General features: G+C 48.1%; 3 protein-coding genes across 14 annotated transcripts; 1 reads left to right on the top strand and 2 right to left on the bottom strand.

Annotated features, from left to right (window-relative positions):
- Nucleotides 1-2,480: 2,480 nt before the first annotated feature.
- Nucleotides 2,481-9,791, top strand: MKRN2OS (MKRN2 opposite strand). 2 transcript variants are annotated; one of them, XM_062200080.1, is made up of 4 exons: nucleotides 2,481-2,825; nucleotides 6,827-6,876; nucleotides 7,752-7,914; nucleotides 9,201-9,791. In XM_062200080.1, exons 1-4 carry the CDS (start codon nucleotides 2,608-2,610, stop codon nucleotides 9,511-9,513), a joined length of 744 nt encoding a protein of 247 aa, XP_062056064.1. In that variant the 5' UTR covers nucleotides 2,481-2,607; the 3' UTR covers nucleotides 9,514-9,791. The 2 variants fall into 2 exon arrangements, with proteins under 2 accessions (XP_062056064.1, XP_062056066.1); XM_062200082.1 differs by lacking the exon at nucleotides 6,827-6,876 and having other exon boundaries at nucleotides 2,653-2,825.
- Nucleotides 9,792-14,417: 4,626 nt separating this feature from the next.
- Nucleotides 14,418-50,832, bottom strand: TSEN2 (tRNA splicing endonuclease subunit 2). 5 transcript variants are annotated; one of them, XR_009866756.1, is made up of 13 exons: nucleotides 44,472-45,048; nucleotides 42,629-42,835; nucleotides 40,240-40,321; nucleotides 37,371-37,407; nucleotides 35,169-35,679; nucleotides 33,401-33,478; nucleotides 26,077-26,127; nucleotides 24,493-24,631; nucleotides 19,888-19,924; nucleotides 18,946-19,057; nucleotides 17,935-18,024; nucleotides 17,345-17,504; nucleotides 14,418-16,083 (listed from the first exon to the last, which is right to left on the bottom strand). XR_009866756.1 is itself a non-coding variant. In XM_062200469.1 (12 exons), exons 2-12 carry the CDS (start codon nucleotides 42,815-42,817, stop codon nucleotides 16,024-16,026), a joined length of 1,386 nt encoding a protein of 461 aa, XP_062056453.1. In that variant the 5' UTR covers nucleotides 42,818-42,835; nucleotides 50,768-50,832; the 3' UTR covers nucleotides 14,420-16,023. The 5 variants fall into 5 exon arrangements, 4 of the variants coding, with proteins under 4 accessions (XP_062056453.1, XP_062056455.1, XP_062056454.1 ...); XM_062200469.1 differs by lacking the exons at nucleotides 17,345-17,504; nucleotides 44,472-45,048 and adding an exon at nucleotides 50,768-50,832 and having other exon boundaries at nucleotides 14,420-16,083; XM_062200471.1 differs by lacking the exons at nucleotides 17,345-17,504; nucleotides 44,472-45,048 and adding an exon at nucleotides 50,764-50,811 and having other exon boundaries at nucleotides 14,420-16,083.
- Nucleotides 50,833-94,147: 43,315 nt separating this feature from the next.
- Nucleotides 94,148-230,599, bottom strand: PPARG (peroxisome proliferator activated receptor gamma). Of its 7 annotated transcripts, XM_062200466.1 has the most exons (9): nucleotides 229,670-229,771; nucleotides 210,024-210,100; nucleotides 204,585-204,669; nucleotides 138,899-139,126; nucleotides 137,035-137,204; nucleotides 130,249-130,387; nucleotides 120,531-120,730; nucleotides 109,951-110,401; nucleotides 94,158-94,668 (listed from the first exon to the last, which is right to left on the bottom strand). In XM_062200466.1, exons 4-9 carry the CDS (start codon nucleotides 139,116-139,118, stop codon nucleotides 94,421-94,423), a joined length of 1,428 nt encoding a protein of 475 aa, XP_062056450.1. In that variant the 5' UTR covers nucleotides 139,119-139,126; nucleotides 204,585-204,669; nucleotides 210,024-210,100; nucleotides 229,670-229,771; the 3' UTR covers nucleotides 94,158-94,420. The 7 variants fall into 7 exon arrangements, with proteins under 7 accessions (XP_062056452.1, XP_062056450.1, XP_062056447.1 ...); XM_062200463.1 differs by lacking the exons at nucleotides 204,585-204,669; nucleotides 229,670-229,771 and adding an exon at nucleotides 230,517-230,599; XM_062200462.1 differs by lacking the exon at nucleotides 204,585-204,669.
- Between the last annotated feature and the right edge of the window lie 5,629 nt (nucleotides 230,600-236,228).

The following is a 236,228-nucleotide window of genomic DNA, read 5'->3' as shown; positions in this document are numbered from 1 at the left end:
AAATAATTTTTTTTTTTTTTAAAAAAGGCCAGACATGATGTGCTCTAAGATGAACGAAGGCGCTGGAGGCACCTGCCACTCTGCAAGGCACACACGGGACAGAGCAGGTGCTGAGCCAGACCACAACCGTGCATCCAGCACCGTCAGGCTGTGGGAGAGGGATGCAGGCGATGCGGGCGTCACAGGTGTAAGGACGAGAAGAGTAGGAGAGGGGAACTGAGAGGCTGCAGAATCATTCCCAAACTTGAAATGGGCTGGCCTGGAGCACTACGGGTGTGCACGTGAGGGATGAAACCTAAGAGAACCACAGTGGTGACGGCTTTAAAGTGATGTTACTCCAGGAGGGAACGTGGGAGGGCGACTCTCAGCACTGAGGAGCCTTTTTAAATGTTTGTTGATTTGAAAGGCAGAGTGACAGAAAGATGGAGGGAGAGAGGACTTCCATCTGCTGGTTCACTCCCCATTGTGTCCTCTACAGCCAGAGGAGGGCCAGTCTGAAGGCAGGAGCCAGAGCCACCAGCCAGGTTTCCCACGTGGGTGGCGGAGGTACTTGACCCAGCCACCTGCTGCCACCTAAGCACATTGTTAGCAGGAAGCTGGGTTAGCAGCCGAGATGGGATCCCATTCCAGACACCGGATATGGGATGCTGGTGTCGGATGTGGCTCCCCAGTGACCGGTGTGGACGTTACTAGGGGTTCATATGAAAATAACTCACCAGGCCACACATTTCCTCTGTGTAATCTTCTATATCTATCTCTTACAGTAATAATTAATACTATTCAATTTTTAAAAATTTGAGAGAGAGATGGTGAGACACAGATCTCCCACCAACTGGTCTGCTCCTCAAATGCCCACGACGGCCCAGCCAGGGCTGCACCAGGTCAAAGCTGGGAGCCAGGAACTCAGTCCAGGTCTCCCATGTGAGGGGCAGGGACCCGGCCACTTGAGTCATCACCACTACCTCCTAGCATGCACGTTAGCGGGAAGCTGGAGTTGGGAGTGGAGCCAGGACTCGGACCCAGGCGCCTTGATGATGGGATACGGGAGTCCTAGCTGAGGTTAAGCAGTACACCAAGGATTGAAGGTGCCCACGGTGGTGGTGGTGGGGGGAAACGCTGGTTTGTTACAAATGTTCATTAAGGCACGGGGTGCCTCAGTCCCTTTTATAACAGGATAGCAACCCTTGCTCTTGGTGCTGTGAGGATGGACACAGTCTCAGGTGAAAGTAGCCTCGGTCACTGAGACAGCCTCACAGACAACAGCCGTGTGGTTCGCACGAATCGGGAGCAATCTCAGGTCCCTGTCACCTGAGCACAGTGTCCGGCCGTGACCCCTCTGTGTGCACTGAGGCACGGGCAGTTTCCTTGCCGTGACCGCCAGCCTCTCTCCTGGCCCTGTGACTGACTTTTCTCATCTCCTAACACTGAAGATGTATTTTCTTGCATTTTGCTGTACTATAATTTATGTATTTTTAAAAAGATCTATTTATTTAATTAGGTAATTGATTTGTTTATTTGGAAGGCAGAGTAGCAGCGGAAGATCTTTCATCTGCTTGTTCACTCCCCAAATGCCTGAAACAGGTTGGGTGAGGCCAGGCCAAAGCCAAGAGCCTGGAACTGGATCAGGATCCCCTGGGTGGGTGGCGGGGACCCAAGCACCTGGGCCATCATATACTGCCTTCCAAGGTGCATTAGCAGGGTGCTGGGTTGCAAGTGGAGTTTGGACCCAGTGCCAGGCACCCTGATACGGGATGCAGGCCCCTGCCTTCTGCTCTCTATACAATCACAATCAGGAAGCAACTAACCTTTGCGGCGGGCCCTCGCCGACTCTGCGTGCCCCATACACACAGCTGCTCAGCGCTGGGACTTCAGGCGATGCTGGGGCCTCAGCAGCAGCCGCACTGCAGCCCTCCGTAGCATTCTCGGCAAGGAGGGTCCACACCGGCGCGGCGAGGTGGGGACGGAGCAGCACGGGTTAGAACATGCACTTCGTTCCCGCAGGTCTTCTCCTCCCGGAGTGGGAAACAGGGGGCGGTCCCCTCTCCATACCTCCCTGGCAACTGCGGAAAACTGCTTTACAATCGAAAATAGCACAGTGCATGCAGGAGGCTGCACAGCATGATGCATGCTCACGGACAGAACATTCCCGCGTCATCAGCCGGGTTAACAGCCAGCACAGACCCCCGGGCCCAGAAACCGCCTCAGCCGACGGCAGCCGCCACTCTTGTTTCTAATTGTGCTAAGTGACTTCTACTGTATGCAGCAGCCTAGAAGGGAGACGTCACGTATTGGTGCAAAAACAAAGTAATTCGAGAATAAAGGCCACCCTCCAACCCCGAGCTCCCACAGGTTACTGGGAGAAATGAAACCAAGCGGGCGATCCAAGGACAGGGTCCCAGGAGGGGTGGAGCTGAGAAACGGCCCACGGGAGCCGGGGACTTGGGGACGCGCGGGAGCCCTGCGAAGAGGCACGCTTGGAAACCAGTTTGTGGGGCGTCCTGGTTAGCCGTTCACCTGTCTGCTTCGGCCGTGAGGCTGTCAATCAGGGTGACGTCACGGCCGATCGGGTTAGCCAGGTGCGCGTTTGCGGGGAGAAGAGGAAGCGCCATGCACGGAGCGGAAGCCGGCAGGGCTTTGATTAAAGTCAGCCACTGCGGGAAATGCATCTACAGCTTCGGCGTGCCCCGCCGCTGCCCCCTGTGCCTGCAGGACGTGGGCTCGCGGAAGCTGGAGGAAGCCCCCGTCCGCGTCTCTAACCCGTTTACCGACGGGCACCGGGAGAAGTGCTCGTTCCTGCTCAGGCCGACGCGGGGCTCGTTTCTTAGGTACGGGGCGCGGGCAGTGCTCGGCTGCGCGGGTGGCCCGTCGCCGGCTCCCTGCAGGGTGACGCCCGGGGTCGCTCTGCACGGCTGGCCGCTTTGGCCCGAAGGCATCCCTGGAGGGCAGGGCTGGGCGGGCTCTTCGCAAACTCACGGACAATGTGTTTTCTGAAAACGCGGCACGGAAGTAAGCTGCTATCTTGTTATTCTACGTTCCGTGGGCTTCTGCAGCTCCCTCGCACGCAGCCCGTGGTAGGACCGCGAGAGAGAAACGCAGGTGTCAGGAGGCGAGCTGGGGAGCGACCCGCGGGTGGACAGGCGCCACCTGCGGTCACTCAGGGAGCACAGCCTAAGGGGGTGATATTAAAGTGGGCTCTAGGCCTGTTTCCCGTGGCTCTCGGGACGAATGATTCAGGAACCCAGAGAAACGGCTAGGAGTGGGCAGAGGGAGCTGGACTGGCCACTCCTGCCCCCGCTGCCTGTCCCTGCTCCTGTCTGTGTTGTCTGAGATGACAAGGGCGGGCCAGGGCAGGCGCCGGGCATCACACAGCCCCAGTTCTAAGCAGCTCCAGGACCCCATGTCCCCCTCACAGCCTGCGGGGGGCCCAGGTGTCCGGGCACCAGGTCTCAGGGGCGCCACAAGCTTGTCCTGTGGGGTTCAGGCCACCTGCACCGGGGCCATATAGCCCGGGCTGCTTCCTAGGAGCCCTGCTTTGTGCTGACTCGGGGTCCTTAACTGTGCAGTCCCACAGCTTCTGACGCTAGTGTTCAAAGTTCAGAATTTGTTTCCGGTAACGCTGGTCGCCGGAACAAACGCCCACGGAGAAGCTCTGTGTGACGTCACAGTGGACAGTCTCAGCCTGCTCTCCACAGGCAGGACTTCACACCGGTTGTCAGCAAGCAGCTTAAAAAAATATTTATCCATTTACTTATTTAAAAGGCAGAGAGAGAGAGAGAGAGAGAGAGAGAGAGAGAGAGATCTTCTTTCTGCTGGTTCATTTCCCAAATGGCCACAATGGCAGTGGCTGGGCCAGGCTGAAGCCAGGAGTCAGGAGCTCCATCAGGGTCTCCCTCATGGGTGGCAGGGACCCTAGCACTTGGGCCACCTTCTGCTGCCTTCCCAGACACATCAGCAGGGAGCTGGATCGGAAGTGGAGCAGGTGGGACTGGTACCCACATGAGATGCCCGCGTCACAGATGGAAGCTGAATCCACCGTGACACACGCTGGCCTCTGCTTCCCATCGTCAGTCCACGCTCTGAGTAAAGGACTCGGCTGAGTGTCTTTTCTCTCTGTTCGTTAAGGGTGTGTTTCCAGGGTCTGTGGCTTGCACAGTCGCATGAGGAGCCTGCAGTCACTCCTGTCTGTTCATCGGACGTTTGTTCTTTCAACGTCTTCCCTTTATCGCTGGCTTTCATCCACTTTGTTGTGCTGAGCCTGGCCAGGAGCTGTGGCTTCAGTGTGTCCTCAGAGCTCACGTGTGAGAGACGAAATCCTCAGTGCACAGGTGGGGCCTGTACCAGGTGAACTTCCGGGCCCGCGTTGTGGCGTGGCAGGTAAAGCTGCCACCTGTGATGCCTGCATCACATATGGGCACCAGTTGGGGTCCCGGCTGCTCCATTTCCAATCCAGCTCCCTGCTATGGCCTGGGAAAGCAGCAGAGGATGGCCCAAGTGCTTGGGCCTCTGCCACCCAAGTGGGAGACCTGGAAGAAGCACTTGGCTTTGGCCTGGCCCAGTACTGGCTGTTGTGGCCATCTGGGGAGTGAACCAATAGATGGAAGATGTCTCTGTAACTCTTTCAAAAATAATTAAGTAAATCTTAAGGAAAAAAAAAAAAGTGACCTCCCACCTCTCAATGTCCTCACGGATGGGTTAATGCCATCATCCCAGGGTGGGTCGTTATCCTGGCCGTGGGCTCCGGAAGGGTTGCATTTTCCCCCTCCTGTATCTCCCATGCCGGCTCCCCCGCCTTCCTCTAGGGTGGGGGAGGGGTGATGCTGACAGGCCTGTCTTACTCGGCACCTGCAGAGGGGAAGTGCTGCTGCTGAGACAGGCTGGGTGCTTTGGTGCCCCCCCCACCCCCGCTCTGGTGCTCACAGCAGGGTCTGCAGAAATCTCAAGGGAGCTCCCTGTCCCCCTCCCAGGCCCTCTGAGGCCAACTTCCAGACCCTTTCCTCCCCACTCACCCGAATTCCCAAGCCCCTGGTTCTGACTGTCACAGCTCGCTCTCGGCTTTACCTACGTGGCTGAGGAGAACCAACAGTGATGTAACGGGATCGCCAAGGTTCTCGTCTAACTAGGTCAGGCTCCCTCAGGGTTTCCACCTCCGGCTGTGCAGGCTGGAGACTGCAGAGGCTCCTGGCCGAGCCGTGGTGGGCACTCACGGTCAGCTGGCACTCCACTCGCCAAGTGTTTTCCCCGGTGCAGAGCGGCAGGAAGAGGGGCTGCCTTTGCTAATTTGTGCAAAGGAGAAATACATGGCCCTGCCCCACCACATTCCACCCCTTACCCCCACTATTCACAACTTAGTAGTCTATTAAAAACTGGTAAAAAAAAAAAAAAAAAAAAGTCGTTTCTGGAAATTAGCTAACTGCAGGTGGGTAAAGACCTCATCTGGCTCCCTGTGCGTCACTGGCCCCGCATGCCCAGTGAATATGTGATGGACACATGATGGAAGGAAAGGAGGGGAGCCCCCGGCTCAGCCTCTGAACTGGGTGGGGGTGGGGGTCACACAGAAAGCAGCCGGGCAGCCGCCTGTGGCTCGGCCATATTAAGGCTGAGACTCCTTTTAAGATCTCTGGTCTGAGAAAGGAGCTTCGTTATTTAAAGGCCACCTCTCAAAGTGGCAGGTGGGCTTTGGGCAGCGGACACCATCGCATCCCACCCTGCAGTGCCTGGGTTCCAGTCCCGGCTCGGCTCCCGGCTCCAGCTTCCTGCTAATTGGCCCCCACCCCACCCCCACCCCCACCCCAGCAGCAGTGATGGGTTCCTGTCACCCACCTGGAGGCCTGGACTCAATTACTAGTTGCTACCTTTGGCCTGGTATAAATCTCGCGGACACAGGCATTTGGAGAATAAACAGCATGTGGGAGCACTTTGTTTCTGTCAGTCTGTCTCTCGAATAAATAAATACATTAAAAAAAAAAGTAGGAGGGACTCTGGAGCTGGAGTTTAAACATGTCTCTGACTCATCTGACCCCGTGAGCAGATCCAGCAGGGACATACTTTATATTACTTTATACCAGCTTGTTGGGTGTCTGCTGACACCCCCATTCTACAGAAGGGAAGCCAAGGGTGGAGGGGGGATGGCTTTCCCACGTCCCCAAGATGGTGAGTGATGGCCTGGGATTGTACGAGATTGTTATGCAGAATTTGTTTCATGGACTTTTTTTTTTTTTTTTTTAGATTTATTTATTTGAGAGGCAGAGTTAGAGGGAGAGGGAGAGGGAGAGTGGGGAGGGGGGAGAGGGAGAGGGAGAGGGGTCTTCCATCCACTGGTTCACTCCCCAAATAACTGCAGCAGCCAGGTCTGGTCCAGGATGAAGCCAGAAGCTTCTTCCATGTCTCCCACGTGGGTGCAGGGGCCTAAGGATTGGGCCATCTTCCACTGCCTCCCCAGGCCATTAGCAGGGAGCTGGATTGGAACTGGAGCGGCTGGGACTTTAATATGGGTGCAGGTGCTGCAGGCAGAGGCTTAACCTACTCTGCCCCAGCGCCGGCCCCTCAGGGACGGTCTGGAGGGAGTAATCCCAGGGAGGGGGCTGTCAGGGAAGAGGAGGGGGGCCCAGGAGGCCTCCCGAGCTGCCTTCTGGATCCTGGCCCCAGGGTGGAAGCCCAGGAGGAGGGGTCAGAAGAGCTCCTTGGACAGCGCCCTCAGCTGTGCGCGTCACTCAGCAGTGTTCAAACGGGGCTGCAGCTGCCGGCCAGGTGAGGCCGCGGCAGGAGTGGGGCCCGAGTGCACCGCCACTGCAGGTCTCCGCTCTTCAACCACGCTTGTTCCTCTCAGGGAGTACGACGGCAGGTCTGATCTGCACGTGGGGGTGACCAACACCAACGGTGAGTGCCTTTCACCCTCGCTGTGGCTTCAAAAACCCCACAGAACCCAGGGGGAGGACAGGATGGGGGCCCCTGTGCCCTGAGGGGGCTTAGAGCTGCACAGGGAGCCGGGCACGCTGTTCCCCCACCAAGCCTGAGGTGAGAACGAGGCGACAGAGTGCGGCCTTCCTGGACCCCTGGAAGGAGAGACGGGGTGGGTGCAGAAATCAAGAGCTGGGCTCTGAACTCAGATTTACCTAAGAGTCAGATTTACCACTCATTTGTTTTCAAAGAGGGAGAGACACAGAGCTCCCAACCACTCCACTCATCCAATGTCTGCAGCGGCTGGGGCTGGGCCTGGGCAATTTAATCCAGGTCTCCCACATGGGTGCTGGGGCCCTGGGTGCTTGAGCAACCGGTCACCTGCAGTGTGTGCCCAGGGTGCACTCCAGCACCTGGGGTGGGGGCAGGCATGTTAACGCCAGCTGAGTGCTGGCCCCTCCCACCAGTCTATCACTGGGGTGCACTGCTGACGCAAGCAAACAAGGTAGAGGGTTTGCAAATAGCTCCAACAGCAGGATTGGAGAGGAGTGTGCTGGCACCTGTCGTTCTGTGTCAGGTGGGCACCTTCACAGCAGGTGGATAACGGGGTGGGCGTGGGGGCTGCGTCTGCATGAGCCCCTCCTGAAGCTGAATCAGTATCTCAGGAGGCTGGGGGCTGCTTCCTGGATCATTCTAGAATCTCTCACCTGCCCCTGTCCGTGGATCTCTCTCGGTTACACCATGGGAAGGGCTCACGGTGCTTGCTGGCACTTCTGGACGCCCCTTTCACGGGGCAGGGGTGTTTCGTGTGTATTTTACCTTCAGCCTCTGCACGACTGTGGTCTGGTTTGCAGGTGTTGTGTACAATTACAGTCTGCATGGCGTCCAGCGGGACGAAGCCGGGTGGGAGCAGAGTCTGGCCGTCCCCTTACTGCAGCCCAACATGTTTGGGCTGATGGACCAGTGGGACAAGTACCTGGAGGACTTCTCCACCTCGGGGGCCTGGCTGCCGCACAGGTACTACAGAGACTCCCCGCAGCCGCACTCACTGGCCACTGCTGGCCACAGCCCAAACCGAGACACTAGTGCCAGTAAGACAACTGAGACAGAGGCGGGGCCTCTCTGGGTTCCCTGCAGAGGGGTCAGCATCTCTGTGGTGAAGTGAAAGGACCAGCCCATGTACAACTGGGTGTTTGTACACGTATCAGCAACACTCACCATGGCACAGTCCCTTAAAACAAACGTAGGGGCTGGTGCTGTGGCGTAGCAGGTAAAGCCACCATCTGCAGTGAGGCATCCCATATGGGTGCCCGTTCATGTCCTGGCTGCTCCACTTCCGATCCAGCTCTCTGCTATGGTCTGGGAAAGCAGTAAAAGATGGCCCAAGTCCTTGGGCCCCTGCACCCAAATGAGAGGAAGCTCCTGGCTCCTGAATAGCTCAGCTCTGTCCATTGCAGCCATTTGGGGAGTGAACCAGTGGATGAAAGCTCTCTCTCTCTCTCTCTCTCTCCATTTCAAAGAAATAAATAAATGCCAAAAAAAAGTTATTTAAAACAAACAAAAGTTGAAACTAGTGTCCAAGCTGTAAAAATAAGGAAAGCTCCATTTTCTAGGGTTGGCAAAAAAATTTTTTTAAAGAGTTACAGAGAGGGAGAGGAGAGAGGGAGAGTTTGCAGGTGTTGGCCTGCAACAGCAGAAGTTGAGCCGATCCAAAGCCAGGAGCCAGGAGCTTCTTCTGGGTCACCCACGGGGCCCAACCAGCCATCTTCTGCTGCTTTCCCAGTTGCATTAGCAGGGCGCTGGATCAGACGTGGAGCAGCTGGGACTCGAATGGGTGCCAAGATGCGATGCCGGCACTGTAAGTGGCAGCTTAACCCGCTACGCAACAGCAAGGGCTGGCAATTTTAAAGCTAATTTCTCAGCTCCCACTCCCTCAGCTGTCAGAGATGGATAGATTGCTGTCACGCTTCCCTTGACGGGAGTTTAGACTCTGCAGGTATCAGAAAACTTAGATGAAGGAATCCCACCTCTGAAATCTGGAATTTCATGGAAATCAAGTCCCTCAGATTGGTAGCTGACATGCAACTGAATGGCCGCCCTCAACACCAGGGGTAGCCCACCCCTGCTGACAAGAAGGACCAAGTGGAGATGGCCTAGGCCGCCGTCGCCCCAGAACGGCATGCGCGTGGCCAAGTTTGCAGAGGCCCTGCGCGCTGCCGAGGTTCCCGACTCCTTTGCCCAGTCCTTGGGCAGTGCCAGGGCCGGCGCCCGGGCCTCTCCTGGTGACGCCCTTGTCTTGCAAGGTATGACGAGGAGCAGCACAACTGCTACAGCTACGCCCTCACCTTCATCAACTGCGTCCTGGCCACGGAGGGCAGACAGCCGCTGGACAAGAGCGGGTTCACGGAGAAGTACGTGCTCCCCAGGACGAGGCTGGCTTCCAAGTACATCGCACTCCACCGGGCCATAGCAGAGCGCGGCTTCTGCGTGGTCGACTGTCCTGACCGAGGCGCCAGCCCGCCTGCAGGAGATGCTGAGCACTGGGTGCACGGGCAGGGGGCCACCAGCTCTGCTCAGGAGCATGGATCTCTACATGCATTTAACTGTGATGAGTAAAGAGCCTGGTTTTGGGGGTGTAGCGGGTAAGGCCACTGTCAGCGACGCTGGCATCCGTATGGGCAGCCAGTTCGTGTCCTGGCTGCTCCACTTCCAATCCAGCTCTCTGCTGATGGCCTGGGAAAAGCATCCAAAGATGGCCCAAGTGCTTGGACCCCTGCACCCGTGTAGGAGACCCAGAGGGAGCACTTGGTCTCAGTCTGGCCCAGCCCACTGGGGAGTGACCCAGAAGATGGAAGCTCTCTGTCTCTCCCTCTTTCTCTGTAACTGACTTTCAAATAAAGAAATCAATCTTAAAAAAAAAAAAAAGAGTCTGGTTTTGCTTGAAGCATATCCTGGGTTTGCTTGAAACATATCCAGTTTACTGTAGCACAAGAATTTATAAAGTTAATGAAGCCTGCCCTGGGTCCTAACAAATTAAATGCATAGCAATGAAAGTACAATAGGGGTTGGGTTTTGAAGGCTGAGAATCCACTGCCACGGAAATCGGGGCTCTGAAGACAGCAAAGTGAGCGAGGGGGAGGGAGCACCTCCCTCGCTGTTCTCACTGAACAGGCACGAGGTAGCCGTGACGTCCACAACAGCAAAGGCCGCACGAGACACAGCCGCCTCAGGACCCTGGCAGGAAAGGGCCTCTCCTCTCTTCTGAGCCCTTAGACACAAACGGGATTAGCAGTGGCTCAAACCAGCAAAACACCAGCCTGTCCTCTTATTTTCGCTCCATCTTTTGCCTGCTGGAAATGTAGAATTCCAGAAGCACACAAGGAAAGGGCTGTTCTGTTCTTCTCTAAACTGATTTGCGGGGTGGGCACTGGGACGCCATATGTTGAGCTGCCTCTTGCAATGCTGCCATCCGTATCAGAGTGCCTGATTCAGGTCCTGGCTGCTCCACCTCCAATCCAGCTTCCTGCTCACGTGCCCGGGAGGTGGCAAATGACTGTCCAAGTAGTCGGGTCCTCGCCCACACAGAGATCTGGATAGAGTCCTTGACTCCTGGCTTTGGTCCCTGGTCTGGTCCCAGCTGTTGCAGATATTTGGAAACTCAACCAGTAGATGGAAGATCTCACTCTTTCTGTCACTATGCTTTTCAAGTAAATTTATCTTAAAAAAAAAAAAAAAGTGTTTGAAAGACAGATCTCATCTGCCTTGTCACTCTCCAAATGCCTGCAACAGCCAGGCTGACGCCAGGGGCCTCGGTGGAATTCGCTGGAACTCAGAGGATGGCAGGGACCCAGCTTCCTCAGCCCTCACTTGCTGCTTCCCAGGTTAGCAGGAAGGTGGAGTCGTGGGTGGAGCCAGGACTCCATCCCAGGCACCTGCACTGTGGGGTGTGGGCGTTCCACCTGGCAGATGAAGCCGGCTGCACCACAGCGCCGGCATCTAGATCAGATTCCTAAGTGAGGCTTCCCTATTTCACTAGATGGCAAACACACTTTTAACACTTCCAGTTCTTAACAAAAAAATCAAATCTTTAAGATAAATCAGCAGGTTACAAGATTTCACTTGTAGAAATGGACCTCAGTTCCAGTACGGGGAAGTCAGCATTTATGGGAGGGCGCAGGCATTGAGCCTCGCGGTTCAGATGTCCACGTCCCACCCTGAAGCACCAGGGTCGACGCCTGGCTCCGGCCCTGCTAATGCACACCTGGGAGGGGCGGTGCGGGCTCAGGTAGGAGGTCCCTCCTGGCTTCGGGCTGGGCTGACCTGGGCTTTCAGGCATTTGGGGGAGTGAACGGTGATGGAAGATTTTTGTCTGACTCTGAGAAAGTAAAAATAAATTTTTTAAAAGTTCGCACTCACCCTCTCTGGCCCCCGACGTGTCCATGGCTTCAGACTCCCGACCTGCCCAGCTATGCCCCTTCCTCTCCACGAGGACTTGCCGGTCTTGGACACTCACACAAACACATGCATGGCTTCACTCAGCATGTGACCTGCTGGGCTTGCACTTGCCATTTTTAAATGTTTTGAGAGACACAGGGAAACAGAGAGCACTCCCGTGTGCTGGTTCATCTCCAAATGCCTGTGATGGCCCCAGGCTGGGGGCTTAAACAGTGAATGGGAACCTAATCCAGGCCCCCCACCACGGCTACCTCCCAGAGCCTGCATTAGTGGGAAGTTGCCATCAGAAGCAGAGCCAGGCATGGAACCCAGGTAACTCTGGCACTAACCTGTCCCCACCACTAGGCCGAATGCCCACCCCGACACGGCTTCCTGGTCTGTTGCCGCCAACAACCACGCACACTTATGGGGTGTGATTTTAATACACAGATAAATGCACCTGGTAGGGTCCTGAGCTCAGCCACGCCGTAGCAGCGGCCGGCACTCTCTGTGGATGGAAGCGTTTTCACAGCGCATCCCTATCAGTAACTGTGCCTTCCTGCGGGAGAGGAGGGAGCAGACATGAGGCTCCCACGGTGGGCGGGTGGGTGGCTGGGTGTGCTGGCCTGCGAGCCTGTCTACAAACCAGGGAGCTCTCGACTGCCCCGCCCTCAGCCAAGGGCACACAAACAAGGGAACTTCTTCCCGCCCAGGGTCTCAAACATCCTGCAGACTGCGACCTGCCAGCTCCAACCCACCTCTGCCAGTGACCTGCCCAGGATGGAGTTCACTCAGCTGCTCCCGGGCCCAGCCGTCTCTGGCACACCCACCCCACAGCGCCCACCTTTGCCACCTGGTCGGCCTACTTCAAGGCCTGCATCAGCTCTTTTTTTTTTGGACAGGCAGAGTGGACAGTGAGAGAGAGACAGAGAGAAAGGTCTTCCTTTGCCGTTGGTTCACCCTCCAATGGCCGCTGTGGCCGGCGCGCTGCGGCCAGCGTACCACGCTGATCCAAAGGCAGGAGCCAAGTGCTTCTCCTGGTCTCCCATGGGGTGCAGGGCCCAAGCACTTGGGCCATCCTCCACTGCACTCCCTGGCCACAGCAGAGAGCTGGCCTGGAAGAGGGGCAACCGGGACAGAATCCGGTGCCCCGACCGCGACTAGAACCCGGTGTGCCGGCACCCCAAGGCGGAGGATTAGCCTGTTGAGCCACGGCACTGGCCCTACATCAGCTCTCGACCCAAACTGCGCAAGGCAGAGACCGGCACTGTGTCTTCTCAGCTCTGGTCAGCTGGGTGGGTTTGCTCTCTCCTCCAGCGAGGGAGGGGCGGCTCTGTCTGGGGTCAGGTACTTTGAGTTCTTTTTTTCTCCCAGGACCACAAGATGGGGTTGGTGTTGCAATCAGCCCCATTTTAGAAACAAGGGCCGGCAACATCCCGTGGTGCCTGTCATTAGGTCCAATTGAAAATTATACAGAAGAGGAGGAGTCAATTACCCAGGGTCACAGGGTCCTGGGAGAGGCGGAGCTGAGATTTGAATGGTTCCCTTCCAGAAGGTACATTCTGCTCCCCAGCCTTCAGAATTCTCTGGAGGAAACCCAAGTGAGCGCCCCATACCCCACATTGCTTAAGTTCCTAACCTTGGATCCACACAGTCCTGAGATCTGTGGCCCTCCTGAGCTCACAGCAAAAATCATGCACATGGCCCTCGGGCTAGTCCCCAATCTCTAGGCGTCCACCAGTGTTCGCTGCACGGATAGGGCTCCTCAGCTGCCCCCGGGCACCATGGCTGTGCCTCTGTGTCAATGTTGGCACTGCAGTCGCAGGCATCTTGAGAAGCTCCTAATGCAGCAGGTGCAGCCCTGGGGCTGTCTGTGTGCCTGAGTGACCACCATCACTGAGCCTAAAGGTTCCTCCTCCAAGTCATGTTTGCCAGACGACTGCAGGAGGGTCACAGCTCCCATGAGGACTCCTGTGGGTGCAAGGAAAGGGCCTTCCCTGCAATGTGGGGTGCCCAGCCCTTCATTCACTGCCCCGGGGAGAATTCTGCAAAAGCCACCAGGCTCCCACGGTGCCAGTGGCGACACTAGAAAGGGCTCTGCCTTGAGCTCAAGTCCTGCTGATTGTGATCATGACTGCAGGACACTCCTCCCTAAATTACCTCCTCAAACCAAACACGAGTCCGTAGGAGTTTGTGGCAGAATCACTCCAGCGCTGTGTTGGGATTGTGTGCAGGATACGCACGGGCTGTCGTGCTGCTCGGTGCGTGGTGGTACCAATCACCCTCGCCATGTTATTAAGTGAAAACAGCTGCTAAGGAAGAAGAGCCCAAGAAATGAGGAGCATCAGAGGCCTAGGAAATCCTCTACGGTAGAAAAGCAGCTACCAGGGATAAAGCATATTGAGAAAGATAAACCCACAGAAGATATCCTGGCCAAGTATGTGTTCCCCTACTTGGGTATGACTTTTTGCACTGGGTGACAAGCTTTGTGAAAATACTGTTGGCTTCACAAAGTCCCAGGTGTCCTTGGGCATGGTGTGTTAAGGTCAGTGAGGTCTCCCCAAGGACGCAGTGTGGCAAGTGCGTAGGACCCTGACACTAGGCCGCTACAGCCGGTGGCTCTGGACAGATGCTCTGACAGCCAAGAACATGACAGGATTTTGGTTGTAAAGCTAATCTGGTGGCTGGCATTGTGGGGAAGCGGGTAAAGCAGCCGACTGTGACACTGACATCCCACTTCTGATCCAGTTCCCTGATGGTTGGGAAAAGCAGAAAAAGATGGTCCCAGTGCTTGGGCCCCTGCCACCCACACGGAAGACCAGGATGAAGCCCAGGGCTTTGGCCTGGCCGAGTGCTGGCCACCGTGGCAATCTGGGGAGTGAACCAGCTCCCCCCTACTCTGTAACTCTGATTTCCAAAAACAAACAAAGCCCACAACAAGACTAAATGCAAACATAGCTCATAAAAAAAAACTGAAAACAGCACATCTGCTGGGGTCAGTCAAAAGCCTTAGCACCGCATCTCTCCAAGGTGGATTCAGCACAAAGCAAACCTGCAATTCAGACAAACCTGTTTTTTTTTTTTTTAAACAAAAGCTATCTTCTATGTTTATTTCATAAGAAAAAGGCGCCAGGACATAAGGCCTCCGAAGGTAAAGCTAAAACTGCTGTTAGCTGGGAACCGTGAGGGCAAGGCTCAGTCCGAACCCCTGCACAGGGAATGCGGAAGCCTGCGTGGCTGCCGGATTCTGTCCAAACCGTATTCCTGAGGCAGGGAATCCCAGTTTCCTAGACTAAGGACGATACCCGGGGCCTTCACTCACGAGGAAGAGCTGTGTGTGCCTCCTCGCTCGCCAATACCACGTCATCGCCGCAGCCTAGACACCGGGCGGCCGGGATCAGGGGAGCTTTCACCAGATGCACTCACCGGGCTGGGGAAGCGGCACCAAGTGACCACTGAAACAGGAAAGCAAAGTTCTGGATGTATTGTGATTTTCAAGGCTTTCAAAGCAAAGACTCGACTCTGCAGAGCAGCCCAGGGTAAGCAACGAGGACGGGGAGAATGCCGAGGGGCGAGCGGCATCACTGACGCCGGGTGCTGCACCTGCCATGAGGACACTCAACTCCCGGTCACTCCTGGCCTAAGTCTGGGGGAGAGCGGCTGTGCTGGCAACGCCAGACCTGTGCAGTCCACATCAGAGGACGTAACGAGCGCGTTGTTCCAGAGCAGGGCTGCAGTGTGAACCGAACACTGACCTAGGATGTGTGTTCACGACAGGCAGAATCTTGTGGGTCAGTTTGGGACCAAGGCCTAGGCAAGGCCAACAGGTGCCCGTTCTGGTTGTCTCATCTCACAGCTTCCTAAGATGTCCCCGTGGGCCCCTTCTGGAGTCCTCAGCGCTGAGAAGACCCCACCAGTTTGTGGAACTTGGACCCTGGAGGTGTTTTGGCCCTCGTTCACCCGTGACCACCCTGTGTGTCCGTCGAGCAACGTCCCTCCCCCGTGCCCTCCCGTTGCCACCCAACGCCTCTCAGCATCTTCTCCGCTCTCTACCCGGTCAAAAAGAGGCTGCGGTGCACTCCAGCACGCGTCAGTTCATCAGCATCTTAGTTTACTGTTTAATTTACTTGGTAACAAATTCCCTGAAGCAAGATGTGACTGTACAGTACGTGCCATCCACGCCCGGCGAGCGCACCGAGAGCAGCTGCGCAGCGCCTGCGGCCTCAGAGGCGTTCCTCAGCACCGCACAGGGACGGGGTCCCTGGATACCCGAGACACGCTGCTGCTTTTCCTGCTGAAAACACTCTAACGTGGGGTCAGCCGTAGGGGAGCAGACGCGGGTAACAAGACCCCCGAGGACCAAGTGCTTTATAAACGGAACGGTGCAGTAGGAGCGCCAACCGTTACTGCTGCCAGGCACCTGCAGAGCGAGCCCCCGTCTCTGGAAGAGTCCCCCAGGCCCCGCCGAGTGGATGGGGACACAGAGCAGTCGGCTCAGGCCAGCACAGCCTCGTCTCTCTCCGACGTAATCTTGTCTTTTAAAACACTGTTAACAATTTGGGCGCTGGCAGCGGCGTGCCCTTTAACACCTCTATCAACAGCAACAGGACTTCTGCTCCAGCCCTGAACTCGGCGCAGCGAGGAGGCTCAACAAGTATCTGTCGGTGAGGTCAGAGAGCTGAGGGTGAACTGTTAGAGCTCGTCCTGGTCACTCCTCTCTCGTGAAGAAACCCAGCGGCTCAGAATCACCTCCTGCAACCCAGCAAGAACAGGGGGGCTGAATCTCCACAGCAGCAACGAAGGGACCGCGTACGCGCCTGACGTCACAGCTCCGTCTCAGGGAGCCGTCCACACCCATTCAGAACGAGGCTGCCGATTCCAGGTAATACATACGAACACCAGCTGCTCTGCTTCTCATCGAGCTCCTGCTAACGCACCTGGGAGAGCAGCAGCAGACGGCCCAAGTCGTGGGCTCCTGCCACCCGGGTGGGAGACCCAGATGGAGCTCCAGCCTCCTGGCTGTAGGCCCAGGCCTGGCCGTTGCAGCCACCTGGAGAGTGAACCAGGGGATGGAGGATCTCTGTATCTCCCTCTCTCTGTAATTCTGCCTTTCAAGTAAATAAAATAAATCTTACAAAAGAGAAATCTTTCAAAAAAACATTGTCGGAGGTAGCATCGTGGTGGAGTGGGTTAAGACTCCACTTACAACAGCAGCGTCCCACACAGGGCGCTTTGAGTCCTGGGCGCTCCACTTCTTACGCAGCTGCCTGCTAATGTGTCTGAGAAAGCAGTGGTGGATGGCCCGAGCCCCTGAGCCCTTGCACCCACAAGGGAGACTCCGAGGGAGTGGCAGCACTCTGGCTTTCACCTGGCCCAGCCCCAGCCATTGTGGGCATCTGGGGAGTGAAACAGTGGATGCAAGCTCTCGGTTTATGTCTCTTCTTCTCTCTGTCAACACTGCTTTTCAAATAAACAAATACTAAAAAAAATATTTTCATTTACTTGAAAGGCAGAATGGCAGAGAAGAAGGAAGAGGGGGAGAGAGGGAGAGGGGGAGAGAGGGAGAGAGGGAGAGAGGGAGAGAGGGGAGAGAGGGGAGAGAGGGAGAGAGGGAGAGAGGGAGAGAGGGAGGGAGGGAGGGAGGGAGGGAGGGAGGGTGGGAGGGAGGGAAGGAGAGAAGGGAGACAGAGGGAGAGAGAGAAAAAGAAAGACAGACAGATCTTCTTCTATCCACTGGTTCACTCTGAAAATGCCCACAAAAACGAGGGCTAGCCTAGGCTGAAGCGAGGAGTCAGGTGCTTACTTCAGATCTCCCACATGAGTGGCAAGGGTCCAAACACTGTGCCATCACCCACTGCCTCCTAGGATACATTAGCAGGAAACTGGATTGGAAGTAGAGGGTCTGGGACTTGAACTGGTGCCCCTGTATGGGGTGTGGGCATGGCAAGCAGTGGCTTAGCCCCCGACACCACATGTCCATCCCAAATGCTAGCACTTAATGTTAGAACTGCACCTGTGATGGTGCTGGTGTGCCCGTGTCAGCCACTGAGAAGGAAGGCGTGGACTCTGATCAGCAGTTTACAAGCAGGACCAATTGGAGGGAGGAGCCGCTGGGGTCTGGAGACTGAGCAGTGGCTCTGTGGGGTTCAGGGAAGTGTGAACAGCAAGGTGACCTGCACAAGGAAGGAAGGAAAGCCATGGCACACTGGGTGTGGGCGGGAGCTACACCTGCGGGGGTGGGGGTACCCAACCACCAGCTCAACAAAGACAGGAGGGGGCTCATCTCTTATGGAAGCCATATGCAAAGTTCAAGAAGAGAAAGTCGCCAAGGACTCTGGGCGCTGGGAGTGAGCCTTATGGGAGGTCCTGGGGTGCTCGGGGGTCACAGACTGCCAGGTTCAACTGAGAGACAGCCAGGCCACAGGCTAAGAGGCAGGGACTCGGCACAGCGGGAGGGCAGTGGGCTCAGGGGGAAGGGGTGGGAGACAGCCCACGGGGCCAAGAGGTCTTTCTGCTCCCGCTTATTTTCGGGACCACCTGTTTGAAGGATGTAACATGATGCATGGAATCGGGGGGATGACATGACCGTCTGGGTTTACCCACCTGGACTTGGATTCTTTTCATACATTCTGGGGAGCCCATTTCCTCGTCAGTCATGGTGGAGGGTTTAATCAAGTAACATAGCATAAGCTCCTGTTGAGAGAGGACAGACACTCTGAACACTACAGAACAGCACCAAGGTGGGGAGGCAGGAGGCACACATGGCCTGCCTTCCTTCCCAGCGTGGGCTCCCAGACACCCCACAAAGGGAAACCCCAGGCACAATTCCCCTGAGAACTTAACGACCGAGGCGTGCCTTCCTCACTAAGGCCCCGCTGTTCAGTGAACTCTGACCGGCACACCGACGATGTACAGAGCACTGAAGATGGGACACGGAGGTGCCATGAATGCTCCATAGGCCACGCCGAGCCCAGGCAATGTCCCCTGCCCTTGGTGGTTATCACCAGCCTAGCTAGGCCCCCAGCAGTGGGGGACAAAGTGGCAGGGGCCCAGAGATCACCAGGACAGCCCCGCTAAGGTGCAGCCTCCCTCCTGTCAGGAGGCCACAGGCTGGGGGCTCGAGGCCCAGTTCTGCACACGAGCCCCGTGACCCGATTACTCAGCACCCCTGCAGCTCCTCACGCCAGGAGCCACGCTGTGGCAGTGGAGCACTGAGTGTTAACTCCCGGCCTCTCCCTTTTTAAGAGATCTGCAGACTGACGACAGGCAGTCCTGGTTTTGACTCCCTTGGGAACAGGGGTGTGTGTGTGTGTGTGTGTGTGTGCGCACACGCGCACGTGTGTACAAACCTGTGTGAAGAACTGCAACCCACAGAGAAAGCAGCCCACAGAGCGAGGCCCCCCCTGGGAGGGACAGCGGTGCCCGCCCACGTCTGATCCCCCGGGAGCGCTGCGGCTCCATCCCTGCGGCTTCACGTCAACGTCCACCCGGACGACGGGAGGCGGCACAGACCCCGATCTTGCAGAACTTTGTGGGCAGGAACGCTGTGACGTTCCTACAAGGGATTCCTGACTCCACTACGTGCAGACAGACGCCAAAGCCACGCCGGGTCACCTTGGAGACGTTCGCTGAGACCCTGCTCAGGGCGGCCAGCGCCCTCCAGCTGAACGGCCTGCGGGCCGTGCCCTGGAAACGGTCGTCCACGAGCTCAACGATGACGGAGTAGCTGCAAGACACACGAGCGGCTTTTCAGGAATAAAAAGCACGACACCAACCCGCTTAGAAAGTGCACTGTCCTACCGGGAATGAAGGTACAGAAAACAAACTCTACATCATCTGACCCTCACGCCCTTGGACGGCTGGTGACGAACTAACAAGGAGAATACACGTTGAAGTTAGAAGCTTTCTGGCCGATTCCCAGACCTACAGGAAGAACAGAGCTGTACACTCCCGTGACTGCTTACACACGAGTGCCTAGCACGCGGACTGACTGAATGCTGAACTCCAGGACAGGCGGCACCCTCACCTCTCAACTTCCTGCAGTCGGATGTGGTCCGTGCGTGAGTCATGGGCACAGAACACGCTCCTCTCAAGCCAAGAAGAGCATGACTTGTTTCTAGGGCATGAAAACTGCAACGAGAGGCTAGAAATGTCCTCATGTCCCTCCAACCCATTAACTTATTTAGAAAAATCTCTCCAGAGGCAAGTGCTGTGTTGCAGTGGGTAAAGCCTACTGCCTGCCATGTGGGCATCCCAAACGGGCTCTGGTTCCTATCCTGGCTGCTCCACTTCCGATCCGGCTCCCTGCCAATGGCCTAGGAAAAGCAGCAGAAGATGGCCCAAGTGCTTGGGCCCCTGCGCCCATGTGGGAGACCAAGATGAAGCTCCTGGCTGTGGCATGGGCCAGTGCTGGCCATTGCAGCCACCTGGGGAGTAAACCAGCAGATGGAAGAAATCTCTCTCTCTCTCTCTCTCTTGCTCTGCCTCTCCCTCTGATACCAAAAATAAGTAAATCTTTAAAAAAAAAAAAAAAAAAAAAAAAAAAAGGCTCCAAACCTTGCATGGTAGAACGGAGGCCCCTTCCGGTAGAGCACTGTAAAGGAGGAGAAACAGGCGATGAAGAACCGCTCTGACTCGGCGGCTTCCTCTCTCTCTGCTTCTGCAGAGATGAGCCAGCCCCGAACCGTCCATGCCAGTCATCTCCACACACCTTGGGCTATTTCCAAAATACAGGTCCCCTCCCCCCCCAACTAAAACCAAGTACAGTCAACCAGACAAACCTGTGGCCACGACCCTGGCCCCCCACCCTGCTGGGTGACGCCCCCAGGCCTGCCTGTAGGACTCCCTGCGCACACAGCCTGCGCCGGCTTCCTCAGGAAGGCGACCCAGCATGCTGTGTGTCAGAGGCCGTGAGTAACCGCGACTCTTCTGGGAGTGGATCCACCACCAGTCAGACATGCACTTGGGATTTCACATGAAGACACGGGTTTATACGTAACTACAGCTAAGGGGGTCACCCCCAAAATGCACAGTGTTGGCAAGCTCTTAGCTGTCCCCTGGGCTAAAACCAACTCGGGAAACCTCGAGGAGGAGTTGTGACTGCCCTGAGGGACTGAGGTAACGTCCTTTTCCACGGAGCAGCCCTGCGGCCAAGCAGGACGCTCACAGGCAGACTTCAGCCCGACATCCACAGCCGTAGAGGAGCCCCGGGACGACGCAGTAACCAGCCACCGAGCCTCGCTCCCTGCTGTTTCTCACGATCTCACTTCCTTTTTATTACACTCTTATTCAGACAGTATTTAAAGTACTGGGAGAGCGAGCTCAAATTCACTGAGGCACAAATCTAAGTTAACATGGGAACACACCACTCAGCTTTCTGAGACGCGGTACAGCGGAAGGCAACCACACGCCGGAATGGACGTGAACCCAGAGTGTGCTTTCTGCTTGATCTGCCAGGGCAAGATGGGAAACTTGATGCAAATCATTAACTTCTCCAAGCCTCAGTTTCTAAAATGAAGGCATTAAGGGAAAGTTAAGAATTTTCCAGCCCTGACATGCATCACCTGCGAGCAAACTCATGTCTCGAATCCCACCAGTGTCTGGACAGCAGCTCACGCCCACCCAGCGGGCAGAAGCTAAAGCCTGAATGCTGGCAGCAGATGAGCCCAAGGCCTGGCAGTGCCACGACCGAGTGACAACTCCCCATGCTGTGACGTCCTCATGGGAAACAGGAGCAGCAGTGGAAGCACAGCATCAGCAGTGTTTGGCCTAGTGGTTAGTGTGCTAATTACGATGCCAGTGTCTCAGACCAGAGTGCCTGGGTTTGATTCCCAGCCTCGGCGATGGTTTCAGTAATTGGGTCCTAGCCGCCCACATGCACTGAGTTTCACCTGCCCCAGCCACTGTGGGTGCTGTGGGCACTGTGAGCAACTGGGGAGCTCTTTCTCTCTCCTTAGTAAATAATTTTATTTAAAAAGTGACCAACGATAATTGTAATGATAGTGTAATCACAGGAAAAGGTGACTTATTTGTTTACAAAAATGCCTGCCAAGTAGAAGGACCAGAGCTTCCGAAGTGTGCTCCTAACTCCAGAGAGAGAGGTCCTTCATCCACTGGTTCACTCCCCAAATGGCTGCAATGGCCAGGGCTGCGCTGATCCGAAGCCAGGAGCCAGGGGCTTCTTCCAGGTCTCCCACATGGATGCAGGGGCCCAAGGACTTGGGCCATCTTCTACTGCTTTCCCAGGCCACAGCAGAGAGCTGGCCTGGAAGTGGAGCAGCCGGGACATGAACCGGCGTCCCTATGGGATGCCAGCCCTCAGACTACTTATTTTTCTTCGCCATTACATGGCATTCTTGGGAGCTGCATGCAGCCTGCACTTCAGGTTGAGATGGATTACGTATGCAAATGTGGAGAAGTTAACAAAAATATTATTAAAGTTTGACTAGAAAAATAAGCCAAGAAGATAGTTTAGCAAAGAACCAGAAAGGGAGCTGGGAGGAAGACCCATCTCCTTGTTCTGTGACAAGTCCTGAGCTGCTCCAAGCACCCTCCCGTGGGCTCAGTCAGAACAAGCTGTCAGTCCCCTACTGGCTTTGAATGGTTCCTGCTGGCCACTTCCGTTCTGGGACATCAGGGAGCAGAGAAACCACGTGACCAAATTCACTCAGGCAAACCAAAGCTGCAGGGTGGGGCGGGCCTCTGGCTAACAGTAGTTGAGGTGCTGCTTGCATACCTGCAGCTCAAATCGGGGTGCCTGGGTTCAAGTCCCCATTCCACTTCCAATCCAGCTTCCTGGGAAGCCACACTTGGGTCCCTGCTGCATGGGAGACCCCAGTGGAGTTTTAGACTCCTGGCTTCTTCTTGGCCCAGCTATGGCTGTTGCAGGCACTTGGGAAGTGAGCCAGCAGATGGAAGGTCTCTGTCACTCTGCCTTTCAAATAGATAAAAATAAATAAAACTTCAACACAAGATAAAACTGGAGGGGGTGTGCTGGACACTTGGGAGTTACCGGACCTTTCGGTCATCCCATCACTGTGAGGACAAAGCAGCAGCACAAGCCTGTGCCGGGCGGGGGCTGGTGTTCGGCAGGTGCGGTGGGAGGACGGAGCTCAGAGCCGGGCGGCCCCGCACTCTGTAATCTGTAACTGCAGGACTCCTCAGCTCCAAAAGGAGGCGAACAACGCAGGGAGAGCGGGGAGGCGGACAGAACACAGGAAGGCAGCAGCCGGGGAGCTGGTGAGCGGCAGCACGCGGCAAGGCTCTGGGCTCCTGGTCCTGCTCTCCCCGTGGGCAACCCAAGGTCAATGAGCTCGGCAGCTGCCCCTGACCTGAGCTGTGTCACCTGCTCTGAGCACTGCTCCTGGATGAATTCCTGGATGAGTGTCCCAATGCCCTTTATCGAGCCTTCACCTCTGAGGGAAAAGAACTGCTCAGAGAGGCTGTCCTGGGTTTCACCCACCTTGGCAGTTGCAGGGTACATGTGACTAGGCCACCAGCCTGCAGAGTAACTCTAATACTGTTAAAAAGCAGCCAAGTCCCACACAGCCCCGCCTGGGGGAGGCGCCGAGTTTAGGAAGCCTCTGGTTGCACGGCAGACCAGAGCTGCCAGAGAGCCTTCGCCAGAGCGGGGAGCGTGAAGACAGCGAGCAAACACAGGGACCGACAGGAGACCCTGGCCAAGGCTGCCCGGCCAGTCTGGCTGTGCACAGGAGCCATAGACCTGGTCCCACGTGGACTACAAGTGACCAGGAAAGGATGATGGGTCCCAACAGAGACAATGGCCTCCAGGAAGTTGTCAATTCAGCAATTTCCTTTTCTCTTTCAAATGTCTGCCCATCCATTCATCCATCCATCCATGTCTCCAGCCATCCTTTAACCCGGGGAAGTCTGTTCTCTGTACCAGCTACAGACCACGGAAGAGGCCTCCCAGGCAGACGGCAGCACAGGTGTTCCACAGAGGCGGTGTCCTCACCACCAAGGGCAAACGCAAGCTCACGGGGATGAGGGAATTTGTCTGAGTCACACAGCACTAAGAGGCAGGGCTGGCCGGGAGCCCGAGCTCTGCCTCCAGACCTGGCCAGCTCTCAGGGCACTCCTGCACCCCAAGTGGCTACTCTTATGGGGCCCGAAAAGGAGAACCAGGCGAGAACCCAGTGAAGAAAAACAGAACAGGCCCATCACTTATTTAAACGGTGAGGACTGTGGCCAACACAACTATCCTGGAACCTAGCAAACTAGCCTCGAGCTCATCTGCAGGGCTTGGCTTCCCCTGCAAGTCTCTGCTTCCATTCTGCCCCCCGTGATTCGCCGGACAGCAGGCAGAGGGGCTGATGAACTCAGTCACTCCAGTCCATCGCTCCTCTGCTCAGAATCTTCCCAGGATTCCCATCCAAAAACATGCAGCATGTCTGCGAGGGCCCAGACGTCCCTCTGACCACCCCCTCCAGGCGCCTCTGTCTTTGAGCGCCTCCAGTCCTCCCCACCTCAGTGTTCGCCTGGTTCACCTCTATAGTCTCAGAACCTAGAACAGCACCTGGCCCACAGCTGCCCTCGGGAATTACCTGTGAAGAGCCCTCACCTGAGGACAGCAGGGGAGGCAGTCCTGCAAGGAAGTCTAAGAGCTGGGACCCAGAATTCACAGCCCCGCTGTGCACGGTTCGGGCCAATGACCTACTCTGCCCCTAGCAGAAAAATGCAAAAGTGAATGTGGCTTTGCTCTTTCTGACCACGCTCTCCACCCCAGTCCCAACAACCCATTTCCTTTTATTAACCTATTTTTTCTTAATTTATCTAGCTACGTGTTTATTTTAAAGGCACAGAATCTTTCATCCTATGGTTTATTTTTCAAATGCCTGCAACACCCACGGCTGAATCAGGCCAAAGCCAGGAGCCTGGAGCTCCACCCGAGACTCTCACATGGCTGGTAGAAATATGAACAGGAAACTGGATCAGAAGCCAAGACTCCCAACAAAACACCCAACACGAGATGTGGGGGTCTCAAGTGGCGTCTTAACCACTGAGCCAAACACTAACCCCCCTTCTAAGGCAGAAGGAGGAGACCTTTGAAAAGATCCGCAGAGGCACACAGAACCAACTCCATCTTCCACGTGACCCTGCAACAACCCTGGGCTCACGTCTACCACACCAAGGGCCACTTACACAGGTCCGTCCCGTACTTGAGCCCCACCTTGGGCACCCAGCCCTTGCTTCGGAAATAGTGGTAGGCCAGGTAGGTGGTCCTGAACGAGGGCTGCACCGCACTGAAGGCTTCCCAGAGTTTCATTATCGTTAAAGGTTCCTGAGTTAAAAACAAGCAAGCAAAGGAATGCATTATTACGCATGAACTGACTCCTCGCTCAGCCACTGGGTCACCACTGACACTCAGGGTGGAGCTGAAGCAGCCAATGAACCCCCAACAGAGGGCTTCAGCAGGAGCAGCCCCCAGCCACACGGGTCGTCAGGTGCTAGGGGGACTCTAAGGAAAACAGAGTTCCAGGGCAAACAGCCTCTGCCATCCCAGCACCTCTGGGCACGCTGACACTGTAACCAATTCCACCTGCTCTTCTCTGTAAGCTTTCTTTAATGAGGCTACCAGAAAAATCTAACAGGACACACGTGGCTCCCACTGGAGCTGCCGTTCTCTCAGCTCAGCTCTGGAGACTTAGGAAGGCAACATCTGAGAAAGAGGAGTGGCCAAGGGGAGTGGGGTGGAGGGTCCTGGACGAGATGGGGGCTGGGGAGGGAATTTCCAGGCAGAGAAACCTGGGTCTCACAGACCCTCAACGAGGCGAGATCAGGAAAGGTGAAAACCATTGTGTACGTTAAAGTTTCAGGAAAAAACGCTGCTCCATTTAGTCTCCAAATTAGTGATCTGCTACCTGATGGCATAAACTAACAATGCAAGTGCTCAAAAGATTTTTTATTTCTTATTGAAAAGAAACGTTTGGTTCAGAGAATATTCTGGAGCTTCAACAATAAAAAATAATACAACAACAAACTAAAACCAAGTTTGGGAAGTTTTTCGCTTCATTTCAGTGCTGTGGTAACACTCGAGCCCATCAAGTCTTCAGTCGCTTCGGCTCAGATTGCCTCAGGCTTTGATTGAACTCCATAAATGAGCCAGAGTCAGCTTTTCTTTTCCTTTTTTTGTTGCTAACGTGAAACGCCACACCCAAGAGGCCTTCAAACCCCACTGCAAGGAAGCACCCCAGCCCTGCGGGAACAAGCCACGGCCTTGCAGAAAAGCTGGGGCTCCCAGCGTGGCCAGCCGGCATTTTCCAGAGGCCGACTCTCCGGAGCTGCTAGAATTGTCCGGCAGATGCCAGCTGAGGCCGAGAGGCACCGTGGGGCTGAGAATGGCCACCTCGTGGGAAACCAGTCACGTGTGGCCAGGCTCCTGTTTCCAAATCATTGGGTACTGGTGAAAAAGCCCGATGCACGTACAGGCAAAGGGGTGATAACATCATGTGCTCCCAAGAACCGGATGAAATACACTCTGTTCCCACCTGCTGTTCTGCGCACCGTTCCCTTTCTATTTGCTTTACAGATGCTCCCTACTTCGGTACCAACAAACCCTTCCTAAGTTGAGTGTATCTTACGTGGGAAAGGCACAGACTACACCTGGCCTGCCACGCATCACACCCCATTCCAGTAAGTTCGAGGACGCAGAAATGTGTTAAACAGCACCGGCACTAGTAGGCCCGCTTCTGGCACAATGGGGATTGAACACAGCAAACATCTCACCTTCTCATAGTAAATACTGAGGCAGCCCAGAGCGTACACCAGGAAGAAGGCCTAAAAACGGAGCAAACAGGAAACACTCATTAGACATCGCTCCATTCCCGTTAACTATCTTACAGACTGATATCTCTTTACTCACAAATCAAGTTCATTCTTCTCATTTCTCTTTCCTTCCTTCCTCTCTCCCTCTCTCCTCTCTGAGGCTGTTAGAAACAGCCTGGGCAGGGCCAGGCTGAAACCAGGAGTCAGGAACTCAATCCAGGTCTCCCACACAGGTGGCAGAAGCCCAGTCCACTAGGGTCATCACCACTTCTTCCTAGGGTCTGCATTAGTGAGAAGCTGGGAGCCCAGGCACTCTGATAGGGGATGCATACTGAGAACTAAGCCAAACAAGTTAATTTGTTGATCATCATCAAATGGTCACATACTTCTAGCATGGTTCAAACTGAAAAAAATAAAAACAAAAAAACAAACCTAAGAAAACACGAATGGTACAAACTGGCTTAAACCAGTAAGAAACAAAACAACTGTATGAATTTTCACATAATGTATTTTCATCCTAAAAATCTACATAATTTAACTGAAGAGTGTCTACAGCTACAACAGAATGTTGTGACTAAAAATGCTCAGGGGATTGCCTCCTTTGAAAACCATGTCAAGCTGAGAAAAATAACAGGCAAGAGCTCTGTGCTGTGTGGGGCAGTGCAGACTCAGCTGAAATAACAGAGTAGAAGTTTCTGGGTGGCCCCTGCTGTGCAGTCCATTTGTATGATGCCAAGGTGTGTCTACCAGCTCCATGGCATGGTAACAGGATCTTCACAAATGCACCCACGGGAGGCTGGAGGAATAACGGCAAATAAAGCTGGTCCTCCTGAATAAAACCACACCTGAGTGGAAATAAACACAGCTCGCTGAGAAAAACGATACGCAGTCAAGCACTGACGCCAACAGCCGCGTGCTGCTAGCTTCGACTGTGTGGGTGACCAGGATCCATGGGTGCAGCCTAGAAGGGGTGTGGGGGCTGGGGTGCTGCAGGTGACTCAGTGGCAGCTGGCAGTAAGACTGGGTTATTGTGCAAGTATGAGGGTGAAAGATGAGATTCAGAACCGAACCACACACAATCCTGCATCCCATCTCTCTGCTGTCCTAGCAGCCAGAGTCAGGGTCAGAGTAGCAGGGCTCGGAGCAGTGGGGCGAGATCCGGCACACAGCGCTCACTCTGACGGTCTCCTCATGGCTCCCCATGCCCTGCCCAAATCCCGCACACGCACAACAGGCCACAGCACCTAGGGAGCACGGCGGTCCAGAGTCAGGGACTGAGCAGCTGCTGTCCTGGGGACCCCTCAGGAATCGCCCTGGTGCAGCAGTGTTGAGCTCTGCGTGGCTGCCTGACATTTCTTAAAGGGTGGTCAGGGCCCCCGGGGGCCCCCAGACCCCTTGCAGGTCTCAAAGCCAAAACCACGGCATGATCATCTTCTGGTATTATCTGCCTCATTCATGCTCCTGCCCAGCACCCAGGAGCTGTGCAACAGCACAGCAGACACACAGGAGCAGCGGAGGACCCAACAGACTTCCACAAGCCCAGGTCTTCGTGTGGTTTGCAAAAATGAGTAACAGGGCCATCTGAGCTTTTTTTTAAAGTGTGTTGGAAAAATGTCATTTTCATATCTAAATTAAAAACAAAGATTTATTTGGGGCCGGTGCAGTGGTATAACGGGTAAAGCCACCACTTGCAGTGCCGGCATCCCATATCGACACTGGTTCGAGTCCCGGCTGTTCCACTTTCAATCCAGCTTCCAGCTAATGCACTTGGGAAAGCAGTGGAAGATGGCTTCAGGTATGCACAGCTCCAGCCGTTGCGGCCAAGTGAGAAGTGAACCAGCAGATGGAAGACCTCTCTCTCTCTCTCTCTTCTCTGTCTCTCCTTCTCTTTTTTTGACAGGCAGAGTGGACAGTGAGAGAAACAGAAAGGTCTTCCTTTGCCGTTGGTTCACCCTCCAATGGCCGCTGCGGCCGGCGCACCGCACTGATCCAAAGCCAGGAGCCAGGTGCTTCTCCTGGTCTCCCATGGGGTGCAGGGCCCAAGCACTTGGGCCATCCTCCACTGCACTCCCTGGCCACAGCAGAGAGCTGGCCTGGAAGAGGGGCAACCGGGCAGAATCCGGCGCCCCCACCGGGACTAGAACCCGGTGTGCTGGCGCCACAAGGCGGAGGATTAGCCTATTGAGCCGTGGCGCCGGCTTCTAATTCTTTCAAACAAATAAATAAATAAATCTTTTTTATTTTTTTAAAAAGATTTATTTATGGCCGGCGCCGTGGCTCAACAGGCTAATCCTCCACCTTGCGGTGCCGGCACACCGGGTTCTAGTCCCGGTGGGGGCTCCGGATTCTGTCCCGGTTGCCCCTCTTCCAGGCCAGCTCTCTGCTGTGGCCAGGGAGTGCAGTGGAGGATGGCCCAAGTGCTTGGGCCCTGCACCCCATGGGAGACCAGGAGAAGCACCTGGCTCCTGCCATCGGATCAGCGCGGTGCGCTGGCCGCAGCACGCCAGCCGCGGTGGCCATTGGAGGGTGAATCAATGGCAAAGGAAGACCTTTCTCTCTGTCTGTCTCTCACTGTCCACTCTGCCTGTCAAAAATAAAAAGTAAAAAGAAAAAAAAGATTTATTTATTTGAAAGGCAGAGATACAGACAAAGGAGAGAGATTGAGATCTTCTACCTACTGGTTCACTCCCCAAATGGCCGCAACAGCTGAGGCTGGGTCAGGCCAAAGCCAGGAGCCAGGAGCTTCTTCCAGGTCTCCCCTGTGGGTACAAAGGCCCAAGCACTTGGGCCATCCTCTGCTGCTTTCCCAGGCACATTAGGAGGAAGCTGGATCAGAAGTGGACAGCCAGGACTCCAACTGGTACCCATTTGGGATGTCAGCAATGCAGATGGTACCTTACCCGCTACACCATAGTGCCAGCTGCAATATGCAACATTTATGAAACAGTAAATGCTGACAGATTTTTAAAATGCCCTTTGGGGCCAGCAATGTCCCTGCCCAGTGTGGCTCCCTCCTGTAGCGTGTGGGCCGCCCTTCTGGTCTCTGAACCTACTAAGCTCAGTTACGCCTTTGCAGTCGCTACTCCCGCAGTGCGGCACTTCCTCCCACGCTCACAGATCCCCTCTCAGCCAGTTCTTCCCTGACCGCCGGGTCCACGTAACCCCACCCCGTGTTCATCAGAGCAGTCTTCTTCCTCTGGACATCACTCTCTTCCCTGTGTCTACAACTAGAACGTGCACGCTGGCTGAGGATGGGCTTGTGTGGACAAACAGAGAGAGGCCCCCAGACCCTGCCCTTGCTGAAGCCCACAGCACCAGGGCCACTCTGGGACGCCCCTGCACCGCCCCAGCTCCCCTCCCCTCCCGTTCCCTGAGCTGCTGCCCCCCGCCTGCCAGGCCGCCCTTCCTCACCGTCCACTCCTCATTATCACACAACACCACTGTTTCTTGGACAGACCACAGGCAGCAGCCCCAACATGCAGTGGAAAAGACAACGTTGTTTCCTCAAACGGTTCAGTCCCTTCATTTTGTCAAAATTTGTGCTTCTCCATCCACAACAATGAAACATGAAGAATCAAGTTTGTGATTTGCCGGGGCTGGGTTCAAGTCGTTGCCATCAGCAGGGGCCTGGGACTTCAATTCTCAGAGCCTCGTCTAAACCCCTCTGGTTAGGAATTCTGGAAAGCACCTGAAGGCTCAATCAACTCATCAATGTAGCCCCCTACCCCCAATCCCTCCTAAAGACCCCGAGGGAGCAGGGCCTGGACAAGTTCAATTCACTCCTCTGCTAACGAGGTCTCTCCCCCGTTTCCAGTAAGAGGCGAGCTTTTCAGAAGCACACGTCTTCTCATTGCCAGCACACACACGCTTCCCTGAGCACGGTAAAACCGATGCCTCATTTCCACTTGCCTACAATGATGGTGTCGTTTATGAACTCATGCAGACCGCTGCTGGGCACTTGTCACAGGTGGGGACAACCTTAATTCAACCGAGCTGGTTTTGTTGAGAATGGAAGCATCACCAGACTGTGGAGGTCAGGGACCATGGGCCACAGGACCTCACGCGTTTTTACTTTTATGGTACTAGTAAGATGGAGAGACGGCTTCTTAAAAATTCTGTTTGAGGCAAAGAGCGAGCGAGCTCCCATCTGCTGGCTCCCTCCTGAAATGGCCACCATGGCCGGCACTGCAGTCCAGATCTCCTACATAGCTTCAGGGACTCAACCACGTGGGCCGCCACCTGCTGGCTCCCAGGGTCTGCTCCAGCAGGAAGCTGGAGCCCAAGTCCGGAATCAAGCCCAAGCTCTCCAATCTGGGGTGTGGGTTTACCAGCTCGGCTAAACGCCTGCCCCCAGTGATGGTTTTTAACATCCACTGCTAAATCTACTTAGGGCCCAGAAGCACTGTAATGGAAGAACAGATCTTGGTATCAGATCTCCTAGAAGCACCAGAGCCAATGAGCTCATCGGCACAGCAATCGAATCACCCCTGGAATGAACACCACACAGCAAGAACATGAAATCATCACCACGCCCGGCTCACAAAGGCCGCAGGCATCACTGGCTAAAAGCAAGGCGCAGGTGGGATCTGAAGACGCCATCTGGCAAAACTTCCAGGTGCCCCACCGGGGAGCGCACGCTACCAATGGGACCTCCTCACTGTGTCCCAAGGACCGAGGACTGAGAACACCACGGCTCTGCATCCGCACCCCAGCCTTCTCCGTTGCAGATTCCGTCATCTTCCCATCAAGAGCATTCAGAAAAGGAGGGAGTTTAGCCTAGTGGTTTAGATATTAGTTACGGGGCTGATGTTGTGGAGTAACAGGCTGAGCTGCTGCCTGCAATGCTGGCTTCCCACTTGGGCACCAGTTCGTATCCCGGCTGCTCCACTTCCGACCCAGTTCCCTGCTAATGTGCCTGGGAAAGCAGTGGAACATGGCCTCACTGCACTCACATGGGAGACCTGGATGAAGCTCCTGGCTCCTGGCTTCAGCCTGGCCCAGCCCTGGCCATTGTGGCCACTTGGGGAGTGAACCAGTGGATGGAAGACCTCTCTCTCTTTTTGTGACTCTGCCTTTCAAATAAATATTCAAAAAAACAAACATAAAAAGACGTTAAGATAGGAAGCCTGCATCTCCCATCAGAGTGCCTGGGTACAATACCCGGCTCTAGCTCCCAATTCCAGCTTCCTGCTAATGTAGACCCTGGGAGGCGGCATAGATGGCTCAGATAACTGGGTTCCTGCCACTCACAGGAGACATGGACAGCATTCGTGGCTCTCAGCTTGGGCCCCAGTTCAGCCTCTGTCTCTGCAGGATTTGGGGAGGGAGCTAGCAGACAGGAGCTGTTTCTCAAAAGAAAAAAAGAAAAGAAAAAGAGAACAGCACCTGTACTGATGATGGGTATTTTTCCTCTTGTCTTTATTCCTTAACAGGAATATCTGGCCCTGCCAAAGCAACCACAGGCAGGACCTGAAATCCAGTAAACCCACAGCAGGCTAATTTTACGCTCATAATTTTGTACGTCCCATGAACAGTGTGCCTTCGGCAGTAGGAAGGTTCCCCATGCCTGCTGGAGTGTGACAACTTCCTACACAGCATCTCAGAGCAGCAGGCACGCCAGGTCATCTAGAGATGATGTGTGCAGGCTCTGCGCAAGTGTCACACAGCTGTACAGAACGGGCTGAACACCCAGAGGCTGTGGTGTCCCTGGGCCACAGAACCAGGCCCTGGCAGATACTGAGGGCTGACTGCACTTCTGCTGTGTGAGTGCCACTCCAGGATCATTGCAAATGCTGACAGACAGAGCACACGTGCTACATGGCGGCAACAACGATGAGCTCTGGGGGAGTGCCCGCCTCACTAACGGGAACTGTGCTGCACACTGAACACGCCTGTTTGGTGCCACGGCAACAGCAGTAATGAACTGGGAAGCTCAACAGAGCTCCTGCAGCAAGGGGTGCCATCTGCCAAGGCAGGAAGGGCACTGCTGTGTGCGGCAAAAACACGGGCAAGGAGGGACTGAATGACGGTGGTCAGAGGCTGGGGAGCCCCGAGCCGCAGGGATAAGAAGGGGGGATTGAATGAGCGGTGGTCACAGGCTGGGGAGCCCTGAGCCGCAGGGACAAGAAGGGGGGACTGAATGATGGTGGTCACAGGCTAGGGAGCCCCGAGCCGCAGGGACAAGAAAAGGGGACTGAATGACGGTGGTCACAGGCTGGGGAGCCCCGAGCTGCAGGGACAAGAAGGGGGGACTGAATGATGGTGGTCACAGGCTGGGGAGCCCCGAGCCTCAGGGACAAGAGGGGACTGAATGACGGTGGTCACAGGCTGGGGAGCCCCGAGCCGCAGGGACAAGAGGGGATTGAATGAGCAGTGGTCACAGGCTGGGGAGCCCCGAGCCGCAGGGACAAGAGGGGGGACTGAATGACGGTGGTCACAGGCTGGGGAGCCCCGAGCCGCAGGGACAAAGTGATGAAGCTCCAGAAAGAACTCTGCAAGAAGTGAAATGGACGGTGCGGAAGGAGACACCCAGAATCCCCTACGCAAGGAGCAGTCACATGATCCGAATCACGCACGAGAGCTTATCAAAGGCTGGTGAAATGCTGTGAACACATCCCGGACCTGTGAGTTACAAGCTTTGAGTAGATGAACTCCATGGTAGGTGAATACCTCAATACAGCTGTGTGAACTAATAGCACAATATTCAGCCACACTGAAACCTTGACGTGCAAGGTGCTCGGGGCAGAGGCGTCTGCAGCTGAGGCGCTGCTCGGGACATCTTCAGCCGGTAAAGGCGTGTCTGGTTCAAGCCCTGGCTCTGTTTCCAGCTCGAGCCACCTGCTAACGGACACCTGAAGACAGCACGTAAGGGTCCAAGTGGCTGGGTCCCTGTCACTCATGTCAAAGACCCAGACTGATGGCCTGGGTAGTGAGCCCCTGCCACCCATGTGGGAGGCCAGGATGGAGTTCCTGGCTTCTGGCTTCAGCCTAGATCTGACTGTTGGTGCCATTTGGGGAGCAAATCGGTGAACAGAAGATCTCTCTCTTTGTCCCTGTCATTCCACCATATACATAAGTAAAAGAATAAACACATAAATAAACCTTTAAAAATAAAAAGTAGCCAGACAAATTGCTTGAATCCTCTGTGGAATGACAGGTATGTCCTCTCAATCACACATCTTAAAAACGAGGACATAAAATGCGAGACTCGGGACCTGAATCGCGCCGTGAGGGAGGCTCCCGGGTGCAGGGCTGCCCAGGAGCTGACACGAACTGAACAACATACCTCTTCAAGGCTGAGCTGCAAATACTCAAAGATCCTGTATGGGTTTCTTCTGCACACTAATTGCTTTCTCTGCACCAACTGGAAAGAAAAGAAAAAGAAACCACACACGTAACGGCTGGAAGCTGGCACGTCGCGTGGGAGACTGAATCGCAAAATGACATTTTCTCATCTGTCCCCAAGGTGCCCGTGCTGCTGGGTCGATACTGTAAAGGATTTCTCACCGCTTACGTGGAAAAGGCAACCTGAATTTTCGCACCAGGAACATCTGATTCATTTCCTTTTCCCCTTGAATTTCCCAAGGAGTTGTGATCATTTCACTGGATTCTGGGTCGCCTGTTTTCCCTTCACTGTACCTCAGATGCCACGTGCCCATCTCCTGAGAAGAGTTCGGAGGGTGGGCTTCCCACATAGCACTTGCTCACCAGGAAGCTTCTCGTGCCAGCTCCTCCGGGGGCCGGGGGGGTGACGACCCTTCTCCGTGGTGGCGACCTCTCCGTGCCGGCACCTACGCTGTGTGCCACACTACGCTGTGTGATTACCACTGCGCTTTGTTTTCTCCAGAACAAGGGCGACAGTGTCATCAGTCTGTTCTCACAGTGTTTAGAAAGTTACCCAAACGGGCCGGCGCCGCGGCTCACTAGGTTAATCCTCCGCCTTGCGGCGCCGGCACACCGGGTTCTAGTCCCAGTCGGGGCACCGATCCTGTCCCGGTTGCCCCTCTTCCAGGCCAGCTCTTTGCTGTGGCCAGGGAGTGCAGTGGAGGATGGCCCAAGTGCTTGGGCCCTGCACCCCATGGGAGACCAGGAGAAGCACCTAGCTCCTGCCATCGGATCAGCGCGGTGCGCCTGCCACAGCGCGCCTACCGCGGCAGCCATTGGAGGGTGAACCAATGGCAAAAGGAAGACCTTTCTCTCTGTCTCTCTCTCACTGTCCACTCTGCCTGTCAAAAATAATAATAATAAAAAAAAAAAAAAAAAAAAAGAAAGTTACCCAAACGTTGAGGTTTCAGTATAAACAGCTCACAGGTGCTGCGCTCCTGGGGAGGGGATCCAGGCTCCCCTGGACACACACGCCGTACTTAGGATAGGCCCTCACATCCCACACCTCCCATGGGTGGAACCATGGTGGTCCCCCTTGTCTGGAGGGATGTTCCAAGAACCCCCGCCCAAGCCTTAGACAGATCTAAACACTATTTACACTGTTTTTCCTTTACTTACGTATCTATGATAAAGCCTAATTCATCTGTTAGGCATGGTCAGAGTTCAATAATAATGAAGATGATGATAACAGTGGATAATAAAACAGAAGAATCTAATAATACGCTGCAGTGACAGTCACGTCACGTAGAAAGTCTCTCGGGGCGGCACAGTGGGTTAACGCCCTGGTCTAAAGCACCGGCATCCTATATGGGCGCCGGTTCTAGTCCCGGAAGCTCCTCTTCCGATCCAGCTCTCTGTTATGGCCTGGAAAAGCAGTAGAGGATGGCCCAAGTCCTTGGGCCCCTGCACCTGCGCAGGAGACCCGGAAGAAGCTCCTGGCTCCTGGCTTCGGATCGGTGCAGCTCTGGCTGTTGCAGCCAACTGGGGAGTGAACCATCGGATGGAAGACCTCTCTCTCTGCCTTTCCTCTCTCTGTGTAACTCTGACTTTCAAATAAATAAATAAATCTTTAAAAAAGGAAAAAGAAAAAGTCTCTCTCAAACTGCTGGGGGCTACAACCAGGGAGAGCGACGCCGCGGGCAGGGGGCTCCAGGGTCTCTTCCACTTACTTCCCCAGCTGGGGCGTCCTCCCGCGGGCTCCCATCACACAGCACCTCCTCCACGAGCACGCACTCCTGGTCAGCACAGGCGACCTCTGCTCCACGACTGCTGTCCTCGGGCTGGGGGCCGCATGCAGGGGCAGGGCCGTCCTGTTCACAGCGACCGACTCGGGGCCGAGGCGTGGGGTCTTCCGGCACACACTCATCCAAGCTGTCTGTGCTCAGCGGCTCGGGCCCAGGGCCCTCCTGCAGGCAGTCCGAGGGCCGGCTTGCACTGCCCGCCTTGTCTGCCCTTCCGGAGTCCCCGTTGGTCACAGACAGTGTCTCGCTCCTTGCTGTGCCCTCGCTGGTGGAAGCCGTCTCTGAGCGAGGCTCAGCATGCAATTGGCCGCCTTCAGCCCTTCCGACCCGAGGTCGCTCCAGTGGCCGCGTGAACTCCTCGAGGACGCGGCGCACTGCGCTCTCCTCCTGGCCCTGCCTGCGCATGAGCTCCGCGGCCCACTCTGCACGGCGCTGATACCTGTAACACAGAAACGCCGGCGCTGACACTCAGGTTTCCTGAGGGAAAAGACCCCAGCGCGTGCCACAGGCCCAGGAAGCCACCGGCCAACACGTCCACAGCGCCTGGACTGAGCAGTGCGCCTCGGGCAGACACCGCCTTCCTCACTTGTTCCTGGGTTCTGCAACACAAGCACCCGCTAAGCTTTCCTGTTTCTATTAACATTTCATTTTCTTAAAAATCGCAAAAAATTAGCTTATTTAATAAAGCACAAAAATGTATGTACTTTAAAACCAAGAGGCTTAAGTAAACATACAAAGAAACAGCCATTCTTTACCAGAAGTCATAGTGATTATTTTCAGTTGTGTATGTCACAATGTTTTGATTGTTTAAATGAAAATGTAATTTAAAAATATCATTTATCTAAGAGGCAGAGAGTTCACAGACACAGAGAAAGACACCATCTGCTGGTTCACTTCCCAAATGCTCACAGTGGCCAGGGCTAAGCCAGGGTCAGAGCCGGGGTTATAATCAAAGTCTCCCACAAGGGCAGCAGGTGCCCACGGATTTATATATTTACATACTTGAAAGACAGAGTGATGGGGCCCAGCATTGTGGCACAGTGGGTAAGGCCACTGCCTATGATGCCAGCATTCCATGTGGGTGCTAGTTCATGTCCCAGTTGCTCTACTTTTTTTTTTTTTAAAGATTTATTTATTTATTTGAAAGTCAGAGTTACAGAGAGAAAGAAGAGGCAGAGAGAGAGAGAGAGAGAGAGAGAGAAAGGTCCTCCATCCGATGGTTCACTCCGCAACTGGCTGCAGTGGCTGGAGCTGTGCTGGTCTGAAACCAGGAGCTTTTTCCGAGTCTCCCATGCAGGTAAGGGGCCCACGGATTTGGACCATCTTCTACTGCTTTCCCAGGCCATAGCAGAGAGCTGGAGAGTGGAAGTGGAGCAATCGGATCTCGAACTGGTGCCCGTATGGGATGTGGTGCTTCAAGCCAGTGTGTTAACCCACTGTGCCACAGTGCCGGCCCCCTGCTCCACTTCTGATCCAGCTCCCTGTTAATGGCCTGGGAAAAAACAAAGGAGAATGGCCCAAGTGTTTGAGCCACTGCCACCCACATGGGAGACCTGGATCAAACTCCTGGCTCCTGGTTTTGGCCTGTTTCAGTCCTGGACATTGCACATGTTAGACCTGTCTCTCCCTCTCTACAATTCTTTCAAATAAATAAATAAATCTTAAAAAAAAAAAAAAAAAAGAGGCAGAGTGACAGTGAGAGAGGAGAGACAGACAGACGAGATCCTCTATCTGCTGTTCACTCCTCAGATGGCCACAACAGCCAGGGTTGGGCCAGGCTGAAGCCAGGAGCCAAGAGTGTCTTCCGGGTCTCCCACATGGGTGCAGGGCCATCTTCCATTGCTTTCCCAGTGCATTAGCAGGGAGCTGGATTCGAGGGGGAACAGCTGGGACTCAAATCAGGCACATGCGGGATGCCACAGCACCGGCCGTTTAGGACTAATTTAACAAAACCTCACTTGATGCATTTCAAATATGAGTTGATTCAAAGTAAATTCAGTCATAATTTTCAAGGACACATTTACAAAAAAAAAAAAAAAAAGGTATGGTCTGCCTGAAAGGGTGTGGACTGCCTAAAAATAGACCTGATTAAACATAATTTTGATCAAAGCCAAGTTCATTGTGACTTACTTTTCTGATGTGATGATAGGCATGTTAGTCTTTATATCTGCAACAACAAAGCAGTTCTGTTAGTTTCAGACAAAATTTCCTTTAAGAAGGAAAAAACACTAAAAATCTGTGAGAGGCAGAGCATTTCAAGATTCTCATGTGGTGCAGGGGTTACGGTGCTGCTCGGGATGCCTGCATCTCAGAACGAAGTGCCTGGTTTGAGTCCCAGCCACTCCCCTTCCTTAGATTTATTTATTTGAAAGTCCGAGTTAGAGAGAAGGACAGAGAGCGAGAAGGAGATTTTCCATCTGCTGGCTCACTCCCCAGATGGCTGCAATGGCCAGGGCTGGGCCAGGCTAAGGCCAGGAGCCAGGAGCTTCCTCCAGTTTTTCCATGTGGGTGGCAGAGGCCCAAACAATTGGGCCACTTTCTGCTGCTTTTCCTGGGCCATCAGCAGGGAGATGGACTGGAAGTGGAGCAGCCAGGACATGAACTGGCACCCACATGGGATGCCGGCATCCCAGGTGGTGGCTTTACCTGCTACTCCCTAACGCTGGTTCTGGCTACTCCACTTTCAAATCCAGCTTCCTACAATGTACACCCAGGGAGGCAGCAGGTGATGGCTCAGGTCCTTGGCTGCTGCGGGCATCTGGGGAATGAATGAGCAAATGGAAGGGTCTCTTTTAAATTAAATGATAACAACTAAGGACTAAAACAAGAAACTAGGAAAGTAAACACACCCCAACAAGGTCAGCAGGTCTCCCCGGCAAGCCCACAGCCTGGTGAGAAGTCTGACTGCTCTGAAAGCGTCTGGGCTTTACGTCTGCCTCTGCCTTCTGAATAAATAAACAAATCCTAAAAAAAATTAATTCAGCATGAGTCAAAGAACGAAACGCAAGAGCTGAGACTATAAAGCTCTCAGGAGGAAATCTGCGTGAGCAGACTTGGCAGTGATTTCTTAAATACGACATCTACGGCATGGGCAACAAAATAAGGAAGTAGATGGGGCTGGTGCTGCGGCACGGTGGGGAAAGCCGCTGCCTGCAGTGCCAGCATCCCGTGAGTGCTGGTTCAAGTCCTGGTTGCTCCACTTCTGATCCAGCTCTCTGGTGTGCTGGGAAAGCAGTGGAAGATGGCCCAAGTCCTTGAGCCCCTACACCCACACGGGAGACCTGCAAGAAGCTCCTAGCTCCTGGCTTCGGATCAGCACAGCTCTGGCTGCTGTTGCCATTTGGGGAGTGAACCAGTGGATGGATGATGACCTCTCTCTCTCTCTCTGCCTCTAAGCCTGCCTTTCAAATAAATGAATAAATAAATGAATCTTTAAAAATAAAAATAAACAAACAAGCAGATAAATCAGACTTTATTTAAATTTAAAACTTTTACCAATTCACTCTAGGAGGATTACTATTATTTACAAAAAAAAAAAAAAAAAAGCATCAAGTGCTGGTGGGGAAGCTAGAGCCCTTGTGCACTGTGGGTACCGAGTGTGGAGTGCGGCGTGCGGTTTCTCACAAAGCCAAACACATGACCTGCAATCTCCAGTCCTGGGTCCAGTCCAACAGAGAACTGACACCGTGTGCCGATGGTCATAGCTGCGTTACTCACAACAGCCACGATGCAGAAACAAGCCCAGGTCCATCAGTCAGTGGATGAATAAACAAAATGTGGTCAGTCCACACAAGTGGGGTGCTCCTCAGACATCAAAAGGAATCAAGTTCCGATACACGGACAAACCTTGAAAACGTGATGCGAAGTCAAAGCAGCCAGACATGAAGGGAAAAATCCTACAGTATTCTACTTACGTCTGATATATCTCAACTGGGTGAATCTGCACACAGAAAACAGAAAACTGACCAGGCACTGGGGGAGAGGACCTACAGCGGATGCACAGGTAACTGCTGTACACTGCTCAGCACCCTCCACAGGGCTGGGCCACATGCACCCCTAGCAACGCACGGCAGCGTCTGTATCCCAGGACTCACCCATGGAGCACACGGTCAGACTTTTGCCCTAGTGCTGAAATGGTATTTCAGTGCTATTTTCATGTATATATTTTCTACAATACAACATTTAAAACAAAAAAAATTATTTTTTTGAAAGGCAGAGTTAGAGAGAGGGGGAGAGGGAGTAAGAGAAGGAGAGGAGGGATCTTCCATCCTCTGCTTCTCTCCTCAAACGGCTGCAATGGCCACAGCTGGGCCAGGGTGAAGCCAGGAGCCTGGAACTCCATGCGATCTCTCATGTAGGTGGCAGGGGCCCAAGTACTTGGGCCACCCTGTGCTGCTTTCCCAGGCACATCAGTGGGCTGGCTTTGAAGTGGAGCAGCCAGGACTTGAACTGGCACTCATATGGGATGCTGGTGCTGCAGGCAGTGGATTAACAAGCTGTACCACACCACCAGGCCCTAAAAAATCCCAACTGCATTTAACCTGCTGGTATTGTTTCTTACATAGCTACCGTGTTCCCTAGAGAATACATCAAAAGATTAATAAATGAAAGAGGCTAAGTGAGAACTACACAAATTAGAAGGTTTTAACAAATGTGTCAATATCATAGCTATTGTTGTAAACTGTAATTCTGGAAATAACATACAAAATTCACTGTGCATACCCCCATAGGTGAGTAGGTACTTAACTACCAGCACCTACCAAGTACACGCACAGCACCCTGCCAGGCAAAGCTTAGCGACAGAAAAGCCCGAGGAACACTTGTAGTAATTCCCGGAAGAGACTGCACATGGTAAGAACCATCCTAGCTGTTCTTCTGGGCAGGAAACCGCAGTGTGAATGTGACTGCTCCAGAATTCTACTATGTAACATACAGATGAGAGCTGTGAGATCAAAAAGGAAAGAGCAATTCGACAGAGGAACTGAGCCACTGCGCTTACCTTTCCACTTCGCAACCAGCTTAGCATCTGAGCCTGTGAAGTGTGGACGGCTTTTTGACAGAATACCTTTTCCAAAGTAGCCCTTCCAGGAGGGAAGAGAGAAAACATCAGTTCAATTTATTTCTCATTTTTAAAAAAAGATTTTATTTATTCATTTGAGAGGTAGAGTTACAGACAGCGAGAGAGAGAGAGAGAGAGAGAGAGAGAGACACAAAGGTCTTCCCTGCGTTGGCTCACTCCCCAAAAGGCTGCAACGGCCAGAGCTGCGCTGATCCGAAGCCAGGAGCCAGGAACTTCTTCCAGGTCTCCCACATGGGTGCAGGGGCCCAAGCACTTTCCCAGGCCACAGCAGAGAGCTGGATGGGAAGAAGAGCAGCCGGGACTAGAACCGTCGCCCATATGGGATGCTGGTAGCACAGGCAGAGGATTAACCTACTGCGCCACAGCCTCTATTTCTCATTTTTTAAAAAAAGATTTTATTAACGTCAAAGGCAGAGGGACAGAGACAGAGAGGCAGAGACACAGAGTGTCTGAGACTTCCATGTGGAATGGAAACGGGGCAGCCGGGACTCAACACTGGTGCTCAGGGCGGGGACGCCAGCGCGCAGGGGGCGGCCCGCTGAGCAGTTTCTTAGCAGAGGTGGCCGTACCTACGGTGACAGGAGGTTCTCCCCACCACAGCTCCGCAGCGCCCCTGCATCTAGTCACTGCTGAGGGCTGCAGCTTCTCCTCTCGGCTCACGTGAAGAGTCTCGTGCCCCTAAGCTTTGAGCACACCTCATCTGCCTGAAAACCGAAGACCGCACCGGCTGGGGACCCGAAGGCAGCGGGGCGGGCTCGGGAACGCGGGGGCCCCGCCTGCTAGGATTTTAGCCACAGCTGAAGCAGCCCTCACCTTCTCGCTGATTCCAAAACAACACAGGCTCTTTCCTCATCCTGAAAACACTCACCCACGCAGACCACTGAGCGGTAAAACACCTCAGTGCAACATGAGGATACCAATGTGCCGGGCACCTCCCAGAGCCCCCGGCTCGGCGTCACGCGTGGCAAATGCATGTCCTGTCCCTGGTGAGCAGCAGGCCACGGCACCCTGGGCTTGCTCACACTCCCTCCTCACCACGGCCACTGTCACCTACTTTTCCACAAGCTGCCTGGAGGTGACGGTCACCTTGGGCTGGACCAGGAGCAACAGCCGCAGTGCTAGGATGTTACACACGAGGCTACACCACTCCATCAACTTACAACACTGTACACTCACCATGAGTCAGTCCTCACTGTCAATCACACCCCAACCAACATGCTGATTTCAAAAATATTTCTCTCTTTGAAAAGCAGAGTTACAGAGAGAGAGAGAGACAGGCAGATCTTCCACCTGCTGTTTTCACTTCCACAAGGGCCAGGGCTGGGCCAAGACCAAAGCCAGAAACTCCATGTGGGTCTCCCTTGTGGGTGTCAATAGCCCAATCACTCGGGCTACCCTCTGCTACATCCTTGGGTATATTAGCAGGGAGCTGGAACAGAAATGGAGCAGCCACGCCCCAAACTGGTACGCACGTGGAATGCTGGTGCTGCAGGCGGCAGCTTAGCCCTCTGCACACAATGCCAGCCTCCAACCTGCTATTTTTAAAATGTCTTCAGTGATGAACAGGCTGGAGGGCAGGGGGAGTGGGAGCATGGGCGGGTAAGCTACCAGTCTCTACCCAAACCTGTCCCCGCTGGCGAACAGTAAAATCTAAAGCTCGTCCTCAGGTAAGCAGTGGCCAACGAGCACCTGGGCTCAATACCCGGTTACAGCTCCGGACTCCAGCTTCCTGCTAACGCAGATCCTGGGAGGTGGTAGCTCACCTCACGCCATCGGGTTCCTGTCACCCGTGCAGAAGACCTGGGTCTAGTCCCAGGCTCCCAGCTTTAGCCCTGGGTATTGGGGGAATGAACCACAATACAGGAGCTCTCTCTCTCTGCCTCTCAAATAAAGGGGTTTAAAAAAAAAAAAAAAGACATCAACACGGAGAGCAGCCAAGGAGGTGGAGCGCGCTCTTGAGGTGCACCGCCTGTGCACCAGGTGGACCACCACACCGCTCGGCGGTTACCTCGGAAGGCAGGCAAGCGGAGGTTTAACTGCTGTGTGGTTTTGTATTTACAATGAACTTGGCAATGCTTTTCATGACCCAAAGTCAGAAAAAAGGTCAAGCCACTGACCCCACGCCAGCACTGCCACGTGGCTCCACGGCGGGTAGGGGGCTCATTCCCCTCATGGTGCCTAGCTTTGGGGCACCTGATTCAAATCGAGCAGTTCCCACCGTGGAGGAACGCAGGAGCAGGGTTCAGGGTTTGTCCTGGAAGGGCCCTGGTGGGGTTTGCCGGGAGGAGCCAAGGCAGCCCGCGCTCACCTTCCCGTACAGCTGCCCGATGTCTTCCGGGCTCCTCACCACCACGCTGTTGTTGATCATCTCGGCGCGGAACATTCTGAACTCTCTCTGGGGACCACAGTCCTGAGCAAAAGGGATGGGCCACGGGGACTCGTAACTCTCGTGCACTCTTCTCCTCCGTTTCGGGGCATGGAAAACTGCTTCCGCCATTTTCCCAGGGTAACTGTTCTGTGAAGAGCAGGTAACCGGGAGAAGCAGCAAGTCACTCGATAGCTGGTAATTCAGATCTACAAACGTGAGCACGCTTACACCTCGGCCCAGAGAACTTTGGGATCTGGGGTGGGGGGGGGGGAAGACCATTCATAAAGTGATAAACTACGTAACACAGCAATCACACTCGCCTAGCCCACCTCCAGGAAGACCCCAAAGCCCAGGGTCTTCTTTCCAACGAGGCTGATGTCAGGGGACCCAGTGACACACTGAAGGGAAGAGGCTGGGTCTCCTGAGCGTGCTGCAGGGGTTCTGCCTATGGGGATCACTTCCACTCTGGAGACACGAAGACAACGCAAGGAGACTCCGCCCTCAACAAATCAAATCCAGTAAAGCACTCCATTTCCCCAAAAGTGGGCCTCACAGTACATTCTAAATCCTAGGTCAGTCAGCTTCTAACTAAAAATATATTAATTTAAGCAGCAGACACACACACACACACACACACAAACAAGTGAGCAAGCACGTTCCCATTCCCTGGTTCCCACCACACACGCCCACCATGGCCAGGGCTGTGCCAGGCTGCAGCTGGGAGTCAGGAGCCCAGTCACTGGGGTCACCACTGCTGCCTGCCCGGGTCTCCATTAGCAGGAAGAAGGCGTCAGCATTGAACCCAGGCACTTGGATCTGGGATGGGGGCATCTTAACTGCTAGCCTGTTCCAACCTCTAAAGTAAATAAACAAAGAGCAGCACACGGACAGCAGCAGCTGTCACTTAAGGGGCTCTGATGTATTCCAAGTGCCAGCGGCCACCAGCAGGGACTGCAAAGCCAAAGCACCACCTCCCCAGCCGTGTGGTGGCACACAGTACTGATCGCTCCGTGCTTCTGATTCCCCAGCTGCAAACCGAGGGAGGAGGCAGATCCCGCCTGACGGTGAAGACTCGGACAGCACTCAGAACACTGTCTGTCACCAAGTGAGGAGAGCACACCGCAGCCACGGTGATACTCCTGGGTGAGTGCTACTAACACCAATTTAAGAGGAAGAAACAGGGGCCAGTGTTGTGGCACGGCGGTAGAACCCGTGATGCCGGCATCCCACGTGGGTGCCCGTTTCAGTCCCAGTTGCTCTACTTCTGATCCTTGCTAATGGCCTCGGAAAGCAGAGGAAGATAGCTCAAGTGTCTGGGCCCTTGTCACCCACCTGCGAGACCGAGGAGAAGCTCCTGGCTCGGCCTTGGCCCAGATCTGGCCATTGTGGCCATCTGGAGAGTGAACCAGCAGATGGAACATCTCTCTGACTCCCCCTCTCTGTAACTCTTTCAAATAAATAAATATATCTTAAAAAAACAAATAAAAAAAGCAGTACATGTCCAGGTTGGAGATCTGTAAAAGGCCCCTCAGGTGATGGCACTTGGGGGCTCCATGTCTGCTCAATGCCAAAGCCCACACCTTTCTCTGGTCTTGCTGCCAGCACAGGCAGTGTCTGTCCACTAGGGTGAGGGCTTACCATCCTCCAAAGAAGGTACAGGGCTTCTAACAACTACAGGTTTACCACCCAGTGGACCAAGGGAGAAGAGGAAGCCAAGGGCAGCACCGCCCCCTTCCGGCCTTACACCTGAGCCCAGGAGACAAAACAAGCAGATGCCACCCACCAAGGACGGAAAGAGGAAACGCAACAGCAGCATGGCTGCGGGCGTGTGCAATGCGGATGGAGCCACAGGAGACGACTTTAACTTGGGAAAACCCAATCCTACGCAAAGGGACAAGAGTGAGTGGTCTAAGAGGTTTGTCAAGTTACTCTGCACAACGGGCAGAGGCCCTGGTAGGAGCTGGGAGGTTTGACTGTGGCGCCCTCAGTGTCAGGTCTGGCCCTGGTTGAACTGAGAGCTTATGTGGGAGTTGGTGCTGTGGCACAGCGGGTAAAGCCGCCGCCTGCAGTGTGACCATCCCATATGGGTGCTGGCTGGTGTCCTGGATGCTTCACTTCCGATCCAGCTTCCTGCCATTGTGCCTGGGAAAGCAGCAGAGGACAGCTCAAGGGCTTGGGCCGCTGCAGCCACGTGGGAGACCCAGATGCAGCTCCAGGCTCCTGGCTTTGGCCTGGCTCAGCCGTGGCCATTTCTGCCATCTGGGGGAGTGAACCAGCAGAGGGAAGATCTCTGTCTCTCCCTCTCTGATTCTTGCAAATAAATAAGTAAACATTAAAAAAGAAAAACAGAGATTATATGGTGTCTTCCCTGACAAAGCACAAAGACGGAGACTCTCGCACTGGGTCCCCGCACCTATCAGGCCACCAATGCAATCAAGCTTGAGACAGAAGACGGCTATGTGGAGGGGGAAGCTAGGAGTTTTCCAGGTTTCATGACCGTTAGAAAGAAATTAAAGACCCTGACCCATGTCATGATATTTCAGGCAACTTCTCAAGGCAAAAGCTGGGACATTAAACAAGGAAAAACACACACCAAGGAAGAGCTGGAGGAACTGGTACATCAATGACAAAAGATAAATCAGTAAATAGGAATCTTAGAATTGCCAGTGTTCCAGGCAGCAACATGCCAGGATAGTTTAATTTCCAAGTGAGGTCCTTTGGGGTTGGCGGTGTGGCACAGTGGGTTAAGCTGCTGCCTGTGACGCTGGCACCCACACGGGCACAGACAATGGCCTGGGGAAGCAGCTCCTGGCTACAGCCTGGCCCAACCCTGGCCGTTGTCATCCTCTGGGGAGTGAACCAGTGAATGAAGACTCTCTCTCTTTCAAATAAATAAATCCTTTTCAAAAAATGAAAAAAAAAAAAAAACAGTCTCTCAATGGCACTGCATACGGAGCATTTCTGTCTACACTACATTTCGGTATACACTACATGCCATATGTAAGCACTGGGCACAGGATTTCTAACGTTAACTGTGTCACCAGAGTGCATACTCCTGGGAACCTTAAAATCCCCTCCTTTGGGCACGGTGAAGACTTTCATCTTCAATGCTGACTTATTCCTCAGCCCAGACCAAGGATGTCGTCTTGTACTCCACTAAAGGAATGATGTATTCTATTTTTTTAAAAAAAGATTTATTTATTTGAGGGGCAGAGTTACAGAGAGGCAAAGGCAGAGGCAGAGATAGAGGTCTTCCATCTGCTGGTTCACACCCCAGATGGCCACAATGGCTGCAGCTGGGCAGATCTAAAGTCAAGAGCTAGGAGCTTCTCCCAGATCTACCACGCGGGTGCAGGGGCCCAAGCACTTGGTCCTTCTTCCACTGCCATCCCAGGCTATAGCAGAAAGCTGACTGGAAGTGGAGCAGCCAGGACTTGAACCGGTGCCCATATGGGATGCTGGCACTGCAGGCGGTGGCCTTACCCACTATGCCACATTGCCAGCCCTTAATTTATTCTAAAACGGAAATAAATCCAGCAGGCTTAGCTGGTCTGAGAAAAGACGTTGTCTCTAGTAAGGGATTCGGGGAGCAAGCTGACTCACGTGAGACTTCCACTCTGAGGCTCTGACTTACACACATCCCATCTGGAATTAAAAACAACTCAGTGGCCAACTTCAGAAGACGCAAGCAGGGGCGGGTGCTGTGGTGCAGCAGGTTCAGCCACCGCCCGGGACGGCCACGTTCTGCAATCAGACTGCCAGTCCCATCTGGGCTGCTGCGTGCTTCTGACCCCAGCTCCTGATAACACGGAAGGCAGCAGATGGTGGCCCGTGGACCTGGGTTTCTGTTACATGACTCCAGCCTGGCCCAGCCCTGGCTTTTGTGGGCATTTGGGGGAGTGAGCCAGCTGATGGATAATCTTTCTCTGCCTCTGCCATTCTTTCAACTAAATGTTAAAAAAAAAAAGTTTAAAAGCTAAGTCCCACCTACGGGTGGCTATCTGGCTTAGTGGTTAATACGCCTGCTTCCCACGGTGAGAGTGCCTGGGCTCAGGGCCCGACGCCAGCTCCTGACTCCAGCCTCCTGCTAATGCAGACCCTGGGCGGCAACAGTGATGGCTTAAATAACTGGGCTTCCACCGCCCACGTGGGAACTCTGGACTGACTCCCCAGCTTAGTCCTAGACCTGGCCCAGTCACTGCTGTTGCTGCATCTGGGGAATGCATCAGTGGATGCGAGCTTTCTTTGTCTCTCAAAAGAAACAAAAATTTTAAATCAAGATTCCAATGAAATGTTTTCCACAAGTGAAAATAAGGGGCCCATACTGCGGGGCTGTGGGTCACTGTTGCTGCTGACACCAACATCCCATAGCGGGGAGCCAGTTCAAGTCCTGGCTGCTCTGCTTCAGATCCAGCTCCCTGCTAACACTCCCAGGAGGAAGCAGATGATGGCTGGAGCACCTGGTTCCTGTCATCCACATGAGAGACCCGGGTGCAGTTCCAGGCTCCTGGCTTCAGCCTGGACCAGCCCTGGCTGCTGTAGGCATTTGCACAGCGAACCAGCAGATGAAAGATCTATCACTCTTTCTAATAAATTAATTATAAAAAAAAAAAAACAACAAGGAAAGTGAATAGTACTGTCATTGGCCTGGTTTGGTTATGGTTTTTCCTTTGGGCCAAGATCTCCACACTTGAGTTCTCCACACCTGTGGGCTCCCATCTGCGCATCCCACCAACCAAGCACTGAGGCCATCTTCTGTTTTCCTAGGCCATAGCAGAGAGCTGGGTGGGAGTGGAGCAGCCGGGTCTCAAACTGGCACCCATTTGGGATGGTGGCACTGCAGGCAGCGGCTCTATCTGCTACGTCTCAGCGCCAGCCCCCTTTATTCCTATCTTGAAATCCATTTTTTCACAAACTTTTTGGTGGACTCTCAGATATATATATATATTTTTTGATAGGCAAAGTGGACAGTGGACAGTGAGAGAGAGAGACAGAAAGGTCTTCCTTTGCCGTTGGTTCACTCTCCAATGGCTGCAGTGCGCTGATCCGAAGCCAGGAGCCAGGTGCTTCTCCTGGTCTCCCATGGGGTGCAGGGCCCAAGCACTTGGGCCATCCTCCATTGCACTCCCAGGCCACAGCAGAGAGCTGGCCTGGAAGAGGGGCAACCGGGACAGAATCTGGCGCCCCAACCGAGACTAGAACCTAGTGTGCTGGCGCCGCAGGCGGAGGATTAGCCTATTAAGCCGAGGCGTTGGCCCATATTAGATATTCTATGTAACCCAAGAGGATTTAAAATACACAGGAGAGGGCTGGCATTGGGCCACAGCAGGTTAGGTTGCAGCCTGTGATGGTAACATCTAGGATCCCAGAAGGGCGCTGTTTCGAGTCGGCTGCTGCACTTCCGATCCAGCTTCCTGCTAGCGCACCTGGGTGAGCAGTGGAAGATAACCCAAGTGCGTGGGTCCCTGCACCCACGCGGGAGACCTACATGAAGATCCAGGCTGCAGGCTTTGGCCTGGCCTAGACTCAGCCACTGGGGCCATGTGGGGAATGAGCCAGCAGACGGGAAGCTCTCTGCCTTTCCTCTCTCTGAAACTCCACTTTTCAGATAAATAATCTTTGAACAAAAAAACAAAGCACACACGGACATGTGTGTAGGTTTTCTGCAAATACTACAGCATTTCAGAGAAGGGAGTGAACATTCAGACTTCACCACCCACGGGACCATCCCCATGGACGTCAAGGGACGACTATGTTCCAACCCACGTATGTGCAACAGAAGGGTCCCTGCCTCAAAATATGGCCCTCACCTTACAACCCACGTCTGGAGACACTTGTGGCCTCGTGACAGCAGGCGCAGGACTGGTTCCATACGCACAGGCTGCATTAGCGTGTCACCCTGCACACCCCTCTCAGCCGTTTCTTCACCAACAAGTTCAACAGGACTAGAAAGACCAGTTCTCTGTAGTCGTCTAATGGTTACCACGTAGCCCAGCCACGCACTCCCAAGTACAGATCTGGGAAAAGGGCAGGCAGGCTCACAGAGAGAGCTGTACGGGAAGCGCTATTATTCATAGGAGCCCAGGAGAGCAAGCAACGCAAACGTCCATCAAGAGATCACTAGGCAACAAAACGGGGTCCATCGGCACGACAGAATCGTATTCACCAAAGAGTTCTGACCCCCCTTGGAAGCACTGAGCTAAGTGGGAGAAGCCCCCTGAAAGACCATGAATCCCACACAAGTCCATAGGGGCAGACAGGCCAGGAGATGGTGGGACAGGGGGACACGGGAGGGTGACTGCCAGCAGACAGGCCTGGGTAATAAAGACATGCCTGCACTAGCTACAGTGCGGGTGACAGCTGCACAACTCTGGGCGGATTGCATGGAGCTGTGCATCTCTATAAAGCTGTACAAATGCAGCAGGAGGCAGCGCACCCCCTCAGGCAGCATCACGGCCGCCACTGTGAGGTTCCTAGAAGGGCGGAGAGCAACGCGCTCCAGGGAACAAAGCATCCGGCAGGGGGGGAGCGGGGTCGTCCCTGGCTTCACAGAGGTGTCCTGTGCTGGGCCGGCGGACAAAGCAGAGGCAGGACTGCACTGGCTGCCCCCTTACCCGCAGTGTTCAGTGCCGACGCAACAGGCGGGGGGTGGGGAGGAGCGAGAAACCAGAGGCTGTACCACCACAGGTACGCACGGGGTGCCAGGCGGGAAATGCTAGACTCGCTTCACAAACACAGGTGCACAGAGGGCAAGTCATCTGCCCACAACTTCACTGCCTGGAAACAGAGCTCAGTGTGGCCAGCAAAGGGCCTGTAAGGTGGGCTGGCCCAGCCCCACGAGGAACACTGCCCACACCCACGAAACCCACAGGCAGGACGGGCTCAGCAGTCAGGGCTCTCGGTGCAAGCACTGGTTTCGACTTGACACCACCGCAGTGTCTTTTTTTTTTAAAGATGTACTTATTTGAAAAGCAGAGAGAGAGAAGACAGGAGATGAGAGAGATCTTCCATCCATTCCCAAATGGTTGCCACAGCCAGGTCTGGGCCAAGGCGGAAGCCAGGATCCAGGAACTCCACCCTGGTCTCCCCGATGGGTGGCAGGGCCCCAGGCGTCGAGGCCACCCTCCGCGGAATCGCTGGGACTCGAACTGGCACTCCAGTAAGTATGGGAAGCCAGGGTGACGACTGGAGGCTTGGCCCTCTCAGCCATGACGCCAGCCCCCACTGCCCGTTCTCTAGCAGAGAACCGAACAGGACAGATGAAGACACCAGCCTGGGAGTGGTGTTCGTGTACGTATGGTGGGCAGCGGCAAAGGCTGGCAACGTGGTACCAGCGGTTCAGCAGCCGCTTGAGGCCACGCCTCCTGTCCACGCCTCCTGTCGGAGCCCCGGGTTCAAGTCCTGGCTTCCTGCGAGTGTGCCCGGGTGGGGGTGGGGCGACAGGCGATGGCTCCAGTGCTCGGGTCCCTGCCCTCCCTGTGCGGGCGACCAGGGCGGATTCCCGGCTCCTGGCTTTGGCCTGGCTCAGATCTGGCCCGAGCGCTGCCACCATCTGGGACGTGAACCAGCGGATGCAAAGTCTCGGTCGCTCTGCCTGTCAAATAAGTCAACCTTAAAACAACAAGCCAGGCCGGCTCCTCACTCTTCCCTCCGGGGGAACGGCGGGGCGCCCAGCTGCGCGGCCGCCCCAGGGAACAGCTGGGCGCTGCACCTGCGGACGGCGGGCGAGGGCGGCGAGGCAGGCACACCTGCCCAGCGCTGGCCAGCCGCCGCCCGACCCCCACACCTGCCCAGCGCTGGCCAGCCGCAGCCCTCGGCCTCCTCCCGCCTTGGGGAGTCCCCCGCCCCGACCTCCAGCGGCCGCCGCTCCCCTCAGGCCGACGGCCGGGCGCACCGGGCAGCGCCAGCGCCGGACGAGGCGTCGGCGCCCCCAGGCTCGGGCAGAGCACTCGGCGCCCGGCAGCACGCGGAAGCCTGGCCCCCACACGGCCCTCGCCGGTCTGGCCCCCGGGCGCCCCCGCTCGCCCCGCTGACCGAGCCTCCTTCCCGCTCGCTCCCAGCTCGGGCCTCCTTACCTACCTCGGCCCCACGCGCTCGCCGTAACCTCGGCAACGCCGGCCGGGGCGCCAACACCGCTGCCGTAAAGCGGCGCGGCCGCAAAGCTAGCCGAGTGCGCAGCCGCAGAGCTCACGGGCGCGCCGGCCGGCTGTTGGCGGAGTGCGCCTGCGCAGGCCCGTAGGCGGGCCCCCTGTGCACCTGGCTGTCCTCCTCGCGTGCTCTCAACCCCGGGCGGCGCGAGTTCTGGTCGGGGAGGACACGGACAACCCCTCTGTGCAGAGGCTACGCTCCTTTCACTCCCCCTCACAAACCCATTTCACAGACGAGGCGCGCAGTCGCCTGTCCAGTGTCACCCAGTGACACCGTTAGTGACACAGGTCATGGAGCCGAGACCTAGAATCCTTGCCCCCCTCCCCCCCCAGGCGAGGGACCCCTGAGGCCACCAGACCTGGGGAAAAGGATCCCCTGAGGCCGGCCCTGAAGGCGGCCCCTGCTTTCTCCGGGTGCAGCGCGGCCCCGGGTGCACCTGTGGCCCCCCCACACACACACCTGTGCGCCCCGGCTGAACCCCTCAGGGTCGCAGCCACCTCCCTTGGCCCCAGAGGGGCTGTGAGTTGCCTGGCAGAGACCACAGCCGGGGTCTCCGCCTCCCGGCCTGGCACCCGACATCGCAGGATCTGGGATTCACTGGTTATGGGATTTCAGGTGACGTCACCCTGTCCACCCGGAGGGTTGGGAGCAAAGCCACTGAACAAGACATTCTTCCCCAGGATTTTCTCCTGGACGTACAATAATGTTTTAAACTTAAATTATTTGGTGTGACAAAGAGAAGTAGACTCTTCCATGCCCTGGTGCGCTCCCCAAATCCCGCCATAGCCAGGGCCGGGCCAGGCTGCGCCAGGGCTGGGAACACCATCTGGGCCTCCGCCGTGAGACTCAGCACTGGGCCATCGCTGCTGCCTCCCAGGTGCCTTAGTAGGAAGCCGGATCGCAAGCCGAGGGGGGACCAGTGCCAGGCCCTCCGAGGTGGGGCGCAGGGGTAACCACGCAGCTGCCGGCCCGGCTGTGCCACCAGGCTCGCCCCTCACCGTGCATTTGTAAATAGCCTTTTCTCATCATTTTTCAGGTTTTCCCCAATGCGGACAGGACCGTGTAGTAAGTGGTTTCCACAACCCCGCACCTTGGACATCTTGCGTCTTTAACTCAGTAGATGCTGTTGGCCCCCAGGCGAGCGGCCTGCAGCGCCGAGCAACAAGGAAATGCTGCATCGTGCGTGCATGGCACAGCTACATACACACGGCTCTATCAGGCAGTTGGCTGTCATTGTTCCAGATAGTTCCGTTCTGCAAACAGCCAATCAGTGAAGGCTGGGGGAGCAGAGAGCTGGGTCCCTGCGAACCTCCCGGCACAACGTTTGCATCAGCTGCCCAATGCACAACCTGGTTTTCTGTGTGTTTCTGTTTAAAGGTGCCTTACATAATCCCCGCGGACGTCCATCCTCTGTGATCGTGGCCGACCGCGCCGTAACCTCTCCGCGCGTTTCCTCCAGGCAGGCACTTTTCTCCCTAAGGAGTGCCCTGCATGGGGGCTGCCACACACGGCTCCTCCGGCTCCCACCAAAGCGTACATGTGTGAGCGCCGTGGCACGGCCCCGAGTGCGAGGAGCGCACGGATTCACGCTCTGGGCGCTGACCTCTCCTTTGCCACTTCCGCTGGGAGTGTGCATTTTGGGCAGTTCCGGTGCTTTGTGGCTCTGTGCATGCAGCGTGTGCAGTGTGTGCAGCGGCTGATGTGGACGTCCCGGAGGAACGTGAGCGAGAGCGTGGATTTGCAAATGCAGGATCTGAAAACAGAGGGTGGATCTGCAAACGCAGGATCTGAAAACACGTCGAACAAAATGGACAACAATGCCCCTTACTGTGAAACGCCACACACAGGTCCCACGTCATGTCTGCTATATGCTTCTGTTTGTAAAAAAAACACTGTTCATCTGGGACTCAGGTTCACCTGGCTGTCTTGTCTTTTTAGCCACCCTAGGGACAATTCGGGGGTGGTTTGCTGTGGGCCAGCCACTGTGCATCCGTGGTCTTATTTTAACTCAACGTAACAGGCCCGTGAGACTGGTGTTACCACCCCGCCTGCTCACGGGCTCAGAGCTACAGTGTACTAGAAGCAAGGTGAGGACCCGGGGTCTCAGGACCACCGGGCTGTATTAGTGCATCACACAGGCTACAGCAGGCAGCACTCAACACTGAAATACAAAAAAATGACCCACAGCAGGTGTTGGGGGGAGGCCAGGAGGGGCTGAAAGCCTGGGAGGCTTCCTGGAAGAGGTGGCCTGGGAGCTGAGCCTGGAAGGAGACTTAGCACACTGGAGGCCGGGAGGAGGCGGGCAGAGGGCAGTCAGGGCACAGGGCTGGCCTGCGTGTGAGGCTGGAATGGGGTTTGGGGTTCCGGAGCCAGGGAGGAGCCGGGCAAGAAGCCAAAGCCGCGATAAAGTCCGATAGGTAGGGCGTGGCCTGATTGTGGAGGCGCTTGAATTCCAGGCTTGGCTTCTGGACTTTACCCCGCAGACAATGGGGAGCCGCCGGCATTTCTGAGCAGGGCTGGGCAGCCCCGGCTGTCGCCCCATTGTTTTTCCCAGTCGGGCCGACCCCTGCAGTACCTCAGTGTGTCCACCAGATGGAGCCGATTCAGCAGGTTTAAATCACCCAGTCTGGTGGACACGGCTTCCTGGCCCTGAACACCGCCAGGGACCCCACTGGCCTCCGCGTGTTTGCTGCCAGCATCCTCAGCAGAAAATGCAAAGGCTGAGGCCCGCGCCGCGGCTCAATAGGCTAATCCTCCGCCTGCGGCGCCGGCACACCGGGTTCTAGTCCCGGTCGGATTCTATCCGGCTGCCCCTCTTCCAGTCCAGCTCTCTGCTGTGGCCAGGGAGTGCAGTGGAGGATGGCCCAAGTACTTGGGCCCTGCACCCGCATGGGAGACCAGGAGAAGCACCTGGCTCCTGGCTTCGGATCAGCGCAGTGTGCTGGCCACAGCGGCCATTGGAGGGTGAACCAAAGGCAAAGGAAGACCTTTCTCTCTGTCTCTCTCACTGTCCACTCTGCCTGTAAAAATTAAAAAAAGAAAAAGAAAATGCAAAGGCTGAGAAGCAAACCTCAAATCAGGGGCCTGGGCCAGAGTCGCTGTGCGGGGCAGAAAAACCGCAGCTGACCGCACAGCTTCGGAGGAGCAGGAGGTGCAGGTGGGCACCAGGTGTCCCGCGTGGAAGCGACGCCCAGCGGGAGTTTTACAGACCTGGAAACAGAGATTCTCTTTTAAAAATTAATTAATTCATTTAATTAATTCATTTGATAAGGCAGAGTTAGAGAGAGGAGAGAGAGAGAGAGGTCTTCCATCTGCTGGTTCACTCCCCAGTTGGCTGCAAGGGCTGGAGCTGCACTGATCCGAAGCCAGGAGCCAGGAGCTTCTTCCGGGTCTTCTACATGGGTGCAGGGGCCCAAGGACTTGGGCCATCTTCCACTGCTTTCCCAGGCCACAGCAGAGAGCTGGATCGGAAGTGGATCAGCCGGGACTCAAACCGGCACCCATGTGGGATACCGGCACTGCAGACCAGGGCTTTAACCCGCTGTGCCACAGCTCAGGCCCAATCTTAAGATTTTTTAAATTTATTTGAGAGGCAGAGTCACAGAGAGTGAGAGGGAGACACAGAGAGAGGTCTTCTACTTGCTGGTTCACTCTCCAGATGGCCACAACAGCTGCAGCTGAGCCGATCCAAAGTCAGGAGCTTCCTCCAGGTCTGCCCATGGGTATAGGGGCCCAAGGACTTGGGCCATCTTCTACTGCTTTCCCAGGCCATAGCAGAGAGCTGGATCGGAAGAGGAGCAGCCGGTACCAAAACCGTTGCTGCCATTTGGGCAGTGATCCAGCGGACGGAAGACCTCTCTCTGTGTGTCTCCTCCTCTCTCTGTAATTCTTTCAAGGAAAAAACATTTTTTTTTTTAGAAAGGGACAATGATCCTCTAGGCTATTTGCCTGTGAAACAGCACGTGGGCCACCGGGATGAGCCGAGGACAGTCCCGGGACGGACACGGAGAGCCGTACGGATCCTGCCCTTTGCACTGTTCCGGATGCTTTTCCAAAGCAGACTCAGTTCTCTGCAGCGGCTCTGGGAGCGAGGCGATCTCACACCCATTTCACAGGTCAGGAAACTGAGTCGGAGAGTCAGCCCCAGAGGGGAGACGGGGGTGCCCGCTTCTGCCCCGTGGCCTCCCACCGACCTCTGCGGAAAATGCGTGTTATGAGGGAAGCCTCATTGATTTCACGAATGTTTGGAGCCCCCTGGTGTTCTACGTGTGGGTCAGTTTCCCACAGAAATCTGGGCATCTACACCCACACACACACAAAGATGTTCATCCAGGCATGGCGGTTTGTAATTTTAAAAAATCAAACAAATGTCCCTCCCTAGAGGAATGACTATGTCACAGTGGGACATCATGCATTAGATAAGAGAACGAGCTGACATACATATACCAATAAGTTAATTACATACACAGACATAAGTCAACATCAGCAGATTTCCAAAACATACATTTGGTGGCAAAGACACCATGGAGAAAAAACACGAGGTGAACACGGCAACACCACTTATGCACATCAAACACAAAACCATACCAAGTCCCAGTGCACACGCGGGTATGCTAAACCATTTAAAAAATAACAGGGCGGCCTGCGGCCGGTGCTGTGGCGGAATACAACACCGCATCCCCTACGGGCGACAGCTCAGGTGCCGGCTGCTCCGCCTCCGATCCAGCTCCCTGCCAAGGCACCTGGGGAAGCAGTGCAAGACAGCCCGAGTGCTTGGGCCCCTGCACCCACGTGGGAGACCCGGATGGAAATCCTGGTGTCTGGCTTTGATCTGCCCCGGCTCAGTGGTTATGGCCATTTGGGGAGTGAACCGGGGATGGAAGACCTCTCTCTCTCTCTCTCTCTCTCTCTCCCTCCCTCTTTGACTTTCAAACAAATAAATAAATAACTTAGAATATATTACTAGAAGCAAATGTAGGTGGTGTGACTGTAGGTTTGTAAACTATCTGGTGTACTTACTTGTATACTTTAGTATTTGCACTAAAAGGTGCTTCCAGCAAACAAACACAGAGCTAGAAAATGAGAAAGCCAGAGTGTTCTCCTGTTTGGGACCAACTGTGTGGAGCTGGCCATCACCAGGTCTCTGGGAGGCCTGAGCGGGCCTGGGAGAAGGGGGTGGAGGACATGGCCTCAATCGGATTCATTTTGGGGCGGCGGGGTGCCAGGGGTGGGGCTCCACTGGCCACTGGCCAGTGTCTCCAGGCTGAGTGTGCAGAGCGGCCTGAGACTGGGGTCCCTGTCCGCCAGTGGTGCTAGGTGACAGGCGTGGGCTCGGGAGTCTCTCCAAGGAGGATAGAGAACCCGGTGTGTGTGTGTGTGTGTGTGTGCGCATGTCCATGTATGTGTCTATGTGTATATGCTTATGCGTGTTTATGTGTGCATGCTTGTCTATGCATATGTGTTGTGTATGCATGTTTGTATATATGTGTTTGTGTTGTGTCTGTGTGCATATATGCTTGTTGTATGTGTGCATATGTGCTTGTGCGCACGTTTGTGTATGTGTGTACGTTTGCGTGTGCATGTGTGTTTGTGTGTGTTTGTGTGTGTGTGCGTGCAGGGCCTGCACATGTGGCTTCCTCCCATGAGCAGGTGGCAGCCGTGGCTGCCCTCTCAGGCTTCTCTCCTGCTTCTCCTGTCAGAGCCCGTCACAGAGGCCAGCCCCTGTGTCCTCGCCGGCCACGCCCACTCCAGAGGACAAGGGCAAGTCTCCCTTAGTCTTTCGTGTCCCCCGGGGCTGTGGAGAGCAGCTGTGGAATGGGCTCTCTGTACACAAATTCTTGTCGGTGCAGACGGAGCCTGGAGTCCTGCGCTCTGCCCGGCTCATTCCCCACTCTGATCCTCAGCATTCCCCAGTCAATGCTTGTGTTTGCCCCACTGTGAAGATGGGGCGAGTGGAAGTCAGAGAAGCCAAGGGATGTACCCAAGGTAGCCCAGCCGGGAAGTGGCACGGGTGGGATTTGAACCCTGGTCCTTCCGCCTCTGTTGATGCTGTCTGGACCTAGCAGGTTTCACAGTCTCATCTCCTGCCTAGGAGCTGCTGAGGCTGTTTCGTGTTTTATTCTCTAACAGCATAAAAACCTTTGTTCCAAGTTGCTTTTATCTTATGTGTGGCCCTCTGAGGTTTCTGGGTTTGGGATGATACTTTTCCTTGGTGGCTCAAAAAACCATGGGGTCTACTCTGAGGCCGGAGGAGAGAAGAGGGCGAGATGGCGGGAACCTGGCCTTCCTGCCCGCCCGGGTGCATCCGCCTGGGATGTCCAGGGCCCAGAATTCCAGCAAACCAGGAATAATGCCGCAGTCATCAACTTTGAAACCAAAACTCAGCAAAGACCTGTACTTGCTGCCAGAAAGCAAACAGCCTTTTCTTTTTCTTTCTCGTGTTTTCACCCAAACAAAACATCCTCTTATGAAATATGTCCAATTTGCAATATTTACTTTCCCTTTATTTAATAACAGGAAGGGGTTTGCTGGACTTTTGTTGATTTTTGCATTTCTTATTAAAATTCTTAAGGGGGTTTTGGGGGAACTTAATCAGCAAAAAAAGGAAGAGGAAAAGAGACTCCTCTACATTCCACAAGACTTATTAATGGGGGAAGCTGGCTGTTTGTTTAAGACATTTGCTGATGGGAGGCGGCGCTACCACGTGTCCCTTCCCCACTCCTGTCTCAGCTTCCGTCCCGGCTGTCTGCACGGCGGCTCCGCGCCCCGAGTGCCCAGCTTGCTGCTGAAGAAGCTGACGCACGCAGAACGCCCGGCACGGTCGCTGCGCCCACCGGCCCGGTGCAGCCCCACGCAGCCCTGGCCGGGCAGGCGCAGAGGCTGAAGCTCGGAGGCCTGAAGCCCCTTGTCCAGGCTCCCTTTTCCTATGTCTCACGGTCCTGGGGACGGGAGGAAAGGATGCCCGCACTTAGGGGCCCCACAGCCTGTCCTCGCGGCCCAGAGGGACAAGGTGACTTGTTGAAGTCACCCAGCTGACGGACAGCAGGGCTGGGGCCGGAGCTGGGCTCTGCCACGTGCCCGTTCGTGTTGCTTTGCCACATGGCCTCGCGGGAGGCCCGGGGCTCCCTGTCCCAGAACGCACCCCTTGCCCCAGAGGTTAAAATCCCTCTCCCTGAAACTTCCTTGCTTCCAGAACTAGACTGTGACGGCTCCTGCTGGGACTTCGCTTCTTAAGAAATGCAACTCTTTAAAAATATTATTTATTAATTTTTGTTTGAAGGGCAGATGGAGACTGAGATTGCTGGTGCACTCCCCAGATGCTCACTACCTCCAGGAGCCTGGATCTGTGTCTCCCACGCAGGTGGGTGGGAGTGGCCCAGACATTTGCTGCTTCCCGGGTGCACAGGGGCAGGAAGCTGAGACGGAAAATGCCGCCAGGGGGCTGGCACTGTGGCCTAGAAGGTTAAGCCTCTGTCTGCAGTGCTGGCATCCCATATGGGTGCCGGTTCGAGACCCGGCTGCTCCACTTCCATTCCAGCTCTCTGCTATGGCCTGGGAAAGCAGAGAAGAATGGCCTAAGCCCTTGGACCCCTTGGACCCATGTGGGAGATCTGGAAGAAGCTCTTGGCTCCCAGCTTCAGCTGTTACAATCATCTGGGAGTGAACCAGCGGATGGAAGCTCCCTCTCCCTCTCTCTCTCTTTCTCTGCCTCTCCTCTGTAACTCTTTCAAATAAATAAATAAATCCAGGCACTGTGGCCACAGGGAGGGGCTGCTGCACTTTCCAGGGGAGAGATCCCCCCCCCAGACCCTGCCCACTTACAATGGGCTCCAAGAACCATCCCAGACCCCTCACCCACCGGAGCCCCTCCCTCTGGTCCCTGTCACTCTTCCTGGGTGCTCTCCAGGGTCTGGGGGCCGGGAGCCCATGAGGGGCAAGGAAGAGGCCTGGCTCCCACTCTGGAGAAGACCCAGGGTATTGCGTTGCCCTGTTCGGCACCTCCGGCACAGCAGGGACCCCAGAAGGCATCAGCTGCCTTGCTGAGCGCCCAGGAGAGGGAGACAGCGCCAGGAGGCAGAGGAGTTGGGGAGGGGGCTGCTCGGGGAGTGTTCCAGGCCCTGACCCAGAAAGGCCCCTCCCAGAGAGCACCCCCAGAGTTAGAGAGAGAAAGCGAGTGAGAGCGAGCGAGCTTCCATCTGCTGGTTCACTCCCCAGACAGCTGCAACAGCTAGAGCTGGGCTGATCCAAAGCCAGGAGCCAGGAGCTTCCTCCCGGGTCTCCCGCGTGGGTGCAAGGGCCCAAGCACTTGGGTTGTCCTCCAGTGCTTTCCCATGCTATTAGCAGGGAGCAGGACTGAAAGTGGAGCAGTCCGGACTCGAACCGGTGCTCAAATGGGATGCTAGGTCGCAGGCGCTGTCAGTGCCACAGCGCCAGCCTGCATTCTTTATTATTATTTTTTTTTCCAGCACTGTTCCTAGAAAAAGCCGGGTCCATGGGACAGGACCTGGGGGAGAGCAAGGGGCAGGGGGAGGGCGTCCCACACCCAGGATTCAGGGATCCCCCCACTCCGAGTGGGGAGGGAGGGGCGGTCTCTCTTTCCTGATGTCATTCAACTCTGGCCTCCCAGGAGCAGCCCCGCCCTCTTCCCCCGTCCCAGGTCCCAGTCTGGCTTTGTGCAGAGGGCGCCCACAGGGAGCCGAAGCGTTGGCTGCAGGACGCCTGTCCCCCGCCCCTTTGGCAGTTGCGTTTCTCGTTGTAAATTAGTAAATTGGGAACAGACGATTCACAGAACAAGCAATACAAATGACTAAGAAACAAGTGAGAAAAAAAAAAGTCCATCCTTACCAGGATTCAGAGAAACATAAATTCAAACCAAAACCGAGAGGCCGCTTCCAGCTTCTTCAGTCCCACAGGGTGTCTTGGTTCACGTTCGCACCTTCTGCGGGGAGCGGGCGGTGCTAGGGGCGCGGGGGCGGGGCGGGGGCCGCGTTGCTCCCGTAGCCACTGCCGGATGCCTTTTCACCTCATCCGCCCAGAGGAGGGGCTGCAGGGGGTCTCTTCAAACATCTGTTCGAGAAGGTTCACTAAGTGCCAGGATTTGGGGGAAGGGAGCCCGAGTAGAAATCCTATCCCAAAGGCTGGTGGTTTGAGACCCGGGGGGAGGCGGGAAGAGGAGAGGTGGGGGGAGAAGGGTGGGCTCAGGGTCCCCCCACTGCAGACTCCAGCCCTGTGCCCCAGCTGAGGCTCCGGTGCCTGCGCTGGAAACCAGGAGCCCTGGTCTTCGGCTCAGGCCCACCCCGAGAGATGGGTACAACTGGTCTGGGGTGGGCCTGGCAAATCAGACCCTGGGTACAGGGGGTGGCCAGCAGCCCAGGCTTCAGGGGCTGCGGGCCTGGCTGGAGGGCTGCCTTGGCCACCGGCCACGGCCCTAAGACCTTCTGAAATCGATTAATTACTTGTTAGCTGACCGATAATAACTGGGGATGTCCGTGGGCCAGGTGCTGATGGAGCAGGAACTGGAGCTACCGAGCGCTTGCCACCTGCCAGGGACCGCGCACATGGTGATGAGTGTCTCGGGGTGGCTTTGGTCCCCCCATTCCACAGGTGATGAGGCCCACAGATGCACCTGTGCAAGCTCCCCTGCTCCTACCTCCAAGAGCGAATGCTCTCCCTTCTCTGGCTCGGCCGTGCTCATGGCCAGTGACAGGGTCCTGCAGCCGGGCCAGCCTCTCTGCCCTGGCTCGGGTACAAACATTCCGGGGGCGTTGGTCATCCTGTGGGTTCCGTGGGAAGCTGTCATTCATCTGATCAGTATCGCAGGCAAGGAGCAAAACAAACAGGAAACTGCATCCGTTACAAATCTCAGATCAAGCCAGACCGATCAAATAGAATTCGGTCGAACTTTTTTTAAAAGTGCGCTTAACAAATTCCCTTCTCCCCGTACCTGGGTGCTGCCGATGACAGCCTGTTCTGACAGCAAGAAGAGTGAGAGGGCCGGCGCCGTGGCTCACTAGGCTAATCCTCTGCCTGCAGCGCCGGCACACCGGGTTCTAGTCCCGGTCGGGGCGCCGGATTCTGTCCCAGTTGCCCCTCTTCCAGTCTAGCTCTCTGCTGTGGCCCGGGAGTGCAGTGGAGGATGGCCCAAGTGCTTGGGCCCTGCACCCCATGGGAGACCAGGAGAAGCACCCGGCTCCTGCCTTCGGATCAGCACGGCAGCCATTGGAGGGTGAACCAACGGTAAAGGAAGACCTTTCTCTCTGTCTCTCTCTCTCACTGTCCACTTTGCCTGTCAAAAACAAAACAAAACAAAACAAAACAAAAAAAAAAACACAAAAGAAGAGAGAGAATCACCGGCGGCTGCTGCCTCTGCCCATGGTCGCTCTCCAGAGTCCATCGGTGACGACCCCGAGTGGGGTCGGGGTGAGGTGCACAGCCTTGGCCTGCCGGACCCTGGCTTGGTAAAGAGCAGTGAACACCAGGCCTCTGGTGAGCGGGTCTCTGCCGCGGGGAGCCAGGTGTGGCTGAGGGCTGGGTAAGACCCAGCAAGGAGGGGCAGCCGCCACACGTGGCTGTGTGGCCCGCACCATGTTGTTTAATCCCCAGAGTGAGGCCATACCAGGACATTCGGCTTGATTCCACCAACCTGTGGGGAAAGACTTGCACCTGCTGGGAACGTGGGCCGACTTCTCCCTTGCCCTGCCCTGCTCTGTGTGGGCGACTACCAGGAACAGGCGCTCAGCCTGTGTTCTGTGTTGAACGGGAGCTGGGAGCTTTCTGAAGTCCGGGAGACTCTGTGCAAACACTGTGCCGGTTCCCATGAGGGACTCCGGTTGCTTTGCATTTTGGTATCTTGGGAACGGGGTATGTTGGGGGGACTGCTAGAACCAATCCCCTGGAGACACCTAGGGACTTCTGCGTCCCCCCACTTTCCCAGTGAACGACTGATACTCCGAGGGGAAAACCCCTTGGCCCAGGTGAACTCTGAAGCAGGCTCTGGAGCCAGAGCCCCGGCTCCTCAATCTTCCCCTCCTCCCTCTCCCTACCCCCCTCCTTTCCCTCCCCCTCCTCCAGCGAGGGCCAGTTTTCAGCACACACTTTGTCTTCCTGTACCGGGGTTTCTCTATTTCTCACCAGCCTGTTGGTACAGATGAGTCACTGCCAAGACTCCAGTGCATTTACTGGCTCAGCCCCACCCCCACGTGGCTCACCCTGGTCCCCCCTCCCCTGCCACCTGCGAAGCTGGGGTCCCCAGGGCTATCTAGGGCTTCCTTTACCTCCTCGACCCCACCTACTAAAGTTCACTGCCCAAGCAGGCAGCTGGAGGTCCCACACCCTCTGTGCCAGGTGTGGCTCCTTTGAGAAGCCTCTTGCCCAGCAGAGGGGAGCCCACTCTAGGGGCCACTGCAGTGACGTCTGTCATTGCACCCCGAAAGCCTTGGTCTGCAGCCAGGTGTAAGACGAGGGGTCAGCTCCGTTCTGCCCACACCCCCGGCAGTGACCCAGGATGACCCAGTGAGCCAAGGGCCCTAAGGAACAGAATCTGCTCTGACCCTGGATAAGGCACCCCTGCACCCCAATGTGTGGAGACGGGGAGGGTGGTCAGTGGTGCCACGAGGCCTGTGTTGTGGGAAGGACTGTCCCTGGCTGGGGAGAGCCAGAGCTGTCCCACGCGCTGGTGACAGAGGGTTCTGGGCTCAGAGGGTCACCAGTAAGAGCCCCAGAATCCCCACTATGGTCAGCTGGGGCTGGGACCAGTTTTGAAACTGCTGAGGCTCAGAGAGGCAAGGTCCCTGGCCTGAGGCCACCCAGCTAGCAAGGGCTGGGAGCCCGTAGCACTGGGTCTGATCCGAGGGGCCCCTATGCCCATGGCCTGGGCTGTAAATCCTGGCGTTGGAAAGCCAGCTCTGCTCTGACACTGCACAGCCCCGTCCCTTCCGACGTGCCATGTCGCAGGCGAGCATCACACACCACTTCGCCGTCTGCACAGGCAGCCGCCGTGAGAGTTCCTGGAGCCCTCCCGTTCACAGGGGGAGCAGCTGGGCTGCTGCTCAGGGCCGCTCCGCCCTTTGCAGCTTTCAGAAACCTGGGGAGCCCGGAGCGCTGTTCCCACCAGGCCTCGGCGTATGGTGGCGTTTGTCACCTACATGCACAGTCACCCAGCGGCCCCAGCGGCCCCTCGCCCTGAGCACACGGGGCAGACGCTTGATCTTTGTCAGGAAGGAAGGAAAGCTGAGCCCTGTCAGGGATGCAGCAGCTGGGAGAGGTTTTGCGTGTTGTCGTCACAAAACAGCGACAAGTGCTGGGGACGAGTTGACCACGCCCTATGTAATGATCACTAATCAGATGGCGTCTCCCACGGCCTAGTCCAGGTGCACCCTGCCCGTTCACATATAAGTCAGCCCCGTCGGCCCTCGTGGTGTCGTCTCTGAACACCCACGGAAGAGCCGGGCACAGCAGCTTCCAGAAGCACTTGCCCACGTTGCGGCCTTGTCCTGCCAACACTGGGCCTCTGGGTCCGTGCCTGGGCTCAAGGGTGGACACGGCAAGCCAGGCAGGTCTGGGAAAGAGCAGATTCCTGCGTGGCCCAACTTGGGGGCTGTGGAAACACACCCAGCCAGAGGACAGATGTCAGCCGACCTTTCAGTCGCCAACAGCCAAACGCGACCCAGCATCCCAGCTGCAGGGGCCCCTCTGGCCATGGGAGAGCCGGGGCGGGGCTGAATCAAGGTCATGACCACCACCATGGCAGAGGGCATTTCAGAAACTTCGTGGAAAGATGGAATTAAATATATGTGTATTCCAGCACAGAAAACAATTGCATTATAAGTAGAAAATGCATATCATGGAGAAACGAGGTATGGATTCAACATTGGCTTTTTGCACCAAAACAAGCTCGAGACTTCTGTTTTCCATGAACTTTTTGAAGTTCCCTTGTATTTTTTCATTTTTTTTTCTTAATGTTTGACAGGCAGAGTGGACAGTGAGAGAGAGAGACAGAGAGAAAGGTCTTCCTTTTTGCCGTTGGTTCACCCTCCAATGGCTGCCACGGCCGGCGCACTGCGCTGATCCGAAGCCAGGAGCCAGGTGCTTCTCCTGGTCTCCCATGGGGTACAGGGCCCAAGCACTTGGGCCATCCTCCACTGCACTCCTGGGCCATAGCAGAGAGCTGGCCTGGAAGAGGGGCAACAAGGTGCCCCAACCGGGACTAGAACCCGGTGTGCTGGCGCCGCAAGGCGGAGGATTAGCCTGTTGAGCACAGCGCCAGCGTATTTTTTCATTTTTTAAAAAAATTAAATTTTTTTTTTTTGACAGGCAGAATGGATAGTGAGAGAGAGAGACAGAGAGAAAGGTCTTCCTTTTTGCCGTTGGTTCACCCTCCAATGGCCGCTGCGGCCAGCGCATCGTGCTGATCTGAAGCCAGGAGCCAGGTGCTTCTCCTGGTCTCCCATGTGGGTGCAGGGCCCAAGGACTTTGGCCATCCTCCACTGCCTTCCCGGGCCATAGCAGAGAGCTGGCCTGGAAGAGGGGCAACTGGGATAGAACCCGGCGCCCCGACCGGGACTAGAACCTGGGGTGCTAGAGCCACAAGGTGGAGGATTAGCCTGTTAAGCTATGGCGCTGGCCAAAAAAATTAATTTTGAGTTACAGAGAGAGAGACAGAGAGAGAGAGAGAGAGAGAGAGAGAATCTTCCCTCCATTGGTTCACTTCTCTGATGGCTACAATGGCCAAGGCTGGGCCAAACTGAAGCCAGGAGCCAGGAGCTTCTTCCAAGTCTCCCACATGGGCACAGGGGCCCAAGCATTAGGGCCATCTTGCACTGCTTTTCCCAAGCCATGAGCAGAAAGCTGGATTGGAAGTGGAGCAGCTGGGACTTGAACTGGCACCCATATGGGGTGCTGGCACCCATATGCCTTTACCCACTGTGCCGCAGCGCGGCTCCATATTTTAGTATAAAACTGTTGTTGAGATACACTTCACCAGCAGTTCACTTTGTTAAGCGTGTGACTGGGTGGATTTACTGTGCTGAGAGCTTTGCCACCATCACCACAACCCTCTGGGAACACTTCCGGGGCCTTGGAGGGGGTCCCAGACCCCAGGTGCTCCTCCAACCCCCACTCTCGTCTTCAGCAGCCCCAATCTGCTCTCCACCTGCGGGTGTGCCTATTCTGAGCACTCCATGCACAGGGGCTCCTACGGGATTTGTTCTTCTGCACCTGCTTCGTTCACTTAACGTTTCTGAAGGTCATTCGTGCTGTCGCCGGGGTCGGAACCTCTCTCCTTTTTCTGGATGAATTATATTCCACTGCACGGCCACACCACCCTGCTTGCTCATTCACCAGCTGGTCCCAGTTTCAGCTCCTGTGGACGTCTGTTTGCAGTCTTGGTGGGAGTGTGCATTCTCCCTTCACCTCTGACTGCAGCCTGGGAGAGCATGGCTGTGCGCAACACTGTCACGAATTGTCAAAGTGTGTTCCTAAGAGGCTGTGCCAGGTTGCACCATGTCTGGGTCAGGCCCCACGGGCCGGCCTGGAGACATGAGGTTGTCAGGAGGTTTTTGTTTGAGCTTCTTGGCTGCACTTACCTGTCCAGTGCGCTCTGGACCTCGACTCCCCACATCTGGTACACAGGAGGACAAGACGGTGCCAAGCGTGGAGGAGCCCCAAGTGGGCATCTGGGGGCCTCAGTCCCCACACTGGCCTCAGCTTCAAGGCCGTCTCTGTTCTCTCTGCAGATAGAGAAGAGCAGGTGTCGGCGTGGAAAACTCAGGCGGCAGGGAAGGGCGCGGGGTGGGGTGCGGGCGGGCGGGCGGCGGGCAGTGGCCAGGGAGCTCACTTAGCCGCTGGCGAGGTGGCTGGCTTTGTTATTTCAGCAGCTGCACTCTCCTGACTGCTAGGCCCTTATTTCCTTTCATGAGAGAGCCCGTGTAAGGCGACTGTAGGGTTCCTAGGAAGTGTTCCAGACAGACCTCTCCCAGACAGACCGACGTCCAAGGAGCCCGCGGGAGTGGGGGTGGGGTGAGGGGACACACATCCTCTTTCCTGCGCCGGACCTGACTTGGGGGATGGCAAAAACCAGTTTGGCCTCTGCTACTTTCCCTCTACATAAGTGTATTATTTACAAAATATCTCTATCGCCTGGAAAATCTCTCCCCCAGAAGGAATTAAACAGTTACACATTAAGACCTTTAAAATGCAGGCATGCAGCGGCTGGCCTCCGTGCACCGGCCACAGAGCGGATTCGGTAAGAAAATCAGGTTCCTGGGACCGAAAGGTGTTCACCGATGCCCGGTTGTAAGTCCGGGCACCACCAGGGCGCCCGTCACCCGCCACACTCACACGGCCACCATCTCGGTGAGGAAGGGGTGCAGGTCTGGAGTAAAGCACTCGGGAACGGACGGCAGACGGATGCCAGGGACGGTTGCACGGCGCTTTTCACACCCACGATCTCACCGGCCTGCAAGGTGAGCTACTCGCCCACTTCACAGACCAGCAGGCTGAGGCCGAGGCAGCTCCGGTGATGTGCCTGCAGCTCTCTCCCAGCTGCCCGCGCCTGGCCTGGGCTTGACGGACATCCTGGCCACAAAATGCAGGGAGGTCCCAAAGATTCTGAAGCGAGGACCGGAGAGACTGGGTCCCTGCCAGAGCCTGTGGGAAGGCTGGGTCAGGACGTCTGTGCCCGGCTCGCGGACACCGCCTCCTGCCCTGTCTCTGGGGGCCTCTGTGCCGTGCTCCGTCCCTTGAGCGGAGCACTGGAGCTCCCGTGGGGCTCACACTCAATTCCCAGCCTCTTGAGCTCGTGGTCCAGGTAGACGAGGTGGTGTGACGGGCGCTCAGACAGATGGACAGGGCCCTCAGGGAGTAGGGAGGAAAGAATAACTCTCCCAAAGATGGTCTGAGGCTGGCTTCCCAGGAAAGCGGACATCCGAGTGGGGCCTTGAAGGATGAGTAGGAGTTCGTTGGAGGATAACAGAAGCAACAACCTGCCAGTCAGAAGGTGTGTGAGAGGCATGGAGATGTGAGACCACGGCAGGTCTGGAAGCTGCGGGTCCTCGAACGAGTTGGGAGCACAGCACCGGGTGGGAAAGGAGGTGTGGGGAGGCTGGCCAGTCGGGCCGGGCCCCAGAGAGCTGCCAGGGCCAGGGAGTTCAGGCCAAGCAAGGGAGTTCTGGCCTGAACCAGGGACAGGTCTGGAGCAGGGGAGTGACTTGGCCAGGGCGTGTCCCGGGGACACCACTCAGCCTCCGGGCAGGGGAATGATGGAAGGAGGTGGGCTGGGCGTGGCCACACGAGGCCCCCAGCCAGTGCCAGGCGTGGTCCCTGGCGCGTGCCACGAGGCGGGGACGGGAAGGCGGCTGGCGGTGCTTCCGGATAAGTGAGGGTCTGCTGGCTGCCTCCTCCCCCCCGGGAGCCGTGGGGACCCTGCAGCTCCCACTCTCAGGCCTCGCTCCAGCTACGTGGGCGCGAAGCCCCCACAACCCAGTGCCCCGACGGCCACGCGAGGCTCTGCTTATGCCCCCTTGCTTTTTCCAAAGGGGAAACTGAGGTCCCGGCTCCCGGCATCAGAAAAAACAGAGTCTCGGGGGCCCGGCTCACGCTTCCGGGCTGCTTCTCCCGGAGCGGCCGGAGAGTGGGCACCGTGTCCCGCGCTGGCCCCCGCCCTCATGGCACGCAGCACGGCTGCTCCCATTTTGCAGACTCGGCCCAGGACCCCGCGCGCTGGCAGCCTTGGTCCCCGTGGGGACCGCCGTGCTCCCCTCCCCGCCACGGCAAGCGACTCGCAAAACGCCAGCAGCAGAACACGCGGGACGGGCAGGCACGCCACACGGCCCTGGGGCTTCTTCGTGATTAAATACAGAACGCCAAAAAGACATTTCTCCTCGACCCCGGGCAGCAGAGGAAGGCCGCCCGTCCACCCCGCGAGCACCCACTTCCTGCGCACCCAGTTGCGAGGGGCCCGGCTCTCCCGGCTCCCCCCCTCCGCCAGCCCCAGGTACTGGGTTTGTTTTACGGATGGGTCTGCCGTGAGTCAACGTGATGTTTCCTGTGAGGACATTATTTCCCTGCATTGTCTGCAGCGTGTGCGGCTCAGCACGTATTCCTCATCACCACGGGACGGCAGGACGCTCCCAGGGGGTGGGGGGCCCGGCCAGGCGTGCCGTGTCCCCGTGGCGGGGCGATGGGGGGGTGGCTCGTGGGCGGAGGCCACGTAAAGCAGAGGACTCCCTGGGGGCTGTGGCCACGGCAGGCTGCTCTACTCTGTCTCTCTCGGCCCCTGGGATGTGCAGCTGGGGAAATGCAGCCACGCTGGCACAGCCAGTGGGGAGACACAACGTGCAGCAATAAGGCAGGGTCTTCAGCTGGTCCTGAGTTAGAATCCTGACACTGCCACTTGCCACCGGGTAAGTCAGCTGCTGCCGTCGCCAGAGGGGCTGACGACATCCTCGTCACAGACTACGGTGAGCACCGGATCAGAGAACAGCGCGCGTGCAGCTGTCACCCCGAGAGGATTCGCTCGGGCCCCGTTTCCTCTCAAACAGGAGTCGGAGCTGGGGCTTGCAGGCGAAAGCAACACCATAAATGTGCCTCCCATGAAGCCTGCTCAGAGAATCCTCCTTTGCTCAAAGCCACTGGGATCCGGAAGGTTCCGGAACACACAGGAACTCACCCCGGTGGGGAGAGACGGCTGTGAGCAGGAGTCAGCAGCTGAGCCGGGAGTTTTAAAAGAAGCAGCCTGCTGCCAGCAGGGTCCTTCTCCCTCTCTGCCCGCCGCCCCGAGCCCCTCCCGGTGGCCTGGTGCTGGGGCCTCTGGGTTTACAGCTTTGGCTGCTGGGGCCTCAGGCCTGGTGTGTGTGTGTGTGTGTGGTTTTTTTTTTTTTTTTTGACAGGCAGAGTGGACAGTGAGAGAGAGGCAGAGAGAAAGGTCTTCCTTTTTGCCGTTGGTTCACTCTCCAATGGCCGCTGCGGCTGGCGCATCGCGCTGATCCAAAGCCAGGAGCCAGGTGCTTCTCCTGGTCTCCCATGGGGTGCAGGGCCCAAGCACTTGGGCCATCCTCCACTGCACTCCCAGGCCACAGCAGAGAGCTGGCCTGGAAGAGGGGCAACCAGGATAGAGGCCGGCGCCCCAACCAGGACTAGAACCCGGTGTGCTGGAGCCGCAAGGCGGAGGATTAGCCTGTTAAGCCACGGCGCTGGCCAAGGCCTGGTGTTTAGCGCCCTTTCTTCTGAAGCAGAGTCGGGCTGTGGTGTGGAGATGCACCCTGGGGCCCCCCTGGGGAAGCGCAGCCTTGGCGGCGCCTGCAACAGATGCCCTGGCGATTTGCAGCCGAAGGGGGGTGTCGGACTCAGGCTGCACCGGTCACGTGCCCTTGGGGGTCTGGGTCTCTGGCACACAGCGACTGGCGGCGGTTGGAACCGTGTCGTCCCTAAGAAGCGAGCTGGTGTCTACCTGGTCGCTTCCTGCAGGTCTGCTCCCGATGCCTCCTGCCTGGGGCAGGATGGGTGAGCCCTCACCCCCACCCCTCCCTGGTTGCGGGGGTGCCTACCGCCTGCCAGACCCCCACCTCTGTAGCTCGCCTCGAGGGAGGGGCGAAGCCAGGTGCCCATTCACCCCCTCATGTATTCAACAAACCATTACCGGGCAGTGACTCGGTTCCAGGGCTGTTCTGGGAGCCGGGAAGGGGCTCAGCAGTGAGACCATGGTGCCTGCCCCAAGTCTAGTGAGCCCCAGGGAGCACCTGCTCAGCCCCACAGGCTGCCCACCTGTCACCCTCAGCACCCGGAGCAGGTAGGTGCGCAGAACGAAGGGTGGGGACACGCGGCCGCTCTGCACACTGGTTTTCAAACAGCCATCTGGGGTCCTGGGGCTTGAATATTGCTCTTCATAAAACATTCTGGTTCTTCGTTTACAACTTTATGGAGGGCTAATTTACATGCCATAAAATTCACCTGTCTGTCCTCAAGTTGTGCACTTCGTTAGAAAACCCAATGGAATGGGCACCCGTGGCCACAGGCCGGTCTCCCAACACTCACACCCCAGAGAGCTCCCTCGGCTGTGGTCTCTGAAGCTCTCCAGCTTCCAAGAAGGTGGACGTGCCTCCAGGCAACCAGGGATCTGTGCCACACAGATGCACACAGGTGTACAGATGGGGAAACTGAGTCCCAGAGCGGCGAAAGGGCCTGGGGTGAGGCAGGACCAGGGAGGAAAGTGGCTCCACCATGTCCAAGCTGTGTGACCACAAGCAAGCTTGGGCCTCAGCGTCTTCAGGGTCAGGTGTGGAGAGGCCCGACAGCTAGCGCAGAAGGTGGGTGTGTGGCCAGAGACACTCAGCTCCGGCTACGGTGTGGACTGAGCGCGCCAGGAAGCTGCCTAATAACTCATTTCACCATAGCGCCGTCTCCTGATTTGACCTCAGAAGTGTGCAAGGGGAAAAGGCCCGGATGGACATGCGTGCGGAGAGCCGGCTTTCTAAGAACGTGGTGCAACCCGCGCCCCGGGGCGTCGTCAGCCTGCCGGGGGCTTGCTCAAGGCAAGGCGCCTCTGACATTGCCGGGCTGTCCCCTGCTCCCGGTGCGGGCATTGCCCAACACGCCTGCAACAGAGGCATTTCATCAGCATCAGGGGACCCTGGGGCCAGCCGTGGAGGAGGCTGGTTCCGGGCTTCTGGGCACTCCGGAGCCAAGCCCCCACCCTGCCCCTAGCCCGTCCTGCCTGGACACGGATGAAGCATCTGACCTGCGGGGGAACGTGTGGGGCCCCCAGGGAGAAGGAAGGAGGGAAGGCTCGAGGCAGGTGACTTCGTGACTTCGTACTCACGCCCTGCTCTGTCCGCAGAAGCCTACCTGCCAGCCGGGAAACTGCTCTTCAGCCGAGGGGGTGATGTGCTAGGCTGGGCGCGCCCGAAAACATCCGACGACGTGCGGGGCACCAGGGACCAGGAGCAGGAGGTCGGAGGTGGGGACAGGCCCAGGGCACACGGCTCCTGCGAAGCAGAATGACTTCTCACACATGCGCACTCATACACTTACACACACACACACACTCACAGTCACTCTCTCATACGTACTCATCCAGTCACACACACATGTACACACACACCCATTCTCACACACTCACACTCACTCGCCCAGTCACACACACACCCCCATTCTCACACACTCACACGCACTCACACCCACTCTCTCACATGCACTCGCCCAGTCACATACACTCTCACACACTTACACTCACACCCACTGGCCCAGTCACATACACAGTGTCACACACACACACACACCCATTTTCACTTACAAACTCATTCTCACACACATGCACTCACAGCCTCTCACACACACTCGCCCAGTCACACACACATGTACACACACCCATTCTCACACACTCACATGCACTCCCCCAGTCATATACATTCACACACATGCACACATGCACACGCACCCATTCTCACACACACACACTCACAGCCACTGGCCCAGTCACATACACACTGTCACACACATTTTCACTTACACACTCATTCTCACACTCTCACACACATACACACACTCATTCTCACACTCACACGCACTCATTCTCACACTCACACACACTCGTTCTCACACACACTTACACACTCATCCTCACACTCACACATCCTGGCCCAGTCACATGCACTCTCCCCCCACACACCCATTTTCAGATGCATACCCATTCTCACACTCACATACACACACTCATTCTCACACTCACACACTCATTCTCACACTCACACACACTCGTTCTCACACACACTTACACACTCATTCCTCACTCACACACACTCATTCTCACACACACTCATTCTCACACTCACACACACTCATTCTCACTCACACTTACACACTTGCCCAGTCACACTCACAGCTGTAGGCACATTCACACACACAGGTACACACACTCCACATGCCTGAGGCACACTGAAGAGTTTTGCCCTTGGAAGTGAGCAGCCGGGAGTTAGGGCAGAGTTCCTTAGCCCGGGAGCTCCCGTGGGGCAGTTGGCCAGGGTGCCTGTGCCGCTGGAGCCCCCTCCTGCTGACGGCAGAGCAGGGGGGGCGTGGAGGCAAAGCGACGCCCTACCCAGAGATCGCCCAGTGTGGGGGGCGGCGGACAAAGCCCTGCAGGAGTCCGGGCTTGGCGCTGATGAGGGCCCAGGAGAGAGGCAGAGGGGCCCTGGCCCCAAGGAGGAGCTGACAGCTGGACAAGGCTCCTGCGAAGCTGGCACTCCGGGCGAGGCTGCGGGGCTGGCGGGTCAGGGGGCCAGTGTCTGGAACGCAGGGCTGTTTTGGACTTGCCATGGAGGTCACAGGGAGTCACGAAGGTGCCTGAGCCACGGGACCAGAGTGGCCTTCGCAAAGACTGACCTGATGGCCGCGCCCCTCGAGTGAACAGGGAGAGTGGGAGGAGCCCTCCCTCGGGCCTCTTCCCTGGGCTCCACGACCGAGAAAGGTGTGAACGCACACGGAGTGAGTGCCCACGGCGTGCGGGGCACCTGCTGAATTCCGAGGTGACTAAAATCATCCGAGCCGCCAGGGAGCTTTGGGGAGGGGCGGCGCTGCTGAAACCCAACACCGCGAGGGGCGCCCGCAAAGACAGAGGGAAGACCTGGAAGGCAGGTGGCCAGGGACGCTGGGGGCAGCAGGCTCTTAGTGGTCTCGGTGCAGACACGGGCAGTCGGGGCGCTCTGTGGGCCACGCCAGGGACCGCACATCCTTATGGCTGATGTGGACACATGCGCAGTGAGCGCAGGGCAAGGCACAGGCCAAACCTTCCCTCCACGTCCACCCTCGGGGCTGGCTGGGCTGGCTCAGAGAATGTTCCGGAGAGGCCTTGGGGTCGAGCCCAAGGTGGGAGGGCCAGTGAGAAGGCCATGCTTGTGCCCTTGGGGTTGCTGGGTTAGCCAGAGCCCCGGGAGCTGCCACAGCTGCCGGGTCCCAGGCCGCTGCGCACGGACCATGCAGCCACTGGCTGTGCAGAGAGCTTGGGCAGAAGGTGAGCTGCTGTGCCCCGCCCCCCATTTTCTACCTCAGTCCACGGAGCCAGAAAGCCCAGGCTTAACTCCCCTGCTCCAGGCCGCCCTTGCTGCCCTGGCCCAGCAGATAGGCCCTAGGAGGTGGCCTCTGTGCGGGCCGGCAGAGGTAAGGTTTGGAGGTGCAGATCTCCACACCAACCCCTTCTCCTTGGTGCCCGGCCACTTTGTCTGGGGAACACACAGGGCAGCTACAGTCCCTGACCCTACGGTGCTCAAAGCAGTACCTGAGACAGCCTTAGCCCGTTTCCTGCTGCTTCAACACAATGCCAAGGCAGGAGCAGAGAGGAGCTCCCGAGGGACAAAACCAGGAGGAAGCACAGCGGGGCACAGTGGTTAAGATGCTGCCTGGGGGCGGTGCCGTGGCATAGCGGGTAAAGCCGCCGCCTTCAGTGTTGGCATCTCATATGGGCGCCGGCTGCTGCACATCCAATCCAGCTCTCTGCTGTGGCCTGGGAAAGCAGTAGAAGATGGCCCAAGTCTTTGGGCCCCTGCACCCATGTGGGAGACCCGGAAGAAGCTCCTGGCTCCTTCGGATTGGCCCAGCTGCAGCTGTTGTGGCCATCTGGGGAGTGAACCAGTGGATGGAAGACCTCGCTCGCTCTCTCTGCCTCTGCCTCTCTGTAACTCTGCCTTTCAAATAAAATAGATAAATCTTTTTTTTTTTTTTTTGACAGGCAGAGTGGACAGTGAGAGAGAGACAGAGAGAAAGGTCTTCCTTTGCCGTTGGTTCACCCTCCAATGGCCGCAGCAGTAGCGCGCTGCGGCCGGCACACCACGCTGATCCGATGGCAGGAGCCAGGTGCTTCTCCTGGTCTCCCATGGGGTGCAGGGCCCAAGGACTTGGGCCATCCTCCACTGCACTCCCTGGCCACAGCAGAGAGCTGGCCTGGAAGAGGGGCAACCGGGACAGGATTGGTGCCCCGACCGGGACTAGAACCCAGTGTGCCGGCGCCACAAGGTGGAGGATTAGCCTAGTGAGCCGCGGCGCCGGCCCAAATAGATAAATCTTAAAAAAAAAAAAAATGCTACCCAGGACATCTGCATCCCATACAGGACTGTTCCTTTGAGGCTTGGCTCCTCTGCTTCTCATCCAGTTTCCTGCTATTTCCCAGGGAAGCTCAAGTGCTTGAGTCCCTGCCACTCCTGTGGGAGACCCGGATGGAATTCCAGGCTCTCGAATTCAGCCTGGTCCACCCCTGGCCACTGCAGAAATCTGGGGAGTGAACCAGTGGTTGGAAGATTTCTCCTGTCTCTGTCCCTCTACCTTTCAAGTAAAAGTGAAAATAAATGAATACATTAAAAAAAAAAAACACACAGGGAACAAAAAACAGTGATAAAACAGTATAATTGCTCTGTTTGGTGTTTGTTTTCAGCAGGATATTTTTTTAAAGCCTTATTTATTTGAAAGGTAGAGTGACAAAGAGAGAGAGAGACAAAGAAAGAGATCTTCCATTCGCTGGTTCACTTCCCCAAAAGACCACAATGGCCAGGCTAAATCCAGGAGCCTGGAACTCCCACATGGGTGCAGGGGCCCAGGCACTTGGGCCGTCCTCCGAGGCTGTCCCAGGCACATCAGCAGGGGTTGGATGGGAGGCAGAGATGCTGGGTGACGCTGATGGCCTTGTGTTTTGGTGATGAGGTTATCCTGGATTCTTAATTTTTTTTATTGTCATTTTGAAGTGAACGCTTGAGAGAAATAAAATTTTCATCCTATACTGAAGTTCTCCCTTATATTTTATACCAAATGAAATCAAAGAGAAATGAAGGCAATCTTTTCCAAAGGGTGAGCCGGGGACCACTCTCTTCCCGTCCAGCTCCTCCTGGACAAGCCAGAGAGGGTGGAGGGGCGGGGTCTGAGCCACGGTGCAGGGAGGCAGAGACCCCTGGCTGAGCTGAGGACCGGCCGGCTGGTGCCTGCCCTGTGCAGCACGCATGGCGGGCAGGGGTGGCTGCAGACCCCAAAGGCTGCCCACGCGATCCTCGTCTGTCCCCACAAGAGCTCCTGCACCAACCGCGGGTGAAATCCTTATCTGTCCTGCGAGGCTCACAGCCCGAGACCCCACAGCTGGACGGCCTTGGGGCCCCTCACTCGTGCAGTGGGCACTCAGTGCGCCCCTGCTCTGCTGGGCTCAGCCATGCAGAGGTGAGCCCTGAGTCTCTAAGGACCCACCTAGGTTAGAGACCCAGATCCACTGCCTCGCGGCTGTGCTGCCGTGGGCAAGACACTTGACCTCTCTGAGTGTCAGCCCCTTCCTCATTAAAAAAAAACGACCGGATTCTGCCCTCCTCGTCACAGGGTTAATGCACTAATAGTGAAAGCAACCCCGCCCCCCTCCTCCCCCCCCCCCCCCCCGCATGAGACTGAGCAGCACAGGATGGGGGTGGGACAGAGGCCCTGCCCGGCTCCTCCTGCAGCTTCCCCCCTCCCCCAGAGCCCGAGGGAAGAGGCAGGTGGAGGAGAGAGGGTGGTGACGACGCCACCACTGGGGGGCATTTGTTCATGTCACCCACCCCTGAGCTCTAAGCCTGAACAGAATGGCATTCCCACGACGACCTTCAGGGGACGGGGCCACCGCTCCTATCTTACAGGCTGTTGTGGGGTCACACGGTTAGAGAGTGGCAGAGACTGGGACTCAGCTCTAGACCCGCTCTGCCCTTGGCTGGAACACCGTGTTTCCGTCCCGTGTGACCAAGGCCAGCACAGACGTCCACGGAGTGCTGTGGGGACACACACGCAAGAACACGGCGCTGAGGGCCGGCAGGTCCAGGGCGGCTTCTCAGAGGTGGTGTGTCTGCACCGAGCCTTGAAGCTTGGTCGGCAAGGACTCCTAAGGTGGTGATGTCCCTGGAAGGGGCTCCCAGACCCTGGAGACCCCGGGGCAGCTCCCTGTCCTGTCCTGGGCAGTGCCTAAGGGAATTAAAAACACTCAGGCGAGGCCGGCTCCTGTGACGCCAGCACCCTGTATCAGAGCGCTGGTTCGAGTCCTGGATGCTCTGCTTTGTATCCCACTAATGTGCCTGGGAAGGCAGTGAATGATGGTGTAAGTCCTTGGGCCCCTGCACCCACGTGGGCGACCTGAACGGAATTCTGGGCTCCTGGCTTCCGCCTGGCCCAGCCCTGGCCCAGCCCTGGCCCTTGTGGCCATTTGGGGAGTGAATCAGCAGATGAAAGACCTCTCTCTTTCTCCCTCTATAACTCTGCTTTTTAAATAAATAAATAAATCTAAAAAAAAAACCAAAAAAAAAAAAACCACCAAAACCAACACCGATTCCCTTGTTAATTCGCACGATTCAGCCAATTGATACATTGATGGTTTCATTTTCAGTTAAAAAAAAAAATTGGAAGATGAAAATGTCCCACCTGGCGGTGTTTACGCACGCTTCCCAGGAGCCCTCAGAGGCGCGCAGCTCCCGCCCTGCGAGAGGTATTAGGAAAGTGACAGGTGCACCAGGGCCTGACTGTCGCCCCCGCTTAACCCCGGGGCTGCGCTGCCTGGACGGTCACCCTGGCAGGGATCCTGTGGTCCACAGATGCAGTGCCCCCAGCAGGGACCCCCGGCCCCAGAACGGAGGGGCCTGTGCCATGGGGGAGTCAGCTCCCACCCGGGCTCCCCCCAGCTCTGTGACCACGGGTCCTCGGCACCCGCATCTGCATGGGGAGGTGACGAGGTGACGAGAGGCAGCAGTGAGTGGTCACTGCCGTCCCCAGCTGCCCCTGTGGCATGGCCAGCGCTGGTTGTTGTGCCTGTGTCCAAGGAGCCGGGTGTTGTTTATCGGTGCCTCCGACTGGCAAACCCTTGACCCAAACCATTTCACAACGCTGGTCCGCATCACATGAGACTTTGCGCCAGAGCTCAGGGCCCCTGAGCCCCCGCGGCCTCACCCCGAGCCGCCAGGCTCGGAGCGTGTGGCAAGGATTGCCTCACATGGCGGCCGTGGGTCTCGCAACGGGGCTCGGAGGCAGCCAAGAGCTCGGGGGTGTCACCTCCGTGGGCTGCGTCCCAGAGCGGGCCCGCTCTGCCTGGGATTGCTAAAGGCGGCCACGTGTCCCTGGCACCATTCAGGGGGGCCCAGGCCAGGGCCAGAGAGGGCCTGAGAGAGACACGTGTCCCGCAGAGCCCACCGCAGGAGGGGCGCCGATGCCGACCCCACCACCTCCTCCCCTCCTCCCCACAGGGTCCTGTGTTCACATCCAGGGTCCTGCTGCTGCTCAGCTCTGTGCCTGCGGACAGCTCGCTGCCTTTCTGGGCCTCAGTTTCCTGGTCTGCAAAATGGGTGTGAAGGGTCCAGCCCAAAGCAGGTGCTGAGGGTGTGTCAGCTGTCCGGTGATCTTGGAGAACCCAGCTTTCTCTCCAGACTTCAGTGTCTTCACAGCGAACGGGAGGCCGGGCGGTCTCTGGGGGCCTCTTCCGCCCTCAGCGTCTCCAGGCTTCTCCATGGCTGGAACAGCCTTGGGTGGTGGCAGCCACCGGGCAGGTGGCTGAACGCTGCTTGGTCACTCAGCTGGCAGCTCCGGCAGGTCACAGAGACGCCCAGGGCCTCCCCGCAAGCAGCAGGACGCTCTACCTCTCAGGGTGGGAACAGGGGCGCAGCCGGCTCTCTGCCACCATGACCACACCCAGCCCTGCCTGGGGCTACTGCAGCCACACCGGCCCTTTCTCTTCTGTTATTTTTTAAAAGTTTGTTTTATTTTTTAATAAGATTTATTTTATTTCTTTGAAAGGCAGAGTTACGGTGAGAGAGAGAGAGAGAGAAACCTTCCATCTGCTGATTCACAACCCAAATGGCTGCAATGATGGGGGCTGGGCCAGGTTGAAGCCAGGAGCCTGGAACTCCATCCAGGTCTCCCACGTGGGTGCAGGGGCCAAGTTACTTGAACTATCGTCTGCTGCTTTCCCAGGCACATTAGCAGGGAACTGGGTGGAAATGGAGCAGCTGGGACTTGAACCTGTGGTCACACAGGACGCTGGTGTTGTACGTGGTAGATTAACCTGCTGTGCCATAACACTGTCCACACTCCTTTCCTTTTTAATATGCATTTCCTATTATTTTTCTTTTTTTTTTATTTTTTTTTATTTTTGACAGGCAGAGTGGACAGTGAGAGAGAGACAGAGAGAAAGGTCTTCCTTTTGCCGTTGGTTCACCCTCCAATGGCCGCCGCGGTAGCGCGCTGTGGCCGGCGCACCGCGCTGTTCCGATGGCAGGAGCCAGGTGCTTATCCTGGTCTCCCCTGGGGTGCAGAGCCCAAACACTTGGGCCATCCTCCACTGCACTCCCTGGCCACAGCAGAGAGCTGGCCTGGAAGAGGGGCAACCGGGACAGGATCGGTGCCCCGACCGGGACTAGAACCCGGTGTGCCGGCGCCGCAAGGCGGAGGATTAGCCTGTTGAGCCACGGCGCCGGCCTATTTTTCTTTTTAGATATTTATTTGAAAGGCAGAGTGACAGAGAGAGGGAGGGGAAGAGAGAGTCAGAGGGAGATCTTCCATGTGCTGGCCACAACAGCCCGCGCTGAGCCAAGCTAAAGCTGGGAGTTAGGAACTCCAGGTCTCCCACGTGGGTGGCAGGCACTCAAGTCCTTGAGGCATCATCTGCTGTTTCCCAGGCACATAGGAAGGGAGCTACGCTGGAAGTGGAGCAGCCGGGACTCGAACCGGCATTCTGATATGGGAAGTAGGCATCCTGTGTGGTGGCTCTACCCGCTGCTCCACAATGTCTAGCCCACTTCAGCCCTGCCAATGCACAGTTCTGCTGAGCACTGGCTTGTACTGGCCTCTCCTTATCCAATCTCTATCTTCACTTTCCAAAAATATGACTAACATAAGCCCCGGGGTGGGGGCTGTGAACCAGGCCTCGCAGCGTGCCGGGCGGAGTCATCACTCCCCAAATGCTAACCGAGGAGCTGTCCCTGCCAGCTCTGTGCAAATGCTGGGGGGCGGAAGGGAGGTGGCAGGCTCCCACAGACTGCAGCCCCCTGGGGCACTCTCTTGTGTGGTCCCCTCCCACAGTGCACAGGCCTGGCCTGTGTGACCACCAGGATCTCACGGATGTGACTTCCAGGCCGGGCCATGAACGATGAACGGCCCAGTGGGTTCCACCTTGCCCACTTGGGGCTCTCACCCTGCCACGCTGAGAGGACGCTCCCGCAGGGAGGTCCACGTGGCCAGGAACCGAGCCTCTAGCCAACAGCCGTGGACAAAATGCCACACCCAGAGCGGCTTGGAGAAGAGGATTTTCTCATGGTTCTGGGGGCTGCGAGCCCAAGAGGAAGGCGCTGGAGGTGGTGGGGGCGGGGGGCGGGGGGTGGTTTCCCGTGAAGGCTCTTCCCTTGACTGGCAGCTGCCCGTCTTCTGGCTGTGACCGTGCACAGCCTTTTCCTTTGCGCATGCCCGGTGGCTCTTCCCTTTTTGGCAAGGAGACCGGTCCTGTTGGGCTACAGCCATCTGAGACCTCATTCCCCACTGATTACCTCTTGAAGGGCTCTCTCCCCTATTGGGAGGGTGAAAGCCCTCTTCAACCATACAATTGGAGGGGGCGCAGGGAGGGCGTAACTCCACGTGAGTGAGCCGCCCCGGAAGGAGGGCTCCGGCCCCAGGCGAACCTCCGGCCGGGTGCAGCTCCAGCCAACGTCGTGGGAGCCTGCTCAGCCCCCACAGCACCGCCAGCACGCCCTGGGGAGCAATCCTCGAGCAGCGGACACAGGAACTGTTCTACGGCTGGGCAGTCTCAGGGGCATTTATCGACCCAGAGCGGTGGCTTCTCCTCTTTCCCAGCCTCGGGCTCTCACCTGTGCCCGCTTCCTCCAGTCTCCTCCCATGGGCGCCCGTGTCCCTGTCCCGGGCTCCGCTTCCCGTGAGGCCATGCACAGACTGCGCCGCTGAGGGTGCTGCCGCACGCGGGCTCCCAGCTTGTGCACCGGGGCCCCTGCTTCCCAGGCACCCTTGCTGCTTCGTGCTCTGGGTGGCTGACCTGGGAGGCATGCTGCACTTCTGGTTTGGGGCTGGCTTCACTCAATGGGACACGCGAAGCAGGCAGAGGAGGGAAGGGAAAGGGGCCTGGGCGTTATTCCTCCGGTTCCTTCTCGGCGGGGTCTCCCAGGCCGGCCACCTCCCTGGACCTCGGCCAGGCTGCCGCCGGGAGTCTGTCTCTGGAGAACTTGGAGAATGCCCTCTCGTAGTCACTGTGACCAGCCCTGGCGTCTGCACTACTCCTGCACCTGCCCACACCCTTGTCAACAGTCCCTTTATTCAACAGTCTTCCAATGAGCCAGTCTGAGTGTGCCCGCTGTTTCCTGGTGGCATCTGGACTCGCATCTGTGCGTGCTGCAAGCCCTCGTGCAGGCTGGTTACAGTCTGCGGTTCCCGCAGTGGACACAGTGGCTGGCAAGCATCTGCCCCTCCCGAAACCATTTCCTTTTCCTCTGGCAACTGTCCTAGGTTTTGTTTGGCGATGTTCTGGCCTCCCCAGTGTGGTCGAAGTGCGACTCCAACCCGTGCTTCCGGGGTGGGCTGGTGGCAGGGATCAGCCCACAGGCACCTGCAGCCCCTTGGAATGATTGGCTAGGTAGCATGTCATGTGACTTTGGCCGATCCAATCAAGTTGGAGTTTCAGATGTTGGCAGATGCCACTCACAATACCTGGCAGTTTCTGGTCTGGGGCCGCCATGAGTGTGCTGGATTTCTTAGGGGTGTCTAAGCGTCACCTTGGGCTGAGGCATGGTGGGAAAAATGCTTCCCTCCCTTCTCTGCCACTTTAAGAATGGTGTGTTTGAGGCCAGCGCTGTGGTGTAGCAGGTAAAGCCGCTGCCTGCAGTGCCGGCATCCCATATGGGCGCCAGTTTGAGTCCTGGCTGCTCCACTTCCGATCCAGCTCTCTGCTAGGGCCTGGGAAAGCAGGCGATAGTAAGAAAGATGGCCCAAGTACTAGGGCACCTGCACCCACGTGGGAGACCCGGATTGGCCCAGCTCTGGTCATTGCGGCCATTTGGGGAGTGAACCAGTGGATGGAAGACCTCCCCCACCCCCGTCTCTTTGTAACTCTGCCTTTCAAATAAATAAGTAAATCTTAAAAAAAAAAAAAAAGAAAGGAAGAAAGGAAGAAAGAAAGAATGGTGTGTCCCTAGCAGTCTGACATTCGCTGGAATCCCGTGAGAGAACACATGAGAGGGGTTGAGCCACAGACGTCATCACAGCAAGCCTGCCGGGCTTCTTGGGTCCTGGACTCCCGACAGCAGTCGGAGGAGCTGTGCGGGGGACAGAGTCACGTGCTGGCCTTCTGTGGTGTTGGAGTCCCATCCCCACAGGTGAAGGCTTGGGCCAGATCAAGGTGGGACCCACGTCTCTCTGCGTCAGGAGGCTCGCCTGCTGCGCACAGGACCGGCTTCTGGCGGCTGCACTCTGTTAGCTCAGCAGGTTTGTGCAGGGACAGGGGTGCTACCCTCCCCCACGGACACACCAGCAACCCAAACCTGACTCCCCGATTCCCAGCGGACAGGGAGCTCTGAAAAGGGCCGCGAGTCTGATGGCCGCCCTCTTGCTGTCAGCAGTGTGGAACTGCTCGGCTCCCTCGGCGCACGGCCGCCTGGCCACGGCCTGGCCTGGGGCTGGCCCAGCACCACGCCTACCATCGTGTCTGATACGAAACCTCAAAGAGAGCTCTGTTTTGTTTGAGGTTAAACATGGCTCTAGAGGCTGGTGCTGTGGCACAGCGGGCTGAGCTGCCGCCTGCGGCAACCCAATATCATGGCTGCTCCACTTCCAATCCTACTCCCTGCTAATGCTCCTGGGAAAGCAGCAGAGGACGGGCCATGAACTTGGGCCTCTGCCAACCACATGGGAGACCATGTGGAGACCAGATGGAGCTCCAGGCTCCTGGCTTCAGCCTGGCCCTTTCGATGCAGCCATTGTGGCCATTTGGGGAGTGAACCAGCAAATGGAAGAATTCTCTCTCTCTCCATCTCTCTTTGTGCCTTTCAAATAAAAATAAATAAATAAGGAGCCCTTTTAGGAGCTAGATTCTGCCTCATTTTGCACTGCTCTGTTTTGTTTTGCTTTTTAAAGATTTGTTTATTTGTTTGAAGTTAAAGTTACACAGCAGGGAGGAGAGAGAGGTCTTCTATCTGCTGGTTCACTCCCCAAATGGCTACAATGGCCAGGGCTGGGCCAGGCAAAGCGAGGAGCCAGGAACTCCATCCTGGTCTCCCATATGAGTGGCAGGGGCTTGGGCCATCATCCACAGCTTTCTCAGGCGCATTAGCAGGGAGCTGGATCCAATCGGTGGCCACACGGGATGCTGGCATCACAGGCTCTGGCCCAACTCCACTGCTCTTTCATGAGCCCAGCGCCCGACCCCTGGGGCTGCCTAGTGTTTCCAGATTGGCGTCCGTGCTCGGTGATAGCTCCGTGCCTTTGTCCACACCGTTCCTTCCACCTGGAATGCCCTTCCCCGAGCTCTCTGCCTGAGCCACTGCTCTTGCACTTGAAGACTTGGCAATTGCCTCTCGGGCTGTGGGAACCCTGCCTGGTCAGTGCTGGTCTCTTTGCTTGCCTCCCTCACTAGCCAGAGAGGAGGCAGGGCCCATGTTGGCCTGGCCCCAGCACCACCAGCACCCAAGGTACTCCCACTGACTGCTGGCCAGGAATCTTTGCTTGGGCCTCTCACAAGTAGATGGGGGGCTGGCACCGTGGCTCACTTGGTTAAATCTCCACCTGCTGCGCTGGCATCCCATATGGGCGCCGGGTTCTAGTCCTGGTTGTTCCTCTTCCAGTCCAGCTCTCTGCTGTGGCCCAGGGAAGGCAGTGGAGGATGGCCCCAGTGCCTGGGCCCCTGCACCCACATGGGAGACCAGAAAGAAGCACCTGGCTCCTGGCTTCGGGTTGGTACAGTGCCAGTCGTAGCAGCCATTTGGGGAGTGAACCAATGGAAGGAAGCCCTTTCTCTCTGTCTCTCTCTCTCACAGTCTATAAATCCACCTGTCAAATAAATAAATAAACAAACAAACAAAAAAACAAGTAGGTGGGATTTGAGTGTAAATAGTCTATTTGGGAGACAAGTCAGCGAACACAGATACCACTGTGGGACACTGGATTTTATCCCACTGGGGAAACCCTGGGAGTCAGCGTCCTACCCGGGGTTCACGCTTCAACGAGCATCTGTCCTGGGTTGGAGCGTGCAGCAGGGGAGGAAAAGGTGACTCACTCCCGGGGTTAGAGAAAGGCCTGGGGCAAAGACACAGGAGGGCTGGCAGCTGGAAGGCCGGCGACCCCCTCTCCCAGGGCAGTCCCTGCCCGCCTGTCCCGGAGGAGCCCGGTCAGCATGGAAGCAGGGAGGGGCCGACGGAAGGAATGCCAATGAGAGGACTGAGTGGAGTAGCAATTGAGTTAGCAAATGTGTTTCCCTGGCAGGAGAAACAGGGGGCTCCAGGAGCCCCTGCGCTTGGAGGAGGTGACCGGCGTGGCCGGAGGGGACCAGGGACACTGCCCCGCAGCGTGGAGGCCGCGTGGCGGCGAGGGGAGGCTGGGCCTCACGGGGTGGAGAAGCTCCGGGCACTGAGGGAACAGTTTCCGCCCTGGGCCTGTGGGGATTGCGTGACTCCCGGAACGCTGGGCTCAGGGCGTGGAGGCGAGCAAACGCCATTACCCGTATCAGTGATCGCCGGGCACAGATATGGAAGTTTGAGGAGGCCCGGGCGGCGCTGCCCGACTGTAAAGAGACGCGATTGAGGCGGGTCACCGGGAGGTGGCGGTGATTAAGGGGGGCCGGGGCCGCGAACTTCCTGCCCGGCGGGCGAGGGACACAGGAGCCGGGAGGGGACGTTAGTCACAGGGCCTGGCCTCGCACCGAGCTCATAAACTCCAGGGGTTCCCGCTGCCGGCTGCTCCCTGGGGTCCCCTCACAGGTGCCGGCTGGCCAGGAGCCTGGCTCTAAGTGTAGAGCGCCCTGCTGTGGGGGCAGGTGCATCCTCCCCTCCCATGGCCCCGCTCGGGTCTCCTCAGCCTGGGGCCTAGGTTTGGGTCTGGCTGCGGTCCAGGGCCCCGGGGGAGTTTCCTGGGCTAGGAACCGGGCTGAACCTATAGGGAGAAGGAGTCTGAGAGTGAAAGGACTCTGCCCCGTGGGGCCCCGCCGCCATCTGTCTGGGCCACTGCTTGCTGATAATAAAACTCTCGCTCTGAAAGGCCAGAGAGGCGGGCAGGGGAGTTTTCCTCTGAGTAACCGGGCGGACTAAGGTCCCGCGGGCAGGAGTCCGAGCAGGCACACCTCCAGAGGGCTGTGTGTCCCTGTGTGGCGGGAGACCGCATGTTGGGGGAGGGGACACCCTTTCTGGAGGTGCCCTGGGCTCGCTGGCCTCAGTCTGTGAACTGGAAGCAGTGCCCTTTCTGTCCGCTGGCCACCGTGCAGGAGAAATGGGGCGGCACTGTCCCTCCCCGGGAAAGGCTGCCGAGAGCTGGTGGCTGGGCCAACCCTGGGTCTCCCACAGCCCCTGACACGGCGCGGCCACTCAGTGACTATTTAGGGAAGCAGCGGATGAGGGCAAAGTTCAGACAGCCGAAGCCCCTGCTGACCTCAGTGGGAACATGTCAGAGTCGTTCACCCCTGGACCCAAGGGGCGGGGGGCTTCTCCCTTCCCGTGCCTGGTGGGTGACTGCTGCCACCTCCCGCCCTGGCTCCCCTCTTGTCTGCATCACTGTCATGGCCTCCCAGGGGCCTCGTCCATGACCGATGAGGAGGGCGAACCTCTGTCGTGCTGCCCCCTGGCTCTCTGCTCCCCCTGGGCACCACGCTGACCCTCGTCTGGTTCCTCCCTCCTGTCCCTGCCTTTCCTCCTCCCCTTAGCACCCCTGGGCCGCAGCCGCACCCCAAGGCTCATCCGCCCCCACCTGCCACGTGCCTGTGCCTTTGCACAGGAGAGCCTGCCTGCCCAGACATCCCCAACCCTGCTCGCATGTCCTGGCCCCGGGAGAGACGGAAGTCTCTTGCCCATGTCACAGCAACGGAAACCAGAGCTCAGCTTTTCTGGGAGACGTACAATTCCCCCCTTTCGATGTGGGAGCACAGTGGGGTTTTTGGTTGTGGAAACGGCTGCCTTCGTTAGGGCGTGCACGGTCCTGCCTCCTAGCTCTGCAATGGCAAGGAGACAGTGGCCAGCAACACTGGTTGAGGCAGGTCGAGCGCCGAGGGCCTCCACACCTCACCCCTTTGCTGCTCACCCTCATCCCGGAGGTAGGTGTGCGGCCGCCCCACTCCAGGAGTAAAAGGGGGACCCCAGCGGGGTGGCTTGTCCTGGGCAGGGCTGGGGGAGGGAGCCCAGCTGCCCGCCTCCGAGCCATCCCGCCTCCTGTACCTGCCTGTGGTCCTGCGGCTGGTTGCTGCCCGACTCTGTGTTTATCTCCTCCCCAGGAGTGTGAGCATTTTGGCATCGGTCAGGCCAGGCGTATCTGTGTCCCCAGAGCCCGGGGGGAGCTGGGGACAGATTGGCCGTGAGCATGTGCCAAGGTTGAGCTCCAGTCCGTTGCTCCTCAGCCTTCCAGGGCTGACCTCCCGTGACCTCTCCTCCCTTCTGAAACTCTCCCCTGCGCTCCATTACAGCCAAGTTTCCTTTGTCCCAGCCATGCAAGGAGCAAGGCCGTGGGCCCCCGAGCGCGACGGTTACCTGCGTGACGCTGGGCAGGCAGTTTCTCTTCCTGAGGCTGCAAGGTGCCATGCTGCTTAAAACGGGGCACAGCCCTGTCGCAGGGGGGCAGGCGACGCCGTGGGAGAAGACGTGGCCATGCTTCCTGGAGAGCCTCCTTCTTCCTGGAGTGGGTGGAAATCAGAGAAGTAATTGAACTTCAAGTGATACATCATTTATTTCAAATATTTAAAGATTTTTCATTTTCATTTTTTATTTGAAAGAGAGGAGAGAGAGAGAGAGATCGATGTTCCATCTGCTGGTTCACTCCCCAGATTTCTGCAACAGCCAGGGCTGGGCTAGGCTGAAGCCAGGAGCCGGACCCCAAACCAGGTCTCTCATGTGAGCCGCAGGGATCCTCCTGCCGCCTCCCAGGGTCTGCATTAGCAGGAAGCGGGATTGGAAGCAGAGGGGCCGGGACTCGAACCTGGCACTCGGACATGGGATGCTGGTGTCCCGAGCAGTGTATAAGCACTGATCCAAAAGCCTGCCGCAAGTGGTGTTTTAAACATTAAATCGAAGATCTGAAAAGATACACAGCAGGCCGCCTGTATCCACGGGTTCCACATCTGCAGATTTAACCAACTCTGGCTGGGGAAAATCTGCACCAAATACCGAGCTCTTTCTGTGTTACTCCCTAAACGACACAGCCGCATATTCACAGCACCCGCATTGCGTCGGGCAGGACAAGCAACCTGGAGACGACTGGGAAGGCGCCGGAAGGTGTGAGTGGGTTCTGTGCAAACCCCATGTCACTTTATGGAGGGACCTGAACACCCACAGGTTTAGGTATCTGAGGGGTCCGGACACCAGCCCCATGACTGCGTTCCCTTTACCTCTGCGGGCACAACTCCGCCTCCTCTGCCAGGCTGGCGCCCGGAAGGCAGGAGCACATAGATCGTGCTTTGGCGCGGGACAGGTCGGGACTGGAGCGGGGAGGTCCTCCCCTCCATGCAGGAACAAGAGGGCACTGTCTGCTCTGTCCAGGCTGCAGCTCCGGCCCCTGACCCCCCAGGCTTGGGGTGGAGAGGGCTTCCTGCAGCACTGGCCCTGGGGTGAGCCGCGCTCCTCTCCCGGGCCCCTTGGCCTCCCTCCAACTCTGCCCTGCCCCACACTCTCTCCGGAGGCGCCCTCGGAGGTGCCCTTTGTCCCCTGCTGGGATCCGGAAGCTCACTGTGCCACGCCTGCTTGCGTTCAGCCTCTCCAAGCAAAACGACTGTCATTAGTGGGAAGACAGGGGCCAGCGGCAGCCCTGGCTAGAGTCTCGCCGGCAGGATGAGGCTCCTAAAAACCAACAGCCGCTCCCCAGCCCGGGGAGCCCTGGGAGGCCTGGCTGGAGAAATGCTTTTCCAGGGCCCGTTTCCCACTGCTGTGGCAGCGTCATCGATAACACGCCAGGCTCCTCGGAGGCCTGGCTGGCTCTGTCCCATCTGGCAGGCACGAGCAGCCAGGGACCCCAGGCCCAGGGGGGTGGGGGTGGGCTCCAACTCGCTGACTCAGCACAACGCCCCTCTCAGCAGCTTGGCTTTGGGTGGGAACCCAGCAGCCATCCTCCCTCCCCTCCGAGGCGGCCAGCCCTCCGCTGGACCAGCCCCAGGCCTTCAATGAGAGCTGCCTGTTGGCTGCGCGGGGGCCAGGTCGCTCTAAGTGGACAGAGAACGCAGGCCTCTGTCTCGTGGGCAGCCAGAGGGAATTCTGTCTTCCTGCCAGACTCCCCGGGACTTGGGATATTGGAGCTGGCAGGGCAGTGGTGCCTGTGAGGACTGTGCAGCTGGGGAAACTGAGGAGAGGGAGTGAGGGAGAGAAAGGGAGAGGGAGAGAGGGGGAGAGGGAGGGAGAGAGAGAGAGAGAGAGCGAGAGCGCAAAAGGTGTGTTCCTGAGGCTCACTGCAAATCAGGACCAGACCCCAGGCCACCACTGCACAGCTGCTCACAGGGTGAGGTCTCCAGTTTCTACTCTGATCGAGATGTGGGTCGCCAACGTCCCCCCTGGTCCATCTCAACCAAACCAGGGGCCAGGACTGTGGTCAGCAGGTTCAAGTCCCAGCTGTCCTGTTTCTAATCCAGCCCCCTGCTAATGGCCTGAGAAGGCAGCAGAAGATGGCCCTAATGTTTTGGTCCCTGCCACCCACGTGGGAGACCAGGATGGAGTTCCTGGCTCCTGGCTTCAGACCTGGCTGTTGCAGCCATTTTCAGAGTACACCAGAGGAGGGAAGATCCGCACTCCACCTCTCTGCTCTTCAGAGAAATCTGTCTTAAAAAGCCCAGCCCGTCCTGTGAGGTTGCATGTTCTTGTCTTTAGAAGACTTCAGTGCTCGTGGGCTTCCAGCTGCTTCACCAAGATATGACCTCTGGTTCTCACAGCAACCCTGGAGGACAGGAACGGGGGTTGTCACGAGGCCCGGAGACAGGAAGCTGCCTGCCGGAGGTGGCAGAGCTGGTACACGGCAGAGGGAGACCTCAGACTCCAGGCTGCTACACCCTCAGGCTCTGCCAGCCAGGTGCCCTTCCACCAGGGAGCAGCCCGGCCGGCTGGGCCTCCGCAGGCCCCAGCTCTGGCCTCTGCCTGCACCTCTCTTTGGGCTGAGCCTTGGCTGGCTCCTGCACTTGCCTTTCTGAACTGGGGGTAGTGGTGATTAGGCCTGCTCTGCCGCCTGCGTGGGATAGATAGTCTTTAACAAAGACACGCAGCGTAGCCGCTGCTACTCCCATGTTGCAGACAGGGAAACTGAGGCCCGCGCCCTTATTCTTGCAGAATGAATGAAACACACTTTGCTGAGGGACTTCCACAGCTCGGCTACCAGTGTCCTCAGGGGACAGTGACTTGGCCAAGGCCACACAGCGAGGAGAACGGCAGCGCTGTCTCCAGCTGACAGCAGAAGCTCCGGGGCTTCCGCTGTTGGGGACAAGGGGGCCAGAGGACCGCAGTTTTCCAGCTCCTGCAGAAAAACCAGCGCATGGCACTCCACAGACCCCAGGAAGGGCGCTCCCCCGGGAGCCTCCGGCCTGGAACATATTTGCAAAACTCCAGAGGGGATGGAAATGTCCCAGCCCACTCCCTACAGACTCAAATGAGCAATTTTCTTATTTTTTAATAACCCCTCTGGAAATTCCAACTATGCAATATTAGTCTAAAATTAGGAGCATAAGTCACAAGAAAAAAGTCCCACTGCTTTTGGAGAAAATGTTTTTGTGGCCTCATCCGAACATTTGTTCTAAATCAGAACACAGCAATTGCCTTTCAGATATTTTTTCCCCTCTTAATACTTGTGGGTTGGGGGATAAAATTGTTTGAGAAAACCTATGTTTACTGCTAAAACCTTTCCCTGTAGGATAATCAGGTGGGGCCCAGAACACATGAGCAGGACACCAGCTCCAACCAAGGATGTGTTAACAACGACAGCAATCATGCTACCTGCAAGCAACACGGACTGAGCTGGATGTGCCCAGCAGCTGTGTGAAGCGTTTTACAAGCATTATCACATTTAATCCCCAAATAACCCTATAAGACGGGTATTCCTACCTCGCTGAAGGAAATTAAGGCTTAAAGAGGGTGAGATGGACCAAAGTCACAAGCTATAAAACCAGGAAGCTGTGGAGTGAGGATCTTACACCAAACAGGTTCAACTCTGACGTCTACGCCTGGATTCCACCTCCATTAACGATGGACATCTACTGAACACACGCCATGAGCCAGATTCAGTCGTCTGTCCCACAGCCTCTTGCTTGGGCACTTGGTTCCTCCCAGCACCTCGTTCCAATCCTGTCCCTCGCGCCCCCCTGCAGGTACACACCCTGACTTCAAGTCTCTCACACTTGGAGGTTCTGTTGAACTGCCGGCCCCCTGGTGGTGGTGCAGGTGTTGGGAGGGGCACAGGCAGGTAGAAGCCTTGACTTTGGCCATGTCCCCCAACTTCTGGGGCCCTCGGGGTCCTCACTGGGCAACTGAGTTGGTTGGCTCCTCTGAACGTTAATGTTCTAGAATTCCAGGACAAATGCAAGACATGTCTACAAAAGGGATACAGGGCAGCCAGGTTTTTTTTTTTTTTTTTAATTTATTTTTATTTTTTGACAGGCAGAGTGAACAGTGAGAGAGAGAGACAGAGAGAAAGGTCTTCCTTTGCCGTTGGTTCACCCTCCAATGGCCGCCGCGGCCAGGAGCCAGGAGCCAGGTGCTTCTCCTGGTCTCCCATGGGGTGCAGGCCCAAGCACTTGGGCCATCCTCCACTGTACTCTCGGGCCATAGCAGAGAGCTGGCCTGGAAGAGGGGCAACCGGGACAGAATCCGGTGCCCCAACCGGGACTAGAACCCGGCGTGCCAGAGCCGCAAGGCAGAGGATTAGCCTAGTGAGCCGTGGAGCCAGCCCCAGCCAGGTTTTGAGTTACAGGAATCAAAATGACCTTGAGACCTTCACCAAGTGGGTGAGGAAGCTGAGGAAAAGTTCACGGGGGCAGAGGACCTCTGCGGGCCGGGGGTGCACAAGGCTGTGGCACCTCGCACCAGCAGGGACTGCACGGCACTGAGGGGAGGGTGCCCAAGACCGGGCCAGAAGTGTGTGACTGGGTCAGAGGGAATGAAGTGAGTCAGAACCCTTGGGGCGCAGGAACAAGCACATGGTCTGTGTGACCCCCCCGGGGGCAGAGCCAGGCTGTCCGGCTGGAAATCAAAGGGGTTGGAGAGGAGAGGGCTTCTGCCCCTTAGACTGCCATTAGAGGCGCTGGAGGGGGGAGCGCTAAGTCTGGGGAAGCTGGCTCTCCGAGCTGCAGGTCAGGCCACGTCCCTCTGCCTTGGCACCATCCACTGGATCCCAACTGCTTACGAAAGTGGTCCAACATGGCTCTTTACCACGGAGGGTAAATGTGACCCAACCCCACGCTGGCTTTGCCACATTCCCTGTCCCCACTCCACCTCTGCGCTGTTACAGCTGTCCCCATCCCTGGCTGTTTTCTGAATACACACAGTGCTTGGACACTGCTACGCCTACTACACACTCTGTTGAACCTGGGCAGTGCTGGCTGCTCATCCTAGACTGTGTCCCCCTGGAGGGCAGGCCTAGAGGCGTTGCTCTTGGTGGAGCCAAGCGGGAGGACCTAACGAATGTGCTGGGAGGAGAGGGCACCTGATGCTCGTTTGGGCTCTAAGGCCCCACACTGTATCTCATGTCCATCAGCATTAAATGGGGGAGGGGGACTGATGAGGGCTGGTGATAGGCAAATAACCATAAGAACAAGAGACAAGGAGGAGCTGAGGAGGCGAGGAACCAGGAGGAGGTGAGCACAGTGAAAAACAGGGTAGGGTGGCTGCCGCGTGAAGAAGAGGCATTCTGGTGCCTTGGTCTCACACCCCAGACTGTTCCAGCAAACGTGTGGGGAGAGAAGCAGCAATGGGGATGGTCGCAGGGGAAGCAAACTTTGGTTCTTCGTCCCAGGATTTAGAGCCAGGGGCCCCAACGGTATCCCAACTCCCAGGAGGTAGCTCCACAGGAATGGGCTTCCAATTTCCCCTCCCTCTCAGCTCCTGGATCCCTGTGTCAGCACCACTCAGGAGTGGCCGAGAAGCAAGGGGGGGCCTTCTCTGCAAAAAAGATTTGCCTCCGGTGGCCAAGAAAAAGCCCCCGGAACCCAGGGGCAAGCCAGTAACCCTGCAGCAGAGGCTGGGCCCCCTCCCTCTCTGCTCTTCAGTGGAGATGGCAGAACTGTCCCTGCGGTCCCTGTAACATGCGCTAGTGCTGGGCCGCACTCCAGTTCTTCCCACAGAGGACTCTCAGCCCCAGGAACTCAGGTCGGCCCCCAGGACCCTCAGCCCCAGGAACTGAGGTCGGCCCCCCAGGACCCTCAGCCCAGGAACTGAGGTCGGCCCCCAGGACCCTCACTCCCAGGAACTCAGGTCGGCCCCCCAGGACCCTCAGCCCAGGAACTGAGGTCGGCCCCCAGGACCCTCACTCCCAGGAACTCAGGTCGGCCCCCCAGGACCTTCACCCCCAGGTCGGCGCAGGTTTTGACCTCAACGAGAGAAGTAGGCGGGGCAGAACAGGCTTCTTCGCTGGGTGCCCCGGCCTGTGCTCCACACAGCAAGGTCGGGGAAGGAAGGCAGGGCCTGTCCCAGGGAGATGCGGGGCGTAGGGCTCTTCTGGAGCCTGGAAACCCATATTTTTTGACTCTTGACCAAAGTTGCTTTTCTTCCTATTTTTATTAACACAAATCCCTAAGAGCGTTTGCGTCCGGAGAAAGTTCTATGAATAACTGATGATACATTTGCTGATTAGCTTGTGAATCATCCTGGGGGCCCGCGCTGGGGAGCCCAGGAGGAGGCAGCACCAGGAGCTCTGGAGGCTCAATACGATGTGTTGTAAAATATTTAGCAGAGGATCGTCCAAGCCACAGGGAAAAAGTCAGGGAGATGGGAATTTGGAAGCTGCCAGGATTTAAAAGCTGTTTAACGCTAACCACCAGTGCCAACAAGCTGAGAGCGGCTCTCTTCCTCCCCGCCATTGGCAACCACAGCCCTGATAATGTGGCAAGGGCTTGGCTGGCTACGGCGCACTGGTGGGAACGGAGACCAGGCAGCGAGCGAGCTGTTTGAGAAATCTTGTAAACAAGGGATCTCCTTGGAGGTCCCTCCCAGGACTCTACCTCCTCGTCGACTGCCTGCACATCTCTTTTCCAAGCTACCCCTGACGATAAACTCTCCACATGGAACCAACAGCATGAAGTCATCTGGGTGTTTCAAAATATCCTGAAACTTGGCATCAAGGAGGAAGAGCGCAACCCTAAGACCGGAGTTGTCACTTTCTTCCCAAATGTTTGCGTATCACTTAGACAACGGCTTTGGTCTCTGGTCCCAGAGCGACTCGTCTTGTCGGTCACTGCAAAAGCCTGGGCTCAGAAGTTGCTTCTCCCGAAGGGTTAGGAGTCTACATTTTTAGGGCTGGGGTCAAGACTTACTTCCAGTACCTCTCGCAGAGGATTTTTTTAAAACTTAAAAGCCATTTACTTTACTTGTTGGAAACGGGGGGTGGGCAGCAAGAGAAATCTCCCATCTGCTGGTTCGCTCCCCAGATGCCTGCAACAGCCAGGGCTGGGCCAGGACAAAGCTGACACAATCCTCTCACAGGAGGGGGGGACCCAACTATCTGAGCCGTTATCTGCTGCCACCCAGGGTGTGCGTTCATAGGAAGCTGGAACAGGGACCCAGCCTTCTGATGTGGGATGCAGGCATTCCAAGCGGCGTCTCCATCGCGGAACCAAACGCTTGGTATGTTGAAGTCCAAGATGAAAAGATTTGTTTTGATACTTTGATGTGAAAGTCTCAGGCCTAAGGCCATGTCCTGCGAGGTGTAAGCACCGTAGGCGAGATAAACCGCGGCAGGGAGGGCCGGGAAATCTTTCAGCTCTGTGTGGACACCCGCCTTGGAGAACAGAGGCACCATGATGGTTGCTGGGCATTCTTTAAAAACGGCATAGTGAGGTCACGGGGTGCCAAGGCCAGTGAAACTGGTGGCTTTTATCAACCGATCTGTTAGTTGTGCCAAGAAGGCCCTTGCTTTCAGGGGAACTCCCGCTCTACTTGCTGGGGCGGCAGGGATTATACAAATGATACAGATGATCAGCCCGCGTTCAGAAGTTAAGAGATCTCTGGGGTAAGCGGCCCCAGTGAGGGTGACTGGGAACCAGGAAGTCACTCGTTTTCCTTTCTTTTCCCCCCTTTCGCTATGGCTGTTGTTCCTGCGGCTTTGTGTTCCAACACATCCCTTACCCTGCAGACAGATTCTCCCCTGTCCCAGTCCCCTCATCCTTCATTGCCATGGGACTCTCCCTCCCAGCTTGCAGCCTGAATCACTCGTCTGGCACATAACCACTACTGTGTATTGTATTCTGTATTCACAAAGCTCATCTTTTTGCCTCAATTTTGTAATTTTTTTTTGGCAGGTGTCAAATCTTAACGCTGTGTTTCCCAGAGCTTCCAGCAGTGCCCAGCGTTCAGTTCCCGCCGTTTGGGGGTGTGTGCTGGTATCTGAGCCGCAGGCAGTGCACTCGACCTTCCTCCTCTGTGGGTTCTGCATCTGCGGACTCAACCAGCTGCGAACTGACCATATCCGAGAAGACTGCACCTGCACTGACCGCGTCCAGACATTCCCTCCTGTGATCACCCCCTGCCAGTACACTACGGCAACTACGTACGCTGCGGATACGAGTCCTTTGTATAAAACCACAGCTCAAGCGCAGGGGACGGTGTGCACAGGATCCATGAAGACACAACAGCACTTTATTGAAGGGACCTGAGCTTCTTGTGGCCTGGGATCCCCAGTGTGTGTGACGGAGCCATTCTCCCAGACGCGGAGAGGCGACTGTGTGTGGGACAGGCTGCTCGCGGTGACAATGCTGGTCAGGTCAGCCTAGGGACATGCTGCCAGGCTGCCACATCCAGCACATGCTGTGAGTATTTTTGGTTCTCAAGTTCCCCTTCCTGAGTTAAAATTGTGAAAGCAGATGTAGAGTTCAGAAAAGTTGTAAATTCAGTAAAAAATTAATTTACTGAGGGTTAAAGTTTATCAATAGCTCCATTCACGTGGAAGATGACTATAGAATGAAGAATGGAAATAAAGGGGGGGGGGGAGTCCAAGGGGCTGGGGTGGGGCAACACATCACACTCGGTCTTCAAATACTACCAGCACATTACATAACATGGTAATTTTTAATATTAAAAGTAAATTGTAAATGTATATCTATAAACAATATGCATAAAATAGATCATATTCTAAAACCTTTTCTTTTTAAATGCTTTTTCACAGTAAAATTTTGTAGGTGTCAGAATTTCCCTCAAAATAATAGTGCAATTGGAAGAAGGAAAACGGCGTCAGTGGCTTAGGGGGGCCGTGCTAGTACAGGTCCTTGTAGATCTCCTGTAGGAGGGGGTGCAGGCTCATGTCCGTCTCCGTCTTCTTTATCACCTGCAGGAGCTGCACGTGCTCCGTGACGATCTGCCTGAGGTCCGTCATCTTCTGCAGCAGCTTGGCGAACAGCTGCGAGGCCTCGGGGTGGTTCAGCTTGAGCTGCAGCTCCAGGGCCTGCAGCAGGTTGTCCTGGATGTCCTCGATGGGCTTCACATTCAGCAGGCCTGGGCGGTCTGGGGGAGCAGAAAGGGAAGACACAACAGCAGGGTCAGTCAGGACACCCTCTGGGCCCACCTCGGAGCCTGCGCAGCCCCCGGGGACAGGTGCGGGGAGGCAGGCCGACGCTGCGCGGAATCAAAACCCAGACCGCGGGCCGTCCCGGGCCCCGTCTCTGCGGCTGGTGGCGGCAACACGGCCTCAAAGCCATCCTGCGCCCAGGCTGAGCCTCCCGCTTCCACTGCCTGCTCCTTTCGGACGAGTCTGCTTTAGGATCTCTACCCGCGTCCCCGCCAAGCTTCAGACACGCTTCCAAACAGAAAGCCTGTCCTCCTCCTGGTTAATACAGCACAGGACCGTCTCAGCGTGACAACACAGTTCTCAAATACCGTTAGAGTCTGCGAGGACAGACCTCCAGCACCTTGACAGAGCTTTCTCTGGAGAGGTGAGCCTGCAGGCCATGTCACCGAATCTTCTCCTGCCTCTCCTCTCAATTGGCAGAAATGAGCTCACATGAATTTCACACCTTCGGTTATGCTGTTCCTCCTGCGTATCTTGTTAGACTTATCCTTAAATACGTTACGGCTTCTATTGTGAATGTCTCTTCATTTTCTTTTTAAATTTTTTTTTGAAGGCAGAGTGGACAGTGAGAGAGAGAGAGACAGAGAGAAAGGTCTTCCTTTTCTGTTGGTTCACCTCCCAAAAGCTGCTGCGCTGGCGCACCACGCTGATCCGAAGCCAAGAGCCAGGTGCTTCTGCTGGCCTCCCATGGGGTGCAGGGCCCAAGCACTTGGGCCATCCTCCACTGCACTCCCGGGCCACAGCAGAGAGCTGGCCTGGAAGAGGGGCAACCGGGACAGAATCCGGCGTCCCGACTGGGACTAGAACCCAGGGTGCCGGCACGGCAGGCGGAGGATTATCCTAGTGAGCCATGGCGCCGGCCTATTTTCCTTCATTTGCTAATATATTCTTGCTGACATCTAGAAAACTTATTGATTTTACTATATTGAATTTATTCTAATTTTCTGAACTTTCGTCAGTTCAAGTAATTTTTAATCATGGATTCCTTTTTGATTAGACAGTCACACCTCTAAACACGGTAGCTTTATTTGTTTTTTATTTTCCAGTGTTTGCACTTTGCATTTCCTTTTTTATACTGTTGGCTAAGTCCTCTGATGTGGTATTAAATAGCAGCAATAGTCAGAGGCATTCTTGTTTTATTCCTGACTTCGAAGAAAATGTTTCTAAGGGTTTCCCATCAAGTAAGATGTTTGCTATAGATTATGCTGAGTATGTTTTACTCCGGGCTTTCCAAGAATTTTCACGTTTTTAATTTGTTTAGTCAGGAATGTTGTTGAATTTTATCAAATGCTTCAACATTTTTCTATCTAAAGATATACGCTATCTAAAGAGACATGGTTTTATCTTAGTCTGGTGCAGTGTCACATTAGATTTCCTTATATTCTTGCACTCTATTGCTAATATTTTATTTAGGGCTTTCATATTTGCAGGTGATATTGTCCAGAGTGTTATTTTTTGTGCCATTCTTTGCCTGGTTTGGAAAGAAATGCTAACTCGCCCTGTACACTGAGGCGAGACCTCCTTCTGTTTCCAGGCAGTAATGACCTGTTCTTCGCGCGTTTCTCGGAATCCCATTTGCAGAACCACCTGAGCCTGTGATAAATCTTCTGCTACCTTTGCTTTTCCTTCCACAGCTTTTAATCTATTCAGGCTTCCTACTTACAGAGTAAAAAATTTTAGTATTTTATACTGGAAGAAAGCTGTACATGACATCCTCTTAGAATCGGAAATCTCTGATTGCTTTCACTATGTGCCCTTAACTTAATACTCTTTATCTGTGTATTCGCTCATTAAATATTTGATTCGTCAAAGGTTTATCTATTTTTTTCTTGAAGAAAACATAGCTTTTGGTTTTATCAACTGCTTTTGAAAATTATATTTTAGTTTCAGTTTATCAAATTCCTTCTTTAAAACCTTTAAGTTCATTCTTTTTCTCTTTTTCTAGTTCCTGGAGTTCACGGCTTAGTCCATTCTGTGTTGGTACTTCTCGCTTCCTGACTGGTGCGTGTGAGCTCTAATTTTCCTCTAAGGGGCTGTGACCCACAGGGCTCTCATGGGTCTTTGCTAAATAGCCTGTCTTACACTTACCTAAAAGTAAGTTCTTAAATCTCCAAGTAGAAAGTGTGGGTTTTGGTTCTCGTTTTCCAAGTTTCATTTCTATTCCATAGCATTGGAATTCAAGGTTTGCTCCTAAAGGCTCACCAGCAGGCAGGGCTAACGAGCAACCTTTGGGACACTGAGCATCTCGCGCTGGTTTCACAGCTTAGCTCTTGATGGCTGTTCACTCCAGAAACACTGGGCTGTCCTTGCTACATGCCCTCTACCAGCCTTCGGGGGCCGCTCCTGCTCTTGCTATAGCCTCATTTTCTCTAATTATCCCTTTGCTCCAGCCATACCAAGTTACTTGCAGACCAAGCTCCTCCGACATCCTGGGCTCTGTCAGGACGGTGTGCCTGTTCCTTCTGCCCGAAACCCGCCCGGCTCACTGTTGCCTTAGCGATGCCAACCACTTGTTCAGAAGCAGCCTCTGCTGGGTTTCTGGCCTGGAACCCTTCCTCAGCACGAGCCCCCCACCTCCTCTGTCCATCTACTGTGCTCGCTGTGTGCTCCCACAGCACCCTATAAACGACTCAACCACTACCATACCTGACTGCATTTACTGAAAGGCTATTGTTCTCCAAAGACCGCTAAGGGCTGTGCATACAACACTCCAGTTAACCCCCATAATAACTCCGTGAGGTGGTACTTTCTGGAGGGGAAATGAAGACTCCAGGGAAAGGAGTTAAATCGTGCCGAGATCTGCCACCTGCTAGTATCGGTAGAGCTGAAGTTTGCATGGAAGTGCGTCTGATTCCAAACGCTCTCCTCTTAACTTTTCTTCACTTGGATTCTAAGTACTGACTTGCTTTGTCTTCCCCGTAGGTCGCCCTGATGTCTGTGAACCGTTAGCAGAAACACCAGAAGCACTTGGGTGGCTGAGTCAATGAGTGAAAATGTTGTTCAGGCCCTGGATCGGAAAGTGCAGTTCTCCCCGGTTGGTGAATGAAGCCCAAAGGCAGAATCACCACACAACGAAGCAGTCTCGCGTACACCGACTTTTCCTGCATCTAAGAAACTCGAGTAACCTTTACCTGTTGGGGTGAGGCTCAGGAAACCAAGGTTACAATGCAGGGTGACCTCAGCGTGAGCTTCTCAGAACTCTAAACATTCTGCTAAACTAACTTTCTTCTTCTTCTTCTTCTTTTTTTGTTATAGAAGGAAACTTGTCTTTGGTTTTCTCTAACTTCTCTAATATATCCCATGGGCTGGAATAAGTATAATATTTTAAGATTTTCAGCATTTTATTTTGGAGCCATCAGCAAAAAATCTTATTCTGAGAACGAAACAAGTGATTTAGTCCTGGACAAGAGAACCATGCCCCTGGAAGAGCTGTGCCGTTCTCACGGCTGCTATATAATACTGAAAACCACTGACGCCTCAAGGAACACTGGGTGCTGGACTGGGGCCTTGGCTTAATGACTGCTGACCCTCCCCCTCCACAAACATTCGAGCTGTCAAAGGCCAGGGGCCACGTGAATGTGTGCGCATCTGACGGGCAGCGATCGGGCAGACTGAGCCTGCTGTGCTGTGGCCACAGGGCCTTGTGTGGAAGTCTCTGGTCCCTGGGCCTTGTCTCCTGTCTCTCTCCTTTGGAGTAGCATCAGTGGGGTCAAAACTTCTGCAGGAGAGATGACGTTAACCTGGTAGGTCTCATTTATCAAACAACCAAACCCTAAAAAGCAACCGACGGGCTTGCCGGAGACACTTGGCTCGGTGCGGTGTAATGGAACCGGCCCCCTCCAACAGGGCGAGGATCTGGTTTGGATTTGCAAACCCCTCTCTGGCAAGTTCCTCTCTATGACGTGATGGATGATGTTGGCTGAAGGGCCGAAATTCTGCGGCCACAGATTAAGTGTATTCCCTCCAAGGACAAGTCCGATCACTTACAGATCAGTCCCCACTGTGCCCCTCATGGAGCCTTCCTCAGGGCAAATGGTGTAGGGAGGAAGGGCCGTGGAGCAGAAAAAGTCCCATTTTCTGTTTTTAGGTCCTTCACATTGAGCTCACTGGGCTCACATTTCTCTGTGAGCTAAATGGATCCACAACTCATTCATAAGTTTTACTATGTCTTCTCATTTGTTTTCCCCTCCAGTACATAATTCAGCTGGGGGAAACTAAGAACTCTAATTAGAAAGCATATTAACCAGCTTATACCTAAGCTTAGAACATACAGCTTCTTTTAAAAAAGAAACAAAAGCAAACGCTCCCTTTGCTCTTCAGCAAGCCTAGGGTGGGGGTCTGCCAGTGCTGCTCCCCACCCCGTGTTCCCAGCCACCAGACGTCCCTCTGCATCCCTCTTCTCTTTCCACCTTCCCCACCATGCACACTCCAGTCCTTACTGAGCTGAGCTTGGTGCCAGAGGTGAGCCACAGGAATCTGTCTGCTATGTCCCTGTTCTCTTCCCACTCCTCTCTCCTCACTGCCAACCCAGTGCCCACCAAGATGTTGCTCTTGGAAGGCCAGTCTGGGGTCCTCTCCCTGCAAGTCACCGAGGGTGAGAGTTGAGTCTAGATTAGGATCAGGGTCAAGGGCTCCCTCTTTGCTGGCCCTTTATGGACGTTCTGTTGACTCACACAGTCCAGGGGTTAGCACTTGAGGAGGCTGGAGTCAATTACTCGGTCCTTACTCCCCAGGCTGCAAAGAATTGGGAAAGAGACCTTTCCGGTCTCCGTTCGCACAGTCCTGCAACTGATTAGAGGCGCTGTTGATTATGGGCAAATCTACAAAGCTCCCCTCTTATCCAGATCTGGTTCAGTTAAGCGGAGAGATTATCCAAAACAGATTCAAGCTCTCTGGCCCTCCTGGGGTCTGCCCACCTGGGCTGGGTGTCTCCTCTGCACAGATTTTCTCTGGATTAGGGGAGACGCCTGAACAAAGGGGAGGACACCCAACATGGGGCGTTCTGCCTCGTCGGGCTTTCCCCTTCTCCATGGCCTCATCCGAGTCAGCTGTAAACCGACCCACAGACAACGAAAGGTGTGGGGTGAAGACTGAAGGGGACCAGGCCTCTCAGGGAACTCAGCACTTGGCGATGGAACTTCCTTTCACGCTTCGTAGCTCATTTCCCGTATTGCGCCGCTCTCCACATGTGTTCCGAGGAGCGCTGACCCGATTTGAGTCGTGCCTGTCCTCCTCTTCGTTTCTGTGTGCCTTTAGACAAGTCATCTTATCTCTCTGGGTTCTGGCTTAATTTTTAAGACAATAGTGCCATTTCCTTCAAAGGCCACAGTAAAAATGAACTTTAGAAGGTACAAGTACTCTGTGTTAGTTCGAAGAAAGGTAAGATTTCTACAGGGTCAGGGTCAGGACCGGATGTCGGAGTGGGATGGCACATAGACAGTTGGGAAATAGGAGGTTTTGGTTGTTCTCAGTAAGAGCAGACATTCAGGAACACAGTAAGAGGTTGGGCAACTCTTCATAAACTTGCTGCTCCCTTGAAGGAATGATGCTAGGGGGTTCTGGAGTATTTTTCTGATCTAACCATCAGTCAGGGAGAAGTGAATTCAGCATCACGAACCAGGTATGGTGTGGCCTATTCCCACCATCCTGCCTTTGGGAAAAAATAGCTGAACGAAGTTTCCCATGTGTTTGTCTCCATAGAGAACTCTGAATAGGAGCCTGACGGGGGGCAGGGATTCTCAGTTTTGGCTGCACACTGACGTCATCTGGGGAGACCACACACAGGCTAACGCCCAGGTCCCACACCTGCACTCTGATTTGCTTGGCCTGGGGCGTGGCCTTCACGGTTTCTGGAATCTCCCTGGTGACCGTAACATGCAGCAGGGGTCGGCACGGCTGCTGTCGGCAAGCAGTTGGAACCCCAGCTTCACAACCTGCTAGGCAACCTGGCCAGGTTCCCCAAGCTCTCCATCCCTGGCTTTCCCCATTTAAGAGATGGAGCAGTCCCTCACAGCGTCGGTCAGAGCGTAACGTGACTTAACACGTGGGGCGGTGTCCAACACGTAGTAAATCAGCGAGTACTATTTTTATCAGTGTTGCTTCAACCTGGGCTTTGTTCTTCCCACCTTTCTTTACTCATCTACTGCATTTCCCTGGGCCTTTTCTGAATCTTTCTCATTCCCCCCGACCCGGACTGCCCCTTGCTGGGGGTTTATTAGGAACGCTAGCAGGGCCAGGCGAAATCAATCAGCGGCCTGAGAGGTGCGGGTTTCAGGAGCAGGGCAGTTTACTGTTGCTATCAGGGAAAGGAGACAACATAATGTAGAGATCTTGCAACTGGTTAGCAGATGAAGATCATCTGTGGCCACTAAATCCTATTGTGAACGCACGTGGCGCTGGTGCAGGCCTAACTCTGAAGTGGGCCAACGTTCTAACGCTTGCTGGGTAAGCAACAGTTTCACATTAATAAACGCTTTCTCTGTGTCTGATAACATTAATATATATGACTTCGCAGGGGCAATATGAAACCAAAACCAGCCACTGTTTCTTTTATCTGCCCATTAAACAGCAATTACACATCAACTCCCCTCATCAGACACTCAACGCCCACCTCCAAGAAGCCAGCTCCCACACTAGGAAACGGAACGCAGACGCAGCTGGTGGCAAGGCGGGCAGCACTCTGTGCTGTGTTCAGAGCTCTCTGGCTCAGTGGTACCTCCAGGGAAAGGCAGATTTCTGCCCTGCCCTTGGGGAAGCCTTGTGTCCTTGCTCCAGTCATTCAGGGTCATGCAATTTAAGTCCAGCCTTGAAGTTTGCTGCCTGCAGTTCCCCCCTAAGCCCAGTAGTGCTGACACACTGGGGCTCTGGTCTTGACTGGAAAGGGGTTGGAGGAGTGGGAGACAGAGGGAGAAGAGTGGGGTGCAGCCGTGAGGAGAAGGACCGCTTCCGAGGCTCATGCTCCGAACCCGTCTGCTGGCCCTACCCTGCCTTCCCTGGGTGGGCTGAAGAACAGAGCCGGGGAAAGCAAAGGCAAGAGGGCCCGAGAACTCTGATCCCTCGACCCCTGGGGAACAGCAAAAGCAAGCCAAAGAAAGATAGGCAGCACATTACAAAGTTGCCGAGTATCACCTCTGTGTGGCCAGGCCCCAGCCAGCACCGTGCCCCTCCCCAGTCTCCTCAGGAGTTCTGAGAAGCTGTGATAGCCACTCCTGGGGTCTTCAAAAAGCTCGTGGGACATGCGCAGTATGAAAACACACAAATTTCAAATTTGCTGCATCGAAGTCAACTTTTCTTTAATGTCATCTTCCCATAAGTTTTTGAAGTATCCTCCATGGATGGGTATTGACCTCTAAAGTTCACTGGGGCCCTGGGGGCTGGGCACCCCCATGGCAGTGGGGTCAGCCGGCTTGGGAGCCCTCCCCTCACTTTTCAGGCTCCTCCTCCTCCCCAGGATCTCTTTCCCTTTGGGTTTCCTTCTCAGTTCCCAACTAATCCCCTTAAAGTGATAGCTGATAAACAGATTAGCTGATACCTCCCTAGGGGTATTTATATTGTAATAAGGGATTTTAAGAATGACTATTGGTGGAATTTCAAGCAATTTGACTGGATGATTGAGTGGAGCTGCTTCAAATTATATCACACAAAGGGAAGAGGGAAATTAGCGTCCACTGTGTGCTTAGCGTGCCCAGGCACGGTGCCAGAGGCTTCACATAATATTATTTCAATTGCTCAGGGAACTGATAAGGAAATAAAGGTTCAGGGAGGTAAATAATTGCCTGTGATCACACGTACTGGAGGTGGTGGAGTGGGGGTTTTCGAACTCGCATCCATCGGATTCCCAAGCCCTGCCCGGCCTGCCCTGCCTTCCTGGTCTGCTCGTGTGTGTGTGTGTGTGTGTGTGTGTGTGTGATGTGCCTCGGAAGCAGGTTTCTCCAGGACTGAGCGGTGGCTCAAGCCTGGCTGTGGCCTCTCTGTTAGAGCAGTGACTGGCACCAGTCCTCGGTTTCATTCTTCCTCATTCGCAGATGATCAGTCTGAATGTCTTGGTGACTTGTGCCAGTCTGGAAGGCTGCCTGGGGTCACCCAGAGTTTAAACACACATTTTGAGAGCCCGAAATGATAAAGCGCTCCAGAAAGCAGCCCACTGGCTGGCTGGCCGAGCCTTTTCCAAGACTGCCCGGGTGGGGACGGGCATGACTCAGCAGTTCGCCTCTCTCCCACAGCTGCCTCTGAGGTCACACGCCACTGTCTGCTCGCTCGCTGAGATGCTGCGGCCTCTCGGCCTGGCGAGGCTGCGCAGAGGGGGAAGTCGCGTTCCTACGGCAGCACAGACACAGATGCTTCTCCGCCTCCTCAGGACAGCAGCCTTGCTGCGCATGTCTTCAGGTCTACCCGATGATTCCGGGATAGCTCATCCCCACCTCCAGCTTTCTGGTTTTTAGTGTCGGGCACCAGTTGAGAACTCGTATATGTACCTCACCCCTCTCAAACCAAGTCCACAGGGTTGTGAAAGCAGGAAACGAATGAGCATTTCTAGATCATTCAAAACCATTCTGCCAACTGGCTGGGGCAGCCTGCGGAGAGGCGGCTGTAGGTGGGGGAGAGAGATCCACACACTACAGACACACAGCAGAGGTGCCCGTTGAATACTTGCCCAATTAATGAACGAGGGCTATTGCTCAACAAGCCAGGATGAACAGCACGCGCCACGTTAATAACTCTGGCCGGACGTCCCGCCCAAGAGAGACCAGGTCCTTTATGCTATATGAAAAGACTCAGAAAAACCACCACACAGGCACCACCTCGGTCTCATCTCACCTACAAAGCTCCAAGGGTAAGGCAGCCAAATATTCACAGCGGGAGAACAGAGCTCCCTGTTGTTCACAGTGGCTGGAACACCTGTCTCTCCTCACTTCATGAGCAAGGTTGACGCTAACAGGCCAAGCGATGTGGGCCGCTGGACTCTGCAGAATCTAGGCTCCCCAGCTGGGCTTCCTCGGGGGAGAGCAGCGGTCTCTCTTCCACAGAGGAGTGCTACGGTGGCCACCGGGACTGGTAGAAGCAGGCAGCTGGAAAGGTGACACTTGGCAGTGTAGAGCTGGGCTTCTGTTCGAGATTTCAAAGGGCAGTTGAGGGGAGAAGGAGCACTCCCAAGCCCTGCAGGCTCTCCCTGCGGCACCCCTGGGTCCCCTGCTCAGAGAGCTGCGCAAGGACTCCTGGGTTTGTTTCTGAAGGGCAAGAAGAAGTGAAGGTACTGGAGGGCATTTTCATAGTTTTACATTTCTCTCATAAATTTTTCTGCAACTACTTATCTATATTAGAACCTGGCATGAGATGGTATCTGATTAAGCAGAAATGTATTTACTTAGTTATTTAAAGTTTACCACTCATTTTTGTGGGAGTTCTGCAAACAGCGCCGTTATTTCCAGGGCCCCTGCTATCTTTACAGATTGAAGGACCAGAGTGCTAGCCTTCAGCCTTATCACCGACCAGGGCCTCACACCTTCCCCAAGCAGTTTTCAAAACCAAGGGAGTAATTTGGTTAAATTAAATGGTGTCTGAAGAAGGTTTCAGGATACTAATAACTGAACTACATCCAGGAAAGTTTTCATTATAATTACTGGAGGCAGTCTGGAAACAGTTTTTGATAAGTACAAAAGAATTACCAACATAATTAATTGAGATGCTTCCATATCTCAAAAGACAGTAGGAAGTAGACTCTATGCTGAAGTGCCCAAGTGTTAAAGCCTGACAGGCCTTAGTCTGCACTGTGGCTTTGCCCATTAGCAACTCTGTGACCTTGAGCAAGTTGCCTAATCCCTCTGAACTTGCACTTACTCCACCCATAAAATGAAATAACAGACTGGGGAGAGGTAGGAAAGACTGAACAAAAAATTATTAATGTTTGTATCCTGGCACACAGTGGCGTGTTCAATAAATGGTAACGGTTATTATCAGGTTCTTATTAATTCAACACTTATTGAGTAACTTATTATGGGACAGGTGCTGTGCTTTGATTCTATTTTTTAAAAAGATTTATTTATTTGAAAGTCAGTTACACAGAGAGAGAAGGAGAGGCAGAGAGAGAGGTCTTCCATCAGCTAGTTCACTCCCCAGTTGGCTGCAAAGGCCAGAGCTGTGCCAATCAGAAGCCAGGAGCCAGGAGCCAGGAGATTCCTCTGGGTTTCCCACATGGGTGCAGGAGCCCAAGCATTTGGGTCATCTTCTACTGCTTTCCCAGGCCACAGCAGAGAGCTGGATCAGAAGTAGAGCAGCCGGGATTTGAACCGGTCGCCATATGGGATGCCAGTACTGCAGGTGGAGGCCTTACCTGCTACACCACAGCGCCAGCCCCTTGATTTTATTTTAATAGCAACAAATTAAAAAAAATCCATCCATCCATCCATCTGGTCATGACTCTTCGTTGATTTGCAGATGGGCAGCTCTGAGAACAATTCCCCTGTTCTCCCCGTCCACTCAAGAGCAGAACCACCGCTCACTCCCAGAACAGCTGCTTCCCCAGGAAGGAGAGCTGGACAAGGAAGGGGCTGCGCTCTACGTGCTTTGTGGAACCAGCCAGACTCTAGAGAGAAACTGGGCAGCCGGAGGGCCCGCCACCTGTGGCCGCCATGGCGCTGTCTGCAGCGTCTCCATCATACAGACGGCGTGGCAGATCGTCTTGAACGTGGACTGTAAAATCTGGTAAATTTCCTCCCCTGTATCTTGGAAGTTTAGGAAGAGCTGCAATGAATCCTAAAATGTTTTGAATTAACAAAAAGAGCTTTTTCCTGCTGCAGAGTTCCAGCTGGAACCCTCCTAGGCTTTTCTTCACCAAACAGCACACGCTCAAGGGGGCAAAATGTCCAGCAGAGCATCCTGGGGCTTGTCAGCTTCGGGCTTGGCTTCGGTCACTGGGTAGGTTTTGGGAGTTTGCTAGCGAGGCTGGCAGGAGGCTGTGGCGCCAGCTGCAAACAGGCGCTCGCTGGAGGCAGTTTTATTACTCCTGACGCCATCCGCTCTGTTAGGAAGACCAGAAGGTGCAAAGGAAGCTGTTTTTCACCGTGATCACCAGGGAAGCGCTCCTGGTACCCAGACCCTTCCCTGAGGCAGCAGGGGGATGCAAGCACAGGTTGTAGCCACCCATACAAGAGTGACCTGGCCACAGTCCACTCACCAGCTGGCAGACAGGGCAGGGCAGTTGGGAGACCAGTTTGAGTCCTGGTTCCACTGCTCATTCCTGCTGGATCTGAGACACACTGTGGACGTCTACGACCCTTACTTTTTATTTTGTGAAATGAAGATAAAAACACAGGAGCAGCGGCCAGCGCTGTGGCGCAGCAGGTAAAGCAGCCGCCTGCAGTGCCGGCTGCTCCTCTTCTGATCCAGCTCTCTGCTATGGCCAGGGAAAGCAGTAGAAGATGCCCCACGTCCTTGGGCCCCTGCACCCACGTGGGAGACCTGGAAGAAGCTCCTGGCTCTTGGCTTCAGATCGGCACAGCTCTGGCCATTGTGGCCATTTGGGGAGTGAACCATCGGATGGAGGACCTCTCTCTCTCTCTCTCTCTCTCTGCCTTTCTTTCTCTCTGTGTGTTAACTTGGACTTTCAAATAAATAGATAAATCTTAAAAAAAAAAAAAAACTGGGCAGGGCGAGATATTTGTTTACTGGATCAAAAACTCTTGCTTACATGCATATTTTTTCCTTTCAGGAAAATCCAAGAAAGGAAAAAAAAAAGCCTAAATGAGAAATTAAGTCTTATTCCAACAGTGTGAGGTACTGACGTCACCAGGCACTGGTGACTGAGAGGCTGGTCTTACTGGAATCACCTTTGGACTGGGAACTGCAAGCAGCTCGCTGCCTGACCTACACCCAGCCAGCCTCTCCAGCAGAGACGAGACTCCAATTCCTGTGTGCATTCACAGAGCTGCAGCCTGCACACAGACTCCACCTGCAAAACCAAACTCTGACCAGGGGAGGATCTGGCGTTTGTGACATGGGAAGTAGCCAACGGCAATCCTTTTTCTGTTTTTTGGAAGAAGTCAAAAATGATTCACAGGGTTTTCTTTTCATCACAGACACAGACAATAATACTTCAACAATCCATGGCAGGCAGCTACCTTCAAATGTCTTTCATTGCTGTGTGATCAGTGAGCTCTGGAGGGTGGGTATTTAACCTAGCTGTGGAGATGGCTGCATCTCCCGTTGGAGTACCTGGGTTTCACACTTGGCTCCGCCTCCTGATTGCAGCTTCCTGCTAATGTTGACCTTGGCAGGTGGCCATGATGCCTCAGGTAATTGGGTACCTGCCTCCAATCTGGGAGACTTGAATTTAGTTCCTGCCTCCCGGCTTTGACCCTGGCTTAGCCCCGGGCTGTGGCACGCATTTGAGGAGTGAGCTGTGGATGGGGGCTCTCTGTCTCTATCCCACAAACAAAAAATAAAATGGGATCTCGATGTTGAGTATCATAAAGATAGCGCGCATAGGGCTAAAAGGAACTTGTTTATACATCCACTTTTAAATGGTACCATTTTAAATTTTCATATTTGAAAGCTGAAGCATGCGATATTAGTCAAATCAAATCAAACTAACTGCAGAGCTAGTTCTTGACCAACTAAGGAATTTTTGAAAGGACTAACGAGTCACCAATTTTCAAACAATCTAGCTTGTCAGAAATGAAGCCAGGAACAGTAATGCTATTCTCTTCTATGACATTGCTGAGGTTCACAGAGCCCAGAGTTATAATGACCGTGTCTTCTCTAGGCCTTCCCCACTTAGAAAGTAAGCATCTTGGAATGGCTGGCTTTAGAGCTCCTCTTGGCATCAGTGCTGGGAATCGAAACTGCCACAAACCTTATGCAGTTGGGCAATGAGATGACAAAAGGCGTAAGCCGGAGCATCGGGGCCCACACGGCAGACATGGCAGGAGTCTACCTGGGCTGGACTCCGGACTCTGGCTCCTAACTGCAGCTTCCTGCTACTGTGCACCCCGGAGAGCAGCTGTGGTGGACCCAGGGGCTGGGTTCCTGCCACCCTCAGGAGAGACTGCAGAGTTCCTGCCTGGGATCCAGCCTGGCTGCTGGGGCCTTTGAGGGATGAACCAGCAGCTGGGAGCACTCTCTCTCTTGTTCAGTCTCTTTCTCTCTGTACATCTGTTTCCCTCTCTGTCTCTCAAATAAGTAAATAATTTCTAAAATAGGATAAAAATTGAGAAAGTAATGTTCATAGTCAGCAACCTTTGGTAATTTAGAAAGAGAAAACGATCTGAAGTGTGAATAGAAATTTACACATAAGAAGGTTCACTACAGCAACATTTAGAACAAATTTTCAACAGTATTCTATATTCTTCCCTATAGTTTTTATTAATAAATTCTAAGTAACCCTAACATGTATAGGGAGATAATTTAGTCTGTAGTGGTCCCTTTGTAGGCTGGAATATTTTATAGTCATTAAGAATGGTATTTTAGAAAACATTATGTGTCTATATTTATACAACTGTACACAGGTAATATATAGAAACATTTTTAGAGGAGAAATAGGACTTTGTTAGTTCCATTTTATTCAGAGGACAGAGACCTTTGCTTTTTTGTATTCTCTGAATTAAATTTGGTATTTATCTCCCAATGAACCTCAACTGAACCTCAACTCCCAATGAATTAATCAAAGATCCCAAAGGGTCCAGAGTTAATTTGCTTATGAAGTGATTCACTCAAGACATTGAAACATGATGGAGGGGATATTTTTGCCTTATTAATCATAATGTCAAAATGTCCCTTCACTGAGTAAGTCACAAACTGGACTTGAGGCTTCAGATTTAATGTCTGTCAAACGGTTGCCTATCTGTACCCTAGACATTCAAGGTGGTGTTGTGCACAGTGTTTAGTTAAGCACAGAGAATCAGGCAGATCATAAGCCTGGCTCCACATCTGGCTCACTATGCCACCCTGGGCAAGGGAGTGAACATTTCAATGCTTTGGTTTCCTGCCTGGGTTGTTGTCGGGGATAAGCGAATGTGAGTGAAGCGCTCGGAACACGGCCTGCCCTACAGCAAGAACTCCATCAGCACGTGCGGTTATTACTGCGAGTACAGTCCGTACCTGATTTCGGAAGCATCCAGCTCTCAGCTGGACAACAAAGGACTACAGAGAGGATATCCCTTTATAACACATAGCACAGTGACACACACTGACATCTGTAAGACCACAGGTAAGTTTTCAGAGAACGTTCTAGAGTACGCAAGAAAACCTTACCTGGACCTGCTTGTTTAAAAATAGTTTTTAAATAGAGATCAAAGTAAAGTTTCTTCTATTCAACTTGAAAACATGGGAGGCTAATGAAAATAACACTTAGTTTGAAGGCTGGCTCTGAGGACTGGCTGATTAGATCATGTATTGGCAAGGCCAAGACTCAGTTTGGTTCCCTCTCTGTGTTTTTGGGTCCAGATTGTATTCTTAACCTCAGCCAACTACGTAACAAAGGTATTGCAGAGGAATCCACGTGAACATGCAGGACCACAGACATACTGGTGAATTCCTTGATTCCTGGTATCAGGAAAGTGACTCAAAGTAACATAATTGGGTTAAAAAGATTTAGTGAGACCAGTGTTCACGCTTACGACGCCAGCATCCCACATCAGAGTGCTTGTTCAAGTTTCCGCTGCTCCGCTCCGCATTCATCTAATGCTAATATCCCTGGGAAACAGCAGAAGATGCCCAGGGGCTGCGGCCCCTCCCACCTACATGGAGTTTCTGGTTCCCGGCTTCGGCCTGGCCTGTTGCAACCATGTGGGGAGTGAACCAGCAGAGGTCTTCCATCCTCCCCTCTCTATCGCTCTTTCACATAAATAAATAAAATGAACCTTAAAAAGCAAACAAACCTTTAGCAACGCCTGTCTATGCCAAGTAAGCACCATCGTTAGGTAAAGTCACATACGTCATTACTCAAATGAACTGAAGATCACACTGGCCTTCGGGGAAGGAAAGGGAAGGAGAGAGAAGAAAGGGAAAGGAGAAGCGGGCATTCGTCTTCTGTGATTGGGTCTGACCAGAAAAAATGCCGTGAGGGATAAAAAAGCAGCCCAAGTTCTCCTAAAAGAACTAGCTCTTTTTATATGAGAAATGCAGTTAAGAATAGGGCAAAAAGGAACATGGACTAACATAGGAAACGCAGCATTTCTAGTCACCCCACACTCTTTCATGGAAAATTAAAAGATGGATCTTACCTCCGCTGAGAATGATGACGGCTATGAATACTGCCAAGTCACTGTCATCCAATTCCAGGGCGTTGAACTTCACAGCAAATTCAAACTTGGGCTCCATAAAGTCACCAAAGGGCTTTCGCAGACTCTTTAGGAACTCCCTGGTCATGAAGCCTTGTCCCTCTGATATGAGGACCCCGTCTTTATTCATCAAGGAGGCCAGCATGGTGTAGATGATCTCATGGACGCCATACTTGAGCAGAGTCACCTGGTCGTTCAAGTCAAGGTTCACAAAGCCAGGGATGCTTTTGGCGTACTCCGTGATCTCCTGCACAGCCTCCACCGAGCGGAACTGGCAGCCCTGGAAGATGCGGATGGCGACTTCTTTGCTCTGCTCCTGCAGGGGGGTGATGTGTTTGAACTTGATTTTATCTTCTCCCATCATTAAGGAATTCATGTCATAGATCACAAATGGCTGCAAATAAAAAAGGGGAAAGGTGGCTGAGTCAGACATCCTTAACTCACAGCAAGTGCCATCCCAGTCCAGAAAGTGGCTTTAGATACTTCTGCTTAGCTCAGCAAAACCTTAAAAGCTGAAGACAGTTAGCCATGAGAAAGGACACTTACTGTCTTACTATTTATCTTGATTGCTTCCTAGGCCCAAGGATATTTCACCAATTTTGATCTTCTTATCCTTTAATTAATACTGCAACTTGTACCTATGACTGGCGAAAAGTTCCAATTTCTTCTTTGTTGATTTTTAAAAGGACACAAAACCTATTGTTTATCTTGGCTTTTGGTTTTAACCTCCTTTCAATAAAAAATCATTTCAGTGACTCAGGGTTGAAAATACCCTCTTGAACATAAAGTAATCTTGCAGTTTTAAATTAAATCTACTTGGATCACAAACGAAACACAGTGTGCATATAAAGTATACTTAGCTACAAAAAAATCAGTCTGGAGGCAGATTAGAAATATTTTGCCAAGAAAACGTCTCCCTTTTTTTTGTTAATACTCTGGAAGCCATCTGTTTTGGAAAGAACAGATGTAGAGGGCCTGTGGGTAAATGCCGCAAAAGTGGTAAAATAAAAAGGATTTTGAACTTATTAAAAATATCTGCCCTTACACATCAAATAATCAATAAAATATGTGCATCCATCCCTCAAGCTTGCAATAAGCTGTCTTTAAAAGCAAGTTGTGTTGGTCATGAAATGCTCTTTCATTTACTTGTGTAGAACTAACCAAAGGTCTGTGGCCACTGTGAAATTCTCAAGGCAGAAGGGACATTCTTTTATCGACACTGGATACTGAACTACACAAGGAGTTAACCCCCAGTCCTATTCCAATAATGGCACACCTGAAAGTACAAGCAAGAGTGGAGGGTGTCTGGCTTCTGGTTTCGGTCCTGTGGTTAACTATGTGACTTAGGGAACGTCATTTATCTTTCCTAGGCCTCAAATGTCTCAGTCGAGGGTACGAGATAAAATTGGTGGTTTTCATCTCTTCCCATTTCTCAGAAGCAGTGGAGGGGGGGGGGGCTGCTGGTGGTGTATGTGTGCAAATGTTCACGGATACACACTGTACACAAAGTCTCAGATACACTGATAGTCATCTTTGTTTTGAGCACAGATACTGAGTATCTTCTTGAGAATGGCAGGAGGGAAGGGGTGCATGTGTATCCACAGTGGCCAGTTTCAAGACCCACTGGTCAAGGGGTCTATTCATCTTGATAGGAGTCTCCAATTTTTTTTTTTTCTATTATCAAACTGTTAAGTCTGTTCTACACTGGAGGAAATAATAACAACATTAGGGACTCTTGGATGTTGAGTGGATTTCTGAACTTGTACATAGTATCAACACCATTTACTGGAGTTATTCAAAGAATTCTTACTTTGGTACCAAAAAAATTCCTTTGAACTACACTTTGGCAAACCCCAAAAGAGGTGAGGATCCAAGGGCAGGTCTGCCGGTGGCTCTAACTGGTTTTTCAAATTGTATTTACTGTGTTTCTTAGTCACGTCAATTAAAACTTTACTGTTTTCCTAGCATGTCAGATTCTAATCATGAGAAAAATCTGAATGGATCATGAAGCTTTTACATGAACCTAGAGAAAATGATGAAATATTGGCTTTCGGCACTGCTGTGCAAATATGATGGTACGGACACCTGAAAGATGCAACTGCACAGGTCCAAGTGCAAATACTATGAACACGAAATCATCGCCTCTTCCCGTCTGGAAAGACGGTACTCAGAACTGCCCACGTCAACGTTTCGATCAGCTTCTGAGCCACCATTTGGCTTCCTGGCACAGAACATACACATAAAATTCCTTCGCCTCCATGTGAGCAATTTATCTGGCACTTTGCCCCGATAAATCACCCTTGTGACTCTTCCCCTCGACTTCCCCTGTCCCCTCATGCAGAGCCCCAGGTTCCTGTTTGTGAAACTCTGTGACAGCTGAACACAGGGCACAGAACCCCGCTGATTTTCTCTCCCAGTTTAACAACAATGTGACTCCAAGCCCTTGGCAATCAAGGTTGGTCAGGATTTCCTGGCAGTAAACACTCAAGGACAGAGCAAGGAATCAGCGCCCCCGCCACCATGCCACACCATTCCAGTTTTTTTAAAAAATGCCTTCAGTATTCTAAGAAAGTAGTGAATTGGCACAGAATTGTAGGTATTGACATAACAAATGCACAGCAGGTGGAGTTTTCTGCTTTGTTTTGCTTTCCTTAGTCATGTTTAATTATGCTGTTTTCATTGCATTTTTAAAGCCTACAAAAATTCTTTCAGCCTCTGTGTTGATCTGTCACATCGCAGCAGTCATTCCCAGGCATGATCGTCGCCACCCATACACCATTCTTGGAAGGCACACAGTTCACTGGCACATTACTGTCATACTTCATACAGAACCTCATTATCCTCATACCTAGTGAAAGGTGGCTGCTGGCCTGCCTGCTTCATGGAGAGCTGAATCATGCTCTTAAAACATCAATATTGTACTGGGGGTGGGTGTATGGAGCAGCGCCCAAGGCGCCTGGGCAGTCATATCCCATATTGGAACCACCGGATTCGAGTGACAGCTCCACTATTGGTTCTGGATTCCTGCAGGTGCAGACCCAGGGAGGCAGCAGGTGATGGCTCAAGTAACTGGGTCCCTGCCACTCACATGGGAGATACAGGCTGAGTACTCAGCTCCTGGACATCTGAGGACTGAACCAGCAGATGGGGTAGCTGCCATTCTCTCTCTCTCTGCGCCTTTCAGACAAAATAAATAAATTTTTAAAAAGAGGAAGCTTTAAGATGTTATTGCAGCATCTTATATTTCTGGTGCAACACTGCATAAAATACACACTGCACTTCCATGGTCATGTTTCTGTATGTTTTACAAAGCAAAGTGGAGCCCATGTACTTTGAATTGGCTTATATGAGATCATCTAACGACCTGCCATCTTGGGAGGAGCCACATGGCCTTCAAATCTTGTCTTGATGATTTTACACTACCAGTTTGGGGCTCAGAGTGTGTTTATCTTCAGGAACTACGTCAAATGGCTGGATAAAGCTTAATTACAGTTTGGACATGATCAAGGGTGGATCCAGGTTTTTCTGGGCCTGAAATGCACATAACTGCTGAGGCTTTTTCTAGAAAAAAATCTTACAAGTGCTGAGCAGAATTGCTTGGACTCTCCCCAGAGCATCAGAAGGACTCTATACAAGGGAAGGTCCACAACCTCTTGGTCAATCTATCTCTGGCCATTATTGGAGGGATTATACCTGAACACGCCAAGTTTATAGCTGCTTTTTGAATAAATGAAATAGGAAGCCAAAGAGAGATAAAAGAGAAAAATCAACTAACAGAGCACAGGTTACTCTGGGGCTTTCTCTTACGAGGCAGACTGAAACGGGTGTGGGAGACCACTCTTCCCTTTTTCAAACAATCACTTGGTAACCTAGTCAGAGTTAAAACTGACTTGGAAAAAAATGTGGTCCTCATCTCGTGGGGCTCTCCAAGGATTCCCAGTTTTCCTGAGAAGGAACCTGGGATTCCTGGGGCCCACCTCCTTCATTCTCTCTTCTCCCTTTTTACGCTTCATCACGTTAAGATGCATATGGCTCTCCTGGATGAGCTGAAACAGGTGAATGTTAATGCAAACCACTAGGGATTGGTTTCCTCAACCTCTTCTGGGTTTCTGCCTCCCTTGTTCCTATTTTCCTTCTGTAGAGAACCACAGGATTTACAGAACTAAAGGAGGCTTCAGAAATAGGGGTCAGTGTTGTGGCACAGTGGGTTAAACCACTGCTGGCACCCCTCCCAGAGTGCTGTTTCAACCCTGGCTGCTCCGCTTCCAATCCAGCTCCCTGCTAATGTGCCTGGGAAGGCAGTGGAAGATGGCCAACTATGTGGGAGAGTGGATAGAGTCCCAGGCTCTTGGCTTTGGCCTGGCCAGCCACAGCTGTTGCAGCCATTTGGGGGGGGAGTAAACCAGTGGATGGAAGATCTCTGTCTTTCCCTCCTTGCCACTCCACTTTACAAATAAAATGTTAAAAAAAAAAAAAAAAAGAAAAAGATAAAGGATCTGCACCATCATTGTCTAAGTATGAAGCCGAGATTCCTTCTCAAGTCAAATCGCTGTTGACAGCATATCCTGAACTAGAACCAACACTCCCTCTTGACTGCTGGGAGAGTTCTTTCACCTCTCCCATTGCTTCCTCTGGGACTTCCCCGTTCCCTTCTACTTTTTCATTAAAATGTCCATTCTGGGATGAACTGCGGCTTCTAAACTGAGGCTTTGCTAAGCTGCGCTCCTGAGGCACTGTCTTTGGAACAACTGTTTCCTAGAGTTGCTAGCCGAGTGGTGTGCCGGACAGAAGTTTGAAAGCCTGTCAAATGTAATTCTGTTTTCCTGTGTGGCTTAGGGATTTAAGACAAACAAATGAAAACTTCATAAGAAGAATTATCCACATTCTAATGAGCTAGCACATAACCACAGCCTCTAAAAAAATCATCCGTTGCCAGCCAAAAGGTTACACAGTGGGCAGACAGAGGCACTGGCCAAGTGAGTCCAACCATTGGGGAAAAAGTCCAAGCGCTTGTCTTACTACCTAAGTAGAACATCTTTGTTTTTTTTTTTTAAACTTATTCTCTGAAATAACACTATTGGCTGAGGTCTGTTGGATCTTTAGCTATTCCTGACAGTGCTGACAACAAGAGAATATACTAATACTGCTGCATGGATTACGGGTCCAGGAGCCCCACTTCCCCAGCAGCTGCGGAAACAAGTCAGCACTACCCTCCTGCCCCGCTCCTTCTGGGTGCCTGAGTCTCTGCTCTGAGAGCTCACCTGGAGGGCTTTCTTCCCAGAGAAGCAAAGTTCAGCTCAGCCAGGTTTTTCCAGAGATCATGGGAAAAGAGAACGCACTGTTCATCTCTAAACACGCACTTAGCAGGGCACATACGCTTCCAAGTGTTTGAGTCACTAGGTTTGATGGCCATATTAAACTTTAGAATGCACACACTTAAGTGCGTACAGAAATGCTTTCACAGAAGTTTACATTTCCAGATTGGTTTTCCTCTTCAATAGTTTCATATTTCACACACTACTTAGAAGGACTATTTTTCTGATGGCACCAGTTTCATTCTTGTAATTATAAAAATCGTGACTCCACATGTATTTATCATAAACACTGTAATGCTTTGGAACCCAAAGTCCAACACAGTACAAATAAAAAGTTTTATTCCTTATTTGCAGATACAGTATAGCCAGGGCTTCACCATCTCTTAGATATGGAGTGAAAAGTTGGCAGGCACAACCAAGGATTTTTCTATTTATTGTTTTATGACAAACCACAGCACTGAAAATGGTTTTTGAAAACCACTCTCAGTTTATTTTCATCAACAAACATGGGACCATGTGACACAGACACACCCAGTGTGGTCATTGCATCAGGGTATAGTCAAACACAGGGAGCTTCCAGAGTCCATTCAGCTATCAAACTGCCTTCACGAAACTCAGAGCCTGCCCTGCGTCTAGCTACTCATGGTTTCAGAGCTCAGGGGAATCTCTTAAAGAAGGGAGCTGGACTGGAACAAGCCACTGACCTGGACACACATGGTGGGACAATCAGCCCCTTCTCCTACTGTGCTAAAATTCCTTTGCTGGTGATCAATATTTAGCGATTCCATACCCCATCTTTCCCTAGCCCTGAACCCTAAATCCCCAACCATTATTCTTTTAGATAAGACAATGAAAAGTAAAGGCATCATAGCCCAAAGATAAGAAGTTAAAGTTGATAGGAAGGGAGCAGGAACACTTAATTTATCTGTTTCGAAAGGTGCAAGCGGCCCCAGGGTATACGAGATAGGAGAAGGAAGTTTAGCTGGGCAGGGAGAGAAGGCCTGGCTGCCCTGCAGGCAAATGCTGAGAGGGCAGCTGGCTCCAGAATGGGCGATGGCTGACCGGTAAGATAATTTCAAGAATGGCCTCTTCTATCAACCTTTTCCAAAGGTTCTGTGTAACTGGTCATCCACTGCTGGGTAGCATCTCCTGGCTTGGCCTAACCACCACGGATGACATCAGTTTCTAGCAGGCTGCGGAGTGAGTCCTAACTGGCTTGACTACACGGCCAGAGCTGCTTTTGTACATCCCTCATGCTCTCAAGAGTCCAGACTTCTGCAAAAGTTTTTCTATCAACTCAAATCTTAACTTTCATGAGTGCTGGCCAAGAGATAACACAACACCCCTGAGATAGATGCTATCAAATGAATAATAGGACATGTAGATAAAGAACAAATCTCTAACCTCATTGGAAATTACATGTGGTATTTTTTTTTCTCTCTCCCATATTCTTCTCTGAACTATTTCTTTCCACTAGTGCTTAATTTGATTTTGCAAGATAAGGGAGAGAGGTCCAAACAATTCTATTTCAGTTTTGTGTAATCAGCAAATGGATTACTTTAATTTGACTCACTCTTGCTTTTTCTAGACCCCAACTAGAGGCAATTCTGCCTCTATCCAGATCATTAATGAAGTCCACTTTAGTAAGCAAACATTGAGCTAGTCAGAGGCCCTCTGTGGAAAGTCCAGAATTTCAAAGGGCACAGGCAACAGTTTTTAATTCAATTAAGCAAATACAGTCTGAGTAACTACTAGGGGCAAGGCATAGTCTTAGTTATCATAAGGAGAAAAATGATAAACACTTGGCCTCTGGACTTGAAAGCCTAATCACTAAGGATTTTGCGGCCCTTTCCTTTAAACCATCTTAAAAGCCATTTTTTTTTAAAAAAGATTGATTTGAAAGGCAGAATTAGAGAGATAGACATATACAGCACACAGACATGGGGGGAGGGAGGGAAGGAGGGAGGGGGAGAGAGAGAGGAAGGGGGGGGGGGAGAGAGAGAACAATCTTCCATTTGGTGGTTCTTCCCTAAATGGGCTGCAAAGGCTGGGGCTGGGCCAGGCTGAAGCCAGGAACCCGGAACTCCGTCTGAGTCTCCCACACGGGTCAGGGGCCCAAGCACTTGGGCCATCTTCCACTGCACTCCCAGGCGCATGAGCAGGGAGCTGGACTGGGAGTGGAGCAGCCAGGACCTGAGCCAGCACCAGTATTCGGCGTTGGTGCTGCAGGTGGCAGCTTAACCTGTTACACCAGAACACAGGCCCAAAAAGCCATTCCTTCTATAAACAGCTTCCAATTATCTCATTTTTAAGTCAAATATTTAGAGCCAAGGCGTCCACTGGATGCAGTTTTACAGTGGGCTACAGTGGTTTCGGCTCTGTGTCCTTCAGTAACCCAGAGTATGTTGACCACCTGTAGCGAAAATTTAAATACCGGAGATGTTTCTGTTTTTGTCTTCCTCCTATCTTCCAGGTGCTATTCAACTGATAGGATTTCCAGCAGGACTTGCAGGTCTGGACCCGGAGATAAAGCGGAGGTGAGAAAGCAGAGCCTAGAAAAGAAATGGCCCTGGGCAAAAAAGTGAAGTAAACTGCTTGCTGTCGGGTTTATCTGTTTGGCAATCCTGGGCAGTTGCGGGTCCCCAGCCTCCAGTGCTCTCCCTGCACCTGCTCCCAGCAATCTGCTTTAAAGTTGTGATGCTCTTCAGCCTGCTTGCTCTTGGTTTCCTTCTATTTCTCTCCCTGGGAAGGAGCAGTTTCTTTTCCATAGTCAAATCAGCTCCAGAGGGGTCTTCAGGCACATCTACGGACCAATCTTTTCACCTAGTGAACACGGAAGTCAGCTTTAGGACGACCTGTGTTCTGCAGTCCCGTGCACGGGGAAAGCAGTGGTCCTTGCTACCGTAATTCAAGAATAAAAGAGCACAAGACAATTTCCCAACTGTGAATATACTGGGATGGCAGGATAAGAAACTCCTGCTGTTCTTTTATTTTTGACAGGCAGAGTTAGACAGTGAGAGAGAGAGAGACAGGGAGAAAGGTCTTTCTTCCATTGGTTCACCCCCCAAATGGCCGCCACGGTTGGAACTGCGCTGATTTGAAGCCAGGAGCCAGGTGCTTCCTCCTGGTCTCCCACGCGGGTGCAGGGCCCAAGCACTTGGGCCATCCTCCACTGCACTCCCGGGCCACAGCAGAGAGCTGGACTGGAAGAGGAGCAACCGGGACAGAATCCGGCGCCCCAACTGGGACTAGAACCCGGTGTGCCGGCATCACAGGCGGAGGATTAGCCTAGTGAGCCGTGCCGCCAGCCGCCTGCTGTTCTTAAAACTGGTAAAAATAAATCCTACTCAGAAGGTTTGCCCAAGTTGAAGCTTCTCTAGCTTCATGTACATCCTACATCTCCCTGCTCCTTGCCAGTCAAGGGGAAAGACTAACTTCCAACACTGAGGGACCAGCACGCTCAGAATGCCGGGCACTGAGGTCTGGGAGCCCGCATGCTGTGCCCCTTCATCCCCATGCTTGCTGCAGGACTTAGGACAGAATGCTTAACCTTCCTGGACTTCAGTTTCCTTCTCCTCAAAAGGAGAATAATAGCAGCTGTACGATGGCTGTATGGCTTGAAGGTCACAAATGTGCGAGATTTTTCTGAAATTGTAGCAAACTCAATCTAGGTCTATTATTGCTGAAATGTCAACAACCTTGGCCATGGCTCAACAGGCTAATCCTCCGCCTGCGGCGCCGGCACCCCGGGTTCTAGCTCCGGTTGGGGCGCCGGATTCTGTCCTGGTTGCCCCTCTTCTAGTCCAGCTCTCTGCTGTGGCCTGGGAGTGCAGTGGAGGATGGCCCAGGTCCTTGGGCCCTGCACCCGCATGGGAGACCAGGAGGAAGCACCTGGCTCCTGGCTTTGGATCGGTGCAGCGTGCCAGCCATAGTGGCCATTTAGGGGGTGAACCAATGGAAAAGGAAGACCTTTCTCTCTGTCTCTCTCTCCAACCGCCTGTCCAAAAAAAAAAAAAAGTCAACAACCTCTTTAACAAGTTGGAAAGCTCCTTGTCCTTGCTGACAGGTGCTCACAGTTTTCTCCTAGTAGCTCATTCTAGTCTTACTAAATGGGTCAGCTAAAGGAGAAAGAAATATCATCTTGAGATGGTCATCAAAATACATTGAAGGGTAATGAGATTTCTTTTTCCAAAAAACATATCTGAGTGGGGAAAAAGCTACACTTATCTCTTAAGTTATTGCATAACTGTCCTGGAGGTATTCACATGAAAACCAACGACTGCACACTGGGCTTTTAAGCACTGGGGTGGTGCCTTCTGCAGCTCTTACTGCCCTAGGAACACTGCAGATCTTAAAATCAAAGCCAGATCCTGTCTCTAAAGAAACTGAGGCACAGAGACAGGACCCTGGCCACAGTACAAGCTGATGGCAGTCTTGGGACTAGGATCCAAGTAGAGCTTTGTTTTAGTACAATTCCATGTTGCTTTCTTAGCTTCCTATCAGGACAGAGTTTTGCTTCTTGGAAAACTTGACTTGGTAGCAATTACAATCCAGTTTGAGTTTTCTAAACAGTGCTACTTAATAAGCCTCCAGATGTTTGAGAAGCCACTGGAGAAGCCCTGGCAGCTCAGAGCCTTGCAGAAAATTCATTTACATAATAAAAAGACAGAGCTTCCAGTTCCTCAGTAACAGTGAATAGAATGTGACAAGGACAGAGAGATAACAAGTATCTGGAATGTACTCATGTGGAATTGGGAGAGGTAACTCTTGCTGGTCTGCAAGGTGCAAGAAGGGGACTGAACACCTTTTCTAAACCTAGCCCAGACCTGTCCCAGAGGAAGCGGGGCTGCCGGAATGAGCTTGTGGCTAGTCACTCTGATGCCAAGAAAAGAGAGAGATCCTGCACGAGGGCGGTGGATGAAGAGGCCTGAGCTCACTTGTCGAAGTTCAGATCACCTGCTCGTTCTTAAACCGCTCTCAAAGGCTTTCTTACGGCTTGGGGTACGTTTCCCTTTTTCAAAATAATGTTTACTTATCCTATCGGGAAACATTTCCTGTGTCTCAGACTCAGCCTACAATATGTTAACAGTCCACAGGTGAACAGTAGTCTGCACATGCACGTGTACCATCACAAACCATTCACTCACGACACACACACACACACACACACACTCCAGCCACCCCCGATGAAGACAGAAGAGAACTAACTGATTTGTCTGTTGTCTTTCCTGTCAAGATCGCCCTCGCCTTGGCTTTGGTCAGCGGGAAGGACTTTATGTATGAGTCATACAAGTGCTTTGCCAGGGCCCGGAGGTCGGCAGACTCTGGGTTCAGCTGGTCGATGTCGCTGGAGATCTCCGCCAACAGCTTCTCCTTCTCGGCCTGGGGCATCCGCCCAAACCTGATGGCTGCGGAGGGAGAGGAAGGACAGGATGAATGACTGCTGCTCCTGCGAGCGCTGTCCCCTCCCCGCCCCTCCTCCCACTCATCTCCAGTTCTGGTCTCACTATCATTTTGCTCAGGTTTTCATTTCACAGCAGGAAATCATAAAAATCACACGGACCACTTCTCTAAATCAAAAAATGTAATGCAAGATCCTGCTGGAAAGGTGAAAGAATCCGAGTTTAGCAGAGGACGGAAAGCAGACTTCCTTCAGCACAGAATCTGGGAGCAGATCAAGACCCACCTTCCATGTGAGGCTCTCCCTGACTTGTTAATGAACTCAGTTATTGGAGAGGGGGAGCTATAAACAGAGAGAAGTTGAGACAGAGAAAGGTTTTCCATCAGGTGGTTCACTCCCCAAATGGCCACAGTGGCCAGAGCTGGGTCAATCCGAAGCCAGGAGCCAGGAGCTTTTTCCAGGTCTCCCAAGTGGGTGTAGGGGTCCAAGCACTTGAGCCATCTTCCACTGCTTTCCTAAGCCACTAGCAGGGAGCAGGATTGGAAGTGGTGCTGCTGGGACTCGAACTGGTGCCCTTATGGGATGCTGGCGCCACAGTGGAGGCTTATTGTAGGTAAACAATAAAAGTTTATTAAATTAAACTGCAGAATACTAAGTTTAAAAACAGAGAAAATGAGATGGTACGTGTGTTGGAAAGTTTGGGAACGTGATCACGGCAGAAAGTACCAAGTGAGAATGATAGGATAGTAAAGGAAGAAATCAGCATAATTTGGGGGAAATCAGGGGTATCATATAACGAAACAGACGTGGCTACAGTGAGCCACCATCTACTGCTCTTGGACTTCAGTTATTCACAGATCACACGATACTGTCTCTTCACTCAGTGAAAAATTGAGTGACTATCCTGTGCCAAATATTGTTCCAAGCTCTGGTTAAATTTTTACAGGTGAGAGACTGTAAACATACACAGAATTTTACATGCCTAGGGAACTATTTTGCTTTCAGTGGGTAATCAAGAAAGTTAATTTAAAATAAACACACATCCAAAGATGGCCTTTTATTATACTTGCTAGTCCTGCTTTTTCCAAAATTTAACAAAAATAGCCAAACAAGAACTTGAAACTCTTTTAGAATTAGGAAATATTAAAGCCAAATCCTTCTGCTGTAATCTAACTTGAAGGTGAATTTTTATAATGTGAAGTTTCCTTTAATGGTTTGATCGTATGAACAAACTATCTGTCTTGTTTAAATGCTGATGTTATAAATTAAGTCACATGAACAATGAGTTCAACTCATTATAAATGCCTGCTACACAACAGAGATTCAGAAAAGGAGTGAAACACACATCCCATTTGGTGGAACTAAATCTGCACAAAACACACAGAAGCCTGAAGTTGTAGAGGAAACAAATTTTATTTGCAGGCATTTTTTTTTTTTTTCAAAAGGAGGAACAAGCTAATTTTCTTTTGCAGCTTGAGTCCCGGGCACTCACATGCATCTACCTCCTGTGAGACAATGGGACAAAGCCCAGGAGGTGTTCAGGACAGTGCCAGACCACAGTCATGCTTCACAAGCACAGCCTTCATTACTATGGACAAAGGGGTCAAGGGCGACTGTGGTTTCTGTGGGCTACAGACCAGAAGGGTAGCCACGCACACTGACGTCTCCACAGATAAAGAACAAACCCCACGACAGAATACATCTCTCTCTCTCTCTCTAAATAATCTGAATTAATTCTGATTCTCAGTCCCTAGCCTTTGAGTGGAGAATCTGCGAACCAAGAAGAGAACAGAGGTTGCATCATTGTTTCCGACAACACTGAGGTTAGAGTTTAGGAACAGAAGAAGGGGGCCCGCGCCATGGTGTAGAGGGTAAAGCCGCTGCCGATGCTGCCAGCATCCCATATGAGCGCCAGTTCAAGTCTAAATTGTTCTACTTCTGATCCAGCTCCCCGCTAATGCGGCTGGGAAAGCAGGAGCAGACAGCCCAATTTCTGGGGCCCTTGCCACCTATGTGGGAGACCTGGAGGAGGCTTCTGGCTTTGGCCTGGCCCAGGGCTAGCTGTTACGGGGAGTGAACTAGTGGATGGAAGATCTCTTTCTATCTCTGTCTCTCCCTCTAACTCTGCCTTTCAAATAAACAAAAATAAAGCTAAAAACAAAAACAGAGGATGAAGATGAGCATCACAGGCAGAAGGATGAAGCCTGCGTGTGTTCACACACAAACGTGACTTCCCAGTCTCCTCTCACTGGTGATTCACCTCAGAAAACAGAACGCTCCATGTAATACCGTAAGTCAGTGAGTGAGAACTTCTGGCCTCTCTGACATGTTTTCAAAATAGCTACCCAACAGCAGGAGCATTATTGACAAATGTCACTAAATGCCAACATTAAAGACAAATTACACAGATCAAGTGAAGCAGATTTTCATAATAAATCACTAGAAAATAGAAAAAGGAAGTAAACCGATCTCATTTTTAAAAAGTTCTCTCTTTCAAGGTCTGAGGGATGAACTTGCGACTGTGTCAAGCTTTGACAACTAGTAAGGCTATGTATGTCTCATGGGTGGGTAGGGCCTGTACACGATCTATGTATAATCTGTGATTGGCTCTTGCCAGGAAGGTTTTATGTTTTTCCACCTCTCTTTCTGTGGGGGCAAACAACAGGACTCGGCAATCTAGGGACTGTCATTTTCTGGTTTCTCTAAAACAAGGAGAGTAACCTGAGCACCAGTATTAAGTTACGTTTATGTGGAGGCAATGTTTTCCAAACTATCCACAGAACATTTAAACATTTGCCCGGCTTTCTTTCTATAGTAGAGAGGAGTGATATATCACTACCCAAGTTTCTAGCTTAATGTCCAATACCCTGTAGTCTCCCCTGACAACATTTGACTATTTCATTGGACACTGTGATGGGGACACAGGGGAGAACAGGACGCATCTGGGCGGGGAGATCAGAGGCATACACAGAGTAGACTTTGTCAGGCACCTCTCTTCCCTAGCTCCTGCCTTTTCCCTAGGCAGATGTTCACAGTTCTGATCCAAATATGGCCTCCTCTTAAGCGACCTTTCCTCTCCCACTGCACTCATTGAAAGAGTAGTCTTCATTCTGTCTGTGTCACTGCCTACCTACTCGCTAACCTCCTGCAAGCGAGGTTTTGCCTCACTGGAACCGAGGGAAACTTTGCACGTCAAACTCCTGAATGCTTTCCTTCCGATCAAGGGCTCACATGATCTACTGTAACCTGGCAGCGTTTTTCTCCAGCCTCTCACCCTGTGAACCCTTCCTCGTCTTGACCTGTCTTCTGGTTCCTTCTGCCATTTCTCACATCTCTTCTGCGGCCCTTCTTCCTTGTCCTCAGTTTGATCTAACTCACAGCAGGTGCTAATAAGTCCTCTGTTTCTTCAGATCCAGATCCTTATTTGTCACTTTTCCCCATATTCTTTTACATATGCATACTGGATAGCCCATAAGCATCTCAAACACAATAAAACACTGAATTTTAAATTTTTCTCCTCCAGACTGGCTCTTCCTGTGTTCCTTTCTTGGTTTGTTGAATCACCCAAACTATATACCCTGAACAACCTTTTTATTATCATTATAAATTAACTTCTTTGGAAGTGAGAGAGACAGAAGGAGAAAGATATTCCATCTACTGGTTCACTCCCCAAATGGAACTCGATCTGGTCTCCCAGGGACCCAAGTGCTCAAGCCACCACCTGCCGCCTCATGAGGTATGCATTGGCAGGAATCTGGAATCAGAAGTGGAGTCAGGATGCAAACCCAGGTGCTACGATATGGGATGCAGGTATTCCAAGCAGCATCTTAACCTCCTTGCCAAATGCCTGCTCCCTGAGCAATCCTTGACAGTCTCTCTGCTCCTAGGTGCATTTACTCACTGGTCATGGTTCTGATACTTCTATGTCTTTCCTTCTTATCCTTCCCAAAGTTTAGTGCCTAATATTGCTCTGGTCTTCTGATGGATTTCCCTGATTCCAACTTTCTCTCTCTCTCTCTCTCTCTCTCTCTCTCTTTCCACCCACCCACTCACCCACCTGAATTTTCCTGATTCTAACTTCCTTCCTTCTCTTCCTTTTCTTCCCTTCTACCCACCCACCTACATTCCTAACTACCGATGTACCTGCCTATTGTACGTACTTATCTACCTACCTACCTATTTTTTAAAACTGCTTCTGTAGTTTGGTTTTTGCTAATACAGATCTGATCATTGTCTTACTTTTTAAGGCAGACTGTGGTATCACAGTACGTAAGCAAGTTTCAGGGAAGAGAAACATCTGGACTGAGGCCTTGAATGTTACATAGAATTGCGGCAGGGGACAGGAAGACATAATCAACAGAGGTCAGACATACATATTCAGGCAGAGGTATTTTCCAGGCACAGCAAAGCACAGTTCGCTTACTGTATACAGGGAACAAGGACAGGGGCAGGAGAAGGGGTGGGGCTCTGTTGCAGATGATCACGAACGCTGTGTGGGTTTACATAACACAGCTGCCTTGCACACTAGGACTCTGTTACCTGTTCTGAAAGTTAGCATTTGGATTATTCTCCTTTACACCAGAAAGACTAAAGAGAAAAAACGCTTGAAAAGGTTAAATCTACTTGCCACCCAAGCTTTCTTTCCTTTTCCAAATATACACTAGAGCTACTCTTTGCAAGGCATTAAGAGAACTATCTTAAAAATGCTGAGTGCCACAAAAATTTGTGAAACATTTTTTCTGGGTTTCTATGAAGCACTGAGAAATTATTTTTAATACTGTCAGTTAAAAAAAAATCCCATTGTCGAAAATGGGCTACCCTAATCAGCAAAGATTTCACTAATTTTCATATTTCTGAAAGATAAAATTTTATCAAATCTCAGTGTTATAGGGAAAAACCTAACTGAATGACTCATAAGTAACAGACAATTTTCTACTTTAGACTCTTTTTAAAAACACATTTTAACTTTTTTATTTAGTTCATATGAAAAACAGGTTGCTTTTTTTTTTTTTTTTTTTTTTTTGACAGGCAGAGTGGACAGTGAGAGAGAGAGACAGAGAGAAAGGTCTTCCTTTTGCCGTTGGTTCACCCTCCAATGGCTGCCGCGGCCGGCGCATCGCGCTGATCCGAAGCCAGGAGCCAGGTGCTTCTCCTGGTCTCCCATGCGGGTGCAGGGCCCAAGCACTTGGGCCATCCTCCACTGCACTCCCGGGCCATAGCAGAGAGCTGGACTGGAAGAGGAGCAACCGGGACAGAATCCGGCGCCCCAACCGGGACTAGAACCTGGTGTGCCGGCGCCGCAAGGCAGAGGATTACCCTGTTAAGCCACAGCACTGGCCGAAAAACAGTTCTAAAGATGAAATATTCACCAAACTTCTTACTAACCAAATTATTCAATCAAAAATAGAGGACATTTAAAAAATCAAGGACCTGACAGCAGGATTTTTAAGCAAAAACTACTACTCAGAAAAACACAAAAAAAGTGGGTAAGCATTCGTTTGAATGATGGACGGAGCTACACGATAGTGGTCTCATCAAGATTCTCCAGATACAGCTTCCCTGGCCAGCAGCGGCTGACACAACGATGAGTACGTGGCACACTCCCTGGGCAGCCTAGGAAGTGGGTCTCTGTTTCTGTTTGACTCTGCCTTTGAGCTTCCTCCTGATGGTGCCATCTAGATGGGGCACGGACTGTTCTTGGGGGGGGCTCAGGAAGACTTCTGAGTAACCAGTCAGACCATAGCCTAGAAATGGTGGATTATATTAAATGGCCCAAATAACTGGACTGAGTGTTTTCTTGATTTCTTACAGAAAAACAAAAAACACATTTCCAAAGCACATCAATCAACCCAGCACTAGAGTGCTTTTTCACTCAATGCTGAAAACAGATATTTGAGAATTAACTGTGTTTCCAACTGGAAGGATCCTGAAATCACATTCCAAGACTTCTGGTGCAGTCAAGACCAAAGACACATCAGAAGAGTTTTCAGCACACACAGCCTGCTCAACCACCCACGCCTCTCGGAAAGCCCACGCTGCTGTGGATTTACAGGCTGGGCCTGCGACACAACCATCCATCAAACTAACAGCCTTAAATTGTGGATGAACTGGCCAGAGCATCTGATGCTTACCCACCTGGGAAGACTGCAATGCTGTTTATAAGATACAGAATAGTTAGTGGAAAAGTGAAAACTTCAGAGTCCGGTGGTTTGATTAGGGAGGATACAGAATTTTCAAGGTTGAGAGGATTCAGTGGTCTCTGATGTCAGTGGCTTTCCAGAACAGTGCACAGCAGGGTTCTCGAAGGTTATAGAAACCTGCTTCAGATCTATGAGTGCTGGGCCAAGGGAGAAGCTAAATACACGGAATGAACTAAATAGGGACCAAGAACAGAGATTAAAGTAACACACAGTGCAGTTGATTTACTTAGGCAACGTTCGTTCCTTCTTGTCCACACTGAAAACAGCTGATTGGAGACAGGCTTTTGGTACAGTGGTTAAGATGGGACACTTGCATCCCCTATTAGAGTGCCTGGGTTCCAGTCCCAGCTCTATGCTTGTTTCCGGCTTCCTAATAATATGCCACCCTGGGAGGCAGCAGGTGATGGCTCAAGTATTTGGGTCCCTGACCCATAGGAAACTGGATTCAGCTTCTGGCTTGTAGCTGTGGCCTGGCCTGGCCCAGCCTGGGCTGCTGTAAGAATTTGGAAGAAATTTTTTTAAAGATTTATTTATTTGAAAGAATTACGGAGAGAGAGAGAGAGAGGAAAGGAAAGGAGGGAGGGAGGGAGAGGGAGGGAGAGGTCTATCTATCTATCTATCTATCTATCTATCTGCTGGTTCATTCCTCAAATGGCTGCAATGGCCAGGCCAAAGCCAGGAGCCAGGAGCTTCATCTGGATAGGTGGCAGGGAGTCATGCACTTGGGCCATCTTCTGCTGCTTTCCAGGTGCACTAGCAGGGAGCTGGATTGGAAGTGGAGCAGTCAGCACCCATATGGGATGTCAGTGTCCCAGGGGGCAGCTTAACCCACAACACTGGCCTGTGAAGATCTCTCTTTGTCTGTCTCTGTCTCTCTGCTTAAAAAAAAAAAAAAAAAAAAAAAAAAAAAAAAGCTGGGTGGCTGATTTTGTATTAACACTAGAAGCATTTTTTGAGGACTTAAAAAGCACTGTGTATGAATGGAAACCTCATTACTGTTGGCCTAACTGCCCAAAGCAGTGAATTCTAACTAGTGACTATAACCTCCTAGAAAACCTGTATTTAGATATGTTTTCCTCATCAAGATAACAGGCAAAACTAATCAAAACCTGCTTGTTGAGCTTCCTGTCTTGTGTACAGATCATATGGACGTGTTCTGTGCTACAAGCACATTTCCACAACAACCTCTGAGAAGGGATTTTCTCAGTCAACTCTGCAATTTGTTAAGTGCTGAGCTGCGTATGCCTCTGATGTCATGACATTTAATTCCTATTGTTTTCTTGCCTTTGCAAGAATTACCAGAACACTCCTTCTCAGGATTGCATCCTCTCTGAAGACAATAAGTCATTGTTATATGAAGTCAAAAGATAATCTGATCATCAAGTTTATGATAGCTTTCTTTGACTTTCCTGGGAGGAGCAAATTATGCTGTCCATGTACTACATATGTGGAGATGCATATATTTAATATTTGACCATAAGCAATAGACAACAGGAAACACATTTTATGCAAATGTGCAGCGCCTCAAAGTAACAGGAATTATATTTTACTTGAATGTGTGAACTGACAATACTTTTAACAGGCAAAAAATAAATAGTGTTAAAAGCAGAATTGGCATGCTTCCTAGGCTGTCTTGGCGATAATGACCTCAAAGTCAATGATTTCTTCATGAAGATGAAATAAGGTTATTGCAACGTGATTGCATCACCTAAAATACAACCCTTGACTTGAAAACTTTTCCTTATGTTTTATGAGATCTGAAATAAAAAGGAAACTGATGGAGTTAAACCAGCAGACCATTCTGCAATCAAGGACTGCAACTGTCCGTGGCTGCACAACAGAGGTAGGCAAGTTGTTCAGGAACGCTGGACGAAACCCCCATCAGGTCCACTGACGTTGACGGCCCTAGGCAAAACTCTTGCCTTTAAAGGAACGGACTCACATCAGTGATATAAACACAACTTTGCAAGCTACTTTTAAAGGGTTAGGTATCCGTCAGCTTGCAATTCTCAAATATCTTGATAATATCCACTGTGAAAATCACACGCTTGCGTGATAGAACAAAAATTTTCTTTTCTCAGATGCTTTAGAATCTATACAGATAAAAAACTGACTTAAAAGGTTATCTTCTTGGGGCCAGCAATGTGGCATAGGAGCTTAAGCCTCTGCCTGCAGTATCGGCATCCCATATGGGCGCCGACTCAAGTCCCAGCTGCTCCACTTCCAACCCAGCTCCCTGGTAATGCACCTGGGAAGGTAGTGGAAGATGGCCCAAGTGCTTGGGCCCCTGCACCCATGTGGGAGACCCGGAAGAAACCCCTGGCTCCTGGCTTCAGTCTGGCCCAACCCTGGCAACTGTAGCCACTGGGGCAGTGAACCAGTGGATGGAAGGGCTCTCTCTCTCTCTCTCTCTCTGTGTATGTGTGTCTCTGCCTTTCAAATAAATAAATACTTACATACATCTTCTTAAAGGTCACATTTCAAATGAAATGAAGTTCAGTAGATTATTTTGATCATTCTGGTATTTTTATTTCTTGAGCCCATAATGATTTTTGAAAGAAGTAATACTTGATGAATGTAATACTATTCAGCTACAGCTAAATATTTTTTTTTGTGGTCCAGTCAATTATCATAACCAAATAGTGACAAAGAATCATTTCTTCAAACAAGAGGCCTATCTTCCACGATTTTACTGTGCTGGTTCTACAGTTCCTGAAAACACAAGTGTTCTCAGGTCTTCTACTTTATTTCTCAAGTTGACACCCAAATCCCTAAGCTTGATTTTTAGGTAGAGGCTTAAAAAGCAGAAAGCTTTCCTGTTGCGTTTCTAAGCATTTTATGGAACTTTACAATATGTGCTTTATCCTTTCAACAAATCTGTATAAAGTCAAAGATAGTGCTATACTGATCTTGGCATAGTGAAGAAAAAAAAACCACAGAGCACTTCAGGATTTTTCCTATATATAAGGTAGAAACCACCAATTTACATAAGTATAATTCTGTTTTTAATGCTATTACATCAACATAAAACCATAATTATAATTGTATTTGTTTTAAAACACTACAGTTTTTTCTATCATCCCTCAGATGCTTAAGTCTCTTCTTCCATCCCAGTAGATGCCCAATCCCAGAGAAAAAGATTTCGTACTAAAGACTTGGTTTAGAAACACTGAGCTAAGTGAGAAAAGTTTTATTGGCACCTGATATTGTGAAATGTGGCACTCTGTAGAAAACCGTGCACATGCTCAGCAGTGGCTCCAGTGCTCCACTGCTCTGGCCGCTGTAACGAGGCTAGGTAGGTACATGGTGACAAGTGGCCACTCACCGTTATGAGACATCCCCACGGCAAGGCATTTCTGAAACCGACAGTACTGACATTTATTCCTACTTTTTTTGTGGATTCGACAGTTAAGATCACACCTGTCATAAATGAGCTTCAATCTGATGGTCCTTCGGAAGAAACCCTGCAAGAGATATGGAAAAAAAGGAGTACATTTTACATCTTTGTGACACATGGAAACAGCAACCTATAGACAAAGGCACACTGGCCCCAGGCACATGAAAAAGTGAGTTCCTTTCCTTTTTTTTTTTTTTAAGATTTATTTATATGAAATGCAGATTGACAGAGAGAAGGAGAGATACAGACAGAGAGGTATTCCATCTACTGTTCACTCCCTAAATGTCCTTAATAGCCAGGGCTGAGCCAGGCTGAAGCCAGGAGCCTGGAACGCCATCCAAGTCCCCATATGGGTGGCAGGGATCCAAGCTCTTGAGCCAACATTCACTGCCTTCCCAGGCACATCAGCAGGAAGCTGGATCCGAAGCAGAGAAGCCAGGATGGGAACCAGCTCGCCGATATGGGTTGTGGGCATCCAAAGTAGAGAAAGAACCTGCTTCACCACAGCTCCCACCCCACGTGGGTTCTTGACACAGTTCGGTCACTGGTGACTTCACACAAGTCTTTCAAGACTTTCTAGAACTTAACTTTCTTTGCTATAAAATAAAAAACAAGAGGATCTCCAGCGTTCTTTGTTAGCGCGCAGACACTGACCACATCTAACTGATGTCATCCAGTGTATCTTGGCTCTGCCTTTGGTTTTCAGCATGCTCTAAGAAGCGCTCTGGGTTTAATGTAATGCGAATAAAACACCATGTAATCAGTTCAGTCTCTCTGCGAACCGTTCCAACAGCAAGCCCTCCTCTCTATAACTGTGCTAAGCAGTTTGGCAAATTTATAATCATTTCATTCTAAAATATGATCAGGGCCAATACAAATCCACATGTGGATAATTTTTTGGAATTCTCTGTGTTGCATAATTTCCTGCTGAATTTGTTTCGTTTATTTACACAGTTGAAAGGGTGCCCCATAATCATTGTAACCTACAGATAGAAAGATAACAGAAAACAATGAGAGAGAGAAGTAAATAAAGAAATCAATCCCCAGAAAATCTGCTATCTCAAAATAATAAATATGTCAACTTGAGGATAATCAAATATTCCACTATATTTTGGAAGGCATTGAGAAAAATCCTAATCAAAAACATCTTCCAATACCATTTTTTGGGTTCATTGTATTTCTATTCATTTTTATTATATTCATTATCATGTAACTCAATTCTTAATTCTTTCAAATTTGTCTGGCTCCATTAGGTACAAAAAGCACTGAATTAGTATTGGTTCTGGCACTAACATGCATTTTGACTTTTTCCAGATTTCTATCTTAAATGCTATATATTAAAAGATAGATTTCTACTAACACGTTTTTGTGGGAAAACCTAAATATAGGACTGTTGTCACTGATAAATGGTGGTGAGAGATTTTGATTTTTACCCTTGTAATCATACAAATTTTATGCTATTCCATGATTTGCTTTCTGATTTTCATCTTGTCCATCTGGTAGAGTTGGTGGAAATGCTGCTTGGTCAGCTGACAAGCGGATGAGTTCTAGAGTACTCAGTTATCTGTCATGGTTCTACAGGAAGGCTTTTTTGATAACAGTTATGGCATTTAAATTTAACTCTTATTATACACATTTCTGGCATGATTTATACAATGGCTTTCAAACACAAATCATATCCTTTTTGTGATGATTAAGGATTTCATGATGGTAAAGAAATAATCATTCTGAATATTATTTACATACCATATAGTACACAAATTCTTCAACCAAAAATATATACAGACTCCAGCAACTTGGAACTTACCTTTTTTTTTTTTTTTTTTATTGGGATGCCAGCTCTTCAGATCAGGGCTTTAACCCACTGCACCACAGCACAGGCCCCAACTTTTTTTTTTTTTTTACACTAACCAATTATCTTCTTCTCATTTGACTCTTTCAGGAAATTTAGTGATGCTTAGTGATGTAAGGGTATTACTGAATGTTTTTCTGAAAATTTATTGATTTGAAGAATAAAATTTGCCTTTCCAAAGTTTCTTATTACTGATTTTAAAACATTCCTTAACAACACCCTTCTCTGGTACTCAGAGTCCATGAAAGAGTGCGCCCCGTCCACAACCGATCTCCTGATTATCTTGAAGTCTGTGAATCCGTGTGCAGACACATCACTCACCACTTCAAAAAACTATTTTGCATCTCTACTTATTTTATGGTCTTCATATTTGTCTGTGAGAAGGAGTTTATCTCAAAGGCTTTGTTTTGCTTTGCTTTATCTAAACATTTTCTCCAATTTCTCCTTCAATTTTTTTTTTTTGAAGAGAACACTTATTTTTTTTTTTTAATTTACTTGAAAAATAGAGTTAGACAGTGAGAGAGAGAGAAAGAAAGGTCTTCCTTCCATTGGTTCACCGCCCAAATGGCCACTATGGCCGGCACGGTGCTGCACCGATCCTAAGCCAGGAGCCAGGTGCTTCTTCCTGGTCTCCCATGCGGGTGCGGGGTCCAAGCACTTGGGCCATCCTCCACTGCCTTCCCGGACCTCAGCAGAGAGCTGGACTGGAAGAGGAGCAACCAGGATTAGAACCTGGCACCCATATGGGATGCCGGTGCCGCAGGCAGAGGATTAACCAAGTGAGCCACGGCGCTGGCCCCTTCTTCAATGCTTTAATTTGAACTACACTGCAGGTGCAATGAGACAGACTAGTACAGTGAGATTAAAGGCCCTGTGTTAGGCCTGCATTCAGCTCTCCCACACAGTGGTACAACCCCATAGCTCAGTCAATATGCAGGTGGTGTGTGCTAAATAGTCTTCCCCAGGAAGGCTCCTACACAGCAGCACAGAAGTGGATGCCATTGTATTGTATGGCAGCCCGCACTTACTTCTACCTTCAGGTAAGTCTACGGTTTTAAATGACCTTTCACTAGAGATATAAAAATATGATGAGACCTAGGATTGTAAGCAATAAAAACTTTTGAAAACTCCGAAGTATATATATTTATAATATTTATATATTTACATGTATATCTATATATATATAACTTTCAGTAGTAAAAGGTTTTAGTTTACAGAAGTCAAGAATCTGTCACCATTTCGCTTTAATCCAAACCCAGTATGTTCATGCCTATCTGATCAAAATTTAGCAAGTTACTTATACAAACCCCTTCCATGGGCACTATGTGAACATTCAAGACTTGCCATTAGCTATTTCATGCAATGTAACTATTCTTTTTAGTCCACCAATTAATCTAGTTTTGTGATCCATTATATTTTAATTATAGGCGTATCCATATTCTACTGAAGTGGCAAGTGCTAAATGGCCAGAGCATCTTTCAGAAGGTATTTGCAGAGGAATCAAGCACGCCTGGCTTCCACGAGCAGTGCTGATAAGCTAAGGAGACATTCTTGAATAGTGACAATCGCTGGTCTCATGTAGCTGTACTGAGTGTGGCGGCAATTTTGTGTAGCTCCTAACTAGCAAAGAGTGAACAACTGTATTGCTTCAGCCTCAACGTCTTATAGTCAGTGGTTCTCAAACTTTTTGGTTTCAGGACCCCTTTACTCTCCTAAAAATTATTAAAGGGCTTCTGTTTATGTGGACTATGTCTTCTGATATTTATCACAATAGAAATGAAATGGAGAAATTTTTACGTAGAACAATATATGAGCAAATCTCTCATTACCCACCAGAACTTTGTCAATGGGCCACATCATGGAGCTTCTAGAACATTCCACATACATTGCAGAGAGATCAAGTGGAAAAGGTGAGTTTCCTGTTCATGGATACCTTAAAAGAGTCTTAGGGACCCCAAGGGACCCCCAGACCATACTTTGAGAACTGCTGTCTTGAGAAGCAACATCATATTGTTCCATTACAGTTCTGTTAGTATCTTTAAATCTGTAATAGTTATTTTCCCTTCCTAGGTGAGCATAACTTTCTTTGCATTTTAGTCTAGGAATTCTGTAATCCACATTTTGAATGGCATGTAAGTTCCTGTGCGTTACAATACTCTTAGTTTTCTCTTTTTAAAAAATTTATGGTAGGTATTCTTTTTAAGGCTTATTTCTTTATTTGGAAGGCAGAGATGCAGGGAAGGAGAGAGAGAGAGAGAGAGAGAGAATCTTCCATCTGCTGGTTCACTCCTCAAATGGCCGAACAGCCAGGGCTGAGCCAGGCCAAAGCCAGGAGCCTCATCTGGGTCTCTCATGTGGGTGCAGGGGCCCAAGCACTTCAAATAGCCTCCGCTGCTTTCTGCGGCTCACTAGCAGGCAGCTGGATCAGAAGTGGAGAGGCCAGGACTGGAACCGTCGCCTGTGTGGGATACTGGTGCCGCAGTGGGTGAATCCAGCGTCCCACATCACCAGCCTTGATGCTAACTCTACACAAACATGTGACTAAAAGAATTATGGTGCACCTACTGCTTAAAAGTTCTAGATTTCTAAGTGCACATAAAGGCAAGCAACTTATGGAAACTTAACTAATTATACTAAAGTTTTAACTTACTTATAAATGTTAATCATCAGTATGACCAAACTGAATGGTTTCTTCAGATAAATGTGATTCAGAATTTAGCAACAGTTTACTCACTCAAAGTTACATAAATCTAACTCAGATAAGTGACATGTTCTTACTACTCATTCTTTTTTAAAAAAACAATTATTATTTATTTGAAAGGAGAGATAAAAAGAGAAGGGGAGAGAGAGAGAGAGAGAGAGAGAGAGAGAGAGAAAAGGAGAGGAGAAGAGAGGAGAGGGGAGGGGAGGGAAGGGGGAGAGGGGAGGGGAGGGGAGGAGAGGAGAGAGGAAGAGGGATAGAGATATCTTCCATTTGCTGGTTCACTCCCCAAACGGCCGCCAACAGCCAAGACTAAGCCAGGCCCAAGCCAGGAGCCAGGAGCCAGGAGCCTCCTCCAAGTCTCCCACATGGGTGCAGAGGCCCAAGCTCTTGGGTTGTCCTCCACTGCTTTCCCAGGTGCATTAGCAGGGAGCAGGATCGGAATGGTGCAGACAGGACTTGAACAGGCGCCCGCATGGGACGCTGGCACTGCAGGCATAGTGTTAACTTTCTATGCCATAGCACCAGCCCCCTTACTACTCATTAAGATAACGTAATAGATGACTTATAAGGTGACTGCTTGTAGTGACTTCATTAAAGATCATAGGAGGTGCTGGTGCTGTGGCACAGTAGGTTAATCCTTCGCCAGGAGCACCATGTGGGCTGCTCCTCTTCCGATCCAGCTCTCTGCTATGTTCTGGGAAAGCAGTAGAAGATGGCCCAAGTGCTTGGGGTCCCGCACCTGCTTGGGAGACCCAGAAAAAGCTCCTGGCTTTGGATCGGCACAGCTCTGGCCGTTGTCGCCATTTGGGGAGTGAACCAGTAGATGGAAGACCTTTTTCTCTGTCTCCCCTCTCACTGTCTGTAACTCTACCTCTCAAATAAATAAATAATTTTTTTAACAAAAGATCATAGGTATTTCTGTTTGTTTTTCATCATAGACTGGATAGATTTCCGTGCTTTAAATGACAGCATCTCCTGTCAGGAGCATTTCAAGGAGTCATTTTGAGATTTGGACTTTAGAGATGAATGGACCTTGGATAGTCCCATCTACACTAGGCCGTTTTACATACCAGGGGACGGAAGGCGGGCGTGTATGACTGGCCTGCTACTGACCAAGTGGCACAGCTACTGCTCGTTCTCTCTTTTCCCTCTACTAGGTTGTCTTCAGACCAACAGACGGAGGAAACTTAGGCGGAATGTGGCTAAAAACCAGCATGCACCGAAGTCCTTGCCCACCATCTGCTGCACACGGCGAGGACGCAGTAACAACCAGCTTGCTTTTTGGCTCATCATTTGGGTAGGAAGTCAGATGCTCTACCTGTCGCTCTGCATCTCTCTTCTGAACAGGAATAAAGCTCAGCGGAGGTGGCATTTACAAGGTGACTACTTGTGAATAATTTATTCTGTGTCCTGGAGTATCTAATAAATTAAATACTATTTTATTTACTGAATATATTAAAATTGTTCTATACGACTGCTTATCAAGTGACGAGTGAATTACTGCATTTTCTTAATAATTGTGTGCCCCATCACTGAATGTCTGGATTTCTCAAAATACCCTATTTCACAAAGACAGGAGGTAAGGAGAAACACTATCTTCTTTGTAAATCAGCTGTGCGTTTTTGCCTATCACACTAACTCTGGAAGGAGGAAAGACAGAGCACTAGTTAGCGATCCACACAACACAGGGTCACGCTCCAGAACTAACTCCACCACTTACTAATCGATGACCTAGCACGAGTCTTGCCAGTTTGTAACTTCTACACCCGGAATGTGGTTATAAATACACTTAGCCTCATGGGACTGCTCTAAAGATCACATGATACAAGTATAGTAAATAATCTGTCAAACATGACAAATATAAAACATTTTCTGGTATAGTGAGGAAAGCACTAGAGGACTCAGGAAATGTGGTCCTGGCGCTGAACACCCCTGTTTCACTGTAACGCCATAGACCAGTTACTTTTAAACAGATCTGTAAGATGCAAAGCTTGAATGAGATCAGTGTCTCCAGGACCCGTCTGGGGAAACAGATGTGGGGGCAAAGCACCACTGCTTTTATAAGTTTTCTTAGGTTTTCAAATATTTTATCATTTGAAGAACGGGTTCTATCCAGGTAGATTTTCAGCAAATTCTTTAAGATTTTTTTCCCTTTTACCTTGCATCCTTCACAAGCATGGACTCCATAGTGGAAGCCAGAAGCTTTATCGCCACAGACACGACATTCAATCGCCATGAGGGAGTTGGAAGGCTCTTCGTGAGTCTTATTGTAGAGCTGAGTCTTTTCAGAATAATAGGGTGGGGATGCAGGTTCCACTTTGATTGCACCTGTGTAATTGAAAAACGTGAGTGTAATTATGGCATGAAAAACAAAAGGTAACCGGGTAAATTCCCAGAGTACTCTTCAGGCCTTATTTTTATTGCTGCAGTATAGAGGCACTACGGGGCATGAAAAACACTGAAGTTAAAGGCAGGGAAAAAAGTATGTTTTGTAATCACAGGCAAGTCACAACATCTCTGAGCCTCACCTGGAAAAATAAAATGGGAAAAGGAATTAAGTTTGTGGTTGTACCACCCCTTAGGAGTCTGCAATACTACAGCTCTGCAGACAGAGAGAGGATTTAAGACTATGAAATAGACTTTTCTAGGCAATGTGCTGTACTGGCATTCATCACAATGTTAAATCATGCATTTTAAGTATTTATTTTACAAAAGAAATCCAGAAGGAACACTACTGGTCATGGGGTGCCCAGCTTGGAGGGACATGAAAAATAAGAGCCCGTGCTACCATCCCTGTAGTGTCAAAGCGGTGGTTTGTTTTTTTTGTTCATTAGTGTTTATTTATCTTCTTGAAAGGCAGAGCAACAGAGAAAGAGAGAGAGAGAAAGAGAGAGAGAGAGAGATCCTTCATTTGCTGGTTTACTCCCCAAATGGCAATGACAGCTGGAGTTGGGCCAGGCAGCACCCAAGAGCCTGGCACTTTCAACTCCTGTTTGAGTCTCTTTGTAGGCAGCAGGGGTCCAAGCACTCTCAAGCCATCATCTACTGCCTCTCAGGCTGCATCAGGAGGACTCTGGATCAGAAACAGGGTGGTTAAGTCTTGAACTGGATCCCAACATGGGATGCAGGTGCTCTAAGCAGTGGTTACTCTGCTCCACCACACTGCCTGCCCCAAAACAGGCGGTTTGTAAAATGATCTTTGCTAGAGAGTGGGAGAACCTGTGGAAAGTAAGCAACTATCTTCTACTGGTTACACTCAAGCCTATTAAATTTCCATATTAGGCTCTAACTGAAAACCACACAGATATATATAACCAAGTACAGTATTTATAAAAAAAACTAGAAGTACAGGAAGTTCTTACTTATTGTCAAATAATGGTTGCCAATTACTTAGTGGTGGCTTTTAAAAACCAGCTTATCAGTCCACAAGAAGATAAAAATCAAGGAAATGGCATCACAGAAACATATTTTATCTTAAAAAGTTCAGTTCTAGCTTTTCTTGAGATTGAGGTTTTGATACTAATTTAGTTAATGGCATGAAGACTTATCAATAGGCTATCAAGTTAAAATACAAATTTGCACGGAAAAATAGGTTTTAGTGTAAACCTCTCAAACTGTAGATTGGAGAAAATTAATTATAATAATTTAGCGATGTTAAGTTATATAAGGTAACTTGGAACTCATTAACTCACAAGTGGCCAAAGGAATTCAAAGCTTGGTTGTTGGACTCTTAGCCTGGGATACATCTGGCAGTGTAAACGCCCTAGCACAGCTCCCAGGAAGGGAGAAAGGAAAGAAAGTGAGGAGGGAGGAAACAGGCAAGATTAATCCGGAACTTCTACTGTCACCTTCCTGCTTGGCGTATTCTGGATCCCTATTACTTCATGGGTAGATGGGTGAACAAATGAATGGCAAATGCCTTCTCTACAGAGCTCCAGTCTGTGGACCAATAATTCCAGGGTTACTGAGAGATGAGTTAAAATCTTGTCTAAGCGGTCAGAAAAGAGAAACAAACATCGTACTTGGGTACTCCTGGAGCTTCAGGTCATACTTATAATCCGCAACCATGGGGTCGGCTCTTGAGAACGGAAGGTCTTCATAGTGTGGGGCAGAGATGCTGGAGAAGTCCACGGTGGTGAAAGGCTTGATGTCAAAGGAGTGGGAGTGGTCATCCATCACCGAGAGATCCACGGAGCCGATCCCAAAGTTGGTGGGCCAAAACGGCATCTCTGTGTCAACCATGATGACTTCTGCAATGGAGAAAGGATAGTTGTACGGTTACGTCTTAGAGAACAGAGCAGACAGGGAACTGGAAGGGCCTGTGATAAAGTCAGCTCGTCCACTGCCAGCTGCTTACTGTTCTCCAGACTGTCTGACTGCAGGAAGGAAGTCGCCCCTGACCTGGACATCACAGTAGAAAACCTTGTAGAGATACAAATACTGTATTCCTATACATTGTCTGCCAAGAGCCTGCTCTCACGATGGATACTCATTAATCAAGTCTGTTAATAATTGCTTTTAACTTAATTTTCTCAGGTTTATGGAGGTATAATTGACAAAAATGTTCATATATGAAGTGGATGATATGATTTTTTTAAAAGATGTATTTATTTATTTGAAACGCAGAGTTACAGAGATGCAGAAGCAGAGAGAGAGGTCTTCCATGTCCTGTTTCATTCCCCAGACGGCCACAAGGGTCAGAGCTGTGCCAATCTGAAGCCAGGAGCCAGGAGCTTCTTCCAGGTCTCCCACATGGGTACAGGGGCCCAAGGACGTGGGCCATCTTCTACTGCTTTCCCAGGCCATAGCTGAGGGCTGGAATCCCCTCTGGAGCAGCCAGGACTTGAACTGGCACCCATGTGGGATGCCGGCACTGCAGGCGGCAGCTTTACCCACTATGCCACAGCACCGGCCCCAACATGAGTTTTAACGTGGGTACATATTAAAATGAGTATCAGAGGGTTGGTCTGATACACATGTTCACTATGAAGTGACAACCACTATCAAGCTAATTAACATAATTCACATTTGTGGAGGGTGTGGTGAGGATATGTAAGATCTCTTCTTGGCACATTACAAGCATACAGTGCAGTATTACTAACTGTAGTCACTTTGTTGCACACTGGATCTCCAGAATTTACTCACCCTGCAGGACTGAGACTGCACAACGTCCCTCCACTTCCTCCCAGTCCCGCCCCCTGCTCAGTCTGCTCCTGTGAGTTTTACTTTTTTAGATATCATTTGTAATTGAGATCATACGATCCTCATTTCCCTTAGCATAATGTCACCTAGGATCACCTAAATTGTTGCAAATGAAATTGCCTTGTATCTTGAGGATATATATGTATGTATATATATATATATTATACGTATGTATATATATACACACATAACACACACTCTAACATTTATCTGTTTACAGAGACTTAGGTTAATTTCATATCTTGGCTATTATAAATAATGCTGCAATGAACAGGGAGTGCAGACTTCTCTTTGGCATTTCATTTGGGTATATACATCCAGAAATGTGATTACAGGATAATATGGTAGTATTATTTTTAATTTTTTTGAGGACTTCATTCTGTTTCCATAAGGGCTGTACCAATTTACATTTCTACCAACAATGCACAAGGGTTACCTCTTTTCCACATCCTTCCTAACACTTGTTACCACTTGTGTTTTTCAGTGCAGCCATCGTAAGGGGTGCTAGGTGTCCTATCTCATTGTGGTTTTGACTTGAATTTCCCTAATGACAGTGATGTTGAACACCTTTTCACTTATCTGTTGGCCATTTGTGTGTATTCTTTTGAGAAATAACTATTCAGGTCCTTTGCCCATTTTTTTTTTTTTTTTTTTTTTGACAGGCAGAGTGGATAGTGAGAGAGAGAGACAGAGAGAAAGGTCTTCTTTTTTGCCATTGGTTCACCCTCCAATGGCCGCTGCGGCCAGCGCATCGTGCTGATCCGAAGCCAGGAGCCAGGTGCTTCTCCTGGTCTCCCATGCGGGTGCAGGGCCCAAGCACTTGGGCCATCCTCCACTGCCTTCCCGGGCCATAGCAGAGAGCTGGCCTGGAAGAGGGGCAACTGGGATAGAATCCGGCGCCCCAAACGGGACTAGAACCCAGAGAGCCGGCGCCGCAAGGCAGAGGATTAGCCTGTTGAGCCACGGCGCCGGCCGAGTCTTTCTTTTTTAACATGTACTTTGGTAATGAACCCCTTATCAGATATATACTTGCAAATATTTGCTCCCATTCTGTTGGTTGTCTCTTTACTCTGAGAATTATTTCCTCTGCTGTGCAGAAGCCTTGCAGTTTGATATAATCTGGTAATGAGTGTTTTTAAAGGGAATAGGGTTCTAGGACAATTTTACTCTGTTGAAATTAGAAACTCTAAATATTTTTCTGTTTAGGATGGACAAAGTTGGTAAATTAAATTTAAGTAAATGATTTTATTCTCAAACTGCATTCTAAAAATAACTTTGTTCTTGAAGTAACACTAAAATTATTATTTTTTTTACTCTGAAAGTTCCTTCTAATATTGATCTTTTCCATGGACACAGGTTTTCTTAAAAGAGGAGAAGGTCTTCACCATATTGAGAACAGAAAGGTTAGATGCACATGGGAATCTCTGATGTTAATGGAGAGAATGTCAAAATCAGAAGGTAGCCCAGTATTTATTTTAAATCACTCCCCAAACAAAAACAAAACTAAACAAGAAAAAACATAAAAGAAAGACATGTGGAAAATGCATGGACTGTAAGGCCAGAGAACAAGCTTGTCTAAGTTGACACATGCCACATGCGTTTTTCTAAGTCTGATTTGTTGCCGTAATCAGTAAAACAGAATCCTGCCTGGTCTGGGTCCCTGGTACTCAATGTGAGTATCTGAGTCAGTGGAGTCCGTGAACTTTACACCTTTATGCGATGGTCACCTGTCTGACTTGGTTTACCCGAGCAGTTCACTATGCACAGCAGTACCCAAAAGAAACAAAACCAAACCAGGCATCTGAAATGTTAACTCTTTGCTCAAAAACACTAGCGCACAGCTGTGTAGACTCAGGATTGCTGATGTCAGAGACAAAGAAATGAACTGGGATCTGACAGTATCCCCCGAATATGAATTTACCAAATACTAAATGAATTGATGGCTGAATGAGATGGCTGTGAAATTTCAGCAGAAGGGACAGGGAAGGAGAGAAACAAACTTGTACTGATTGGAGCACCTCCCATGAACTAGGCACATCTATCTTTTATACCAGGTAGTTTTTGATATTATCCCCACTGGATAGGTAAGTAAACTAGGGGGGCCAGCGCTGCGGCACAGCATGTAAAGCCGCCACGTGTGAGGTCAGCATTTCACATGGGTGCCAGTTTGTGACCTGGTGGCTCCACTTCCAACCCAGCTTCCTGTTTTCCTGGCCTGGGAAAAGCAGCAGAAGGTGGCCCATGTGTTTGGGCCCCTGCCACCAAGTGGGAGACTTGGTCACTCTGGGGAGTGACCAGCAGATGGGAGATCTCACTGTCTCTTTCACAATCAATCATTCAATAAACCTTTTTAAAAGGTAAGTAAACTAGGACTGGAGAGGTAAAGTGCTTACGGTCCACTCTCCAGGAAGCAGAAGATTCAAACTCCATACTGACCCAGAAATCCTTCATTATATTTATTCTCTGTATTCTCTCACTGATGGAAAACATGAGGAGGGAGGACTAGTCCCCTCTGGTATCTGGGAATGGGCCTCTTGCTTATTCCCAGCAAGCAGAGAGCTAAGGAATTTGCTCTCAAAGACTAACTTGCATGAGATTAAAGATTTCAGTTGTGGTCTTCCTAAGAAAAACAAAGTGCCTGGAAAATACAAATAAGGAGACCAGTCCTGCGAATGTGCTTCAGTGGTTCCAAGGGACACATTAGGCACCATTTGGGTTCACTCGTCTGAGTATCTACATAACTAAGTACCCAAACAACCTTAAGTTATCTGTGTTACAGTGTAAACATCACACACCAGAAAGAGGAATGTGTATTGGTGATAGCTGAAAGGTCATACTGGGTCTCAATGACATCTAGAAAAAAGATTGTGCTCTTAATGACAGAACACCCACGGAACCACGTCCTTTGTTTCAAAATTCATCTCAACCCTCCTAACTCAGGTCACTTCATTTAATTTACTCATCTTCTCAGAATGCTTCATTTCCATTCATCTTAGTATAAACTATTTTCAAAGGACAACTCATTAGCCTAGGTCATAATATCCAGAGGGGTGGGTTTACCGGCTATTTCTCATGATACTTATTGCAAAGTTTTCTGCATACAAAATAAATGTGAAAAGTAGTGTATATGTCTCTGTATGAATACTGGGAGGTGAAAATAAGGATGCAAATATATCTAGATTGCAGGAAAAACTGGTCATTCATTGTTTTATGCATTTAATTTTTTTGTTTGTTTTACATATACATCTTCAATGACTCATTATCAGTTTTGCCTCTCGATATAGGAATAATATCTCTTGGGGTCACTTATTTTATTGAGAAGCCTTGGGAAATTTTTTAAGGTTAAAATAGCAATTTATGTGCTAAGAAATAGAATGAGAAATTCCTGTGGTTTCTAAGATATGATAAGAAATACCTAAAAAAATTATACTTGTAGTACATTTCATGACCAAAAGACACTCATTTCTGTTTTTTTTTTTTTTTTAATGGTAGTCTTTTTTTTTAAAGGGCAATTTTAGGTTTCCACTCTGCAGGAAGCAGTTTTCATATACCCTGCACCTTTCTCCCTGACCTCCTCTTCACAATGCATATAGTCCCCCCCCCCCCCCCATTATTAACATCCTGGAGTAGTGTGGCATTCTTGTTCCAACTGGTGAATGACTACTGATACACAATTAAGTAAAGTCCATAGTTTGAGGTTTACTGTGTGTACGGTTCTGTGGGTTCTGACAAATGCATAATGTCATGCACCCACCATTACAGTAACACACAGGAGAGCCCCTGTGACCCACCTGTTCACCACCCCCTCCCTCCTTTCCCTAGCAATGCTGTCTTTACTGTCCTCTGCTATCAAGGGCCTACTATCAGAGAGGCAGGAGAAGCCTGGACTTACAGAGTGCATTAACATGTCTTAGCCTGGCACTCAAGGCCCTCGGTGACACAGCCTGCTATGGTCTGAGTGTGTCCTCCAGAAGTTCACGTGTTGGAAACGTCATTCCTCAGGGCAGCAGTGTTAAGAAGTGGGCTTCAGAGCAGGTGTTTGGGTTGTAGGGACAGAGCCTTCAAGAACGGATTAAAACTTTTCTTGCTGGAACGGGCTGAGTATCATAGAAAGGGGTAGCTATCTCGGGACAGGCTGGCTGTCACCGAACAGCTCAGTTATCGCAGGATGGGTTAGCTGTCATGAGCGTCTCTTATCTCCCTTACATGTGCCCTCTTGCCCTTCCACTTTCCACCATGAGCTGAAGTAGCGCAAGCGGGGGCCTCACCAGCAGCCAAACAGATGACCTTGGCCCTCTCAACCTCTGCTACCATGAGCCAAAATAAACCTCTATTCTCTATAATAACTACTCAGTCTCAAGTGTTCCGTTATAGCAAGACAAAGTGGAAGCAGCCACAACACCAATTCATGTTTTCAGTGTATCTGCTGGTTTTCCAAGCCCTCACTCCCACCTGGAGCTGGGCATATCATGCTTCTCAGCCCTGATCAAACAGGCCCGCTGCGCCCAATCTGCTCTCTTGTGCACACAGCTCCCTTCTGCTCACCCCTTACACACGGCCCTACTCGCAGGCCTCCAAAGCTACTTTCAAGACAAAACCTTCCTCCAATGCCCCAATTTAAAAATACTTTCAGTTCCTCCTGTCTCCTCAGCACCTCGTGCCTCTCCTTTATTTCTGATATAACTATTTGGATCACTATCTCCACTGCTAGAGTTTAGCCTGGCGCTAAGGGCAGCATCTTTTCCCTGCAGTCCTTATGCCTGGTTCTTGTTTACTTAACGCCTGTCGATCGAATGTTCATGTTTTATAAAGAGTACAAGTTTTCACTTTGCTGCGAATGATGGAAAAATAACAATACTTTCGCAATGGGTTAGTTTTGCTAAGACTTAAGCTCCTCCCAGAAGATTCTGATCCAGTATCATAAATAAAATAGAAGCTATTACTATTCTGCTCAACGATGTGTACTCCGTTTTTTCTTTCTCTTGTGTGGCTTACAGGAAGATGATTAGGGTCCTACAAGGTCTTACGTTTCTAAGTGGAAAAGACAAAGTAAGAAAGAAAAATAGCTGCTTCTTTATCTCTATGAAAACACACTGCCCAATACCCGTTTTCCCTACCCCGCCCCTTTTCCCTTCCTTTTATCCTGGGACACCTTAACCTACACAGTATTATTGCAGGGACCCCAGTGAGTAGGACATACGGTCGGTCCCTCTAAGTTTTATTTCATTTTAACCTGCAAGTGAGTCCAGGAAGCCTGGTTCTCATTTTGTCTCTAGAAAACATAGGCTTCTGTTTCTGCCAAGCTGTAAGTCGAGTAGGTGTTTTTTGTTACTCCGTGCAATTACCCATGAAAGAACAAATGAACAAAATATTTGCATGAACAACAGCCCTTCTCAGGAATATGCACGCGTCTTAACTCTCCAGCTGGGCGACACGGACTTGTGCTGCCTCAGGGTGTATCCACCAGTTTCACAACCTTTACCACGTTTCACGCAGGCTGAAGTTTTTAGGCAGACGTGTGCAAGGACGTGCATTTGTGCCATTTTTCTTTGACCTTCAAAGTTGGCTTTAAAACCCAATACAGTTAACAAGAAGACTTTTCACTATATATTGTGAAACACACATATATGTATATACATACAGTATATATACACACAGTATATTGTATTTCAAAGAAAAATACAACCAATTTCTTGCAAAAAAAGCAATTGAGTTCTCTAAACTGATAGGTATCATTACTTGGGAGTATTGAAAAGGATCAGAAAAGTCACTAAATTATAAAATTGAATGATAGAACAATATGGTTTACCTTTTATTCTAGGATACCTTAATCTAATGAAGAGAAAATAGAAACTTTTATTAGATTATCAGAAATATGTTTTATCTCTTTAATTAGTTAAATTAATAGAACTTAAGTCTTTTTTAAATTTATTTTATTTTTTATTTTTTGACAGGCAGAGTGGATAGTGAGAGAGAGAGACAGAGAGAAAGGTCTTCCTTTGCCGTTGGTTCACCCTCCAATGGCCGCCGTGGCTGGCGCACTGCGGCCGGCGCACCGTGCTGATCCGAAGGCAGCAGCCAGGTGCTTCTCCTGGTCTCCCATGGGGTGCAGGGCTCAAGCACTTGGGCCATCCTCCACTGCCCTCCTGGGCCATAGCAGAGAGCTGGCCTGGAAGAGGGGCAACCAGGACAGAATCAGGCGCCCTGACAGGGACTAGAACCCGGTGTGCCGGCACCGCAAGGCGGAGGATTAGCCTATTGAGCTGCGGCGCTGGCCAAGTCTTTTTTTAAAGATTTATTATTTATTTGAAAGATATTGTTATAGACAGTGAGAGGGACAAAGAGAGAAAGATCTTCCATCCACTGGTTCACCTCCCAAATGGCCACAGCTGATAGAGCTGGACTGATCCAAAGCCAGAAGCCAGGAGCTTCTTCTGGGTTTCCCATGTGGTTGCAGGGGTCCAAGCACTTGGGCCATGTTCTACTGCTTTCCCATAGCAGAGAGCTGGATTGGAAGAGGAGCAGCTGGGACTAGAACTGGTGCCCATATGGGATGCCGGCACTGCAGGCAGAGGATGAACCTACAACGCCAGCCCCTAGAACCCTAAGTCTTTGTCTCATTTAACCCCCACCATAGCCCTGTGAGTAGAAACACAATTCCCTTTACAGATGAGGAACTGGGGCTGGCACTGTGGTGCAGCAGGTCCAGCTTTCACCTGCAACACCAGCATCCCAAATGGGCACCAGTTTGACCCTGGCTGCTCCACTGCCAATCCAGCTCCCTAACACACCTGAGAGAGCAGTGGAAGATGGCCCAAGTGCTTGAGCCCCGGCATCACAGGGGGAGACCGAGATGAAGCTCTTGGCTCCTGGCTTTGGACTGACCCAGCAGAGGGAATCACTCTCTCTCTCATTCTCTTTCTTTTTCTCCCTCATCCTCTCTGCCTCTCCTTCTCTCCCTGTAACTCTGACTTTTAAATAAATAAAATAATTTTTTAAAACAGAAGAAACTAAATAGAGGTAAGAAACTTGCCAAGAGCACACACAGTTATCCATAGTCCATACTAGACATTTTAAACCAAACACTGGCAAGAACAACACATCTCTTCGTGATCTTACAATTCTATAGTAAAAAACAATTAATGTCAACAAACTCCACACCTCTGCTGTGCCAGGCACAGCAGTCTAAGGATATGCTATGAAGATTAACTCGACAGTAAAACCTTTCTTAGAGAAATGCATTTAAGTTGGGCATAAAGGGTATGTGCCTGGAAAAAGAATTTCATAGATTCTTTAAAATTTTGTTGTTTTCTTGGACCTTAAAGAGAATGTTCCAGTTTAAAGTCACAGTATGCATAAATATGGTTCCAACTTCTTTATCCGGCCACTCCATACTGATTCACCATCTCACAATGGAAACCGACCTGAGGATTTTCTTATTTCTTTCCCATCATGATGGCTGGCACTCAGAGACAGAAGTCATTCTGAAATATTGGAGTGGTAAAGGTCTGTCTGAAATCTCAGCTCCTCATCTGACAGATGACTGAGAGAAGGCCAAGGGACGTGTCCAGAAGTACATGTAGGCTGACCACAACGGACCCCAACTTTGCTGATGCCTGGCCTAGCATTCTCTGCACTGCATTATGAAGTGGTTACTACTTGCAAGTAGTTCAGACAGGGACTTTCAGCCTATGCCAACGCTCATAGACCCAGATTTCTTTGGATGTTAAATAATATATAGGAATGACATAGAATTTTTATTTTTATTAATTTTTTATTTTAAAAGATTTATTTATTTGAAATAAATAAAATATATAGGTAGAGGGAGGAAGAGATAAAAGTAGAGATCTTCCATCCACTAGCTCCCTCTTCAGATGGCCACAATGGCTGGGGCCGAGCCAGGCTGAAGCCAGGAGCCAGGAGCTTTATCTGGGTCTCCCATGTGGGTGGCGCAGACCCAGGTACTTGGGCCATCTTCTGCTTTTTCCAGGCCACCAGCCGGGAGCTGGATCAGCAGTGGAGCAAGTGGGACACGAACCAGCACCCATATGGGATGCTGGCGTCGAAGGCGGTGGCTCTACCTGTTATGCTACAATGCTGGCCCCAACATCAAATTCTTGAAGGGAAAAAGTCTCATACAAGGAACTACTTACCAGATGGTATTATAAACAGAAAAAATGTTGAAGAAATGAATCTGTAAAAGAACTTGTCTCTAACAAAAACAATAAGTTCTGAATTCACTTAAAGGTTTAGGAACAGACTTAAACAGTCTAATAGCAGTAAAGCAAGTATTGTATTTATTCTTTAGATAATGAATGCAGCTATACCTACTTATTTGTTTGTTTCTGCTGTTCTGAACCTTAACAGTGAATAAGGAGGAAGGCCGGTATCACGTCCTAGATTCAAATCTAGATGTCTTGGATTCAAATCCTGCCCCATTGGTTGCCGGTTTTGTGATCCCTTTGTACCTAATTATTCCCAGCTGTGAAATAAAATTGTCCATTTTATAAAGTTGTTCTAAGGACTAAATCAGACAAAACAGGTAAAACATCCAGCAGAGGACTGCACAGTTACTCAGGCTGCAGTAAGTATTACTGGTAGTCCTATGTTAGCAGTTTTTGTACACATGAGGAAGCAGAGTACTGTAGACACAAAAAGGGGAGGCTAGAAGCTTCCAGCACTACCACTAGGGGACAGGAAGAGGAAGAAACACCAGCAAAGTCCTATTGTTCAAACAGGACTACGCCTAAAACAGATGTCCTGTTCTAGGGATCTCTGCAAAAGGAGAGTCCAACAGCTCCTCTGTTACTCATTCCAACCCTGAATTGCTCCTTTGTGGCCAGGAAAGTTTATGTCTTATCTGGCATCTCCCCAACTGTGTTATACATATGTTAATGATGTTCCTTGAAAAATAATTAAAGAGAAAAATATCTGGTAGTCAAGTAAATTTAGGAAATGCTAGGTTAAGAAAGGTTAAATAGGTGTACTGCAAGAATTCTTAGACTAATACGAGGCTATTTCAAAAAATTGGTGGAAAATGGAATTAAAAGGTTAAGTTTCTTTTGGTGAAAAATCTTTGTAATCCACGTATAGTTTTTTCATAATATGTATTTTCCACAAATTCTTTGACGATCCTGCATATGCATGGATTCCACAATTTTTTTGCACCAAGATAAATTTATTTTTTATTTCCATTTTGCACAAACTTTCTAAACTACCTTCTATGCGAATGATTCATAAGAATATGCAAAAGAGAGGGTAGGGTCTAAGATACAACACTTGAGGAGTCTAATATTTGATGGAATACAGCTTGTGAGACCATGGTCTAATCTATGCTGGAGTTTGCACCTACCTCCCTCCACTTTCCAAACATGTGGTTCTCATCCTCTGCTTATCTGCCTTTCCCATGTACTTGAAAAGTGTTAGCCATCCTCAGCTTTCCTTTAACTTGACAATTACAAAGGCCAAGGATTGATGTTGGGTAAAACAACAACGAAATACTCAAGAGAAAAGAATCACTGTGAAGATGAAAATTCTTTCTGTATAGGCTATCCTAAAAACTTTAAACAGAAAGGGTCTTACAAACAGGATCATGAATCAGAACAACACTAGTGACACTGGAAGCCAGAAAAATCAATAGAACAATGTTTTCAAAATTTACAGAAAAAATAATTTCCAACTTAGAACTTTAGATTCAAACCATCAATCAAGTATAAGAACAAAGACATTTTTAGAAACATACCATCTCCAAAGTTACCTTCTATGTACTTTTTCCCAGAATTCTCCAACAGAACAAAGAAAGGGAAAATAAGGGATCTAGGCAACAAAGGATCTAAATGCCAGCGAGAGGCAAAGGGAAGTTGCAGGACAATAGATGCAGAGAATAGGGCTGGAGGAGAGAGTGCCATGTGGACTATTCACACTTTTAGAATACCTGGTATATCCAACCATTTTTTTAAAGATTTAAAGAGAGAGTGAGAGAGAGGTCTTCCATCCATGGGCTTCCACTCCCCAAATGACTGCAAGGGCCAGAGCTAAGCTGATCTGAAGCCAGGAGCCAGAAGCTTTCTTTGGGTCTCCCATGCCGGTGCAGGGGCCCAAGCACTTGGGCCATCTTCTACTGCTTTCCCAGGCCATAGCAGAGAGCTGGATCAGAAGTAGAGCAGCCAGGACTCGAACCAGTGCCCATATGGGAAGCCGGCACTGCAGACTGAGGCTTTAACCTGCTGTGCCACAGTGCTGGCCCCTGTCAACCACTTTTAAAGGAGTTTTATTTGAAACTCAGAGACAGAGGGAGACAGAGATCTTCCTTCCACTGGTTCACTCTCCAAATGCCCATGATAGCTGGGTTTGGCTGGGCCACGCCAAATCCAGGAGCCTGGAACTCAATCCAGGTCTCTCACTTGAGTCATCATTTGCTAGCTCCCAGGGTGTGCATTAGCAGGAAGTTGGATCAGAAGCAGAGATGGCATTTGAACCCAGGCTCTCCAAAATGGGATGTAGCTGTCCTTGCTACTGCTGCTGCTTTTAAAAAACATTTATTTTATTCATTTGAAAGGAAGAATTAGAGAGAGAAAGAGAAAGAGCGGTCTTCCATCCATTGGTTCACTCCCTAAATGGCAGCAATGGCCGGGGCTGGACCAGGCAGAAGACAGGAGCCTGGAGCTTCCTCTGAGCCTCTCATGTAGGTGCAGAGGCCCAAACCTTCGGGCCTTCCTCTGCACCGTTTACAAGCACATCAGTGGGGAGCTGGATTGGAAGGGGGGCAGCCAGGACCTGAATCCCAACCATATGGGGGTGCCAGCATCACAGTTGGTGGCCTTACCCACCATGCCATAACGCCAGTCCACCAAGCAGCTTCTGAACTGCATGCCACATGCCCCCCTTGAGAGGAGTTTTTAATTACTGTCAGACAGTTTGGGGATGAATTAGTGAGGGGTAAGGTACAACAATAAAACGAGCAATCACTAAGTGAAAAAAATTAACTACAGAAAAAATAGCTACACAGGACAGGAAACAGTATCAGAGCACACTGAAGTGCTTAACTGTAAGTAGCACTTTCAAAACTGTTACAGTGTAAACGGAGACATTTGAACTAAAGTCACAAGAAACTGCATTGTGAAGATGGGGGGAAGAGAAGCATATGTTTTGGGGAAAGGGATGTAGAGGTAAAAGGTTAATCTTATCTGCTGTATAGTAGGAAATCAATGGGTTATGACCATAAATGTAAAAACAGTATAAGCATCTCTCTCAGCTTTTGAAATAAAATGAAAATAAATAAAAATTTTAAACTCTGATAACTAAAGACAACAGCTAACAATGTTTAAGCATTTGTAATTTTGTATGTATGTATGGGTGTCTTCAAAAAGTTCATGGATGGAAAATGCGTATTATGAAAAACTTCATTTTTCCACCAAATTAAACTTATTTCTTAATTTCATTTTTCCATGAAATTTCTGAAATATAGTTAAATATATGCTATATAATTTACATATAAAACAGCCCTGTGGGTTATATACAATCATTATTATCAGTTAACAGATTTTTAAAATTAGACAAAAAACGTTCAGTGATTTTGTTCAATGTTACACAGCTAACAGCTGTTGAATTTTGTTGTGGTTTCTCTGAAGACAAAACCCTTTATTTTGTACACCATGAATTTCAAAGTTTAAAAGTGAGTTCTGGCTAGTGCCGCGGCTCAATAGGCTAATCCTCTGCTTGCAGTGCCGGCACACCAGGTTCTAGTCCCGGTTGCTCCTCTTCCAGTCCAGCTCTCTGCTATGGCCCGGGAGTGCAGTGGAGGATGGCACAAGTCCATGGGCCCTGCACCCACATTGGAGACCAGGAGAAGCACCTGGCTCCTGGCTTTGGATCAGCGCGGTGCGCCGGCCGCAGCGGCCATTGGGGGGGTGAACCAACGGAAAAAGGAAGACCTTTCTCTCTGTCTCTCTCTCTCACTGTCCACTCTGCCTGTCAAAACAACAACAACAACAACAAAAAGTGAGTTCTGGGGCTGGGGCTGTGGTGTAGTGGGTAAGGCACCCGCCTGCAGTGCCGGCATCCCATATGGGCACTGGCTCAAGACCCGGCTGCTCCACTTCTGATGCAGCTCTCTGCTATGGCATAGGAAAGCAGTAGAAGATGGCCCTTGGGAGTTCTTGGGCTCCTGCACTCATATGGGAAGACCCGGAGAAAGCTCCTGGCTCCTGGCTTTGAATCGACGCAGCTGCGGCCATTGCAGCCAACTGGGGTGTGAACCAGTGGATGGAAGACCTCTCTCTCTCTCCCTCTCCCTCTCTCTCTCTCCCATTCTCTCTCTCTCTCTGCCTCTCCTTCTCTCTCTGTGTAACTCTTTCAAATACATAAAAAATAAAATATTTTTTAAAAAGTGAGTTCTTTCGTGTCCCATTAGTTTCTTCAATGTAAAAAGCATTTGTTTTAAAAATTCTGCTACTTAGATTATATTAGAAATCAAACTCATTATTTCTGTGGTTTGATTTTCCCCATGACAGCTTTGGCAGAAGTGGAAACATCATAATATGTATCTCTATATGCACATTTCTTATAATGAGCCAAAATTTTGGTCTAACAAGAGATTCTCAAATTCAGATCAATGAGAGTATTATCAGCCTCAGAGAGAGGATCATATTCATTTATGGTTTTAAAAGGTCATTGTTTTGAATGGACCACATTTTGCGTAGATAGCTTGCTTAAGCCAATACTGAGGCATCAGAAATTGGAAAAATTACAGGATATTGCCCTCATCCACACTAACCATTTCTTCTGCTTTCTTGGAGATTAAAGTTCTCTTTTCCTTTAGGGTCAAAGTAGCTCAAGCGTAGTTCTTGCACTAACACTACCTTCAGGTGGATCTGGAGCTCTTGTTAATCTAATCAGGGCTGAGGTGAAACATGCTCGAGAGGCCTCAGATTTAGCTGAACTTCCTACCCTGCCCGGTGCACCCTGGCCGCAAGGGAAGAATGGTGCCCATTCAGAAGCGAAAGAGGCATATCACTAAGGTCTCATGCACATTATAAGGATAACAAAGTCCTGCTGAGCTGCTCACTTTTTATCTGTTGAACTCTTTGTTTATTTATTAGAGCCATTAAGTCTTTGTGGTGTAAATTAAAATTATGTTGTTTCAAAAAATAATTAATATTGAGTTTAAGCAAAAGGAGTATTATGAACAATTCTATAATAATCTAGATGAAAAGAGCTCCCTTCTTTAAAACTATAATCTGCTAAAACTCACATGAAATAAAACAATCTGTAAAGGCTTATATTTATTAATGAAATTCAATCAATTATCTTGTGGGGCTGGTGTTGCTGCATAGTGGGTTAAGCCACCACCTGAAACGTTGGCATCCCACATGGGCGCTGGTTTGTGTCTCACTTGTGCCACTTCCAATTCAGCTCCTTGCTAATGGCCTGGGAAAAGCAGAAGACGGCCCAAGTGTTTTGGCCCCTAACAACCACACAGGAGACCCAGATAAAGCTACTGTCTCCTGGCTTCAGCCTGGCCCAGCAATGGCTATTTCAGCCATCTGAGGATGAACCAGAAGATGGGAGATCTCTTTCTCAGTCCCCACCCCCAACTCTGATTTTCAAAATAAATAAGTAAATCTTAAAAAAAAAAAAAAAAAACAACTTGCGGGCTGGCACCGTGGCTCACTAGGCTAATCCTCTGCCTGCGGTGCCGGCACACCGGGTTCTAGTCTGAGTTGGGGCGCCGGATTCTGTCCCAGTTGCCCCTCTTCCAGGCCAGCTCTCTGCTGTGGCCCGGGAGTGCAGTGGAGGATGGCCCAAGTTCCTGGGCCCTGCACCCCATGGGAGACCAGGAGAAGCACCTGGCTCCTGGCTTCTGATCAGCACAGTGTGCCGCGCGGGCCGCAGCAGCCATTGGGGGGGTGAACCAACGGAAAAGGAAGAATTTTCTCTGTCTCTCTCTCACTGTCCACTCTGCCTGTCAAAAAAAAAAAAAAAAAATCTTGCAAAACAGAAAGCGTTTGTCCAAAATGGGTTCACTGATGAATTCTACAAATATTTTAGGACGACATTATACCAATTTTCTATAATTTCTTTCAGAAGATTTATTGGGAGTTTTCAAAAAGTTTATAGGAAATATGAATTATGTAAAAACTACATGTGGATTTCAAAGTTTTTGCACCAAAATAAACATCTTTAATTTCATTTTCCCATAAGCTTTTTGAAATGCCCTCATGGAAGCAAAAGGAATATTTTCTTTTTGTTTTATTATTATTTTTTTAAAGATAGAGGAGTTACAGAGAGAAGTAGCGATGGGGGGAGGGGGCGTCTTCCATTCTGCTGGTTCACTCCCCAAATGACCGCAAGGGCCAGAGCTGAGCTGATCCGAAGCCAGCAGCCAGGAGTTTCTTCCAGGTCTCCCATGCAGGTGCAGGGGCCCAAGGACTTGAGCCATCTTCCATTGCTTTCCTAGGGCATAGCAGAGAGCTTGGAAGAGGAGCAGCAGGGACATGAACCCGGCGCTGTGGGTTGGAGCTTTAACCCACTACGCCACAGTGCCGGCAGAGGGATTATTTCCTGACTCATTCTATGAGGCCAGCAAAACTCTAATACCAAAACAAGACAAAGATTTTTACAAGGAAAAAAAAGAAAAGCACAACACTACACACCAATACCTCTCAAGAACACAAATACAAATTTAACAAAATATTAGCAAGTTGGATTCAATGACATATAAAAGAATTATACACCTTACCAAGTGGTATTGATCCTAAGTATATAAGGCTAGTTCAACATTTGAAAGTCAATTAATGTAATCTATTACATCAATAGACTAAAGAAGAAAATCACATTTATATCAGTAAATACATAAAAGAATTTGATGAAATCCAACATTCATGCATAACAAAATTCTCAGCAAATTAGGAACAGAAAGGAACTAATCCCTATAATTAACATCATACTTAATAGTGAGAAACTCAAGTGTTACTAACACTAGGGACAAAGCAAGAATTTCCCCTCTCATCACAACTTTCTATTAATACTGGATGTTCTAGCTAACATGCAGATTGGAAAAGAAGAAATAAAATTGTCTTCTTTTTTTGCAAATGACACGATCATCTATCCAGCAAATATGAAACACAAAATCAACTTGGAACTAATGAGTGATTATAGCAAAGCTACAGGATACAAAGTTAAAAAACGTAATCAATTGCTTTTCTATATACAACAAATGAATTTGAAATAAAAAACCTATTATGTACACTAACATTCCTAAAATAAAATACTTAGGTATAAAGTTAACTTTATATATATACTTTATACCTAAGTATTTTATTTTAGGAATGTTAGTATATATATATATATATATATAGTATTATATATATATATATATATATATATATAATCTGTATGAGGAAAACTGTAAAACTCTCATGAAAGGTATCAAATAACTAAATAAGCAAAAAGACATTCCATGGTCATGTATAGGAAACCTCAATATTGTCAAGATGTCAGTTCTCCCAACTTAATCTGTAGGTTCAGTGCAATCCCAATGAAAATCCTAGCAAATTATCTTGTGGATATCACAAAATGATTCTAAAATTTATATGAAGAAGCAAAAAACCTAGAATAGCCACCTCCATGTAGAAGGAGAAGAGCAAAGATGGGGGACTGGCATTACCTGGGTTCACAGGTTGCTATAAAGCTATAGCAGCCAGCAGAGTGTGGAATTAGAAAAAGAACAGAGTAACAGATCAAAGGAACAGAAGAGAGTGCCCAAAAACACACCCACATAAATGTGGATCTTTGGCGAAGAAGCAAAGGTAATACAATGGGTAAAAGATAGTTTTTCAACAAAAATTGTGCGAGAAACTGGGTCTCCAACATGAAACAAATGAACATGGACACAGATATTACTTCCTACATAAATATCATCTTAAAATAGATCACCAATCTCCACAAAAAATGCACAGCTAAAAATCTCCTCCAAGATATCACAGGAGAAAATCTAGACGACCTCGGGTATAGTGATGACTTCAGATACCGTACCACAAGCATGACCCACGAAACAAAGAGTTGTAAGCCGGCTTACATTAAAGCTACAAACTTCTGCTCTGCACAAAACAACGTCAAGGGAATGAGAAGACAAGCTCTAGAGTGGGAGAAAATATTTGCAAAATATAATGTTTTATAAAGAACTGTTATCTAAAACACACAAAGAACTCTTAAAACTCAACACTGAGAAGATGAACAACTGAATCTAAAGACGGACAAAAGACTTTAATGGACATTCCACCAATGAAGATTTACAAATGGCAAGGAAGCATATAAAAAGATAATCAACATCAACTATCATTAGGGAATCATAAATTGAGATACCACTGTACATGAAGTAGAATGGACAAAATTCAAAACACTGAAAACACCAAATCCTGCTGAGGATGTAGAACAACAGAAACCCTCATTCACTGCTGGGAGAAACATAAAATGGTACTGTTACCATGGAAGTCAGTTTGGTCCTTGCTTCCAAAGCGAAGCACACTCTTACCATACAACACAGCAACTAAAACCAATTGAAAACTTGTGTCGACACAACATCTGCACACAGATATTTATAGCAGTTTTATTCATAACTGCAAAAACTTGGAAGCAGCCAAGACACCTTTCAATAAATAAACCACATTTATCCACATCTACTGACAAAGAAGTATGTTTTCAGTGCCAGAAAGAAATGAGCTATGAAACCATGAAAAGCCACAGAAGAAACTTATAGTCCCATGACTAAGTGAACGAAGCCAATCAGAAGAGGCTACATACTGTGTGATTCCAACTACATGGCATTCTAAAAGGTATCAATATAGAGATGGTAACAAGACCAGGGGTTACCAGAGGTTGTGGGGAGGGAGGGGTAACTAGGTGGAGCGTGGAGGACTTGTAGGGCAATGACTCTATAATACTATAATTAGGTAGATGGATGTCAATACACATTTTCCCAGACTCATAGAATGTACAACTTTAAGAGTGAACCCTAAAGTAAACTATGGACTTTGAGTGATGCTGTGCCCCTGTGGATTCGCCCACTATAATAAATGCACCTTAGTAGGAGATGTTGATAGTGGGGAAGGCTATGCATGTATGGGAGCAGGAGCTCAATTAGAGCTTTTTGTACTTATGGTTCCATTTTGCTGTGACCCTAAACTGCACTAAAAAAAATAAAATCTATCAATTTTTAAAAAGATTTTATTTATTTATTTGTTTGAGAAGTAGAGTCATAGACAGAGAGAGGGACAGAGAGAAAGGTCTTCCATCCACTGGTTCACTGCAATGATTGGAGCTGGGCAAATCCAAAGCCAGGAGCCAGGAGCTTTCTCCGGGTCTTCTTATATGGGTGCAGGGGCCCAAGCACTTGGGCCACGTTCCACTGAGCAGGATCGGAAGAGGAGCAACCGGGAGACAAACTGGGATGCCGGTGCTGCAGGCAGAAGCTTAGGCTACTGTGCCACAGTGCCAGTCCCAGTTTATTAATTTTTGAAAAAGAAGAATGGTGTTTAGATCTGAAAACCAAAACTGGAATGCTTTCCCCACGGCTACCTCCCTCTCCACAGTTTGATTTTTGAACTTGCAGTGATAAGAAAATGAAAATGGGGAAAGGAAGGGAAAATTAAAAAAAAAAAAAAAAAAAAAAAAGGAAAGCATGTTCCAGAACACTTTGTAGCTAATCAGAAAGGAGGGAGCCACCACAGACGCGCCAAGGTAGCGTTTCTCTTTGCTTTTCCACTTCTTAAGCATTAAATGGACCTCCTGCAACTAGGAAAAGATGAAGCAGGTGGGTGGTTTTAAATAATATTTAATCACTGAAGTTTTTCTAGGAGCTTGAAATTATCCTAGAACAGTAAGCATTTTTCTACTTGAAGTTGTTTTGTCTGGCAAAATGATGTGACAGCCAATGTTCTCTGATTTTGAATATATTGTGCCAAGCATTCTTAAGGAAAAAGACAATGGTCTCAGGCTATGCAAACACCGAGAACAAAAGTGTCAAAACAGATGGAGTCAGATCTGTAGTGGAATAAGCTGATTTGCAGGCTTTCAGTAGCTGTATTATATATCATCTTAAATTATAATGTGATATTATAATAACAGCAAATACTTTCTCCTACTTTTAATCTTCCTCCTGAGCTATTATAGCACTATCAAACATATTCCATATGAAAACATTAGATAGAATTCAACATTTATTCAATGATTTTGGTGTTGTTGTTGTTATTTGACAGATAGAGTTAGACAGTGAGAGAGAGAGAGACAGAGGAAGGTCTTCCTTCCGTTGGTTCACTTCCCAAATGGCTGCTATGGTCGGAACTGGGCCGATTCAAAGCCAGGAGCCAGGTGCTTCCTCCTGGTCTCCCACGTGGGTGCAGGAGTCCAAGCACTTGGGCCATCCTCCACTGCCCTCCCGGGCCACTGCAGAGAGCTGGACTGGAAGAGGAACCCAGCGCCCATATGGGATGCTGGCGCTGCAGGTGGAGGATTAACCAAGTGAGCCACGGTGCCAGCTCCTATTCAATGATTTTAAAAAAGAGTTCTGTGGCCAGTGTTGCAGTGTATTGATGCCACCATTCCATATGGGTTCTGGTTCATATCCCAGCTGCTCCACTTCTGATCCAGCTTCTTGCTAATGGCCTGGGAAAAGCAGAAAGTGGCCCAAGTGCTTGGGTTCCTGCCACCCAACTGGGAGATCCCAATGAAGCTCCTGGCTTTGGCCTGGCCCAGCCATCTGGAGAGTGAACCAGCAGATGGGGCATATCCCTCTCTCCCTGTCTCTCTCTCTCTGTAACTCTAACTCTACTAAATAAATAGATTTTTTTTTAAGAAAAGACTTTTTAACTAAGAAGAAAAGGGAATTTGCTTAGCTTGACAAAGAACATCTATAAAAAAGACAAAAGTAGAGTGTCCATCAATGTGATGATGAAATTTTCAAATTTATTTATTTGAAAGATGAGAGACAAATAGACAGATAGACACAGAGTCTCTCATCTGTTGGTTCACTTCCCAGACACCCTGGATTAGATCAGAGCCAGGAGCCAAAGACTCCACCCACGTCTCCCACGCAGTGGCAGGTCCCACGTACGTGAGCCATCATCTACGGCCTCCCCAGGTGTGCATCAGCAGAAAGGTTGGATTGCAAGTCGAGCCAGGATTCAAACCCAGGCAATCTGATATGGGTCACAGGCATTCCAAATGCTGTTTTAACTGCTAAGTCAAATGCCTGCCCCAGTGTTGAAATATTTAAAGCTTTCCTCCTGAGGTCAGGAATGAGATTAAGGACACTAGCTGTTGCTGGATCAGGAATGAGATTAAGGACACTAGCTATTGCTGCTTCTGTTCAGCAGTGTGCCAGAGATCCGATCCAAGTTAACAAGGGAAAAAAAACCCACACACAAGGACTGGAAAAGAAGAAGTAAAACTGATATTACTCCTGGATGACATGACTGTATTCTAAAAATATACACAAAAACCACTAGACTTAGTAAAAGAATTTAGCAAAAGCTGCTGGATACAGGGTCAGTATTCAAAAACAGTAACAGTAACTATCAGACAGTAACAATTAAATTGAAAAATAAATTTTGCAATAGCATCAAAAACACAAAATACCCAGGGGGAAACAATTTAACAAAATATGTGCAAGATCTCCACAAAGAAACTCAAAACATTATTGAGAAAAACTATTAAAGAATACCTAAATAAATGAAAGGATACTCCATGTTCATGAATTGGTAGACTCAATAACTTAAGGCTGCCAATTTTCTCCCAGTTTGTCTACAATTATTTTTTCAATAATTTATTTTCAATAATTTTTTGTGGAAATTGACATAGTGAGTCTACAATTTATATGGATATTCACAAAGTCCAGAGTTGCCTAGGCAATCTTGAAGGTGAAGGATAACATTGGAGGGTTTATTCTACCAGATATCAAAACCGCTGAAGCAATAGCAATTAAGACATGCTAATTGGGGCAAAGGTAGAAAAAATAGACCAGGACAACAAAAAAAAACAAGTCCAGAATGAATCCCACATGTATATGACCACCTGATTTATGACAAAAATATCACTTCTGGGGAGTTGAGAAAGGATGATTTTTTCAACAGATACAGTAGAGTCAATTGGATATCCATACGAAAAAGAATAAACTTCTTCCTTGCATCGCACACATGAGTCAAACCCATGTTGGCTACAGATCTAAGACACTTTACCAACCTTGGAGAAGGTAGAACTTGGTTCAACAAAGATATAAAAAAGCACCTGGCAGGCCAGCATTGTGGGAACCCCATATGAGTGCTGGTTTGAGACTCGGCTGCTCCACTTCCAATCTAGTTCCTTGCTAACGAGCCTGGGAAAGCAGCAGAAGAAAGCCCAAGTGATTGGGCTCTGCACCCACGTGGGAGACTTGGAAGAAGCTCGGGGCTCCTAGCTTTGGCCCTGACCCAGCCCTGGCCATTGCAGTCATTTGGGGAGTGAATCAGCAGAAGGAAGATCTCTATCCTGCTCTCTCTGCCTCTCCTCCTCTCTCTGTAACTCTGCCTTACAAGTAAAATTTAAAAAAAAAAAAACAAAAAAAAAAACTTGATGTTGAGATAAATCTTATCTGAAAAAAATACAAATCACTTACCATAGAACATTTATTGGACTTCAGTAAGAGTAAAATTTCTGTTAAGTGAATGAAAAAGCAACACAGAGTAGAAGATAATTTGCAAGACATGTATCTGACTAAGTATGCTTTATAGAACTCATATGTCTACAGCATAGTAACAGGAAAAAGTTTTGAACAGGCGCTTCACAAAAAAAGACAGCCAAATGGACAACAAATATTTTAAAGGACACTTAGTTTTTTCATCATCAGAGAAAGTATTAATTAAAATTATAGTATAACACCGCTGCATTCCCACCACACGGCTACACTGAAATAGACAGAAAGTGGGAAGAGCTGGTGAGGACAGTTCTCAGTGGATGTTAGTGAACGTTAATGGGAACTGGAACACTCAGGCGTGACTGATGAGGCATCAGCCAGTACAGCCGTGTTAGAAAGTGTTCGGCAGTATTTCCCAGAGACGAACGTACTCTGTGGCCCCAGTATGTATCTACTAGAAATGTGTACACTTACTCACTGAGAGAGTTACACAAGAACATTCACGGAATATCCATTTGCAATACTGGAAACAACCCAAATGCCCATCAACAGACAGACAAATATACGGTGACATATAAATACTACACGGTAACAAGAATGAATGACACACAGCTACACTTTAAAAGCTGATTAATCTCATACACACTGAGGAAAATAATCCAAATACAAAAGAATAAACCACGTTTGATTTTATTTTTATAGACTCCAAAAGGGTTAGAAATTAGAACAGCCAGGGAGCTTCTGGTGTGCTGGGATTGTTCATTTTCCTTATCTGGGTGCTAATTACAAAGCCGTGCACTTTTCTCTATATACGTTACACCTAAAACATAAAGGGTAAGTGAGTGAACATGTTGCCCAAAGTCCTGGGAGCAGGAGCGGATAGGATACATGGACGGCTTTCTTACACAATGAAGTCAGATTACAGTCAAACAAGGTCTACAAATCAGTGTTAGCGGTGCAGGTTAAAAACTCAAAGGCTGCAAATTTTATTCTATGAAATGAGTAAGTTATGTGAACCAATATGTTTGGCTTGTAATGTAAAGTCTATTCTGTTTAACAAGGACACCATATTTTTAAACAATACACGAAATTGTTTTCCATAAACATGAGGAATCTTATATGTGAGAAGTTAATATTCTTGGATCACTTAAGTTATCTTTTGAGACAATCCATTTAAATTAAGTAAAGCCAGTGGGTTAAATCCATTCAAGCCACCCGTTTTGTGCTAATTATCTAACTTTTTACAACATCAATAGTCCATTTCATAAACTTTATTTTTAGAACAGGTACCATGTATATTTTACTACAGTATTTCTCTTCACAAAACCTTTCCTTGTTTTAATTTTCTTTGGCATTTTTCTTTCTCAATCTTAAGCTCAGCAGAAGTTCAATCAGTAATATAAAACCAAAAACACTCCAAATCAGGATAACCAGTTACCTAACATTATGTGCAAGGTGTTTTTCAAGTCTCACAGAAATGTTATGATGTAGATCCTGACCTTACAGAACTCACAGAGGTGAGAGATGTTCAGTAGGAGAAGGAAGGACAGAGACCAGACCACTGATGGAGACACTAAGTGCCCCAGGAACATGGAAAACGAAGAGGCTAAAGTATTCTGAAATAACCAGGAACAGCTCTCTGGTCGAGACGGCATTTGAATTATATGGAACCAGTTGGATGATTAGGATTTACTTAGATTGTTATTGATATTCTAAGAAAATGGTAATTGTCTCTGTCATCCAGCATGCTCTTACATTACCTGACATTGCTCAAGAAATATCTAAATGTATATAATACCAAAAATGACTGGACTTTACTGATTTCTCCTGGGCCATTATTTACATGTTATGCAACTTGCTAGAGATGTGTAATATCAATAGCAAAGTCATTTCTTCGTAAATGGCAAAAATTTCTATGTACATCTGACCCTCCCTACACCAAACACACATATTTGGTTCTTATTAGCATATTTTAACCGTAAAATCCTAAACATTTTTGCCCAAACTATGTTTGCAATTTTAATTATTAAACTCAGGCAGAGTTTTAGGTAAGGTATGAGATAATATCTAATGGTCTTACATAAAATATATTTAATTGCAAATGCAAAGTAAAATAATAAAATAAGATTTTACTTTTTGAATGGACATCTGGCATAGCAGTTAAGATACTACTTGGGATGTTCACACCAATGTGAGAGTGCCTGAATTCAAATCTTGGTTCTGTTCCAGATGCTAGCTTATTGCTAATGTACACCCTGGGAGGCAGCGGATGCTGGCTCATTAGCTGGGTTCCTGCCATCCATGTGGGAGACCCAGATTGAGTTCGGCTCCTGGCTTCAACCTAGCCCAGCCCCAGATATTTGCCAGCAACTGGGGAACGAACCAGCAAATGGGAGATATCTTTATCTGTCTTTGTCTTACAAATTTAAAAAAAGGAAAAAAGGAAGAAAAAAATCAGTATTTTAATTTTTCCCAAAGAAATGTCTTAATAAAAGACATAAGAGAGCAACAGTGTCCAGAGTCTGGAACTCTCACATAAGGTTTAGTGATAGGCTCAGACTGAAGTCAGGAGATTCTTCCGGGTCTCCCACATGAGTGGAAAGGGTCCAAGGACTTGGGCCATCTTCTGCTGCTTCGCAGGTCATCAGCAGGGAGCTAGATCAGAAGTGGAGCAGCTGGGACATGTACTGGTGCCCGTATGGGATGCTGATGTTGTAGGCAGCTCTTAACCTGCTACATCCCAACGCTGGCCCTGTAGGATAACCATTCGTAACCACTGGGTTGACAAACATAAAATAAAGTTTGACAAGCCTATATTTGCAGCAGTATTTATACATACAGGCATTTCTTTTTTGTTTTTGTTCTTTTTTTTTTTTCTAAGTTTAGCTTCCACATGTAAGTGACACTATGTGATTTTGTCTTTCTGTGTTCAGCTTATTTCATTTAACGTGATGTCCTTGAGGTGCATGCATTTTGATGCAAATGGTAGAATTTCATTCTTTTTTATAGCTGAATAACATTTTATTGTAAATATATACACCACATTTTCTTTATTCATTCACCTAATGGTGGACACTTTGGCTGAGTCTATATTTTGGCTATTGTGAACAGTGCTGCCATAAACATGGTGGTGCAGGTTTCTCTCTGATACAATGTGTTCGTGTCTTTGGGGTACATACCCTGTGGTGGGATTGCTGGATCATATGGCAAGTCTATTTCTATAAATAAGTCTTTAAAAAAAAAAAAAGACCTGGTTTGTAGTATACACAGGATTATTGTTTATATTACTATTTGTTGTAAAATAATACTTAATGTACACCAAGCTTTTGTTTTTATTTGCTAAACATATTTCAGTCCCTGACCTCAAGACCTTACTATACAGGAAGAGATTGGCTTGATACTGAAGAGTCAGCAAAAACTTACTAGATACCCATTATGTGTTGGGCATTTGGGAAAAGGGAACAAAACATGAATCTTTTCCTTGATGACTGTATAATTGGCTTAAGGAATATATAAAACAGAAAATGATACCAGACACTCTGTCATTAAGGGCTAAATGGTATGACAAAAGCCATAAATGTTGAAGGATTTTATTCTTTTGTTCACAAGTATTACTGAGTGTTACTGTTTGCCAGGCACTTCCCTGGGCATCTGCAATATATCAGTGGGTGATATATCTGCGCAGAGATCTCTATCTCTATGGGATTAATATTCTAGTGGGATGAAGTAGACAATAAAAAACCAGATTTAATTAATCAAGAAATGATATGATTACTGCTCCAGAAACAGGAAATTGTCGAGCAGAGGAGGAGAAAGGCAGCGCGGAGGACAGACAATGCTACAGAGCGGTCAAGGTGTCCTCAACTAGACACCAGCATCCGAGCAAAGATGTGGAGCCGAGGGAACTGGCCCAGGAGATGTCAGAAGCAGCGGGTTCAGAGGCGGCTGAGGGCTAGCGTGGACACAGAAAGCCAGGAGCCTCTGGAATGCTGGAAGACTAGCAGGGATGCCCAAGTGCCCGGAGCAGAGCGGAGAGGAAAAGGTGGCAGAGAGCTCAGCCAGGGTGGGTGAGCGGTGCAACGCCGATTTGGGCTTTTGTTACAAATGCAACGTGACGGTGTTGCCCAGTTCTGAGTAAAAGGACTAATCTGACATTTTAACATGAGCCCTCTGGATGGCAGGCTGGTGGCTGCTGGGAGTTAAGGTTCGTAGCACAAGAGCCTGGTATCCAGGCAAGGCGTGGTGGCTTGGATTAGGCTGGTGGCAGGGGAGGGAGGGGACGGCATCCTGAACACATTTTGAGTTTGTAGAGCAGAAAACAGAAATGGATTCAGAGCATGCTTTCTGGAGTAGAGGTCACCTTGGACCTGACCTTGAACGACAGAGAATCTGCAAGGGTGGAAGAACGAGGAAAGGCATCACAGGATGTAACAGGCTTGAAGCCAACAGTGAATACGGTTTGGGACAGTGAGATTAATCTGAACAGAACAGGGCAGGGCCAATCCCTGGGATGGGGTGAGAAATGAGCTAAAATAAGTAAAGCAGAGCTGGATTGTAAAGAGATTTGAAACCCGGGCAAATGTGTCTAAGGCTACAGTGTTCACCACAGGACACTCTAAATGGTAGCTACTGAGTATCTATTAGGAGATGGACAATACAGAGGCTTTTTAGACTGTTCGTCGGGTAATCCGCATTGAATGGAAGAGCATTGCTCTTTCAGAGGGTCAGACACCTGGCATGAAGTACGAGGGATAATCCACATGGAGGTAGCTGACAGTTGACTGTTTTAAATCCACTTTATAATGGTAACCACAAGGGCCATTCACCACTTGTGGGAACCTCAATCTTGTGTTGGCAATCTCTCGTTCAAATAAAAATTACATGGATCTGAAACACTGTGTACTCAAATAGACACGTGATCTTAATTCTGAGGTTGTAAGAGTTGGATTGCAGTTGCTATCAGTTACATGTGCAATTTCTGTGTCTCTAAATTAGTTGCAGGTGCAAAACTGCATTTGCAAAGAAAGGAATCATCTGGTAGAAGTTTACAGAAACTTAGCTCCATTCAAATGAATTCAAATCACTATCACACACAGTTTCACCAATATTCAACACTGGGTGGATATGAAGCACCTACTGCACAACCTGTAGTACCTACTCTGTTCAAAGGAAGCAAAAATAACAGAAACTTTGTATCAGTTCTGCCATATAAAACAATGAAGAAATTTACTTTGCTCAGATTCCCTATGACCAGAGGAATATAACAGAGAGCTAGGATGAATGTAGAATTTCCTCAGGCTAAAGTTATGAGAATGCTCACAAAAACAATAATCTATAGTCACCCTCTCAGAGGAGGAAGAAAATTATTTTTGTTTAATGACTCATCTTTCACACTGAAATTAGCAGTTAAAAGGATAACTGCTGTCATGTAGCTCTCAATACCAGTTGTATTTCTTCAGGATGCTAGGCAAAAATGGGATTTGTAAAAAAGGCTAAAAAAAACCCTGGGTTTTCTTGTAAGCAAGTGAATAGAAATAACATTTATTTCAGGTACTTCTCATACTGTAATTTGTAGTTGGGGGGAAATAATACAAGAGATGTGACTGTTTTTGGAATACCAGCAGTGAGACCTCAGAGTCTAGAAATCTGTTAAATCTACTAACTCCTAGTTGATCAAGAAAGATATCCAAATAGCTAAATAATAAAACTAGGGCTATACCAAGGGGGGAAATTTAATATGGACAATAGTAAAATTCTTTTAAAATGCCCTTAATTGTTCTTGGATGTGAGATTATGAAATTCAAAGCTGCATTAATAACATGTCTCTTCTGGACTGCCACTTCACTGTATAAAAATACATAGGGCCTTCAAAAAGTTCAAGGAGAATGCAAACTATGAAAAAAAACATGCATGGGTTTCAAAAATATTTTAGCACCAAAATGAACTTATCTTTACTTCCATTTCCACAAACTTTTTTTTTTTTTAAGTGTCCCTGTATGTGGAAACAGAGGGACAGAGAGGAAAAAAATAAAGGCTTGCAGAAATGCACACAGCAAGTATGTTCCCTAGACAGGGATGGGCCTCACACTCATTCCCTGGTACTACAGGGGTCTCTCCAAGCCTCTAGAAAGGTGAACATGTTGGTCAATTATCTGAATGTTTCTGAGTATACAGCTGCCTGGAGCCATGTAGATACGGTTTAATTACCCCTCAATAAAAACGGTGTGCGCTCCCTCACTGCTATCTCAGGAGGGACTCGTTTGGAAGAACATCTCTTGCAGCATTCGCCATGTCTCTAAGGCACATTTCCATTGCTCAATCAGCTCCACAGGACAAGTGTGTCATCATCTTTCAGTGCTCTGGTGCAACAACCGAAAATTATAGAATTCACACAGGACTGGGTCTGGCACTGAAGCAGGAGGCATATTCAGCTGGAGTTTGTGGAAGCGCCCCTTCAATCTTGCCAATTTTTACGAGTAGAAATGGCTTCAGAGCCAGCATGGGGTTACTTGGGGTTGCCTGAGCAGCGCTTGATTAACAAAGAGAGGAGACTCACATAAAGGGGCCACAGCAATACTGGAGCCCAGGAAACAGTGTGGAAGTCTTCTTTGGGCACACAGGCTTAAGTGGAATGGAGCTTTGACTCTCCTGAACATGAACAATGGAGCTGGACATCTGGGTCACTCACACTAAACACGCCACTTTTCCTTCAACCACAGTACCCAGCCATTCAGGGCAACCCCAGTCCCACTTTTCCTCCTGTGATGAAGGGTGAGCACCTACCTCCTGCACCTCAGTCTCACAGCCTTCATCTCTGCTGGCCTCAGATGGCTAAGGATGGCCATACGCCTTATTTATTTTCTAGTTTTGCCTGTTGCAGCAGGAAAGGAGTAAGTATTCAGGGGTCATTGACAAGACACACAGAAGTCACTCTCACAGGGTGCCGCCATTGAGGAACGGCTGTTTCTATCAGACAGACAACACCTTGGAATAAGAAGTAGCCAGAGGCCATAAAAGAAAAGGGTTAAGTTACTTGTACTAAATATAATGTTTTAACTGCTAATAATTTCAATCTGTACCATGTTAATAAAGAAGAATAGTGGTGAGTCATTCGGTTGGAGGGATTTCAGACTCCAAAAAACTGCACTCAGGGCAAACTCAAGGCATAAAAATAGAGATTCAGTACAGAATGAAACAGAGTTGGTTCACACAACCATCCCTTACAAGAACAGCAGCCTAAAATGTTTGTTGTGCTACATTCTAGACATATTCTTTTCAAACAGACAAAACTATCAAATTTTGACCCAAGAACTATTTCACAGTATAACCAGGACATTCTGCCCTGAGGCAAGCTAAAATTAACAACTGAAGAAATATAACTAGAACTCTTATGGCTTGTACAAAAAAAAAAAAAAAGCAACAGCATTTTACAGAAGATAATGAAACTAAACTCCTATTTAAAAGGTTCAGATGACAGAAATACCTCTTGAGTCAAATGACTTTAATAAAATAGTACGCAGGAAATTTTTCCCCCTTGATTTTTTAAAGCTTGTTGTTTCAAAATTTGTGACTAATATGTTCAAACTACACGCTCCCAGGAAAATTAAAAGATTAAAATGGAAGGCCATCAACTTCAACAACTCAGTGAATTAATTTTAGTGCTTTAGCATTTATATTGTAAAACATGGATCACACTGGTTAACACAATCTATTTTGACATGGAATCTATGAGAACAGAAAAATAAAACAAAAATATGGAAATAAACAGGAAACAGTACAAAACAGAAAAGGCTGTGCTAAAGTAACTCCAGTAGAAGGAGCTATGGAAATGGAGAACTTACATTTTGCAATGGCTAAGAAAGAAATGTTGAAAAATGGAGTATCTGTTCGGCTCTGACATATCTGAACAGAGGTAACAGTTAATCATTTATCTGGCATGCAGTTGGCACTTAACCTTTTATGGACCTCATTTTCTTTATGCATAAAATGAGATGCTAAGAATAGATACCCTCAAGGTCCTCACAACCTGTTTTTCTATAACGTACTTGGCATTATGCTGGGAAATCTAAAACAGAATGTAACCTGACCCTACACTCTCTGGAAGCTTATGGTGCTTTGGGAGAGATAAAACATACATGCAGATATCTAGATTTCAAAGTAGAACAGAAAAATGATCAGAGAATTTGAAAAGGAATGATAATGCCTTAAGAAGGACAAAAACTGCTGCGGGATACCTAACATACACAACAAAAGCCAAAAAAGAGCCCCTACAAATTTGCTTAAAAGATTATATATAATTTTGGGAAATGCAAGTACCCTCAGGAAATAAAAATGAATAGGATTGTGTTTGGATTTGAATGCACCGTTAAAATGAAAGTAAGGAAGGAGAGCCACGCACAGAGATACGATTAGGTTTCTTTAAGGTTCTGAATACATCTGTAAGTGAACTCTGTAGCAGCAGACTAAGCATTAAATCATGGCAAATATACAGGACAGTATTAGGATAAAAGTCATGTGGAAAACAAGCAACGGAACCAATTCTACCTTACACACACGCCCAAAGTATCCCCAACAGCCATGTCTGGGATAGCCTTTACCTTGTGAAGTGTTTGTAGACGTTGTGTCAGTGAAGAAATTGCTCTCTGGGTCAGCAGGAGGCTCTCCCAGAGTTTTACCCGTAACAGCGTGGAATAGGGATTTGCTATAATTCTCACTGATGTTTTATCTATTTCTTGCAAAAGATTGTTACATGAAAAGAAAAAGACTTGGGTTCATACAACTGGTGAACACACCAATGAGTCAAGACAGTGGTTTCTAAATATTTGGGAGAGGTGGGAATAAACTCAGAAAGGATGGGGCTTGAACTGGCTGGCACTGCTCTGGGAGGGAGCCAGCTGTGACAAAATGTGTCATAATGCTGTTCACTGCTTTGGCAAGACTTGGTACATTACAAGAAAAACATTGCCACACTGTCTCGCCAGTGACCCACACGCTGAATGTCTTGTGAGGGTGTGAACTGTGAGCTCTCTTTAGAATGATCAGAGCAGAACAGCTCAATTTCCAATTCTTTTTTTTTTATTGTGGTAAAATACACATTAATTTATCCTTAAATGGAAAACTTGTATTTTTGGGTTATGCCATAATAAATAAGCTTATTTGGGCAAATCTTTCATTTTTAAAGTATTATTTGATGTCCCGGCTGCTCCACTTCCAATCCAGCTCCCTGCTAGTGCTCCTGGGAAAGCAGCAGAGGATGGCCCAAGTCCTTGGGCCTCTGCACCCATGTAGGAGACCCAGAAGAAGCCCCTGGATCCTGGCTTCAGATCGGTCCAGCTCAAGCCACTGTAGCTATTTGGGGAGCAAACGAGCAAATGCAAGACCTCTCTCTCTCTCTGCCTCTCAAGTAAGTAAATCTTTAAAGTATTATTTGAGAGACAGAGAGATACAAACAGAGAGAAAATGGGTGATGGGGGAAGAAGGTGGAGAAGGGAGAGAGAGAGAGAAGGAGGGACGGACGGAGGGGAACTCCCATCTGCTGGTTCACTTCCCAAATGCCTGCAATGGTTACAACTGGGCTGGGGCTCAAGTCAGAAGCTGGAAACACAACCTGGGTCTCCCATGTGGTTGACAATTACTTGAGCTATCACTTGCCTCCTCCCAGGGTCTGCACTGGCATGAAGCTGAAATCAAGAGATGGAGCTGGTCCTGCTAACGGCCTAGGAAAGCTGCGGAAGATGACTCAAGTTCTTGCGCTGCACCCATGTGGGAGACCCAGATAAAGCTCCTGGCTTTGGCCTGGCCCAGGTCTTGTGGCTGCAGCCATTTGGGTAGTGAACCAGCCAAAGGAAGATCTGTCTGTCTCTTTCTTTCCAGAGTTATGAAGAGGTAGAGAGGGAGAAGGAGGGAAGGAGGGAGAGAGACAGAAACAGATCTTTCATCCTCTGGTTTACTCCCTAAATGGTCAGAGCTGGGCCAGTCCAAAGCCAGGAGCCAGGAGCTTCATCCAGGTCTCCCACATGGCTGCAGGAGCCCAAGGACTTGGTACCTCTTCCACTGCTTTCCCAGGCCACAGCAGAGTGCTGGATCTGAAGTGGAGCAGCCAGGACTCGAACCAACATCCATATGGCATGCCAGTGCCACAGGCAGGTGCTTAACCTACTATGCCATAGTGCTGGACCCCATAAATAAATCTTTAACACAAACAAACAAAAAACTTGGAGCCAGGATTTGAACCCAGGTGCTCCACTATAGGACACAGGCATCCCAGCTAGTATCCTACCCACTAGGCCAAATGTCAGCCTCAAGCAAAGTTTTCTTTCTGTCTACTGATGGTTGAATCTCTAATTACATTATCTGAAAAAAAAATCTCTTTAGAATATAAATATATATTCATATTTGAAATTTGATATCAACATGTTCTTAAGATATTTATTCTACTACTTTACAAAGCTCAAAATGATGCTGTAATGCAAATTCTATGAAACAAATAGTTTAAAGAATAAAGATTGGGCCTGACATGGTTTCGATTTTATATATCAGAGACCGCTTTTCAGAAAGTTAAGTCTACCCATTGATAGCAAGTGCAGCAAAGTTGCTTCAGCTGATGTCCAAATATCAGTTGATAATTAAGTGACAAATGCTATGTAATAATGAAAAAGTGGAATTGTCTCTGAGAAGAAAAATGCATTATCAGAAAAACATAAGGCTTACTACTCTGTTGGGTTGGCGAGGAATTGTGGTCAGTTTTGTAATCAGGAAAAGGCTGGCTTCTTGCTCAAGGCCTTTGCCCTTTTTGGCAACAAGAAATACAAGTTGTGCCAAACTGCGAATGTGGGAGCAGGTCTTGTCACATAAGTAGCCTAACAGAATTGCAGCAATCTCTGGATTTTAAAAGATGCCCCCACGTAGGGCAGTGTATCAGATGGCAATAATTCTATTAATTACATTGATCTTTATATTCTCCAAGTGGAATAAATACATATATCTGGTTAATCTATGTTGAGTAACTGCTTATTCTTTAAGGGGATAGTAAAGTTTCCCTGTCAATCAGGGAGCAATAGTTTGATGAGAAAATGCTTACTAGATCTGAACAGTGCAGAATAAAGTAGAGAATTGGGCAATTGTTATTTTAAGCATCCCCCAAAGCCTTTATTAAGGTAATTCAAGTTAAAGCACGTTTCCTGACAGTCCAAATGACTATCAAACAGTAATTATAGTTCTGCAGAATAGCTTCATTTATATTCAATTTGAATTCTCATTGAAAGAATTTCTCCTTCTCTCTCAGTGCTTGGAGATCTACTTACATTACAAAGTAATCTAGACCCTATGGCATAACATTTAAGGATATAAAGGAATCCAAGGTTTTTGGATGAACTTATGATAAATCTAACCCACCTATGAAAGCCAAGAACATTTTAACTCTTTTTAACAAAACAACACAAACTGAGGTCCCATTCTGCCTATACCTACTCCTATTCAACATCCCAAGTCTCCAATGCTAACTGTAGCATTACTGCCTGGGAAGTGGCACTATCTCACCCAGCTCCCTATCATCACTTCACACCCTTGCATTCCAAAGTCTCTCCAACTTGTTAAAAATGGAGGAGTATATTCAAATGTTCCTAAGAGTCTGTTGGAAAATAAGATGGCAATCGGCCAGCGCCGCGGCTCAGTAGGCTAATCCTCCGCCTTGCGGCGCCAGCACAACGGGTTCTAGTCCCGGTCGGGGCACCGGATTCTGTCCCGGTTGCTCCTCTTCCAAGCCAGCTCTCTGCTGTGGCCAGGGAGTGCAGTGGAGGATGGCCCAAGTCCTTGGGCCCTGCACCCCATGGGAGACCAGGAGAAGCACCTGGCTCCTGCCATCGGAACAGCGTGGTGCGCCGGCCGCAGCGCGCCTACCGCAGCGGCCATTGGAAGGTGAACCAACGGCAAAGGAAGACCTTTCTCTCTGTCTCCCTCTATTGTCCACTCTGCCTGTCAAAAATAAAAAAAAAAAAGAAAGAAAGAAAATAAGATAGCAAAATGATACCATTTTAGAGGGAAACTTTTTTAGAGTCTAAAACTCTGTTAAAAAAATGAGAAAATAAGGCTCCCCCTGAATGACAAGTAAATGCTTCAGGTTAAACAGCTCAGACTTGGGACCAGCCTAGCCTTTGAATGCACAGGCCAGTCTGCTATTAGCCTTTAGCGTCTCTTACTCTAGAACTTCAATCATCTCTTGTAGAGCATGAGGTGACTTAGGGGAAAGTTCGTTAACTCTTTCAAGGAATGTTAATGAGTAACTGTGCTCCTCAATGAACACCAGTGGTGGCAGCTGGAAGTGGACTGGGGCGTCTCTCAGAGCCCTTCTTCTTGATGCTCGCTCACACCATGTAGCTCCATCTGGAGACTGTCTCAGTTTTGTTCCTGAAGCCTACACTACCACATGGTTCCCAGCTTCTGGCCTTGTTTCTAGTTCCATTTGAGCAACACACAGACCCAGTGTTTCCGATCATCTTCAAAGAGACCAACTTCTAGACTCTACCTACTGTTAACTTCTTTTCCTCAGATGCCGCTCAATTTGCATTTCTACTGAGTAGCTATGCTTTCTAAGCCTCTAACAGTTTCCCAGTTTCAGTGACTCAAACACAGAAGTTATTTTTAAGTTAATTATTCCATAGCACCTAAACCTGATAATAGCTTACTCTAATAGCACTTACCATATTCTGTCATCCCTTCTTCCCCTAAAATATTTTTTATTTGATAGCAAAAGCTTGTCTTATTCATGGTATTTATTCATTTGTTTAAATATAATGTTCACTGGCAATATAATAGGTAGCAAACATTGAGCTAGGTGCTACGGATATAATGATGAACAAAATGGACATGTTTTTATCTTATAAAGTTCAAAAAAGAGTCAATAAAACTTTTAATTTTGGTAAACATAGCCTGGGACATAACAGGCTCAATTTAAAAATGTTGATTAAATATGAAGCATCCCAATTTCCTTACAAAGTAGTTTAAAACTGTTTAATCATATTTTATGTTAGTGATAATATTTTATTCTATCATATTGCAGTGCTAGGTCCACTTAAGAAATAATGTGCTCACATGGACATTAAAATGGATGAAATTAAAGTGAGTCAATATAATTTGTATCTCATTATGCTTCTGTTTTGAACTTAAATGTTGAAAAGACTTGCTAATTTTATTTTGCCTCTATCTAGCCACCAAATATTCATAAAATATCTATTAAGTGCTAGGTATTACTACAGGAATAAGAGACAAATGCATTCATAAGCCAAGGTTCCCATCTCAATAAGTTCATATTTACCTTTATTTATCAAAATTATTCAAATGTACCAGAAAATGTGATATTTCACTATACTTAATTCTGAAGGTTATGCGCTGACATGCACTGATACCAGAAATAACATATTTGCTTGGATTAAGTCATCAACAACGTTGGATATTATGTGATCACTAGAAAATGTGTAAGGGTTTCAATATGCATATGAATATGCCTATCAAGAACTTAAGATTCCCCTAATCAAAACTGAAAGACTATTATAATAAGATATATAAGAGAGCATGTCAGTGAATTACATTATAAAGTCTTGGAACTTTACAACTTGTCTAGAGGGTTCTGTATACCAATGGGTTAGGGGCACTTTGCACCTCAATAGAGAACTCTATTGCCATCCATCCTTGGACAGCAATCATTGGTAATTTTATAAAATGAAGAGGAATGGTTAAAGGCCATCTTCTTTACGTATTATACACAAAAGCAAACTCTAGGGGCTAGTGCTGTGGCATAACAGGTTAAGCCAAGGCCTGCAATGCTGGGTGCTGGTTCAAGTCTTGGTTGCTTCACTTCTGATCCAGTTCCCTGCTATTGGCCTGGGAAAAGCAATGGAAGATGGTTCGATGGTTCAAGTCTTGGGCCTCTGAACCCTTGTGGGAGTCCCGGATGAAATACCTGGCTTCTGGCTTTTGCCTGGCCCAGCCCTGGCCATTGAGCCCATTAACCAGCAGATGGAAGATGTCTTTCTCTGTCTTGCCCTCTCTCTGTAATTCTGTCTTTCAAACAGATAAACAAATCTTTTTTTAAAAAAAAAAAGTGAACTGGCCGGCGCCGTGGCTCACTAGGCTAATCTTCCACCTGTGGCGCCGGTACCCGGGGTTCTAGTCCCGGTCAGGGAGCCGGATTCTGTTCCGCTTGTTCCTCTTCCAGTCCAGCTCTCTGCTGTGGCCCGGGAGTGCAGTGGAGGATGGCCCAAGCCCTTGGGCCCTGCACCTGCATGGGAGACCAGGAGAAGCACCTGGCTCCTGGCTTCAGATTGGCGCAGCACGCCACTTGGGAGGTGAACCAACGAAAAAAGGAAGACCTTTCTCTCTCTCTCTCTCTCACTGTCTAACTCTGCCTGTCAAAAAAAAAAAAAAAAAAGTGAACCCTATTCCTTCTGTGGAGAGGTAAAGGGCTTTGTGTAGTATGGAAGGTAAGAGATTTACCTCTCCTTGTACTTAGAAGACACCAGAGTATGGATACAGCTGTGGGTACAATACCAAATTCTAAAGAAAGGTGATAAGGCAGAATGATTATATAACGAAGAGGACAGGAAGCTTACTTAACTCTACTGCAGATCATAACTTGTAACTGTGTCCCTGTCACTCACAGGAGAAATCAGGATTGTTTACCACTCCACTGGCTTTTAGCCCTGGCGTGGTCTTGGCCAACGTGAGCATTTGGGGAGTGAACCAGCAGCTGGGAGATCTCTATCTCTGCCTCTCCAAAAAGCCAAAAACCATAAAACAACTTCCAAAATTTGAGTACTTTTAGGAAGAAGTAATTAGATCAAAGTTGTGATTCAATAGCAAAAGATAAGAAAAAGCCAAAGAATCTAGAGTTAATAAAATCACAGTTGTCCAAGTATGTAAAGTTGTTTTTTAAACATAACCCTGTTAGAGAGATTTACATAAAATTTTCAAATGATATAGAATATCAAGATCTTTTTGTATTGCATTAGTATCAAAAGCTAATGAAAGCCTTGTTTTTTTGACTATGAATTTGGAATTTATCCTCTACAATGAATTTTAATTTTTTAAAAAATTGCTTTTTATATAAAATAAGCTGTGCTAGTATTGGTATACAAGAGTATGTAGAGTATTTTCTTTTTTTAAAAGATTTTATTCACTTATTTGAGAGGTAGACTTACAGACAGAGAGAGGGAAAGACAGTTAGAAAGGTCTTCCACCCACTGGTTCACTCCCCCAAATGGCCACCATGGCTGGAGCTTGTGTTGATCGAAGCCAGGAGCCAGGAACTTCTTCCAGGTCTCCCACATGGGTGCAGGGGCCCAAGCACTTGGGCCATCTTCCACTGCTTTCCCAGGCCATAAGTAGAGAGCTGGATTGGAAGAAGAGCAACTGGAACAAGAACCGCAGGTGGAGGCTTAGCCTACTACACCATAGTGGCGGCCCCCCTAGTATTTTCTTTTTTTGTTATAATCTTGTTTCAGTAGTTGCTTCAGGGCCAATGTGGCATAGTGGGTAAAGCCATGGCCTCCAATGACAGCATCCCATATGGGTGCCAGTTTGTGTCCTGGCTGCTCTACTTAGAATCCAGCTCCCTGCTAATGGCCTGGGAAAGCAGTGGAAGATGGCTCAAGTGTTTGGTCCCCTGCTGCCTATGTGGGAGATGCAGATGAAGCTCTGGACTCCTGGCTTCGGCCTGGCCCAGCGTTGGCTGTTGCAGCCACTTAGGGAGTGAACCAGTGGGTGGAAGATCTCTCTTTCTCTCTCTATTTCTCTGTCTCTCCCCTCCCCCTCTATAATTCCTTCAAATAAATAAATAAATCTTTAAAAATTTTGCTTCACCTCATTCTTTGAATGTATGTGCTGACAACACTAGGGCTAGCTCCTACAGCTTTAGCAGCTTCTTTAGAGTTTGTACTTTTTTGTTTCCTTAGAGCCTAGCACAGTATCCCTAGTTGGCATTAAAACACATGTTTATTGTTTTTGTTGATGAGAATGATGAAAGAACAGCTGCTTCCCACATTTGGGTCGCATGTGTCATTCAAGGAGGAGTTAGAGACCTAATGAACTGATAACAGCACTGATTTCCTTCTTGTTCCAACAAGACTTAAATTTCCCGTTGATGCTCCAAAGGAAGCCACTCAATTGCTAACAACCAGAGCATCTAAGCTCACATCTCCCCTCACCCAAAACAACGCCTGCCTTTTCCTAATGCAATTCAAGTTGGCTTGGAACCTTATCTTGAAGCAATGGTTGCATCAGTTCAGGGTTTCTTCATACTCACAGGGGATACAACATGGGAGGAGTGATGTGCCAACGGGACACATGCCTTTGAGAAGAACAAATAATCCTGTATCCTGGATGTAAATTCCACCACAGCCATCACAGAGAGCCAGATATTCCCAGAGAAACAGACAAAGGAAGGTCACTGTTGAATGCAGTTTTTGAAAGGCAAAACCCGTTCTTATTTAATCAAAATCTGTAATTTTGATCAGGATTTCAAAAGTGATATTTTCTAGACAAGATTAACATGCTAGACAACCTAAAGAAAAATAACCTGTTGAAATGATGTTAACTCGAAGATGACAGCTCCAAATATCATATTTAAAAAAGGTCTTGACTCTGAAGCAGCAGAAAAGAACATTAGAATTGAGCCAAGTTTTACGTTTGTTCTTACTTGGGCTTAACCGCAAACTTGTTACGACAGCTCTTCAGGTTCACCTTTCCCACCTGCAGCACTAGAAGGCTTTTCTGCAAAACAGTTTTCCAGAGGTCCTCTTGAGTTCTGGTGTTGTTATTAAATAGTGTGACTGGGGCTGGCACTGTGGCACAGTGGGTTAAAGCTGCTGAAGCACTGGCATCCCATATGCGTGCTGGTTCTAGTCCTGGCTGCTCCTCTTCGGATACAGCTCTTGCTATGGCCTGGGATAGCAGCAGAAGATGGCCCAAGTCCTTGGGCCCCTGCACCCACGTGGGAGACCTGGAAGAAGCTCCTAGCTCATGGCTCCTGGCTTCAAATCGGTGCAGCTCTGGCTATTGTGGCCATCTGGGGAGTGAACCAGTGGATGGAAGACCTCTCTCTGTGTGTCTCTACCTCTCTCTGTAACTCTTTCAAATAAAAAAAAATAAATCTTTAAAAACATAGAAATAAATAGTATGACTTAAAATTTAATGATAATTCTGTATGTCATATTTTTATTCATGTCCTGATTCTGAGCTACTGCTTCTTTTTCATACCTGACTGCTCAGTAGGGGACAATATATATGGCCCTTCCCTCGGGAAAAATAATGCCCAATAAGAAATTAAAAGTCTCAAAAAGAAAAAAACAATTGAAAACTTCCTCTTTTTTTTTTCCTTTAAAAGTTAACTTGCCTTTAGTACTTGAAAAACAGTCTAACTTGTCTAACCACTTTCTAGGGATCAACTAGACACTTTTCAAATTACTGTACCTTTGAACTAAAGACATCCCACCTGAACTATGTTAACTTGTCTTTGCATGCAATATCTGAAATTCTCCAGTAATTTGGTTTCTACTGCGATAAAATACCATGAACTGTATTATCAACTGATGTATATTCATGTTGTGGGAAATCCTAAACCTCCAAAACATATATCTTTGTCAATTTTCAGATCTTATCAACTTTTCTGAGATGACTTTTATGGAGATTTCTTAGGCAACGTCCCATCACTGGGGAACACAATGGGAATACAGGCAGATCCTACCAGCAAGCCTGGAGTCAGGACGGTACATGCAGGTGTAGCTTATGTAAAACAAGCAATTTATCAGCTTTGCCATTGTACTAAAGAAATATATGATCTAGTACAATCACAGACTGACAAAAAATACCAGGGAAGATTAACACATTGAAATTCTTAATTTTTCACATAAGGAAAATGGGTTCCAGAGGAATAAAATGGTTTGCCTAAGGCACTACTCAGAAATGAGCAGCAGAGTTTGAGCTAGAAATTGGGTTTCTTGATTCCCAGTTCAAAGTTCTAAACCATGCTCCCATCTCACTCAAATGATGCAATAAAATGTTCAAATAAATTGTACAGATCAATTATGCTTAATGCCAACAGTCATGTTAGAAGTCCACCAGCATGAAAGCATTTTCTATGATATGATTCACTTAATGTGGACAAATTACCTATGGAGATGCCATAGTTCATCATAGAGTTAAGATATAGCACTCTCTACAAAGCAAGTGCTCAATACTGACGTGATAATTAAAATCTGATAATATTTGAACATCAATTCAGGAATTCATTTTGCCGACAAATGTCTTCTTGCCTCATTCATAGATTATTTCGTGAATCACCCTTCTATTCTGGGGTTTTAGTTTTGTTTCTGGTACTAGTAGTTTTGTTTCTGCTGATATAGCTCCTTGTGCTTATGAAAATAATACGATTACTATGTGAAAATTTCCTTTTTGAGGTAATGTAACTCTAACAAAAAGGTATCTTAATGTTGCACAGAGTTTTTATTTCATTTGAAGCTCTCAACAATTCTGAAAGGCTAGACAGTAATAGCAACCATTAGATAGGACTTTACTATGGAACTGGGTGACAGTTTTTGGCTATAAAACTTTGTCTACAAGACCAGCAATGTGGTGCTGCAGGTTAAGCCAATGTCTGTGACACTGGCATCCCATATAGGTGCTGGTTCAGTCCCAGTTGGAGTCCTGGCTGCTCTCTGCTAATGTGCCTGGGAAAGTAGCAGTAGATGGCCCAAATGCTTGGACCCCTGCCATCCATGTGGAAGACCCAGATGAGTTCCAGGCTCCTGGCTTTGACTGGGCCCAGTGTTGACTGCTGTGGCTATCTGGGGAGTGAACCAGCAAATGGAAGATCTCTCTCCCAGACTTCTTTCTGTAACTCTGCCTTTCAAATAAATAAACAAACCTTAAAAAAAAAAAAAAAACTTTGCCCACTTGTCCTTGGTCAGCATGCTATAAAAGGCAAATAGACCTGGCTTTGCATTCAAAGCTGTCACTTCTGAATATTTTTCCTTTTTTTGGATGCTATTTTATCTTTTTAGGCTTCTGGCTTCCTCATCTTAAGGAAGAGTTGTGAGAATGATTTAAATAAATCACTTATTGGAACACAGTAGGTTCTCAAAATTACAATATTATGAGTTTTTATAATACAAATTTTTAATCTTGGGACTGGTGCTGTGGTGTAGCAGGTGAAGCTGCCACCTGCAGCACCTGTATCCCATATGGGTGCCAGTTCAAGTCCCGGTTGCTCCACTTCCAATCCAGCTCCCTGCTAATGCGTCTGGGAAAGCAGCACAAGATGGCCCAAATTCTTGGGCTCCTACACCCACATGGGAGACCCAGATGAAGCTCCTGGCTTTGGCTCCAGGCTGACCCAGCCCTGCCCATTGTGGCAAATTGGGGAGTGAACCAAAAGATGGAAGACCTCCCTCCCCTTCGCCTCTCTCTCTGTCTCTCTCTTTCTCTGCTTCCCTCTTTTTATGGCTCTGTCTCTTCCTCTCTGTGTAACTCAGACTTTCAAATAAATTAATAAATCTAAAAAAATTTTTTAATCTTATATGTGACAATGGATTAAATAGTAAGAACAGTCATCATTCATGTTGTTATGTTAAAAAGAGCTACTTTAATACATTTCAGAAAGAAATGATATGCAAGTACAGTATGGAATCTTCAAAATTAAGTATGAATTTTAAGAGTTCACTTAGGAGAATTAGATACATTTTATTCATGTGAGCAAATTGATATCTGATAGAAAACAAAATATAACTGTGAAATTTGCCCATAATAAACTCTATTGTGATGACAGTTAAGCAACAGGTAGTAATGGTTTTTATGATCATTAAGCATTATGAAATATTTACATTGGAATTTATAGAATACATACTTAACATTTGTTTGCTGAAAAGACAGAGAGACAGAGAGCGAGATCAATCCCCCATCAGCTGCTTCATATTCAAATGCCTGTGATAGCCAGAACGAGGCTAGGCTGCAGCCAGAAACTCCATCCAGGTCTCCGACATGGGTGACAGAGACCAAGGTACTTGGACCATCGCTTGCTGCCTTTCCAGGGGCATTATTAGAGGGAGCTGGAGTGGAAGCCGAGGAGCCAAGACTGGAAGAACTGGAACTCCAATATGCGATACAGGCATTCCAAGTGCCAGCTGAACCCACCCCACTGCACTACAATGTATAGTATATACCTTTAAAAAATTAAGATTTATTTTTTATTTATTTGAAGAGCAGAGTTACAGAGAGAGAAAGAAACAGAGAGAGAGAATCTTCCATCTGCTGGTTCACTTCCCAAATGGCTGCAATGGCTGGGGCTGGGCCAGGCTCAAGCCAGGAGCCTGGAGCTTCCTCCAGTTCTCCTATGTGGGTACAGGAGCCCAAGCTCTTGGGCCATCCTCCACTGCTTTCCCAGGCACATTAGCAAAGAGATGAATTGGCAGTGGAGCAGCTGGGACTCGAACCAGCGCCCATATGGGATACCAGTGTTGCAGGCAGAGGCTTAATCTACCATGTGACAATGCCGGCCTCAGGGTGTATCTTAAAATTGCACTAGTGAATAAAAGCAGACTAAAAAAATATATAAACTAGCTTTGAGATCTAGATTCCCCATTCATTGAGTGCCTACTTTGTCAGGTACTATGCTAAGTGTTTTAAAATATAAAATCCTGTTTAGTATTTATAAACAGCTCCATTTCATAAAAAAGGACACATGTTTAGAAAAGAATGAAGTCATGGTTCTTTAGACATCTAAGCCTTTTTCTTTTTATTGCATGTATGATATACTATATATTTTATTGCATATACAACATGCATATAGTAACCACCTATAATACAAATAATGCTTTGGTTTTACCTAACCATTTCTACTAATTGGTACTTTCAGTTTTTAGCAAATGGTTATTCCTAAATCATGGGTGACACAATACAAACTTAACTGGTTCTTCCAAAGTTATGTTGTATGTCAGCATAGCTTTAGGAAGAGAGCCGAGATTCCTGACAGGTTCGTGGACTAATTAAACCACATTCCAACATCCAGTTTGTTCTTCATACTCCAGGAATGCTTTTCTGAAAATACACTATGTTCTAAGAAGATGTTCTTATATTTACAAAAACCTAGCTCCATTTTCATAAGCTTTTTATTTGAATCATTTAGAAACATTGTATTGGAAGACGAGGGGCAAGACGGAAAGCCTGAAACATGAAGACAGACAAAAAATAACTTTTCCAACTCTAAAACAAGTGTCCCTTTCCCAGGTAAAAATTAAAATTAAATGGAGCCATAACTCAGTCCTCCTAATTATGTTTTTATTTGTTATCTATTGCACAGAGTCAGATGAATAGCTCAAAATGCCCACAGATGCTCTGGGCAAGTTGACAGATATCCTACACACTGAAATGAGAAGTGGGAAGGAGGCCAGGTTGCTTAATTGTTACTTGGGAATGCGAGGAGGCAGACAAGCCAAAATCTTTGTGGGGATCCAAAGAGCACAACTTCTTCCTTAGGCACCAGGAGAAAACAATGGGCCAGATTCTCACTCTGTGTAATCTTATAGGATGATTCCATTGTATAGTCCATTGTTTCTTTCATGTACTGCCTGAGGGGGAAGTGTATTGTTATCTATAGAAGCGCTTCCATAAGAGAGGTACAGACAATGAGAACATAGCCTCTGGGACATGAGTGAGTGCTGTGGCGCTCAGTTTAGTATAAAACTTTCAGATAAACATTCTGAGAACTATGTACCTAAAAGACACATACAGGAAGGTCAGAAAGTTTGAGTGCCAAAGAGTTAATGAGACAAGTGGTATGCCAGCTTGCATGAAGGGGTAAGAATCCACTTCAGTTCCCACCCTTCATGTGGATGAATGGGGAGCTGGGATTCACCGATGACAAATATGAGGATGAGACTGTCATGTGCAAGAGATCCTAGAGAATATTTACGCTTACTCTGTTTTCATTTTCAGATGGGGAAACCAACGCACACAGAACTTAAGTGTTTTCCCAAGACCTTGCTTAAGATAATACTGAGTTTGGGGCCAGCATTGTGGCACAATGGGTTAAGCTGCTGTCTGCAATGCCTGCAACCCATACGGGCTTGGATTCGAGTCCAGCTGCTCCTCTTCCAATCCAGCTCCCTGCTAATCTGCCTGGGAAAGTTGCAGAAGATGGCCCAAGTCCTTGGGCCACTGCACTCAGTGGGAGATCTGGATGAAGCTCCTGGCTCTGGCTGTTGCAGCCATCTGGGGAGTGAACCAGCAGATGGAAGATCTCTTTCTCTATTTCTCCCTCTCTCTGTAACTTTGCCTTTCAAATAAATAAATATTTTTTTTTAAAAAAAGATAATACACAACTATCAAGTAAAAGCTAAAATACATGATATCCTAATTATTAGATAAATTTTCTGGTTCAACTAAAACAGTATTTTTCCTTTTAAAAATTTATTTGAGAAACACACAGAGGGGAAACAGACATGCACACACATGAAGGTCTCATCCATGCTCACTTCCCAAGTCCCGGCAAGGGCCAGGGGGACCAAAGCTGGCAGCTGGGAACTTAATCTGGATCTCCTATGTGACAAGCAGGAGCTCAAGTAGAACCATCAGCGCTGCCTCCCAAGGGTGTACATTAGCAGGAAGCTGGACCCAGGAGCTGGGACTCAAATCCAGGCAGTCCGATGTGGGTCATGGGTATCCTAATGGGTGGTTTAGCTGCTAAACCAAATACCCATCTCTAAAACAGAAATTCTTCAGCTGGGTCTCCTTACCAAGCTGGTAGGGGTAGGGAGATATCTAATAGGTATGTATTTTTAGGCAGTCCAGAGTTTTTTTTAATAAAAAGCTTTTTAAAAAGCAGCTTTATTGAGGTCCATGATATATATAAAGTCTACCACTTCAAGTACATAATTCACTAAATTTTAGTAAATTTACCAAGTTTTTCAACCATGAGGAGTCAAACAGGTAATAGGCAGTCAGGGTGGTCCCCTGGTAGAAATTTGGAACATCGAGGTGCCTGTTTCCCCCAAAAGGTTCTCTTTAGCAGACAGAAGTGTCCGGCTTCTTAGGAATCTCCCAATTTACAAATTTACCATGAGAACAGCAAGGGAATGGCGACTTCTACCCCGTCCTTATGGATGATTTTTTTAATATTAAGTGAGCCAGAAAAAGCCCATGCGAATTTCTCAGGCATGGAAACCCAAGACACTGTGCCAAAAAATGACCTAAATGAAAGATCTCTGTGAGTGAGATCCCAGTGGAAAGAACGGGCCATCAGGGGCCGGCCCCGCGGCACAGTAGGTTAATCCTCCGCCTGGGGCAGGACATCCCATATGGGTGCCAGTTCTAGTCCAGACTGCTCCTCTTCTGATCCAGCTCTCTGCTATGGCCTGGGAAAGCAGTAGAAGATGGCCCAAGTCCTTGGGTCCCTGCACCCACATGGGAGACCGGGAAGAGGCACCTGGTTCCTGGCTTCGGATCGGCGCAGCTCCAGCTGTTGTGGCCATCTGGGGAGTGAACCAACGGAAGGAAGACCTTTCTCTCTGTCTCTTCCTTTCACTGTCTGTTATTCTACCTTTCAACTAAATAAACAAAATCTTAAAAAAAAAAAAAAAAAAGAATGGGCCATCAAAGAAAGAGAGGAGGTACCTTTCTCTGAAGGGAGGAGAGAACTTCCACTTTGACCATGGCCTTGTCTAAATAAAGTCAGACTTGGTGAACTCAAGAGGCTTCCATAGCCTGGCAGCTATGACAAGAGCCTCAGGTGATTACTGACGTCATAAATAAGAGTGTCAGTTGTTAAATCAACAACGGGAGTCACTGTACACTTACTCTCCATGTAGGATCTCTGTCCTTAATGTGTTATACTATGCGAATTAATGGTAAAACTAGTCTTCAAACAGTACTTTATACTTTGTCTATCTGTGTGCGTGCAAAATGTTGAAATCTTTACTTAGTATATAGTAAGTTGATCTTCTGTATATAAAGATAATTAAAAATGAATCTTAATGAAGAATAGGATGGGAGAGGGAGTAGGAGATGGGATGGCTTGTGGGTGGGAGGCTGGTTATGGGAGGAAAAACTGCTATAATCCAAAAGTTGTACTTTTGAAATTTATATTTATTAAATAAAAGTTTTCAAAAAAAATCATGAGAGCCAGATAGGATGAAGAATTGTAAATCAGGTCTTTTGTTGAGTTTATCTCCATTTTGTTGACTGACAGTTTGGTCCCCAAGATTGTACTTAAAATGCTATGGGGGCAGGGCTTTTGGGTTTTTTCCTCTCTTGGAAGCCCCCCTCTATGCCGCTCTAGCTAGAAGTGTTTGACTCTAATAAATCTTTTGAAATCTCTCTGCTGTCCACTTGGAAATTCTTCCATGTGAGACAAAGAACCGAGGTAACAATAATTTCTCTGCCGCTGTTTTCCCATAACACAACCATTATCATAAATGTTTCAGACCCACTAAGATTTCTCATGCTGATTTAGATTCAAAGCCACTTTCTACCCTCAATCCCAAGCAAAGACTATGTTTCTACCTCTACAGACTAGTTCTGCTTTTACTAGATATTTCATACAAATAGAGTCATATAAAATACTGTGTCATGTGTTTGGCTTGTTTCACTTAGCAAAAGGTTTTTCAGGTCTGTTCATGCTGTAGCATATATTATTGCTGAATGGTCTAGACTAGGCGGAACATAGATATGGCACATCTTGTCTATCCATTCAATTGATGTATTTCCATTATTTTCATTAAATACTTATATATTTATTTTCAGCTTATTTGAGAGGTGGGGGGCGGGGAGAAGAGGGGAGAGATAAAGAAAAGGAGAGAGAAAGAGAAAGAGAAAGAGAGATCAATTCTCCGACCACCAGGTTCACTCCTCAAATGCCTGCAGGCAAGAGACTAGCTAGGGCCGGGCCAGACCTAGACTGAGACTCAATCTAGGTCTCCCACGTGGGTGGCAGGAACCCAAGAAGCTGAGCCATCATCTGCTGCCTCCCAGGATGCGAATTCGCAGGAAGCTGGATTGGAAGCGGAGGAGCTGGGACCCCAGCAAGGCACTCTGATACGGGATGCAGGGGTCCCAAGCAGTGTCTTAATCATTGAGCCAAACTCCTACCCATTTTCAATTTTTGATGAAAAGTTTTAAATTTTATGCTTTCAATTTAATTATATAAAATTGCAAAAATTAATATTTTAATTACTGGATGATTTTATAACTGAATACTGATAAGCAATTTCAGCATCACGGTTTTTATTTATGATTTCACTGGAACTCAGCACTACTTCAGTTGCCTAGGATTAATGAGAGAAGGAAAAAAATAGATTTTTAATTCATAAGTGATTTATTTGTATTAAGTGAAAGTCAGACGATATCTAGTAATACTGCAGAAAGGAATGTTTCATAAGGGGTTCAAAAAGAAAATTTGGGAAAAAATTAGTTAAATATATAGCATTAACTAGCAAAGGGTGTTGAATTACAGCCCCCTAAAAATTTATACTAGCCATCTACATATTTGTACTTCTGATTTTAATATTAAGGATTTTATAGCTTATTATTTAATTAGTTTTGGTTGTTTAGATATATAAGAGCTGTAACCATAAATCGTTTAGAGTTAGTTTTGCAATAACATCATTTAAATGATATAATAAAAATTAGGGGAACACTAAGAATCCTAACCATCTTCTTCAAGTCTATACTTTATTCAAGTAATAGTAAAATATAGCTATATAACAAAATTAAAATTGGCTTTAAAGACTTTCTAACCCTCTCATTTCATAACTAAAGATAAAAGACTGGATACGACCTGTGGTGCAGCATCGCACAGTGAGTTAGTGATAGAGCTAGGTCTAAGACATGGCTCAGCGTCACGGTTATAAAACATTCATTCCAAACTGGATGTTGTGATGTTGTTGATCTCACTGATCCTTTTGTAATTTTATAAAGAAGACAGTCACTGAAACTGAGACGTGAGACTGGTCTATTTCTGAAATCATACTTTTCTACCAATGACTGAATGGTGATTACAACCCAAATCTTTAATTTAAGGTCTAAGATTTGGTGTACACAGAGTTGGCACAGGGAAGGATGGAAAGCTGTTTTAGCTAATTCAAGACTGAAAAGAGGCAGAAGGGTATAATGCAAAGAAAGCTGGAGAGCTAGGCTGTGCCTTCAGTTCTGTCACTGATTCAGTGTACAAAACCAGGCAAGTCACAACAGCTCTGCTCTCCGTTTCTTATCCTCCAACTAGAGAAAAGGAGAGCAGGGTGGATGAGGAGACTTGTAATATTTTCTCTGAACTCTTCCATTCACTGAATTTTAAGTGCCATGGGTTCACCCATTATAAACCCTTGTCCCTAGACATACTCAGCCTAACCTCTGCATTGGTTAATAACATTACTGCCATAATCAGCCCACGTTAACCACCCACCCAACCTCCCATCTCATTGTTCACTATTTCTTAACATGTAACTCAAGTTATATTCAATAGGAACACTCACGCCTATGTGCCTGCGGTACAGGACAGATGCTCAATGAATGTGGAGTAGATGTATCAAGTGGATGAATTATTATTATATTACTGTTTTGTGCCATCTACTAGGACTTATTTTCGGTTTTCTGATATTACTTATGCAATAACAATCATGTTTTTCTTTGTTAGCACAAAGTAAATGTTAATTGAATGTTAATTCATTAGTTATTAACCCAATAACTCATTGTATAGAAAGCTAATATCAGACCTAATTTATTTTATATGTCTGGTTTACTTCTCCAGTTACATTGTTAAGCCTTTGAAAATACAAAAACATATGCCTTCTTATTCATTTGTAATGCTTAGGGCATCCTCAGGTATTTAAGACTGGACTGGCTGATCACTAAGCTCCAGATAAGACGTGCATTTCTGAAGACCTTCAGGAAAGGGCCCTACCCTACACTTCAAGGCCCACAAGAAGCTCAGTCTCTTAGTTTTACTTTCAGAAGTTCTAAGAAAGATGGCTATCATTCTTTGAATAATGCTCTGTATGAACCTAAAGACAGCTATTCTTAATGTTGTTCTTCTCTGCCTTCTTTTCCAACTTGGTTCTTCAGCTGCTCATAATTATTTCTACCTGGTTCAATTTTCGGTACGTCTAACTTCTAGCACAAGTAAGTCCGAGGTATACACTGAAAGCGCCTTGGCTGTGAAGAAACAGGGGGTTCTAGTCTAGGTGCTACTAGTTGATGACATCTCTGGACACGTCTAGGAGCACTTCTGGGTTTCAATTTTTCCTCTAAGTAAAATGGGAAGTAGTATCTGCCCTCCCTTACAGCTGTTTTATTAGGTTGAAATATTTCAGTATACAAAAGAATTTTATACATTTTAAAGCTATATGCAAATGCAAAACATTGTAATTATTTTCTGCTATTGTTACCAGATCACTAAAGATATTCCCTTTAGGTTATAACTTTTAAAGAGCTTCACTGAATAATTGTTTATATACACATTCTATATATGCAAGGAAGTTGAAAGAAACTGTGATTATAATGTTAACACTAGTTATTTTGGGGTGATGATGAGTGATTTTCTTGCTTTATATTTTTATAATTTTTTATATTTTAATATTCTGAAATAGTAGCTATTACTCTTATAATCACAGAAGTTACTTTAAATGAAGATACTGTGCAACAGCTGAGTTATTAAAAAGCAGAAAATATTCGCAGGTAGTCTTCTCTAGCTGACAAAATAAACTTTTGAGTAGATTATTAAGGTAAAAGGCAGGGATGTTTAGCGAAGCTTTTTCAGAGAAGAGTAAAAGTCTTCCCATTTTTCTAAATGGTCATCTCCCATCTTTTTTTTTTTTTCTCTGCAGTGTTGCTATTAGATATCACTACCGCTTGTCCTCAAAGAAAGAGTAGTAGGAGGTGACAGACCTGCAATATGCAAAACCTCAGCCAGGAAGCTTAACATTAGTATTGCCTAAAACTACCACAAACTCCTGACCTGGTTATTATCCTCTGCCTCCCCTACCTCGCCAAGAACAAGTAGGCATGAATCTGGTGTATCTTGTGATGTGCAGAATAAACTCACGCATCAATCTGCAGCTCAGCTTTCATCTTACTACTGCAAATTCTTTTTTTTTTTTTTTTTTTTTTGGACAGGCAGAGTGGACAGTGAGAGAGAGAGAAAGGTCTTCCTTTGGTTCACCCTCCAATGGCCGCCGCTGATCCGATGGCAGGAGCCAGGTGCTTACCCTGGTCTCCCATGAGGTGCAGGGCCCAAGGACTTGGGCCATCCTCCACTGCACTTCCTGGCCACAGCAGAGAGCTGGCCTGGAAGAGGGGCAACCGGGACAGGATCGGTGCCCCGACTGGGACTAGAACCTGGTGTGCCGGCGCCGCAAGGCGGAAGATTAGCCTAGTAAGCCGCAGCGCTGGCTCTACTACAAATTCTGATCATTTCATTCCGGTGCTTTTTCAACGTGTCATTCTCATACATTCTCATCAACTCCATTCCTCACCCTTGCTGACTAATGTCTGAGAAAAAGGGATTAGGTTAAGATGACCACACACTTTATTATACAGTTTGGGATACTGTTTAAGAGTCAAAGAGGACATTATTGAAAACTAGGTTTGGACAATAGGAATAAACTGGGACTATCACAGGCAAACTAGGTCATTACCACTTTAAGATTAAGCAAGGTGATGAGATTTAGAGAGGAGAGAGGTGTCATGATGTCTTTGGCCCTGGCAACCAGAAACTAGGTCAGTGCTGCCATAGGTTTTTTTTCCCTTTTCTACAAGGCTTTCCACTTCAAATGGTTAGCTTATTAAGCTAGGAATCACATTAATACTTTTATTGGAATCCATAATTCAAAAATTGATTCCAATTATCTTAATAATCAGTTATAATTATTATATATTATTATAAATTAATGTAATTTCCTTTTCCTTTCCTTTTTCTAAAGCTGAAGGTTCACGTAGGATAGTTGTTTTGCAAAGGAGGGTGGAAATTGCAAAGTTTTTGCCTTAGGCTCTCTTGCATTAAGAACTGTTGCATCTGGCCACTTTTCAAGTGACCAGATGTGAGGTAAGTTAATACCCATTTAGATTACAAATCTCATTTTAATATCTTTCAACATAAATAACAATAACAATAGTCAATTTATCTCAAAGCTTCCAAGAGGGGAGAGACAGGAATCACACTTTTAAAAAAGCTAAACAAAATAATTATCCTATTAAAAATATTTTTAAATGATCAAAACAACTTACTTCAATGAGGGCAACAAAATAAAGCTTGGGTTGATGAGTATAATTAACTTAAGCTTCAAAAAAAAAAAATAACAAAACCCAGAATAATTTAATTCAGTAAATGTTTAACACTTGGGAAGTCTTAACTATAAACCTGAGCTATCGAAATTATTTCATGTTGGAGTACTTACCAACCCTGCCAAGGGCTCAGAGACACAACCTGAGGCAATACAACTGTGACAGTACCAGTCTTACTGTATTCTTTGAATTATATATAGAGCCCTAATACACTAAAAAAAACCCCTCTTGACAATGAGCTCTTACCATCAATTTGAAACTGTAAGTAAATGGACTATAAATGTCCTTCTCCCTAGATGACATTTTAAAGGAAATTTTAGTTTTTTAAAAGAATCACTTTGGGGGCTAGCACTGTGGTGTACCAGGTAGAGTCACTGCCTGTTGTGACAGCATCCCAAACGGGTACTGGTTTGAGACCCGACGGCTCCACTTCCAAATCCTTGGGTCCCTGGATCTGCATGGGAGACCCAAAGCTCCTGGCTCCTGGCTTCGGATGGGCATAGTTTGGGTCATTGCGACCATTTGAGGAGTGACCCAGTGGATGGAAGACCTCTCTCTCTCTCTCTCTCTCTCTCTCTCTCTCTAACTCTGCCTTTCAAATAAATAATAAATCTTCAAAGAAAAAACCCACTTTGATATAACTATCAATGGCAAGCTCCTCCACAGAGGTGGCTCAAGACTTAAATTTCTCACACCTAATTGAGAGGTAACAATTCAGATGGTTCTCTACTGTAGACACAGGTAGATCTGTAATGTCAGCAGATTAATTTTGAAGTAACTGCCATAAATTATGGAATAAGTCATTAAAACCAACACATTTTGATGAAGTTAATAATGCAGGGCAATGTTCTGATTATACCTAGTCCCTCTGGGTGCAATTACATAAAACCCACAAATGAAATGAAAACAAATGCAATATTACTTTGAATAATTATTAAAAACTCTTAACGAGTAGCAAGTGTTTGGGCTGCTGGCTAAGTTGCCTACGTCCCACTTCAGACTGCACGGGTTTGACTCCTGGCTCTGGCTCCTGACTCCAGTTCCCTGCTAATGTGAACCCTGGGAGACAGTGCTGTCAGCCCAAATAATGGGTTCTTGCCACCTGTATGGAAGACCTGGTTTGAACTGCTGGCTCCCAGCTTCTGTCCCTGGACTACTGTGGGCGTTTGAGAAGTGAGCCAGCCTTTCTCTCTGTGTCTCCCTTTCAAATAACGCATTTTTAAAAAATTAAAAGAAAACTCTTAATGTATTAAAAGTTGTTTCTCTATTTTTAGAAGAAGGAAACAAAAAAGCCAGAAAAAAATAATTTTATAAAAGCAGTTTCCTGAGATAACTTTCAACATTTTATGAATCTACAGTAAAATGCTATTTGCTATTCAAAATGAAACTATTAAAAGTTCCTGAGTAATAAATTCAGGGCTACTTAAGTTCAATTTAAATTTTATCACACCCTATAATATTTGTCAGAACAGAAACATGGTTTCAAATGCTGAAGACAGATTTACACAACCAGAAATGGAAAGGGCTTTCTGGGTGACGGGGTTAACCGGAAATTTACCAAAAACAATGTATACATTGTACATTCCAGTTCATCATCATTTCACATTATTCTGGCAAAATAACTGGGAAAATGTTTGACAGCCATTGGCGTAGATGACTCAGCATGTAATGTAGCAGATACTATGATATACTGGAGCAATTTCTATCTGTTCCATCTTCTCTCCTGGGCCTCAGTCCTAGTGACAAACATCGACTTGATAGTTCTAGTGAAGTGTCCCATAGGCAACTCAGATCAATGGGCCCAACACTACGCTCACCATCTGTGCCCCTAAACTGACCCTCCGTTCATGAGCCCTGTCTTTAAGAATGGCTCCGCCAACCTCCCATCTGATCAGTTCCCCAAAAAAGGGAACTAATACCCTCCCCCAATCACCAGGGATTCTGATTCTATTTGCTAAACACTTACACGCACCCACCTCTCTCCATCTCCTTATCAAATGTAATCCCGTCATTCTCATCTCTCACATGTGCATAGCTTTCTACCAGGTGTCCTACCTGCTCCCATCTCCTCTCCATCAATTCTGCGGGCAGCCAGAGTGATCGTCTAAAGAGTAAATGAATTTATGCCACTCCTGTTTACAGTGGATTCTTCTGTACAGACTTCGAGGACTGCCCTGAATAATCTATCCCTGCTTATCTCTGAAGTCCCACTGGTTTCCTTTTCTAACCAGCTGCTTTACCCACCTCAGAGCCTTCACACACCTTCCCTCTGCCTGTCACAGTTATTTTCACAACTCCCTTTAAGTAACCTGTTCTTTCTTTACCTGTCAGCATAAAAATCACTCTTCCAAACTGTCATACCAGGTTAAACTGCCTAACTCAAATTATGCTTTGTCTCCCGTATAGCACTCATCACGCACGCTGGTATTTGTTCATTTTCTGCTTTCCTCACTACCTTACAAACTCAGTGAAGCTTTGCAGTATCCCTTTTCTAGCTCAAACAATACTAGACAGTCTTCGAAGACATGAGTTTTAGTGTTGGTTGGTTTTATAAACTTGCTATGTTACCCTAGCTAAATTCATTTAACATCTCTATGCCTTCTTTGGTAAAGGAGAGGAGTTGGATTTAAGCAGCATTTTTTTTTTTTTAGATTTTTATTTATTTATTTGACAGGTAGAATTATAGACAGTGAGAGAGACAGAGAGAAAGGTCTTCCTTCCATTGGTTCACCTCCCAAATGGCCGCAACTGACGGAGCTGCGCCAATCCGAAGCCAGGAGTCAGATGCCTTCTCCTGGTCTCCCATGTGGGTGCAGGGGCCTAAGCACCTGGGCCATCCTCCACTGCTCTCCCAGGCCACAACAGAGAGCCAGACTGGAAGAGGAGCAACTGGGACTAGAACTGGCATCCACGATGGTGCCGCAGGCGGAGGATTAACCTAGTGCGCCACAGCACCGGCCCCTTAATCAGCATTTTTAAAAAATATTTATTTATTTATTTCAAAGTCAGAGTTACACAGTGAGAGAAGAAGAAAGAAAGAGAGAGAGAGAGAGAGAAAGAGAAAGGTCTTCTATCCACTGGTTCATTCCCCAGTTGACCGCAACAGCTGGGCCGGAGCTGTGCTGATCCAAAGCCAGGAGCCAGAAGCTTCCTCGGGGTCTCCCATGAGGGTGTAGGGGCCCAAGGACTTGGGCTATCCTCTACTGTTTTCCTAGGTCATAGCAGAGAGCTGGATCAGAAGTGGAGGCACAGGGACTCGAACCGGAGCCCATATGGAATGCCAGCATGGGTGGTGGCTTCGCCCGCTATGCCACAAGCGCCGGCCCCAGATCAGCATTTCTTAAGCTTCACTAATATATGAGTCCCTTTAAAATTAGAAGAACAGTCCTGCAGACCTGCCAAAGCTGTGTCTTCCAACTCCTCAGAGGTGTAACGAGCCCAGGGTAAAAAATGCGTACAAGAAGCAAAGTCTTAGCCCATCAAAGTACCCTTGAATTGTGATGTGTGGGCTTGAGTGATTTTTTTTTATTATCATGGACATGAAAACATAATATTTAAAAATTTCAAAACTCTCAGAGCCCAAAAATACTTTTGTGGATCTCCAGGAATCTTTGGATCCCAGTTTGAGAAAAGATGGTCTAAAATTTCTTCATTCTGAGGAAATGGATGTTTATTTTCTGAAGTGCTTCTCAGTGAATCATTCCCTACTTGTGGACTCATTAAACTGAGATTTGGGAAAGAATACAAGAGATTCCACAGTCTTAAAGCATCCAGAAAATGTTTTTATTTGAAGAGAGACAGTTTCTTGGGTACTGGCTTTGGAAACGGCACAAAAAGCATTCAACGTTAATCCCATGTATGTGGCAATGGAGAGCTGAGAGGAAGCACCGACCGGTGCTCAAATATTTTTGACTACATTGAGAAGTATGTGAGAAAGTGAATTAAAGAGCAGGAACAGAAAGGCAAAAGGTAAACAACTCAATTGAAAATAATAAAGGACTTGAACAGATACTTCTCCAGAGAAGATGTGCTAAGGGTCAATAAAGCACATGAAAAGCTGCTCGGCATCACCAGTCATTAGGGAAATACACAACAAAGCCATAACAAGAATACAACAAGATAGCCGTCATCAAAAAATAAAATTATGGGGACTGGAGATCAGCCTAGCAGTTATCCCAAATCAGAGGGCCTGGGTCCAGCACCTCTATCTAGCTCCTTTTTCCTACTTCCTGGCAACGCAGACCCTGAAAGCTAGTGGTGACAGCCCTCGTAGTTGGGTTGCTGTCACCCACATGGGAGGCTTGGATTGAGCTCCAAACTCCTAGCGTTAGCCTGGCCTAACCCCAGCTGTTGTGGACATCTGGGGAGCATGCCAGTGCGTAATAGCTCGCTCTCTCTCTCTCTGCCTCTCAAATTCTTAAAAATAAAGTAAAAAAGTTTAAAAAGTGTTGCTAAGGATATGGAGTCATTAGCACCCACTCACTTTGCTGGTGGGGATGTGGAATGGCACAGCAGCTGTGGAAAACAGTTTGGTAGTTCCTTAAAAAGCAAAACATAGAATTACCACATGACTCATCAATTCCGTTTCTAGGAATACACCCAGAAGAACTGAAATCACGGGCTTAAACAAGTACTTGAACAGCAATGTTCATTGCGGCATTATGTGCAATAGCAAAAGGTGAAAACAACCTAAGTATATATCTCAACGGAATAGCAAAGCTTGGTATATCTATGTGGTGGTAGAATATTCAGTCTTAAAAAGAAATGGCATTTTGACACATGGGTGAACCTTGAAGATACTGTGCTCAGTGAAATAAGCCATATAACCTCATTTATATGAAATAATCGGCAAAGGAAGATTCAGAGACATAAGGAAGAGCAGACATCACAAGATAGGGGTGGATGGTAGGGAAATATTTTCTAATGGACACAGTTTCAGTCTGGGGTGATGAAAAAGTTTTTAAAGTAGAGAGGGGTGATGGCTGCACAATGCTGAATGTAATCAGTGCCGCTGCATTTAAAGTGGTAACTTTTATGTTAAATAAGTTTACCATGATTTAAAAAAAAAAATGACAGAAGGTAGGCAGCTTGTTATTTGCTAGTCAGACATCTGCACTGCCAATCTGCTCACGAGCGAAGATGCAACCCTGTCTTCAAGAGAAAACCTTGTTCTACAAAGATCTCAAGAGGTAGCATCAATAAGTGTTTGACTAAACCTTCCCACCTGCTTCTTTCGGAGTTACGGAGGCTTCCTTAACTGGTGTATGTCCACCAAGCAGTACTGGCTTATTATTAATCACTGTCAGCGATGGATGCTAAAGGCCTCGAGGGTAATACAAAAAATCTACACATTCTGATTTCCTTCATTCCTTTTTAACTCCCTCTAGTGGAGTTTATGACGAGTGGTGAAATGACCACCAGAAGCAGGAGAGAAAAGTGAGAATTCAGCTGCTCTACGGGAAACGTTTTCAGAACCGAATGTAATGCTATGGTATTTCAATCTCACCCTTACAGTAGCAGTACTTTGCAAGCTCAGAGCTTTTACCGGTGTCATTTAGATACTCAAGAATCACTCTTCGTTGTGCAGTTTGTTTGCTTTGTTTCTGACAACATACAGTCATAAATTTCAACTGGACAAGTGATTCTGACGATAGCAGGGGCCATTCCTGGCCCCCCAGTCCTGGGATTTGTGACATTAGCTTGTGTTTTGGAGGGCCTCTTCACATCCAACTCAACCGCACTCCACCCAGCTCCCAGTCTCACGCTGTGTGGCTGCAGCAGGGAGTCTGCCTTTTTCAACAGCGCCCAGAAAGCAATCAGGCCAGCTACCTTCCTGCATTCTGCTGTGGTCTTCAATCGCTTTTATTGTGGGCTCCTCATTCTCTTTAAAAAATCTGACAACTAAGTTGCAAGAGATAACGTCTTGAGTTTTTCCCAGGCTGTTTGGAATTAAACTCCCGAGTGGAAAAAAGGTGAAGGCGACTACTCACAATAAGTACTCTGTTCTTTAGGCTTCTCTTTCCTGGACTTCTCACCAAACACCCAGAGGCCATGTGCTCAAAAATTATCTAAATGTAAACAAAACGCTTGTTTCCTGAGCCCTCATCTGCCAAGATTCTACTCAGACTGTTGATTTATAGGTGGTTCAAACTCCAAACGCAGAAGATTCGTAAGGAAATGGTGACTCTGCTGGCGGTGAAGTGAACAGAGCAGCTAAAATAAAACCAGCAGTGGTCCACAGAAGAGCATGTAGACCTACAACATCCAGTTCCCTTCTCTTTCAATACCTGATTTTTCTGGCTCTGCTTTTGTATTTTAAATTACAAGATAATGTCTTTCAACCCCAATTCTTTGTATTTCATAGTAAACTGGTCATTCTTTCAGTACTATGATAGTATATATTTTGGAGAAAAAAAAACCAAATACTTAAAACTGAATGAGACTTTAAGGAAGAAAAACAAAACAAAACCGATCACCTTCTTCCTTCAAGTGTTTTCATAAGACGCCTGACTCTATATAACCTGTGGTGCTACCTGGACTCAAAATCCAGAATGTCTGTGCATTTCCTAGGAAGTACGCAGTTTTTAGATGCCTGGTTGCTCTGCCCAGTATTTCAGTTTCTCCCCAGGAATCAGCCATTTATTAACATACACATTTTTTCTGAGTCCTATGTAAACAAATACCCTAAATCTCCACCTCAGGGAAAGGAAAACTCAATGATCATCTGCACACCTGACGCTAGGGGCTAACCAAGAGAGACAAAGGTATCTTCAAATAACCAGATCACTGAAAACAAAATAGTGCAGGTGCAGCTTTGACCCCAACTCTGGATCAGAAAGATGCAAAGACTCAGGGTCTCTGAAATAGCACCAAGTGGTACTACCCCAGAAAAAAGTACAAGGCACACAAAAACCATAGATTTGGACAAATAGTCCTGCAGTCAATTTTCTTATTTACGAACATGCACCAGGGATGCCTCTGGTGACTTTGTCACAGCTGTAACTCTTCCACGATATGAAGTGTGAAAGTTAAAACTGGCCTGCTGTCTGGTCTGGAAAAAGTATAGTCTGTGTCACTGAGCTGCTATAAATTCAAGTCCATCTCCTCTGGCTCTCAGCTCATCTTGGCAGGGCCCCTCAAACTAAAAGCGCAGTGAACGACAGTGTCAACAGTGTCGTACTCCTGGGGTTTTACAGTTCTATCCACCACTTTATAGAGGGTGGGGTGGGGTAGCAGGAACCCACAAGGAAGTCAAAGGTATAATGCTGACATTTTGCAACCTTTCAGCTAGCGGGAGGACAACCGCGATCATGTGTTTAAGATGGGAAGCACTACTAAACTGGGATGACTTCTTGTGGTTTTCTTACACAGCATCACTAAATTTGTTCAGAAATAGATTTCTGTTTCTCGAAACCATTTTTCCACCACAAACTAAAACATAAATTTCTTTTGACAAAGAAAAGTAGCCTTGGTAAATTTTAAATGAATCAAAGATGAAAAGAACCAAAGTACTAATTTTAAGTTACTACAAACACAGTTTTGAAAATCTTAAGATTTCAATTAAATTTCAGCCATATCCTTAGTTTCCTTTTTAGAAAGAGTCAAACATAGCAAACAAGTGAAAATGGCATTAAAAACAGGCAGTGACCATCTTAACACAATGAACATGTTCCTTAATGTCAAGGAAGGGACTAAGTGATAAGAGGAAGAAAACAATGGGAAAGGTACTCTAGGAACCTCTTCACTGGTGGCATTTTAATACGTCATTCAACTTTCATCCATTTGATGAATATTGACTGCAGAGTTCTGTGTCAGGCACTATGCTGGATGCTGGGGGTCGACGATAGAGAACAGGGTATGGTCCTTGCTTTCAAGACACTTTACAGCTGGTGCTATATTCATGCAGATTAATAATTGGTTTTTAATTAGGGGGAAAAGGTCTACACTCAGAAGTTATTTTAAAAGATTTACTTATTTGAAAGAGTTACAGAGAGAAGAGAGAGAATATGAGAATCTTCAATCTGTTGACTCATACCCCAAATGGCCACAATGGCCAGGGCTGGGGCAGGCCAAACGCAAGAGTTCCTTCTGGCCTCCCACAAAGGTGCCAGCGGCCTGAGCACTTCGGTCATCTTCCGCTGCTTTCCCAGGCACGTTAGCAGGGAGCCACATGAGAAGCAGAGCAGCCTGGATTTGAACTGGTACCCATACTGGCTTAACCCGCCGCACCACAGAGCCAGCCCCTACATTCAGACCTTAGGTCATGTTCTAAAAGTTTGACCTTAGGTCTCATGTTCTAAAAGTTTCCTTGGGAGCTCTAATTTCAGCTATTCCAACAAGTTAGTATGATTTATAAAACATTATGATTGTAGCATCTGTGAATAGACCAAAGTTATTTCAAGACCACTTCACAGTGCTTTGAAAGTATTGGAAGGGTCATTATAAGATCAGTTTGTCTAACTTAATTTGCCTAACTACAGGAAAAGTGAGGCCAGAAGACAGAAAGTGACTTAACTGCCACATTGTCTTTATTTTTATGGGTTTTTTAAAAAAAGTTATTTATTTGAAAGGAGGGGTTATTATTTGAAACAGAAGGGAAGTTAGGAGAGAGAGATAGAGGCCTTCTATCTGCTGACTTACTCCCCAGATACCTGCAACAGTTGGGGGTGGTCTAGGCCCAAACTGGGAGCCTATGGCAGGGTGGCAGGGGACCGAACACTTAGGCCATCTTCTGTTGCTTTCTCGGGAGTGTTAGCAGAGCAGCAGGGATTTGAACCAGTGCTCCAAGATTTTTTCCAAATAAAAATTACAGATTCCCCTGAGGATTCCCCTGCGGGTACCAAAATCCACAGGTGTCCATGTCCCTTACAGAAGATGGTGTGGCATTTACGTATCACCCACGCCTACTCTCTGGTGTAACTTAAATCATCTCTAGTTGACTTATGACACCTAGTACAATGTGAATGCTATGTAAATAGCTGCTATACTGTACTGTTTGGGGAATAATGACAAGAAAAAAAATGTACCTACTCAATACCAACACAGTCTCTCTCTCCCCTCCCCCAGTGTTGTCAGTTCCTGGGTTGGTTGAGTACACAGATGTGAAACCCGCAGACATGGAAGGTGGACTGTCTTTGTATAATCCGGGCTTCCCTGACACCTTTCTCATTTTCTCTCCTCCTCATTGACATGGTGGTCATAGCAATCCCATTATCCTTGCCTCTAAACTTAGTGGTCTCTTTGCAATGTCTGTTCTTAGACTTCATCCTTGTACTATTTCCTCCTTCTAAACACAACTTTACAGCATTTGACTAACGCACACCCCGGAAGGCAGCAGGTCGCTCAGGTAGTAGGGTCCCTGCCACCCACATGGGAGACTTGGGTCGAGCTCCCGATTCCCAGCTTCTGCAAGTCCCAAACTCAGCCATTACTGGCGTTTGGGGAGTGAACCAGTGGGTGGAAGCTCTGTATGTATCTGTCAAATAATAAAAAAAATACAAATTTTAAAAATTAAGAAAAATTCTAAACTCTTTAATGGGCTTGACAGTCAGGTAGATATCAATTTAAGCCCTGATTTCACCTCCTGCTAGTAGAATGACCATTACGCAAGTTATTTAATCACCTTAAACTTCACTTAACTCACCTGTAAAATATGGACAACAATAATTCGTGAGGACTAAATAGGTTATCTACATAGAATCACTGACACAACGCCAACCATACAAGCAGTACTAAGTTTTGTTTTCCTTTTCTCCTTTTAAAATGCTCCTCCTTTTTGACACCAGTGATACCATTCTTTTCTCTCTCTCATCTTCCACTTTTAAGCTCTACCACTAGGTTGTTCAAGCCTCAATTTTCACTACATTCTTCAACCAGGGCTAACAACACCCAAGTCCACATGCCTAGTTCTGACCTCTGGAATGAAGTCCAGTCATTTATCTTCACATCTGTAACAAGTCCAAAGTCAAGCTCATCTCCTCTGCCCAGAGTCCCTCTTCTGTATTTTAGTATCGCCATCATTTTTTACTTCCTTTCATCCCCTCTTTCTTCATTCATAAATCATATATATAAGTTACTGCAGTATTTTTATCACTTCCCTCTTCCAAACACACTTCCTCACGTGTTTTCCTCTATGAACGTCTACCACATGGATTTTTCTAATCACACACTACCCAGCTCTGTTATTTAATTCTCTCATTTGTAGGCATTATGACTATGAGCAAGGAGTATGTCATAATTCCATTTTGTGTACTCCAGATATCACTTGATGTAGAAAGACAGGTCACCAACTACTTGTTTAGTAAATAATACAAAGGTACTTCAGGAAGCTCATGGGAGACAGAATTTGAAAAAAAAAAAAAAAAGAATAAATCGATGCATAGTTTTCTCATAATATGTGTTATTTCATGAATGTTTTGAAGACATCATGCGTATATGGATTTATATTTTAATTCAATTTCCATGAACTTTTTGAAGTATCACTGTACAACTAGGAATGAAAAACGTCCCAGTATCAAGAACTATTCCACACCTTTACCAGACTTAGAGGCCCAACTTCAAATGCTATAGGAAGTAAAAAGTCCACAGTTTATGAACTCTTACACATCATTGAAGTACACAAAGTAGCTGGAGCAGGTGTTTGGTGTAGACGTTAAGATGCTGTTTGGAATGCCCACAGCCCACGTAGGAATGTCTGGGTCCAGGCCCCAGCTCCACTTCTGATTCCAGCTTCCTGCCAATGCATACCATGGGAGGCAGTGGGTGTTGACCCAAATACTTGGGTCCCTGCCACCCACATGAGAGACCTGGACTGAATTCCAGTCTCCTGACTTCAAACTAGCCCAGCCCAAGATGTTATAGGGATTAAGGGAATAATCAGAGGATGGAAGATTTCTCTCTCTCTCTGAGATTCTTTGCCTTTCAAATAAAAAGAATAAAATTTAAAAAAATTCAGAAGCTGGCAAGATATCTGTGTATTTTTATAGATTCATTTTCAATATTTGCTACCAAAAAAGTTTGCAATGGTTAAATCTACAAAATTGCATCTAAAGGTTGAGTCTCCCTTATCTCTTAGCAGGATCAGAGTTTCTCTGATTCTTACATTTTTTTTTTTAGATTTTGGAATATTAACATACACATAACGTTATAGGAGGGGACGCAAGTCTAAACATAAAATTCATATATACCTTATACTCATAGCTTAAAGGTAATTTTTTAAGATTTATTTATTTATTTTAAAGAGTTACAGAGAGCGAGTGAGAGATCTTCCATCTGCTGGTTCGCTTCCCAGATGGCCGCAACAGCCAGGCCTGAGCTTCTTCTGGGTTTCCCATGTGGGTGCAGGGGCCCAACCACTGGGGCCATCTCCCACTGCTTCTCCCAGGCCATTAGCAGAGAGCCGGATTGGAAGTGGAGCAGCCAGGACACAAACCAGTGCCCATACAGGATGCCCGCATTGCAGGCGGTGGCTTTACCTGCTATGCCACGAGGTGGGCCCTCTGAATGTAATTTTATACAATGCTTCTAGTGCATCTGTGTTTTGATCATGACCATCAGGTGGGGAATTTTCCACTGTGGTGTCATTTTGGCGACAAAAAAGTTTCAGTTTAGAGCATTTCAGATTTTAGATTAAGGATACCCAACCTGCACGTATCTATCACAGGAATTCTTTCCTTAACTAAATTCTGTACCACGGTTTGAATCTCAGAGTGGTAAATTTAAAAATAACGTAGCAATCAAGACTGCCAATAATGATATGTTTAAGAAGTAGAAGTGACAGTATAACTGATGGGGCCGGTGCTGTGGCTAAGCCTCCACCTGCGGTGCCAGCATCCCATGTGGGTGCCGATTGGTGTTCTGGTTGCTCTCTTCTGATCCAGCTCTCTGCTTATGACCTAAGAAAGCAGTGGAGGATGGACCAAGTGCTCGGGCCCCAGCTCCCACATGGGGAATCCAGAGGGAGCTCCTGGCTCCTGATAAGCCATGCTCCGGCCTTTGCGGCCATTTGGGGAGTGGACGAGCAGATGGAATATCTCTCTCTCTTTCTGTAACCCTACCTCTCAAATAAAAAATAAAATCTTAAAAAAACTATAACTGGGCCGGCGCCGTGGCTCAACAGGCTAATCCTCCGCCTTGCGGCGCCGGCACACCGGGTTCTAGTCCCGGTTGGGGCACCAATCCTGTCCCGGTTGCCCCGCTTCCAGGCCAGCTCTCTGCTGTGGCCAGGGAGTGCAGTGGAGGATGACCCAAGTGCTTGGGCCCTGCACCCCATGGGAGACCAGGAGAAGCACCTGGCTCCTGTCATCGGAACAGCGCGGTGCGCCGGCCGCAGTGCGCTACCGCGGCGGCCATTGGAGGGTGAACCAACGGCAAAAGGAAGACCTTTCTCTCTGTCTCTCTCTCACTGTCCACTCTGCCTGTCAAAAATAAAAAAAAAAATAAAATAAAAAAAAATAAAAAAATAAAAAATAAAAAAACTATAACTGAAAATTTTATTTCAATTACATTCTAATTTTATTACTTGAATAATATTCGCTAGGGATTTTGTTAAGTGCTAGGGATACCCTGAAGACAGTCTTTGTTCTCCCGAAGTGTAGTACACGAAAACTGTCTCAGGTCAGTAATCCCACAGAACCACTGGCCCATCCCAGTCATGGAGAACACGGAACATTCTGATGTGTCCAAACCACTGATGACACTGTGGGGGCAGGCGCAGGCTCTGATGCTTCCTGAAAGGGCGACAAGATGCTAACATGGTCTTTAGAACGTCAGCAGTGGCCTGGAGGACAAAACGGAAACAGCCGTCCGTCGTGTCAATGACAATCTGCCATAACTCAGGTGAAGAATAAGGAAAATCTGGACTAAGACAATACCATGGAAATCAAAACGATGGAAAACCAAATTTATACTTGCAGCAATAAGTAGGTTCATATATGGAGAGATTTGACCTCCAGCAACACTGGCACCCGCAAAGAAAAGTGAACAAAACGTATTCTTCCTAGCCTCTTAGTCACTGCTGCTATTATTTTGATTCCAATGTCTAATGGATAAAATAATTATTTCACATATTAAGAATGAGTTGACAGGTTTTTTTTTTTTTTTAACTTCCATGTATTACTTTGGAGGACAGTCAAGTCAATTCACCCCATGCCAGTCAACATTCATCCCTGGTCAGCTGTCAGAATATAAAAACTACATTCTGCTCCACTTTTAATGTTTCGTTTTATTTTTGAGAGACAGAGAGGTAAGCTTCTCCCTCCCTCATCTCCCAGTTCACTCCAAAGTGCCTGCAATGGCCAGAGTGCCAAAGCCAGCAACTCGATGTAAGCCTTCCACATGCGTGGCAGCAACGGCTGGCTCCAAAACCCGCGGTATAGCAGCAGGGAGCTGGAATCGGGAGCTGGAGCTGGGAGCCTAAGCCAGGTACTTCAGTCTGAGACTCCCGGTGTCTAACTGACTTCAACAACTGGGCCAAGCCCCTGCCCCTAGGCCCAGCTTTACTTTGCAATAAGAAAGTAGAGACTAAGGAATAACAATGCCGATTTCTTTGAAACAAAAAATAACGGAATATCCAAAACACGTTTCTGACAGAGCATCCTCAAAGCAGGTTAGTGTGTGTGTTGAACAATCAAGTGTCGTGGCATGATATGACACCTCTGTATTCAGCACAGTGGCACAGGCTTCTTTAAACCTCATCTTTTTTTTTTAAAGAATACTTCAGTTTGGCCAGTGTGTGCATACTTAATAGCATGAGCGTCGACTGTCACCTTGAGTGGCATGTAAGATCACTTGACCTTAAACAGTGATAGTTAAGAGTTCAATAATGCCGTAGTAAATCCTTCATAGATTTAGTCTGAATTCTTACAATAAGTATTTTCCTACCTAACAGATAAGAACACTGAGGTGTAGAGTTTTTAAGGGATGGCCAGTTAGCAGAAAGGAGATACCACAGCCCGATGTGCTAACTCCCAGAGCAGCGAATGTCTCTGGAAAACCATGGTTATGGAGTTCTTCTAAAGCCTAAACTAGGGGTCAGTGTTAGTAAAAAAGATTAAACATGTCTATCGTAACAGGAAAAAGCATTTCTATTATATGTAATTATTAAATTTCCTGACTTATATACCTCCTGCTTCCAGAGAAAGTCAGACAAAAGATTTTGTGGTTTATTATTTATGTGAGATTTCTCTGGATATTCATAATAGACTGCTAAAAAAAATTAGGTCTTGTCAATTTTATTTATACTTCAGTGGCTACTTGTGTACACAAAACCGCTTCAATTTTACAACACGATCTGGAAGAAGTTCAGTAACACATTGTTAATAGGCTATTCCTACAAAATGATTTCAAAGCTCCATGGGAATTTAGATTTGCACAAGTTATTAGGATGTGACCTTTGCCTTAGATTTCTTATTTTAGGATCAACTTAACAGGGTATTCCCCAGTGGGAGCTGCTGTACTTCCTTCACAGATAAGAAAAATAGCAAATACAAATTATAGTGAGTAAACCTGGGGAAACATACATTTCTGTGATGCAGGCAACACTGAATCTTCAAAGGAGACCACGCTATGTATTCCTGGAGTTGGAGAGGAAAGCCATGTGGCTTGCTAACAAAAGAAAGCAAAAGTCATGCCATTATGGTATTTCCCTGAAATTTATACCTAATTGTTTCTTGTCCCAGTTACTAAGTCTTATGACTTTTAAAGATTATTAAAGATGTTTACGTCACTAAATTTCCTATGTCCTGTCTACTGGGAGTATAAAAGGTTAAAAATATCAAACTTAATGATTTAAATTATTTCAGATCACAGGGTCTAGAGAACAAGCAGTTTGTGAGTTTAAGAAGAAAGTGATCACAGTTGCTTCTCTTTTATCCCATTGAGTAAGACTAGCTTCCAAGTAGTGATATCTTATATAAACGGTGGTAGAATTTACATACATTATTTGCAATGTAAGTTACCACTGGGGGTGGACATTTGGTATAGCGGTTAAGACACTGGTTGGGACAGCATCTTGTTAGGATGGGACATCCCATATCTGAGCACCTGCTAATGTCACCTTGGGAGGCTGCAGGTGACGGCTCTGGAGGTAGGGAATTCGCCATCCACACAGGAGACTGGGATTCAGTTCCGGCATCCTGATTTCAGTCAGACCCTCTCCTCACTGTGGCGGGTATAATCAGCAGATGGGAGCGCTCTGTCTCCCAAATAAATACATAAAAATAAAATGATGTTTAAAAAGTTATTGGAAGTAACCAAAGAACCAAGCCTGCCCCAGCTAGGTGTGTAGAGATCACACACAGCATATTCTAAAAAGGCAAACAAAACTGGGAAGCAGAGATAATGAAGTTACTTAATTCTCAAACAGTAAGTTGTGAATAAAAAGAATTTCATCCTTCATCTTTTTCCTATTCATTGTTATACATCTAACCATATGATTCTGTCTTAAAATTTTCTCATAATACCTTTATCCTAAAATTTTTCTCAGATATTTAAACCATAAACTTGAATTTTAAATAAATATTTTGTAAATATTGATTTGGATCCACCTATATGGAAGTCTGTCTTTGTTAAGTCTGTATTTCCAAAAGTAGTCATTTCTTCCCATTAACTAAAAGCACATGGGTTTAAAGGCCATAGTGGACCTCCAGCACGTACAGTCTTTGCATTCCATTGTCTCATGAAATAATGTGCAGCTTCTTTGCTATTAGGTATTTTTTTAACAAAAGCAAAAAAATAAAAATAAAAATAAATAACCTACCCCTGTTATTCTGGTCCCTGAACAACTACTGAAGGTCTTCACTCTCCCTCTACTATCACACATACACAGTCATAAATAACAACTCATTAAAATGAACAGAAGCCATTTAAACATATTTCCAAAATACACCAAAGTTTCATATGCTGTGTTCATTCGGCAGTTATATATCCTCAGAGTAATCCAAAGTGTCATAAAAACTAATAATGTAAGAGTGATGTAATTGCTCAAAAACTAACATACAAACTCCTTTCCAAGCAATTTATCTGAAGAAAGTAAATAGGTACCTAAATATTTTCAATATACTGTAATGGTCTAAGAATAAACAGTAATTGTATAATAATAATAAAAACCTAGAAACTACCTAAAAGCTGGTTTAGTAAATTACGGGACAGCACTAAGATAGACTATTATGTTGCCATTCTGAGAAATCTGAAAGCCAGGTAGAAGGAATTAGACATTTAGATGATCTAACAGCCACAGCAGTAGAGTGTATTGTAACTTCTGGTAATTAAAAAGTATATGGATGTTAACAACTAAGGAAACTTCCAAAGTAAAAACAGATTTTGAGTGATCATGTATGCTCCATATTTTAAAAAATATTATCTGCAGCTTTTCAATAATGAACATGTTTTCAAAGAAATTATTGTAAAAATGAAACAAACCCAAATTCAAAATTCCAAAGTAATTAGTCCTGGTTGCTAAGCTTATTTCTGAAGGTACCACCTACCCGCTTTCAAAGGTTAATGTAAACATGAGCTGTGTTGTGCTCCGGAGGCCCCAGATCCACTCAGAGCAGGACAGCTAGGACAAGGTGTATTTGCAGAGTGCAGGAGTGAACTTTGCATGTGAGCACATACAGAAAACGATAAAGATCGTTGTCCTATTAGTGATTTACAGAATTGTGATTTGCTCCACCCAGTGCACCTATAATTGAATTCCTCAGCCATAAAATCATTGGGACCAAACAAGTTCAAATCTCTTTTATCTAATTTCTCCCTTACCATCAGTTAACATATTTCTTATGGGCTTTTCTTCTTTTTATAGATTCATTTGTCTTAGTTATAAATTAACCCCAACAAGCAACTCTCCCAGCACTCTAGCTCTGCTTCTTCCTGTGTACCAGGCTTTTGTTTTGAGTTTTTTGCCTTTTTTTTTTTTTTAAATCCACAACTTATAGTATAGGGGCCATTTAAACTGTCGGTAAATGATGTTCAGGGAATCATTTCCAAATTTAGGGGTGGGGGAACGTTCCAAAAGACAAATGTCCCTAAGCACAGGGTCTCTTCATAGCTAGGCGTCCTGGCAAAAAAGCACAAACGTCAACTGCTCAAGACTACTACAGTTTCATTCTTGCACTTGCTTAACACAGTAAAATACACATAACAAATTTCAGCATTTTAATCATTTTTTCAGTGCATAGTTCAGTGGCGGTAAGTACCTTCACAATGTTGTGTAACCAATCTCCAGAATGTTCTTATTTTGTGCAGTTGAAACTACACAGCCTTTAAACAGCAACGTCCCACTCTTCTTCTGCTTTGGGAACCATCATTTTACTTTCTATCTCTATGAATTTGACTGCTCTAGGTACCTCTTCTGTTATTTCTTGTTTGACCCCAAAAAATGAACTAGTACAGTTTACTGAGTTGCTTGAACTTACAAGAGAGTGGCCAGCAAAAGAAATTCAGGGTTGAATTCCAAACATTCAGAATTTCATTTTTTTGGCCTAAACATTTGAATTTAGACCACTCATTGTCAGATGCCCATGTACTTACCTACCCTTCATTTTGTGTTTTAAGAGTTTGGTCTATAGATTTTACAAGGCTTTAGGCTTTTCTAAAGTGAAACTGATTTTCTAAGCAAACTTACTGATGTCACTTTCTTTAGGAAACAATGTTCCCTTAACACTACGTGTGTTCAATGAATTACTGGACATTTTGCCTAAAACAATATGGTCTTCTTTTTTCACTTCCTCACGCAAGCATAAGACTACTAATTCTAAGTTCTTGCTCAAATCTTGCCCTGGCTAATGGAGACTGGCCGACCGAGACATTATCAGTAAGATAAAAATACTTTCACAGTTCTGGTTCAGACATTCAATCAGACCCTGACTGCCACCAGCTAAAAACCCAGACCCGTTCCTGAAGAGGTAGAGCTTTGTGCAGCTTACCTGTGTACAACAAAAGTTTCAAAATCTACACAGTTTTTCCATAATACGAATTTCTACAAACTTTTTGAATGCCCCTCTTATGAACTTAATATGACTTGTTACCACTGATACTAGCTTTGATCACTTGATTGAGGTGGTATCTGCCAAGATTCTCCTGTACAATGTTAGTGTTTCCCCTTGTAATTGATAAATTTTTAAAAGGACACACTTGCAGAGTTTGCAAATCTCCTGTCTGTAGACTTTCACCCACTGTTTTTGGTGTTCATCAGTGGATCCTGCTTGCAGCAATTGGCGCTCCAACAATACTTCTATTGCCCTCACTCCATTTACATTGTTTTGTAAAGGAGAGTTCTACTCTCATTTATTTATTTTTATTAGTCTGGACTCTTGTATATATATTTTATTTCACAGGTTATAATCCAAAACTATAATTATTTGATTGCTCAAATTATTAATTGGGAGCACTTTCAGATACTGACATTTTTTTTTAAGATGTACTTATTTATTTGAAAGGCAGACAGACAGAGAGACATAGAGAGATCTTCCATCTTCTGGTTCTCTCCCCAAATGCCAACACCCAGGCCTAGACCAGGCCAAAGGCAAGAGTCAGGAACTCCATGCAAGCTTCTCAAGGAGAGGCCAGAACCCAAGCACCTGGGCCATTCACGCATTCACAGGAAGCTAGATTAGAACTGCTAACTCCAATATGCAGGCATCCCACATGGTAGCTTAACTTGCTGTGCCACAATGATGCACCCCTTTTGGGCACATCCTTACTTTCTGGTGCTACAACATCCTCTGCACCCATCTTGTATTTCCTTCACCCTAGCCTGCAATCAACCCCTGGCAGTGGGAAGCCATAATATGGTTTGCTACCGGGGAGTCACTTCTAGGATCCCTCTACAGACACAATTAAGAAATCTACGTATCCTAACCCTACACACACACACACACACACACACACCCTTCTATATTTAATGATATACAATGATGTTAATTTCTGTATCTATTTGACAATTCTTCTTCTATGCTGTGAACTCCATTTATCTGCAGATATTAGGAACAATGAGCCACGCTTGACTCTCACAATATTCTGAAATCTTCAGTCCTAACACAACACAAAACCTTAAAGTACCTTATGTTTCCCTTCTCTCCTCAAACACACCCGGGGACTAGGAACTGTGTTAGAACCGTGGGATCAGGCCTGAATGATGGCTTCTCAGAACTCTGCCTGGAGCCCACAACATCACACCCCAACCTGGTCGGTTCCAGGGAGCAAGAAGTTCCAAAGTAGCATGTGAGTACTGACACAGCAATTCTTGCTCCTAGAAAGGAGTGTATCTGGTATGTGTAAAGCTACTTTTTCCTTTGCTACCAGAAATTATGGCTACATGGCCCACATGGAATTGGGCAAAATATATTAATTTTTATATCAATTAATTATAAATATCAAAATAATGTACTGCTGGGGTAGATGTTTGGCCTGGCAGTTAAGACACTGGTTGGGACATCCACATGCAACACTGCGTACCTGGGCTCATGACTTGCTTCCAGCTACTGACTCCAGCTCCCTGCCAGTGTAGACCTTGGGAGGCAGTGGTAGCGGCTCAAGCAGTTGGGTTCCTGCCACCCACAGGGGAGATCTGGACTGAGTTCCCTACTCCTTGGCTTCAGATGGGACTGGGCATTTGGGGAATGAACTGGCAGATGGGTGCATTCTGCCTCTCAAATAAGTAAAATTGAAATAATACACTTTTAATTGTTAGGGCTGTAAAAGACTTTTTAGAGATTTACAGTAAAGAGTTTGAGTTATTTTTCAACTTCTAAGTCATTTTCCCATCTTTGTTTTATCTTAGACAAATATGTTACAGTGTATGCCAACTGACTCATATATTATATAGCAGAAAGTACCACAATAGTCAGAAGTCAAAGCTAAGAAATTTTACAATAAAGTACTATGGAAAATTTGCATGTTCTTTAACAAGGACAGTTTAACATACACATTTAATATAATAAATTTTCATTTTCACCTACCTTTAATGGATAACTGTTGCTTGAGAAAATGGCCTTCCTGTTGTATATCTGTGGTTTAGTGCTGGCTTCTTTCAGACCTGAACAATTCAAAAGAAATAAAATGTTCAACATACACGCATATTTAAAATCCTTAGATAATCCAGGTTGCCAAAATACATACACACAAGTAAATGTTTTCCTTCGTTGGGTTCCATTCTGAACGTTTGGCTCTCCTGAGTCTGCAACACTTTTTGTTCTCTAGAAGTAACCAACGGGCCACCCAGTGACTCATCATAAATCTCACAGGGATGCAAAATCTTAAAATTATTGTTATGAGACATGAATTAGATTCGCTTATTTTCCCAGTTCAGTGACTAATGTGAGTCCAAGGTTCTTTATCTCATCCATCTTTTATGCCAAATTAATGCTGATACATACATTATTATGCAGACTTAAGAAAAACTAGATCTTAAAAGGATTAATAACCTGGAAAGGCAGATGCTCTACAGAAGTCATACAATATAGTTCCTGAAATATAAATTCATTCTAGGCGGCAGATGGTTATTAAGCCTGGTCCATGAGCCACAACCTTTTAGGCATGGCAGATGTGGCACACCCATGGGGAGATTTTAGAGGGGAAGTTCCAAGAGCAGACGGTAAAGGATTCACATCTCTGTCTCTTGTGAAGGCAGTGGGGACCCCAGCAAAGTATTCCAGTAGCCTTATCAGGGCCTGGGGACTCAACACCAAGACCCAGCATTCTGCAAGTCTAACCCACACAAAACCCAATTTTTTTAATACTGCTATGCCTTTCGATTTGGAATTTACAAAAACTACTCTGCTACTTGGTGCACAGCATAAAAGTAGATCTTGACGATAAACAGTTTTCCCTTTTGTTATTTCTAGTGTGAAAGGATACAAATGACGGCCAAGGGATTCTGCTTGTTTGTTGCCCTGGTATTGTTCAGCACTTTGGCCTGGGAATTGAAAACCTCTTAAGGTAGACTCAGTGTCAGTAATAAAGCCACTTTGCCACTTTTTTTGTTTTCAGAATGGGACAGGTTCTTCTACAGCAAGAGCTAATCTTTCAGTGCTTTGCACCTGTATGTTTTGTGTTTTTCTGGCGGGAACTGCTGACTATCACAGCAATTTACGTGAGCATTCTCCAGGCTGTCAATGGAAAATGAAAGGAGCAGTCCCACTAAAACAGCTCATCATTTGGAACGTTTTTAACACAAGAAACAGATTACTATGTTAACTTTTTTTCTTTGACATGTAAGGCAGTAATAAAAATGGCTCAAATATGTGAAAATGAATATTAATAAAGAAAAATTATGTGAAAAGTTAAAGAATGTTGAGTCTAGGTGAAAATTAGACCACGCCAGCTTTCTTGATAACGGCTCCAATCTCCCTTTGAAATACATAGGAATTGATTATGAAGTAGAGGGGGAGAAAGCGGGTTCCTGAAAACCTATTCCTAACTCAGCTCAAACAGAAAAGAGCCTGGCTCCTACAACTTTCAGAGGCAGACAGAACTCCATGCCTTTTCTAAAACCTTCTCCCACTCTGAGATCAGTTTCTGTATCCATTCAGAACTGCACTGCCTCCTGAAGGCTGATCTCCACACAAGCTACAGGCAAGGCCGAGCCACGACCCATCCCGGGGGCAGAATGTATCCAGGAGTACAGTTCTGGATCTGGTCAATTAAATGAGACTGATTCATATTCATTAGATGATAAATTTCCCGAACCGTCCTTATGAGCCAGAGAACTGAGCTGTGTACTGAGCAGGCACTCACACTTCAACAGGACCCATCAGACAGGGGGTGTTTGTAGTCACCCACTCAACTATTTTTAAATGGAATCTAAGCAGAAATAATGCAGGCCAAGGGCGATTTCTTCACAGTAATTTGTCTGAAGTGGAATAAGCGATAAAAATTGACTTAAGAAATGGAAAAACAATTAACAATGGAAATAACCGAAAACTTAGCAAAGAATTACTTCTCAGCCAAAGTTCTGGGTCTACATAATTTTATAGGTGAATCTTTTCAAAGTTTAAGGAAGGGAGAATTTTTCTGCAATATTTACTGTTTCTGAGCAGAAACAAAATACAGTGCCCAAGTTAATTTTTCAAAAGTAGCATAATATTAAGACCTGACAAAGAACAGAAAGTATCAGTCCTACTCACTTATATTGAGTTAAATTACAAATAAAATGTTAATTAATGAATCTAACAGTATACTAAAGGAATAAACCACCATCATCAAGCAAGATTTGTCTTAGAAAGAGAAAAGAGATTTAACATATGCATCAGAAATCTATTCAAACAACATGTCACAACAGTAGGTCAAATTTTAAAAAGAAATCATATGACTATCTCAAAAAGGCAAAAAAGCACTCAATAAAATTCAATATTTCACTCTTGACTATATTTCTTTTAAAAATGAAGAAACTTCAGTATATTTATCTCAAACTTTCAACCACTATCATCTTAACTGTGAAATAAATACTACAGCGGCATTTCCCAAAGTGTGCCCCACAGCTACCTAGCTCCATAAGATTTTTCGACAGAAAATTTTCCACCATAAAATAAGCTGGCATATGCTATTCATTTTGGGAGATTAATAAATTACATTAGCATTGTAAATACTTGGTAAGCCACTGCAACTACAGGAAAAAACGCCATCAATAATCATAACAACCAGTTTTAACTGTTTACCTCAATCATTCTCAAATTTATTTGAACTCCTGCGCTTCACTTTCCATTATTGTACTCCTCAAACCACTTCCCTGCAGTTCTTACCCACCCCTCTACTGAAACCCAGGCGTAAGTCACCAAGTTATTTGTTTTATTTTCCCAATGCTGTGCTGATACACGTGGCTCACCTTGCAAGGCAGAACACTCTGATTTGCCAGTTTCTGTGGTGAAAATACTCCTACCAGGACTGCTTTCAAGCTACCAAAGTGATGTCACTGAGCAGGCAGGAAGAGGCCCTGCAGGAGCTCCCAAACACTATGCAGTATTTCCACCACATAGATACAATGGAGATGAATAACCCCAACAACATTAAATCATTACAAAGGAAGTTTGTGTATTTACTTTTGTTTTTAATCCAACCTGCTTAATTGTAAGTGCATATGATTCACTTTTTAATAATGGCTATGCATGACAACTGGCTCACTAAAAAAAAAAAAAAAAAAAATCACAAAAATTTAACAACCGACTTGCACAAGCTGGTCTGAGCTGGCTCTGGCCACCAGTGCTCTGCCTCGGCAGCACTCGGCACTCGTCTGTTCTCTACTATTCCAACTGTCTCCTCGCTCAGCTGCTCCGGGACCGGAGTCTCCTCGGTCTCATTCTACCACATGACTACTATTTCAGTCCTGTTTCCTGGTACCTCTTCTTTCTGAGATTTTCTATTGTACACGTTCTAAAAGTTCGTTCTCAGCGTTCTCTTCCCCTCAACACTCTTCCCATAAACTCATCCACCTGCTTATAGCTCCCAAATCTTATCTCTAACTCTTCTTTAGAGAGTTCTAAATCTGTTTCCCCAACTTCCCTTTGAACACCACTAGCTAACGTTCTCCAGGAACCTCCAACTCACTGCCACCTGAACTAACGACCCATCTTCTCCCTCTCAGAATTAAAGCCGAATGATGCAACGTGCTCATACATTTGCACCACTCCTCATTCCCCACAAGATTAAAAGGAATTCCAGTCTTTACTGGTGTCTTTCAAAAATACATTAAGAGATTTAATTCTTATTCACAGGTAACCCTTTTTCTGTCCATTTTTTTCATATACCACAGTCTCCCACGTCTCCTTCTCCTAAGCTGTTTTTTTCAGCTCAGCAAACCCCACATCTCTTCCTTCTCCTCTCCTTGCAGCACTTTCATGTAACAACTTTTTTTTTCTCCAACTTTTCATAACCAGTTCACTTTTCCCCATTTCTAAAACTTTATCACAAAAATCTAGGAACTCATCTTGTAAGATCAACTTTTTAAGAGCCAGGAAGGGGGTACTGTACTATCACATTGAAATTCTCTCTGCTGTGCTGTGTGAAGATGGAACCATATGAGCACTCCCAAGTGACTAATTTCTATCACACCAAACTCCATACGATCAGCTCTCTGTAACCATGGGTTCTGCTTCTGCAGATTCAACTGCAGATCAAAACTTTTCAAAAAAGAACTGCGTCCATATTGCAAATATACAGTCTTTTTCTTGTCGCTATTCCCTAATACAGCATAAGAACTATTTGCAGAGAGATGACACTGTATTTGGTGTTTAAATAACTCAGAAGTGACTGAAGATATTTAGTTGGTTCTAAGCGAATACTATGCACTTCATGTCGGGGCCCTGAGCAGACCTTCTGTGGAAGCTCCTTGAACCAAACTGTGCATGCCAAGGGATACCTGCTCACCCCAACCCCTCCACCATAGCTGCCCGAGTCCATTGGAAGCCAGACTCAAGATAGGCCAATGATGTTCTTCCCTGGACTTTTACAACAGCCATACAAAATTCACTGTTCAAGTGAATATCCTGACATAGAAAAATGAAATGACTTTATTTGGGTTAAGAGGAATTTAAAAGAGAGAAAAACAGAATTTCCTAACAGTGGTTGGTTTTAAGTGACAATGGAGCTACTGAGCATAACTTACAAGACTTGGTGATCTCATTTGCCTTGTCAAAAGCAACAAGAAGAGGTATTACACCCTCAACATTGCTTACAACTTAGAAGACAGAGAAACTGGTTTGCAAAAAACTAGAACTGAAAGTTTAAACATAACCCGTGTTGCACCTGAATACGGCTACACTTGTGAAGTTTTAAGCACCAAATGGAGAGTGATAGCAGTGGTAGTCACCGACATCTCATTCTCTGGAGTGAGACAAGGTGGCTGGGTTCAGACTGCCTGCATTCAAACCCTACTTGTATTACCTGTCAGGTTATTTTGCCTCTCTGTTTCTTTTCTTCATTTGACTTAACAATGAATACCTTACATGGTTATTGGAAGGAAATGAAATAATGGATGCCATGTGCTTAAAATGGAGGCTGACACAGAATAAGTGCTAAAAATGTTAATTATGATACTCAATAGTGAAATGACATTTTTGGTGCTTGAGTTAATTAAGAGACAGCACTTTAGAGGGATGGTTAATGACATATTGGCTAAGAATTTAAACTGTGCAGTGAATGAAAAGCAAGCATTCTTTAAACATGAAATAACTTGCTCCCATTTATAAATCGATTATAAACTAAGTTATCCTTATAAGTGATATTACTCCAAAAAGTTATGAGACCGACTTAGAATTGGGAAATGAAACTGGATTTGAAATATGAACTCAACCATTATTTGTTGGTCATCTGCTATGTGTTAGCAGTGTTCTAGACAACGGGGATAGAGAATGAACAAGACAAATACTCCAGCTCTTGTGTAACTGCACATATGAAGATGTAATAAAAAATAGATGCTTTAGATTATCTGTTGTATGGGAAAAGGGACAGAAACTAACATTGTCAAAGATGATTAGGCATTATCTCAACCAGCTTAGAGGCTTTACGAGGATTTAGGAGTCCAGGTCTATCGTTCCCTTTCGTCAGTCTGAGGATCAGTGATTTAACACTTTTTCAAAAATCAAACACATTGATAAATTATATCCAATTTTATTCTCTCAGAAAGATCAGCATAAACTTTCTGTTTATGTTAAATTCAGAATAGAAAATCTCCATTTGGCGCCGGTTCAAGTCCCGGCTTCTCCACTTCTGATCCAGCTCTCTGCTATGGCCTGGGAAAGCAGTACAAGATGGCCCAAGTCCTTGGGCCCCTGCACTTGCGTGGGAGACCTGGAGGAAGCTCCTGGCTCCTGGCTTCAGATTGGCGCAGGTCTGGCCATTGCAGGAGTGAACCAGTAGATGGAAGACCTTTCTCTCTCTACCTCTGCCTCTCTGTAACTCTGACATTCAAATAAATAGGTAAGTCTTTTTTTTTTTTTTTTAAGAAAAAAAAAAAAAGAAGCTCTCCATTTGATGATTTTACTGGATAAAAATACACTCACTTCTATATTATGGTTACAGACATAACCTAGGAAAGACATTAGGAACTGGGAAGCAGAGAAGAAAAGGAAGGGTCATCAGAGGGAGAGAACCAGAGAGAGATAGAGAAGGAAAGGAAAGCATACAGAAAGCACAGGGAATGAAGAAATGGGGGTGGGGGTGGGGGATGAAGAACCAGAGCCAGAGCCAGATTGGAGGGGATTGCGATGAAAGAGGGAAAAAGGGAAGAAGATACAAGGAGAGGAGTGGCTCAGAGATCCTGACCAGTCAGAGGTAACGATCTTCACACGTTCCAGCCCCACTTTTACTTTTTTTTTTTTTAAGATTTATTTATTTATTTGAAAGACAGAATTACATCGGGAGGGGCGGTGGGAGGGGGAGGAAGAGAGACAGAGGGAGAGAGACAGAGGGAGAGGGAGAGAGAGGGAGAGAGAGGGGGAGAGAGATCTTCCATCTGCCACAATGGCTGGGCTGGACCAGGCTGAAGCCAAGAGCGTCTTCCTTGTCTCCCACATGGGTGCAGGGGCCCAGGCACTTGAGCCATCCTCCACTGCTTTCCCAGGCCATTAGCAGGGACTGGATTGGAAGTGGAGCAGCCAGGACTCAAACTGCGGTCCATATGGGATGCCAACGTTGCAGGTAGCGGCTTTACCCCTATGTCACAATGCTGCTCCCCTACCACTACCCCCACCCCCATATTGCACCAGAATAGTCATCATTGGTATTTGAAGTATTAAGAAATTAAGAGGTCACCAACATTATTTAGCAAAAAAGTTTCATACTGATAATCATATATACATGCTTCTTAAAGGAAACGGTCTTTGTCTTTGCTCTGAGCTCACATTCCCCTACTCCTGTGGCCCAGTTCATACCATTCTCTGTTTGAAACGCTTTGTCCAGCAGCCCCTGCATCTACTGAGCAATATTCAGTAAATATTTACTGGGCACATATTATGTAATAGGAACTCTTCTAAACATATGTCAAACCTTCTTACATATTTTAAAAGAAAGCATAAATTGTTTAATATGCAACAAAAATGTGCTATTTTTGACAAAATGTTCTACTACACTTGATATGAAATTTTTCTTCTCTAGCTAACATTTTTCTCCACCTTACATAAGCACCAAAATAATCCACACAAAACTATTCCTTATTTGAGCTGAAACATTCTAAGCATAGGTGCTCACCCAGCCATTAAGACTCTGATTGGCATGTCTGCGACTTTCCAGAGTACCTGGGTTCAGTTCCCAGCTCTGACTCCAGCTTCCTATAAATGCAGACCTCAGAAGCAATGGTGCTGGCTCAGATGCTGGGTTCCTGCCAATCATCTAGGATACCTGGATTGAGTTCCAGCTCTGAAAAGCTCCTTGTCCACTGTGAGCACCTGGGGAGTGAGTGAGCAGACGGTAGCTCGCTTGTTCTCTCTCTCTAACCCCCCTCCGGCTCTGGCTCTCTTCCTCTCAAGTAAGTTTCTTTTCTTTTGTTTTTTATTCATCTTTTTTATTATTTGTGTTTATTTTTCATTTTTATTAAGATAGAGAACATAGATTTCTTGTATTTCAAAGTTTTTTTTAATTCAGACTCTTCCCCAGCGCAGTTAGGATATTATTCTTACAGGAGTCTAAGTCATCCAAAGCCAAGCGCAATTAATTTATGATAACGCTGACAGTGAGGTACCTATGTCAAATAAACTGAACATAATAGCTACTTAAACTTTCACCCACATCAAAATGGCATCCCAATGACATCCCCAAAAGGGCAGTCGTGCCAGGGCTTATTCAACCATGACATTACATCACAGAACAAAACCCAGTGATTTAAAGGTCAGCAGCTTCGCTGCTATTATGTAACTCACTTTTGCAGAAATTTGCATTGCTTGCGAAAAACATCATGTGAAAGAGGAACTTACTACAGATTTTAAAGTTGGAAGTAAAGGAATGGCTGACAGGGCATGAGGGATTAGTACTTTCTTTAAAAACAGAAGAGCTATGGAATAATAAGATACATTTAAAATCCAATTTACATGCAAATCTAAGTAAACATAACTACAAGTACTGATAAAAGCAGTCAGATTGTGCGTATATATGTGTGTGTGTGTGTGTGTGTTCTAATGCAGTCAATTATGAAAGAAATATGATCTACGAGGTTAAAGTTACAGAATAGGGAATCGCCACACCTTGGAGTTGGCTTTAAAAACCACCTACTTAATTTCTCCAACCAAAGCAAGACTTCCTGACGAAATTGTGTGAGCTCTGCATCAATCTATGGGATGACACAGCACTCACTTTCCCTGTTACTAGAATCCTTCCCTTAAGCCCCGCTGAACTCTGCTTCCCTTTAATTTCTAGCAATTCTTGGACAAAGGACTGTCTATGTGATACAGGGGAAGGGACTAGTCTGTCCTGCCTGTGCTATAGTCAGCGTCGGGCACGACGGATGGCAGTGAGGGGACCAAAGGAGCGATGACCGCCCTCCTGGACTCTGTCACCAGACCCTCTCAGCTTATTCCTCACGGTATGGCCCCTAACTCCGGAATGAAGGAATTTTTCTTCTCTATCTGTCCTGAATACGTTCATAAAATGCAAAATCATACACCTGCATGTCATGCCAATTTACAAGGTTTTTTGTTTGCCTTCCTAATTTGAGAGAAAGAGAAAGGCCACCCCTCTGGGCCACTCTCCCAAGTATCCCCAACTGTCGCAGCTGGGTCAGACCCAAGTTGGGAGCTGGGAACTTGAACTACATCTCTTACATGGGTGGAAGGAGCACAATTACTCTAACCATCCTCACTGCCTGTCCAGGTCTGTATTAGCAGGAGACAGGAGCTGGAGCCACTCATTAGACCCAGGTACTCCGACATGGTATCCTAACTGGTGGCTTCGTCACTAGGCCAAGTGCCTGCCTCTAAGTTTTTAAATTTTTGTTAATCCGTACTTAGCGCGTGCCAGAGCACATTTTAGGTATCACTCCGTCCTCAGAGCACACTCTGGTGCACTCCTCTCTTCACCCCTACAGGCCCTACTCATTTTATGTTCAGATTGTGCACTGGCTTCCTGAGCACTCTCCCTGCACAGGACTGCCAAGCTAATCTTAAATCACCTCACCCCTCTTCTCGAGACCTGGAAACTGCCCATGCTCTAAGAGATAAACCCCACACCCCTTCACCTGCATTCCAGACCCCTTCTCATCCGAGCTGAAATCGACATTCCCAACCATATTTCTCCCACCACAACTGAACTCTCTGCTTCAAGTGTTAACCTCTGCAGACTCTCTCCCAACTCGGGGCTTAGTTTCTAGTCCTGGTTTGTTGGTTTGTAGCCTGCAGAGTCTCTTTTCCCCTCCTCTTTGAGTATCTCAAGCCAGAAGTTTTTTTTGTTTTGTTTTTTTGAGGCAAAATTTACAGAACACAAAATCAACTGTTTTAGCGTGTACACTCTCATGGTATTTAGTACATTCTTACAGCCCTGCATCATCTCCATGTAGCTCCAAAACACCTTCATCATCTCCAAAGGAAATCCTGTGCCCGTTAAGCAGTCACGGCCCTTCCCTTCGGCACCAGTCCCTGGTGACCACTGATCTGCTTCCTACCCCTACGGATTCCCCTCCTCTGGATACTTCATACAGATGTGTCTCCTTTTCTGCACATCTTCCAGTGTTTTTCTTAAGGCTATCCGGTCAACCCCTGAGCTTGTGAAGTCTAGCTCAACTCCCACCTTCTCCACCAGGGTTTCCCTGCCACGCCCTCCACGGCACAGCTCACCTTCTCCCTCTCTGAATTTCTGCAGCACTCACTTCCTGCCTTACTTCTTTCAGTCCCGATCACACAGCCCTGTGAACCGTTGGCTCACTATTTCTACACCACCTCTTTTAGACTCATCTCGATTATAAGCTCCTAGCTTTGGGGACTTCGGAGCCCACCTTTGAGCTAGAAGGCACTTGAAGATGCTTGAATGTAGGCACAAATCAGTGTCGGCCAGCACATGAAGGGGTAATAAATTAAGAAAACCAAAGTCTGGATAACAAGCAAGAGAGAGCCTCAAACCTGCTTCTCTTTATTCTTCCTTCTGTCTTCTCTCTGAAGTGTCTGCTAGGACACTTCTTCACCCTACTAGCTGAACAGGTGTGGAAAATGGCAGGTTGCCCAAGGTGGAGAGGGTGGAAGTTCCCTGTACTGATCTTCAGCTAACAGACTCCCACCTGTGCTCTACACCCACAGATGAAGGCCTACCTAGCAGAGTGGGTGTCCAGGGATGTCACAAGACCATAGGAAAGAAATGCCCATCCATCTACTTTGAAGTTGCTCATCAACATGTCATCTACCTTGCAAAAGGAGATTAACTGTTAAATAATTATGATACCACTTGGGATTCATATACAAAATCGCTGAGCAATTATTTTATACAATTTAATGAATGAATAGGCCAAAAATTGAGTGTTTTATCTAATGCTTAACAGAAAGTTTAAGAAGAAACAATTTTACTTTATGTATCAGTACTAAATGTGAATACTTTTTATATGGTATAACATTATAAACTTTTCTCCAGCTGTACTACTAAACAGAATTGTTACTGTTGCCACTGAAACCCTCAAACAAAAATGCAGAAAACTGCTGTGGCCCTTAGGCCATCAAAAAAACCTGTTCTTCTGTCCAGAACAACTAAGATCCAACAGAGAATGCTGAGGTCTATAATTAACACTGTTTTCCCTTTCATATCCCATTTTGCCTGCTTCAGAATAATAAAATGAAAATTTCTTCTGGCATTAATTTCATATGATTATGTGTCATAAAATGTTACATAAAATAGATATTTACATTTTAAAGAGCAATTTAGGAAATTCCCTGAGAATGTAGAGTCATACTGAGAATCATATGTAAGTGATGCTAAATAAAAAGCACACATTTTTCCTGAAAGTAACATCAAAGTGAAAAGTACAAGGCTACCTTGGGAAGTTTATGAGAAAACTGAATTAAAAGTTTCTTCTGGTGCAAAAAATAAATTTGAAATTCAAGCTTAGTTTTTTTTCATAATACATATTTTTCATGAACTCCTTAAAGACCCCTCAAATGTTATACAGATTTCAAAGTCATCCTGTATCAAAACAAATTTACCTTTTAATTTCATTTTTCACAAACTTTTTGAAGTATGCTTGTATTTGTAAAGTACTTATCATGCACCTGTCCCCCATGTTGTCAGCTGGGAATGAGGGAAGGTATGCAATGCACGTGAGCTAAGAAGAATGAGAACTAGAACACACAGTCCTATCCTCCAGGAATTAACAATTTTGTTTGGTACGCAGAATGTTGTACATAAAAATTTTAGATATGACAGCAAAAATAATGGGTAATGCAGACTATGGAATATATAAATATATTTCAGACTACTTTTGCATTCTAATTACATTTTATGTAGGCTAAGATTAAAATTAGTTTACATTTTCTGAATTCAAAAGCTGGTAGCCAGGATATTTTTTATAGGCATGTCATATGACAAGGGAAATCAACCTGACATTTGAAGTTTACAATGAAAAAAAAATTAACTATGTATACGCACTGTGTTTTGTGAGCATCAAAGATTGTTGTATGAATGGCCTGAGGACACACCACGCCAAGACGCTCTGTGCAGTCACTCAGTGATTGTCTCCATTTTTACTGAGCTGTGATTATTTGCCTACCCAGTACTAGATGCCAGTCCATTCACCCAGCACGGTATAGTCTCTCTAGACTAATAAAAGGCTCCGATGTCACCATTTATAAGGTCCTGTCTTCAGGCAAACAAATTCTGCTTCCTGTGTAAGGATATCCAGTGCTAAAAGGCAGTGATCATTAATAAATGTTTTCAGAGCTGGCAGACTCGAATAAACAAGTGAAATTCACAAATCCTGAAGTTCTGGTTACATGTACATTGAGTTATATTCACTATTACATGGCACTGTATATGTGAAGATACCTCAAAAAATTCATTAGAAAAATGGAATTTACTTAGATGCAAAAATATTCTGAAACCCATGCATAGTTTTCATCATGACATGCATTTCTCATAAATTTTTAAGGATCTCTCACATGGAAGAATTCTATTAAACTTCATATAAACTCCATCAAGATTTATTTTCTTTGACATTATCCCCTCTCCAAATTATGGTTGTTCAGAATTTATTCATAAGTGGTCAATAAAATATTTTCTGTCAATTTAAACGCTGAACCTAAATGACAGATAATTGATTGTGAAGAGAATTGTTTTCTAAATTGTCCCTGATGGTGACACTGATCATCTTATGATTGCACCATAATTTACTTAACCATTCTCATGCTGGAGAAGATTTAAGGTACTTCTAAATACGGGGTTCTTATAACAATGCATTTATCAAAGTTTCATTTTTTAAACGTAGGCCTATATTTTAGAAGCCCCTGGGTTACACATGTTGTTTCTACACTTTTTATGAATCAAGTACAAAATAAAACATGAAAAGTAAATGTTGCAAATGCAGTTCTACAGCATACATCCAACCAAGCTTATATTTTTAAGTTCCATTCTACTCATGCTACCCAGCAAAAGGCTTTATGTCTAAGGCTCTGCATGTCTTTGATCAAAGTCCTAGAAGCAGTACAGCCTCAGAGTGCACAACACACTGCCTAACTGCTTTCTCAACAGCCTGAATGCTGAATTAGAGACATCAGAGATAGGTAAGAGTACAAGTTTCTTTAATCTCTGTATCAAGGAATTTCAGAATTAACCACACAACTATCATGAACAATCAGTAGGAAAAGTGTATTTTCTACTGTTATCAGTCTGGATTTGAGGTTGAGCAATCGCTAAACTGTAAATCTGTTTAACACGAACCAGAGCTCTAGGACCCCTCAGTAATCTCATAAAATCTAGTCTTCGACTTCTCCAAGAGACACAGGATTCCTAGCAAAAATTCCACACTAGAAAGAGCCAACGAGCTGGGTCTAAGAAGTAGATCGGTGACGCTCTCTTGATGCAAGCTTACTAGTGATACTGAGACTCCAGGGGTACCACAAGATAAGCCAGTGGTAGTGACTTCACAGGATGGTTCCAAGAGATTCTGTGACTGGGGAGAAATACAGAGCTTAACTGCAGCGAAAGAGTAAGGCCTACTAAAACCAAACACATTACCGAGCACCTTGACCCAGGGACTGCAGACATCAGGAGGGATGCAGGAATCACCTTGGACCAGCAATTACTAAGCATTATTCTATATTAGAATCCCTAAAACCAGTTGGATGGGCTCTACCCCTAGAATTTCCGATTCAGTTGGGTTGGGTGTGGCCCAATATTTTGCATTTCAAAACAAGTTTTCAAGCATTATTCTATATTAGAATCCCTAAAACCAGATGGATGGGCTCCATCCCCAGAATTTCTGATTCAGCTGGGTTGGGTGGGGCCCAGTATTTTGCATTTCAAAACCAAGTTTTCAGGTAATGCTGATGCCGCTGGTCCCAGGACCACACTTGGAGAACTACTGCCTTAGCCTATTCTAAAAAGCATTTATTGAAGGCCTACTAAGCATTGTGCTATAAGCTGGCAAATGTAAAAGTCAGTGCTTCCCTCCAAGACACCACTATTCTATATTTTTGCAGACAATAAACTGCTCTAGTATTAAACGCCAACAAATTTGAACCTTGTCGAAAGCAGAGCTTTAAAATGTATTATATTGCCTTTAAATAAAATCAGGATGTTTCTAATGACTTCCAAACGCTTTAGGAAAACATGTAGTAACCCTACATTGCCAAATGCCTGGATATTTTCTTCACTCTTCTGGGTTATACTGACACATGCAAATAATTTTTTGAAGTTTCTACTTCATTTGTGTTTATATTATTCATATGTTTGCTCTCTTTTATAAACTTTATCTACCATATAAAACAGGAACAAACATTTATATGAGTACTTTTCCGTATGCAATCAAAAACTTGTTGACACAGGTAATTCATCAACTGACAGAGAAGTACAACACTTAGTAAGGTAAGACTTTGAGCCTCTGTTTTAGTGCATAGATTTTAGCAAGATGACAAGTGAGCAGTGTGTTTAGCTGTGGGGCAAGAGGGTGGCCCATAGGTAACTGTTAAATACTGCTAATAAGCTGACTCAGAGACCTAACAAAATGACTACTAGGTCTGTGCTCCTAATGGAGATGTATTGACTTACCATAAGTATTTTCAGGAAAAATAAAAGAAAAAAGAAAGCATGCATGAAATTTTTATGATTTGTGGCTTTGCCAAAGAGTTAAGCATTGTTTATACTTCTTCGGCTCAGTTTTTTTCTGCTATGATTGAAAAATGCCTCTTATTTCAATCTATTGGGAAGCTACTATAAACATCTGGAAGAGCTCACTCATGAACAGACCTGACAAAGTATCTTAACAACACAGAAAAATAAACACATAGTGAAGAAGTACTGCTCAGATATTTGATTGACCCAACTCAAAACTCTAATTTCTATAATATTTCCTGGATAAATTGACGTTTCAGATTAATTACTTGTTTTCTCTGCGGTCAAAAATGGTTTCAGAAAGATCTGGCTTTTTCTTAAGAAAAAAAAAAGGCATGCTGGGTGAATATATCCTCTCCTATCACTGCTATTACAAATGGCCATTTTCATACTTGGTTTCACAGGGCCTGGCTCTTTCAAATTCCAAACGTTTTCTATTTCTTGTTTTCAGGTAACAAGGAAACAAATAATAATAATAATAATAAAAAAACCTTTCACATTTCTGACAGTAATCTAATGAATTAACTCTGGCAGGAATATTGGCATTCTACATATGAACTCCAAACCTTCGAATGACAGGCATTTTTAGAGATGGAATGACAGCCAGAGAGGTGGGGTGGAGGTGAAGGAGTTCTTTCCAGGACTTCATCACCGCGTTGGCAGTCCGACAGCTCTGTTTCCCTGTTGCCCTCACTATAAAGGAAAATTTATTGCTTCAACACATAGGATGAAAGAGTCAATGCTTTCTATTCCCTGTCCCAGATTCTGCCCTGAAATAACTGACAGCACCAGAGAGCAGCAAGGCTAAGTGGCAACTTCAGAATTCAAAGCTATTCTGTCCTCCACAGTGAATTCTTAGAAACCAATCCCATATTTTAGGACTGCGCATGGTAACCACTCAACCTGCTGACCGCGGGGCTAAGCATACACAGATCTGCTTCACTCCCACCCGGGGTATTTCCCCCTCTCTGCCTCCCTCCTGTCTGCCCTCTCGTTATCTCTGGCACACTGTACAGGACTTCTCACTCAGGTTTACGCTAATCTGAATTCTTCCCACAAAGCCAGATAATCAGTCGCAATACGTCTTACCCAAACATTATAATTCTAGTTCAGTTCACTAAGAGTAAAGAAAAAAAAAAGTGAATTAAAACTAGCAATGAATTTCTTTTCTAAAATAAATAAAGTGGAACAAAAAATGTTTCCTAAATAGATATTGTCTCAAACTGAACTACATTATGCAATCTAGTTTAGATCCTGACGTGAGGTTCAAAATCTCTACTTAAATGGATTCAAGTGGCATGGATTGATGATTTCCTTCCTTTATGCACATAGGTAAGTGCAGCAGGGAAAAGATGTTCATGTTGAAACGGCCTGATCACTGGCAGAGCTGAAGGCACGGCAGCGAGGGAAGCCCGGAGGACAGGGGACACTCCACTTCCAGCACCGGCTGGAGTCGTTCTCTGCCTTCTGCGCTCCCAACATTCTGGTGCGGGCCCTGCTCGGGCTCTATAGCTCCACATAACAGCGGGCAGAATGGTTCTGGCCCAGAGAGGGTAGGAGCAGTCCTCCCCCACCACCCAACCCTGGCACCGGGCATCTTTTTCAACCACACTGCAGCTCTTTCGGATCACCAAAGTGCCCCTTCAGACAGGCCTCCTGTATGACACACTCAGCCCAAGCCCCTTACTTATTCCTGCGTGGGACGTGGGACAGACTTCACAACACAAGCTTACTTCAACAAGTTTGTGGAAAATGAAATTAAAAAGGTATTTTGGTACAAACGGTTTTGAAATCCATGCATACGAACGGGCTACAAAAAGTCCATTAAAACGCATATTATGAAAAAACTACATGTAAAGTCTAAGATGTTTTTCACCCAGATAAACTTATCCTTTAATTCCATTTTCCATGAATGTTTTTCAGTACCCTAGTATTATATCATTAATGCTTCATAAGGAGAATGTAAAATCTGTTATTTAGATGGTGCATCGTTAATTATATGCTTATCTAATTAATCCCTACTAGTAAATGGGGGGATTAGCAGGTGTATTATCTTATCAAGCCACCCAAAGACTATTTTTTGGTTACAGCTTGTTTGAAAGAGACCGAATTTCAACAGCATGCACAAGTCATTGTGTAGTCTTCCAGTTTATGCTACTGAACTGTCTTCTCATTGAAGGATCACAGGCCTCGCTGGACAACAAGCTCACTCCTGGATCATGTACATCAAGGACTCACAGGGTGCCCCACAGGAAAACACAGGAACAGGATTTTATCAACTAAAAGCACAATCTGCACCTTCTAGACATACTAGACGTGCAGCACCCGCCCCAGGAGGTCTGCATGCCTACACACGCCTCACGGTCAGCATAAAAGTCACTACTAGACTGATTGTTGTCCGAAGTTACCACGGATTACACGGTTTCAAGTTGAATAATGGTGAAACAGTTTCAGAAAAGTTTTATGAATCGATCACCATGTGACAAGCATCATCTTCATTCTTAGTAATTTCAAAGTTAGTAGTAAGGATGAACTGGTAATATTTCTAAGAGTTAGCTATGGCACAGATACCCATGAATGTTCTCTTTACAAAGTCCAGTTAACTTCAGGGTCAAGGCCACATCATTTAAGATATACAGGTTCGCTGATGGAAGTCTTCAGATCTTCCACTCACACAAAAGCAAAGAGTAAGAACTGCAATACACTTTCCATTCCACAGATGAGGATACGGAGTTAGAAGGGATAAATGACTTGTCCCTGCTGTAAGAACTGAAACAGTTAAAAACTAAGTATTCCTACACTGAATTAAATACTCAGCATTAAAATCTGTATGTGTATTTACCATTGAAGTGAAACATTAAGAATACATAAACTTGTTTTTTAAATAAGCATATGAAGTATCTTCAGAAGATTCACGGAAAATGCGTGTTATGAGAAAACTATGCACGAATTTCAACTGTTTTGCACCAAAATAAATGTATTTTTTAATTTCATTTTCCATGAAGTTTTTGAAGACCCCCCATAAGTGTCAGTGATAGATGTTTATCTTAACACCTACAAATGTTTTCCCCAAACTACAGCCTACTGTATCTGAGTAGATTTCCTTCCAAGTACCTACTTAAGCATCTTAAGTAAATAAAAATTAAAATGACATTTTTATTAAATAATAGCTTAAAAAACATTTACCATTATTACTCCCCCAAATCAGTCACTATATTGTGAGAAAGTACAAATAGCAAATAAGAAACTCTAGGAAGACTTCACATAATTTTAAATTTAATTTTTTTATCTCATTCACTATGAAATGGCTAATTCACATATGATAAGCTGGGTGTATCTATGCATGCAAGATGGTTAATGACAGATATTACTGTTCTTCTGTGGTGTCAAATTAGATCAGTTTAAAAACACCTCCCTTTACATCTGTTTCAGGGTTAAATAGCTAACAGGGAAATCTACCAGGAGAAATTTAAAAACCTGGTTAGAAATTGACTGACAGTGGGGGGGGGGGGAGTGTTTCCACTTACAGACTAGCACCTTCAATCAGGCTTTCTTGATTAGTGACTTTTTAAAAGTCTGCTACAACTAATATTTACTTAGTGGAATCCTATGAAGCCAAAAACTTCGTCCAGCATATTTGCCACACCTTATGACACGTATTTCCAAGTTCAAGTAACAATGAATTCAGAAGAAAGACACCCACATATTAGAATGATCAACATTTTCTGTCCTGTGCTTTGGATATATACAGCTTTATGAAACAAGTGAAAATATGGGCCAAGATTTATAAAACGTTCTAAAAATACGATTTTTAACATATTTTTCCAATTGCATAAATGTCTCCTGTCATTAACAACTATTTTGCAATTTGAAAACTAAATGAAGTGTATTTTTCATATTCGTATATGTTTTCATGCCACGCACATAACTATCTCGGTAATTAGTTGGCCGCAAACAATCTTGTTTCCAGAGAGCTTTTTATAAAAGACAGAAAATAACTATTTGCTTATATTTATATAATTTATTGATTCAAAACCATTAACTATGATCAATAATCTATTACTAAAAGTCACATTTTTCTCCTATAAGTTGCAAATGTCACAGGGATTTTGAATAGTGATTTTTAAGTGTACTCTAGAATTGTCTTTTAAAAAAGTAATTTTGAAACATATAGAGAGATGAACATTAAGAAAACTAGTTCCTTCAAAGAAAATTGTTTAATTATTAAAAATAGCAGTCACGAAAATATTTTAAAAATATTCTTGTTCAATAATGAACATGATGGTAATATTTACATTTTAGTTGTTGGATATTTTAGTTTCAACTAAAAATTTTTGGGAATTCTCCAAAAAGTTATACTTCATTGATGCCATGGTTTTACAGCAGTTAATCCTAAGAGCTGGAAACAAACTTTTTTATGAGCAAATTTTTGACTTAAAAAGTCTCATCAATGTTCTTTTTCCCCTTATGGCAAGTGGCAATAGCCTGAGATGCCACCAGTTGACTATAAGAGCTTTTTGTTTAAGCCATAAGTATCAGCAAGTTACATACAGAATACCACATAATTTAACTCAAGGAGAAAGACGCAAAGTAAAAATGGGCGATTTTGTAACATACTTCCCTTTGAGCTGAATAAGTTAAATATATTAAAATGAACACGAATATAAAATGACTGATTACTGTACTGTACTCCAGAGCAGATCTGAATGGAAACATCCAACACTGCTTTAAAGCCTCAAGCCCACTCCTTTGGAAGACCACCTCCAGCGCGCACTGGCAGCACCTCTGGGCGCTTCTGTCCCCCTCTGAGAAGGCCGGCAAGGCATGTGCTGGGCAGGCAGCCGCAGTGGACGTGGGGCAGCCCCACGCCACGGGGCGCCACGCGCTGCTCCTGCCTCCCGTGGCAGGTGGGAGGCCGCGCAGTGCACCTGAGACGCGGCGGGCTCGGCCCAGCTCCTCCCCGAGAGAGGAGCATCCACTGCTCTCAACCACCCCCTGGCCCAATGGGTTTGGGAATGATTTAAAAAAAAATTGACGACAAAAATAATGCACTTCAAAATCAAGAGTTCGAGCCACAGGTATCATAGAACCCAACTCCATCACGTCCTCTGGCTTAGCTTGCAAATGATCCTCCACCCTGGTCTTGGAAGAACAACTTGAGATCCTTCAAGATACACGCGCCCAGCTTGGTCGAAATCTTAGCATTTTTCCTAAAATAAGACACTACCCTCCCCCCCGCACCCATCAGCCCCAGATCTGACGGAATGAGGTTCCCAGGGTCAACCCCGAGCACGCCACGCTAACTGAAGGGCCACTGGTCCTGCGGGTCTGGGGCGCATCACCCAGGTCGCCACCGAGGGGCCACGGAGCGAGGACTCACCTCGGCGCGGGGAGGCGGCAGGAGGAGCCCAGCGGCGCAGCCTTCGGATCCCCGGCGGAGCCCTCTCCTCACCTACGGCTGACCTTATATAAAAGCGGCGGCCCGGTTACTCCCAGTTTCTGCCTCCTCACCTTAGGCTCCTCCCCACATACCGGGGCATAAAGGACCACGGCTACACGCCCGCCCGCCCGCCGGCCGCCGCCCCCGCGCCGGGGCCACGGCGTTCCGGGCAGCGCGCGCCGCCTCCGGGCGCCTCGGGCGCACGGGCGGACGGGGATGGAGCGCCCGGCGCGCGCGCTGCCCGCCACGCGGGGCTCTGCCTCCCCCGCACCTGGGCACCGGCACGCTCCGGCCCGCGGGCCCCGAGCAGCCGGCCCACGCCGGCGCCCCTCGGCTGGCACCGCAGGCGGGCCGGCACGGCGCTGTCACCACGGTCCCCGCGCGGCGCTCGCCGCCCGAGTTCCGGGGACCGGACGCGACCTCCCTGCCAGGCTCCTCCCGAGTACCGCACTCCCGGCCCCAAGTCACCTCCGCCGCGGGCCGTCCCAGGAGCCAGCGCCCCCGGGCTCGCGCGGGACCGTCCTCACGCGCGGCCCCTGCCCTCCACCCAAGTTCTGCTCCCCGCGGGACGCGACCCTCAGCCCGAGCCCCCATCCCCCTGACACCGGCGACCCCGTCGGCTCCGGTCCTCCCCTGGTCAGCCCAGTCCCTTCCGCCCTCGCCCCTCCGTCCCGGCCCCCGGCGACCCGCACGACCCCACTGCCCAGAGCCGCCTCAGCCGCGCCGGCTCCGCGCGCTCCGTGCGCTCCGTGGCCCCGGGCGCCGCCGCCGGGCACCCGACTCTGACCTGAGGCGGCGGCGTGGCGCCCGCTCCGGTGTCCCCGGTGGCTGACCCGAGCGCCCCAGGCGGCGGCTGCAGCTCGGACTCGGCCCCGGGCGCGGAGGGCCCCGCCTGCCCGCGGCCGGGCGGGCCCGGGGCGGGGGCGAGGGAGCGGCCGGGGCTGGGCGCTGCCGCCCGCGCGCCGGAGGGTCCGAGGCGGCGGCGCCAGGACTCGAGCCCCTCTCGGCGCCGGCCACCCGGTCCGGTCCGCTCCTCACAACGGCCGCTGGGAGGCGGCCCAGAAACGGTCCCGTTGGACAGGGGAGGGGACCGGAGGCCCGGGCAGATGCCGGCGTCCGGGGCAGGCTGTTCGTCCAAATCAGCTGGAGCCCGTTTAGGTCACCTGGGTGGCCGTAGGGCCCGCGGGAGCCCCGCGCGCTCAGCCGCCCTCCCTAGCGTTTGTAATTTACATCGCTATCCACGGAGTGGCCAAAGTTTTAATCATTAAAAGCCATTCCTGAACTCATTAACAGATTCCCGAGCAGTGTTCTGGCAGCGCGGGGCCCGGACACGTGGGGTGGGGGCGGGAAGGGCACGCGGGCCGTGGGTTTGGGAAGCGGCTGGGCAGCTTCGCCGGCTGCGGCGCGCGGCGAGCGGAGCGCCCCGCGGAGCTGACGGGCGTGCGTTCCGGGCCCCCGCGGCGCCCTCGCCCTTGGCAGACTCGTGGAGCCGCCAGGCCCGGCCCTCCACGGGGAGGCCTGGAGGAGGAAAGCCCTTGCCTCCACCAAAGCTGGTGGAGGAGGCGCCCCTGTCCGGAACACCTTCGCTCGCTAGGGATGCGGGGAAGTCCTCCTTGGTGGCTTGCAGCGCGTGTTTGTGAGGCTGAGCGCTGCTGGAGAGACGGTTCAGAGCTGGAGTCTACAGCCCTGCCCTTCCTCCCCACGCCCTGGCAGCAGGACAGAGGCACAGCTCCCTGGGACTGCAAAGACCACCCCGCGTTGGGGCCTGTCGGTTAGGTGAGCTCACGCCACACCCAGGCATCCCCCACCACCCCGCCCCGACCATCACCATAATCTGGTTTAGAACATTTTCACTATGCCAAAAAGAAACGTCTTCCCCATTAACAGTCATCCACAACGCCAGGTAATCGCTAACTATCTGAGCCTGGGCCTCTCCTATAAATGGAACCATCCAATAGGAGGTCTGTGGCTGGCTTCTTTGACTTACCACTGTGGAGGTTCTTGTATCAGTATGTCACTCATTTTTATGGCCAAAAAAATACGCCATTGTATGGAATCTACCGTATTTTGTTTATGTTTCCATCAGTGGATGCATATTTGAAGTTGGTTCTACTTTTTGGCTATTACAAATGCAGCTGTTGTGCACTTTCATGTGCAGTGTTACTGGTGGACATAGCTTGTATTTTCATTTTTCCTGGGTATACACCTAGGGGCAGGATTGCTGGATCACGTGGTAACTCTGTTTTTGAGGAACTGTCAGTCTGGTTTCCAAAGTAGCTGCAATATTTTCTATTACTACCAGCATTGCGTGAGGATTTCAGTTTCATCACTTCTCTGTCAGCACTTGTTATTGTCTTATTTATTTTAGCCAACTTAATGGGTGTGAAGTGATATTTCATGGTTTGATTTGCATTTCCCTAGTGACTAATTATATAGAACATCTTTTCATGTGCTTACTGGCCATTTGTGCATCTTCTTGGAAGAAAATGATACTCAAATCCTTTGACCATTTAAAAAAAAAAAGATTTATTTATTTGATAGGCAGAGTTACAGTGAGAGACAGAGATCTTCCATCTGCTGATTCACTTCCCAAATGGCCACAACAACCTGGACTGGGCCAGGTGGAAGCCAGGAGCCAAAATCAGAAGTGGAGTAACTGGGACTTGAACCAGGCCCATGTGGGATGCTGGCACTCAGGAAGCAGTTTAACCCACTGTGCCACAGTGCTGGTCCTTCCTTTGAACATTTTTAAATTGGGTCATCTGTCTTCTTATCGCTGAATTGTAACTTATTTAAACTTATTAAACTTCTACTTTAGATACATTATTTGCAAATATTTTCTCCAATGCCGTAAGTTGTCTTTTTATTTTCATTTATCATTTGGAGCCCAAGAGTTTTTAGCTTTGATGAAGTCCAGTTATCTGCGATTTTTTCTTTTGATGTCATATCAATGACTAATCAAAAGGCATAACATTTTCTCCTAAGTTTTCTTCTAGGAGTTCTATAGCCTTAGCTCTTATATTTAGGTCTTCAATCCAGTTTGAGTTAAATTTTATGTATGTGAGTTAAAGGCAAATCTGGTTTTGGTGGGGGAATTCCCGTAATTTAGCAACAGCGACTAAGGGGAATCCCTCCGCAGTGAATTCATAAGTGGTACAAAACATTAGAGTTGAGTCAAATATTTTCTAAACTTCACTGTCGATTTAAAATTGTATGATTTTGAAAGTGATCTATGCTTAGTGAAGCCTATAAATGTAATAGGTAACATATAAATTTATTTTTTAAACTACTGGCCTGGACCCACTAGTGGGTTATGAAATCAATTTAATAGGCCGTAAGATATGTTTTTAAAGTCAAGTAAAAAGAACAGAAGAGAAGAGAAACCATGGGAATGTGCCTCCTGTATTAAAGTAACTTTCTTTAACAACTTTGTGTTGCTTCTATGTGTGTGTTTTTGTGTCAGAAGTTGGTATAAGATGTATTCATGTATTTCTTGCTTTGGGCCACATTTGTAAAAGTTGCACACTGTATAAACTGCACTGTGGCACAGAGGGTTAAGACATGGCCTGCAGCGCCAGAATCCCATGTGAGTGTCGGTTTGAGTCCTGGCTGCTCCACTTCCAAATTCAGCTCTCTGCTAATGTGCCTGGGAAAGCAGCGGGAGATGGTCCAAGTTCCTGGGCCCCTGCATCCATTTAGGAAACCTGGAAGAAGCTCCAGGCTCCTGGCTTCAGCTTGGCCCAGCCCTAGCCACTGAGGACATTTGGGGAGTGAGCCAGCAGATGAAAGATCTCTCTCTCTCTCTCTCTCTCTGTGTGTGTGTGTGTGTCTCCTTCTCTCTGTAACTCTACCTTTCAAATAAATAAATAAATCTTAAAAAAACAAAACAAAACACCTGTGGGTGTAGAATTCCTTCATTCCACAAACATTTATTGAGTGCTTATTTTGTGCCAGGCCCTCTGCTAAGTGCTGGAGATAAAATGATAAACAGTACGTTGTCTCCACCCTGTAACAGACGATCCACATGGAGTTTTTGGAGACAGAAGTTGTGCCTGTTTCAGTTTTCCTAACCATAAGGACTCTTTCTAAATGCTGCTGTTGGGTCCTATAGCACTTTTTATTTGTTTGTTTGTTTTCCTTGGTTAATGTTCATTTAAGATTTACAGATACATTTTCCTTTTCTTCTGAGGTGGGGAACTTTGTTCCCAGGTTCATAATTGCGTACGCTGTTCTACTGAAAAGGAAGTACTCAAATAGGTCTAGTACAGGGAGTTGACCATACCTACAGTGATTTCCATTTTCCTTCAACTGTATTGGAAGTAGCTCCACTGAACAGACCTCAGGTGTTAAAGGACGATATTCTATTACTTTTGGGGGAAATTTTAAATCATTACAAAGCCTTTTCCAAAGGTTTGGCAAACAGGGTGACATCATTACTTGTGCAGTATAACCATGTTGCCGACTGAGCTTAGGGAAACTCCTGAGCTACATTTTCAGCCATCCACCTGGGCCCCTGGTTCACAGCAGTTGTGGACCACCATGGCTCTGACAGGTGCCCTTGCTTTATCTGAGAAGTCGGTTATCTACCACCAGACACTACAAATTCCTAGGAGATTCAGAAGGTCTTAATTTCAAATTTAAAGCATCATAACCAGTTCAATATGTTGGACAGGTTGAATGCACACATGCAGGTGTACACACACACACACATGCCTTTTGAATGACTCCAATATGTTACCACTTGTGATTTCTAAATCTAGCTATGACAGTCTACCTGCAGACTCTCAATTTGACTTTGAATGTTGTTACAGTCCTTTTCTCCTCCGTTCTCTGTTGTGTTCCTTCTAATCTTGCCCTTCACCAAATGACTTGCCCATTTGTTTCAACCAAAAGTCAAGCTTGTGACAATTCTACAAACTTCAAATTGCTTAATCTTGTCTCTATACCTCTCTGCTTAATTCAGTATTCTATTTCTGTTTTGAATGGTTGTCCATACATTTTTTAAAAATCTGTAATATATTAATAAAAGTATTAATTTTGATTACTACATTTGGAATATGATATAGTGATGTAATAGTTTTTTAAAACACGAAGAATATCACCAAATTAATTTTTTGTTCTTTCTAGGGCTGGTGTTGTGCCTCAGCAGATTAAGTTGTTGCTTGTGACTGGCATCTCATTTCAGAATCCCATTTCAAGTCCTGACTATTAACTTTTTATCCAGCTTCCTGCCCGTGCGCTATGGAAGGCAGTGGAAGATGGCCATGCCACACACTTGGAAGACTAAGGTGGAGTTCTGGGCTCCTGGCTTCGCCTGGTGCAGGCCTGGCTTTTTTAATCATTTGGGGAATGAACAAGTTATGAAAGATCTCTCTCTCTCTCTGTTTCTCCTTTCTCTGCCACTCTATGTTTCAAGTAAACCATAAATCTTTTAAAAAATAATTGTGTTTTTGCCAGCTTAGAGCTTGCTTTTAGGTAATTTGGAAAAATTGTTAAAAAACACATAATTTTAAGTCCATTTCTTCTATGAAGCTTTCCGGCAGCACTGACTGAAATAACCCCCTATTTTTCTTTTCCTCGTCTTTTTGGAAAGCATTCCATTTTACTTTTGTTAATTTGTCAACTTCTATAACATTAATGACATTTAATTCCAAGGACATTCTATGCGGGATTTCAAAGTTTTAGACTATTTAATTACCATGTTTTAATGTTTGAAAACATATCTTAAAGGTTCAAAAAACTTGATTTTCAGGGAATAAAAAAATAGAGAGTTTCCCTAATTGTTTTCCTCCACTTTTTCCCCTAAAAATTGACTCTGTGCACCTGATGAACCTCTAAGCATCAAGAGGCAGGAGAAGGAGTGAGCACAAGTTAGGAAGAAGAGGACGCAGGATCGCTATGCAGGTGTGACTCTCCCGGCTTTGATTTCCCTTGTGAGAGTTTGGTTCTAATTAAGTTCTGATGTGATAGAAAGAGCCCTGACCTCTCTGCTCATTGTGACCTGGGGCAGGACAATCAACCTGTCTGAGGCTTAGCATTTTCACTTACAAAATGGAAATGTAATATATTCTCAGTGTCATCAATGAGGCAACATGAGAAAGTGTTACACCAGGCTCCTAGTAGGTACTCAATACTCTTTATCAGCTGGGTGAAAGCAAGGAGGATGATTTTTTCTGAGACTCACTCAGTATTAAAACACGACTTAGATTCTCAATGGATTCTCAGTGGAAGGTTATTTTTTTTCTTTACATGTTTCCTATTTAGTTATCAGTCTACAACATGAACATCCCCTCTCTCTTTCTCCTGTGTAGAACACCATGAGCGTGACACAGACATCTGGCCCGGCAGTTGAGACAACCATCTCCTGTATCCAAATGCCCCAGTCTGAGTGCCGGCTCTGGTCTAGATTCCAGCGTCCTGCTAATCCACGCTCTGGGAGGCGGCAGTGATGGCTCAGCGGGTTGGGCCCTTCCACCCATAAGGGAGACCTGGATTGAGT

This window comes from Lepus europaeus, chromosome 9, assembly GCF_033115175.1.
Source record: "Lepus europaeus isolate LE1 chromosome 9, mLepTim1.pri, whole genome shotgun sequence".
NCBI lineage: Eukaryota > Metazoa > Chordata > Mammalia > Lagomorpha > Leporidae > Lepus > Lepus europaeus.
Note: the sequence above shows the minus strand (reverse complement) of the source record. Positions and strands in the feature narration are given on the sequence as shown.

Coding starts and splice junctions, on each gene's coding strand:
- MKRN2OS (XM_062200080.1), top strand. CDS start 2,608: ATGCACGGAGCGGAAGCCGGCAGGGCTTTGATTAAAGTCAGCCACTGC. Junction 2,826..6,826: donor ACGCGGGGCTCGTTTCTTAG/GTACGGGGCGCG, acceptor TGTTCCTCTCAG/GGAGTACGACGGCAGGTCTG. Junction 7,915..9,200: donor GGGGCCTGGCTGCCGCACAG/GTACTACAGAGA, acceptor TTGTCTTGCAAG/GTATGACGAGGAGCAGCACA.
- TSEN2 (XM_062200469.1), bottom strand. CDS start 42,817: ATGGCGGAAGCAGTTTTCCATGCCCCGAAACGGAGGAGAAGAGTGCAC. Junction 40,322..42,628: donor TCGGGCAGCTGTACGGGAAG/GTGAGCGCGGGC, acceptor CCCTCCTGGAAG/GGCTACTTTGGAAAAGGTAT. Junction 33,479..35,168: donor AGGACGCCCCAGCTGGGGAA/GTAAGTGGAAGA, acceptor TTTTCTTTCCAG/TTGGTGCAGAGAAAGCAATT.
- PPARG (XM_062200463.1), bottom strand. CDS start 139,118: ATGGTTGACACAGAGATGCCGTTTTGGCCCACCAACTTTGGGATCGGC. Junction 130,388..137,034: donor ATGCTTGTGAAGGATGCAAG/GTAAAAGGGAAA, acceptor TATCTCTTGCAG/GGTTTCTTCCGAAGGACCAT. Junction 94,669..109,950: donor CGTCATCATTCTCAGCGGAG/GTAAGATCCATC, acceptor CTGCTCCCCCAG/ACCGCCCAGGCCTGCTGAAT.